Source organism: Pelecanus crispus, chromosome Z, assembly GCF_030463565.1.
Source record: "Pelecanus crispus isolate bPelCri1 chromosome Z, bPelCri1.pri, whole genome shotgun sequence".
In the NCBI taxonomy this organism is placed as follows: domain Eukaryota; kingdom Metazoa; phylum Chordata; class Aves; order Pelecaniformes; family Pelecanidae; genus Pelecanus; species Pelecanus crispus.
Window position 1 is genome coordinate 38,109,345 of NC_134676.1, and position 287,951 is coordinate 38,397,295.

Consider the following 287,951-nt stretch of genomic DNA (forward strand, 5'->3'; position numbering starts at 1 on the left):
AGCAGTGATTTTTGATACATCTGGTTCCCAGTTCTGAAGTTCAGATCAGAAATTATGCAAGTATGTGTTCAACTGAGGATGCAGCTTTCTCCCTCTTTCTACAGTGAGATTTTATTTCCTTCTGGTACCTTTGGTTGTAAATGACTAGAGCTCGGAAAGAGTGGGGATGAGGAAGGCCAGTAGCAGAATAAAGACCCTGAACTTCAGGAGAGCAGATTTTGACTTACTCAGGGGACACTTTGGGAGGACCCTATGAGAGGTAGCTTTGAAGGTTGAAGGGGATCAGGAAAGCTGGCAGAGCTATAAGCACAGCATGAGGTACAAAAAAGACTATCCCAATACTCAGGAAACCGACCAGATGTATTGGGAGATGAAACAGTGTGCTCCGGTGCAAAATTAGCAGCATACAGGAGGCAAAAGCAGGAGAAGCCTACAGAGGTGCAGTTTAGAAACACTGCATGGGCATGCAGAGATGGTGTTAGAAAAGCCAAAGCTCAGTGCAGATTGAAACTTGCAAGGGATATCAACAGCAACAGGAGGAGCTTCTACTGTTACATTATTAGTAAAATGTTGAACAAAGAAAAGTAGGACGTTTTCATGGTGCTAAGAGAACTGGCTGATGCCCTTGTGAGGTTGCTCTCTGTTGATCTTCAAAAGGTCATAGAGATCTGTAATGACTGCAGAAAGGCAAAGGTTGACCCATTTTTGAAAAAGGCAAAAAGGTCAGTGTGGAGTACAACAAGCGTGTCAACCTCACATCACAAGATCATGGAGTTCATCCTCTTGGAGCACATTTCTGGGCATGAGAAGGAGAGGGAGGATCCAGTCAACTACAAGCCAGTCAGTATCACTTCAGTCCCTGGGAAGGCTGGGGAACATATCCTTGTAGAAGCCATTTTTAAATGCAAGAAGAACAGGGTGTTACTAGGAGCAGTCAGCGTGGGTTTACCAAGGGCAAATCACACCTTGACCCACCTCATTTCTTCTATAATGAGGTTACTCGTACTGTGAACAAGAGGAGGGTAGTAGATGTTGTATGCTTTACCAAGACCTTTGATACAGCCTTCCCTTGTCTCCTTGTCACTAAATGGGTGAAATATAGCCTGGGTAAGTGGACAGTATGTTCAGTGGAAAACTGGCTGCTGGTTTGGCTCAAAGGGTGGTCATCAGTGGTGCAAAGTCTATTAGACTGGCAAGTAATGGTGTCCTGCAGGCATCAGTAGTGGGCCCAGCACTGCATAGTGCCTTCATCAATGACTTGGATGATGAGATGGAGTGCACTCAGCACATTTGTGGCTAATGCCAAATTCCAGAGTGTATTCAAAGCACTGGGAAGTAGGGTGCTCTTCAGGTGGACCTGGACAGTCTGGAGAAATGGACTGATGGGGTACCTCTTGCAATTCAACAAGGAGCAATGCAGCGTCTTGCACCTGAAATGAAATAATCCCATGTACTGATACAGGCAGGGGCTGACTATCTGGGAAGCAGGTCTACAGAAAAGGCCCTGGCGGGGGTGTCCTAGTAGGCACGAAGATGAGTGTGAGTCAGCAGTGCAGTGTGGCAGCAAGGAAGGCCAACCATATCTTGGGCTGTATTAGTGAGAATGTGACATCTGCGACCATGATTGTTCCCCTCTGTGTGGCACTTGTGAGATAGTGTCTGGAGTGCTACACCCAGAATTTGGGCTCCCTAGTATAAGAACAACACTGGAGCAAGTCTAATAGGGGCCACCAAGATGGTCAGGGGTCTGCAGCACAAAACACACAGCGCTCTCAGCCTACCCCTGTACCTGTTCAGCTTGGAGAGGGGAAGGCAAAGGACAAATGTTACTGCCATTTGCAACTATCTGGTGGGAGGATGGAGGAAAGATGGAACCAGATGATTCTCAGAGGTGCACAACAGTAGGACGAGAAGCAACAGGCACAAGCTGGCTATATACAAATCAAAATTATATACAAATAAAAATTTCTATTACATATTAGGAAAAAGTGGTTTTTTACCATGAGGGTTGTTGAATATCGGAAACCTTGCCAGGGAGACTCCATCCTTGGAGGTTTTCAGGACTTGACTAGACTTGGCATAGAGCAAGCTGATGTAATCAGACCAGTTTTGATGAGGGGATTGGACTAGATGACCTCTGGAGATCTTTGTTCCAACCTAAACTCTGATTCAGTGATTCTTATTGGGAAGAGTAAACATAGGTATGGATTTATCAAGGAAGAATTGTGCCTGACCCACCTGATTGCCTTTACTAAAAGATAAAATAACTGGATTTGTAGACAGGGGGAGAGCGGTGGATGTCATTTACCTCAGCATGAGTAATACTTTCAACACTGTCTCCTGCAGCGTTCTTGTGTCAAAGGTAGGATGTTTGCCTGCTGGCTGGGCTGCCTTCTGGACAGAATAGAGGAACAGGCTGATGGAAACCTCGGGAATTTCAACGATGACCAATGCCCCGTCTTGCCCCAGCCCTTACGGTAAAGGCTGGGGATGGGCTGGCTGGGGAGCCATTCTGTAGGGATGGCCACGGGCCCTGGCAGGTAGTGCACCAGGCAGTGTGAGCAGGGCACAGCTTGGGGAGCCAGGTTAGGATGGGATTTATCCCCCTCTGCTGAGCACTCAGACCTTGTATTGACATGTCCTGTTTTGGAACCCCCAGTACAGGAGGGACACTGACCAGCAGGATTGAATTCAGAAGAGACCATTGAGACAGTGGGACTGTACCCCTTGCCCTGTGAGAAGAGGCTGTGGGACTGGGGTTGGTTCAGCTGGGAGCAGGGACAGCTTTGGGGGTACCCAACAGCAGCCCTGGCACCAATGGGAGGGGGATGAAGAAGACACAGGCAGGCTCTTCACCACAGTCTGTGGCAAAATAGCTCAGGCTAGTGATGAAGAGAAAGCTTTTATCAATCAGGACAACTCAGTAAGGTGGTGCCTTCTCTGTTCTTGGAGGTTTTCAAGCCCTCATGGGACAAAGCCCTGAGCAACCTGGTCTGACCCGATGGCTGAACTTCCTTTGACAGGAGGTTGAACTAGAGGCATCCTTAGGTCCCTGCCAGCCTTAATTATCCAGTGATCCTGTAAAATTTCCAGGCATTCTATAGGCACATGCAAGTGCCTTTGCTGAGGGTGAATGCTGAAGACTGAAGAACTGTTTAGGTGGTGTTTACATTCATTAAATTGCGTTGGTATAGCTGCTGAAATTGAAATTGAGGAATTGTTTCTGATGGGGTAGGGGGGCAATAGACTTCTGGTCTGCCTGGAATAACTAATTTGTGCTTCCATTGAAAGTATGTACTGTGCTTCTTATGATTCTCTACTGTAGTTTCTCCTTTTAATATGAATAATAAAAATTAACTGGTGGCAGATACCATATAATTCCAGTGTGTTTATGTCAAAACTACCCAGCAAGGAACCTTCCATCATTTTGCTGCTTGTTAGGTAGAACTGGAAGGGGTTGTTTTTTGTGACTCGGTATGTACAGATAGGTTAGATGCATCTAGAGCCGGTGGAGTTATTAGACGTGCTCAACAGATCTAGGCATGTCTGGAATTGTTTGCGGTAGCAATCACATTGCTTTTTAAAGAAAACCAGGATATCAACTCTAGCTTAATGTGTGTTCATTTATTATATGGACACCTGTTCTCTCAAAATGCAATTAAATCTATTCTAAAACAACACAAACCCATACTGACATAATTCTGAGTAGAATTAACAGGGTGGGTTTTTTTTCCTTCTAAACTTTCAGAAATGTAATTCACAAGTATATAGGAATATTTTTGCTGTTTAACTGCCAGGAATTTATATTCATTGAGGTGATAACTATTAATTTTGAGTTTTCCTGCTGTGAATGGTATTTGTTGTGGCACATGCTGCATTTGCATGTTTCCAGGGTTTAATTCCATCTTTTTGAAAGTAAGCGGCAAGATTCTGAACACATCACACTGATAGCACGTCTTGAAATTGGAGTACTGTGCATGAATATGCTTTCTCAGTGCTTATTTCAAAGGATTACACTTCAGTTTTCAGCAAGTGCTAGGTTTTTTATTTCTTAAGGAAGCCATCCCAAGTGACTGGAGGTGTGTCTACTGTAAACTGAAATGTTTGAATATTTGCTGTTGGCCATCGGTTTCACTGGTGTGCAATCAAAAAAGCTGTTTTCTCTCCAATTTAGGTTCCTGTGTACTTGTGGGTGCCTGCATATTCCAACTTAGAGAAGGTTGTGGTTTTTTGGTCAAGTGTTCCAGCCACTAACTAAATGGCCATTTACAGTCTCACAGGTGGGTCTTTTGTTTGTTTTACTCCTGTTTTTGCATGAAATAATTGAAAAATTTGTAAAGAATTTTGTATTTTAAATCATGTTCTGGAAATTGTGAACACTCCTCTTGAACTGTCCTATTTTCAAGTCAATGAGGTATAATTAAAATGCTCTCAATGATAAATGCTCTCAGAGGACACATATGTTGTGCCATATGGAACCGTATATTTGCTCCACCTTTAAGAAATGTTGATCACCCATTCTTTGTGCAAGATCAATGAGTATTCAGCATTTTGTGGTGTTGTGGTTTAACCCCAGCCAGCAACTAAGCACTACTCAGCCACTCACTCATCCCCACAACCCTGGTGGGATGGGGGAGAGAATTGGAAGGGTAAAAGTGAGAAAAGTCATGGGTTCAGATAAAGGCAGTTTAACAAATAAAGCAAAAGCCGCGTGCACAAACAAAGCAAAACAAGGAATTCATCCACCACTTCCCATGAGCAGGCAGGTGTTCAGCCATCTCCAGGAAAGCAGGGCTCCATCACACATAATGGTTACTTGGGAAGACAAATGCCACCACTCTGAATGTCTGCCCCGTTTCTTCTTCTTCCCCCCCAGATTTATGTACTGAGTATGATGTCATATGGTGTGGAATATCCCTTTGGTCAGTTAGGTCAGCTGTCCTAGCTGTGTCCCCTCCCAGCTTCTTGAGCACACCCAGCATCCTCTCTGGTGGGGTGGGGTGGGAAGCAGAAAAGGCCTTGACCCTGGGTAAGCACTGCTCAGCAATAACTAAAGCAACCCTGTGTTGTTAACACTGTTTTCAGCAGAAATCCAGAATGTAGCCCCATACTAGCTACTATGAAGAAAATGAACTCTATCCCAACCAAAGCCAGCACACTTGAGTTTAAGTCCATAAAGCAAGGTGATATGGTAGACTTAGGAGGGGGAAGAAAATGTTTTAATGCTTACATCTGCTGTTAACTACAACATAACTCTTGTGTATTTTTTCTGGCAAATAGCACTCTTTCTTTCCTAGTCCTAAGTATATTTTTTTTTAATCTCTCTTGCAGAGTGAGAGTTAGTGTCATATGACAGAGCCAAAATGTTGGATGACATCAAGAAACGATTTGAATTTCCTAATGCAGTTATTCAGTCACAGGTAATTTTTTTAAAAGCATTAAACAAATTGAGTTGTCTGTGGAAACCTTTGTTCCAAGGCCTGCTGCCTGACTGTAAAAAGGTGGTAAGGAAGACCTTTTTGAGGGGGTCTTTTTGGCTCCAGAAACCATGGCAGAAAACCATAGAAGTAGGATATTCTTAAGTTGCAAACAAATGCTAATTGCCCTCTGGTTTGCTAATCTAGTTGCTCATCACTGTAAAGTCTCTGCAGGAAAATCAGAAACTTTCTGGGACTGGAAGGTTGAGGTGGGACCAAATGGTTTTTAGTGACCCTGTGATCTCAAGAGAAGCCAGCAGTTACCAAATGTCATGTGTGGGGTGGAAATACTTGACAATACTTTATAGAACTGTCTTTAGGACTGATCTGTTTTCTTCCTTTGTGATGAGAGCTGATGAACTTCTGCAGTCTTGTCTGTCATCAAAGAATAACTGTCCACAGCTCCACTGTGATCGGCAGACCAGACCTCTTTATTTTCAGATCCATGCATGGCTCCTAATCACGTTCACCTGAAACTTTCTCATGTGCATAAAGTCTTTATCACAGAATTTTTAATGGACAGGAAGGAAGAAAGTAATAGGCTCTGTTTAAAAAATACACCTTCCTTGCTTTGGCCATCTCTCATTTTAGTATTAAAAATGTATCTCTTCAGCTGTAAGACCATTGCTAACTTCCCCATTTTTTGCCTCTTCCTGTTATGAATTCAGCGTTAAATATGTAGCCGTTGGTTTGATGGAATAAGTTAATGTGAATGCAGTCTGTGCAACCTGGTGTCTCTGTTGCCTTTTCAGTTCAGCTCAGTCTAAATTGGTTTACAATAATTAAGTTTGAAAGAGAGACACAGAAGTCCCCTTGTGATCAACTTGGCATCTAGGAGAGGAAGTCATGTCCCTGAAAGCTAAAGTTCATCTAAGTTCTAGCAAAGTGTCTGGTACTGCAGTTGAGTTCCTGTGATTGCTGGCCTTGATGAGTAGGACTTGGCATCTTTGAACCAGTTCATTTTTCTGCAGAAGAATGTTCCCATGGTGCAAGTATGCTGAAATGCGTTGGCTCATCACTACAGCTGCACATGGTTAAGGGCTACTGGTGTGCTTTGGTTGATTTTGTGCTGTGCTTTCATTGTTTTGCTAGTTTCCACTTACATTCTGTGACCCCTGAAAAGCATACTGTAATCTTGAAACTGTTGTCAGGCCAGGGTTCAACTTTGTGACAGATGTCTTCTCTTTCTGGGACCAACCAAGACATCCACGCTGCAGAGTGTGTAACCTACACAGACAAGGATCAGCGAAGTTAGGAACTTGAGCATAGTTTTTCAGGTCAACAAGTTTTACTGGGGAATCAAGTTCTTGCAATGCAGTGGGCTAATCTACATTTTGACTTTATAGCTCACTGCAAAAGCTCCTATTTCTATTGATAAGCCCCTTTTCCAGTGTAATGAAAGTGTTTTAAGAATGTGGTTGTGAATGAGTTGCTGAAGTTCCTTATAAGCAGGAAAAAGAAAAAATAACGGAAGATGCACTTGGTAAGTGCACTAGAAAAGATGTAATCTGCCTGGGGAGCATGTTGTTGCTCTTGCAATGGGATAGCTGCAGAAAAACAGAGATAAATATCTGACTTTGTCCCATTTTCTCATTCTGTTTTCACAAGAGTAAGATTCCCAAATAATCAACTGTCTTTTTAAGTCAAATTTGTTAAGAGTACATATCCAAGCCTTTGAATGGCATAATCCTTGTTGTCTAGGAAGGTGTAAAGTGTCACTTTCCTGGAAATGTGAATTGCTATCTCAGAGTGCTACTGTTTGTCATGTCAGGCTAGCAACTACTATCTAAATGAAAAGTAAATAAATCCTGAAGGAACTTGAAAATATTTAAAGTAATCTGTTCCTGTCTTTTTGTACGCTAACAGAAGTGTTATTATTATTTTTTTTTCTTGCTGGCTTCATAGTTTACTTTTTCCAAAAGTAAGGATTTGTCTTTACCGTGGAAGAGTAGATGCAGCTGCTGTTCTGGGTATATTGATAATCTGAAACATTTTTGTGCTCTTACTGTGAAAAGATGCCTTTCTGTCTCTCACAGAAAGGTGTTTCTGTTTAGCAGTGTCAATGATTATGAAACAAGAGAGAGTAGGACATCAGAGATGAGTCAGAAAACAAAAGCCTGGATTCGAACACCCTGAAGCCTTTGAGGGTATTTCAGTATTTCAGTCCACATTTAGGTTTTTAAAGGCAGTTTGAGGAAATCAGACAGTCCTTCTATTAAAATAGAATGAGACGCTTAATCTTAAACCTCAAATGAAAAAACGTATGCTGCCTTTTAGAACTGAAGCCCTCATTCTTTAGAACTGAAGCATTTTTTTTGAGGATCTTGAAAATTTAAGTCTTGCTCTTGATCTTTGCCACAGAATAGCTTCATGAGGAATACTGTTAGCTTCATATGCCTTGTTTAAAGTAAATTAAACATTTCTGGCAGTAGGTATGCTAGGGGATTTGTAAAGTGCTTAAGGTGTGATAGTATGTTTGTCATCAGTGTTTAGCAAAACTTGTGATGGAAAAATTTGGGCAAGTTGCTTAGATTTGCTGTATTCCGCTTCCACTCTTGCTTCTGCTGCCCTATGTAGTAAAGGATTTAATAATTACCAGTGCTGTTAAGTACACTGAGATCTGTACAGTGGTGGACCTGTGAATGCCTATTACAGCTGATGCATTAAAATACCTGCAATTCCTGAGTATGTACAAAGAGACCCCGGATATATGTGGAATCCTATGGAAGTTTGTTTCTGTTCTGCCTCAGGATAACAGTAAAAAGTCATATGCCAGCATTATGGAGATTTTTGGCCCTCAAACATATTTCAGCTTCTATACCAGTAAGTTTGGTATTTCAAATCACAATAAAATGATAGTATGCAACAGTAGTGTGAATTCTTCCTAATGGAGAATTGAAAAGCAATGCTTGATCTGTATGTGTTTTTTATTTCTTTTTCTCTTTTAGGCAGTGGGTCATCTAATTGCTGCAGTACTGAAAGAAAATGTTTCTTCAGAGAAGATCAGACAGGCGTCTGATCAGGTCTGTGGCATTCTTTCACTTCTGTTTTCTCTCCCATCCGTATGTACTTAATGTTTTTCTATGGTTTCCCATTCCCCATTGTGTAATTTTAATAAGTCCTAGAAGTTAAGTAAGTTAGTTAGCAATATGTGTCTGGGCATACAGGTAGGTGTGGTAAATCTCTGGGATCAGCAGAGCAGTTTTACTTCCATCAGAAGTCTTAATTGCAGAAGTCTTAATTCTGCATCTAGCTATGCTCAGTTTGAGAGTTTTGAGTTTATTTACGTTGCTGCAGATGAAGTGCCATATGGTGAGACATTGTCACTTGAGTAGGAAAGTCTTTTACATCACCATAAACATTTCAAAAAGTATGGCATTTCACGCACCTCTATTGGTGTTATATTTCATATTAGCTAAGTAGAGCTTATATTTCTTTGAGAGAGCATCATGCAAAGGCATACTTTGCCTTTTAGTTGAGTCAGGCTCACTTAAGTGCAGGTCTGTCTTGTTGACTGAGAAGCATATGAAATGGTGGCATTTGCAAGAGACACAGCAATGTAGGAGAGGTGTTAGTTAGGATTTGCTCGTCTGTTTTTCCTCCCCAAAAATGACTTGTACAGAAATGAGCAGAAAATGATTTGTGGATTTTTCCTTCCAGTCTCAAGTCTTAACCCCATTCCTGCCCCCCGCCCCCGCCCTCCCCCTAGCAAAACCAGACCTGAAAAGTGCTGAGTTTTCATGTGAGGGAATGTTGGAGGTGTGTAGTTTCTCTAACAGAAGCTCCTCCAACAGTCCTGATCATAATCATGTTCCTAAATGACATTTGGTTTTGAGCTAGAAGCTGACTGTTCCCATTTGCCTCCCCATGAAGGTATTAAACTGAAATACAGCAACACCTTCTAAAATGCTAAGAAACAGAAGATTGTGCCACTTAGACATTACAGGCTCCCTTTTTATTCAAGAGCATTTTGCAGTATTCAGTTATTCTAAAAACGTTCCTTGTTTCTCCATTTGGAAGCTACACAGTCAGCAAAGTAACCTGTGAATGCAAATTTAGCATGAAAACAAGCAGCAGTTTTGATGTATACTGCCAAATCTTTGTGCTGACTAGCAAATGCAGAGAACTGAGGAGTTCAAATGGTGAGTAAAGATGACTTATGTCTGGATAGCCCTTTGTATGACTGCTTCTAGCTGTCTGCACTACACCTTGCTGTAGACATAGTTTGACATAGCAGTTCCTGAGTTGTCTCTAATTCCATCTTGATCTTTTTAAGGAAAGTGAAATTGATGATAGCCTACCTGCATAGGCACAGCTGAAAAATTCGTCTGCCTTACCCTTTTCTCAGAGACTCCTGTCCCTATGGAGGGCACAGGCAGTAGGGGGCAGGAAAGTGGGAGCTGTCCTGGGAAAGGCCTTTCCTTCGGTGTAGAATCTGTACCCCAGCTTCCTCTCTTGTGCTAAAGAGTTCAGGAGCAGCTGTTGAGCAGGTTTTTACGTAAAAGTTTGTTTGAGATAAAAGAAGAGAAATCAGTGCCAGCCTTCTCATTGCTTGTGTCTCATGCTTTTGATTTCAGACTCCTGCTCTGAACTTGCTTTGGGAGAAGTGCTGCAGTGAGAATGTTGCATTGCGAACAGCCTGCTCTGAGGGGTTGGTGGCACTTGTTGCAGAGAAACATGCTGAGCTCGACTATGTTCTTCATGGAGCTCTCAACCTGATTCCCTCAGCAAGGTAGTCTTTGATTGCCTGATTTAGTGTCTTTTGTCATCTGGTTATCAGTCGCTGCTTTTTCCTTGTACATACAGGGGAAGAGGAGAGGTTCTGGAAGTGACAGTATCTTCAAATAAGCTGTGTCATTAAGGACTGGCATTGCCCTGCCACTCTGCTGGAGGCTGTTGCTTTCATCTTGGCAGTGTGACAGTGTGGGTTTGGCTTAAGAAATCGTAAAGTATCCTATGCATGTAAGCTGAAATTGTTAGCAGTTTGGACTAACACTCTGAACTTTGTACTGTGGAACCTCAGAAATCAGTGCACTGCTTAGTGTTGTTGCCTCTATCATGGGGAAGGGGGACGCAAATGGCAGCAACTTCCATTGTGGGGAGGGAAATAACTTGCTAATCAGTCTGTCCAAATAACTAGTTGCTCAAGTAGAGTCACCATAAGACTGTGGGTGGGGATTAGGAATGCTGGGTTTTGTTTCCTTGTCTGTTGAGGAAGAAATCACTTTACCTAAGTCTGCACCTACTTTCTCTTACAAAACTGTGCAAATATAATGCCTACATGTCACAATGGTGTTTTGAGCTAGATTGCCTGTGCAACATACTGAGAGAATGCAGTAGTGGGGTAAAAAGACGCTGTGCATAAAATTTATAAATGGGAAGCCAAATGATGATTGGGAAGATGCTTCCATTCAAATCTACCAACCTAATGAAGTTCCTTGGGTTATCTTTCTCTCTTCTGATTTTGGAAGCTAACAGGACTTCTGCATTAAGTGTTCTCATTCTCTTCCTAGAGAATGCTAGAGTTGTTTATAGCCAAGCCAGCTAATTGGTGCTACACCTGTGGTGTATTATGCTGGTGGGCTCAGCATAGAGGTTGCAAGAACCATGCTATTCAAGACATGTTTTTCACCCCTTCTAACCTTCACATAATCAGTTTTAGGCTGAGGTTTGTCATGGTCAGTCTGAGCCAAAGGTGAGCTTAGGTTGAGTAAATACTGAAATGCTTAAGAAATGAGATATTTTAAAAAAGACTGTTTCTGTCATCGTGACTTGCTTGTTTACAGCTAGGATCTGCTGTGGTGATGCTGATTCTGTGCTGAGTTCACAATAGGTGGTTATGGATCCCTAGGAAAGGTTTTGTAAATATATTTTTAGAATACAAATAATTTCTGCAAAACACTGTCCTCCAAATAACAAAATTTTAGTAGTTCAGTTTGGGGTTAAGGGAATGATCTGCATTGTTATCAAAGAAGTAAAAGCACCTGTGCTTAGACTGTGAGAACCTGAGTACTGTGGGGTAGGGTGGATGGAAAGTTTCATTAGCTGTGGCTTGCAGTCTAGAAATGTGAAATTCCTGTTCAGCCAAGGGTTTGTTACAGTATCAGCGGTTTACAAGGAAATGAAATGTTAACACAATTTTGTGCTTCATAAAATGGGATATTTAGGATTGAGTTAACCTTAAAAACAAAATCAGAGTTATGTATTGAAAGGGTTTGAATCTGCCCCATTTCTACACCATTCATACATTTTTCCATGTGTGAAACCAACACACATGACTGATTGCTATAGCAAGCGCTGGCAAATTACCCAGGAACCTTTTATAAATTTTTGATGGCTTCCCCCCCACCCCCTCCCCAAGCTGCCACAATTCAAACCACATCCACTATGGATTGCAAAGCAAGGTTTATATAGCCTAACCACAGAAGTCTGTGGGTTTAAAATGTCTGTAGCCTCAGGAGCTGATTAAACTGACAATTTCAGATTGGTTCATTTCAGTGCTGATACTTTATTTTTTTTCCTTGAGTCTCTTAGAATTGTAGCCTGCTGTTTGTCATCCTGTTCCGTGCCAAATTGTCATCCAGGTTTGTTCTGTGGCTTTACACTGCTGTGTGCACAGTGTCTCTAAAATAAAATAAATATGAAATTAGCAGCCAGTGGCAGCCAGCAGAAAGGCACTTGCAAATGCTGAGCACCTTTCAGTGCTGAAGGGAGTTAGGTGAATACTTTATTGGCAAAGACTACTCATGTTGTGTTTTTGCTTCTCTTCCTTCTGTTACAATGCATTTAGCAGGGGCTTGGTGCACCTGGTGGGTTTTATTTTGTCAGGTGTATCAAATTCTGCTTGCTAGGAAAGACATTGTGCTTTGTCAGAGGTGAACATCCAGTGCTTGTCTGAGTTGACTTGTTATGTGGTCCATGCTATCTGTTCATTATACAAATGGGAGTCTATTCTTAGCTCTGTGGTGCATCATTGTACCATAACTGTCTCTTAGACCCAGTGTTAAGTTTCCTCTGATGCTCCAAGAGTTTAAACTTTATCGAACATCATACTTATGTGTGTGTTTGTGTGTGTGTGCATATATGCTAAATAGGTATGCATGTGTAAATATATACATGCACGTTTTTACGCATTTTAAACATTGGTCTCCAGCTTTTTGTGTAAAAGATGATGGGAAAACTGTGGCCTGTATTCAATGATAAATGAGCATAAATAATCAAGTCAATCTATTAAAAACCAGTGAAACAATGGAGTATTGTAATTTTTAAGAAATTGTCAGAAGGATTTCTGTGTGTATGTATGTTTTCAGAATGTTTTTATCACCTGAGCAGCCATGCCTATTGGAGGTGGGGAAATCCTTGCAATATGTCATGCCTTTGTGCTGCTGTGTTCAGGAGCTGAGTGTAAAGCCTAAAGCAGCCATCCTCCCCCCACCTTCTGCCTGGGAATTAGGACCAGCCATACAGCAGTTTCAGAACAGGGAATCCTGTTTTCTTATTGAATGTATTATGGTTTGTTTTTCCCCTCGCTGCATAGTTACCCACCTGAAGCTGGGGAACATGCTAGCAAATTCCCATTTACCTGACACTCCCTAGCCATGAAGTATCTAAAAGGTGGTTGTTCTCTCTTTCTCCCCTATACCCATCAGCAAGACTCTGCTTCCTCCTCTGTGTTACGTTGACTGTATTGGGATTTGGAAGCCTGCTCCATGCCTTCCTGTTGGTTGCCTTGCAGCAGACTTCTGTCAAACCTCATGTTTTCTTGCATAGTCAGATTTCAGTGTTTCAAGAGCCAGGTGTCACAACAGCCAGTCATTTTAAAGATTACAGGCACATCTTATAACTGGCCCATTTTGGGAAGAAAGAAAAGAAACAGAATCATACTCTGTCAGTTTTGATCTGAGTCAGTGTTTTCCAGCACTGCTGGCAAGAGTATGAAAGGCACAGAAAAGAGAATATACTCCTTTGCCTGTATCTGGAATATGAAACTAAGCATTTATTGGTGGGGAAATCCACTGTGGTAATCTGTAGACATTCCCCAGTGTACCATACCAGCTTAGGGAAAAGAGTCTGTCTGGAGGTGGTGGTAAGTATAGTAAAGATCTGGCAGTTAAAAGTGGTATTTGCCTCTGTTCCCACTTTCATGAATGATTTGAGCGTTTCTGATTCTATAATCATATGATCCTTTGCCTTTGTAGTTTTTTAATCTTCAGTAAAGTGTTTGTAGATATCAAGTCATGGTATTTCTTTGCGATTACATGTTGTTACTGCACATTGTTGTGCTGATGTTGGTCCAGCCTGCGTGTGTAAAATCCTGTCTTTTAACAGTGTTCGAATAAAGTCTTCCTGTTCTTTGATAGAAATTGCTTAAATTTGTTCAGATTTTTGGTATAGCTTAAAAGTCTAAATGTGTGTATGTCTAATCATAATTTAGGAAGATGTCTGCAGAGCATAGTGCACTCTTTGCCAAACAGTTAATATTACTGTATCTCAGTTTGCTCATGTGTTAAATGAGGATGATGGTTTGTTTGTCGTATGAGAGGGTTACATAAATTCTACATATTTTTTCCATCTTGGCATCTGAGGAGTTCCTGCGGTTTTCCATTCACTGATGGAGAAGTGGAATTACAGGCAAAAATAGATTTCTCAGATTTTTTCCCTCTAGGAAGGAAAGAAGGTGGAACAGTAAAAAAGAAAACCAAAAAAGCCGCCAACACCTAATTCTCTTTTTCTTCCCCTATCTTGCCCTGTGTGATAGAAGTAACTCCTTGTCAGGTGACGATCTCTTATAATTGTATATTGTGTTAGCTCTTCCTGTTCAGTGTGTGAATAAAGTGAGGAGTAATTACGGTTTATTAATGTAAGTAGTAACCTATCTAATCAATTTTTAGGGGATGATGATGCAATTGTATAACATGTTCTAGATGAAAAGTCAAAGAATCAACCATGACTTCTTTTTTCCCTTGCTTCTACATTTTCACCTTGTGAAAGAGTGTGTCATTATAGCATCCAGGCTATTTCCTTGAGAAGGGGTTGGGTTGGATATGGTGTGGTCTGTTTGGAAAGGTGTGGAGTGCACTTAATTAAGAAGAGGAGAGCAAAATTTGGAAAGTTGTCCTTGTAAGCTCAGCCAAGCAGTAATAAGCTCTAGACTTCTTGAGCTCTTTACTGCATGGTCACAGAACTTTTTTTCCCCCTTGTGGTGGACTTCGTTAATTTCATTAGTGTCTCTCCAGGAGAATATGGGGAAGCCTATCAAAATTCCAGAAATACTGTTGTTTCTTGAATTTTCCTGAATGGTAAATTAAAGAACATTGGAGGATGGAGATAAAATAGCTGTATGTATCTATTTTATGTAGTCCTTGGCTCCTGAGATCAAAAGTCAGCACAACTAGATGTCTCAACTGTATTTTCTGACATGGTGATTTCTCTTGCTTTCTCTTGCTAGACAGTGGCATGGTTGAAATTTGTGTACCATACTGGATGTTTACCTATATACTTGCATTCAGAGAAGAGCTAATTTTCCATTTTTAGCATATTAAAAGCACCAGTTTCATTTAAGCTGGGGACAGAAAATGTACTTGTAAGATATGGTAGAAGCAAACAATCAAAAGTTTTAATTGATGCAGTAGTTATTCTCTCTGCTGTTTGGCTCATTATGTGAAAAGGAAAACAAAGATGTGGATACACAACTTGCCCAAAATTGTGTAGGCAGATGTGAGGAGGTCCTTAAGGAGAATGCAAGGCTGCTTGAGTATCAGTTTTGTTCCTGGGTTTCTCCTCTTCTGGAAGAATCAACTAATGTAACTACATACATGGCAGTAATGTATTTCTTTTTGTCAACAGGAATGTGCATGGTTTAGTAAAAACTATTTGGAAATTACTACAAATTCAAGCTATTCAACTGGGAAAAGATGGAGATGAGGCTGTTCGGAATCTGTATGGAATCAGGTTAGTTCCACATAGGTTTTATGTCGATACCATAATAACTTGTTGTCCAGAAAAAAACAGATTAATTGTTGATACTGGCTTTCAGTCTGTGTGTTGGTTTTTGGGTTTTTTTGTTTGTTTGGTTAGTTTTTACTGTGCAGGTAATCAAATACTGCTTGTCCACAGAGGTGGTAGAATCTCCATCCTTGGAGATGCCAAACCTGACTGCATATGATCCTGGGCAGCCTTCACTAGCTGACTCTGCTTGAGCACGTGGGTTGGACTAGATGATCTGAAAAGGTCCCTTCTGACCTAAATGATTCTCTGATTCTGTGCTTTTTTTTTTTTTGTTGGTTGAACGTTTTAAAGAGTGTTATAATAAAGGGATAAGATTGCCACCATAAGCTCAAAAGGGGCAATGGCAACATGAAGGCTGTGTGTGAGAAAGAATAAATAAAAATATAAATAGAATCATAGAATCATTTAGGTTGGAAAAGACCTTTAAGATCATCCAGTCCAACCATTAACCTAACATTACCAAGTCCAACACTAAACCAATTAAGAAACAGTAGGACTTGCTCAAATACAGTAGCTGGATGATTGCTAATAGTCCTTTTAATAAGTCTCTTATTTTAAGACTGTGGACCAGTTCCCTCTCACTTGTTTTTTCCTGCTGTATTCCTGTTAACAAAGTAAGGTTCCTGAATGCTTTTACTGTTAAAGTGGTTGCCATATAAAAATAAATGATTTAAAGATGCATCCAGAGCTACCCATATAAAGCTGCTTGTCATGCAATAGCAGCCTTCCTAAGGGGACATCTGAGTGGCTTCATCCAGCTCTTGAGAAACTGTGAGTCAGTACTGACATTAACAGCCACTATTGTATCTTTTCTAGAGAATGTCCCAGCTTGGTAGATGTCATGAACATTTTTCAAGTTGCTTTTTGTGCAGTGAAGAGGTATCATTGTAGCAGGCTGTAGCTATAATGCTTTACAGATACAAAAGGCACTGTTTGGAAGATAGGAATCATGTCTTTACTTAAGCAAAATGAAATAGTGAAGAAAAGTAAAACAGACCTTGGAGTGCTGGATGCACTTGCATTCCTGAAATCCTGTGTGCTTTTGTTTTTCTAGTTATATCAGTTCTTTCTATGAAGTCCACACTCTTCTAGAACAGTTTTAATAGAAAAGGCAGGTAGTGAAGGGTGGTAAGATGGAACTCTTCTGGAAACTCTCTCTTTAGTAGTAAATTTATTTAAAGTCTCCTGGTAGCAGAGGCTAAGTTAAAGCAACTTAACCAGGCTCTGTGTAAAAAAGAGGGTAATAGGATGTGGCTGGAATAAGTAAATAGCCTCTCCCCAGCAGGGTGAAGTAAGGTTGTTACTTCCCCACCACCACCACCTACCAAAAGAAACATTGCTGGTAGCATACAAGGAAGGTGAAATTTGTTCATGTACAATGGTTTAAATAGACAATTGAAAATAAGCAGCAGACTTATACATAGCCAATAAGTTTTTTTTTTCCTTTTGCTTCCTAACTGTAACAGAGATATGTCAGATTGTTTGGCTTAGTTTTGAATATCTAGTAGGTCAAGGCCCTGTGATTTTGAGATCTGACTTTCACTTTCTAGTGTACAGAAAGGCCTGTCTTTATTCAGTGACTTGTTACATAACAATTTTTGTAGTTGTGTTCTATCAAGTGCCATTAAAACTTGATTTCTGAAAGAAATAAAAGAATGTAAAGAATAACTCACCCACAGTAATTTCCTATTACAGTGTTCATCTATTATGCTGTCAACTGTGCAAAAGTATTCCATACGGAAATCATCAGTGAAGAATTTTTTTTTGGTGTGTTGTTTTTTTTTTTAATAACTAGTATTCCAGTGGTGGATAAATACCAAAACAAATATGCTGGGTTTTTTTAAGGATGTGTGAAAAAAGTAATGTGATTTTTAAATTCACATATATGGGATATTGTGCACTTCTTGTTATGAAGTTAGGACCAGCTGTAGCAGAGACAGAAGTAATCTGCAAGTTGGTCTTACTGTGGACTAGAACTGAGCTATCCCAGTGGATTTATTATCTCTCATCTGGCATAAAGTTGTCTGTTTCCTATGCATATTAATATAGCTGTCCAGTAACCTAAGCTAAAGCTGAATTGAGTGGGAGGGCAGGGAAGAGGGGTTTTTGAGGAGCACTTGTCAGCATTCTCAGTGTAGGTGGGTTATGACATGTGTGTACAGAACTTTGGCTATAAATTTTTGCTGAAAGCTATTAACTTTTTTTAATGAACTAGTGTTTTATGTTAATGATTCACCACACATAGTTTTCATTGTCTTAAAATTCTGGAGAGCCACCAACTTCCTGAAATCAAAATTCAGAGCAGGCAGAAAAATGCTTTAAAAATGCATATTTAATAGAGTAAAGTCCTATTCCATCTTTCTGAAAGGGCCAGGGTCACAGCTGTATACACAGAAAAGTAGGTTGACTGCAGACATTGTTTCCTCATACAGAAAAAGCAATCTGCTACGCAATTTGTGCTCTAAATCAGATTGGAGCTCTCCTGTGTTCAGAGATGTAACAAAAAGGTTGCAATGACCTAAAGTTAAAAATAGTTTTTGTTTTATCGTTGCCTCTCATAAGATTTATCTTCGTTTCCTTTGACACTTACGTATTTACAGGTAGATGGCTGCTGTGTCTGATTGTGCATTTTGCTTTATCCTGAACCTACCGGCAATAATTTAGGGTAGTAGCACTGTAATGTCATTTAAAGATGTGCATTTTACAGTGCTGTGCCAGCAATTCCTAAGTTAGTATTGACACTAAATTGCATATACACATCTCATTTTTCCTACCGCTAATAGCATTATCAAGTGGGACTTTTTTGGACTGCACATTTTGGAGTTTCATTATTAATCACTGTTCACTATGGAGCTTAGCTGATTTCTTTCATCATCCAGTTTGGTGCAGTTACAATAGTTTCAGAACACACAAAGTCTGTCATAAAAGACTTGGTTTTTTTCCTGGATAGTAAGCCATTTTAATTTTAGACTTGATGTGTCACATGGGCTGTCTTTATGAAGGTTCCACTGACTTCAGTGTCGTAGCAGCACTTAGATGACTGTAGACATACTCTTCTCATTAGGAAAGGTAATTAATTCCTAAAATATGACAAAGGTATTGAAAGAAGCAGCTGCTATAACTCTGTATGTCTGTTCAGGGCTGTGTACTTTCAAGGTCCTGGCAAGGTATGTGAACAGTATTTCTAGCTTGCTGCCTGATAAATGATCTTGTCTATGATCTTGCTAGATTCAGGTGCTAGACAGGCAGCAAGTTTTTTGCCTTTTGCATGCTGTCATCTTGGAAAGTTGCAATGATGCAATAACCTTAACCTTTCTAGTCTTCATACACAGATTGTAAAAGACTCTGTAACTTTAGTGAAACGTTTACAGAATCAAGGAAGGTGGACATATGAAGACCATGTGTGTAAGTTAACAAGTTTCAGAGGAATAAATGTGGGAAGTTGCAGGCTTGTAGCGCCAAATATGAAGGCCAGACCTGTAATATATGCATACTTTGTGATCTTAGTATCTGTTTTCTGAACATGCTTCAAGTAGTCCATCATGTCAGCCAGCTTTTGAAAGTCCCTGTGTCTTCAAATTATTTGCCTGAACAGAAACACATGTCTTTGGAAGAAAAATTGTTTGAGGAGCAGAGGGAGAACCCAGTTTAAAAACAAACAAACAAAACACCAAAACCAAAAAACACCCCCTCAAAAACCCAACCCAAAAAATCCGTCTTCTGAGCTTGATAAACTGTTCCAGTGACTGACTCTTCCTCAGTGGAAATACATTCTCTTTTTTTTGTTTTTTTTTTTTTAATCTGAATTTGCCAATTTCAGTTACCAGACTCCAATTCTTGTATGCTATGTTGACGTTTCTTGCTGTATGAAATTTCTGTTCTCAGTGAAGGTACTTGGGCTGCAATGGCACTATCCCTTAATCTAATCCTTGTTAGTTTGTGCTTAGACTGAGAGATGTGTTTTTCCATGCCTTCATGAGACAGTCATGAGACTAACTAAACTCCATATTTTTAATAACTGACTTGAAAGATGGGCACTGGAGTAGGAGCATAGCCTGTAGATTGAGGGAAATGATTACACTTTTTCCCTGTGTCATGGTTTAGCCCCAGCCAGCAACTAAGCACCATGCAGCCACTCGCTCACTCCCCCTACCCCGATGGGATGGGGGAGAGAAGTGGAGGAGTAAGAGTGAGCAACACTCCTGGGTTGAGATAAGAACAGTTTAATAATTGAAATAAAGTAAAATAGTAATGATAATAATACAATATAATAATGATGATAATAATAATAATAATAGTATACAAAGCAAGTGATGCACAATGCAATTGCTCACCACCTGCCGACTGATACCCAGTTTCCGAGCAGCGATTGCTGCTCCCCGGCCAACCCCCACCCCCAGTTTCTATACTGAGCATGACATCATATGGTATGGAATAGCCCTTTGGCCAGTTTGGATCAACTATTCTGGCTGTGCCCCCTCCCAGTTTCTTGTGCACCTGGCAGAGCATGGGAAGCTGAAAAGTCCTTGACTAGCATAAGCAGTACTCAGCAACAACTAAAAACATCAGCATGTTATCAACATTCTTCTCCTACTAAATCCAAAATGCAGCACTATGCCTGCTACTAGGAAGAAAATTAACTCTATCCCGGCTGAAACCAGGACACCCTGGCAGTTACCAGATGGTATCTGGAGTACTGTGTCCAGTTTTGGAAGAAAGTAATGAACTGAAGCAAGTTTAGTGGATGGTCATAGGGCTGCAGCACATGCTGTTCACTGAGGGAATTAGGCATGTTTAGGCTGGAGAAGGAGACCTCTTGGAGGGGACCTAACAGCAGCCTTCCCAAGGACTGAAGAATATATAGAATAGAATAGACTATTTCAGTTGGAAGGGACCTATAACAATCATCTAGTCCAACTGCCTGACCAAGTTAAAGCCTATTAAGAGCATTGTCCAAATGCCTCTTAAACACTGGCCAGCCATGCAGCATCGACCACCTCTATGAAGCCTGTTCCAGTGTTTGACCATCCTCTCGGTAGAGAAATGTTTCCTAATGTCAAGTCTGAACCTCCCCTAATGCAGCTCTGAGCCATTCCCACACATCCTGCTGCTCGATCCCAGGGAGAAGAGATCAGCACCTCCCTCTCCACTTCCCCTCCTCAGGAAGCTGTAGAGAGCAATGAGGTCACCCCTCAGCCTCCTTTTCTCCAAAGCAGACAAACCCAGAGGCCTCAGGTGCTCCTCACAGGGCATGCCTTCCAGCCCTCTCACCTGCTTTGTTGCCCTCCTCTGGACACATTCAAGGACCTTCACATCCTTCTGAAATTGTGGGGCCCAGACCTGCACACAGTGCTCAAGGTGAGGCTGCACCAGCACTAAATACAGCGGGATAATTGCCTCCTTTGACCGGCTGGTCATGCTGCGTTTGATGCACCCCAGGATGCGGTTTGCTCTCTTGGCTGCCAGGGCACGCTGCTGACTCACATTGATCCTGCTGTCGACCAGCACCCCCAGATGCCTTTCTGCAGGGCTGCTCCCCAGCCACTCCTCTCCCAATTTATACCTGTGCCCAGTGTTACTCCATCCCAGGTGCAGAATCTGGCATTTGTTCTTCTTAAATTTCATGCCATTAATGTTTGCCCAATGCTCCAATCTATCCAGTTCCCTCTGCAAGGCCTCTTGTCCCTCAAGAGAGTCCACAGCACCTTCCAGTTTGGTATCATCAGCAATCTTGCTAATGGTGCATTCAACTCCTGCATCCAGATCGTTGATAAAAAAGTTGAACAGAACTGACCCTAGAGTTGAGCCCTGAGGACACCGCTGGTGACTGGTTGCCCACCAGATGCAGCCCCATTCACTACAACCCTTTGAGCCCTGCTGTCCAGCCAGTTCTTCACTCAGTGCACCACGAACCTGCTCACCTCACGGCTGGACAACTTGTCCAGAAGGGTGCTGTGAGGGACAGTATCAAAAGCCTTACTAAAATCCAGAAAAGCTGCACCCACTACCTCCCCTTCCTCCACTAGGCGGGTGGCCTTATCATCAAAGGATATCAAATGAGTTAAACAGGACTTTCCCTTTGTGAACCTGTGTTGACGGTGCCTGAGGACTGCATTGTTCTTTAAATGCCTTTCCATAGTACCCAGTATAATCTTCTCCATAATTTTTCCAGGAACTGAGGTCAGACTAACAGCTCTGTAGTTCCCTGGGTCTTCCCTCATGCCTTTCTGGTAAATTAGAATAATGCTGGCTAGCTTCCAGTCAGCAGGGACCTCCCCAGATTCTCAAGACTTTTAGTAGATGAAGAAGAGGAAAGGTTACGAAGAATGCAGAGCCTGGTTCTTGGTGGAAGAACAGTGGGTGGTAAGCATATGTTTAAAACCAGGAGTTTCTGACTGGATATAAGGAAAAATGTTTCACTATGGGCACTGAAGCATGTTGCTTAGAGAGTAAATTCTCTCTATGCTGAATACAGCACTGAAGTAAGATGGCACCTGCAACTCTTGAAATTATCCCAGGCATAGTCTGCAAAAGACCAGTGCTGAGGCTGAAAGGTGCTGCAACCTGTGCCCCCCTTCCCCACTTCTTTTTTTCCCCCATACCCATTAGGCAGTGGTACTTATCCTGCTTTCCAGAGTGGTTTTTGGCGATTCCAAATGGAATCTCATCTAATGTTCTATTTGTTAGAACATGGGTCAGTTAAGTTTGCAAAACTGTATGCTTTCATGCTACTGTGTGGTTTGGAAGCAGAGTTTGTTATCTTTTTGCTTCCCTTTTTGTTCATGTGATTTTTCTAAATACTAAGACAGTACTAGATTAAAAGCTGTTCAGTTAATCCAGACAGAAAGCTAAATATCTGCTCCTGAAGATCTTGTCCAGCTACTTTAATTATTCTTCCTGGGTGTGTATATGGTCTCATTATCTTAGCACAAGATCACCTCCAAAGTTAACTTGCTTTTTTCCAACAGAGTAATCTGAAAGCTATTAATTGTTCTTTTATAAAGACGACAATACAGTATGTTAAATTTCCTCTCTTCTAAGCTTCATTAAAGAGGTGCCAGACATAAGATATGAGGTTCCATTGCTAAATTCCTTCTGTCTTTAGGTACAATAGCCTTGTAATTGCTCTCAGTTCTGTTAGCCCATATGGGTGGTGATTTTCTTTGATTTTATGGCTCAGGCACTATTTGTGGTTTTTCAGCTTTATTGCTGATTTTGTAATTATTTCCACTATTTAGGTCACCTTACTGAGAATGTTTACTTCCTCATATTTATTTATTATGATAATAAATTACTGTTATTTGCCATGTTCATGGCAAATAGGTTTTGAAGATAGATTTGTGGTCATACTTCCGTGCCTTAGTAGTGTACAGGCTCTAATGCCTCTGTATATGGAGATGACAGTTTTCTTTATCTGACTTTACTGCATTCCTGTGGATTTCTGCTGTTTTCTTAAAGGCACAGTTGTCTTCATGTCTAAATAGAAATTACCTGAATCTGGTTTAACCTTCTTGCTGACAAGTTCTATTCTGAATATTCTGTTGATTTAGGCTGATGTTCTGAGCGCTGCAGCTAAGTCGCTCTCAATAAATAAAAGCTTTTTCTTGATGCCTAAAAGCATATTAACAACACCTTTTGCTTTGTGAATATCCTTCCGTGGCAAGAAGTGCTTTGTCACTCAGAGCAAATTTCCTACATGAGAGCCAATGTAGTTTGAAGCTTTTGAAGAGAAGCATTTGACCAAAACTTATTTTCTCTCCAAGTATCTCAGAATTCTTATTAAGATTTCTTGTAGCATGTAAGGACCCTGCAGTTACGTTCTGTTACCTGAGCTACACAGCTGCAGAGTTCAGTGGTCATATTGTCATATTTGGCTGTTGTCGCCTATTGAAGTAGATATTTGCAATTTCCTTGGTTGTTAGCTCTATTCTGGCCGCATTGTGAAGAAAACAAGAGGCATTAGGTATATAGATACTCTGTAACCAGTTTTTGTAAGTTGGTGGGCCTTTCATTCAGGTGATGGCGATGTTTATTGCTCTTTGATTATCCTCAAAACTAGTCAGTTGCCCAGAATTCAAACGGTGTTAACATTGAGACTGTAAAAATAACATAATAAGGAGCAGCTCTTTTAGTTTAAGGATATGTCTGCTAGATGTTTTTTCGGAAATAGTGTCTCACTAAGCATAGCATAACTCTAAACATTGCTGTTTATAGCAGGTATTACCTCTTTAGCCTGCTTAAGGGAAGCCTTAATACACCATCACATTATGCAATTCAAATTTGCTATGTAATGGAAAAAAATAGATATTTTTAATTGTTTTATGGGATTCTTGCAGATCTCATTCACTTCACCTGGAGCTGGTTTTGTTTGGTGCTGCTGAAGATGAAGCCTGTGTCGTAGCACAATGCGATTGAATATGAGTGTGTTTCAATGAATGTTGTCTTCTGTAATAAAAAGACTGCTTCAGATCTTGGACTTTCCGCTCTTCACAGGTTTTTAAAACAACAATAACAAACAAACCACATCCATTATAAATCCTATCCAAAAGGCTTATTTGACTATGTCACTCACTGTAGTAAAATTAACAGTATATCAAGAAAACTGACCGTTTCTTCACTGCCATTTTCCTTATCTGGTATCCTTTAAGTGAGACAGCTCACATGTATGAAAGTCAGTTGGCCTGTAAACACGTGCACTTCATGTTATGTTGGGGGGGGGGGGGGGGGGGGGGGCGGGGAGGGTGTTGTCCTTCTCTCTCTGTTTTTTTTTGGGGGGGGGGGGGGGGTATTTTTTAATTCTTTCTCACTATTTTATTTAAAAGGCATGGTAAGTGTCTGAAACTGAGGCAGTCTCTCTTGAGATGTACCACTTCAGTTGGTGGGTCTCAGGTCATGTAGTGCTGTATAGTCAAAACTGACTGAAACCCCCTCTGGTGCGTAGCACAGATCTCTTGGACATGTGAACAGGGAAGATGGTTAAACAAACTGAAGGTGGTGGTCTGCATGCAGCATCTGCACTTCCTAGATTTATGCTGCCCCTCTCTGTGGCTGCCAGCTTTGTGTAGCGTGCATGTGTTTGTTCCCTTTCCATTTATTTGTATAGCCCTGCTCTCTCACATGTGTCTAGCAGATCTGTGGGAATTGGCAAGACTCTTCTCTTCCAACTTCGCTCTCTTGCTATTAGGAAAGTTGTTTCTGCTCTGGGAATAGGGAAGTATCTCGTTGTCTGCTGTTAAGCTGTTGGTATCCTGGAGAAGAATCTACACTACTCTCTCCTTGTAGTTGGCTGAAGCAGGAAAGGAAACTGAGGGAAATAAGGACCCTTAGTAGGCAGGTGGGAATAAGGGGGCCAGTCACAGCAAGGACAGTGGGTAAACTCCAGGAGGAGGTGATGGAGGTAGTGATGAACCTGCCTTCACGTCACCACTTCTTTCCAATTTCCCACCTCTTCAGCAAATTTAATGTTCGGACTCTCATATCCTGTTTTCCTTTCTCATGCTAACTTACTGTAGTCAGATGACTTCCGTTTTGCTTCTGACAGAACAAATTATGTACTTCAGGCTCCCCTCCTGCCCAGCTTTTCACCCACCTGCTACTGTACAGGAGTAGTCACTGTTTGATGCAAGCATTGTGCGTCTAGGTGGTGTAGATGGCCGTCAGTCATTGACTTTGGAGGTGGGGAAGGTGTTGATGATAGATTCATCTGAGAAGAACACTAGGTGACTACTAGGCCTTAGGGACCTTTTCAAATGCAACCATTGTCAGAGGGCTGGCAGTAAAGTGGAGGTCTCTAGGCTGGTGGCATGGCCAGCCTTTCTCCTTTCCTGCTTCTTTCACCACCTCAAAAAAAGGAAAAATAATTAAGTTGGGAGCAGATTTAAAGTATTATGTGGGAGAATGATCACCTTGTTTGGTCTTAGGTGCTGAAGATTTGTACCTATGCTTGAAAGGCTGGAATGGTGTGTGACACGTGGTTCAAATTTTTCTGTGGTATTACTTGGAGCTCGCTGCTAGAGCCTAGTGCTGCTACCAGTGACTCAAATCAAGCCACACATTTGAACAGTGATCCACAGACATTTATTTAAAAAAAAAAAAAAGAAAAATCAGACCAAGACTTTTTAAATAGAGATTTTGTTTTAATCTTGTTTCCTGAAGTTCCTATAAAATATGCTCTTTTGTGGCAGTGTAACAGTCTTGGCAAAGCTGATAAAGGGAGTTGGTAATACCAGGGGGTTAAATCATCTATATCTACAGCTGCTTTTATTTTGAACATAGTTATTTTGCACACTCTCCTTCTGCATTATCAATCCAAATGTGATTTCTTTGTGTTTCAGGAACACTCCTCATCCATTAATCAGTGTCCTTGAAAACAGACCTGATTGCTGGCCGATTCTACTGCAGCAGATAACAGTATTTTTCCATCAGTGTCCAGAGAGGTAAATGAATGAATAATTAAAAAATAACAAATGTAGATAACTGAATTGTATCAGTGTAACCTTTTTCTTGAAGGCAGCTGCAATGAGCAGTAAGAATTCTGTCTTTTAAAAAAGATCGTAAAATCTAATGACACCATTTAAAGTTTAAAAATAGAGTATTAATAAAATACTAGAATAATCCATCAAACATATATTTTTATAGTTTTTTTTCTTAACTCTTTTATGTTGATATAATTTCTATGGATGTGAAAAAATTAGTGCAAAATTGATAGCTACTTTGGAATTGTTTTTAAAAAATAAGCAATTTTGATTATTTGCTTTGCCAAGATTTTGACTGCTTAGTCAAAAAAGATTACTAGTATGCAGGTATAACTCATCTATACAAAATGGTGGGATGATAAAGGGAAAGCTCAAATGACTATATCTCACAGTAAAGGATGAGGTCTTAAAAATTATGTATGCTTCTTGATTAAAAAAAATTATATTAAAAAGAATCAGTGGCACAGCCTCATTATAAAATATCTTTAACAATGAACAACTGTCCAAGCTACCAACAATTTCAACATTCTTCATGCTTGCCTCCAAAGAACTTGTCCAATAAAGCTTCAGTGTAAGATACCAAATGCTGTAGCAGCCGTAAAGCCAAATGTTTTCAGTGATTTTACACCTATATGTATGCTTTTCAGATAAAAAGTATCTCTTTTTGTCCTGTTTTCTGGAAGACTTGTACAATTCAAACAGAGCAATTGTACAATGAAATTGACTTCTGTGTTCTGTTGCTCTGGGTAAACAAGTTTATTAATCTCTTAAATTTCTAGTGGGCCTAGACTACATGATCAACAATAAGAGTTTCAAGCAAAAGTGTGTCTTGTTCAATTTAACTGATCAGAGTATTTTAAAAATACTGTTTGCAGACTTGTTCTTCCACTCTTCCACAGCTGCTAAATCCGGGACTCAAGAAGAGCCCTGTCAGATGTCTGAATGATGGAATGAACTGTGGATATTTTTGCTGGTGGCTTGTTTTGAATTAGAGCAGGAGTTGTTCTTGCTGGCAGGGATGATATCTTAAACTTCCTTTACTGCTTTTTGTGCAAAGGTTTATGTGGAATAAAGTTCTAGACTGAGAATATAGAATCATAGAATCATTTAGGTTGGAAAAGACCCTGAAGAACATAGAGTCCAACCATTAACTTAACACTACCAAGTCCACCACTAAATCATGTCCCTAAGCGTGACATCAACAAGCACCACATATGTTGATGTAGGTCTATTACTGACTTCTTTGTAAAGCTCTGCATCAGGGCTGTCTTGTTTAAAACTGACTTTTAATTTTGATTCCCTGTATATTTGTTAATGTATTGATCATTAGCTTTATTTGATTGCTTTAATAATGTCAAGAGCAGCTGGTATTCCTAACATGGTCAAGCCAAAAGAGTTGTTCTGTGATACATTTTTTTACTGGGAAGTCATCTTGATTAAAGCAGTTCCTGTTTCATGTAATTGTTTAAGACCATTGGGCAAAAACTGGCAAGGAATGGATGGCTTTTCTTAATTGGAATTAGGTTTTATGAGTTTTAAAAAGATATTTCTGAATAGTCTTGTCCAAGTGCTACTTCAGAATGGCCCACTAGTCTCTCATGACATTCAGCAAGGAAAGTCACTTTCTTGAATTGATGATAAAAAAGAAGAATTAACAGTGTCATAATCTGCAAGTACATATTGAGTAGTAGTCATGCTTAAGTATTGAGTCTTTTCACAATTGCCCTTCATCGTAGGGTTGCTATATAAGGTCTCATGACAGTACTTCGTGTTAATAAGTCAAAGGGTTTTTTGTGAGATTTAGTAATGCCTTTCATAACACCTTTCTGTTAATTGCATCCTGTAAATTATTCCAGGGAATATGTGACATTGCTTGGGTTTTCCTTGTCATTCATTAAGTTTTCAGTAGAAAGCAGTCTTGGCAAATTTATTTCTTGAACTGCAGGGCACAGAGTTCATGTGTTGGCATAATGACTCCATTTCTAAGATACCTGTATTGCGAACCATCTCAGTTACGGGAATATGCTGAATTGCGAATGGGTTTACTTAAGATCTTACTTCAGCCTCATGGTCCAAAGAACAAAGAAGCACCCTCCGTGCTGGAATGCCAGATTCTTCGACTTCTGTGTGATTTGATTCCACACCTTCAGGTACAGTGGTTGCCTGACCCCCCTTTTACAAATAAATGCTATCAAAGCAATGATAGTAGTAGTATTATTGCCTTTCAAGTGTGCAAATATAGCATTCTCTTCCATTTGCTATAGACCTGATTTGTTGGTAGTGCAGAAACTAACAAACTGGCTCTTTCTGGTAGAAGGTAAAACTTCTTAATTGCTCAAATCTGAGGCACCTGGTAAGGTGTAAATTGAAACACATGTTTACCATAATTATTTGCCACTAGTTGCCTCAGTAAATATGCAGTAAATTGGTCAAGACACCCATGAGAGAGAGAATGTTGTTAAATGGTAAGATGTTTCTCAAAAACATGCAATTTTTGACTTAACATGGGTAATATTAAAATGAAACAAACTGTATGAGAAGCATGATTTATGTACTCCTAGATATTCCTTTCTCACTCTTTGTAACAGAGGGATTAATGGATCTGAAGACAAAACTTAATCCCTCCGGAATGTGCTGAAGTTTTTGAATGTATTTTTAAATTGCACAGTGACACTTGCTAGGAGCTAGGGATTTAATCCTTCTGTCCTCTTTGGTCCTAACCAAAGGTCTAGGGTGTTGGTTAAGGTCAACACCTCTGCTTTGCCTTGTTCTTTACTGGGACATTGGTTAAGCTTTTTTTGTACCTGTGTACCTTTTCCTTCTTCTTTAATATTAGAGCAACATCTTCAGTTTCAAATATATTCAGTCAAACGTGAGGTGCTGTGGTATTAGTGCCATAGAGGGAGGGTTTGATAGTATCGATAATGTAAAGCTAAATAGGCTTGATTTGAGGATATTTGGTAGCATCTTCCTCCTGATGAATTTTACTGGTAAAGTCTACTTTCTACTGGTAGCGACTTTTCACAGTCTTTTGGATGAATAATAATTTGTATTATACACATGTATCTTGGTTCACATTTACTCTTTGTGATGACAGGTACATGCGGACTTTTTCTAGTCATGGGGACGCTTCTCATTTTTTCTTGATTCTGCCTGAACTTCAGTATAACATTGTGTCCTGAATGTATGACCAAGCTTCTGACTTGGTAACATTTAGCCATAGAAATGGCACTGAAGACAACTTACAAAATTAGTTATGAACCTTTCTTTCCTCCATGATTGGTCCTTTTAATAGAAATCTATTGCATTTTTTTAAACTCAGATTAATACTTGAATGTTTTTGTCTTGCCTGAGATACAACTTTCACAATGGAAAGGGAAAGACTTTCTTCAGGAAGCCTGTTTGATGGACTGTTTTATAACCTTCTCCTTCTTTCTCTGAATGTCAGGGTCTTCTTATCCTTCCTTTAAGCTTAGCTTTATTTAATCCTCTGTATTGTATAAATGCTGAAATGCTTCCTAGTCATTTTGTCTGAGAGTATCAACCAAGCTGTCAAAAGTAGCACTTGTCACCTGCAAACTTTTCTGCTGAAAAATTCAGTGCACATGAGGCTTCTGATTAGAGCAGGTTATTCAGATAATTTGTTCCAAGAGACTGAAAATCAGGATGTTGTCCTTGCTGGCTCCAGAGTTTGGATCGAAACAGATGGGTTTGTCTGGAACTAGAATTTTCAAGAGCAGAAATGCATGCATCTAGCACACTAGGATTTTGAGGCAACCTGCTTCTTGAAGTCTCTTTACTTGGCTCCCAATATGGAGATAACGCTTTTGGGTATCACACTTCAGCTTTTCATTTTTGTAGCAGGTAGATCACATGGAGCACTAGAAGCAGATAACACCACTGCCGTTCTCTTTGAGACATATGTTAAAATCTTGGTTATATTACAGAGGAAGTATCCTAGAGCAAGATGTTTCCATTACAAGAATATTTACCTGCTATATGAAACCCCACATAATTTGTTTTATGTTGCTGAGAGAACCCTGAGAGCTGAATTAATTTGCTATTGCTTTTGAGGAAAAAGGGATTTTTCTCATCAGCTACTGTCCTGGTTTCGGCTGGAGTAGAGTTAGTTTTCTTCCTAGTAGCAGGCATAGTGCTGTGGTTTGGATTTAATAGAAGAATGTTGATAACAAGCTGATGTTTTAGTTGTTGCTAAGTACTGCTTATGCTGGACAAGGACTTTACAGCTTTCCATGCTCTGCCAGGTGCACAAGAAACGGGGAGGGGCACAACCAGAATAGTTGATCAAACTGACCAAGGGCTATTCCATACCGTATGACGTCATGCTCAGTATATTGGGGCGGGGGTTGGCCGGGGAGCAGCGATCGCTGCTCAGGAACTGTCTGGGTATCGGTCGGCAGGTGGTGAGCAATTGCATTGTGCATCACTTGCTTTGTATACTACTACTACTATTATTATTATTGTTATTGTTGTTATTATTATTATTATATTGTTATTATTATCATTACCATTTTACTTTATTTCAATTATTAAACTGTTCTTATCTCAACCAAGGAGTTTTTCTCACTCTTACTCCGCTGATTCTCTCCCCCATCCCACTGGGGTAGGGGGAGTGAGGGAGTGGCTGCATGGTGCTTAGTTGCTGGCTGGGGCTAAACCACGACAGCTACCAAGAAGTCTTTTATTCTTTCCTATGTTTCTAATTTTACTTCAAAACATTAAATACCACTTTATCTATTGTTTTTTCAGGGAAGTTGGATAAGGGATTCCTGGGTTTGGTTTATAAATGTGTTTCTTCAAAGTCTTAGTAATATTTGCTAATAGAACTAATTCTAAATTTGGTGAATTCTGCATAGATAGGGAAGAGGAACTAAACCAGAACGTGTTTTGGTTTTGTTTTGTTTTTCAACTACCTTTCTACAGCTTAAAGACTTACTGCAAGTTACAGAAGCCTTGGTTTTTTTGCAAGAGCTATTCCTCAGCCTACTGCGCTATCCTGTGTTTTGGAAAGTTCAGTTATCCCAGTTATGTCTGCAACTGTTATGCTTCTGTGAAGTGTGTTTAAATGTAACAGGAGAATGCTCATCTTTGATCTCCTTAATAGAGGACAACTTTGAGCTCTTAAAAGAGGTAAGAGTTCATAGGGGAAAAAAAAAAGTTGTATTAAATTTAAAGGATGTCATGTTTAAGACAGTATTTAGAGACATTGATACATGGCATTCATCTGCAAGTGACCATGTTGTTTCAAAAGCTTCTGATCTTTTTCTTGGGTGAAGACCTTCAGAAGGCAAAAACTTAACTGGTTCTGTATATATCAGTTAACGTTTTAGTATGGGAGTTGGTTTAAACTGAGCTAAAATGGTTTGAACAAAGCAACAAATTAAAATGTTGTAGTTATTCAGTTAAAATACTATTTTTACACTATTCACGTTCTTCACTGCACATGCTGTATCGCTGTGTGTGCACTCACTATGATTCATGAAGAAACTCCTTACAGAGTATTGGTTGTTGCCCATTTGTACTGTTTAATGCCACTGAAAAACAAAGACTTGAACCTCTTTCTTTTTTCCTTATAGGTATTTCCAGTGGAACAGTGTATAATTGGGCTGGCACTTCTATTGCTGCAAACACCAGAAAGTCAGCAAAAGTCTGTCTTGAGTCTAGGTAAAGCTCTTCTTGTGGAAGAGGAATCCACACTCCAAAGACTGTGTCTTTGTTTCTTCATGTTTATGAAAACAAACATTGTGTTCCCCTGAAGTTGGATTGGGTGCTGAATTTTTTTTTTATGAGCAGGATTTTTCCTGAATTAAAAAAGTAACATTTGATCTAATGGCAATAAAGATCATTTTCCTGCTACACTGACTTTTTCCATGGATGTTACTGTATTCTAAGCTCCCTGCTATCTTGGAGCTTATCTGTTTCATTTTTGAGTCAACAACAGGATATTCTGAGCTGAGATTCATGCATCCTGAATGGTTTCTTTTGACAGATCTTAAGAGAGTCATGGCAATGTTTGGCTGCTAATGCTAAGCTTTTGACTTAACAGTTTTGATTAGTGGAGTTATTCCAGTAAAAGCAAAGGACTGTGCTACGTTCCATTATTGTATTACTTGCTGCCATCAGGTGCTTTGCTATAAACAACAGAAATGTATGGGTCTCTAAATAGAATTGGAATTTTGTCAAAAAGTATTTTGCACTTTAGTATGCACATACTGTAATTCTGGGGACTGTTACTTTGCTTGACCAGAGTGTTCTCTAGAAATGTTTGTGTCATGCCTGAAAGTACAAAATATGTTAGTTCTCTTTTCCCTACGTGATCTTTGTTTTTTCTCACCTTGTCTTCAATAGCCTACAAGCTCCTTTCCTGTTCAGAAACCCAGAACACGTCAACCACAGCCCTTACTTTGGTGATGCCTGTGCTACAGATCTTATCTTCTGCAACAGTTGGGGACTGCCTATCAGAGGATGATTCTGGAACTACCAGGCAGCAGCTGGCTGTAAATCTTTTGGGAATATTACAGGAGGAAGGCGTGATGAATAAAAAGGAATTGGTAAAGTTATAGGGTTTTTTCCTTCCTTTGTGGCTGGTAGGGGATGCATTTAACAATTTTGCTGCATTATGCCTAGCTGCTTGGGAAAGACTCTACATGTATGAGCTTCTTTATGTAATACGTTGTATGGAAACACTCAAAAATATTTATAGTCCATAAAACTAGACTACTGGTGAAGTAGAAGTATGTTTGTATGGTAGATATTGTTTTACTTAGGAGATGGGATTTCTTTACTTTTAGAGACTGTCTAGATTAAAGAATTCACCTGCATTATTAATCAAGTAACAGGACTTGGTAGAAAACAAGAGTATGTATACTTACTTTGTCTCTTTCAGACTTGCTTATTCTACTCATTTATATCCTTTTCATTGCCATTGTATGTGACTGTTAGCTACCATTCTTTCTCCTTTGGCTGAAGAGAGTTACGGAGCACATGTGTCACTTGCCAAATTTCAGCTCATTATCCTGGATCTTTTTATCTGTGCTGTTGTTTTTTTGGTTTTATTTATTTACTTATGTCCACTTAGCTGCCCCACCCATTTGTCCCATCTGTTCTGAGAACAGGTGACAGCAAGTCTCTTTGATCAAGATGTGTTTAGCATTGTGGAAGCTAAGCTCCCTTTCTGCTTTACACCCCTGTTATGTGGTGTGGGGAGGGTGGTGATGTGACAAGTTGGAGACAGAAAAAGATGCCAATTCTGAGTTCTGCCACGTCTCCTTGTCCTGGAATCCCTCTCCAACTTCATCTTCCATTTCCACAAATCTGAAAAGACAAGCCCATTTGTACTCCTAATGAAAGATAAATGTTCACTGAAGCCTACACTCCTTATTCTGCTCTGAAAGAATAGTCTGTGGGATGGCTTTAGGTACAGAAGGCTGTTCACTTCCTGTTAATGGGGCTTTCTATGTGGCAGCCAGTACAGATTTCACCGGAGGTTTGTTTCATTGAGAGGTGTTCCAAGTACTTCAGTCCTCTATGCTCTATGTCACTGGCCCGTCTGTTTTTTCTGTGGTGTTTTAGAAGGTAGTTTAATGTCTTACAAGACTACTGGGTTACTGTAGGACACAGATTACAGTACATTGTGTAAGACTGGCTTCCTGTAACAGAACTTTGTTGTACTAATTCTGGTATTCTCCTTGCTTCCAAAAGCATGTGAAGGCTTTTCTGTTAAAGGCTTAAATAATTTGTCATAACTTTAACCTTTTATGTTACCTATGTTAAACTGAAAAAGACACTTCTTTTTGCTGGGAATTCTCTAACAGTCTCTTCACTTCTGTCTCACTGATAGACATCCTTGTGGAGTTCATAGCAAGTAGCATGGTAGATCTTTGGTAATAATGTGTTTACCAATGAGAATGGGGAGATGGACACTCATTTTGCCTGATTACTGTTTGTAAAAAGTATGTCAATAACCTTTGGTTCTCAACTGAAAGATGAAAAATTGCAGAATTTCTATTTAATGTTCCCATGGGTTCAGTCCATTGTAGGATCAGATCAGTGCTAAGAGAATACAATTTTTAATGAATTCCCCTTACTTAGACTTTCCTCACACTGGAAGTGGGCAAGAAAAGAGGTCAGAAAAGGAAAGCAAGTTATGGTACAGTTTCATAGAATCGCAGAACAGCCCAGGTTGGAAGAGACCTCAAAAGATCATCTGCTCCAGCCTTTCGTGGGAAGGGGAGCCTAGATGAGATTATCTAGGACCCTGTCCTGTTGCATCTTGAAAACCTCCAGTGATGGGGACTCCACCACGTCCTTGGAGAGGTTGTTCCAGTGAATGATTCGATTGTTTTCACTGTAAAAAAATTTTTCTTCTATCAAGATGAAAACTCTCCCAGTGCAACTTGTACCTATTGTCCCTTGTCCTCTCCATGTAGCCCCTTGTGAAGAGAGAGCTTCTATCCTCTTAGCTGCCCTTCAAATACTGGAAAACTGTGGTGACATCCCCGTTCAGCCTTCTCTTCTCCAGGGTGAAAAGACCTAACTTCTAGGGCAGATTGTCCAGCCCTTTGATTACCTTCATGGCCTTCGGACCCTCTGCAGTCTGTTGGCATCTTATTTTTGAATTGTGGGGACTGGAACTGGACCCAGTACTCCAGGTGCAGCCTGACAAGTGCTGAGTAGAGTGGGATGACCACGTGTCTATCTCTGCTAGTGACGCCCCTGAGGATGCAGCTCAGGATCCAATTTGCCTTGGTTGCTGCAGCAGTGCTCTGCTGACTCATGTTCAGCTTGTTGTCCACCGGGATCCCCAGGTCCCTCTCAGCAAGGCTGCTCCCCAGCCACACAGATTCTAGCCTGTGCTGGGCTGTTCAGCTGTGTCATCCCAGATGCAGCACTTTGCATTTGTCGCTGTTGAACTTCATACAGTTCTTGCTAGGCCACTCTTCAGCTTGTGTGGGTCTCTCTGAAAGATGGCTTTCCTTCCTGACGTGTCCACCTCACCACCCAGCTTGTTTCATCAGCAAACTTGGTGAGGGTGCTTTCAGTCCCATCATCCAGATCATTTATGATAGATGTTGAATAGTGTGGGGCCCAGTGTTGATCCCTGGGATCAGTGACAGGCTGCCAGCCTGAGTAAAAACCATCAATCACCACCCTCTGAGTGCAGCGTGTGAGAAGATTCCATACTCATCTCGCAGACCATCCATCCAGTCTGTATCTTGACACTTTGTCCAGGAGAAGGCTATGGGAAACAGTGTCAAATGCTTTGCTGAAGTCCTGCTAAACAACATCCACTGCTGTCTTTATGTCGACAAGAAGATAGTTTGTTTTAGAAGATGATCAGGTTAGCCTGGCATGATTTGCCTTTGGTAAATCTGTGCTGCATTTTCCCAATCAACGGCTTCATTTGGTTTGTAATAGTTTCTAGGAGGACTCGTTCCACCACTTTCCCAGGGACTGAAGTAAGGCTAATGGGCCTGTAGTTTCTTGGGTCCTCTTTTGGGCCATTCTTGTAGATGGGTATGACATTCACCCTCTCCAGTCATCAGGGATGCCCCCTGGTTGCCACAGCTTTTCAAAGATAATAGACAGTGGCCTTGCAACAATATCAGCCACTTCCCTTAACACTCTGGGGCGGATTCCTTCCAGGCCCATCCATCGATTTATGTGGGCTGAGCCCTTGCAGAAGGCCACTAGTGGTGGGTTGACACGCACATTGTTGTAGCTGCTTGATCCTGTGAGCGGGGGTCCGGCTACACTGGTAAAGATGGAGGAAAGGAGGTATTGAGAGTCCCTGCCTTCTCAGCATTATTAATAACTTGTTTCCCTGCCCTGTTTAGTAATGGGCCTACATCTTCCCTGTGCTCCTGCTTACTGCTCATGTGTCTGAAGAACCCGTTCTTTCTTGTTGTCTCTGGCCAATTTCAGTTCTAGTGGAGTCTTAACCTTCCTGTCTGCATCTCTGCATGCCCTAGCAAGGTTCTTATCGTCCCCAATGGGTATGTGGCTGCCTTTCCACAGCCAATATGCTTCTTATTTGCTCTTAACCACACCCAAAAGCTGTATTTTCTTCAATGCCTTTTTTTTTTTGGCAGTGATAGTAGTGGGGAATTGTTCTACTTGTAGTCCCAAGATTTTGAAAAATGTTAGGACGTGGCTAACCTGTACTTCTACTTTGCCATTGAGGGATTTTATGTATAACTTTCAGTGTTGGCAGACTGAAACCTAACCTGCTTGAATGGGGTGCAGCATTAAAGTAAAAATATGCTGATAGCTTGTTTTCATGCAGCTGAAATAAAGGGAGAAGGGAGTGAGTAAAATTTAGCAAAACATTTGGGGAAGTAATGTGGAATGGGAAATATCAATATATTATTTCAGGCTTTACCAATTTTAGCAGTTTTTTCCAGGCATTTAAAAAAAACAACCAACCAACAAAAAAAACCCCACCTGTAATAATCTGACCTTGATTTCAAGTCCTACAATCTTGTAGTGTCAGGCAACTAAACAGTACAACTTACAGATCCTGAAGGTTGTCTTAGCCCACTGTATGTCCTTGGATAAAGTTTAAATACCTTTATCAATAAATGGCAGTTTCACAACTGTATCCAGAAGAGATTTTTGGCTGCAAGTGATCTTGCCAACCAGAGAGATGGCATTATAGATTGTTGAATTTTTCACATACAGTAATTGTAATGCATAAGTAACGGAATAAGCTAATTTTAATGTTATTTTAAAAAGGTAGTCTAAAGTAAAGGGGCATTCTACCTTCCATTAGCCAAAATAAATTTACATTGCATTGAACAGTGATATTAAAATGAAATTCTGCAGTTTTATGGAGAACAGCTTTTGCAACTCAATCTCTTTTTTCATTGGTAATTTAAAGGTGAGTGGGCACTGCCCTGTTGGAGTCTGAATTCCATTTTTAATGTTCATTTGGAGACCTCTTTTCAAATAATTTCTTGACCTGATTTTTATATAAATGAACTTCATGTAATTACTGCCTGCCAACTACTGTCTTGGTAATGGAAAGACATTTCTGAAAACACAGCATTTTCTGAGAAACAAAGAATTAGTAGGAAAGAGATGGTTTGTCTTGGAGCAAGCTTTTTTGTTTTAATGAAAAACTTTGAACTTCCACATTAGGTTGCAGGAACTTTAAATTATATATACTTTTACATATATAAAAATCTGAGTTAGGAGGATTCCTCATTTGTATTTTACTACTTTCCTGCTTCTAAATGGTATATTCCATGACTGCATGTATAGAACATTTTGTTCTGAGAAGTGACAGAGTTAAACAAAAAAATGTAAAGTTGGATTAATGTAAAACTGTGGTGTTTTATTAAGTACTTATCAAAAGTTAAGAGAATTTCCTTAAAATAATGTAGATGATACTTACACTTTTGTGATGCACCTGTCATTGTAAGGAACAGAAGCTTTTAATGTACTCCAGTTTTATTGTGTCCATTTTAGTGAGGAAGTAGCACCGGCATGAACAGGAGTGATGGATGCCAAATAAAGGGGGAACTCCTGAATAGGGAATCAGCAACCCATTCAAACATCCTTAGTGCAAGAATTCATATAAAGGATTGTAAAGAAATGTATTGCAATTTGTTCTTTAGATATATTGTATTGGGACCCCCCCAAAAAATTGGTTTGGATCACAGAACTGGATTAGTTATGGGTTTTTTTCTCTGTTCTTTTGTGGTACCTTATTTGTTTGATTGAGAATTTTGTTTGTTTCACTTACTCTCAGGTGTCCTGCAAACTCCTTTTCCCCATAACCAGCTCTTACAGCTCATTGTATACAACCTGGAAGATCATAGAGCTCATGAAAGAGAAGTCTGCAGTTACTAACTGGTTATCTGCAGTGAAGTCATTGCTGCCTGTTACAACTCAAGTCCCTGCCCATGTTTTTCTTCTGCTGGCTTATCTACTGATCCAAGAAAATGGAGACAGTCTTCGTGATGTACTCCAGACTACCACGGAAATAGCCAAGGCTGATTGTTCTCAGGTAAAAACTTACTGTTGGTGGATTTTTTTTACAGGACTTGGGCTGGATTCTGCAGCCCAAGACAGGCAAGCTGCCACAGCTTTGTGACCCCAGGTCCAATAAGTGGGAAGACTGTGCCTGTCTTCCCAGTCAGTACATGCACGTGAAGCATACGTATACACCACATACCTGTGCTTTTATGTATATAACACAAACACACAGAGCACTCACAAGAACACAGAACACCGCCAGAGGCCCCATCCTGCTCCACTTTCTGGCTGAGCAGGATGGAGGTCTACTAGTGGGAATGTATGTACAGTGTATGGATATGTACAGTATGTATCCCTCCAGCAATGGGGCATAGACGGGCAGTGTGCACAGTAGCTCGCCCCTGGATCCCGGTCTCACCAGGTGCTGGCATCTGGACATACGAGGCCCTGAGGCTGCAGCTCCACTGCAGTTGCTGGTGCAGACTGCCCGCTGTCCTGCAAAGAGATGCACACACGCGCGCACGCACACACACACACACACACAGAGCCCGCTGCCTGGGACTCCCCTGGCCCCCAAGTAGGCAGCCCTGCTGCGGTCTCACCCTTAGACACACACATGTTCATGCACACACCTATACCCCAGGCTGGCTGGAACTCACCTTTTCTGTATCATTTACAGCAAAATATGTACTATGTCTCTGTTTCGGAGTGTTTTTTAGTTGCTGAGGCTTAGGAAAAAGGACAGGCTTTTTTGTTGGTATTATCCAATAAGTATGAAAATACAGTATGAGGAAGTTGAAAAGAGGCTACTAAACATTTCTGGCTTTTGGTGACCTCATAAATTATTCTCTGTGTGCTTTTGTGGTTGCTGGAAGACTGCCAAGTCCCTTGTGATATCTGCATTCCTGCTTTTAAAAATATGTGCATAGTCTTTGTCTGCTTCAGTACTGAATTCAAGCAAGAATTATGCAGTATGCTCATACTTATCTGCATAACCTGGAAAGAGAAATGGTGATGTCTAGAAACAGTAATAGGTAATGCGGGAGGTGTTACACAGAAACAATCATGTCTTATTTGTAAAATAAAAAAAAAAGCAAGGAGGGGGGGAAATGTTGCTTCAAACTTCAGATGTGCCATAAAGACTAGCTTTATTTGCTTCAGGTTTTTTTTAATTGCTTTCTGTCTCAGAGTTATCATACTCTGCAGCACAGGAGTTGGAAAAAGATACAGCTTATGGAATATATGCTTGATGACTTAAGGTGCTAAGCATTGTAGTTCTGATTCAGGGAAGCAGTCCAGGATGTGCTTGCTGTTGAACACATACTGAAATGCTGTGCTAAACCAGGCCCATTATACAGTGCTTTTGGAGATAACTGTATTTCTTAAGCCAGAGAAGGTTTTTAAACCAGGTGACAGCTTCATCTGTTGCAGATTGTCTGCTGTTAACCTTTTATGTTTCTTCTCAAATCTTTTTCAGGCTGGCCTTTTGTTTTGTTGTTTTCTTGTATGGGTGTGTTTCACAATGCACTCAAATTGATAGAGATTTGGGAGCATGTGATTTCTTTAATTTTTTTTTTCCTCAGTTTGACTCATTTTTTTGCGTTTTAACTTGTCTTTATTGTCTTTCCAGCATTGTATTCAGTCATACTTCTGCGTTGTAATTAGGTTTTATGTTGATTATTTATTTTATATTTCTAGGCTTAAATGATGCTAGTTCCAGGTTTTTTGTTTCCTGTCTTCAGACACTTGAAATTTGTTAACCTTTGTATTAAAGATAAGGGTTTGTTTTTTGGGTGATATGTGGAAAAAGTAATTCTGACTCCTGTTCAGACACACAGTAACAGATTGAAACATCCAGTTTTCAGTCCGGAGAAAATTGCAGGGTTTTGCTGTAGAATTACTGATCAGGACTGTGAGTGTTATGTGGGCATGGAAGAACATGTAGAATCTGTTAATTTACGTAAACGGTAAGATCACTGCTCTGAAAAAGAGAGTGAAATGTATTATTTACATCTTAGCCAAACCAACTGTAGCTGGGTTTCCAAGGAGTACGTAACCTCCAAACACAGTTAACTCATTGTGTTCCTCGCTACAGCTTGAGGAAATAGACACATACAATACTCTGGAGGGAGGAATGAAAAAAGGGAAGGTTTCATTGGTCATAAAGGGATTTTTCATTGTGGCATCTGTATCATAGCTTTTTTTTTTTGGTCTGGAAGAATCATAGAATGGTTTGGGTTGGAAGGGACATTTAAAGGTCATCTAGTCCAGCCCCCCTGCAATGAGCAGGGACATTTTCAACCAGATCAGGTTGCTCAGAGCCCCATCCAACCTGACCTTGAATGTTTCCAGGGATGGCACATCTACCACCTCTCTGGGCAACCTGTTCCACTGTTTCACCACCCTCCTAGTAAAAAATTTCTTCCTTATATCTAGTCTGAATCTACCTTCTTTTAGTTTAAAACCACTACTCCTTGTCCTATTACTACAGGCCCTGCTAAAAAGTCTGTCCCCATCTTTATTATAAGGCCCCTTTAAGTACTGAAAGGCTGCAGTAAGGTCTTCTCGCAGCCTTCTCTTCTCCAGGCTAAACAACCCCAGCTCTCTCAGCCTGTCCTCGTGGGAGGGGTGCTCCAGCCCTCAGATCATTTTTGTGGCCCTCCTCTGGACCCACTCCAACAGGTCCATGTCTTTCCTGTGATGAGTACTGAGAGCTGGATCCAGTACTAAGGTGGGGTCTCACCAGAGCAGAATAGATAGGGATGCAACATATTGAGAAGAGGTATAGCAGTGAGGAGAAAATTGCAAACTAAACTGAAGGATACAGCCAACTTTACCTGTCTGCAGCACATCGGTAGCACACTTCAAATCACAAGTAGCCATCAGTGGAATTCAAAAAAGTTACTGGGCAGTTTGCTGTTATAGTACATCCATGCCTGTATGCGAATTAAATCGGGCAGTGTCGTGCTTTGCTCATTTTATTGAAGTTCCTGTTTTGTCCTGTGCACACTGCTATCATTATGCTAATGTTAGTATGGTATTTCATTTTAATTAATACGCAGGTGGTTGCTGATTCAAAATAACAGGGTTTATACAAAGCCTGAACTACAATGTTGATACTCGCTTTAGGAAGAACCTGCAAGGCCACACAGCTTATTTACAGTTCAAAATAAGAACAGCTTCTAGTTCCTAGATAGTTCTTTTTGAAGTATTTATTCAGTGTCCTTGGCATACTCCTTGTTGAATTGTGTGTAGAACAGCTGCCCTGGGATGTTACAAGTCTGATGTCAGTGGAAATACTGAGCTGCTAGAAGTTAAACTGACTCCTCAGAGTTAGGCATCTGGTGGAAATGTGCAAAATTAAGTGCATTTTGTTCTTTTCAGGCTATCTTTTTCCATTCTTACTTTGTCCACTTAATGGTTCTTTCTTATTAGAACGGCTGTTATTTTCTTGCACATGGATGAATTCTTTCTCTTAAACTACAGATTTAAAATTCTTCCATTCTGTTACAGCCTTGTACTTCTTCTAGAGGAGGGTTAAATAACACAAACCAGGGGAGAACTAAAAAGCAGAAAAAAAGCATAACAAGACATGCGAGCAAGTCAGAACCTCACAGTACTCGGAGCAAAAGAGTCTCTCAGACAGCTGTGGCAAGAGGGCACTTGAAGCTGCTTTTGCTACTTCATGCAATATTTGGCTTCCTTTTAATTTGTCACCTGATTCTTGTCACTGTGTTTAACTTAAGATACCAATGCAGTGTGTTGTTTAAAACTTCATAGTGAAAAATACTGGGTCACAAAGGCTCTGGTGGTCTGTGGCAGGGAGAAATAAATACATTGCACTAAGAATTCCAAGGTTACTTTTCCTGACATGGTAAATCTCCAAACAACCTACACTTAGGAGAGCCATTTACCAAATGGTGGTGGTATTGCTGATGATCACCAGGTACAGTGGCATGCTCTAACATTTTGGAATGAGCGTGGTGTAGAGTTCATTCAGTAAGTTATTAATTAACTGTTTTGAAAGAAGTGGAGGCCTTGAGCATTTTTTAAGCCTTTCTTAAAAAGCATAAAACCACTTGTTAAGTTAGAATATTAAAAATAAAAACAAGCCACGTTGTCTTTGTTGAAAGGTAAAGGAAACCATAGGTTTGAATATTGTTTCTATGTTGTTTCTAAAAGTGCATGTTAGTCTTCTAAACTCAGGATATACGTTTACCTTCGTCATCCAATTCACAGGTAGGAAAAGGTTTTCTGCATTACTAACAATGCGAAGGTTTCTGTTAAGAAGTGTTCCATTCATGAGTTTATCATCATCAGAGGTCTGGGGTTTTGGGTTATAGGCACTATAATGGATTTGAAGGGGGCATTGTATGAGGTACATCACCAGTTAAGGCTTTTTTTTTACTAACTCTAGTATAGAAGTGGCCTTACCATATGCTTTTCAGCCCATGCTAAAAAGTTTGTTTATTGTGCTGGGTACAAAGCTTTAGCTGCATGAAATATTGACCATATTATTTAAGTACAAGTTGGAAAGTTAGTAGCATAAAAGTAAGCAATCTCAGTGTCTTACCTTCAGGAAACAAAAAGGAATCCTTGAATAAGCAGGCATGTTAGGTATAGGATGGTATTGCTGGAAAATAACACTTCTTATCTCTTACATGCTATTTAGAGATCTGGTTGAGAGGAAAGGTGTGAAGCTAGTCAATGACAAGGGGAAGAATGTAAAACTTACAGGTAATGAAAATTGTGATCCAGCCATGACAATGTGATCCTAAGCCAGTGGTCAGAAATCAGTTTTCCAGATGTATTTTCTCTTGTAACTGAAAGCAACAAGTTTTTGAGGGAAGACACGAAGCTTACGGTAGCTTAAAGGTCCTTTGTTGACCTAGATTTTCTTGGCGAGGTAGTTATTAAAACTTCATTTTCTCACTTTAAGTGGGAAGCACCTAATTGTGTTCAAAGGGCAGGAGTAAGCAAAATGAATTGCACTTGCATGTAAAAGCAAAGCTGAGCTGATGCAGAACCACCTGTGCATCTCTTTAACTTATTTTTTTTCTTGAAAATCTCTTTCTGAAAGTCAGCATGCAAAACTAGTATGAGTAGCACACCCCAGCTATGAGTAGTTTGACAGGTCTGCTAAACAGTCTATAACCAGGGATACAGGCCCCAGGCTTTGTAAATGAATTAATTATCCTCTAGGAAGAGGGTAGGTAAGTTATGGCTACATGTTGTGACGCCTGCAGTAAATGTACATCTGCCCTATTCTGGGAAACTTTTGTTCAGTTCTGATCCAAACTGCTGCAAGTAAGGCAGTTTTCTTCTTGTGACTAGCTAGCAGTGTAAAAAATGCTAAGGTTTTTTACACTTTTTGCTTTTTATTGTGGGCTTCCTTGTTTTGTCTGTAGACTGTCTCCAACTTGGTTTGCTGCAGTAGGTCTTTGAGTTGTGTGATGAATCTGTTGCATATTACAGAAAGAGGAAAGGCTTAATGCTTTGTTTATTGACTGTTCGATATAGTTGTTCAAAATGTAATTTGGTAGTCATTCAAAAAAGCAATAACATGCTGAAAAAAAAATTAACATGGCACCTGAGCAGAATGGTCTGAACTCTGACTCTTCTGAATTTCATTGGAGTAATCTGGAATAGCTCCACTGACTTTAAATGAACAGTTTTAGAGACAAATTTAAATGCAAGTCAGCAGAGTTACAGATGCTTTAGACAGATAGAGGGAGAGGAATTTAACCCAAAGTTATTGATGTTTAGCATGATGTGAGTGGGTTTACCTGCTTTGTTTGTTCTGCTTATTTTAGGCCAACACTTTTGTTCATTAGTACAGTAAATAACATTGATGGACACAGCCTCTTGAGCCAGCTATGGTGGTCTGACTACTTCAAACTTAAGCAGCCCTTCAGGCTGGTGAAAAAGTCCTTCCCAGCATTGGGAAAAAAACATGCAATGAGAACGTGTAGTTCAAACTGCATCCTATTTGCTGTTTCCCTCATGATCAGCAGAAGTCCATGTGAATTAAAAACTGTTATTTAAAATGCAGAACTCGGACCATAATTTGTTGCTACAGTCTAACTGGCTCATGTTTCGTTCGCTAACAGGGACCGCAGATGGTGAGCTTTTAGTCTTTAAAATTACTGTGGGCTTTAAAATATTTTTCTGCAAAATATGTAAAGTATTCAGGTGTCTTTTCAGTAGTATCACATAAAGCAATCAGTATAATTATTAATACAGTGGGCACTCTGATGTGTAATATTTGGAAACTTGGCATGAGAAGAATACTGTGCTTAATTGGGGCAATGTTTTCCTTTTCAGTGGTCAGTTAAGTGCAGCCAAGGACACCTGAATGTTCTCCAGGTAGCAATATCTAATGCATTGCTGTCTTTTAAATTACTTTTTTTTTATTCCAAAAGATCTTAATGCTTTAAAACTGGGACTTAACTGTCTGGCTTAGTTGAACTTGGGATCACCTGGCATCTGTCTTTACTCTGACAAGTTATTTTAGTTCTGAGTCACCTTAATGGGTCCACAGAGATTACTACAGCATGGCACAACACTGCACTGGAAGATTATCACATTGTTTCTTGTAGGTGCGATGCTCTCTCTAAGGCAGGGAGAATTACCTAGGACTTGTGTGGTCTTTGTCTTGCAGTTAAAGTAGTTAATACAGGGGGAGGAAGCATTGAAACTCATGGCTGGGGGAAATAACCGATTGCTTTAATAAACTCAGTGGGCAGTGTGATGGCAACAACCACTAACACATTGATGGCAAAGTTGTACTTTGGGAATTGCATTATTTGGTTCTGTGTTTTATTCAGTTCCACATTAATAAATGGTCCTTTCTAAAAGATGGAGAAAGTAAGTGGTAAAACAGTGATCGGAATGTCCTTTAAGTTAAAAAAGTGGAAAGCTCATCATAACAAACTTAGACGTTTATTTTGAGTCTCCAGTTCCATAGGGCACTTTCTGAAGGACACAGTGGAAGGTGGTGTGCAGCACAGTAATTAGAAGGCTGTTGTGAAGAAGAGAAGAAGAAAGTCAGAGGTTGGGTGTGGATCTGTTGGCTCTTAATCCCAAGCTTATTTTTAAACTGTCACCTGTATTAACTTGAATCTGCTCCTTCGGTGTTAGCAGTGCTTGAACACTCAGTTTAAACCCAGGTGTTTGTAATGGAAAGAAGGTCAAACCAAGTAAATACAGGTACATTCTGAATTCCATGTCTTTGATTCACATTCAAATCAAACTAAACTTGGGCTAGCAGAGCTTAGCCTTGCAGAAGGTAAATAAGATGTCCACAGGGCAAAATGAAGTGTCAACTTTGCAGCCAAACTGTGGACTGCTTGTACTACAGCAGAATATATGGAAGTGTTGAGATGTCAGGGGGAGGTTCATAGCATAAAAAGAATTCTGTGGTACTTTTTTTTTTCTTCTTTTTTTTTTTAAGTGATCAAGATAATAATTCTGCTGCTAGTGAAATTCTGTTACTTTGTGATTCAGACTATTAGTGGTTGTAGCTGTGGATGTTGAATTGAAAAGCCATGGATGATTCCTGTGCAAGACCCGAGTTGAAGAATTGTGTTCCAAAACAAAACAGGGTCAGAAAGAGAGAATGGGAATCAAGAATGCTATCTTTATTGCTTTCATGTTTATTGCAGCTCCATGAGGGGGGATCACAAACAGGATCTCCCATTTCCACACTGAATGTTGTTTTTCTAAGGAGTCTGTTGTCTCTGCCGTAAATTAATGGAGCACTTAAAAAAACTTTGCTAGGTTTAAAAATAATTACCATAATTGATTTCACAGACATTGTTCTGGTTATGCTTTATTCCATGAAGAGGACTTCTGTATATGTACCACCTCCTTCCCCACTGAGTAAAAGCCTTTTTATGGTGCAAGATTAGTGATTATATTAGATCTAGTTTTAGCTGAGGCATTTTGGAGTAATGGTCTGAAACACTATGGAAGAAAATCCAAAAATCTTTTTAAAATGCTGACGAATGAAGAGCAGTATACGGGCTTTTAGGCTGTCTTAAATCAAATCACTGCAGAGGCTGCACTGGCACATGCTGTTCATGAAAGACTTAATACAGTCCGTCTAATCGGATGAATTTTCTTGTTGTGCAAAAACTGTTATTAAACTCTGTGTGAAACCAGCTGTGCTGCAAGGGGAAGAAATTAAATCATCTGACTGAGAGGTCACTGGTGAATAGTAACACAAAATCTATTACCATTATTAGAGGATTATGAGGCTCTAGAGGACACCCATTCTTTTATGGTCTTTCAACTGCTGGAATGAAGTATTTTCGTGGTAAACAACACCCTTCTGGGAAGTACATCTGAAGATAGATTATTTTGTGTTCTTTGGGGGCTGGGAGTGCATTAAAAAAAAGAAAAAGGTTTTCTACCCGAATAGAAATATATTTTACATGTTTAAGGATATGTTGAACTGGATTTGGCTCACTCAGGTGGTGCCTGATGGTATTGTTCTATGTCTCACTGTGTGAACTTGGAGAGTAGCTATAGGGAAACAGTCATATTATAGCGAGATCTTGTGGACAGATTCTTCATAGTTGAAGTTTACTGGTTAGAATCCTGCTGGAGTACATGAAACTTTTGAAAACCTAGCTTATGTTCTCTAAAAAGTGCTTCTGATTTTTTGAGAGCAGTTTATTTTATAACTTTTACAAACAGTAACTTATCTTCATTTGTGCACGTATCTGAAAAACTGGTTCCTTCATTTGTGTGAATTTTTCTGTACTTTCATCTTGCTTTCTGGAGGAAGAAATGCCAGAGTACTGAATGCTTTCAAAAATCTGCTCATTTCACTGCCTTGCCTACTGGAGAACTAGATTGATGCTACCTCTCTTCCAAAATTCAGCCCAACATGTCCCAGAAATAAAACCTGGAACTTTGCAGTGACACTTATTTCTTGCCTTTTGGCTGGCTTTTTGTGGAGGGCCTGGAATGATCTCTTAGTGTTGTAATTGACCCAAAAGAACCCTCCAGGATAAGCATGCAAGCAAAGAAAGTGTGGTGGGAATAATGTAAAGTGATATCCTACATTTAGAATTTAAAATGGGGACATTATATGTTAATATGTGTTTGGATTATATTTTTTTGAAATGGGTTTTTCGTTTTGAACATGACTTCACTTGGCTTACTGTTTTCTGGGTGTCTCTTATTCTTTGTTCTGACACAAGGGCGGCATGAAGACGATTTCTCTTCAGTAAAATGTAAAGAAGTGTGAACGAACAGATGAGGAGGATTATCTTCCTCCCCTGCTATCCTCCCTTAGCTTGTACTTTTGAAGAAGAACAACTGTCCTATAGCTTAGAAAAAAGAAACCAGACCATGAAATTGCAAAGAGTGAGAACGGTTCTCAGACCTATTTATTAAATAAAAGCATTTTGTCTCGCATGTTTAAACTTAATTTAAAAAGGAGAGTTATTGACATTCCTCAGCATAATTTTTGAGGTGCAAATTAATTTTGAAAACAAAAAACATAATCTTGAAACCCTTCTTCAGGTTGCTAATGACAGACTTGACCTAACCACCTCATCGTCTGGGAGAGTGTGGATGCAGAAGACAGTGTTGCCAGGCAGCTATGCCTCTCCCTCTCCGGAGCTGCTTCCTACCTACTGGGAGCTAATGAATCATCGTTACCAGCTTTTTTGAGTTATTAAGCCCTTGATGAAGATTTAGCAGAAATTTAATATCGAAATTAGTCCCAGCATTGTTTATCCATTATATGAGGGAGATGGAGAGAGGAGCAGCTTTGCTGTACAGGAATATTTTTTGGTTTTTCCTAATCTTTTAATTTGAATGTACAGATCAAAACAAGTGCACTTTGAAGTACAGTACCTTTAAGGAAATATGTAACTGGTGTTATAGTAGCACATGCTTATTCTTTTCCTGAGAATTTTGTAAATCAAACTTAGCATCTGTTTACTAGTTGTTAGTGTAAAAGTCATTGTAGAACTTTCATTTACTACCTGTTTAGTGTAGAATAAACTTCATAACTAGAAAATAAATTTAGACGCAGGACTTGCAATGAACTTCTCATCACAGCTGATGAAGGCTAGGCCCGAGCAGGACTGACTTTAAAGGGTTGAATGCTCTTATAACTAAGGCTTATGAATATCATTTATTTTCATCATCATTTATTTTGAATGTCATTCAGTCTGATTGCCATATGCGTAGTCCAATGTAGCTACAACTGAGAAAAATGCTCTAAGTAGCATATTGAATAGAGAACTAGCTTAAGACCAAATGGAGTTGCGCAAGATCCTGCTTTTGTCAAAAGGAGGAGGCACTATGGGGAGAGATCAGGAGGAAGGAATTTAGGTAAGGAGCTTGATCATTGTAATGACAAATCTGACATCTCTGCTGATGTTTTATGTAGCCTTTTTGTCTAGCACAGGGTAAACCAATGTCAGCATCTATCAGGGATGGGTATGGTTTAAAGAATTAACAAAACCCTCTTATCTTCAGAGTGAGAGTCTTCCAGCCATGCTGCTGCATACAAAACTTGCTGGATAATATTATTAGAAGACATTTCTTCCCTGTTCACACATTGTGTTAACAGTTGTATGGAAGACTTATGTATCTCGTGGAGGACCATGTGTAACCTCCCTGATAATTTTGGGACTTAAAATGGTGATGCAGGTTGCTGTGTTAGTGTTAATGCTTGCCCCCCCAGAGGTACAGAATGTCCATTGCTTGCTCATCACCCTGCAATTTACTGTGTGTCATTCAAAGATTTATGTAACAGTAAGTCAGGTGATTTTTTTTTTTCTTAACACCCAAGGTACAATAGGTGCCCAGAAATAAAACTGCTTCCACCTATCAAGTCTCCTACCTTCGAAGGGATTTTTTTTTTTTTCTTCCTGTATTGTTTGGTTTCTGCGCAAGATTCCCTTTTCCTAAGGTTTGATTTAACCAAAACAGGTTCTTGCTTTGAGGATGTGGAGCCTTTGGTACTCAAGTCTTCTTTTGGGTTCCATTTAATTTAATCAGGAAGTTGTTTTTAGTTTTCCTCCTGTGTACTAATGAACATAATTTTCTCTTAGGCAGTGCTGTTGTCCCTTTAGCATGGGTAAAGTGAGGAATACAGCTGCATTGTGCATAGGTTAGTCTAAACAAATCATTACAGTTGGGGAGTGGGAAGGAAAGGTACGGCAGCAAATTAAATCTCATGGTTTGAGTGACAGTTTATTTTTCTGTTTTTCAATGTTAATGTAGACATCTTATTACTGAATTTTGGCTGGGATCAGAATTGATGTTAATCAAACTCTGCCATGTGCTGGTGAGTTTGGGATGACTTGCTTCCCCCACCTGCTTTTGTGCTTTAAAGAGTATTGTGATAACAAGGAATACTCTTTATGATGCAGGATTTATAAAATACTTTGATGATGGTCTTGAAAGTGTGACCAAGCATTTCAAAGACATTTAAGTTAGGAGGAATGTGCTGATTAAGGCACATGATGGCATAAATTCAGGGAAGCCTCCAGAGAGTGGGGTGGGGGAGAAAGATCCCAGTTGCTACACGTGTCTGAAATAGCAGTTGAGCTGTGATGAGAATAAAGCCAGATTGGGGGAGGGGAGGGGAGAAAAAGACTTATTTTTAACAGAGAAGAAAAGGTAGTTCAGAGAATTACTGAGGAGCTTCCTTTCCCAAGTTATATGAAAGCCCTGTTCCAAGGTGGTGCTGTGAGGTGGGTTGTATGTGGACTCCTTTGACTTCTGTGGTGTAGACCCATGTGATAGGTCTGAAAGGAGTTTGGGGTTTTAAAGGTTCTTACCTGTTGTCATATGAGAGAAAATCTGAGAGAATCTAAGAACCACAAGGTATGTTGCTTCTCAGGGAGTATGTTACTCTCAGAAGTGTCTTACTTCTTATTATATTTTAGTCTTTCTTCTATGAGACTGTTTATTCTGGATGAGTTAACTTTTTGATGAGAGAAAAAGCAGATTGGTAATTTCAGAGCACCTTGCAAAGAACCACCACTGTTCTGGTGAAAGTCAGGTTTGTGGCCTTTTGAACAGGAGGAGTGGTATCCATCTCAAAACCTACCTTGAACTGTTGCAAAGTTGGTGTTACTTTATTCACTTGATGGTGATTTAAAAATATGTCAAAATTATCTCTGCCTACAACTGTCTGGGCTACTTTGGCCTGCTGAGACCAGTTTGTTAGGTTGGCCTTGGAGAATGTTGGTTAAGAATGCTGTTTGGGAATGTTCACACTGGCGCGAGGCTCTGGAGAAAATGATACAAAACCAAATCTTGGTCGGTGACTCTTCTTTGTGGTCCGTCTGTTTTACCCTTACCTTTAAGGAATAGTAGCATTTTTTATAGATTCAGCTTTTGGGAGTGAAGAAGCAAAACCAAAAAGCCCTGCAAAAAAACCCCAAAGCCGGAGGAATGCTTGAGATGAAAAGCTAAACTTGTCACTTAGAGCTTTGCATATTCAGATAAGCTATTCCTTGTATGCTGATCTATGCTGTAAGATATCCACAGTTAAATAAACAAATAACCTCTACCTAATTATCTCTGAAATTCTGAAAATTCATTGATGTATTTTATTACACATCGGCTTTTGAAACCTACAATTGCAGCCTAGATTCCTATAAAAGCAGCTATACAGATTTCTATTCTTCTGTTTGTGTAAATCTAACAGTCTTGTGATATATGTAAGGCAGAGTGTTTAGTTAACCCATTTGCAATTTACATTTTCTGTGTATAAAAATTTTTAATTCATCTAATGGAAGAGGTCTTGCTCCTACAGCTTTTATTTAGAAAACTAGTCATTATGTGTGTGTAATTGGAGGATTGAATGTTCTCTTTGAGATATTTATGCTTCATATGAAGTTTTAGCTTAACAGATCCTGCCTCATATGTATCTCTGATACCTTATTTCTATTTTGCTCACCTGCCATTCAGTTTTATGTAAAAGATAACATAAAAAAATTTAATTCGTACATGTTGTGGTTTAACCCTGGCAGGCAGCTGAGCCCCATGCAACCACTTGCTCGCTCCCCCTGCTGGGATGGGGGAGAGAGTCAGAAGAGTGAAAGTGAGAAAACTCGTGGGTTGAGATAAAGAGAGTTTAATAAGGAAAGCAAAAGCAGTGCGCACAAGCGAAGTAAAATAAGGAGTTTCCATCAGCAGGCAGATGTTCAGCCATCTCTAGGAAAGCAAGGCTTCATCATTTGTAATGGGTACTTGGGAAGGCAAACGCTGTAACTCTGAGCATTCTTCCTTCTTCCACCAGTTTTATTGCTGAGCACGACAGCATATGGTCTGGGATGTCCCTTTGGTCAGTTGGGGTCAGCTGTGCCGGCTGTGTCCCCTCCCAGCCTCTTGTGCACCCCCAGCCTCCTCGCTGGCGGGGCCGCGTGGGAAGCAGCGAAGGCCTGGCTGGACGCTGTGTGAATGCTGCTCAGCAATAGCTGAAGCATCCTTGCCCTGTCAACACTGTTTTGGTCACAAATCCAAAACATAGCCCCATACAAGCTACTGTGAAGAAAATTAACCCCATCCCAGCCAAAACCAGTACACAACAAAAGCTGGATAAACCGCCCAACTTATCTTCAATCCAAAGGCCTGAAAGAAAGGGGAGGGAGGGTGCTAGCTAAGAAGATGCTTTCAGTTTGGAATAAACAGGTGGGAAAGTAAGGCACTGTTAAACTTGTATTGAAAGTGCTCCTGGGTGTGAAAGTCTACTCAAGTGAATACTACCTTAAATCCTCAGCCACTTTTATTGATTTTGCTTTGAAAGATTTACAGTAAAGCCAGCCCTCTGTCTAGGCAGGTGATGGGGTGGTGACTACCTGTATAGACGGCAGACAACAACCTTGGGACATAGAGAGAGGGAGGGAGACTAGTCAATTAGTCAAAAACGTGGGGAAATTTTGGTTTCTAAAGGGATTAATTCTATTTAAGAATGTCAAGTAGTATTTGGAAAACCAGGAAAAATAATGTATTATAGTTAATTCCTTAGGTATTAAATATGGGTTCCAGAAAAAAGTTTTTAAGTTTGTGGAAGCACGCATTTGGATTGCTCAACTGTAAAGATAGTGATGTCTTGTAGAACAAACAGTATTTTTTTTGGTCTGTAATTTGGAACCAGTAATTACAGCGGGAAGTATGCAAAATGCCAGAGCTCTTGCATTTTTATTCATTATTCTTGCTCTGTAGTTTCTGTCAACCGAGACAGACCTTTGTACAGTGAAAAATTTTATCATCTGAAGACATCTGCTTATGTAAAAATGCATATTAAGAGAATGTTATAGCAGAATTTCCCATTAATCATTTTTTGAACCACTGTATGTATAAACCACCCATATATATATATATATCTAAAGGGTGAGCTTTACCTGGAAAATTTTTAGAGGTGTAAGATTGCTGAATTATAGATTGGATTAAAGATTGGATCTAATCTTGTAAACATTGGGTTTAAGAGTTGCTCAGTCTTTTAGCTCAGCCCAGTATGTATGGGATTTAATAAACATTTGTTCTCCTGCTTTAAGCCTCCAATCTTGGACTTAGTGAATGAGTTTTCTAAAGTTACAGTAATTTGAGCTTAAAGAGGAAAAAAACTCTTCCAAGGGTGACTCACTCCAGAGGTAAACACTAAAAGTGAAATGGAAAACTCCATTGTTGGAGTGAAAAGTGAAATGGAAATCTACCCTGTTTGCCACGTAAGGAAAATAATTTTCTGAAAGCCAGAAGACTCAAAAATAATTGTGTCCACTTACTGCTGCTAAATACCAAATTTCCTAATTAGCTTTTCTGTTCTTGGGAATGACACTATCTTTTAACAGAAGTTTTATCTATGGTACACTAACCCATGTGACTAAGTGAAGATCATTACTACAGTATAAAGGCAGAATGTAGACCAGTGCTGTGTAATTCCTTTTAAGTATCCATAAAATCGGGGGCGGGGGGGGGGGGAGGGGAAGGGGAGCAAAGCAAGGCCATCATGAGTAGATCTCATTTTACAACATAGTGGCATGAATGTGTGCAAGAAAAAACTGAAGGACCTGCAGGTATGAAAATACTGGAAATATGATCTAAATAAAAAGGGAGTGGAGGTAAATAAGTCTCCTTTCCCTCATTGTCACTTCAGGGGCAGCGCTCTGGAAATTTCGTACCATATATTAAAGAATGCAGTAAATTATATTGTATTATATGACAGGTTTGTGGGGTAGGATCATCATCAGAATTCCTCTGTAATGACAGAGTAGAATTGGAATAGTTTCTTCATTGGTTTGGTGTGTATTTTAATGTACTATCTTCAATTACATGTTCCTTTCAGTGTGTGAAATGGAATTTCAAGTAAAAATGAATTTATTGTGGAAATTAGATTATTGCAGTGGTTACAGCTGAACACATATAACAAGGTGATTTTAGATGATAACTTAGAAAGAAATAAATTGTAAGTCCTATGAAATTACAGACTTTAGATCTTTCTAAAGGATCTAAAGATCCTTTCTCTTTCCTATTATCAGAAAAATAGCGCAAAAAGGTAGGAGTTTCTAATATGTTCTGACAAGTTCACTGTCTTATGTAAAATACTGTGTTGGCAACATAGTTCCAAGTTTATTTGCTGCTTTTGTTTTATTTCAGGTCCCAAATCTGATTCCAGTTCTGATATTTAAATTGGGAAGACCTTTGGAGCCTGCACTTTACAGGGATGTATTGTATACATTGCCTACACTGGGTGTACACAAGGTCAGGATGAAAAAATTTTAGTAAAAGAAGAACTATCAGTAAAAGGTCATTTATTTATAAGAAATTATTTAGACTGAGCAATGCATAGCCTGCTTAAAATAACTGATTTGTAAGCTTCAGCTTAACTTTCTAATATTTTGGATGGGATATGACATTTGTTTTAAAGAGTGAAATGTACATTATGCTTTATTGTCTGCACTGTATCATCATTGTATGTATATCACAAGAAGATGCTCTTGGACTCATTATGCACAAGAATTTTTTCAGAAAATGACTTCTGGTTTCTTTCTGACATTGCTGTTGGACGGTTATCTCCTTGTTGTACTTGGCTGTAAAATAATGATTTGTAGATTAGTCTTTGTTCTTGGACATAAAAAATAACAGTGGCTTTTGGTTAAAAAATTTCTTTCAGGTTTGTGTAGCTCAGATTCTACGTGCCATACACATGCTGGGGAGCACGCCAAAGCTTAGAGCAATTACTTTGCGGCTGATGACGTCCTTATGGGAAAGACAGGTTAGAAAATTCTTGTAGTGTCACTAAGATGAGCATACTTGAAAAACTTCATTACCTCTAACCAAGGAAGGAAACTAATTTTGGAACATTGCTTATACTAGTATCTCATTATCAGTAGCATAAAGTAAATGGTGGAAGTGGTGCCTATATTGATTCTGTTTTAATGAAAAATTTCAATAGTATGTCTTTCATGAAACCTGCTTTTCATCAGGTCTCAGACTGGAATTAGGAAAAAAAAATTGTTTGAAGGACAGCTTTCTGCTTTTTGTAATGTGCAGTAAGAACAAGACCTTAGTTACATGGCAATAATTTGCTGCTTTGTTTATGAAGTAGCAGTAGGGATTTGGTCTGGAAAAGCCAGTTAGATCTCAATGCAGCGGTAGATTCCAATAATGAAGAAAAGTGAAGTATGGTATGCAATAAAAGTGGTATTTAGAAGTCATGTAAAAGTGCTGGCAACTGAAAATCCTCTCACCAACTTTTGAAGGTGTGATGATAATTTTTAAATTGAATTTTTTCTAGGATCGAATTTACCCAGAATTGCAGAAGTTTTTGGCGATGTCTGATATGCCCTCTTTGTCTGTTGACAAAGATGCTCAATGGGAAAAGCTGATTGCTAAAGCTGCTTGTATAAGAGATATATGTAGGCAGAGGTAAGCACAAGTGTTACCTGTCTAATGTCTTTGTAAGGGAGAACAATTTTTTCAGAAAAGCTGCATAGTTATTTTTACCTACTCTGTTATATTAATTGTGGGTAATATTTTTCTAGTTGTACGAGATACTGACTCAGGCATTGCTAGTCTCAGCAGCTAGTAAGTTTTGGGTTTTGTATTATAAGTAATAGAAAGCACATATAAATAGTGTTAAAATTAAAATGTCTTCATCCTGAAACAAAACATGCATCCTATACTGATCCAGAGTAGAAACTTAAAGCATACCACTTTCAAATTACAAAAAGAGAGTGATGAACATTAGAAGAAACAACTAATAATCTGTCTATCTTTTGATTTATTCAAAGAAAGATTGGGTGCTTTTCTGAAAAGGCTGTCTTGTCACATGCCAATTCCTGGTCTTTATTCAGATGTAATACTCACCACAGAATACAGCTGTACAAGTCTAACTAGGTGATATATTGATCCTTTCCAGCTCTAACTGTCCATGAATATCAGTAATTGATGATAATATACAGTTCATGTAAAGATTATTTTTAAACACATTATCAATTACTTCCTGATTTTATGTGCATAATACCATCTTTTCTCTTTGTCACTTATCTTTTGGGTTCTACTTCTCACATTCCTTATTGTGGTCAGTTACTAACAGCTGGGAAGGTTCAGGTATCTTTCAATCATCAACTGAAAAAAAAAAATTCTTAAAATACTCTTTCCTTTACCTCTTCAATCTTCTTTAATTTTGCTAGACAGCATTTTTCAAGAAATAAAAAAAATATGTGAAAAGCAAGAGAAAAATCTCAATGCAGCTGTAATTTTCTTTTTGCCAGGTAAGTGGTATAGTTAGAGTTCAGGTATATGCACGTTCTTTGTGCTTTTAGAAATTATTTGGAAGAAAGTGAGAGCAAATAGAGGAAGCCTGAATGTTCCATGCATATAAATCACCAGACAGGTGCTATTTACCCCAAGTTCTTAATGAAACAGTATGAGGAACTGCTGAATCAGCAGTTAACCTCCCCCACCACCACCCAATAAAACTGAATGGATAGTAAAGGACTGGAAAGTAAACACTGAAGGATAGACAAATATTTGACATTCCGGCAGCAAAAACATTGGAAAAATATTCCTATCTAAGAAGGCCAAAATCTTTTGCTGCCAGAATCTCTACTAATACACAGTAGTGAGTACTTCTAGAAGACTACAATGAAGAAACAAAGAATAGCACATGTGGATTTTCCTTCTCAGTCACTTCTTGAATGATGTAATCTTTTAGCATACACAACATCCTCGGACAAAAATTTCTGTAGCTTAACCACTTGGTGATCTTTCATTTGGAACTTGGTATCTGCTGATTTAATTCTCCATGTTACTCAGCCTTTAGAGCTCTCTATCATATCCTCCCTTGTATCTTTTTTTCCCTCCCAGTTTTAGTCTTAGTTGTCACTTACACAAAAATTCGTTAAGTATTGGTTTTGTTTACAGAATAGAACTTGTGTGTATGCATGAATATTACCTTGTATCTTCATGTTTTTTCCTTTAGGCCATACCAGCACGGAGCAGACATGTTGGCTGCAATTTCCCAGGTATTAAATGAATGCACAAAACCTGACCAAGCTTCCCCTGCTGCCATAGCGTTACAGGGTCTTCAAGCACTTTGTGAGGCTGAGGTAAGATTAAATTGGCTTGTCCCTGTGTTTTGTGTTCTGCTTGTGGATCATGGACTTTTTTCCTAGTTGTTTTTTTTTTTTTAAAAACAAGTACATTGGATTGTTGCAGATTTTTTTTTTTTCTTCTGACAAATTTGATTCCTTGCTTCCAACATCAGTTAATTGTTCCTGGGAAATTGTATTGTGAAATTCTGCTACAGCAAGTCAGCCCTTCCATGCATGGGTTGGAATTTTAGGTCAGCTTCGCAGTTTGTTTTGAAGACGTTCTTTCATGCATTTTTCCTTGTGATTTGAAAAGAATGGCTGTTTGGCACATAATTCTGATTGGCTGACAGGTGTGTAAATAATCTCATTTTTGATACCTTCTTACAGTTCTGCCTTGCTGGGTCTCATTCACATAGTGTACCTGATAGGGAGTGAAATCACTTGTAATGGGGAGGCTTCTGTTTTACTCTAATGCATTCATTACTTACTGATGAAGAGGACAAGTACGCATTGGAACATGCTGCCCAGAGAGGTTGTGCTATCTCCATCCTTGGAGGTTTTCATGTTCCTTTTGGATACAACCCTGAGCAACGGGGTCTGATCTCGTAGTGACCCTGCTTTGAGCAGGAGGTCAGACTAGAAATATCCTGAGGTTCCTTCCAACCCAAATTGTCCTGTGATCCTACAGTATCCCTGAATTAGGAGCCAAGGTTCTTTGCTTCCACAGTGATGTCCCAGACATGGTGATGCAGGCACAGACATGGTGTGAATCACACTGTAGACAAACTGTGGACTATGTAGGCCATCTGAGTTAGTGGGCTAACGATAGCCTGCAGAAAGATTTGATGACCCATTCTCTGCCAAACAGCAATTTTAGGTTCATCCACTTCTTCACTTTTAGTGCAATGTTTACTGCAGTGAGGCCAATCCAACAAAATCCAGCCATTGCCACATTCTACGTTTGAAATATTCTCAGCAGTTTAAGAGCAACATAGTAAATGGTTAGCAGTCCATAGACAGTAGTATTCAATATAGTTAAAAAGCTTCAGACAATGGCTGCTAAGAACCACCTTACTCAGGGTAATTATGGTGTTTGTTTTTGGTATGGAGTTTGGCTCTTCTTAAGGTCACATAGATTGTTTGAATGCTGGCCTCGGTGTTTAAGCAGTGTTTTCCCAGGCTGGATTATATTTAGACTTTGTTTCCTACAAAGAAGCAGGAGCTAGGGCTGTGACAGATGTCACATCCTACTATAAAAACCTCATTTGAGAACAGATGTACTGTACCACTGTTGAGAAGTGGAAGGCTGAGACAATTCCAGGTACTCAGGATGGAAGGAAAGGAAAGAATCACTTTGTGGACAGGTACCAATTTTTCCTGTCCAAATTCTCACAGGCCCTCCCCAGCTTGCTTTGTTTCTCCAATTTCATGCCAGTGTAATGCTCTGGGAGACCAGATCTGCCACCCAGGTATCCTGAAACTTTAATAGAGAATTCTCTTGTGGTTTGGTAAACTGGGTAACCATTTCAGTTAAGTAATGCAGTCTGTCCCATATTTAGCATTTAGACTCAAGTTTTCAGTGCAGAAACCTTAAAGGGCATAATCATAGAGGTTGGTCAGAGGGTTTTGTTTTGGTGCTTTCTCTCTCTGCCACTGTCTTAACAGATAACCACGGGAAAGGGATTTAATCTCTTTGAGCTTTGCCATGTACAGCTGCCTAGGTGCAGGATTTTAGTGAGAACCTAATTTTCGGTCAACTTCTGCACCAGTATAACAAATTATGTTTTCATATGTATAGTGTTGACATAGTTGATGATGGAACCCTATACACCATGTGGCTTTGTTAAAGCTGAGTTCTGACAGTCTCAGAAAGGCTGCTTTGTAAAAGAAATGCTATATTAAAACGTGCTGTAACATTGATTTTTTTGGTCAAATGTTGTGGAAGAAGTAATTGTTTTGTGCAAATGTAATGGCTTTATGCAAAGTATGTACTACATGAATAGCATTAAGAGTATTAGCTTAGCTTTTGTGGGACTTACAAGAAGGGCTAGCCCTTGAAGAAGGGCTAGCCTCCCTCTCCCCCTTTCCCCCTTTTTTTTGGTAGGTATAACAAAAGGCTTTTAATGAATAGTGCCAGTGACTTGCAGGTCAAAAATATAAAATACACTCAGTTCTTGCCAGGCCGTGTTTCCTATTTCTGGACAAATATTTTGGGTGTCTTTCCAGTGATTTGAACAGAAACCAGTGTACTTCTGTGAGGCCCATCTATCCTGGCATCTAACTGATTTCATGTATGAAGTACTGTACACAAGCCAAGAAGCATTCAAGAATGAAAATGCTAAGCATAATACCTAAAATCCCTTTCCAAGCTTCTTGTGGAAGTGGTTTCTTGCTGTTTATTCCCTCAGTTCACATTTATTTGTTTTATTGATCAGAAAGAAACCAGCATAGTGGAGTAATATAATGAACTGAAAAGTTGTGTGAGAACAAATTATGTTGACTGAGTTTAACATTTAGTAGGAATTACAAAGCTGTATGTTGTTTAAACAGTATACACTTAAAAACTGTACTCTTAAAATGGTGGGTTTGCATTGAGATGTTACCAGAGGATCATTACCACCTTCTTGGGCTGAAGTTTCTGCCAGTTTCACTTTCTCAGGTCTGATTTACCCCTCATTCTTTCTGCCTTACTTTATATCCTTGGCCTTGTACATAGTAACATCGTAATTTCTATTTGAACTCTTTAGCCAGTAGTATAGGTGCATTTCCTTACCTGTGCAGGTCTGCTGTTGAAGGGAGCTGCTAGGCTCCCAGAATGAACTCTATATAGGTAAAGTTTTTCCACATACTGAATGAGTGAGTAAAATAAGCTGACTAGGAACCTTGTTGGCCTGCATTCAGTCTGACTGGTGTGGTGAACACCCACCATGCGAGTATTTGCCATTTTCCCAATTACCTGCTGCTGCTCCTAAAAGTGCTGCTGCTTCCACCACCGCCCCCCCCCCCCCCCCCCCCCCCATCCGAACTGTGTGATTTACACCCTCACTGAATGAAAATCATGTTCCCAGCTCCACTTCCAAGTCAGCTGCAAAAATCCATTTCAGTGCATCTTCATCACTGGTGTGAGTTCTTGGTTTTGAAAGACAGAAATGTCATAGAATCATAGAATGCTTTGGGTTGGAAGGGACCTTTAGAGGTCACCTAGCCCAACCCCCCTGCAGTGAGCAGGGACAGCTTTAACTACATCAGGCTGCTCAGAGCCCCGTCCAGCCTGACCTTGAATGTTTCTAGGGATGGGCCCTCTACCACCTCTCTGGGCAACCTGTTCCAGTGCTTCACCACCCTCACTGTAAAAAATTTGTGGCAATGTAAAGTTAATTTTTCCTCTTACAAATGCACGATGTTGTATCATAGAATAGTTTGTGTTGGAAGGGACCTGTAGAAGTCATCTAGTCACAAACAGTTCCTCCTTCTGCATCTGCCTCTGCACTCAATCTCTTACTGTCTTGGAAACATTCACTACAGTGGCAACTTCATTTTCTGTCGCTTGATTAGGATGTGTGGCATACTAGTGTAGTCTAGCTGGTGTTACCATGTTGTTTTCTTCTCTTCCTCTTTATATTTCTGCTTTCCCAAGCTTTGCCTTTTTTTGTATTTTGACACTTCATTTGCTTTTTTCTTCAAGGCTGGAACCGAATTCTAACCTTGTCTTCTGGTTTTGCTAATAAAATAGCTAGTACTCTTGCACTTTTTGTAAGAAATGGTATATAGCAATAGCTTGAGGGACACTGAATAGCTTCAGGAAGACTAAATCATTGTATTTTAGGTGGAGAAGTTACTAGTTTTTCTAAGCTTAGGAAAATTTTCTTCAGAGCACACAACATGACTTACAATTTTAAAATGATGTCTTAAACTTCGTAATTTAAAGCACTAACAGTGGCTCTTAACTTGCATGTTACTTCTTCCATTTCGTCTTCAACTTCTTGTTGGAGGCATTGCAGACACAAAATAAATTAAGGAAACTTGTGTTCCCAGTACTCATAATCTCTTAGCAGAAACTGGAAAACTACTTGTGCAGTCCAAAAAAAGAATTCAGCTTTTGTAGCTGAAATGTCAGTGTGAACATTTTTCATTTGAATGTGGACATACTCTGTAGACAAAATGATCATGGCCAAACTTTTTACTGTGGAAATGGCATTGAGGAGTGATTTGGCTGTTAATCCTCATGATTAATAGTAGCACTTCTGCCTCTGCAGCACCATCATGTTGTCAAGTCAGCTGGGTTTGGAGTATTGGGCAAAATGTGTTTTGAAAATAAAATGGCTTTATTTACCCTAATTTATTCCTAGATCATACTTGTCCACAAACATCACAGGGCAACCAGGGTCATTTTTCGTTATCGCAGTGTGTGTCAGAGTCCAATACTCCCTGACCAGTTTATTTTAGATATTCTGTGTGTGGAGGATGTAATGTGTAATACCAGGTTTACTTATTTGAAGCTGGTTGTTACACAGGATTTCTGATTCAGCAGAGCAATACAAAAGATACCAAAACCACAATACAAATGTAAGTTACACTTAGCAAAATATAGCAATTGTAATATACAGTTCAGTCACAATACCAATGTGATTCCCATTACAGGTCTCTGTAATATGCTCGCTGTCATGATACTGAGCGTCGCGAGTCGTCAGGAAGGAATACATGGGTTGAAGCCAGGCCCATTGTTCTCTTTGAAATTCTTTTGTTGGCTGTCTAGTTTTTATACTCTGTGTTGGGCTGAGCCATGTATTCACTCCCCTGTATGCTGATCTGACTGACTCAGGGACATGTTCACACTCTTTTAATGAACTGGGGAGAAACATTTACACCGTTGGTTGATCCACTGAACGTGTGTATAGCTGTATTTCTAAAAAAAGGTCCTCTTTGTGTTGAGTCACTTTTCTTTGCAATAGCTGTGGTCACTCCCACCCTGCATTATTCTCTGAGTTTCATGGGCACATCACCTTTGCCCATCTGAACCTTCTTCCATTGCAGGGGTTTATTGTTCAGTCACAGTGTGTAGCACTTACGCAAAGCAATGGTATGCCCTTTACTTTTGGCAAGTTGCAGGTATTTCTGTAGCTGGCTGTTAAGTGTAACGCTTTGCAGTAGAGGATGTGTCTGGTGGGTTTTTCTGCAATTACATGTTCTGGAGAGATTCTGATAGGTTTTATCCTAATTGCAATTGTCCTGGTTTCGGCTGGGATAGAGTTAATTTTCTTCCTAGTAGCTGGCATAGTGCTGTGTTTTGGATTTAGGATGAGAAGAATGTTGATAACACACTGATGTTTTGGTTGTTGCTAACTACTGCTTATGCTAGTCAAGGACTTCTGAGCCTCCCATGCTCTGCCAGGTGCACAAGAAACTGGGAGGGGGCACAGCCAGAATAGTTGATCCAAACTGACCAAAGGGCTATTCCATACCATATGACATCATGCTCAGTATATAAACTGGGGGAGTTGGCTGGGGAGCAGCAATCGCTGCTCGGGAACTGTCTGGGCTTTGGTCAGCGGGTGGTGAGCAATTGCATTGTGCATCACTTGCTTTGTATATTATTATTATCATTATTACATTGTTATTATTATTACTGCTGTTTTACTTTATTTGAATTATTAAATTGTTCTTTTCTCAACCCAGGAGTGTTTCTCACTCTTACTCTTCCGATTCTCTCCCCCATCCCATCGGGGTAGGGGGAGTGAGCGAGCGGCTGCGTGGTGCTTAGCTGCTGGCTGGGGTTAAACCATGACAGCAGTTTAGAGGAGATTCTGAATTTTAGGCATTCATCATGACAGATGTGGAGCTGCTCTGCAATACGATGAATGCCATATGTTGACTTGGTTACTGACATGTTTACTGTCTGAGAATACTGAGTGATTCAGTTTTAAGATTTTACCAAAAAGCTAGAAAGGAAGACAGATAATTCAAGAGTAGCTACCTGAGGATCTTTTTGGGACAATGACAGACTGAGGAATCTGTTTTGTATTTCTGCTGAACCTACTGGATTGTTTTAATAAGAATTGCAGTTGTACTGGGATACCCTTTTTTCTGTTGTACATAGTCTAGGAAGAGATGTTAAGGTTACTAAGAGGTGATGGATTTGTTTAGAAAGCTGGTAAGAGACCCATTCACAGCTGCGTTTTCTAGGTTATTTGAAGACTCCAGTTCTGCTTAAGTAATTTTTTCAGAGTGCCAGAGGTTTTGAGCAGTATAAATATGTCTTGACCTCAAAAAATCAAGACGAAAACCCCTTTTCTCATTTGATGTGTTGTTTTAGGATAGAAAACACATAGGCTCTAAGATGATGGCTGCAGCACTGTGATCACAGGGAAGGATCAGCTATGCCAACCACAACCAAAAGGCTTGAGAGCTGTTACGCAAGCGTTGTGGTCCATGATCCACCCAAAAGGAAAGAAATCTTGTAACATGCTTTCACTGGAAGACGTTGCGATACCTGCAGATATTGAAGGGTGAACCCAAACAACCACAAAGAGCTAAGAAAAGTTACAAGTTATTTTTGCACCTATTATTTCACAATTGTTAAAGCCACCATTTCTCCTTACAAAGCAGGTGAAATTGTCCCTGCGTAGGCTAAGGCAGTTGGCCTTCCTTTGCGGGGTAGGTTGGGCTAGGTGACCTCCAGAGGTCCCTTCCAACCTAAGTTATTATCTGAATCAAGGATTCTGTGATAGACTTGGTGCGCCAACCTTGCTGTAGTTTGGTAGGAATGGATATTTGCCTCAGAGGAAATATTGCTTAAAATTATGTGCTTCTCTGACTTGCTCCCCCCCAGATCAGAAGTGAAATTTGATTTAAATGTTGTTGTTTCTTATTTTTTCCCCATGATTTCCCATCCTCTTAGGGCAGTAGGTCACCTGATGTAAGAGTGCTTTTTTCTCTCCTTGACATCAGTAAAACGTCGCTTTTGGTTTTTCCCCTCTAGCAAATACGTTTCCAGTCACTGCTCTGTCCAGCAGTAAGCATCCAGTGAGAAATGGAACACACAAACATACACCTGCGCTATTTTAAAGTTATTTTTCGATATTTAGAAAACTTTCCCTTTTGCATTCTTAAAGAGCTACAGTTTCAAAAATGCTAGTATTCTATGATTTCTAGGTGCACCAATGCAATTTTTCAAACATACCCACTTTAACTGCAAAGAACCAGAATTTGGTTGGGATTTTTGCTTTAGATCTGACGCTTGGGTGTTGGATTATTGAGTTAAGTTTTCATGTTTGAGCTGGCAGCTATCAGAGTGGCATCTTACAGGACCATCTGCTTTAGACTGGGAGCTCTGCTGCAAGTTTTCTTTGCAAAAGCAGAAACATTCTGGGTATTGTTAAGTTTCTGGATTTCCATCAAATGAAAGGTGCTCATAAAATACCAGAACCATCATACAGTAGGAGAGTTTTAATTTTGTCAGAAATGCCAAAGGACCTTGCTCAGTGGCTCTAAATTGTGATTATCTAACTGAACACCACTGAACTCAACGTATTATTACTCAAACTATGATGTCTTTGCAGTTTTGTGGTTTCATTGAATAAAGGATTTGATACAGAATCATAGAATGCTTTGGGTTGGAAGGGACCTTTAGAGATCACCTAGCCCAACCCCCCTGCACTGAGCAGGGACAGCTTTAACTACATCAGGTTGCTCAGAGCCCCGTCCAACCTGACCTTGAATGTTGCCAGGGATGGCAGATCTACCACCTCTCTGGGTGTCGTGGTTTAGTCCCAGCCAGCAACTCAGTACCACGCAGCCGCTCGCTCACTCCCCCTACCCCGATGGGATGGGGGAGAGAATCGGAGGAGTAAGAGTGAGAAACACTCCTGGGTTGAGATAAGAATAGTTTAATAATTAAAATAAAATAAAGTAAAATAATAATAACAATATAATAATAATAACAGTAATAATAATATACAAAGCAAGTGATGCACAATGCAATTGCTCACCACCCGACAACCGATACCCAGACAGTTCCCGAGCAGCGGTCGCTGCTCCCCGGCTAACCCCCCCCAGTATATATACTGAGCATGACGTCATATGGTATGGAATAGCCCTTTGGTCAGTTTGGATCAACTATTCTGGCTGTGCCCCCTCCCAGTTTCTTGTGCGCCTGGCAGAGCATGGGAAGCTGAAAAAGTCCTTGACTAGCATAAGCAGTACTCAGCAACAACTAAAAACATCAGCGTGTTATCAACATTCTTCTCCTACTAAATCCAAAACACAGCACTATGCCTGCTGCTAGGAAGAAAATTAACTCTATCCCAGCCGAAACCAGGACAGTATAACCATCCTCTGCTACCAGTATCCACCCCTTATTCTATACCATCTAAGTCATGCACAGGCCCTCCCCTTTCCAATGTGTTCCAATTAATCACCACCCCTTTCCCTATCTTGATATACACACAGATATCATTCCCTTCGTCTATGGCCCATCCCTCTAAAATGTCCATTGAGTTCATTTAGTCCATGACTTTGGGTTCCATCTGTCATCACAGTCTTTCAGAGCAGGAGAGGTGGTGTGCAGTGTTGGACTGTTGCATGCTGAAGTCAGTTCTCATTCCAAAATGGTTTCATCAAAGTTCATTTTCATTAAGCTGGGCAATTCTTACTGCAATACCATTGATGTGGCATATAGCAATCATAATATACAGTATTATATACTTAATATTAACCTACTATATTATTATATTAACATGCAGTTAAGAGATAACATATAGTTAAGAGATAACATACAGTATTATAAAGCAATTAATATTATACAATTCAGTTCATTAGCTATTTTCACCCAAAATCAAATTCCCTTGAGGTACACATTGGGCTTCCCCATCCTTTCGCATCACCCACCAAGTGCACCCAGGTCCTTGAGCAAAAGCAATCCCACGAATGGGTTTGCCTTTGCCAGAGGGGGAAGTAACCCAGACTGTCTTCCCCAGCATATTTTTCATGTGCACTACAGGAACTTTATCTCCTTCTACAGTACGTAAAAGTTTTGATTGGGCAGGGCCAGCTCGATTGGCAGATCCCCTGGTGTTGACTAACCAGGTGGCTTTTGCTAAATGCATATCCCAATGTTTAAACGTCCCACCACCCATTGCTCTCAGGGTAGTCTTTAACAATCCATTGTATCGCTCAATCTTCCCGGAGGCTGGTGCATGGTAAGGGATGTGATACACCCACTCAATGCCGTGCTCTTTGGCCCAGGTGTCTATGAGGTTGTTTCGGAAATGAGTCCCGTTGTCTGACTCAATTCTTTCTGGGGTGCCATGTCGCCACAGGACTTGCTTTTCAAGGCCCAGGATGGTGTTCCGGGCGGTGGCATGGGGCACAGGATATGTTTCCAGCCATCCAGTGGTTGCTTCCACCATGGTGAGCACATAGCGCTTGCCCTGGCGGGTCTGTGGGAGCGTGATGTAATCAATCTGCCAGGCCTCCCCATATTTATATTTCAGCCATCGTTCACTATACCCAAGGGGCTTGAACTGCTTGGCTTGCTTGATTGCAGCGCATGTTTCACACTCATGAATAACCTGTGCAATACTGTCCATAGTTAAGTCCACCCCTCGATCACGAGCCCATTTATACGTTGCATCCCTTCCTTGATGGCCTGAGGCGTCATGGGCCCACCGAGCTATAAATAATTCACCCTTATGTTGCCAGTCCAAATCCACCTGAGCCACTTCAATCTTAGCAGCCTGATCTACTTGCTGGTTGTTTTGATGTTCTTCAGTGGCCCGACTCTTAGGTACATGAGCATCTACATGACGAACTTTTACAACCAGGTTCTCTACCCGGGCAGCAATATCTTGCCACAATGCGGCAGCCCAGATTGGTTTGCCTCTGCGCTGCCAGTTGCTCTGCTTCCATTGCTGCAGCCACCCCCACAGGGCATTTGCCACCATCCATGAGTCAGTATAGAGATAAAGGATTGGCCACTTTTCTCTTTCAGCAATATCTAAAGCCAGCTGAATGGCTTTCACCTCTGCAAACTGACTCGACTCCCCTTCTCCTTCAGCAGTTTCTGCGACTTGTCGTATAGGACTCCATACAGCAGCTTTCCACCTCCGATGCTTTCCCACAAGACGACAGGACCCATCAGTGAACAGGGCATATTGCTTTTCATTTTCTGGCAATTTATTATACAGTGGGGCCTCTTCAGCACGTGTCACCTCCTCCTCTGGTGATATTCTAAGGTTTTTTCCTTCTGGCCAGTCCCCAGCATGTTGCAATGAGTTGTGTCTCTTTGGAGTTGCCAGGGTGAGAACATACTTCTTCCAAATACTTTACTAGTTCTTCAGGATTCTGCACTTGTTCAGGGGTGAAGTTCCAAAACACTGGAGGTCCCCACTGCCCTAGGTACTTGCGCATACGATCCCACACACCCTGCCACTCATAACTCTCCAGCCTTGGGGCAGATCTCTGGATGATATTCTTAAATTGCTTACTAACCTTTGTCAAAACCAAAACAATATTCCCAAGAAGTATCAATAGAAGTATCTTAACTGCCCAGGGATGTTCAAAATACTGAAAACTTTCTGTAATGAGGGAGGAAGCATTATAGAATAAGGTAATGAAGGTGCCATTCTGTAGTTCCTCCACAACAGACGTCTCCGAGGGAAAGGTATAATTGCTAACTCTCTCCATGAGGTGGTACCCGAAGTACAGTAATGACTTGTGTATAAAACCCAGATACAAAACCATGCTCAAGGTCAGGATTTTGATAAAAAACCTCCCAATCAAAACATCCTTAATCACTACAGAGCATAGCGCAATGCACAGACCAACACCAAGCTTTAACATGCACAGCCAAGAAAAGAACATGGTACAGATCAGATGAACTAATATCATGACCGGCAACTGTTAACAGACTCCTTAATACACTCTAGTTAATCTGTTCTTATCTCAAACCCTTCGTGCCCCACGTTGGGCGCCAAAAAGGACTGTCGTGGTTTAGTCCCAGCCAGCAACTCAGTACCACGCAGCCGCTCGCTCACTCCCCCTACCCCGATGGGATGGGGGAGAGAATCGGAGGAGTAAGAGTGAGAAACACTCCTGGGTTGAGATAAGAATAGTTTAATAATTAAAATAAAATAAAGTAAAATAATAATAACAATATAATAATAATAACAGTAATAATAATATACAAAGCAAGTGATGCACAATGCAATTGCTCACCACCCGACAACCGATACCCAGACAGTTCCCGAGCAGCGGTCGCTGCTCCCCGGCTAACCCCCCCCAGTATATATACTGAGCATGACGTCATATGGTATGGAATAGCCCTTTGGTCAGTTTGGATCAACTATTCTGGCTGTGCCCCCTCCCAGTTTCTTGTGCGCCTGGCAGAGCATGGGAAGCTGAAAAAGTCCTTGACTAGCATAAGCAGTACTCAGCAACAACTAAAAACATCAGCGTGTTATCAACATTCTTCTCCTACTAAATCCAAAACACAGCACTATGCCTGCTGCTAGGAAGAAAATTAACTCTATCCCAGCCGAAACCAGGACACTGGGCAACCTGTTCCAGTATTTGACTACCCTCATTGTAAAAAATTTCTTTCTAATGTCTAGTCTAAATCTATTCTTCTTTAGTTTAAATCCATTATTCCTTGTCCTGTCACAACAGGCCTTGCTAAAAAGATTCTCCCCATCCTTCCTATAGGCCCCCTTTAAGTACTGGAAGGCCGCAATAAGGTCTCCTCACAGCCTTCTCTTCTCCAGGCTGAGAGCTGGAGACTGATGCTTATGTTGGATTGAATGTGAAGTGGGGTTTGAATTCAGTATACTGTATTCCCAGTGTGGTCTTGGATCACAGAAATGTGAGCAGTTGCTCAGTAACAGAGCTTTGTAACTAGCTGCCAGAATAGTATGTGCCTTTCTAATCTGAGAAAACACTGGCTTTGGAGAATTCCACTGATTCTTAACTGTGTTGTTTAGGTTCATGCACAGCTATTTAATGGGACTGTGGTGAAGATAATCCTGTATTCAGTAGAGATCCAGAGTGCCGTATACTGAGAAGACAGGAGAATGCCTTAGACAAGAGCATCCTTGTTCTGTCTTACAGTTAAGACCCTTCGGCTGCTCAGTCCTGCCAGCATCTCAACGTTCTGCAGGACTTGAGCCTTCGGTTCTTTGGGTTTATAATCTATGTAAGACTGCAGCTACACACCTTTGGACTTTGGACAACTAACTTATACCATGCATCTGGGATTTTGTCTCAGTGCCTGGCCAGCACCTCAAGACCTCATCCAAACTGAAGATTCTTTTTAATTTTAAAGAAGTACTTTAGGGCTTCAGATAGGGGCAGGGTTATGATGAAGGGTCAAGTCTGAAACTTTGCTGGCAAAATTTTTTGATGGCTAAAGCACTTTGTTTTGTTTGAATCTCCTTTTATTTAAAAACAAGCCCCCTAAATACCAGGAAAGCAAATAAAATTGTGTTCTTTACCTTTGGCCTTCCAGAACAATACAAGAGCAGTGGTGAATGAGGAAATGGAAACATTTGATTGTGAAAGGCTAAGAAGACCCACAAAAAAGTGTGGATGTAATCTTAACAGTTTTTTTTTCATTTAGTATGATCTAGCTTTTTTTCCCCTGAGGAGTTAATCTCTAAAGTAATACAACTTGTTAGATTTGGTGTATCTTGGGACTGTGTGTTATGTTTGGTATGCTGTGATCCTGAGTGAGACAGCATGTTGGCAGTTGCAGTCTATTAAGACATTTCAGTGCCTGTTGAGTATGCTAGAGACTGGCAAGTCATTGATTACAAAAACAGAACAGTCAAAAGTTGCGTACGCTGGTGTATGTATATTGCTGTACTAAGAATGCATCTTTCTGCAAGCAAATGATGCCTATGCTCATCAATAAAATGTTTAGCATTTGGAAACACAGGCTGTTTCTTTTAGCGAGTAGAAAAATTGAATTTCTGCTGGACTTCTACTTCTCCAGATAGACATTTATCAATAGATTTCAGATCAGTAGTATGTTAATATAATCTCTTCCATTAGTATGAATGTTTTATACATACAGTAAAGAAAATAAATACTTTTTGTTTGTGAAAGGAAAAAATTGTTAAAATTGATTTTATAATAAACGAAATATTTTGGTGTTGACAAAACTACTGAAATACCATTTATTCACTACATTCTGCTAAGTACTAGATCCTGTGTGGCAGTAATACTGCACTTAGTGTGTATAATGCTTACATGTACATGAATATGTGAGGAAGAAATCCTCAGCGGAATACTGTATAAGATACCATATGATTGTTGTAATACTATTGCTGTTTATGTATGACATAATGGAGGGCCAGTGTTTTTGGCATACCAAATATATATGGTCCAAAACCAATATGTTGTTTAAATGTAGCTGATAAAAAACATTTAATATATGTTGTTCCTTCCTGCAGATTTCACTTAGCTCCATCTGCCCTGGGGTTTAACAGTGAAAATGCTAATAATGCTGTCGTTCCAAGCAATTATCACAGAGTGCAATTTGCCATTGCTTAGGCATGGTATGGATGTCTGCTAAATCTGAAACTTCTTTTAAATTTCTGCCTATTTTTTACCACCTTTTTTTCACGTTTGCTGAAATTGGAGAATGTGTGTGATACTCTAGGAAAGAATGAAATGAAACATTCTTGGCTAGCTAATAATTTTGTAGTCTTCCTAAATGACAGTGTCAAATGAATCCCCATGAATACACAACTTCATTTCCTTCTCTGCGTATTAATACAAGGTGTATTTTCTGTTTCCAGAAAACCAGGTCATTACAAAGTTAAAATTTCTAGAGAGATAGTTTAGTAAGAACTTACAGAGCTAATAGATATTTTTGTCTTTCAGAATACTGGAAGAGATATTTTCTTATTCTTGCAAACAGTATGTTTTGAAAGATGGGAGAGAGAGGCATCATCTTCACTTCGAATGTTATCAGATTAGGTGTTTCTAGCCATCAGTTGTCATTACCATGGAAACGTACTCATGGGTTTGCCATTCTTGAAATGGATTCACCTCAAAAGGCATCTTCAGTTTTTTAAACTGTACTCTGAAATGTGTTTTGCGCTCACTGAAGTGACTGCTTAATTCAGCAATTACCTGAATTCAGTGATACCAGGCATGCTGTATTTTTTCAGGGCAGAATAACGCTAAAATTATCTTTCTTAATGCCTTTGTGGAATATGTTCATAAACATCCCTTCTTTTGATTTAATTACATAGGTGGATTTGATTTCTTTTTGACTGAGTCTTCTGTTGCTTTTCTTTAATTTTATAGACCTGAAGAAATTTTCATGGCATTTGCTCAGACTGTTTAAAAAAGAGTTTTGATTTGCAGTTCTGGTATGTTTTCCCCTTTAAAAGGCTGAGTGTATGTACTCATACCTTGCTCTGCCATAGCTTTTTTTCCTTTTTCATCTATACTTTAGTTCTAAGCCTGCATTCTTATGGGATTGTATTTTTTTTTGTTTTGTTGTGGTGGTTTTGGGTGGGGGGATTTGTCTGTTGGGTTGGGGTTTTTTTTTGCTTTGTGGCTCTTCCTGTTTTGCACTGGTTTTTTTGCAGTGGAGCCTGAAATCTGAAAAGCGAATGGTAGCAACAGGTAAATTTCAGACAGAATTATTTCAGGTATGGTGACACCAGAGATCTTAGGGTTTAATCTAAGCTCTAGAAGCTGAATACAAACATATAAGCATAGTTGCCCATTACTTTACGTCTTATGGCAAAGAGGAATCAGTAAGCAAATAATGAAATAACTGTGAATTTTTAAGACAAACTCTTGTCTAAGAGTACATGTAGGAATGTGAAGGTGCCTATTGGACTATTAAATGGGTACATGAGTTGAACTGGTAGTTTGAGCTGATTTTGCACTGTAAATTGTTCCCTTTCCACTGAAGGGGAAATGAGGTGAGGACAATGGGAGTAGGGAGTATTAGCTGTGAATGGATTTGAATTTGAAGACGAGTGTTTCATTGGATTCCCTTCCCTTTCCAAAAGGACCAGAGTGATGCTTACTTCTTGAACATTTTTCATCAGGTTGGAAGGAGAGGAAGGCCATTTGCATTGACTGTGTAAGTCATCATAGATTTCTGACAGCTTCTGGATTGGTGTGAGGAACAGTCCAAAGAATTTCCAGTGTGTATAAAATTATTCAAATCACTTTCAGACTTGAAGAAGGACCTATAGAGTAGGCCACAGCTCAGCTTGAAATCTTCCTGTATGCTGCTGTTATTCGTCATAAAATACTGTGGTGAACGTAAGCAAGAGACAGAAGGGACTTTTCAGCATCCCTAAGTGGAAGTACTCAAATTTGTGAAGAGACTTTTTTTGTGAATGCTCCAAATAAAACAGGTTTTGTTGTCATCTTGAAGCTTGAATCATGTTTTCCTGGAAATAAACCTGAGCATCAGGAACTTCTGGGTCAAGTGGAACAGTGCCAGTTTTTTCATTTGGATGTTAGTGCTTGCAGCTTTCAAAAAATCCCTCTGTGTTTGTCATATTCATGCTGTGCTGTGCTGACTTGCAACACTAGGCAAAAAAAAATAAAAGCTCGTGTTTCAGCTCTGGTACTGCTGCACAGCAGTAATCCCTTTACTTCAGGAGGACCTTCTGTCTGAAGAAATGAAAATGCTTTTGTAGCAATTAATCTGTACAACTCTCCTGTGAGTATTCCTTTTCTCGGCTAAGAGAAATCAAAGCCATCACTTTCTTCCAAAGCTTCAACAAATAAAACTCCAGTGTCTCCTTCCTTGTCCTTTCATATGACCCAAAAGATTACTCTTTTCTCTCTTTACTATAGTGTTGTACTAATTATGTGTGACACTGAGTTTCCAGGCACAGTATCTATCTCAAGTGCCTTGATGACAAGTTGTTTAATAATTTCAGAGACTTACGACTTTGAATTAGGAATAGTTTGGTAAAGTGCTTAAGGATAATCGTGAACTTAAGCACAAAAAGTGATCTTGTATTCAGTGGGATTGTTTATGTATGTAAAGCTAGGCTTGAAGTGGAGTGCCTTTTTGTGTTGAGGTCTGAAAAGTGAAGCATGTCTCCAGAATATTCTTCCAGACAGCTTGCCATGAGAATGGGCTAGCTACTGACTTGATAAATAGAGAGAATATTTTATTTTCTGTGAAACAACACTGTAATACAGAGGTTGCTGTAAATATATTTTATAATGCATTTGATTCTTGGTTTTAGTCACCGTAATGTCTGTCAACCCCAGAAGTCACAGTTGGCTAGGGCAAAAAAGCCAAGAGATTTGCTGTTGCTTATCAAACACTGAATGTGAGTGGGGAGAGGGTTTGTTGTTTGGTGCTAATGAAAACATTAAATTGTGAGGAAAAGAACAGTAGAACTTCCTTTCCCCCTCCCCCCACCTTTTTTTTTCCTTAACAGCCAGAAGTCTCTCATGAATTTTGGCTATTGTATATAATTTAAAAAAATATTCAGATCTGTTGAGCTGGCTAACTAATGCTTTTTACCATGCTGTAATGCTTCCCGGTGTATGTTGGATCTGCATGAGAATTCTCTTCTGATAGTCTTTTGCCACCTAATCACCGAGGTACATGTATCTAGTACTATTATATTTTGAAACTTAACTATTCAGCTTTCCTTACCCTCTACAGGTGTTAAAGAGGAAGTTAGACTTCTTTCTATGCATAGTGTTACCTTTTTGTTGAAGGATTTCAATTTTGGGTTTTTTTTTTCCCCCCCAGTGATTTCTAATCTGTGAAAAAATACCAGCCTTAGAACCATACCTGCAAGGTGCTCTGAGTGTTTTGTTTTATGATCTGTAATGACAAGTTACTTTGCTTTTCAGGGTATGTTTGTGCTATAACCAAATATTGTCCTTGTGAGTTGAAAAAAATTGGAAAAGCATGATTTCTCCAGTTTATACTGGATTCTTTGTAGCATGGAAGCCTGCAGATACTCCTGTTTTTACCTGCCATTGCCAATATTTTGTTGTGGTTGCTTTCCCCCGCACTCCCCCTGCCCTTGTCTCTTGAGGGACCTACTAGCTGGGATGGCAGAAGCATATCTGAAGTGATTTCAACTTCTGTTTAATGCACAGTAACTTTCTGGTTTCTAGTGTAACTGCAAAGGCAGAATTAAAAGGCTGAAGTTAGTATGTTCTAAGAACTTGGAAAGCAAATTACAAGATTCCAAATTAATAATTAAACATAATAAAAATAAATTCTATGATTTTCAAACCAGCTTCACAGTTTTTACAAGTTAACAGTTGGAAGCATGATGGTACTATCATCTGTGGTTTCCTGACAGGTTTGGTTTTTTTTTTTTAATGTTTCTGGTTCATGAAGTGATTTCTCTCACTGTAAATTGTAATAACTGACCTGCTTAGTATAGGGCTAATGAAGCCGTGGTATTAGTGTTTATTTTAGTTTGACATTTTCCCAAAGATTTCTGTATTCCTGCAGTTTTACATTCTTTTGTTCTGCAAGTTTGGTTGGATTTAGTTGTATTTAAAGATTAAGGGCATTTTGTTTTGGAGGGCTCCTGGGGAACATGGCTTCCTCCATAGCTTCCTCTGCTTTCATCCTGTTGAACTCCCAGGGACAGCTTGCGTTTAAGCTAATTTGAACAAGTGAAATAGAGCAGTTATGAAGATGCAGCTACAGCTTTATGTGTAATGCTAAGTGTCCTATTTATTCCTACTGGTAGCTGCTTTATCTGGTGAAGTGATGTACGGTATTATTGTATGATGATTAATTAATATACAGTGCGACTGTTAATACAAGTGAATTTTTAACACGCTTTTTTTTTTTTTCTTTTTATGAACCATTTATTAATTCCTGTTGCCAAGTAGGAAGAAAGAAGGCAAGCGCTGGAAAGAAAGTCAAGTTGGGATTGCCATTATTAATGGTGCCTCCCACTTTCCTTCCAGGTTGTTTGCATCCGTTCTACGTGGAATGCTCTGTCACCAAAGCTGAGTTGTGATACAAGACCCCTCATTTTAAAAGCACTGAATGAATTGTTTGCCCTGGTTCCCTCGTTAACAGTGAATACAAACGAATATGAGGTATGTACTCATGGACTAAGGTGAGTCTCTTCTTTTAGTGTATCTTTGTATATGAGTTTTAAATGTGTCTGCTCATTTTTAGTATCTCTAAATTGCACCCACTGCCTAATTCAGGTTACTCATAATGCATACAGTTTCACAATTTTAGCCTGCATTAGTGAATCCTGGGAGATAGGTGAGAAATTCCAGTGCAAGGCTGATCCAGAGGTTTCCCTCTCCCAGAACGTGAGGACATGTGAATGTGTCTATGGTTCAAACCTGCAACCCTTCCACTTTCCTAGCTCAGTGAATGTTGATGTGGCAGCAGTTTGTTTCAGGTATCTGCCTTTATTTCAACTGCTTATTTGGTTAAAGAAAATCTAAATACCTGTTTTGTTTGCTTTTATAGAAATTCAAAGCTCAAGTTATCAGCTTCCTTTGGAACAACACACAAAACAAGGTAGGTGATACAAATGAAAATGTTAATTCCTGGTGTCAGCAACTGGATATTAAGTTTTACACCCTTCTGTCAAGACAAGGTTATCAATGCCGGCAATCTCATTTTTCTAATAGGGTTTTCTTCTTGTCATTGACCATTTAACGCTGTTTTTGAAGCAGTGTAATCTACATAAAAGGTGGTAACTGATGGTCCTAACATCTACCACTCCCAAGGAGAATTGTTACATAAACTAGTTTGGCTCCTCTGGTGGACTTCAGTCTTGACATGTTGAAGCATTCTTAGGGAAGCATTTCTTGGCAAAGCTGCAGCTGTGACAACTGACTCAATTCTTTGGTGGGGTGTTATAATGCAGTGGGAATGTTGGACCATCGTCACCATGGGGCTTGTGGAACCAAAGTATTTTAGTTTAAATATAGCTCGGATATTTCTACATAAACTACCCTCACAGCAGTAATGGAGTGTAGCAATCAGAATGTTTGCTGTCAAGCCTAGATAATTGGTCTTGTTAGTTTGCACCGTATGTATAAAGTAAGCAATTGAGAGTACGCCTCAGGAAAACATTGTTATTTTTAAAGTCTTTTTCAGCATTCAGTAGTTAATGGGTAGGCTATTTGTGGATTTTCAAGTAGGTAGCAATACCATATGCTATGCTTGTGATTTTCTTTTTCGTCCTGTTAATTTTCTAGGATGCTGTTGTAGCCATTTCAGCCTACAAATCACTCTCATCATTTGGCTTTGAAGAACACACAATTCTTCATCTTCCTGAACAGGTAGCAATGTTATATGTTTAATAGTAAGGATATCTGACACTTGCATCTGATACTCTTGCAAGGGAAACAAGGCCTTATGCCATCTCTACCAGACAAGCCATCAGAGCCTCACAGAAAGAATATGAGCTCCTGCTGGTGAAATGGGATGATACTACATATGATTAGCCTAACTAAGACTTACGAGAGGGGAAGGGCACAAATGGGGGCTGAGTGAGGCCTAAGCAGTCAGAACGTAGGTTTTTATCTTTCATTAGTTAAATCAGCAGGTTGGTTTTTGGGCACCTGGTTTGCGTTTTATGCTCTTCTGTAAATGCTTGTGGTTGAGTCTTGGTTGTGATTACTGCTTCATCCATTGCAGCCACACTCATGCTCAGTGCTTTTGTTCCTGAAATGGGCAAGTCAGTTTGAAAAGTCGGTGCTATTTTTGGAATTAAGCTGAAAACTTTTACTGTGTTTCTGTCCTGAACTTTTTACAGCATAACGCTTTGATTTTTTTTGTTGATAAAGGCAGCCAGAAAGGAATTGAGGTACTTACTGGAAAGCTTTTTAAGTATGTAGAGAGCTGTTAAACTCTGAAACTTCAGTCTGATCAGTTGACTCAATAACCTTACAAAATGAAAGAGTGCAAGGAGATGAACATATAAGGTCATCTCTGTGACCTTTTTTTTTTTTTTTTTTTACAGTAACCTTGTAAGACAGACTAGGCAATAATCAGTAGTCCATTGGTACTTTATAATGCAGTACATACTTCTGTAACTTATTTACTGCATTATTGCAAGATTGGCTCCATTTGCATGTTGTAGCTGGCTGTTATGAAAAGGTTGGAATAAGTATCTTTAAAATTAAAAAGCATACTTGCTTTATATAAATTGATAAGAAGAGTTCAGCATAAACCTTATAAGTTAAAAATGTGTTTTGCATAGAAGAGCACAAGATAGAATGAGGGAAATCTCTAAACACTGCTGCAATACTGAATCTTTCATGGCAGTACACAGCTCTGTATTATTGGTGCTCTTACTTTACATTTGTTAGAAAATATGTAAATATGTTTTCATTGAAAGCATTGTAAATATGTTGCAGTTTTTCAAATTCTGAAAACTAGTATGGAAAAATAACATCTAGCAGAAATGGTCTCTGTATTAAAGTGCCAATGTAAAACACTGTTTTACTCGAAGAATCAGTGTGAAAATGAAGTTTTAGTAATATTGGTTCAGTCTGTAAGTGTCAAGATTAATTTTACTATTACAGATACGGATTTACGTACCCATGTGATTTTTATCAACCAGTTTTGCCTTTCATTAAAGTAGAAGAAAAGTTTTTATTCTTTCAGCTTCAAATTAATGAAATGCAGAGAAATTAATGAAATGGGGAACTTTTCATATTTAGTTGGTGTTTTTGATACTTGATTGACACTTGGAATCGTGGAAGGTAATGAGGATTCGGAATTTTTGTCCTGACACTTCGGGTTTTTTTTAATCTTTTAGGCACGACCAGAAGCTGACTCACTGGAGGAGGCAGACATGAATGAAGATGAAGAAGAGGAGAAAGAGGTGGATCTTTTTGTTCCGGGTTCTTCATATATCAAGCTGTTGTCTCTAACGCCAGCTTCTGTTTTAGGAGGTATAATATATTCAGTATTTGAGGTTACTTTGCAGATTTACAATCACGTGTATAGGCACATGGCTTTCTTATAACAGAGTGTTGTGTTGAAGTGCAGCCTTTTTTTTTTTTTTTTCTTCCCCTCCTGGAAAATTATCTTACCAAATTACAGGAAAAATTGTGAAGTAAAAGTTCAGTGGAAAACAAAACTCCCAACCTGTTGTTAGGAAGACAGAGGTCCTGATGGTGGAAAAATACTTGTAACATAACTTAAAAATCCTTATCTATCCCATAGGAAAAGACAGTTGCTTATTATTTACTTCAAGTGCCCATCATTTCCTCACAGTGCAACTTCAATAGGGAGGACTGAGCAGACGTTTTTAAAGGCAGTTCTGTATTTTAGCCCAGCACGGACTGAAGAAAAAAAAATAAAGCATACCCAAACCCATAGTGTTTTATAAACAGAGTATTAATAGTATTAAAACAATGCTGTATGCAAAATCTACTTAATAAAGATACTAGTTCTATGCATGATGCTGAGTTTGTTATGCATATTGATACTGAAGTATGCTTCAACAGATGGTCTGTGGTTGATGTGCTTGTTTTGACACCTATGCAGCTGAATCACCTTTAGTATTTGGGATTTTTAATGTTGACTTGATTACTCTCCTTAATGCTCCCTTTCACTTCCAGTTACAAGATTGTGATGTTATTGCCTGGACACAGGCATTGTTATTTCACTGTTTGTAGAATGCCTGAATTCTTGATGTGTGGCTGCAACCTGTAAACATCACTATGAGATAGTAGTAGTATTTTGTGGTGTTTTCACCCAGTGGGGATTCCTAGAAATGTCCATTCATTAAATGCTCCATGGATTGGAGTCTGGAGTATGTGCAGCCTCACCTAGAGAGTCCATATGTGCTAACTACTAAGTTCTGGAAGCTTTGTGGGGAAGACTGACGTAACCTACTTCAACAAAGAGTGTGATGTATCTGGGCAGAAAACTCAAGCTGTGTGATGGCTGTTGAGATTGGCAACTTGCCAGGGAGATGGGAAAGCAAAATGGACTTTAGAGAGTGAATTTAGACTGAACAAAAAGATGTAGCTACCACAGACTGGTATAAAAGCATATATGCAAATAGCTTTTCCAACCCAAACATTCACCGAATAGATTCTCCCTCAGAGAGGTCATCATCTTCTGACATTGTTAACACAGAATACAGAACTGTTGAGCAAAAGCTTTAGTGACCAGCAGGGGTGGTTGTTGTGAGTTAATTGTTCCACTGAAAGGGTATGAAACTGGCTTCATGAGGCAATGCCCAAGGTAGGCCAAGAGCCATGAAGTCTCTGTTCTATCGGAGCTGAATCTGTGCCATCTCATCTGCTGGAATCCCTGCCATTACACATTTTTGAGATTAACTCGCTGTTTCCTTACTGCTTAGCAAGAGAAGGACCAAGATGCTTTTTAAGAAGACAGAAGTCTCTGTTTCTCAGTTTCCCCCAAAGTCCTTGTTAGTGCACACCTCATTAACTGTGAAACTTCTTAAGGAAGTTTAGCTTGCTGCTTGTGAGATCTCCCTTCTTGCTTTTCCTTGCTGATTCCTTAAACTCTGAATTGCTGCTTCTTCCTTCCCTCTTCTTCAATCCTTGCAGGAGGATGAAAATCTTTAGGTTTTTTTCAGCCTTCACATGCTTCTTTCTGAAGAGTTGAACACAATGCTATAGCAGCTGCAGTTAAAAAGTTCCAACTAGAAGGTGGGCTTGGTGCTGACATTAATATTGAATTGTGGCATTTTTTTCCAAGTGCCTTCTCCAGTTCTGTGGGAGGAAAATGTCTAAGCTTGCAAACAAATCTATAGGGCTTATTTCTGCAACAGAGCTGAGGAGAAATTAGGAAACAAAGTAAAAGTAGGCTTTCTGTGGCAGTTGGTTAGAACAGGCTGCAGTTCCAATTTACCATAGCTGTCTGCTTCTGTGAAGCATTGGGAAAGTGAAGTTTTAGGTAGTGTTTTCCCTCAAACTTCTTTAAAACTCATTTGTCAGTTTCCATATTGTATCAAAGCATTAGAGTCCATAGGGTGTCAGAAGTGGTATGACAGCTTTATTTTTTATTTTAATAGTTTTTCATTCTGGATGTCTGAGACTTGTCTGAAACCTGGTAGTCAGAGAATTAAAAATAATGCCATATAACAATCTATAAACTTCAGGCAACAGCTATTTATTTATTATCGTTATTATTGAGAGGTATATCTCTGCAGGAAGGATGCTAAGAATTTTGTTCCTGGGATGTTACTTACCTCTTTTTTTTTTTTTTTTTTTTCCTTCAGACTGATTCCAAGCATTAAAAGACAATATTCTAGCATTTGCTGCACATCTAGGTGTTTCACTAAATTTATCCAGATTTTCTGGTTTGAGTTATATCTGGCATATCCTTGGCTTGCATCTCTTGCCTGAAGAATTGCTTTTGAATGGCTTTTAAGTATGAAGTCCTTTGGTATAACTAGCAAGTGCAGTAAGATGACAGTAGTGGTATTACCTGTGCTAGGGTGTCTCTGTCAATGTGGATGGTTACCAGCAGAGAAAGACCTGTCCTCTTTCAGAGAATTTCTTTTCTATTGCTGTAGCCACCCTAAACAAAAAAGCTCTTATGAAAGCCTAGAGCAGGTAGGTGGATAGTATTTTCATGTCAATAAATTTAGTTTTGTTGGAAAAGTATATAGTGTTGAGGATTGGGGACAAAGATTTATAGATTCTGTCTGAATCACTGTAATGAAAATTGCTAACTGCATTCTGAGGTTTTTTGTTTGAAGAATATTGGTGTTACAAGTGGAGGAAAAAAAAAAAAGTCCTCAGATGTAGGTGCTCTTCCTGCCATGCTGCAAAAACCTGTCAGATTTAGACTGCTACTCCACTGTGATGTTGAACTGGGAAAGAGCATTGCTGAAAATCACAGGAACTTGCTGAAAATAGGAAATGTGAGGAAGTTTCAGTATACAACTATTTTATTCCATGCTACCATAGGTATTTCTTGGACCCAGAAAGGCCGAGTGAGTGCTCTTTTGTCTCCTTTGTCCTCTAGTTCCTAGTCCGAGCAGAACTGCATGTGATTTGGGAGCTTGTGTGCCAATGTTTCAGGCCTAGTGTGGAACAGTTGCTATAAAGCCCCTTAAAACTCAGTTGTATAATGAAAGCACTACCAGACTTTTAAACATACCAGGTTTGCAAGGTGCTGGTACAGTGTTGGCTCTCAGTTGTGATGTGGTAGCAGACACCATGTAGTCATATATATGTACATACATGGTACATACAGAAACACGACCCTTTTTTCTAACACGTGCCTGCAGTTAGCTGCTTCAGATTGACTTCATAAATGAATAATAACTAATAATAATATTAATACTGTATAATTTAAATGTGGTTAGACTATAAAGTGCTTAGCTTGAGAGCACAGAACTTAATAAACAATTTGTACTGCTGTGGTAACAGAAATCAAGGTAATACTTCCCTCCCTCTCTATCACCTGCTTGCATATACACACTCTACCCTCTCTGCATTGTGCTTCTTTTAAATCTATTTAAGAACAACCTGGTTTTAGAGACAGTATTTTTCACCATGTTGGTAAACATCAATTTTATTTCTCATTGTCCTTCTGTCAGCCTGTGCCAGTGTTATTTGGTGTAGCTGTCAAAGAATGCAGTCAACAACTCATGGAATAGTTAAGGCTATTTTTCTTCCCAGCCTTAGTGTCTGACATGACTTTCTCAGAGCCTCTTGAAGTTGCAGTGGCAGCAAGTATGGTGTCAGAGAGACTTGCTAAGAGTTCTCAATTCTTTGACCTTGAGCTTTCATCTGAATGTGTCATTATTAGTATATCTAAGTATATCTTCGCTGAAGCACGGATGTAATTTTGGGTTTTCCAGGGTTTGTTTGGTCTCTGTATCAGGCTCTGACAGTGCTGTTCCTCTGTCCTCATTTTCTTGCACTTCATCCAGCATTTGAAGAGTTTGCAGCATCACTTGTGAAACAGGAGATGACCAACATGCCACGTGGTGTGTATCACTCTGCCTTGAGAGGAGGGACCACACGCTCAGACCAGGGGAAGACCATGGCAGGTGTTCCAAACTTCTTGTTGAAAATGTATGAGAGGAACAAACAACCAGGCATGACACCAGGCCTTGCAGGTAAGCTGTCACTTTCTTGAAGCTAGACAACTGTACATGCTTTGACCCAAACATTTCTGTGAATCTGAGAGTGAATCAGTTTAAGACGCAATGATGTTTTACGCCACTTGCGTATGCTTACATGTGCTTTTCAGTTGTTGGCTTTATTAAGTTAAGTTTTACTTTGCTTTGGGTTCTCCACTGACTTACGCAAGACTTCTGATCTGTCAACATGAGTATTGGTGTTGACCTTTCTTTTCCCTTTCCCTCCCTCTTTAAGCTGGCATGTTGTTGTGTTACGACCTTCCAGTCCATATAGGCAAAGATGGCAAGCCTATTAATCGATTTCTGGCCAGCAGGGGCCGCAATTTCCAGCAAATGTTGGTGGCCCTCATTCATGAGGTAAGTTGCTGGCTTTTCTTCACTTTTCAGAAGTATTATGCTTCTTTCCCTGCCTTACTATCTCATTTGTTTATGCTAGTTAGGAATTAGTATCAGCTAGCAATGGCATGTATGATTGTATCATAATTACCTAAAGTCGCAGTGAGGGACAATTAACTTGCATTGAATAAGTAAATACTTTTTTTTAAAGTGTTCACTGCTGAAGTGTCTTTTCTGAAAATCAGTAGAACAAACAGAAGCTGACCTTTGCCTTTGTCTGCCTTGCAGACTACTATACCTGCCTTACACCTGTCGTGTAACCAGTTGTAGGTGAATGATGTCTGAACTATGATGGGACTCTGGGGAAGTAACATCTACCCCTTGCTAAGACTTGCTGTTTTCTTCTGTATCTTAAATGTTTCAGCTCCCTGACTTATTAGGCTTACGCTAGTGAAACTGTGCAGTTACTTTTGGTATGGTTTTGGAAGAAGGGCATGAAATAAGCCCCCACTTAATCATTACAGAAAAGGTAATATTACAAGTTACTTTCTTACAAGGGCTTGTAACAAAATCTTTCAGAGGTTAGAATTACTGTACTTCCATGGTTGATATGAAAGTTGATCTTTGAAAATTTTGGAGAGCAGTAAAACAAAATAAGTAGTTAAACTGGATCTAGGGAAATAAGTGTTCCTTTCCCAATTTATGCCAATGAGAGCAGTTACTAAGACAAGTGGAAGTGTATTAATCTCTTCAAAAGTTCATAAAATAATTGTGTTAATACGATCATTTTGTGTTGCTGCAAAGGTTAATTAGACGCATGTGAGGTCACAGTTTCTGCTCACAAGACATAAATTAAGAATGTATGAATTATACCAGTCTGATATGAGCAAGACACTATAGATGACAATTAAAAAAAACTTCTATAAAATTTAGATTGTGTCTTAGGCAGTATGTCCAGACATGAAAACAATATATGAATATCTGGACATTTTAAAGATACTTCCCCCACTCCCCACCCCACAGCAATACCAGTTCCTGTTATACTTTTGAAGGGTAGAAAAGCTTAAATGGTCTCATTACTCCTCCTTTCTCTGTCCCATGTACAGGCAGTTTGATGCTATTAAAGGTAATTTGAATGTATGCTGCTTTGTACAGAAGAGCTTTTTCTTTAAAGCACAGGATGGATCCTTTGTTGACAGCAAACCAGAACTGTGTAATAAAAGGAAGTGTTTTATCTAACACTTATGCTGTACTTGTTGCAAAAGTTGGAAGAGGTAGAATGAATGAGAGATGGGTTGCAGGTGGGAGTGTGTCTGGGTCCTGATTTTGATTTGTGACTGACACCCAACAGACATGGAGCCTGCCTACTGCAAAATTCTTTTATGATGCTAACAAAATCACACCAAACGCTGTCTGTTATGAAATAAGTATAACACAGGGTTTGAGTGGGAAGGTTGCATGCACAGGGTTTGGAGAGTTTTCTGTTTACAAACTGAAAGCCTGACACAGAACACAGGTGTCTGCAGTGGAAAATGCACAGGGGCTATGTTCTGATACTGTAATGCATCTGCCTGGCTCCCTCCTGGCTTTGCTCTCAGGTCCTGCTCCCTGCTTATTCACACTGCATTTGTACTGTTTCACTCCCTTGGTAGAAGGAACTAGTTCCCTCTCCAGCAAACCTGTCTGCAGCGTAGTTTGTCTGAAGTTTCCAGTCAAGCGATGTGAATGTGTACCATGCTGAAATTGGCTGCTTTTACCTAGTGCAGTCTTCTAGCTCTCTACCATCTCTCAAACAATTCCATGTGCTAGCATTCGTATAAATTTTTTACCTATCATGCAACATCTTATTTTGGTCCTTCTGAACAGAAAAGCCACAAAAAGTAATAAACATGTCTTGTGGCCACAGAGACACCACATGGATCCCAGTAGAAGTTAGGCCATGTGGTACAAGGACAAAAGCCAGTCTGCACCAGTTGGACTGGGGTATAGAAATCCCTCCCCGGTGCTGTGTTATGAAGGCACTATTAACAGGGTTATGAAATACTTCAAATGGCAAGTTATTCTCTCAAACTAGTAAAAATAAAAACCAAAAACCACCCTTAAACACAGTTCTCAAGATATCTAATAATGTATGCAAATTTAATGGATATTTTCCATGTTGACATCTTTACTGCTAAAGAAGGAAAGCAGAAACTGGAGATAATACCCCTCATCATCACAGGAGTGTGCAAGTAAATTAATGAATGTTTTCTGACTACTGGGATGCTCCAGTGGAGAGCACCAGGGGAATTCCACAAGGATATTGCAAAATATGTCAGAGTAGCAGATCTAGAGTAACGAGTTATAAATGAAGCGTGGGCTTGCATAGCATCCAGAAAGAAAAGCTCTGCCTTCTATGTAGTTGCTTTATTCAGTGGGACCTGGGTTCAGTGCCAGAGGTTCTGGAGAAAAACATACTTAATAATATTATAGTAAAAGGCATGTATTGAAGTGTTATATAAGCCAAATTACAATGGGATGAAGATCAGTTCTAAACTACTGTGTTGTGAAGACTCACCTGTTGCCCTGCTAAAGCAACAAATACAGTCTGTGGTAAAAAAAATTAAATTAATTACTTGTGGTACTAGCAGTGATTATAACATCCAGCAGCACATCAAAAATTGACTTTTCTTGTGCTAGCAAGTCACCTTCATAGAAACACAAGCTTAAAATGGTTTGCTTGACAAAGTGAGGGTTTTTTTATTGAATGTGGTGAACTGGATGGAGTTAGTGAATACATACCAATGACTGGAGACAGAAATATTTCATTAAGTATCTCAGTATTTTACAAAGACAATTGATTCACGGTTTGGTAAAACTATACAGAAATCCAAGCATGTTTGAAATAGAAACCTAAACACAAAACACCTTCAGACAATCCTAACTGCACCCTCTTAGTGAAAATTCACAATAACTATAACATTTTGATCAAAATGTATCAGTATTTCTATTCTCAGCTTACACTGCTTTGAAAGACAAAGTTTTTTTCTTGCCTTTTTTTCCCTTGTATATAGAGACAGTTGGAGTTAGGGTTGTCAGGAGTAAGGTATTTGGGCCTTTGACTAGTAGAGAAGCAAGTCCCTGGGTTCATCCAACTGAATTTCATGCCTTAGTGTTTGTTTAGCCCTCAGTGTTCTTCTGGGGAGGAGAGTTTAACAGTGCAAACAGGGAGCTTAAGCTATAAAGCTATCAAATAGCAGTATTGGTCTACAAAAATTGAGTTAGTAGGACCTAGACTCATCTTTTCCCTGCAGTGGCTATAGGAATTAATGTGTTTTTGCAAAGTCATTGCTTCAGAGTTCAACACAGCATGTTAAGCAGTTTTTTTAGGGGGTTAAATTACCAGAATGATACTTGACACCTTTTTATTTTGGAGGGTTTTCTTAACTCTTGTAGTGAATTTTTAAGTAAAGAAAGAAGTGTTTCCTTAAAAAGAAGACTTCAAGTTGCCTTTGAAGCATTGCAGTCAGCATAAAGCTCTGAGAAAACTGAGGTGGATGTAAACACCAAGAAATTATAATTAATTGGGAGATGGCAAGCATCTATTTATTTTATTTCTAAAAATTCTCAGCAGTTGGCATTTCCTTAGGGATTAGCAGTCATCGATGTAATTGCCATACTGGGATAGTAATGTTTTTATCTCCAGTGATTCGGTCTATACTCACATTTGTAAAATACGAACCTACAGGTTGCATATCTGTCTGTATCTGTGTATGCTTAGGTGCCATTATTACACTTAGTTTTTTGAAAACTGGGGCGTGGGGAGGGACTTGAGGCAACCAGTTTCATTTTTGTGAGATTCTTTATGTGTAAAAGTGTGATGCCTGAGGTTCAGCTACCAAACCTTGAGGTTTGTATGCAGAGGAAAGAATTTCTTCCTATATGTTTAAAAGTGTATAAAGCATACAAATAGCAAATACATGGTTTAGCTGCCATTCAAATCTAACAGTAACAACAACAGTGAAAAGGTAATTTACTGTTAAACCTTAATGGGCGAGACTTATTCTGTCTCCTAGGTGCTATTCTAGCTGAGGAATTGCATGCAGTTGTAATACCTGTCAGCAGGATCAGATTAAGATGCAGAAGGGTTTTTTGATGTAATTTGTACTGGTATCTCATGGGATGCAGAACACATGTTCAATAAACAGTGGTGCATTTGAAATGCTGTGTTGCTCTTTACTGGTCACTGGTGGCTTGAAAGAGGAAGACCATCTTTCCCCCAGACATGGGGTTGTGCTGTTCAATTATTAAACAGAGCTTGTTAACCTCTCTTTGAGAGGACGTGTAGGTTACTGTAGTCACAGTGGTTAAAAGTCACATAGACCATGGTTTTTCTTTGTTTTCTCTATGGCTGCCTGGATCGTACTGTACAGGAAGTCCCTGATGTTTATCACAGTCACCTGGGCTAGACTAGCTAATAATTACCTGTGACTGTTTCAGTTTTTGGAGTAGTTCTTCCTAGGGAGTTTATAGGAATAATCTCTTACCAGCTTCACTTATTGCTGTTGTGAAAATGAATGAGGATGAATAGTCATATATGTTCACATCATGTACTATATGTTTTGATGGTTCTGTGATGTATGTTTTGGGTTAAAGTTACTAGGCTTTCAGCTAGCTACCCGTCTTTTCATGGTAGACACTCTGTATACTCAGGGAAGAAGCATTCCCTGCTTCTATTTTAAGTGCATTCTTTAAATGTGCTGTGATGACATGCATCTTTGAGCACTAGTGGAAAGCTCCTTCCATACATTCCTTTCCTGGTTTGATTTTGATATAATCAAGAGATTCACGGGCTTATTCAAACCTTGTACATGAAGTACTTTAAGATGATAATTGGATTTTCTGGAACAGAATTTGCTGTAATGTATTCTTCTGTGCTAGGTATTTCAATGGATTTAGTTCAGATTATGAACTACTTTGTGCTAGTTTCCATTACTGAATTTACTGAATGTGTCTCCTCCAGTGATGAAACAGTATTCAGGAAGCCAGTTTGTTGACAGATTTCTGCTTTTCTCTTCCTCAGCCTAGTGTGCCTTGAAGACAGACAATTTTTTTTCCTCAAGAAGGAATGTTGGGCGAGGATTTGGAAGTGTATGCATGCAAGTATGTTAAGAAGAGCCTCTAAGCAAAATTTGAGATGAAAAGAGATGCTGCTACTTCACTATTTCATTGATATGGGTATATAATGCTAGCCTTATTTATGAAATCACTGAGGCTGCAGTTTAGATGTCCCATACGTGAGAAGGGTATTTAAATACATGCCTAAACATTTCACTGACATAGTGTATTGTCTAAAACACATTTGCACAGGAACACATTTGTTAGAGATGAGCTGAATTTAGGGACTAAGTGAGTTGGCAGGGCTGTCGAGGTGGAAACCTGTTGTACTTAGTAAAAGAACTTACTGGGATTCCCAGTCTCCCTGCTCTACAGTGGATTTTAAGACGGGCCGTAAATATCAATGATGTCACAATTTCTAGGTTCTTTTAAACAATATTATCTCAATTAGATATCCAGGGAAGTAATAGAAACATACTTAATTTCACTGTACCCTGAATTTGTTTTTGTGTGCCCTCTGGTGGCTATGTATCAGTGCAAAACAAGTGAGCGATATACAAACATCTGTGGCAGCACAAAGGCACCAGTGCTGAAAGGAAGCTCATCCAGATCTTGCCATGGTGTTTGATTTTTATTGGGAGTGCACTGGAGAAGGGAAATGAACTTCTGATTTCATTTGAGATTACTTTCCAGTCTTGCAGAAGTGTGCAAATCTTGTGCCATGTGTATTCAGAAGTGTTGAAGTACAGGACTGATATCTCCTGTGTTTTGCTGGCATTCCCTGTCTTGGATTTTGGTCAACACACTCTGTGCTTGTGTGTCTTTTCAGGGAGACATGTCCTTCTTAATCAACAGGCTCAGATGCTACTCTACCCTTAATTGGTTTAATGGTAGACTTGGTAATGTTAGGTTAATGGTTGGACTGGATGATCTTAAAGGTCTTTTCCAACCTAAACGATTCTATGATTCTATGATTACTAGCTCCTACCTTATGCTCTTTCTTATTGCCTCAGTTGTCAGGCTGCAGATCTTCCCTGAAAATTACTTGGCAGTCTGGTCTGGCTATGCTGCCTCCTAAGAACATCCTAGGACCAGTGTGGCAGTGTTTCACAACCGCTCATCATTGTTTCAGAAGTCCCTTGAGCCTCTTCCCTGTGCCTCTCACCTGCCCCATATGTTCTTACACGTAAATGGCGCACTAGAAAGAATCAGAACTTCACTTACTGTCAGCTTTGTCTATGTTTGCTAGTATTAGTTAATCAATGCTTAATGTAGTTGTTGTTATCATTGCATATCCAGTGATGGTGGAGAAGTAAAGACTGCTGGTTTCCTGTACTGAAATAGCAGCTATCAGCACTGCTTATGTGATAATCTTCAGTGCTATGTCCCATCATTTTCAGTTGTAGATGAATTTTACTTGAGTGTTCTTTGTTATGTGAAGATGTTCTATTCCCTCTTGTCATCTTCTCATTCCACATATCTGCAAAATGTTTACTGCCATGAAGAAAGTTAATTAATCAAAAGCTGCTCAGCGGTGCTTCTGGTCATCAAGCACATACGCAAATTTTAGAAAAGATGTGCAAGGTGCTAATAATACAGTCCTGATTAGATCATGTTGTCTAGTTGCTTTAAATGCAACAATACACTTAAGGCTTTGTATTTCCTGCATGAGCACCTGAAATGTTTTGAAGGCCTGCTTTTGCTCTGGTGCACAAGTGTGGATTACATGGCAAACTTCATAGGTTACCAAGAGACCAGACAAATCTAAATGCACAAGTCTAAAATAGTTTCAGAGTAGAGGCAAAGGGGAAGACTGCAGTTGCTGGAGATGCCTTGGGAACCTAAGGCAAACAATTCTGACTGGAGCCTTGACTGCTCATCAAGTTGTTAGAGGAGCTGATGAGCAGAGATGAGAGGGGTGTGTGAACAAAATTTTGGCTGAACAGGAAGGACTAGTGTTAACTGAATCATTTAAAGATGAGATTTCTTTTTTTCTGCAAGGTGTATTTGTATTGGCTGTGGGGTGGAGTAGGTAGTCTCTCTTGATTGGTTGACTTTTAGATTGTATTTATTTGTATAGATGTATTGTACTTACTCAAAACTGTTTTAAGTTCACCACTGACAGCAGACATGAAGCTTTAGCATGGTCCTTTGTTTTCTGTTACAAAATCCATGTAGAGAAAGAATACTGACTGCTTTATGTAGATTATGAGGAGCATAAAACAGACGAGATGAAGCAGGAAGGCTTAGGAAGGTAATTAACAGACAAGGGAAGTTCAGTTGTTTATTTTGGTTAACCACTCTGTATGGAGGCGGACAGTGGAGCACATGATGGAGAAGGAGGGTTTTGTATACCTTGAGGCATGGAGTGTTTTACATTTTAACAGTGATTAGTCTCTGTAATAAAATAAAATAGAAGGAATAAAAAGGAAGAATAATAACCTTCTGGGATTAAGCCTGGCAAGATTAGTTACTCTAGGTGGGCATTGCACAAATTTTGATCACAGCTCACAGGGTTTTTCCATAACTCAGGGAGTCTGGCATGTTCTTTTAATTTAGAAATAGGAAGTGTAGGCCTTAAACAGCAGATGCTGAGATATATCCCATCTCACCTCAACCTGATATCTTTGCCTTTCCTTTATTAAAAACTGATTACCCTGGAAACTGCTGTGATTAAAGAACTTACTTTCAATGGAGCCCAAATGGCTGTGATTAATTTTTTTTTAATCTTTTTGGTAGAGGCAGACAGTAGAAATAATTGGACGGTAGCAAGAAACATCACTTCTGTATGCCCACTGTGGAATAGGATGAGATATAACAATGCACACCCATCGCTTTAATTACAGAGCTTATGTTGTTTGTGGGTCTGAAAACACAACAGTTTAAAAGGAGAGGACACCTGAACTCTTACCTAACTTTAACAAAAAGTTGCTGCAATTAAGACAGTCATGGAAAGAGGAAAATAGAGCCTCTTCTAATCAGTTGTGATACACATTTTTTTTGGTGGATTAATATATTTTGATTTATAAATTGCATAACATGCAAATTGTGGGGAGAGAGGTACATATATCATGCAAGACTGACATTTGGAAAAACTTTCTTGGTGGACTTGAATTTGTGACCCATTCTGTTTAACTTACCACTGTAATTACTTTGTTAAGCTACCAAGGACTAGAAAATGGCTTGTTACTGACATCACTTGACTTCATTTTTTTTTTTTTCAACATGCTCTGAAAAAGCCTGTGAATCAGTTTGTGATGGTGCTTACTGAAGAGAACAACCTTGGGCTCCTGAGGAAAGTCTGTGCACATGCATCAGATTGCATAGTTGACTGTTTGAGTTATTCTTTTGTTGTGAAATTGAGGCTGTCATGCCTGTGTGAGATTTGGAGGCAGGCAGGGACAGCTGTTTTATATTTCTTTAAACTATCTTTGAGGTGGTGTGGTGTTCCTCCTGTTAGTTCTGTGGTGCTTCCTAGAAAGAAACTTTGTGACTCCTTTCTCTTTTTTTAACAATTCCTTTCCTTAAAGGAAGTTTGAACTATGTACTTAAACCAGGTAATAGACAGTCCTACCAGAGGGGATGCGATAGTAGACCTGTTGGTCACCAACGCAACTGAGCTAGTCGGTGACATCAAGGTTGGAGGCAGTCTGGGCTGCAGTGGTCATACACTGGTGGAGTTCACAGTCCTGAGGGATAAGGGTCAGATGAAGAGTAAAGCCAGGACCCTGAATTTTAGGAAAGCCAACTTCAGCTTTTCAAGGATTTAGTCAGGAGGACCCCATAGAAACCTGCCCTCAGGGACAAGGGAGCAGAACAGAGCTGGCAGATCTTTAAGGACGCTTGCCGTAGAGTGCAAGAGCTCTCAATACCCGGGTGTAAGAAATCAGGAAAGGAAGGCAAGAGACTGGCATGGATGAGTTGAGACATGCTGGTCAAACTAAAGGGCAAGAAGAAAATGCACAGGCAGTGGAAGCAGGGACAGGTATCCTGGGAAGAGCACAGGAATGCTGCCCAGTTGTGTAGAGATGGGGTCAGGAAGGCCAAGGCGTGGCTGGAACTGAACTTGGCAAGGGATGCAAAGAATAATAAGAAGGGCTTCTACAGGTATGTCAGCCAGAAAAGGAAGGTCAAAGAAAGCGTACCCCACTTTGATGAGCAAGACTGGCAAACTGGTAACAACGGATGAGGAGAAGGATGAGGCTCTCAACAACTTCTTTGCCTCTGTTTTCACCGCCTCTCTTCCCACACCTCTTGAGTGGATGGACCATGAGCTGGGGACTGGGGGAGCAAAATCTCTCCCACTGTAGGGGAAGGTCAGGTTTGTGACCACCTGATGAACCTGAACATACGTACATCTGTGGGACCTGATGAGATGCACTCTAGAGTCCTGAGTGAATTGGCTGATGTAGATGCCAAGCCACTCTCCATGATATTTGAAAAGTCATGGCAGTCAGGTGAAGTCCCCAGTGACTGGAAAAAGGGAAACATTGCACCCATTTTTAAAAAGGGTAGAAAGGAGGACCCTGGGAGCTACCAACCTGTCAGTTTCACTTCTGTGCCTGAGAAGATCATGGAACAGATCCTCGTAGAAGTTATGCTAAGGCACATGGAGGACAGGGGGATGATTTGAGACAGCCAGCCATGGCTTCACCAAGGGCAAGTCCTGCCTGACCAACCTAGTGCTTTCAGTGACTGCATCAGTGGACAAGGGAAAAGCAACGGATGTCATCTATCTGGACTTCTGTAAAGCCTTTGACATGATCCCCCACAACATCCTTCTCTCTAAATTGGGGAGATACGGGTTTAATGGGTGGACTGTTCGGTGGATAAGGAATTGGTTGGATGGTTGCATCCAGAGGGTAGTGGTCAACATCTTGTTGTGGTTTAACCACAGTCAGCAACTAAGCACCACACAGCGCCTTGCTAACCCTCCCCCCTGCCTGGTGGGATAGGGGTGAGAGTCAGAAAGAAAAAAAAAGTAAAACCCATGGGTTGAGGTAAAAGCAGTTCAATAGGACAGCAGAGGAAGAGAAAATAATAATAATGATAAAAGAATATACAAAACAAGTGATGCACAATGCAATTGCTCACCACCCACTGACTGATGCCCAGCCAGTCCCTGAGCAGTGATTGCTGCCCCCTGGCCAGCTCCCCCCAGTTTATATAGTAAGCATGGCATCATGTGGTATGGAATAGCCCTTTGGTCATAGCATCCTGGCTATGCTCCCTCCCAGCTTCTTGTGCACCTGCCAGAGCGTGGGAAGCTGAAAGGTCCTTGACTTAGTGTAAACACTACTTAGCAACAACGAAAACATTAGTGTGTATCAGCATTATTCTCATACTAAATCCAAAACACAGCACTATGCCAGCTACTAGGAAGAAAATCAACTCTTATGCCAGCTGAAGCCAGGACATGGCTCAATGTCCAGGTGGAGATCAGTGACAAGTGGCATCCCTCAGGGATCTGTACTGGGACCAGTACTGTTTAATATCTTTGTCAATGGCATAGGCAGTGGGATTGAGTGCACCCTCAGCAAGTTGGCAGATGATGCCAAGCTGAGTGGTGTGGTTCACATGCCTGAGGGACAGGATGCCATCCAGAGGGACCTGGACAAGCTTGAGAAGTGGGCCCATGTGAACCTCATGAGGTTCAACAAGGCCAAGTGCAAGGTCCTGCACCTGGACAGGGCAACCACTGATATCAGTACAGGCTGGGGGATGAAGGGGTTGAGAGCAGCCCTGCAGAAGGAGGAGTTGGGGGTACTGGTGAATGAAAAGCTGGACATGAGCCAACAATGTGCACTTACAGCCCAGAAGGCCAACTGTATCCTGGGCTGAATCAAAATAAGTGTGGTCAGCAGGTGGAGAGAGGTGATTCTGCCCCTCCACTCCACTCTGGTGAGACCTCACCTGGAGTACTGACTGCATCCAGCTCTGGAGTCCTCAGCACAGGAAAGACATGGACCTGTTGGAGTGGGTCCAGAGGAAGGTCACAAGAATGATGAGAGGGATGGAACAGCTCTCCTATGAAGAAAGGCTGAGAGAGTTGGGGTTGTTGAGCCTGGAGAAGAGAAGGCTGTGGGGGCACCTTATTGCAGCCTTTCAGTACTTAAAGGGGGACTTTAAGAAAGATGGGGACAAACTTTTTAGCAAGGCCTGTTGTGACAGGACAAGGGGTAATGGTTTTAAACTAAAAGAGAGTAGATTTAGACTACATACAAGGAAGAAATTTTTTACGATGGGGGTGGACACTGGAACAGGTTGCCCAGGGAGGTGATAGATGCACCATCCCTGGAAACATTCAAGGTCAGATTGGATAGGGCTCTGAGCAACCTGATCTAGTTGAAGATGTCCCTGCTCATTGCAGGGGGGTTGGACTAGATGACCTTTAAATGTCCCTTCCAACCTAAACTGTTCTATGATTCTACTTGAACATAGTTATATATATCCCAGTTGGATAGTAACTCCTTTTGAATAATTTCCCTGTACTTAGATAGTCATTTACTTGTATTTATTTTGTCTGTTTAAAGCTTGTAGAAGCACCTAAGATTTACAAAAACTATGACAAACGTAAGCTGCACTAACATCTTTGTTATGTACGTATTTTTGTCTACCAGTGCTACTAAGTGTTGTGCTTATTGCCACGTATAATTCCACTGCTCTCTCTGGGATCAATTATCTATTGAAATACCTGAAGCAAACAATTTTTTCTGGTCTGGGTAATGAAGTTGAAAGCAACTTGGTGTGGGTAGAACCAGAAAGGAGAACGAGGTACATTATCATTTTAGTTTCCTATAGCCATGTGTAATGCCCTGTGGGCTTGAGCAAACGATTGCCTGCAAATCACAGATTGGGGAACATACATTCTGCTTATGTTAGACTTAATGTAACCGCTTCTTCCCTTTCTGGTTTGTTGCACAGGTTAACATTCAACCTTCTGAATGGCACCGCTCCATACTGCTGCCACAGTCATGGTTAGGATTTATGAGTCGAACCTACAGTGCAATCCTGCAGGTAATTTCGAGGTACATAATACTGTACACATTAATGCTGATTCCAGTGGTTTGAGTTTTGTTTTTACCAGCGAGCACATCCATGCAAGTTAAAATAATTTAAAAATAAAGCTTAAGGTGTTTAATAATAAAATTTATGAAAAGAAAATAAAAATGAGTCTTCAGTTAACGGCAGCACAATCTTGGATACTTGTAGAAGTGTAACTTCTGCTTACAGTTCAGTTTCTTGCAGTCTTGTTCTTGTGTTGCAGAATGTGTCAATTCTTAGAATTTTTAGGATGTGAAATTTTAGCTAGAGCTCTAACCTATTATTTTGGGTAGGAATTTTGTAATAATAGCATCACAAAGGAGACAGAAGCTATTGAGGAATGATTCATTAAATAGAATTTCTCTTAATTGGCATGTAATGCTGTCACACTGTGAGGGACCCATCTTCATTTTTTTCACCCTATCTAATGATTAGGAAATATCTTAAAACATCTCTTTCATTAGGTTAACTGACCTGATATCTAAAGGAATATAGTGTCATTTGGTTTTTCAGCAGGAAAATTATCTAAAAAACTTCTAACAAATAGCTGCCTTCTAGAAGGCTCTCTTTGTGCTACTAGAAGGGCTTATTTGTTTGTATTTCCAGGCCACATCAGCTGTTTTCAGCATGAGCAGCTCAGGTTGCTGAGCAAATTCTAGAAGTTTGGACTGTTTCTTGTTCTGCTGTGCAGCAAAACATATGCTTCTCTAACATTTTCAAGACAAATTTTACCTTGGCCATCAGCAAAATACCGGATTCTAAGATGAGCCAGCCTCATTACAAAGCAGGCAGCAGCTATTCAAATTGTAATTTTAGGTCATAACTACAGAGGGGGCCATTGTTGCTTGCATGTAATTACTTTCCTATTTTGCTTCCCCTCTGAGGCAAGATTTCATGAGAAGCTTGGCATTTACCAGACTTGTTTCTGAAAGCCTTTCTAGGATTTTGTGCAATTTTATAGGCAATAGAGCCTGTTTTTGTGGCCTCTGAAGTCCCTCGCTGGAGACCTAGTATCTTCACTTACTCCTTATGCTTCTACAGTACGTTTAATCTGAGATGGCCAAAAGAGACTACAGAATAAGATGATTAGTCTGGATAGCACATAATTCAGTATTTCTGAACAGCCAGCAGAGTAATCATTTCTACAGTTTGGAGGCAGATGTTCATAGAGTCCAGTTCACCAAAACACTTGTGTGAGGACTTTTTTCCCTTTGGACACCTGGAAGTCCTCTTGTCTTTTATTATGTCTACTCACATGCTTAAGCATTTCTGTCAATTTGTGCATTCAGCATGGTTTTGAGACTGAAATCAACCTCATCATGATGATCCTACAGGTCTTGATTTAGTACAGAGCTTAAGCCAATGTTTATGTGTTTGGGGAAATTGCAATAGGTTTTTGCATAGCTTTTATGCAGCCTTCTCTTTAGTCAGTGTGTTGTACGTGCTTATTTAATCTCTGTGGAGAGTCACGTTTTGAGTGACATCTGGATTTACAGGATTGACTCTCTTGTATTCTCAGGTTTTTATGCACACCCAAACTACAAGCATTCAATACCTGAAAAATACAGCTTATGTGCCTGTATTTTTCACTTAAGGCCTAATAACCTACAAAGGAGCAGTAACTGACAACCTAAACAAGTTGAGATGTAGTTGCCTCAGGGTTGGAGACTGGACATTAAAGCAAAGCTGCTTAGTATGTTTGGGTAACAGTTGTTAGAGGGCAGAATCCATATCATCTCCTTTAAACTACAGAAAGAACTGTTGTAGGAGGTCACAGGGAGGCTTGGGTCACAGCAGGGAGGAATTCTGTTTTAAGTAGTGAGTCAAGAAAGTGATGTTTTACTATTAGAATCTATTTTAGCTAGCAGGCTTCTAAATCTCATTCCCCGCTTGTTGTACCCATTCCCAAGGGAATTTGTCTCTTTGCACGGACTAGGAGAGATGTCTCAGTATCTCTGGCCATTTGTGCCATCTGCAGCTTGTTTTCCTCACTCGGAATAAAAAATTATTAATTCTTTTACTTAATATATTGTGTATTGTAGTGGGATCCCATATGAAAAGCAGTCAAGTGGACTTACGAATTAGACCTCAAGTGAAAGGCTAAATCCTTTACTTAAGTGTTCTCTGAAGAATTCTTATAGTGATTGGCCATGTAAGATCCACTTCTGACTTATTCTGTAATTCTGCAGGGGAGGCAGGCAGAGCTGGAGATGCAGTTAAAACATGGAAAAGAGGATCCTGAAGAGGTGCAGTACAAACAGTTTACAGCCTGGCTCTGGTAAGGAAGTGCGCCTCTGCTCCTGATGGCTTGTAATGGCCAGTGAGGGGGCACAGGAGAGCAAGACTTCAAAGCCTTTAGTTTTGCAAGTTTAAAGACTGTATGAGCACTAATGAAATAAAACCACCACCAGATACAATGACCAAGGCGGGGCGGGGGGAATGGGAATAAAGAGACTACTGGGTAATTGTCTAAGGATTCCCATGTGCATGGGTTCACAGGTACCTTCCCTTCTACGGTGTCTGAAACTTTGTAGGGTGAGCAACTGGAAGGAATCGAAAACTGTATTTGTTTTGTGTCATGTTGAAGTAGAAGGATTATGCAAAGAGCAAAGCTTGTAGAGACTAAGTGAGCTGTCTCACTGAAAATGGCTTGATAAAAGAAATGTAAGCCATGGTATGATGTGTGTCATACCATGCCTCATGATGAACTGAGACACACCTCAGTTTCTTTGGTAAGCTGGCAATGTTGAGCCCGAGGATGTTGTTTAAAACCAAGCACATGATGCACACCCTGATCCATATCCTCAACTACTTCTGTTTCTGTCAGCTGAGGAGCATGTCTCAGTCTGTCAGGATTTAGCCATGTATGTGCATGGCCAGGGGGCCAAGGTGGCAAGTGGGAGGCTTCACAGAAAGAAAGAATTACATATCCACAAACAGTATAAGTATCTATTTCTGTTCTTGTTCATAAGTGCATTGGGAACAAAGTATGTACAAACAAAACCAAAATGCCCTTTGCCTGTTTCAGTCAAAAAGGCGTTACTAAGTCAGGACAACTTACAACAGGAATACAAAATTTGTGTCTGCTATTTTACTCCAGCTAAGTCTAGATTAGAGGGTTTCATAGTAAGATCCAGAATGATGGTATTGTAGAAGAGGTTCTTTATGTAGAAGTGGCACAGTTTTCTGTTGTTGCTATGCCCCATCTCTAGGGTATAAAGAGAAAGCATTTTCCAGGTGAGAAGAATGCTTATAGCAATGCTGCTTTTGTAGATTTCTCCTGAACCGATTTCTGGTCTGTATTTCCTAAATAGTGTTCATGTAAGCTATGTCAAAAATGAACAGAATTCCCTTTATCAGTAGCGAAATCAAAGCAGTAAGTGAACTGGAAGCCTGGTATTAGCTTTCATGTCTTTTGCTGTTCCCCCTTAATTGCTTGGTGCTTCAGGGCTCTTAACTTCAGTACCCATTCAGCATTTGTGTTGCCCACTGGGTTTAACCTGATTGTGGATAGCTTGCTATAAACTTGAGCACTAAAGCTTTATTGTATAAGTATTGTGCAATTTTGCATTGGTATTTGCCAAGTTGGTGTAAGCATTTCTAGTGTAGGTGGGTTTGAAATTGTGTGCAAAAACAGTGTGGTTATGAAGGAAAGCCTGAGTATGTTTCTTTTAAAGGCTGACTATAACTCAGTCTTGTAATATATGGTCCTATTTTACAAGGCATGTGTTTTTAGTCTTCTAATCACGTGCTGTGGAACTGTGATTGGAGTGTATCTTTTTCTGTAGGATGACAGTCATGGCCAGGATGGTATTGTATGTTGTAGTATGGAGGATCTCTTTCCTCACCAAAACCTGCTGATATGAAGACTCACTGCATCTCTGCTTCTGTCTTGATATGAATGCAAAACTAAACAAGTGCAGAGAAGTAGCCTATTATAAGTCAACTATAGTAATGTGTAAGAAATTGTAACTGCTCCTATGGCTTTCATTTAAATGGATTCAGGTTACTATACTGCCTAATAGCGTAACTGTCCATGGTGGTTTCCAGGAGTATACAAAGTATTGCATAAATTGTTATGGTTGCCCATTGTAAAACATTCTCATTTTATTATGCTAAGGCATAGCATAGCAATCTGGAAACTTATGTGTTACAGCTCAACAGATTTATAGCTATTGCATGGACCTGCACTTTACAAAAAGTGGTATGACGTCAAATAAGAGCCCTTTATAAAACATTGGTAGTTCACATGAACACGAAGAAATGTCGGGTGGTTTGTAAGCACTTTTACAGTTTTAATGCTTGTGATTAATTTGCACAAAGTCTTCCGATAGCTAAATGAGATAACTGTTAACCTAGAATGGACACATGTAAGGCATAAGGGGAAATTAGCTGAGTTCATGCTATAATATAATGAACACGGTGTAAATTCATTCTGTTTCTGTTGCAGGGTCAGAGATATGTTGACCGATGTCATCAAAGGTGCTTCCAAGTAAGAACTGCTCATTTGTTACAGACAAGAATGAGTTGTCGTTTGTGGCAGAAGGTGTAAGATAATATTTTCTGCAGTTGTTTTTCTACTTTCAGGTAGTTGTAGAGAGTGACAAGGTCTCCCCTCAGCCTCCTTTTCTCCAGGCTAAACAACCCCAGTTCCCTCAGCCACCCTTCATAAGACTTGTTCTCTAGACCCTTCACCAACTTTGTTGCACTCCTTTGGACACATTCCAGCACCTCAATGTCTTTCTTGTGCTGAGGAACCTAAAGCTGAACATAGTATTCAAGGTGTGGCCTCACCACTTTCCAGCCACTCTTCCCCAAGCCTGTAGCGTTGCATGGGTTTGTTGTGAACCAGGTGCAGGACCCAGCACTTTAGCCTTGTTGAACCTCATACAGTTGACCTCAGCCCATCAATCCAGCCTCTCCAGATCTCTCTGTAGAGCCTTCCTACCCTCAAGCAGATCAACGCTCCCACCCGTCTGCAAACTTACTGAGGGTGTACTCAATCCTGGCATCCAGATCATTGATAAAAATATTAAACAGAACCAGCACCAGTACTGAGCCCTGGGGAACATGACTTGTGACCAGCCACCAACTGGATTTAATTCCATTCACCACAGCTCTTTGCGCCTGGCCATCCAGCCAGTTTTGTACCCAGCAAAGAGTACACCCATCCACGCCATGAGCAACCAGTTTCTCCAGGAGAATGCTGTGGAAAATGGTGTCAAAGGCTTTACTAAAGTCCAGGTAAACAACATCCACAGCTTTTCCCTCATCCACTGAGCAGGTTACCTTGTCATAGAAGGAGATCAGGTTGTCAAGCAGGACCTGCCTTTCATAAACCCTTGCTCACTGGGCCTGATCACCTGGTTGTTCTGTATGTGCCCCATGATGGTGCTCAGGATGATCTGCTCCATAATCTTCTCCGGCACCAAGGTCAGGCTGACAGGCCCATAGTTCTCCAGATCCTCCTTCCAGCCCTTCTTGTAGGTGGGCATCACATTTGCTAACCTCCAGTCAACTGGGATCTCCCCGGTTAGCCAGGACTGCTGATAGATGATTGAGAGCGGCTTGGTGAGTATTTCCACCAGGCTCCCTCAATACCCTTGGGTGGATCCCATCCGGCCCCATAGACTTGTGTGTATCTAAGTGTAGCAGTTCACTAACCATTTCCCCTTGGATTATGGGGGCTTCATTCTGCTCCCTGTCCCTGTCTTCCAGCTCAGGGGGCTGGGTATCCAGAGAACAACTGGTCTTACTATTAAAGACTGAGGCAAAGAAGGCACTAAGTACCTCAGCCTATTGTTATCCTTTGTCACTATGTTTTCCCCCTACATCCAATAAAGGATTGAGATACTCCTTAGCCCTCCTTTTGTAGTGAATGTATTTGTAGGGACATGGCTTTTTTGTCTTTTACTGCAGTAGCTAGATTAAGTTCTAGTTGGGCTTTGGCCCTTCTAATTTTCTCCCTGCATAGCCTCATGACATTCTTGTAGTCTTCCTGAGTTGCCTGGCCCTTCTTCCAAAGGTCATAAACTCTCCTTTTTTTCCTGAGTTCCAGCCAAAACTCTCTGTTCAGCCAGGCCAGTCTTCTTCCCCACCAGCTCATCTTTCAGCACGTGGAAATGGCCTGCTCCTGCACCTTTAAGATTTCTTTCTTTAAGAATGTCCAGCCTTCCTGGACTCCGTTGCCCTTCAGGGCTGCCTCCCAAGGGACTGTGTCAACCAGGCTGCTAAACAGGCTGAAGTCTGCCCTCTGGAAGCCCAAGTTCTACTGATGCCCCTCCTGACTTCTCTGAGACTTGAAAACTCTGTCATGATCACTGTTCCCAAGATGGCCTCCAGCCATCACCTCACCCACAAGTCCTTCTCTGTTCACAAACAGCAGGTCTAGCAGGGTACCTTCCCTAGTTGGCTCACTCACCAGCTGTGTCGTATATACAAATAGTGAATCCTCATAAGATCGAGTACTTAGAAAATCTTAAATCATAAAGATGTCATCAGTGAAAGAATTACAGTGAAATCTCAAGGGTGGTTTAAACATTGGTATTCTTGTAAATGTATAAAAGACTAGTTTGAAATACTTTTGTGAGTTGAGAGTTCTGGAGATTTTAATTAAGACTCAAAACCATAAAGGTTTGAACTTTTTTTAACTTGTTGTTAAGCTATTTAAAATATTCCCATCCTTGCATGTTGGTCCATCTTGAAGGAGTCAGCTAAAGAGGGATGAAATTGAAAGACCTGTTTGATATTTTAGCATACTCAATAAATACCAGTGTTAAGGTAAGATAGTAGAAAGACATAAATAAAGGAGGAAGAAGATAATAAACTTTAAATATATGATATTCTGTGTCTCAGAATTGAAGTTATGATTTTAGTTGCAGGAGTTCATTAGCAAAACTAGTTGAGGTAGAAGCATTGCCTAATTTGGGAGGGAGTGGTAAATTTTAGGTAACAAGAGAAGGATTTCCACTGCATAGATCACATCTCTAGAAATTCTTGTGTTTACTGACTCTTTTAAGAAATTACTGCGGGTTTTCCCCATATTTTCAATAAAGAGTAAGATGCTGCTCTTTTTCCTCCTGGGGCTTGTTAGGATGATGATTTTTACCTTCATTTAAAGCATTCATCTTTCATGAGTGTGTAGATTTAGAAGTTTCTCTCTGTTTGAGGTACATCATGAAATGTAACCTTTCAGAAGTTGATGATCCACAACAACAAAGGTTCTATGCACAGATTAGGAAATTATTTAAGGCAAGAGATATGGGGAGATTTCAAAGAACTTAACTAAGTACCTAGCTGTAATTATTTGTAGGTATCTCTTATCTGAAAGGAAATAATTTCAGTGTTCCAAACAGGAGAGGTCAATGACATTCCACTAAGACCTGTGTGTCTTATTTTAAAAAGCAAACCAGAAATCCAGAAAATATTTTTATTGTGAAAATGAGATCTTTGGATCTGGAACAAATGCCTATATTTGCAGTGTAGGTGTATTTTTACAGCAACAGTTGAGGAAGTTTTTAGAAATGGAAGGCTGATGCAAAAAGTATAGTACACTGTGTACTGGTCTAGTGTAAGACTGTAAGTGGTCTAGTAGAGTTGTATTGTTCAGCTGTTGTTGTAAAACAACTAAGAGATTTCCAGCAGGACTGTATTGCAATATGTTTTTCTGGGAATGACTGGGATATTGACATTTATCTTTTCATGAAACTGAACACAGTTATATTCTCTCTCTTATTCGTCGGTGGCAGATTTTTTTTCTCGAGTTGCTTAGAAGTAGAGGTTTGCATTGCGGTAGAAGTTAGTACTCTTTGAAACCTGCCACTTTCCATGATGGTAATCTTTTCACAGCACAGGGGAGTAATGCAAAACTTTTTTTTTTAAGCTGCGATTTCAGTGATGGCTGCTCTGCTAAATCTCCTGAACAGGTGCTGTTGCAATGAAGTGGCACCTGCCTGTCTAGCGTGCTCTGTTTGAAGAGTTTTTTATGTTGTCCTGTGTAGAAATGGTACTAGCTAAGACCAACTGGTACCTTTCTGTGAGTGCTACTTGCTCTGCAGGATGGCAGTCCTCATTGTAGTGGCAGCAAGCTTCTGTTTTTATACAACTTTGTGTGTGCTAGGTTTTATATAAAAGACAAACAAGAAAAAAGACTGAAACGCTTCTCTCCCCCATTCTTACTCTAATTCCTGAAGATGAAATGCAACAGACTTTTGCTAGAAGACAGCCCAATAAAGTTGCTAGGTACAAAGGCCTTCCCTCCTGGACCATCTGTAGCATAACTTTCCTGCACTGAGACACATGTTTTGTTGCCTGCATCTTTATTAGACTTCTTAACTGTTTGCCTTTTTCTGTCCAGAGACAGCCCAGTGGTGAAAGGAAACTCTATTTTTGCCTTAACTGGTCTTGCAGTTGCTGTAGCCAAATATGAAAGCAGCCTTTCCTCAGACACTGAAGGGATGCCTGAGGTGAGTCAATGTGGGAAAGAGATTCTCTACTCTTAGTAGAATATAATAAAGCAATATGACCAACTGTTGGGGAGGCTGGTAAGTAGATATGAAGTACTTCACATTTTGAAGTTCAAATTTCACCCTGCTCAGTGAATCCTATCTGGTAGCTGGTGTGTGATCTATGCAAAAGCAGTCAGAGTGTGTAGGCGCCTTCTCACAAGAAACATAATGACTAACACATTTGTTGGTCTTGACAAATGAGATAGAGGTCTAGTGGACACTGAAACGCAGCCAGCCTCTTTTCTTATAATTTTTGCTTTCATTGAACAGTACCTGATCAAAAGTGATATCTGGGGGTCAGTTTGGCAAGTAAATCATGCTACTTGCTGTACCTAAGAACGACAAAGTAATTTCGTTCCTGATGGATCATAGCTGGAACATCAGCTGCTGAGCTTCTGTTCAGGTAGGACCTGATTTAAGAAAAAATAATGCTGAATATTTGGGTTTGATTTTTCCAGACTGAACCTGATTTTCTTCCCACAAAACACTGGATTTCTATGGTCACAGAGACCCTCTTTAGTATTGTGAATAGCCGCTATCACCCTAAAGGTCAAGTCTTCCCATGGTTCTACCAGGTAGGTGTTGTGGTGTTAAAAGAAAGAGAATATATCTGTATTTCATGCCTGGAGTTCTTAGTGTGGACTTTTCCTGGTTCTGTTTGCCCTGTAGTAGTTGTAATACAATAGAATCAAAACTTTTCTTGCTTTTGCTTTTTTTCTTTCATTGTGTTTTCTGCTTATATATATGGGTTTGCCTTGAGTGCTTATCTTTATTACCAAAACAGTAAAAACCACATGTGAGGATACATGAATGAAGGAAATTTTTAAAACAAAAAAACCTTCAAAACCTAGAATATTTGGCAGGTGTGTACAAAACTAAACAGTCCATCATGAACAGACTCTCCTCAGACCACACTATTAAACTTTTGAGTGATTCTGGCACCATTCCTTAGGGCTCTGAAATGCATGCTTTCTCAAAATCTAATAGTTATGGAGCCAGTGATTCCTATTTTACAGTACTTCTTGAATCCCTGAGGGCCAGTGTAAGTTCTATCGTATGTGCTTGCAGGGTATTGATAACTCTTGACTATCCATAGTCAAAACAGCCAGGTTGGAGATTCTTTGTGTCATGGATGCAGAAGGGAACTTGGGTCCTACAAGGCCAAATACCAGCCTGCTAATGTATTGTAATGTTTTCTAACCAGAACTTCATTAACTGCGTTCATGAACTGCGTTTAGTCCAGTAGTGCAATGTTAGCATCAAAAAGCTGAAAATTACTGATGGACCTGAGTCAGCTCTGGCATGTGATGCCTGTCATCACTGATCAGGGACATAGATCACTAAATCAAATGTACTGTTAAATAAATGCTAGGTTGGTTGGATGTAAGGAGATTCAGCCACTTGGTTGGCACTAGCAGTTCTTGCCAAATTGTTCTGTGACTCCTGTCTTTGAAAATAATGCTGTTTAGAAAAGGTGGGTTCGAGATGGAACAACATGAGAATGTTTCATTTCTAAAATCCACCTGTTTTTTAAAAAAAAATAAAAAAATAAAAAAACTTGTGCTTGAGGCACACAATAGAAGTCACTGTCTTGCAGAGTGCCTTGCATCCTGATGGGATTTTTTTTCTTTTCCTTTTCAGAGTTGCATGTGGAAGTTGATAAATATACATTAGGCTATTACTTACAATCAGTCCATTGCTTTATAAGTAGAGGTAGCTGTATGGATTTTACCTTTCAAAATGGAAAGGAATTAAAAACCTTTGTAAGGGATCTTTCTTCTAGAAACTGGTTGTCTTGCAAGATCACATGTTATTTTATCATCCTAGGTGTGATGCTTTTAAGCTAGTGCTTTTTCCGAATTTCACTAAATTCTTGGTGTGTTATAATTACAGAAGTACATTAACATCATGGCTGGTTTCTGTTTGTCCTTCTGACCATGCTGCTGGGTATTTTAACAAGGAAGGTGAAAACTAAAATAGACCAATGTATTTATGTGTAGACTAGCTGTTAAATTTTGTCGTATCCTTTGTTTACAGTTTCATACTTAACAGTCTTATTTACACTTAGAAATTATATTCTGAATTACCCTAGTTTTAAGCTGCTTACAAGGTAAGGCAAATGGAAAAGTTACATAGGTAATTCCATGAAATACTATTTACTGCCAGATTGCAATACAGCTGTGCTGCTGTTTCCTGTATAGGTGTTTATTTTAAATTCCTAAAGTGCTGAGTGTTACTGCCTGGAAAGGAATTTGTTTCCCTCCCCCGAGAGGAAAAGAAAAAAAAAATTCTTTTTTATGTTTTTCTAGAAATCCTATTCAGGTGAAAATACTGCTAGTATTATAGCTCGTTCCTGTGCGGCCACTGCTTTGTCTCTCCTGGTGCCAGTTTTCATTGTATCATGTAAGGAGAAGGTTGAAGAAGTCCTGAATATGCTGACTGACAGGTTACCTGGGAAACGAAATGCTGATGAGTCTCAAGCTGTTCAAATCCACATGGGCCTTGGTTTGGGGATGTTTATCTCACGTTTGTATGAAGAAAAAGTCAGGTAAGGATTACCATACATAATGTAGGTGTGCAAATAACTTCCTTCTTTTTCCTGCATGTGGCCTTAAGTTCTGAGGAATTAAAATATTTACAAGTCATAGGCAAATGATTCTTGAGGGGCTTTGCAACGTTTCTTAAAAGGTGTCTTTTATTATTAGTCTTCATCACCCACCCCTCCGAGTGCTATCCTGGATATTTTGCCGTTCTTTCAGGTTGAATGATTAATTTTCATAATATCCTAAGGTACATGTGCAAAGCAGGTAGCTAGAAGAACCACACATGCTTTTAAAGCAGACTAGCTGCTGTAGGAGACTTAATTTTAAAATAATTCACAGTTCTCATTGGTTCCTTTCTAAGTGGTGCTCTGAACACTGGATAGTGTCCACTTACATGATGTGAGTTATGTGTATGGGGATGGACCTACAACAGAAATAGTGTAAGAGGCTACCTTGAAGGTGTGCTGTTACAGCTATGTTGGCAGCAAAGAGATGTTCTGAAGTTGGTAGAAAATGCCTCCTTTACAGAAGGGTTGGCCTCAGTTGCAAATTTCCTATGATTCCAGGGAAATTAAGAAGTAGGTTTGGCTTTATACTCCTCCAACTTCTTGACTAGGGATTCTGTCTGCCTGTATACCTGTAATAAATGTTTAATTGGTGCAGAAGCATAGGTATCAAATAGATTTGGCTGTCAGTTGTTAATTTGCTCAGTGAAGCTGACATTTCCAACGCACCTGCCTTTGTTAAAACACTGTCCAACATTGCTCTCTTCTAATCTTCATGCTTTGGTGACTCAATGCCTTGCTGCCTCTGACTCAGACACATAATTTGGGAATGGACTGTCTCTGGATGATTAGTCAGTGGTGACAACTGAATATTACACATATTAGAGCATTAAAAGGCTCTTAAAGAGAATGACTTTAGATCAGCTTGGTATTTCGGAGTATGTGAATCTTTATTTTGGGGTTTTGTGTTTTGTTTGTTTGGCAAGGGGTGTTGAAATTAATGAATTTATCTAAAAATTTCTTATGGACTATATCAGTTTTTACTGTTCCACTGCACTGCATAATTTCAAAGCTTAATCCCACACATTCTTCCAGGCATTGACTTGCAACAACAGCAAAACTTGTAGGGATGTAGCTGTAGCTAATACCAAATCATAGAGTTAGTTTGCATTAAAGATGTCCTGTTCATTAAGAAAACTGTGTACATGTTTTGTAGGAGGGGAGTCCCTATGACGTCTCTGGAGTGAGATGTAAATGCTTCCTTTTTTAACAATAAGTTAGGCAAAGAGATGGAAGGAGAGGTTTACAGAGCTAATATCTTAAAATGTCATGAATTTTCAGCTTAAAAATGGTTACAGGTCTAGCTGAGATCATACTTATCAGTATACTCCTACTACTGTCAGGCATATTTTACAAATCCTGGGTGCTGGGTTTCTTTCTGGGTGTTGTAGCAATAATGGTTGCCAGTTAAAGTCTGAATATGTTTTTATGATTTGTGTATGAGTATGTTTATATGAATGTGACACAAATGATCAGTCATATAGTTATTGCTTACAGACCAGTATGAGAACCTGTTACAGCAAGAAAAGAACTCTATTTACTGGCATGTTCAGTCATAGCAGGAGGTTTTTGTATCCTGTGTAATTTAAAGAGCAGAGCTGTGTTTTGGATTTTTTTGATTTCTGCTTTATTTTGGTTTTGTAGTGATGTACCTGGTCAACAGATGAATTTAGTCCTAATGAAGTCCCTGGATGCGCTGGAAGAGTGCTGCTTTGACACCAGTCTGGAATACAAGTGAGTTTCCTTCATTACTGATGATGTATTTTTTTTTATTTTGAGCTCCGCCTTTTTAATTCATGCTTTTATTCCTTAATTCTACACAGAAGAGTATAAGGATAGGTGTCGTGGTTTAACCCCAGCCAGCAGCTAAGCACCACACAGCCGCTCGCTCACTCCACCTGCCCTGGTGGGATGGGGGAGAGAATCAGAAGAATTAAAGTGAGAAAACTTGTGGGTTGAGATAAGAGCAGTTTAATAATTAAAATAAAATAAAATAGTAGTAGTAATAATAACAATGTAATAATAATAGTAATAACAATATACAAAGCAAGTGATGCACAATGCAGTTGCTCACTACCGGCCGACTGCTGCCCAGCCAACTCCCCGCAGCTTATATACTGAGCATGATGTCATATGGTATGGAATAGCCCTTTGGTCACTTTGGGTCAACTATCAACAACTAAAACATCAGTGTGTTATCAGCATTATTCTCACCCTAAATCCGAAACTGCCCAGAGAGGTGGTGGAGTCCACCATCCCTGGAAGTGTTAAAAAAATGGGTAGATGTGGCACTTTGGGACATGGTTTAGTGGACACGGTGGTGTTGGGTTGATGTTTGGACTGATGATCTTGGAGATCCTTTCCAATCTTAATGATTCCTAGTTTTTACTTTCATTATAAATAATCCAGCCACCAAGCCAGGAAACATGAAATTGCTACTCTACCCTTAATTGGTTTAGTGGTGGACTTGGTAATGTTAGGTTAGTGGTTGGACAGGATGATCTTAAAGGTCTTTTCCAACCTCAACGATTCTATGATTCTATGAAACACTGCACTGTGCCAGCTACTAGGAAGACAATTAACTCTATCCCAGCCAAAACCAGGACAATAGGGTAAGGAGACAGCGTGCTCTGAGTACTTCCATAGAATCACCAACTTGTGCAGGCTGGCAAGGACCTTTGGAGGTCCACATCCCTCCCCAAAACAGAATCAGCCATGGACTTGGACTACATTGCCCAAGGCTCTACAGACAGGGTTTGAAAACCCCAAGACTGAAGACAGCACAATGTCTCTGGGCCCTCTGGACAGCTCTTTTGGGCTGTCCTTATCTCCATGTGAACATCTGATGTTTCAGCTTGTGCCTGCTGCCTCTTGGCCTTCCACCATGCAAGAACCGAGCTACATCTCCTCATTCGTTTCCTGTCAGTGTCAGAGATGTCAAAGTCATCCCTTCTCACAGGTCAACCAGCTCTCAGGGCAAGGGCTCCAGCCTTGCTGCCTCAGTAGCCTCCCATGAACTTGTTCCAGTTCTGTGGGTGTCTTTCCTGCATTCAGAGCAGTATTCCAGGTATATTGGTGAGCTCAGAGTAGAGGGGTGATCCTTCCACTGGCTCTCATGGCTGTGTTCTGCTCATGCTGCCCACCCACTGCTGGCCCTCATTGCTGCCTGGGTGCATGTCTGGCCCTGGCTCAGCTTGCTGCCCACCAGTGCCCAGGGCCATCCCTAAGAGCTGATGTCCAGGCCCTCTGGTCCCAGCCTGTCTGTTACAAGGTGCAGGACTGTGAGTTGGTGCTTGTTGAATTTCAGGATGTTCCTGCTGGTTTATTCCTCTGTATACATACCATCCTTTCCAAGTGAGTCTGTCCGTAAACAAACATATATATATGTATTAAAAAATACTTGAAATATTAATATATATAAGTGTATGCATGTGTGCATATATCTAACACACACAGACAGAGTTTTTTCCATACATTCCCTAGTGTGAGGTGAAAAGAAGCAATGACTACCACTGCTAATCCCTGCCAACCCGCAAGTCAAAACCTTGGGCATGTGTAGAGAACACACAAGTCTTGCTCACAGGCAGCGGGAAGATACCAGCAATTCTAGGAGCAGGGATGCTCATCTTACCTGCACATGTTCTTTAATGAAAGATGTTTTTGAAAGTCCTTCCTTGGTGCTCTTGGGTGGTTGCCAGGGTGTTCAATGAAGTGTGGCTGCTTCTGCCCTGGAGCCTGTTACTGGAATGTGCATGTGTGTATAATACAGCGTGAGCTCCGGGAGCAGCTGCCTCACATGGCTTATTTATCTGAGAGAGCCAGGCCATTAATTTAGCATGTTGATGACATGTTGAATACTGAGTAAAGCAGCTATATTTCATTTAACCAAGTGAGGTTATGCCTCAGGTGTCCAAAAAAGAGGAGCAGCCCACCAGCGGGGCAAGAAATTATTGACAGGTATTGCACAATTACTAGCATTGGCAAACCTGGAATAACTGAACAATAAAACATATGTGTCAGTTGCCATTAAGCAACTAATGTAATATAGTAGTATGTGTGTTCCACAGTAGTCATTTCCCTTTTAAATCAGGGATGGAACTGCAGCATCTGGAGTGCCTCAGTGTGGGTGTGTAGGGTTTTATTTGATTTTTTAACATTATTGTTAAATTTAACATTAAATTTAATAACATTATTAATTAATAACATTAATAGCATTAAATTTAACATTATTGTTAAATATGCCCAGCTCTTTTCTGTTCAAAGGAAACAGAGCAATAATTCCTGTTTGCCTTTGCCCTGCCCTTCTCCAGTAGACCTTCTGAAAAGCTGTGAGGGGTCACAGTTGCACACCATTGGGCTGTGAACCTGTATAGCTTAGTCAGGATTTGGGCTGCCTCTGGAGTGGCACGGGGTGAGACACGGTGCACCAGGGGCTCTCTCAGCTGCATCACTTTGTTAGGCCTGTTGCCACTTGTTTGTGCAGCCTCTTAGCTGGAGGTAAATGCCTTACAGAAAAGCCAAGCTAGGCTTCTCTGACAGCGAGAGGTTGCCAGAAGAATGTGAAACAATGGCAATCAGGAAAGGGAAGATTGAAAGGTAGGCAGTTTTTGGGTGTAATGGCTACATTTTTTTAAAGGCTAATGGTAAGTTGGCATAGTGTGAGCGAAGAAGTAATGTAAAGCTGTAAATGTTGGAGACTCATCCAAGTTTAGCATTTGTCCACTTTTAAACTGTTACTCCAAAGCAAGGGCCTTTCCAGCTTTTTCATCCAGTATGATTCACACAGCTAACTGGGGGGGACGTAAGCGTTACACTGTTGCATCAGTGTTTCACCCATGCTGAACTGGTGATTCTCTGTTTTTCAGTTAAAATAGGTTGCAAGTTTGTTGAGAGTAGGTATATGACGTGTTACAGATGTGGGAGGGCGGAGTTCCCTTTTTTCTGAATGCCAGCAGTAGTCACATCCTCTCCTGGGGCTGCTCTGAGGTTACACAGGGCCGGGAGGGTGCGCGGGACCCACCCGTTGGCGTGGGGGGCTCTTGGGCTTGTGGTACCCCCCTAGCAGACCCCTGCTCCCTGCCAGCCTGCCCTGACCTCCCCTGCCCCCCACCAGGGTGTTAAGTGAGATATCTCGCACACCGAAGGATGTTATCGAGAAAGATAGGTTTTTGCTGAATTTTTCTTCTGTTTTTGTTTTTCTGCCTTGAGTGTCTAGATAAGAAAGTGGTTTATCAATGTATATGCTGTGCAAACTGGAGCTCACACAACCACACTTCACTGATGTCAGCCTTGATAGGAATGTTGGTTTTATATATAATTTTCTTCATTTAATTAGGAGAATTCTCTTTTTAAAACTGGGGTGAGGGAGTGGGGAGAGGTAAGAGGAATGAAGAAAACAGAGTTGTTCTCAGTAAGCAGTAAGAATCTTTCCCTGAGCCAGTGCTTTAGCTTGGTGAGAGTCCACTTATGTTCTATAAGAATCACTGTGTCTGTGTAAGTTGCATAAAATACTCTAAAGTTTCCTCTCAGAAAAGGTCACTGTGTGAAAAATGCTCGTAAATCAGTACTCTTTTATCTGTCATTACCACACAGGAAAGAAAAACAAAAGTGAAACTCATAATCTTTTAAAGGGGGAAAAACATTTCAGATGGTTAAGCATGTTAATATGATGCTTCTTCAGTTTTTAACTGAAACAGAGTTTCATAGATTGCAGAGTTGTACGAGCTTTGCAGTTATTCCTGATGTTAAATGGAGTGCGCTCTTGACATTATCAAGAGATCTGTGACTGGACCTTAAATCTGCCCTTATGTTAGAACCTGAAATATGTGTATTTTTAAAATACACCGATATACCACTTTTCAATATACATGTGTATGGAAAATGTGCATGACAGGTGATTTATTACAGTTCTTTGTACTAATAGGTTTTGTCAGACTTATTAATTACAGAAGCTATATACAACTCATTTTTTTTTCTCCCAAGTGTAACTTACATAGAGCATAGGTTCAGCAAGCATGTACATTCATGGCTGTTAACTTTTCCAGTTACTCATGTAGATTATATTCAATAGATTTTTGTCAGATCAACCTCAGTGTACTGGGGGAAAAATAATAAATAAATAAATAAAATCAAAGGCAGGGTTCCAGTTGTAACGGTACAGCATACAGGTAACAAACATAGCAGTACATATGGTCCCTGTATTGGGAGGTTTTGCTTCCCCCCCATCCCCTTCCTGCAAACAAACTAAAACATGGGTTGAAGATTTGAAGATTGGGTTAACTCTGACCTTTTGAAAGGTTTGCACACGAAAAGTTTTTGAGAATACCAAGGGGCAGTAGAGTTTTTCTGGCTTGCCTTGTTACATTTCCCATATTGAAGATGAAATCTACAAGACGTTTGCAAATATGGCTTTTTGTATAAAGTTATTCATGACAGAACTAGCTTGCATCTGTAGGAATAAATATTGGAGAAATACTGAGCAAATGATGAACACTGATACATGTTGAGTAAAGATATGACGAAGAGCCAATTGTTATGAAACTTGAAATACACAGTAATCTTCCTTTAAATTGCTGTGTGGAGCATTAAACTGACTTGCTTTTTATGGAGGTTTTTGCAAGGTCAGTAGCTATATGATTTGACTTTAAGGCATTTTCAATGAAAACTGTCATCAAACTTTTATATTATTCTTACAGAAACCTGTCAAACTCCATTCAACTTAGTATTATAATCAGGATTATCAGGAAAGCACTGTTTTTCCTTCATCCTAAAATACAAACCTTTTCTTTTGTTTCATGATTTGTTCATTAAGCCCTTCATTCTGTGATGTGATGGACTGTACTGCCCTGTATGCAGATGAGTCATGACAGTAGTGCAGTTTGTCTGATGCACTGGTAGTAAAACACTGAAAACATGCTGGGAAATCTGAGATATTGTGTGGATGAAGTGCACTTAAATATTAATTTTATGTAGGTCACAAACAAGGTGGTAGTTACAAAAAGAGGAGCAGAGGGGATGAAGTTTTACTCTTGCTTCAGAAGAAGCAAAAAAAAGAAAAAAGGCACCACTGCCAGGACACACCACTCCGAGTCTTCTAACCATGCTTATCTCCATCCCCAGTTGCTGAAGAACATTAGCTTATAAATATGGCTGAAGTTATTCTCAGAAGTTTCTTTTTTACTTAGCTGAGTAAAAGCAGTGACTCTTTCCATTTTTAAGTTCGATAGCAGAAGCTTAGAAGAATGCCTGAGGTCCTAGCCGTGTTCGTTTGACTGCTCACTACATGCAGTGTCTGTCACTGGTATGCTTGGAGAGATGCGCAAGGAGAAAAAAAATCTTCACGTTCAGATAAGAGCTCCTTCTTTAAGCTATTATGTGTATGTGTGCCAGTGAGAGATTACCTTCAGAGCAATGAGTATGTGCTGTGCTTTTAGCATCTCATGATGGCAGCCAGAACTGTTTGGGAATTTTCTGAGAAAACTTTTCAGTGTTATGACTGATGACCTGTGGAAACTGAAACTTGTTATGGGAGCACAGGTGCTGAACTTAGTAAAAGATCTCTGGTCCAGAGTGGAATTTCTGGTCAAATCTGAAAAAGAGGCAAAGACCATGAAGCTGTTCATGCCAGCTGTTTTATTATATTATGTACCTTGAAGCTATGCTGTTCTTGTTGCAATTTTACACATCCTCAGCATCAAACTGTTAGTTGTGCTGGATATGTCTGCCCTGTTGAAGCTGTTCCACTGTTGTGTATGCGTATTTTAGTACGTATGGGTTAGAACGTATACCTGACACTTATGTTCTGCAATGCAGGTGAATACCTTAATCTGTACAGCCATCTTAGCCGCTCTCTGGCTCAATCACTAATGTCGTTATTTTTGCAAACTGGAACACCTCTTGCAGGAGTCTGAGAGCAACAGATGCTAATACAGCAAGTGAACCTGCAATTAGTATGTTTAACTGGGATATTGGAGTTTGGGATATCAGTATAAATCAGATGTAGAAGTTTGGATCCATACTTACTTCATACTAGTTGATGTGCTTGTTGATGGGGCTGTTGGTTCTTCAGGGGCAGAAGAAATAATGAGGCTGTAGGATTTATTATTTTAAATGCACGTTTTCTTCTTATGCTCTTCTTTCATCCTGTGTCTCCCGAAAAGCATCACCTATATGTGAAATAAAAGCCATTTGTAAAACTAACTGTAGTAAGTAATTATCCACAGTGCTAGTTATCAGGCAAGGCCAAGAGGTCTTTTTGCACAGCAGCCCATGTTGGGGTGAAAAGAGAGTTTAGAGCAGCCATAGCATACTTAATCCTTTTTCTTTTGTTTTCTCTTTAAGTACTGGATGTATTTTGGGAGTAGGACTTGTTCTTTCGCTTATGAGTCACAGTAGCCAAACAGAATCACGAGTGCACGTTTCAGCTTCATTGCGAAAACTCTGCAAATACCTGGACAGCAGTGAGGACCAAAGCAGATGGGTCCAGGAGGTATGACGTATTTTATCGCAAATTTTAAATCTTCCTTTACTTTGTTGCCTCCCTTTGATAACTATAGACTTTTTTACTGAAGCTTTGTATCTGTAGTACTAGAATGCTTGGTTTCTCTTATTTCTTTCACAGTATATGGTTTTATATCTGCTGAAGAAAACAGTAATTATAATAGTAGAATAACCTGTAATGCTGCACAAACATTTAAGAAACTGCCTGAAAAGATAAAAGACATAATTCTTTAAAGTGCTTCTTTAATTCCTTAACCTCAGATTAAATTGTTGAAAGTTGGGTCCTGAGTAACTGTGGATATGGGTCTCTCTTATGTACAGTTGTTTACTGCTCATCTGTTCTACTAGAAAGCAGACAGCAAGTTACTCTGAGAGAACTTTAATGCTAATACTTCCTCCTTCAATATGCGTTCCGTTTCCTTCTTTGAAAGCTCCCGTCACTAGCTAATGCGAATCTTGCGCTTGTGAATGCTGCTATGGCCCCATTTGCTGTTCTCTTCATATTTTGAAGACTTAAACTGAGCTCTGCTAAGTTTGAGCATGCATTTCAGTTTATTTTGCCAAGATATGTCCTGTAAGTTTTGACATGGTCTATGCACTAAGTCTATAACCTTGCTGAGGTAAAACTTGAGAAGGAAAACTGGTGAACTTGGAGGATAACTGATGAACTTGGATTTTACAACCGAAAACAAGAATTGGAATAAGCAGGTGTTTTCCACAAAAAAAAAGCAACCCTGTGCCTGATGTATGTAAGCCTGCAGCAGCTGAACAACTGAGTTGCATAATCCTCTGTTTTTTCTAAGGGATTTAAGCAGAGATTGGTAGTATTGTTCTCTTTCCCCTCTTGGTACTGCTCTGAAAGCTCTTTATTAAAGGTCTTCTTTTATGGAGTTTAATTTTTTTGGCAGTACATATATGTTGGGCATTAGCCTTTTGCAGTTCATGGTTCATGCATTAAAATGACTTACAGCTATGAAATCATTTATCTGTCCCTAGAGATCTAAAAGTACTTTACTGAACTTAAACTGTTTCAATACAGCAGCTTCTGAGATGAAAGGCAGCAGCTGTTTAACATCATGAGATAGTGTCGTGATTTAGCCCCAGCCAGCAACTAAGCACCACGCAGCCGCTCCCTCACTCCCCCTACCCCAGTGGGATGGGGGAGAGAATCAGCAGAGTAAGAGTGAGAAAAACTCCTGGGTTGAGATAAGAACAGTTTAATAATTGAAATAAAGTAAAATGGTAATGATAATAATAACAATATAATAATGATGATAATAATAATAATATACAAAGCAAGTGATGCACAATGCAATTGCTCACTACCTGCCGACTTGATACCCAGCCAGTTTCCGAGCAGCGATCGCTGCTCCCCGGCCAACCCCCCCTGCCCAGTTTATACACTGAGCATGATATCATATGGTATGGAATAGCCCTTTGGCCAGTTTGGGTCAGCTCTCCTGTCTGTGTTCCCTCCCAGCTTCTTGTGCACCTGGCAGAGCATGGGAAGCTGAAAAGTCACACAGCACTATGCCTGCTACTAGGAAGAAAATTAACTCTATCCCAGCCGAAACCAGGACAGATAGTTTGGGATGAGAAGCAAAACCTACCCGTTTCAATTAAAATCTCTGTAAGAAATTGTACTGATAATTACATAAGTAAAATTTGGCCAGCACCCTAGGTTCAATACTACTGTATTTGAGATGCACAAGAGGCTCTTTCAGACCTGTAAATGGCTGGGATATAATCCTGTACTCAAGAGGTAAGTTTGGCCGGCTGCAGCCTGAGGTACAGTCTGAGCATTACTTGCTCCAAGTGAAATTGTCGTCAATCCTGCGCGGTAGGCAGGAGCTCTCTACTTCCCTTATAGTCATGCGTTGTTCTGTTGCTTAGCTTTGGTACAAAGGAGGTTAAACAGTTGGCACAGTTGCCTTGTTGAAAGTTCAGACTTCATTTCCTTATTGTCCATGTCTAAGGCTGAAGAACAGAAAAGCAGTGTTGTTTATGAATCATTCTGCAAGGACATGAGGCTAGTGTCATGCACTGTGTGATGGGACCACAGCATGCTGTGTATGCTCACATAAATAATGATCAGATACTTGTGTTGAGAAGAATAGCTACATTTGTGTGGAAGATCAGGAGTTTGACCTACGTAAAACCAGAAGTACTTCCAAGCTTTAGTTGTGTTTGTTTAATGTTAGCATCAATGAAGAATCCTTCAGAGAGGGAACAAACATCTGAAAGTATGAATTGAAAATGTCATGGCTTTTTTATCATGCTGGCACATTGCTCCATATACACATTGGAACAGTGAATTTGATCAGACACTGTTTAAAAGAATTAAATAACATTTTTTTTTTTCAGGTACTTGCCTACTCTGTGGCCTGTTCCTGTGTCTCTGCTTTCAGTGCTGGAATCATAGAAGCAGCTGAGGCTGAGGAGGCCATGAACAAGCTTCGGTCCTTAGTGGAAAATAATCAGCAGGTCATAATTCACTGTCTGGGCTTTCCTTCAGTTCTTTTTTTTCTGTTATCTATTTAATATTGGATACTGCTTTACCCAGACGGTAACTTCAAGAAAATTATATTGATCTACTTTCCACATTAACTAATACTGAACGTGTTGTGCATACCGTGCAATTACCAAGACTACCACTTGATCCATTGATGCATTGTCTACAGGTGGATAGCAATTACCAGACAGAGATATAAAAGCAGGTTTTATATGTTTGATTGCATTTAGAACGGAAGTTGGTACTTCTGAGTTCTTCATGTCTTTAGTCCCTGTGTCCCGCCAATTTTTATATCTTTTATAACCTGTTTCTTTAGATTCCTTTTCTTGGTAGGAAAATACATCTACTGTGCTCTTTTGAATTTTTGCTTTCCCTTAGCCTCCAGACAGTGCATCATAACTACATCCACAGCTTCCTCCAGGTGTCTTTTTCATCCCTAATGTCCTAGGCTTACCCTCTAAAAATGCCAGAAATAATCTCCGTATTTCAGTCCGTGTTCTTTTTTGTTAAATGCTTGCCAGAAAGAAGGGGGGGGGGGAAGCAACCATTTTGAATCAAAGCCTGCTATTGTGATAATCAACTGTTTAGAATGTTTATCTGGAAAACAGGAAGTCAAAACAAGCTACCTTTGCTACAGATTTTATCTTCGTATCAGAAACTCTGCTCTAAAATAAAGGCTCCAGAGCAATCTGTGTGCCAAAGATCAGTATTTAATCTCAGAAAATCCTATGTCATTTGACATGAGAAAATGCTTGAAATAGGAAAGCATCCAGTATTTTAGAAAAACATTACTTCTCATTACTGGGAAATAACAAATATTTAAGTAATGTTTCAATATTAAATATTAAAGAGAATACAGAATCCTTTGGAAGGTTTTTAATGTGTCTTTTTCACCTTACAGACCCATGGTTTTGCTTTAGCTCTAGGTGCAATAGTACATGGATTGTCAGCTTGTGGTCATGGGAAAGCCGAAGACCTGAGTAACAGACTAATACCAGCCTGGATAAAAATTGTGCTTGCAGAGGTAAAGGAGTTTGAATTCATATCTTGTTTTTTGCAGGCGGTTGGGTGTGATTTTAAATGAACGTAGGGACATAATTTTCTTCCTTCTGCAGGAGTGATGCTAGGAAAAGTTAGGATTATCTGAACATGCTGTTTGATTTGTATATGGAAGCAAATATATATCTTTGGGCTGTTTGCTAAAGGAAGAAAAATGTTTCTCTTCTGCTTGGATGATTTATGGGAAATGATTATCTCAATGAGATCTTAATTTAGACATCTTTACTAATTTGGAACAAGGATAAAATCTAGGTTATTAAATGAGGATGCCTTATGAAATTGGGTGCTACTTATCAAAATTAGACTAACAGTGATTATAGTGCCTCAGTTATAATAATATTAATTTATCTCATTGTAACAAAAATAGTGCATATGAAATCAAACTTACACATTAAGATTGCAGCTAAAGGTAAGTATCAATAAAGAAACTGTTTCAGAATTGAATTACACTGACATATTTTGTGGAATACAGACCGTGCTAGAAGAAAGTGATTTGTCAGAGAGAAATGCATGATGATTTCAGATTGGGCGGGGGGGGGCAGGAGGAAGCTCCATATAAAGCATTTATTCACCAAAAGAGGGATGAATAATTACTCAGCATGCTGGAGTCTGACCTGAAAAGGTTGTTGGGTAAGAGGTGTACAAGTGATAGCAGTCAGGGTTTTTAAGTTGGAAGAAACAAGTGTTTTGTCCTACAGTAGTGTTGTGTGACCGCATTGACTCACTGACAATGAATTACGCTTCCAGGGTTCTCCAACAATGCAGCGTCTGGCTGCTGTCAGTGGGCTGGTTGCACTGGTGGGCTCTGAAGGAGGCATGATACAGGTGAGAACATGCAAGCAAATGGTCTCTTTATCTCTTCTAGAAATTTGACTAGAAGGCAAGATGGAATGACATCTTGTGCACCCTTACAACAGTGGTTATATACCAGGGCATCCCATTTATGGAACAGTGAGTTGTGTTAGGTATAAACCAAGCAGGATAGAATTACAGTGTGTAAAATGGGGTCTGTTCCATTTTCCCACCATATGGTCCATGTGCAGTGCGATTGGGGAAAAGCATACAGCCATGTAGGCTTTCTCCTTTTCTCCGCCACTGCCCCCCAAAAAGATGTGTGCAAATGTAATCTGTCTTTTCAGCACCTGTTCTCTGTTTTGGTTTTTTTTTTTCCCCTTATAAAATTAACATTTTTTTTTTTCCTTTGGCAGCTGAAATCTGAGAGCATTCAGTCCTCTCAGTTTCAAAGTAAGCTGAATGAAGTCATCAGAACCCTCACACAGGTAAGAAGGTAGCCTCTGTTTCCTGCTTTGGACAATGCAGTAGGGTACTGTGACACCTTGCACAAACAGGCCAAATCTGTTTAAAGAAACTGCATAATGGCTGTGTCCAGCCTCAATGAGGCAACAAAGGGAAATTTGTCTAACTAGTGGTTTATTGTCTCAACAGATAATCAGTTTTTCAGGGCAGATTGGCCTTCAGACGAATGCAGCAGGACTTTTGGGACGCCTTCATATGTCCTGTTTGTCTTCTACCCAGAACAGGGCATCCGGTAAGATGCTTTATTATTGCTGCTTAAAGAACGTATAGAAGTAGCACCTAGCTAAAATGGCAGCAAGGGACACATTAGACAATACAGGCTAGACTTTACAGCCCTATTAAATGACATGACAGCCTTTGAATCAGAGACCTTATGGTCTTGTGTGCCAGACCTAAAGCTTGGAAATGAAGCAGGAATTAGTGTGCTGAATGGGATCCCCCCCCGATCTGCTTTTACTTGCAGAATCAAAGTAAGGTTCTAAGTTGTTCTGATCAAACTTGTATATTGCTTCTGTCTTTATTCTTTTATAGAATAAATTGCAAAGAAGTTTGCTGCATATGGCACATGTGTTTGACATCTACATTATCCTCTCCATGCCCTGAGAACTGATTAATCTACTCTTTGTTTTAGCACTTTCCACTGTATAAAAAAGCCAACACTTAAAAACTGGTCCATAACAAGAGCAAGCTGACTTTTCAAAAGTATTTTTCTAGAAGAAATCCTCCCTGGTTAGCTGAAGTCAAAAACTAGTGTTCTGTGCCCTTTCATTGTAGCAGTTAGCACAGAAATTCATATTCTGTCAATACATCATTACCTTCAGGTGTTGTTTCAATATCCGTTGCTAAAATAAAGGCAGGATTACACCATTGATGAAATACCAGTAATAGGAGGGAACTAATGAAGTGGAAGCTGTTCACTTCAGTGTGAACCAAGTTGGGAACCAATAATATGAAGTGTAGATAAACTTCCCCATCACAGAAGAAAGATTCTTGGAGTTTCTACTTTTGTATAATCTGGGCAAATGTGCCTGAGGTTGGTTAGATATGGAATGTCTCTGTTGTATTAAACTTACTAAGCTTTTGAAGCTCTCTCTTTTAAAGCCTGACTCACAGAGGCTGATACATTTTAACAAAGGTCTTATCCCTGGCTTTTCAGTTGGTCAATGAATTTGTGTTTTCAGACATACCACCTCTCACCCACATAATGTTTAGCTTGCCTTAGAAGTGGAAAGGCCAATGCAGCTATCAATAATCTTGCGGCCTAAATGCTTTGAGTCAGTTCCAGAATTAGTTAGCTCAAACGTAGCTCAGTTTGGCCTTTGAATTTATATGGGAGCTGGAGGTTATAATTTCTGCTCGCATGTTTTAAGTATATAAACAGTCTTTTTGTCTTCACAGTTCCTCCAGATTTTAGCTACTTGCCTGAAAACAGCTTTATCAGGGCAGCCATTGACTTTGCCATTGAAAGTGGAAAGAAAGGTAAGAAGGGATGAAACCACAGCATCTGTCTGAGAAATTTGTTACGACTATAAAAGGTGACCCAAATAACCTGCTTTTATTTGCGAAGAGAACTTTTCTAAATACTAATTTGAACTTCACTAAGGTGGGATATTTAATTTCTAAACAAAAAATTGAATAACATTCTGTGGCCTGCACCTACAGGATGGGGAAGGAGAGCAGTGTTGGAAAACTTTGTTGTTCTCCTACTAACGAATGCAAAAATATTACCCTACTAGATGAGGAATATCTGTAATTAACTCATAACTTCGTTCAAAGAGAAGGAACCAGAAAGTTTGTATTTATCAGTAACAAAAAGCCTTTTTTGATAGGACATTAATGTTAAAAATACAACTGTTGCCTACAAACAAGAGATAGCTAATTACAAACAAGAGATACAAAACGAAATACAGTAATTTTATAATACTTTTCAGTTCTTCACTACAGATTGGTCTTCAGTGCAGTGTTCACATTTTTTTCCTGAGCTGTTCAGCCAAATGTGTGTGTATAAAATTCAGACTGTGATTGAATCTTCTGTTGTAGGCCCTGAATCTGTCCCAACTGACCTGGTGAAAGTAGCACTGGCACCTATTGCATTAGTTGGAGAAAGCCATCAGTATCCACCTGTAAATTGGGCATCCATCCTTTCTCCTTTGATGAGGCTAAACTTTGGTAAGATTAATAGTCTTCTATTACGTCTTTTGTACTTGTCACAAGATTTCTTTAGTAACGCAGCTTTCACAAACTTTAGAGCCTACTTCGGGGCTTGAAGTTATTGCAGGGATTGAAGTGTTTACTCTGCTTTCAAGACCAGCTTTGTAATGTTTACAAGCATATATTTGTGATCACCATGTGGGCACAGTTTGTTTTAACTCAAGAAAAGTCTAGAGAAGATCAGAGCTGAGAGGTTTGGAGCAGTATTGGAAGTTCTCTAAAACACTGGTGGAATTGGACCAAATTTTTCATTTGAACCATTTACAATAAGAAGACTCCATCATGAAACTCGACTAATTGTTTCTTATTTTCAGTACCCACTAAATGCTGGTCAGGTACCTGTGTCAGAGGCTGCAGGCAGCTTTATCACAAGTTTGAATTGCTCTGTAGTTAATCTAGCTATCACTAGTCTGAAATACACTTTCTACTAAATTACACTGGGTGACAGAGGAAAGCATATGCCTTTTTCCATCATGATCCTGATTTTGTCAGTGCTTCTAAGAGCATTTTTCCCTCATGCTGGAGAGTGGCTTTGATCTTGAAGTATTGTGTTGGACAGCTGGTATAATATTTTTCTACTCGGGATATCTGTCAATGCCTGTTTTGGTTGTGTCTTGAGTTTGAAACTCATTTCCTTAAAACAAAAAAAACCCCAACAAACTGCTGTGCGAAGTTCCGTATTCCCTTGTTTGATTCTGCTGGGTTTTGTTTCTCCTGATTTATGTAACTGTTATTACTGGCCCCACAGATTCTTTTACAACTGGGTTGGGCAAGTGCTGTTGTGTTTAAATTAATGTGCTGTAGAGCCTAGAATATGGAAGGTTGTTCTTATTTCTTTCTGGTGTTTATTTTACTTATACAGAGTGCTTGTATAAGCACTAGAAATCATTGAACTGTCCTATGAGGAACAACTGCTTGCTAGATACAGAAAGATTTGGCTATATATTAAACACTTTTGCTTATACTTGAGCTCCAACTTCTGTTGTACTTGGTATTCTTGCAATTGATTGTAAAGTCTTTTGTAAGAATAAGTGAAAGAATTTCCTATACTGAGCTTTGCAGTCCATGCTGATGCAAATTTGTGTGCCTTATGAATAGCTGAAACTTGTTAAATGTAGGGGGGATTTTTTTATTCCTGTTTTTCACTTAGGGGTCTTACTTTTGTATATCAGGGGAATTCCAGAGGAAACAGTACATTGGTTTTGTAGCTATGTTTTTATTGACTTCAGACAGCATCACAGTCTACATTTTTATACATCGTTTCTCTTGACTGTCCCTCTATAGTGTTGTGGAAGTTGCACACCCTTCTCAAGATTATATATACGTGCAGAAATAGGTCTTGCTGTGTGCTAATGAGCAATATTCATGTTGTGATAGAAAGCATAATGCAGAACAGTTGTATTATGACCTAACAGTCCACCTAGAAATGTGGCACTCTGACACACTTTTTCTGGAACAGCTATGTCATGAATATTTTTATGAAAATTAGACTGTATTCTCAATTCTCTCAGTTTCTCTAGGTCACTGTTATTCATGTCTGAGAATTCATTACTTTTTTTATAAACCTTAAATGTTTCACAGATTCTACTGTGAAGATTTGTTCATCTGTAAACGTATTGAAGACAACAAATTGCTTCCCCATCTTGCACGGTTTATTGCAGTTGTTGCTGAGCAGAAACTGTATATCGTGACTGAAGTAATACCTGTTTGTTATTCAGTAGTGCTCTGAAGTGAACAGTCATAGGCAAATCATAATCTGTGTCTTAGCAGTCCAAGCTAGTGACAGACAATTTTGGAATTGGCTACCAAAGTATCTTGTAACAATTTTACCCTTTCTGAGTTCTGCAAATGACTTAACTTCTTGTATAAGATATCTTATTTCAAAGAGCCTGGTACTAGACTCTCAAATCTTTGCTTTGTTCATGCACTAATGTTAGTGAACTTTTATAAAAGTCATGCTATATAGATTGCCTCTTTCATTACTGAAAGAACATTTTAACTTGCAAAGCACCTATTTAAGTTTTATGCTGACATTTAACAGTAATGTATCTTCTGTCTAATGGATCAAATGCTAGTTTAATACTTAAATTGTTTGTCCTTATATTGCTGTAGCAAGCATGAACTATTCGGAAGCCGTACCATTGCTCAAAGTACCTCTTCAACATATTTATGACTAGTTATTCCGTTAAGAAACAGGCTGTACTAGTCATTAAGGGGACTTTAAAGAGAAACCAATAAGGATTTCATAACCTGTGCACAGTAAGGTCTTCCCATGCATTAACCTGGAGAATGCTGCAACCTAGCACCCACAGCAGTAACAGTGACTAACCTCTGTTCTGTGACATATTATATGAACATGGGGTACATGGAAGAGTAGAAGCATGTGAACAAATAAATGCTAATTACTCCTACAGGTAGCAGGAAGGAGTATTGACTCATTTCTCCTTCTGTAGATTAATCTTCTCTTTATTTCGCAAGGAGTTTTTTAGTTCTTACTTTTACTAACCATTACCACATTTTTATTCTTTGAAAACTTGGACAAATCCTGAGATTTCTTCCTGAAAGTGCGTGAATGGGAGAAGGAGACTTCTAACATGTATGTGTTAAAAGCTTTAAGCAGCATCTCTAGAAAAGCAAATTTTAATGTAGTGCTCTACTGGAACAATAACTCTCCTTTATTTTATGAGTTGAGAACAAATTTAAAGTAAAAATAATTTCTTCCTAACTTCTGTTTTCTTCTGCTTTAGGTGATGAAGTAAAACATCTCTGCCTTCAGCTGGCTGTGACACAGGCCCAGTCATCTCAAAATGCAGCAATGCTTTTGGGGATGTGGGTGGCACCTCCCCTTGTCTATAGTCTCAGCGTACGTATGTCAGAAAATTTGTGGGACCTCAGCACCTCTTTCCTGTAAGATTCCTCAGTGATGATGTTTAGGATGTCTCACCAGAAAAGGATTACTGGGTTCAGAATTCTGAAATATGTTTAGCAGATATTTATAGTGAGAGAAAGGTTATTCTGGGGCCTTGAAATTCAAGGCAGACTTAAGATCTGCTACACTGGTTTTACTTAAATTGCTTAAGACCTTTTTCCTCTGTCTTGTTTCATGCTATACCTCTGATAACCTAGAGATGTAAGAAGGCATGGCATGTAGGGAGAAAAAGTATCTTATTATACCAGCTGATAGTCTTAGAAAAAAGTCCTACCTCTCTGTCCGAAAGCTTGCCTGCTTCTTCCAGCAGTGTCTCTTGATCTAGTAAAACATGTTACTTCTTGAAAACCTTGCCTTAATTCTGTAGATAGTCAACAGACTAACCTGTCTGTTAGCCCCTAAATTTGGGCTTATCCTCCACTACAGTGGAGTTCTTCTTACAAAAGTACAACATGGGTTGAACCATGACATGTATCATGGAGTCCCAGTCAGCAACTAAGCACCACATAGCTGCTCACTCACTCGTCCCCCTGCCCAGTGGGATGGGGGAGAGAATTAGGGGGAAGAAAAAAAGTAAAACCTGTGCACTGACATAAAGGCAGTTTAATAGGACAGCAGACAAAGAGAAAATAATAATAATAATAAAGATAAAAGAATATACAAAGCAAGTGATGCACAGTGCAATTGCTCACCACCTGCCGATCGATACCCAGACAGTTTCTGAGCAGCGATCTCTGGCCCCTGGCCAACCGCCCCCCCAGTTTATATACTGAGCATGACATCATATGGTATGGAATAGGCCTTTGGCCACTTTGGGTCAGCTCTCCTGTCTGTGTTCCCTTCCGGCTTCTTGTGCACCTGGCAGAGCATGGGAAGCTGAAAAGTCCTTGACTAGCTTAAGCAGTACTTAGCAACAACTAAAAACATCAGTGTGTTATCAACATTCTTCTCATCCTAAATCCAAAACACAGCACTATATTAGCTACTAGGAAGAAAATTAACTCCATCCCAGCTGAAACCAGGACAATACAGTATGTAAAACTCCCTGAATCCCACAGTGCACTTGACTCTGCAGTTCTGTCAGTTTATACAAGTTGAGAGGCAGCTTCGTGACAGTTCTCAGAAAATTCGTTGCGCATTTCTGTGATCTTTTCCAGTTCTTCAAGGGGTATTTTTGTTTTGTAATTTTTAATTCATTAGTCTTCACAGATATATAAACACTTGGCAATTTTAAGATACATAATTGGTAAGGTACCAAAAAAAAGAAAGATTTTGCTTCCGAGCACCAGTTTCTCACTGCAGTGGGGATTTGAGGTCACAAAATGAGCTCAGCCACAGAGTATGTAAGCTTTGGATTCTTTCAAGGTAATTATTCATTCTTGCTCACTAGCTAGCAATATTAATGGTGCTAGGTTTACCATGCTTCTGTCCTTGGCTGTCTAGTTAGTCTGTATGCTTTATGTACAAATGCAGTGGGCACAATCGCAATTGTCCTGCCAGTACAGAGACATAATACCTAGGTTTAATTGAAAGAAAGTTCCTCACTTTTTAAGGAAAATAGAATATTGACGTGTTTGAACTCTTTTTAATTCAAACAATTTATCAAAAGAAGACAGAAGAATTGGGAAGTATTTATGACTTTGAGTGCTTTTTCAAGTGGTGTTTGAGCCACTTTTTTTTGTAATTTTATCCTTTATAACAATAGTTGAAGGTCAGTGAAGATCTAGAATCTGGAACTAAGCAAACGTTTTTGTTTTTCAGATTAAAACCCAGAAATACCTTTTCATGTCCCTGCCCCTGTGGATGAAACATGTTGCAGAAGACAAATTACAGTCTTTTACAGAAGTGTTTCTGATACAACAATTTGAAGTGAAGAACCACACAAAAACTCCAGAAATCTGCCAGTGTGTTTTACAAGGGCTCGTGCAGGCAATGAAACTTCCAAACCCTGCCCAGTATTGCTGGGGCTTTCTGTGCCGGGCTGTGGAGAAGATATTTGAGCTTCTACCAAATGAGGTTCTGGTAAGGAATAAGTGTGAGGTGTACGAACATTGTAACTGCAAATTTGTAGTGATGGCAAGTCCCATCTTTTTGCACTGCCCCATGAAATTTGAAACACGAAGTAGAGGTAAAATTTTTAGCGATAGTAGTTAAGATGTGTGCATAATTTCACTTTAAGTTACTTTCAGATATTCTTTATAATATGACTAAGTTCTGAAACCACTTTAATGTGCACTTTTCCCTCATAAATGATTTGGTAATGGAAAGATACAGTATTAGTACTAAAATAAATGTTACTGAAACAGAAGCAGAGAACAATCATAAGGGGTTTTTTTTTTTCCCCACAGAAGATTCAGCTTCTCACAAGGATTTAAAGAAACTATCTAGCTACAGAAAATATCTCCAAGGAAGGACACTTTTCCATCTTAAAAAAAAAAAACCAAACAAAAAAAACCAACAAAAAAAATCTTCAAAAGTTTTTCAGATTAGCATTATTCCGTAATAATTAAGTACATTGAAGTTCCTAGCAAATACAGAATTTCTAAAATAGAATAAATAAAACGAGGCTAGAGACTAGATTAAATATTCATCTGATCATTAACAAAGTTCCTGGACTCACCAATTTTAATGATGAAGAAACCTGGAAGTATACATCTAAACATGCATTTACTTTTCCGTTTCCAGAGGGGCGAACTGGAGATGTATATCGATGTAGCGAACTGTATCTCAGAAATGGCTGATTCAGAGATTGATCGCATTGTCCAGATCTCTAAGGTAATGATGTTTTACTCCTGGTCTTTTATCATGTGAAGCAAGCACGCCTTACCATTTTTGTTGTCACCAGAGTGTTTTAGCTCATTGGGAGCATTGATTGGTTTATCTGCCATGCAAGTAAGAGTGTTCTGGCTCTAATTTGCAGGCAGCAGAGAGAAGCAAAAGTGATAAGAGCCCATATGCAAAACTTTCTCAAGGCCACTGAAACACTACTGGTTTCACCTGGGAGCTTTGAACTGGAGAGTCTAAGTAACTTAGTCGAGTTCAGCAGGGCTCTGTTAGCAGAACAGGAGTGGTGTTAGATCTTCTGAATCCCAGACCAGTGATGCAAACAGCAGACCATAGTCCTCTTCGGTTAACATAACTACCTACTTGAAATGGACTGTAAATGCATCCCAGTGATTAGCTGTGCTTGAACTAGTAGATCCTTGCTTCTGTTAAAAATGTGAAATGCTTTGACTGAACAGCCTTTCATTCCTGACTTAATGTGCTATATTTGCATTCACACTCAGAATGTTTCCCAGTGGACAAGATGGCTAAGGATGACAATGGAATAGAAAAGCTTTCAGCTTCTAGCTCACCAGTGGAATCAATTAGCAGTGGAATTCTTAGCAGCTGAAATGCTAAGGAAATGACCTGTGTGGAAGGACTTGATGGTTTCAGATGAGATTGTTATAAACAAACATCCATGACATAAAACTGTGGTGTTCTGTTTACTGGCAGATTCACTAGAGAATCAAGCATTTAAATAGGTTAGGGAAGCTGAACTGTCATTTCCTTATATCTTTGAGTTCTTATTTCCACACTGGAAAACGCCATTTAAAAAAAAAAACTTTTTTGTCACTGCAGTGAATCTCTTGCAAGACTTGAGTCTCCAGAACTGTCAGGCTGGCTCATTTCAATGTAAAGGGGAATGTAAAAGTTAAAGCAGTATGAAAACAGTTGAACTGTACTGATTTGCAGTTTGCTGGACTATTTAGAAGAGTGTAAAATTAAAGTGATATGTACAGTCTTCTGTTTTATAATTTATCTTGAAGAGCAGTGAGCCTTCTAGATAATCAAAGAATTTCTCCCCTTCTTTCCTAAAGAGGAATGCAGCATCTACTGTTCCCACAAGAAAGGTATGTTTTAATTTAACTTGTTTTTTAATTGCATTTACAGAACAATAAAGAGAAGGCCACATTCACGAAAGTGTATTTAATTTCTCAAGGCAGATTGCCTCTGATGAACTTGAGTGCTGTGATTGATACTGTGGCAGGATATCACCAGAAAGAAAATATTTCATGGATGCTCTTGCATAGTTTCTATCATGCTCGTATTGTGAGCCATGAAAACACAGGTAAGGTCAAGCTTAAAGAAGAATCAACAACAAAATCAACAGGTATTGATGGATCCACACTGATTTTTTTTGAAGTAATTTTAAGATAGTTTAACCCAAGTGTTTCCAAATTTCTCCAGATTAGAAACTGCTCAATCTTCAGAACTTTTTTGCTCTTCAAATACTTGTATCAAACATCGCTTTTATATTTTTCTCCAATTCTTTATGTTTCTGTGGATCAGCTACAAGTAATTTTTATCAGCCAGGTGGTTTGCAGACCAGAGTTTTGACTAGATCCATGTCTCCTGGTCTTTTTAGACTTTCTGTGTAAGGTAGTGTTAGAAATGTACATAGCATGTCAGAGACCGGTAATAGTGCAATTCTGCTAACCTTCAGATCTAGTATCTGACTTACTGGTTGAACCAAAGAGATAGCTTGCTTTTCTGAACTCCTTGCACTGAGTTAACACCGGAAACAAATTGTCCTTCCGCCTCTTCATAACCATACCAGATAGTTATCTGCTGGGTTAATGAGGTGGGCTGGCTCAGTTAAGGGTCTGCTAAAGCACTGGAGCTGATGCAAGAGAAGCAGCATAATCACACAGGAGGATAAAGGAGGAAGAAACAGAACAGAGGGAGGCAAGAATGAGATCTCCTCATTTTCATAGCAGAAGGAAGGATCTTTGCCTGCCTGTGTTCACAGAGCAACTTCAAAGCATTATGTTGCTAGATGCCTTAGCTGCCCGCTCTGGTTGAAGAACTTCAAACAGTAGTGGGGTTTGAATGAGTGAAGTAAGGCTTCTTTGGGTAAAAGGGGAGGCAACATGAAGGAGGGCACTGGTAAAGAGTGTAGGGAAATGGTAGTGTATGAAGCAACATGGTTTCGATAATGAAGACGGTTATTAGTTTGTTGGAGGTAGAACAGATTTTGGACAGCAGAATCTGAATCAATTAAATATGCTCCATCCTTGGGTTGAGGACTGATTTTATTGGCGTGCCTTGACTGTATTTTACTGATCCTCTCTGCACTGTAGGAGGATTTTCACAGCACTCCCCCCCATTCTTACAGTGACATCAGTGCTAGACTTAAATGAAGTACTGGTACAAAAACTTTGGGGAAGCTTTAGGTTCTGTAGCAGTCGCATATGCAGACTGGGTTAGTGGGACTTGCAGGCTGCCACTATGTGAAATAATTCCCGCTCAGCATTCCTTTTTCTGTGTGTTCGGTGTGTTGCCTGCATTATAGGCAAAGTTTTTGTACTGTTTAAGTGCCTGTATGCCTTCTGTCAGTGGCAACCATGAATCAAATATGATAGTGGTACTGGTGGTGCTTTGTTGCTATAGTGATTCTCTATGCTTGCTTTTTAATGAAAAATGATGCATTCTAGTGTTTTACCTAAGTTAATGTTCTTGTTCTTCTTCTAGGAGTGCTGAAAAGAATGGACTGGCTGCTAGACCTGATGGGCTACATCAGAAATTTAGCATTCAAGTCAACACCCTTACAAAATGTCAATCTTAAAGAGGTACATGCTGTGAAAATAGTTTGCAGCTTTCAGGAAAAAAGGAGGGTTTGATGTATTTCACATGCTTCCTCAGCAATAAGTATTCCCCACGCTTCTGTATTTTAGAAGATTCTTGTCTTACCTCCATAGAGAAATTCTTCTCAATTTTTGTGAATGTATTTGTATTTAAAACTCTTAACTTTAAAATAACCATGACATTTAAATTATGATAGAAGCTAAAGGCAACTAAAGGAAATCATTGCTTCAAATATACTGTATTTAGAACAACTAAAGGAAAAATTTGAATTCACCAGTAGAACTGCCCAAGGAGGTCAAAACTGTGCAGCTGCTGTTTTTTAAGAGGGCTTGGACAGTTTTAGGGAACTTAAATTGTTCATTGTTACATCTGTTCAGCTGTTTAAGTCTTCTGGTTGAGGACAAAAAATAAAATGCTGCTTAGATCAGAAGGGCATTCATTACATTGCTGCAGTATTTCCCAACCATTTGTAGCACCGCAGGGGTGACCTCCTCTAATTTCCCTCAACAGTCAGCTTGCTGTAACGAAGTTATTTCCCCATTTTAAATGAAATGTGGATCAGTCTTAATCTAAAGGATGATTTTAGAAGACTGTGGTTTTACTTTGCTTTCTGTAGACATTTTAGTTTGATTTGGAGTTTAGAAAAAGGCTTATGCCACTTCAAACTGTAAGGGATTATTAAGAACTTTTTAGTTCTTCCATTTTGAATGTTAGCTGAATTTTCAGATGATTGTTTTGAAGAGCAAGTCACCATCTGGATTTTTGGTTTGGGGTTTTTTTTAATTGTTTTTTTTTTTTTTTTCCCTTTCTGTATTATTCATTTAATAAAGTGCATCTTTGCCTTTTTCCTATGTAGTGCATAGATTTCCTCCTGTGGCTGTTTGCAGCTTCTGTGGTGGCCTGGGCTGACCATGGTGCACCATTGCTGCTAGGCCTCAGTGCTAACTGGTCACCGTGGAAGCACCAAACGGTATTACCAGAATTATCTAAGGATCACGTTGGCAAACACCCCATTGACAAGCTTGCTGTGCAGGAGACTCTCACTTTCCTTCCAAGCAGCATTTCCCTTTTGCTGGCTAAAGAGCCTTGGAAAGAACAAACACAGAAGGTAAAATTGCATGTAGTGGTAAGCATTTTCTAAGAGTCAGAAAGCACCGTATTTCTAGCAGTCAGTTCAAGTCTTAGGTGGAGCAGTTATTTCCTCTCTATCTATTGCATCTGATTTGTGATCTTGTTTTTCTTTACTTGCAATCAGATATGACTTGTGTGAAAAGATTGAGTGTAGTTTCTCAAGTAAAATGTGAGAGTTACAAAGAACAAAAAGCATTCCAATATTGGGAGTCAAACTCTTAAGAGGGTACAGCTGGGAGAGGAGAGTTGGCATCTGCTGGTCAGTCTTTTAAACACAGAAAGACAGATCCTCTGCAGTTGGACATCATCACAGTGGCAATTCAGGGCAATCAAAGATCTGTGCAGTTTGTAGTGTGCATCATTATTTATTTTCAAGAATAAGTTGAAAATAAGTGTAGAAAATTGTGCCTAATTTGGCAAGCCTACTGTAGATTGCTTGTGGTTGAGATATGTGGAAATATTGTTATAAACCGATAAATTAATAGCTAGCTGTTTTGTGCAAACCAGAATCCATTAAGGACTGGCTCTTGTGCACTTCCATGCTCGGAGTTACCTCTGAAGTCAGAATTCAGAATGTGGGAGGAATGCAAGAGTGGGCTGTTAATATGCAAGTGCCTAACTAGGCTTTAGGGAAGAATTTGAGACTATGCCCTGAAAATCACCCTGATAAGTTTGAAATACCACATTGTCCTCCAGGCACCCTGCGCTGCCAGAAAAACAATGAAAAATGAGAGAGGTTGAAAGAGGGGCAAAGGCAGTAACGACTTCTGAAGGATTTGCAGTAAAATGTTTGGACAAGAGACCTATAAGAAAGGATCATATTCATAGGTAAAAGGCGCGAACAGGCAAGACAGGGGGAAACTGTTTGCTGTGCCTTCTTCATTACAAAGAATTCCTGCTGAGGTAATGAGAAAGAACAAAGGGAGTTTCACATCCAGCTGTGGGAGAAATTGCACTGACAGTGAGATGTACTCTAGGGCATCTGGACAGTTTGGGCAGAAGCTTAATTGGCCGTTGCCTCTGATTAGATAACTGAGTTTAGCAGCAATCAGATGTTGCCTGTCAAATTGAAAAGAATTTGTGGTGTTCTGATACAGAGGCTCTTTTAATTCAGATTTTCCTTTGTATTTCAATCTTTAGTTTATTGACTGGCTGATCAATATGATGGAAAGTCCTAAGGAAGCATTATCAAAATCTTCCATGGACCTGCTGAAAGGTAGGATATTTGTAATTGGGTCCTTATTTTTCCGTAACTCTCAGTACAGATCACAATCCAGTTGTTAAAACAGGTGAGATTAATTTATACTATTAACACATGTAGGAGAGCTATATTTTGTCTTTAAGGTAACCTTTAAAGGTAAGTTAACATTCCTGTCTGTAACACCTTCTTACATTTGCTGTCTCATGTGCTGGCACTTATGATGTACCACTGAATATCCAAAGGATCTGAAGGTACATCTGGTCCTACAAGTATATTTCAGTGATAGATCTGTCAATTTTTTTTTAAGTTACCCTTAAAAATAATATGCAGCAATCTATTTGGAAACCCTCCAGTATAGAACAGAAGTCACTCAACAATTTATTATGTGCAACTGAAGACTGAACCGTGACTGGTTTGGTTACTGGAGTTTGCCTACATACATGATCCTTTCAGATTGAACTGAGGAATCAGTGAATTGCATTTCCAATCAGTGAATTGCGCAGACAACTTAAGACATTGTACTTTGCACTTCTGTCCTTCCCAGTGCCTCCTATCTCACCTCTTGCATCACTGCTCGTTGAATTCGAACTTTCTGCAGTGGTGGTTGATCTATGTACCACTTCAAAGTGGTGGTCTAATTAGCAGATGATGTGATATGATTTCAGTAAGAGACATGCCATAAAGCAAATGAAAGGCCTAGTACAACACCATGTTTCAGAGGGGTGTAGAGACTAGTGTATCTTGTGAACAGCAGAAGTAACATCAGAAACTGTACGGCTAGGAAGAGAAAAAGTCATGAAAAGAGTCAGTAAAAGGAGAACTGAATCTATACCTGTGTTAGCAAAATGACTAGGGAGAATAATCTCACATCCTTTCCAGTCTGGACTGCACAAGTTAATCTCATTTGTCCTTGTCTTCACAGTTACTCTTCTGGCCTTGAGATCTGTTGCGGAGTTCAAGAAGAAAGCAGTGTGGACTAAAGCTTATGGGTGGTAGCTGCATGCTGTATCTTATCCAATAAAGAAAACTGTTCATACTTGAAAGCATAATATTACTACTCAGGCAGCAACAAGACCTGTTTCAAAGAGGTTTCCTATCAGAAGGTTTTGGGTTTGTTTGTTTGTTTATTCTTTTACCTCCTCCCAAAGACTTGTAAGATGAAAAACAGTATTTTGTTTTTTACTGATGGGGTAGTGTTCTTTTACAAACTGCCTAGTATGGTTTGAGCTGTGCTGAATCTAAATGAGAAATACACATTCAGTTTTTTCAGTTGAGTTGTTTCAATGACACCTGGGAGCCTTGAGTGGAATATACCTGGGAGCTGGAGTGGAATATTCCTTTAACTCATGGAAGCTTTGTAGGAATGGGTGGAAAAAAAAACCCCTTGTAAAATCTATTTGGATGTAGCCTATTTACTAAAGTATGTTCTAGTGTAACGGGCTTCTGAATGAGCATTATTGCATTATTTTTTAACTTATAACCCTTTTTTAGTAATAACACAATGCTCTTGTGCAGTAGTGACAACACACTGAAGGTATATAATGTAAGCAGGGTTTCTGAAAGGGGGGTGGTATGTTTGTCAATTTTGCAATGGCTTTATCAAGATCATTGAAGTAAGTCAATGATCCTAATGGCTGCTATGTCCCCAGCTCCAGGACAGTTGCAATTTTCTTTCCATTTATAACTGTCCTTGTCTCCCTTACCCTCCTTTGCACATAAAGAGAGTTTTTCTCTGCCTCTACGGAAAAGGGACAATACAACAGCTCTTTTCCACCTTAAACAGATTAGCCCCTGCCATTCTCCTTATTTAATACTCTTTCTGAAGGAATAGAGAACTTCGCAGTCTTGCTAAGACAGACCTTAAAAGGGCTTTTGTATTTAGCAATCCTCCTCACTAGAGTAAACAAAAATTATCTGAATATAATTGCTTGGGCACTGGTCCCTATTATCTTCCAAAGCAGCAGTAGTGAGAGCATTGTTGATTTTGACCAGCTTGCATGAAATGTTATCACCCTACATCTAGAAGCCACACCCCATTGCAGAAATTCCTGTAATTTCGGGACTGATAACATTTCCTCTGCAGAAGAAATTATCCTCTGACTTCCTTATGGGCTTTTCTCAGCTAACAAGGTTACTGTGGGATGGCAGTGAGCTTCCCACAGGAATCAGACATTTCTTCAGCAATTAGATGTGTGGAGGATTAACACAGTACTCGTGTATTTCTGAAATAATGTATAATAATGGTAATTTCCTGCTCTGTATGCAGCTGTATACTGAGAAGGCAGTCTAAACATGAATGTACACAAGGACACAGAAAGCAGTTGTCACCCAGCCAGTATCTCAGTGCATGACATTTCCATTTGTGTGCACTTCAAAGTAACCTCTAACAAAGCCAAATGTGTCACATTTTAATGGTGCCATCTGCAGTGTACAGTTTCTAACTAACTTACACCTTTACCCGTCTTGAGTTTTCATCTGAATTAAAATGCTAATACACATGCAAAGTTTACCTTTTATTAAAGGGAATCTCTGGATAAAGCCTACATGCTGTGTTTCAGTTTGCATAATGGAGCATTATATAAACATCTGAATTAAACTATACTGATATACAGCAGAAGAGGTGAGCCAAGGGATGGCATAGCGCTGCCTAAGGGTTGCAATGCTAACGTAGCTCCAGGGAGCACTGAGGGTTTGGGAGCATATCTGAAATGCTTGTAAACCAACGCACACAGTATGAGAAACAAAGTGTGAACTGGAAGTGTCCGTCAGTTCTCAGAGCTATGATGTCACTGGTATTAGTGAGACTTGGTGGAATGAGTCCCACGACTGGAGTGCGGGAATGCAGGACTACAGGCTGTTCAGGAGGGATAAGGAGGCCACACAAGGTGGAGGAGTTGCACTGTATGTAAGGGAGAGGTTTGACTGTACAGCCCTTACAGTTAGTGATGATGGGTTGAGAGCCTCTGGGTGAGGATTAGGGGGATGAAAAACAAAGCAGATGTCATCGTGGGTGTCTACTCTTGTTCACGCAGCCAGGATGATAGCACTGATTATTTATTCTGTAGGCAATTAGAAATCCCTGAATTGGTAGCCTTTGTCTTTATTGGAGATTTCAGCATCCCAGACATCAGCTGGGAATACCAGACCGCTGTAACAAGCAAGTCTGGGAAATACCAGAATTATGTTGAAGACAATTTCTTGTCACAAGTACTCAGTGAGCCAACTAGGAAAGACATCCTCGTAGACTTGTTTGTGAGTAGAGAAGGACTTGTGGGAGATGTGATGGTAGGTGGCTGCTTGGCCACTGTGATCATGAAATGGTTAAGTTTAAATTTTTTGATGAAGTGAGAAAAAAGGTCAGCGGAGTTGCTACCCTAGATTTCAAGAGAGCAAACCTTAAGCTACTCAGGGAGCTAGTTAGCAGTGTCCCCTGGGAATCTGCTTTTGAGGGCTTTAGGGATCCATGAGAGCTTGTCAGTTTTTTAAGAACCAATTTTTAGAAGCACAGGAGCAGGCAATCCTATTGTGCCACAAGTCAAGCAAGTGGGGCAGAAGACCAGCTTGGCTGAACAGGGAACTCCTCTTGGAACTCAGGCAGAAAAATCATATGATCTCTGGAAGCGAGGTCAGGCTTCGCAGGAAGAATACAGAGCTGTGGTTCACATGTGTAGGGAGAAAACACGAAAGGCCAAAGGTCGACTAGTGTTGAAACTGGCCAGAGTTGGGTCAGATAACAAAAAATTCTTGTTTGAGTATGTTAAGAGCAAGAGGAGATCTTGGAAAATATTGGACCAATACTTGATGAAGATAGTCACCTGACAAATATGGATAAGGAAAAGGTAGAGGCATTTAATGTTTTTGGGTTTTTTTGCCTAAGTCTTTAATAATGTTGATAGACCTTGGGCTGCCTGGTCCTCTGAGTTGAAGGACATGTGGGAGCAGTGATTCCCACTTGTGGATATTGAAATTGTAAATGACCAGTTGTATCAGTTGAATCTTTGTAAGTCTATGGGGCCTGATGGGATTCACCCCAGACTGCTGAAGGAGCTAGCAGATGTTACAGCAGGACCCTTCTCAATCATCTGCCAAAGGTCTTGGGAGTCTGGGGAGGTCCCTGCTGACTGGAAGCTAGCCAGCATTATTCTAATTTACCAGAAAGGCATGAGGGAAGACCCAGGGAACTACAGAGCTGTTAGTCTGACCTCAGTTCCTGGAAAAATTATGGAGAAGATTATACTGGGTACTATGGAAAGGCATTTAAAGAACAATGCAGTCCTCAGGCACCGTCAACACAGGTTCACAAAGGGAAAGTCCTGTTTAACTCATTTGATATCCTTTGATGATAAGGCCACCCGCCTAGTGGAGGAAGGGGAGGTAGTGGGTGCAGCTTTTCTGGATTTTAGTAAGGCTTTTGATACTGTCCCTCACAGCACCCTTCTGGACAAGTTGTCCAGCCGTGAGGTGAGCAGGTTCGTGGTGCACTGAGTGAAGAACTGGCTGGACAGCAGGGCTCAAAGGGTTGTAGTGAATGGGGCTGCATCTGGTGGGCAACCAGTCACCAGCGGTGTCCTCAGGGCTCAACTCTAGGGTCAGTTCTGTTCAACTTTTTTATCAACGATCTGGATGCAGGAGTTGAATGCACCATTAGCAAGATTGCTGATGATACCAAACTGGAAGGTGCTGTGGACTCTCTTGAGGGACAAGAGGCCTTGCAGAGGGAACTGGATAGATTGGAGCATTGGGCAAACATTAATGGCATGAAATTTAAGAAGAACAAATGCCAGATTCTGCACCTGGGATGGAGTAACACTGGGCACAGGTATAAATTGGGAGAGGAGTGGCTGGGGAGCAGCCCTGCAGAAAGGCATCTGGGGGTGCTGGTCGACAGCAGGATCAATGTGAGTCAGCAGCGTGCCCTGGCAGCCAAGAGAGCAAACCGCATCCTGGGGTGCATCAAACGCAGCATGACCAGCCGGTCAAAGGAGGCAATTATCCCGCTGTATTTAGTGCTGGTGCAGCCTCACCTTGAGCACTGTGTGCAGGTCTGGGCCCCACAATTTCAGAAGGATGTGAAGGTCCTTGAATGTGTCCAGAGGAGGGCAACAAAGCAGGTGAGAGGGCTGGAAGGCATGCCCTGTGAGGAGCACCTGAGGCCTCTGGGTTTGTCTGCTTTGGAGAAAAGGAGGCTGAGGGGTGACCTCATTGCTCTCTACAGCTTCCTGAGGAGGGGAAGTGGAGAGGGAGGTGCTGATCTCTTCTCCCTGGGATCGAGCAGCAGGATGTGTGGGAATGGCTCAGAGCTGCATTAGGGGAGGTTCAGACTTGACATTAGGAAACATTTCTCTACCGAGAGGATGGTCAAACACTGGAACAAGCTTCCTAGAGAGGTGATCGATGCCCCTCTGGTTGATGCCAGGTCAAAGCCTGTCAGTGCTTAAGGGGCATTTGGACAATGCCATTAATAATATGCTTTAACTTTTGGTCAGCCCTGGAGTGGTCAGGCAGTTGGACTAGATTGTTGTAGGTCCCTTCCAACTGGAACTATTCTATTCCAAATACTCCACTGTACTCTGCAACTCTGTGTGTTTGGCCCACAGGACTAAACTAGAGCTGCTTTGAAGTAAAACCCTCTGAAAGGCAGATAAGTTGGCTGTTGGGTCCTCATTGTGAATCCTTTCGCTCTATAGTTCCATTCCTGTTGGGCTGCAAGTATATAGAGCCCATGATGGAGAGACTATTCCTCCTGTTGTGTGCTACTGCTGGAAAAATGAGTATGATTTTTATTTCTAGGTGATCTTTTTCAAAATAGTATGTTGCTCGGGAGACAATGACTTTCAAGGACTAAGGCAGGTAAGTTAGTTGCTACTGCATATTAGATGTGTGGGAAGGCAGTAAAGGAAGCTGGTGGTGAAGATATTGGTAGGACAAGATCTTGTGACTCCAGCATAGCTGTTCTCTGGGCAGACAGAAGGGATAATTTTTTTTTTTCCTATCTTCAGCACTTAGGTCTAATTTCTTTTCTACACTGTGTATGTTTCATATGCATATTTATGAATTCAGTCTCACAGTACATAAGCTGTACTAAAACTAGCGGTTTTCTAAATGTCAGACAAATGTAGTAGTCAGATACCCTTCTGTTCCTAAAGAGATTGTTTAACCACTGTCAATTATATATCACTTCTCTAGTGATATTTCTTCACCCTTGTCTATACAGTGTATTATTTTGCCTGTGTTCCTGTAGATATCTGAGAACAACACTTATTTTGATTCCAATATTAGATGATCCAAATGGAGATACAGATGAGCTGGGATCTCAAGACTGACACAAATTTTAAACAAAGATTTATGTTCCCAGAGGTGGAGAGACTTGGAAAACTTTTTAAGCACCTTTTTGCCTGCCCAATCCTGAGCTTTTCCAGAAACTAAGGTAAGGCGTTGGAGCTGATGTTGCAGTGGCCTACTCATTCCTTGGATCTCCCAGTTGCCTGCCCCAAGTTACCTCTGCACCAGAAAGAGGTGGGGAATCATAGAATCATTTAGGTTGGAAAAGACTTTTAAGATCATCCAGTCCAACCATTAACTAACACTACCAAGTCCACCACTAAAGCAGTTCAGGGTAGAGTAGTAATTTCATGTTTCCTGGCTTGGTAGCTGGATTTTTTTTTAATGAAAGTAAAAACTAGGAATCATTAATGTTGGAAAGGATCTCTTAAGATCATCAGTCCAACCATCAACCCAACACCACCATGCCCACTCAACCATGTCCCAGAGTGCCACATCTGCCCATTTTTTGAACACTTCCAGGGGTGTTCCAATGCTTGAAGTCTTCTGTCATTAACTTCCTGCTTTCTTCCTGCAGTTTAGGTTTGGGGGTCCACCCCATAGTGAGTTTTAAAGAATCCTTCTCCTATTACAGCCTTTTAGCCAGCTGTAAGAATCAGTGCAAAGGGAGAGCATCACATCCTGATTTTTTCTTTTTAACATAAACCAATAAACAAGGTTTAATATGAGTATCTGTGGTAGGTTTGACGTTAGCTGGCTGCCAAATGCCCATTCAGCTGCTCCTCTTGCTCCGCCTCCTCAACAGGACAGGCAGAAAATAGGATGAGAAAGCTCGTGGGTCAAGATAAAGACAGGAAGATCATTTACCGTTTACCATCACATAACCAGACTCAACTTGGGGAAGCATAATTTATTGCCAGTTAAAAATAGAGTAAGATGGTAAGAAACAAAGACAAAAGTAAAAACACCTCCCCCTCACCCCTCCCTTCTTCCTAGGCTCAACTTCACACCTTCATTCCTGGCTCTTCAACTTCCTCCCTCCCCACGTGGCACAGGGTGGGTGGGGAATGGGGGTTGCAGTCCATTCGTAAGCCTCCATCTCTACCACTTGTTCCTCTTCACACTGTTCCTCTGCTCCAGCATGGGGTCCCTCCCATGGGATACAGTCCTTCATGAACTGCTCCAACATGGTTCCTTCTCACAGGCTGCAGCTCTTCAAGAACTTCTGTAGCATGGATCTTACAGATTAAATGGTGGTGTCATTACACCATCTGTTGCTAATGAGGCAAGAATTAACCAAAATAAGGGTTGTTAGTGTGATTGCAAGTGGCAGCACTCTTCCATTTTTTTCAGAGTTCTCTAGTATGTGTTAGAAAAAATATATTCATTTTTAAAACTCCTGCCACTCAAAGTCAAAACTTTCAAAAGTAAGTAGTTACTTTGAGCTGCTCCATTTTTGAGGCCTCTTCTGAAAATTCTACATAGCCAGATAATGTACATGCAAACAGGAGTTTTGCATTGCAAATCTTTGTCTAATTTCTTTTTAACGTATGATATGCAGCAGCCCACTGGGAATATATTTCTTATTTCCCAACAAAATATCAACTTAGCTTCTTTTCTTTTTGATGTTGCCCATCCCTAGGTGTGCCTTCCTTTCAGAGAAGAGGTTCTGGATGATAAAGCGCATACCTGAATCAAAACACAAAATGGTGTAAGAACAAGGGAGTAGATTCCAAAGCATCATTAGTTCATTTAGAAGGAACAGTATGAGCCTTCATCTGGCAACCTTGCACAGTTCCTTCCATGAACTTGGGAACAGAACACTGCATCACAAAGACAAGATCCTTTAAATCAGAATTAAAGCCAATGACAGAACAAAGACTTGGCTGTAATGCAGCCAAATTCAGTTCAGATTTTTCAAAAGTACTGTGTTGAGAAGAAGGGGTCTATTTACATACAGGTTTTGGGGTGGGCTCTTTTTTCATCCCTTTGGATAATCGAGCTGTACAAGTCTTAATTTAGATAGAACTTCTCATAGCAGCTAGGAGGAATGAGTGAGGAGCAGTTGCACAGAATGAGAGTATGATCAAATAGGAATTTTTTTTTTTTTTTTAAAAAAAAGGCAAGCAAACTTCAGTAAATAGCTGTAAGGCCAGGATCATTGAAGCAATTTTTATATTTTTGTTTTGGTTTTTTTTTTTTGCCTCACACACATAGTGTCTCTTCCAAATTCAGTTATTTGTATTGAAAGACACCGGAAATCAAAACAGCTGGTGATGAACTTTCCCTGCAGTGGTCTGCAGGAAACGTGGCAGAGAGAGTCAGAGTTTGTGAAAGGAGCTATGCTGATATGATTTTTTGTTGTCATAGGCATCCCAGTTGTGTTGATACCCAGCTTTGTGGAAGATGAGATACTTACCTATAAACAGCACTAGCAGGTACATTTTCAGAACATAGGGGAAGTAGATTGAGAAGGCAAATGGAAATGGTAGCTTGATGGAGTATGTGCCGAAGGATTCAAAATATGGCAGTGACACACAAATTGCAAATGCTGTAAAATAACATGGTAGATCTTTAGTCAAAAGGAGGTGGAAGGTCATCAAAAAACTTCATGTAAAAGTCAGATACCCTTAAGGCGCAGATAGCTTATATGCTGCATTTACCATGTCATTTGTACACATATACACCTGTTTTTTTCTCCTTGAGTTTGTTTTGTAGGTCTGAGGTGCTAATTGCTCCTAATACTAGAATTAGCAAGTATCTCCTTGGGAAGCCGGCCGCTCATGGCTTGGACAGGGATACTCTTTGCTGGGTAAAAAACTGTCTGGGTGGCCCGAGCCCAGAGAGTAGCGGTGAATGGAGTTCAATCCAGTTGGCGGCCGGTCACAAGCGGTGTTCCCCAGGGCTCTGTTTTGGGGCCAGTCTTGTTTAATATTTATCAACGATCTGGATGAGGGGATTGAGTGCACCCTCAGTAAGTTTGCAGATGACACCAAATTGGGTGGGAGTGTCGATCTGCCGGAGGGTAGGATGGCCCTGCAGAGGGACCTGGACAGGCTGGGTCGATGGGCCAAGGCCAATTGTATGAGGTTCAACAAGGCGAAGTGCCGGGTCCTGCACTTGGGTCACAACAACCCCATGCAACGCTACAGGCTTGGGGAAGAGTGGCTGGAAAGCTGCCTGGCTGAAAAGGACCTGGGGGTGCTGGTTGACAGCCAGCTGAACATGAGGCAGCAGTGTGCCCAGGTGGCCAAGAAGGCCAACAGCATCCTGGCTTGTATCAGGAATGGTGTGGCCAGCAGGAGCAGGGAGGTGATTGTCCCCCTGTCCTCGGCGCTGGTGAGGCCACACCTGGAATACTGTGTCCAGTTTTGGGCCCCTCAATACCAGAAAGACATTGAGGTGCTGGAGCGTGTTCAGAGAAGGGCAATGAAGCTGGTGAAGGGTCTGGAGCACAGGCCTTATGAGGAGCGGCTGAGGGAACTGGGGGTGTTTAGCTTAGAGAAGAGGAGGCTGAGGGGAGACCTTGTCGCTCTCTACAACTACCTGAAAGGAGGTTGTAGTGAGGTGGGTGTTGGTCTCTTCTCCCATGTAGTTAGCGACAGGACGAGAGGAAATGGGCTCAAGTTGCGCCAGGGGAGGTTTAGATTGGATATTAGGAAAAATTTCTTCACGGAAAGAGTAGTCAAGCATTGGAACAGGCTGCCCAGAGAGGTGGTGGAGTCACCATCCCTGGAAGCATTCAAGAAACGGGTAGATGTGGCACTCTGGGACATGGTTTGGTTTAGTCTAGTCTACTCTTAATTGGTTTAGTGTGGACTTGGCAATGTTAGGTTAACAGTTGGACTGGATGATCTTAAAAGTCTTTTCCAACCTAAACAATTCTATGATTCTGTGATTGTTTCCCATTCAATAACAAGTTCTGTGACTCCTGTAGTTGCACTGCTTTCAACATGATCTCAGTGGGCGCAGTTCCTGGTGTAAGTATGATAAGCTGCTAAGTATGGCCTGAGCCAGTAAGGTCACCCTCAGTGGGTGAAAAGGCAGCTTTGGGACTTGCTGTCTAATGTGGTCAGTCTGGAATGGGAGAATCCATGTGTCTTTTGTGGCATTATTTTCTTGCTTTACCCAGAAAAATGAACATTTTCCCATACTGGTAAAAAACAAAACAAAACCAAAAAAACCCCACACAAACAGCAGAGAACCCCTGTTAAGGAAAAAAGTACAGAAAAGAGGAAGATAAGTGACGTAAACATTTATGACTACTTTGGCAACACAAAATCTTAAACACAAATTATAATTGAACTGATCAAATTTTACTGAAGAAGATTAAGGAAGCAAGTCTTTTGTACCTTTCCCATCTCCTTACCTTTAGCCAGAACTGAAAGGGGATAGAGTGGGATGCACAGTGAGAAGTTGAGCCATGTCAGTGGTAGGTAGTATATTCCCATCCTTGCTAACATGTTGTAAGTGTATCTGCAGCAAGAGGAATAGCAGGTGAGCTCAGAGGGAATGATCATGTCTTTATTTTAAAGATACATTACTGAAAAATCCAAGGGAATTGCAGAATAGCTTGGAGCTGCCTGTCTGAGAAAATTTCAGAGCAATACTGCAACAGTTTTGTTCAGGCTCTAATTGATGTCTGATTGTTTCAAAAGGGTTGTCTGCAGTGCAGAGCAGGCAGACAGCAATACAGCCCTCCAGCCCAAAGGCTCTATCACAAATCAGTATGATTTCATATTGGTCCATCAGAAAATGGATTTCAGATAGGGATGTTACAGCTTGAGAGGGGCAAACAGAATATGACTGTTGCTTGGGACTGAGAAAATGCTGATTTATGACTGCTGAACTAGCTAAACCACTGCTGGAGGAGGCTGATCAGCAAAGTAATCGCAGGTACTTAATCTTCTGTAGTATAGCTGCCCCTCCCCTGGACCTCAGAAGAAGTTGTAGGTGCAAAAAAAGCAATTGCGCTCCAATGTATTGCAGTGTTTTATTCTTACTGTGGCTGTTACTGTTGCCCACTGGGAGACCAGAGTGCCTAGGACTTCAGTCTGCAAAGGTGAGCTAATTCGAGCTACTTTGATCTAACAGTGGTACAGCAGCTTTCCAAACACCAGAGAAACAGGTCTGATCGCATTTTTGGTCAGCTGAAAGGCTTTTTGCCCTGTGGTCTTGCTAGAGATACGAAAATAAGGATTTTTAAGCCACTGTTAGCCAGGACTGTTTCTGACAGCATTAAACAAACTTACTGTATTCCCTTCTTATTAGTTCATTTGACTAATTCTGTATCATTCCTGGACTGTAGAATAGTTTGATAGGCTATAAATAGAATCATATCAAAGTCATAGAATCATAGAATGTACCATCTTCTCTCAAGTTTGCCCTCTGCAACCTCAGGATTGTCTCAAATTTTTATTATTATTGCTTTTATGGCATAATCTCAACCCAATACAAAAAGGAAACAGCTACTCCCTCTCTATACACCTTCTTGGACTGTTTATGGTATAAGCAGGAAAGATCAGATAAGAAAACCTTGCAGAATTTGCTAATTAGCCATAATGCACAGGATATTTATGTGTCTGAAGAACTAAGTGGAAGAACTTGTAATACTGCAAGGCTAGTGGGCTAAGGGATGGGATAGATTCCTGTACACTTTTAGACATGACCATTTCTTTGAGATGCTAGGACATGGCACAAATGCTGTAAAAAAAAAAAAAAGGGGGGAGGGGGGGTAAGAATTCTAAATCTCTCTAAGTTGTACTATGCATTATTGTTTTAATTGGTCATGTGCTGCTATAGACCACAGTATCTTGCCTATTAAATGGCCACTGTTATTGCTATGATGCTGGACTGTGTTTTTTAGCAAAGATAGAAAATAATGATGCATTGATAGGACTATTATGCACTGCCAGGACTTGTATTGTTTACACTTTTGGCCTCTCTCCAGCTGCACAGAACCCTTTCATTTGAGATTTAAGTTCTACTATTTTAACTTTACAAGCTTCAAAAAGAAATGGGATGGAGCAATAATCCAAATAATTAATACAAGTAGTAGTTTATTAACACATGTAGCATAAATACTCTGAAGCTGACTTAAAGTCTTTCTTACTAATCTGTTGTGGTTTAACCCGGCAGGCAGCTAAACACCACACAGCCATTCCCCCACTTTCCCCTCCCCAGTGGGATGGCGGAGAGAATTGTAAAAAAAAAAAAAAAAAGTAAAATTCGTGGCTTGAGATAGACAGTTTAATAGGACAGAAAAGGAAGGGAAAATAATAATAATACACAAAATAAGTGATGCACAATGCAATTGCTCACCACCCACTGCCCAATACCCAGCCAGTTCCCAAGCGGCGATCACTGACCCCCTGGCCAGCTCCCCCCAGCTTATATACTGAGCATGATGTCATATGGTCAGTTTGGGTCAGCTGTCCTGGCTGTGCCCCCTCCCAGCTTCTGCTGCAGCTGGCAGAGCATAGAAAGCTGAAAAAGTCCTTGACTAGTGTAATTGCTACTTAGACACAACTAAAACATCAGTGTGTTATCAACATTATTCTCAAACTAAATCCAAAACACAGGACTATGCCAGCTACTAGGAAGAAAATTAGCTCTATCCCAGCTGAAACCACGACATCATCCTACCTGACACTTTCCTTTTTCAGATCTCTTTTATAACATACATATCCTTTGCTGCCTAAATCCATATTCCCCAGCCAGTCCCCAAAGTAATGTATTTAAAATAGCAGGAAGCTATTTTAGCAGAAAGAAAAAAGATAAAGAAAAAAATTTTGCTCCCATACAGAGGTTGCCATGAGGGCTATGTCTTGTTAAAATGTTGCTTAATTCCATATGTCTTCCCTGCTCTAAGTCTACAGACTGAGGTCCATAGAAGCTTAAGTTACATTAGAGAAATGTTACTGACTTCAGATATCAATGCAAAAGTCAGTAATGTGGAATTTTCACTGCTATACTTTTACTACAGGGAGGTACTGGTAACCTTCCACCATACAAAATTTTTGAAATAAAAATCCTGAATTGTATTCCTATCCATTTTGCCTCATGCATGTTGTCCCTGTGGTGTGATATATGACCTACTACACCAAAATTCTCAGTCGCTACAGCAGGAGCTCTTGGTTTTTTGGAAAGCACAGTGCAATTAGCCCAGAATAGTCTTTCCATCTCGGTAAGAAGTTCTGCCAGTGCTGCCTTACTGTGCTGTCAATCTTGGATTGAAGTGAGATGTTAAAAATAAATAAATAAATAAATAAAAGCAATAGGGTTGTAAATGAGTTACAGAAATTGCTGTTCCCCAGGTGGTAGTTGTGATTTCCTTCTGAATTTTTGTTAGGTCAAATCTGTTGAACTAGAAATGTTAATGCAATGATTGAAATACTTCTGTAAGTCACTGCCTCTCAGCTATGCGTATTTTTGTAAAAATCAGTAACTAGCGTATAAAGTCCAAGCTTTTATTTAAAATGGGTAATATGCTTTTCCACCAATTTCAGAATAATTAAATGAGCCTGCAGCACAGTGGGAGTGGGTTTCTGCTCCTAAGCATGACCTGTTTTCCCCTCATGGTTTTGCTGTTGACTCCTTACCTGACGACATCTAATAAATTCCAAAGGAAAAATAAAACACAGACGACGTATTTCCCTTGAACTTCTTCCTGACTGTTGATCACAACAAATAAAACAATTATTCTCTCCGTGATCTGAAAAGAAAAAAGAATTGTGAATTCAGGTAGCACCTTCTATAGCTCTCATTTCTGTGCCATTTTGGTAAAATAGGAGGCCACAGGTGAATCCAGTTTGCTTTACACAAATGCTGCAGTGGATATTTCGCTTCATGGCCTGCTTTTGTTCAAGGCGCCATTGGCCTCCAGCTCGGGGAACTGGAAACTGTTGGCTGCAGCACCACAGATCTGCTGTGGTAAGGGTGGAAGTTTGCTTGCCGACGGGGATGGCTTGTGTTCATAGCCCAAGGAACCTGTGGATGAGCCGGCTGAGGTCGTGGGAGCAAGGACTTCTCCCACTGCGCCCCGGCACCTGGAGGGCCGGTGGGGGTCAGCTTCCTTGCTTGTAGGCTGCATGGGAGGCCCTGGGACTTGGGGGGCCCTTGGGGTGGGTAGTACGCCAGGCAGTGCTAATCTCACAGTCCCAGCTCTGCTTTCCATGGCTTGGAGATCTGCATCCCAAGGGATCTCTCTCATGTGAGATTTGCAGAAAGGAGGAGGAAAAGTAGAACTCCTCATTTTTCTTTCCTTCTTATTCCTGGCTAGGAGAGGTGGGTTTAAGCTTGTCATTTACGTGAATTATTCCCATAATATTTATGTCATAACATTTTTCTAGTGGTTGAACCTTATCTGACTCACAAGGTATGCCTTTACAAATGAAAAGATACTAAATTGGATTAAACAGGCAGTGTCCCCAGCTTAAAAAAAATACTTTGGCAATATTAAAGAAAATTAAAAATAAAGGTGTCTTTTTGCAGCTTTCTTGGACAAGTTTCCTATCAGCATCTATGCCCTGCCCTGTAAAATAAATGTATCTGTAATATTCAGTACTGCCAACAGTTGCTTATGAAACTATCCCAGAATGGTACCAGTTCACTCTGATTTACACTCTATTTGAAAGTGCTGAAGACAAAAACATGCATCTATTCAGTTGGTATGAATCAGTATAGCTTCACTGTTTGTTTGTTTGTTTGTTTGTTATACCCACTGCCATCTCTTCCATAAGGTACCTTAGGTTTAATGATTTTATGGCTTAAGATGTCAAGTCAGTGAAAAGTCATGAAATGAAAATGGATTAACAGGGTGGTTTTTATAAGTGCAGTCATTCTTCTTCACTGGTTTCCCCCTTCCCCTTACTCCTACCTTAAACAAAATAAGAAATTGGCCTCTCAGCAGGTTTGTGTGGTAGCTTTGCTACGTAGTGTTTACCAGTTCCTGCACAGAACATTTTGGCTACTGACTTTTTTTGCAAACCACATCTGTCAGATAAAGCAGCCATCACTTCACTATTCAGGAAAATTACATGAGAGCAATTTTTCATATAGAAGGAGAGCATGTCCCTCCCCTAGGGATCTGGTTCCTCATCTTGAGAAGCACTGAGGGCCCACAACAGATAAAAATGGTTTTGCTGCCTCTCACCCTGCCCTGACTGTCATCTTGTGCTGCTGATCCCATTGGTCCCTAACTGAGGAACTGATTTCTAAGAAGGTCAGATGTTGACAGACTTCTGTATAGACGGGCTAGGAAGCAGAGAGTGAGAGGTAATAGGTCCTGTGTTTCTACACTGATGCTGAGGAACCTGGCAAGAAAATGGGGGAACTGAAGCATTGATGTAGGATCTGAAACCAGGTACAACAGAGATAGGAGAAGCATGGTGGGACAACCATCACAAGAGGGAAATCAAAACAAAGGTAAAAGCAGTGTGAGCATTGAGCGGGATTGTGTGCTGGAGAGAAGAAATAACATAGAACCTGAGTTAAAATAATTTTGGTGAAGGGTGGTGAAGGAGTGCAGCATTGGTAGTGTGGGCATTTTGTTACCAACCCTAAAATCAGACAGATGTGGAGAGAGAGTTCTGCAATATTGTTAATATAAGAGATATTTCAGGGAACTGCCCCAGGGAATTGTCTCACCTAGAGACCAAAGCTTTATCATGATAAGGTGGACATGTTTTTAGAGCTGAGAGCTGGCAGGTTTTCCAAACAGTCACTTGCCCTTCAAGAGGTGGATGGGTGGAAAAGTGCTACAAAACAGCATGGGTCAAGTGATCAGGAGCTGGTCCTGTTTCAGGAACATAAAAGGATAAGCAGCAGACAGGTAGTTACCATCCCCAGTTTCAAAAGGATGAGCACTGCCCAACGAGACAGAGTGGCTATGGGGACCCACAATTCAGCCTCATGGGCTGGGAGGGGAAGAGGCTGTGGATTTCCTTCTCTCCCCAGGGCACAAGCAGATGGACAAGAGGCAGTGAGTATCACCTAGCTGGGGATGAACAGATCTCCTCCATCGGAGCATTCATGTTTGGGAAGGGGAGCACTGGAGGCACTCAGCCTTGCTAGTTGCAGATGATGGAAGTCAGTAAGCAGACTGTGTAAAGCAGGCTAAGCACCTGAAACAGCAGGCAACTGGGCCTGACATGAAGCAGGTCCCCTGAAGGTCTTCTGTTCCTGTCAGACTGCAGTCTCAGCCAGCAAACAACGGGATGCACAAAGCAGCCATCACAGGCCAGAACTGAAAACCACCTCTGGCCTTGCTCTGGAGCACATCTGTGGGGCGGGACACAGGCCTGGCTGCTCAGGGCAATTGCCACGTCCTCATGAGGACAGACAGTGGCAGCCTACCTCTTCTCTGTGTAAATCAGGAGGTTGCCCGCCTGCTTGCCTTTATTCCCCTTCAAGACATTATGCTCTCTTCTTTCATAGCACTCATACCTTTAGGTAACCCACACAAACTGAAGGTAGAGGCAGGGGTTAGTCAAAGGCTGTGGGCTTTTTCAGCAATAGGCAAGCCAGGGTGCTACTTGAAGAGGAGAATATTCAAGTAAATGTCTGTTGATCATGTGCCCCTATACACACACATCTGTATACATATATACATGGAATCATGTACATGTATACACATGTCTATACCCGTGTAAATATACACGCATACATGTACGCATATGTATATGTGTGTGTATACACACATACATATATACACATACATACAAAAACCGTGCAGCTGCTCAGCCACAGCTCATTTCTTCTATGGATCATTTGTCCTTGCAAGAATGAAAATATGGTATTTTCTGTTGCTAGTCTCTTGCTTGTTAAAAAAGAAAAGAAAAAAAAAAAAGCAAAACTAGAAGTCCTGTGTTTTCATGTTCATAAAAAGGAAGAACGTGCTGACACCTCACAAAGCGTAAATACAATGCTTTCATTTTTCATTCCTTCTTGTTCTTTGTGTTAAAATCAAACTGGAATTTCCTTCCTTTCCAAGGACTGGTGTCTCACAGGATGCAGCAAGTTCTGCATAAGGGCATAAATTTCCGCAAGGCAGCCTGGGCATTTGAAGCAAGTAAGTGAAACACAGCAAATTAGACTAGCTGAGGTTAGGGCAGGAGCAGGCAGCATATTCACTTCCATTTTTTAGTAACAGTGACTGTGCAGTATCGTACTTGGTACCTGAAACCCTTACATAGCTTTTTGATTTAGTGAATGTTAAAAAAAAAAAGTAGTAAGAAAAGCGCTACTGAATATTTAGATTAAGTTAAAAATTAATGTTTTTATCACAAAGCCGTAGTACGTTGCTTTTGGTCTGGTAAATCCAATCGTGTTTGCACAGGATGAAGAACTGGTGTTTTGTTCACAAAAATGCAAGTCTTTTCTTACACCTTTCCTACTCTCTCCCTTGCTAAAGTACCAGTCCTCTCAGCCTTTGGTCCCTGACCAGACTACTAAATGTCATTATCCTCTGTTTTGGCAACTGCAATGACATGTGACACATTCTCTTGTCCTCCTCTCAATCATTCAAGCTGCAAATGCCCCAAGAAACATCCCTTTGCAACAAATTTGTGACCCTCCCTTGTCTTCCCTTCCTCCAGAGCACCCATCATGCAGGACGTGTCTGTCTTTCCTGGTATGACTCGGCCTTGGCCTACCTAACCCTTCTCAGGTGCCTGGTAGCCTGACACTTTGTCCCTCAATGAGGCCACCCTGAAAAGGTTTTACCAGAAACACCTCTGAGTTTGCTTTTCCAGTATCTGTAACGTGTATCTCAAAGTGTTCCTTGTAAATGCTGCTAAACCACGATAAATGGGATATTAGGCAGAAATCCTTCCTTCAAACTCTGCTTAAATCTTGTATCTGCAAAACAACCAACCACCACAGGGGTGCTTTCACAGTTTGTTTTATTGAGGGTGGTGTCACCTCCACCCATGTGCTTCCCTGACATTGCCATAGCCACCTGTTCTCTCATCCTAGAGATCACCTGGGATGAACTCCACAGTGGATATGCATGCCTGTGCATGACCTGAAGGATGCGTCTAGGGGTATGTTTTAAGCTTAGAGTCAGAACAGGTGGTGGGAACGCAGAACAGGGCAGCCACTAGCAAATTCTCGCAGCTTTACCAGTGCCTTATGTGCAGTAGCCCAGTAGGCTGCAGTAAGCTAAGCATCTCCAACTGTCCTTCCCCAGTTCATTGTGGAAAATACATCTTTCTTCTTTTCCTAAGAGGCAGGGAGGATAGTGTGGCAAGGCACATGGGAGTGCTGTTGGCACACAACTGCATAACCTGCACTCTCACAGCAAAAGCAGGGCAAATCAAGTGCAAGCAGAGTCTACAACAAAGAGCCTGTACACCTTGGTCGGACAGCATGAGACTACTGCTAACATCAAGGCAAGAGAGTTGTATTTGTGGTGAGAGAACACCTGGGGAAAGAACCAAGTAAGGATCCAAAGCTATCTTTGTTGTGAAGCAAATGTTTGGAGTCACAGGCTGTATCATTCCCTGACCCACCTTCCCCATGCTGCCTTGGAGAGCACTGCAGTAATTGCTCTGCACAAGAAAGGTCACAGTTTTCTTGCTCAGAATATCCATTTCATATCTAGTGTCTCTTGTGGCAACACAGAGCAGTGCAGGCTTCCCCAATCTCTGCTTCTGTACAGCTGGGTAGGAAGGGAACGACTATGTCAGGGCTGGGGAATGTGCAAACTCTGCCAGAACAAGTGTTGCTTTAATGACTATTAACATTAGCAGGCTGCTCTTCTCTCCAAGAGATGATGTAAGATTTGTTACAGGACACATTAGATAGGATACTTCCTCCCCTTCCCCCACAGATTAGCGTAAAAGCATGCAGATTTAGGCAGGGAGAAACAGTTAATTGCATTTTGACAAATTTGCTACTATACTTAGTGAGCAGCATAAAGAACAGAGATCTGTATTAGTCAATCAATTTCTAATGGAGATTTAAAAAGAGGAACATCTTCACCCATGCAGTATGTAATTTGACAAAAATGGGCTATCCAGAAAACTAAAAACGTAACTAACTACTCTTACTCTTCTACCTTCTGACTGCTGAGAGCAATACCAGTTTCACCATTATTCAAATACTAAGCATTGGAAAGGTTTGAAAGTAAACTCAAGTCAACATTTTTACTTTTCCAATGCATTAAGAAAAATACCAAAACCTGAGATTAACTCCCAACAGAAAACAAGAGTGTGGTGAGGAAGATGTCAGAGAATCATCTTGTTTCCTGCTATAGCATGTGCTCTTTTGGCGGGTTTTCTGCCTACAGCTGAACATATGCCCTGTAAACCCCTTAACAGTGTCTGAACCTCTGGATGTTACCACAATTTGCCTGTGTCTGGGTTTGAGAGGCCAGAGACCCTTACAGCAAGAATATGACAATTCTCCTCTCTTTCCCTTCACAACATTAATTCTTCTTCAGTCCCTTAATTTCTCTTTCTTAATCAATTCTTTTCCTTCCACACTCCATGACCACCAGCAAACCCTGTTTCAGGAGGCTTGATGTGCTGGTAGTTTTCTCACTGCCATCCTTTTGCTACCCCACAAAATCTTGTCTTGTGCTTGTCTACAAAATAAATATGCACTTGTCAGTGAGGAAAGGGCATGGAAAAGAATTAGCTAGTGAAATGTAGGCTCTGAAATGTTGTCTTCTGGCTGTAAACAAGTTGGCTGGGGAGGTAGTATCTTCAGCCACCTATGGCAGCCTAGAAATGGGGGCTGCCCCATTTCTGTAGGTGGACATCTGCCAGGTCCCTGTTGTGGGCTGGGTGTGGGGCACTCTCTATTCAGTTTCACTCAAAAAAGAAAAATGTTGAGAGAGCAGCTCTTTCCCAACCAAGTTCTGAGGGCTCAATTCCTGCAGTTAGCAAGCTACTACAGACCAAGCTCCCTGAAGAAGGGCACCAGTGCACCATTCAAGGTAGTTCAGCCTGGGCTTGTCCCCAGGGGCAGCCATGGCTGAAGTGTGTAGGTCGTGGAAGGAGGGTCTTGAGAAACAGACTTACCTGCAAAAACCTGGGGAAGAGACGACTTTTATCAATGCCAATGAGGATGTGTAGGATCTCCAATATCGATAACAACTGGCAAAGGCGCATTACAAGTCCTATGGAGTAAAACGTGTCGGCAAACGAATCTACAGGCAAAGTGAGGAGGAAAATTAGAGGGTCGTTATGTAGTAAAAGTCTGGGCCAACTGCTGGGTTTGCTTTTGCCCTATCACCACTGGAGATGACAAGAAATAAAGTTCACACAGTACCAAACTTTTGGGGAGCAGAAGCAAAGGTTCAGGGAGGGGAGGAGGCAGTCCACTCTGTGTGTGGCTCTGACACAGAGGCAGGAAGCTGAGAAAAGAATGGGATCCCCTATACTTGCTGCACTGGCAAACACTGTGGAGGATGTGTTGGTTTAGAGATACCGCTTTAGGATATTTCTAAATATGAGGAAATGTTGAGGACATGTATGAGGAATGTCTAAACATGAGGAGATGTTGAGTTCCTGCCTGTATCTGTACCCATGGCACTTCCTAAAACAAGCAGAGACAATAAAGTAGGTATTTTATGTGGCTACAACTGTCCACCATTATAAATCATTTTAGATTTCCAATCACTAGTTTTCTATTTTTGTGCCTTAACCCCATGCAACAGAAAGAGAAATACGTTGCAATGTTTTTGGAGATAGAGAGTCATGTGCATTAACCACAAAAATATTCTCTCCTAGTGGCTTCCATAAGATTAATATTCACCATAATGACTGGACCTAGTCACATTTAGGTCTATGTCTAAGTCAAATCTTACTAGTAGGTTGCTGAATAGTAAAGCTCATTAGTAAAACAAGAGCTTCATTCCTGATGTGATACAGGCAGAACATAGGTACCAGTAATTTGTTCATCCTTTTTAATGGAAGAAACAATGTTTTTCTAATTGAAATTACAGCCTCTGGTATTGGACATACACCTATTCAGAATCCTAACTTTATCTCTAATTTGATGTTTCTGCGTGCTACTGCCTCTTAAAATATTTAAGAAAAATATAAAAGGAATCCTACCTTTTCCAAATGACATGAACCTGATGACCATATTTGTAAATATCCAGGAATGTCCACAGAATTGCATTAAGTCATACACGAAGAGGTAGGTGTTCATGGTAAAGCTGTGGAAGTGAAAATGATAAAGCAAACTATATGACTTACTACAATATTCAAGCTTTTTGTCCTGTAGAAATTGCACTAAATTACACATTAGGAAATCAAAGGGGAACAGCTGAAATGTAAACGGAGCAGTGAAAACTGTCCATGTCTGTCAGTGGTCACAGAAGAGTACTCACACTTATAGATCAAAGGCTCCCTTTGTTGGTATACCTAGGATGCCCAGAAAAATTTTCTTGAGTTTCCACCAGTGGTTAGGGTGATCTGTGGCCCTACAGTGAAATCTGTGCCTCCAGAGGAAAAAGTAGCTAAACAAAGACACGGTGCTGAGTGCTTGATTCAAGCCGGAGCCCCTTGGCGTGGCTCTGCCTTGACAGTGTGAGCAGGCTCAAGGCACTGCTGGGGGTCACACCCACCGCAGCCCTGCTGAAGGTCTTGGACTCCCGCAGACACCAGCCTTGGGATTTCTGCATCTGGGTGAGGTTTATCCTGTTCTTCCCAGAACCTCTAGCATGCGCTCAAGACAGCTTAAAGTACAATGCAAATAATTTGCAGTGTCGCCAGCAGACAGCATAGTTGCAAGTACTTATAAAAATGTAGGTGAAGAAATGGAAAAGAAAGCCACATTTCCATCTGCTTTTATTTGATGCAGTCTGAAGGATATCTGTCTTTCCTTTAACAAACTTGCTCTACAGGTTTTCCAGATAAACATGAAATTAGGGTCTTTGTCTTTCCGCACAGCCTGTGTTTCAAGTTGCATTTAATAAAGTGAATCTTCTTCTGTTGGAGCAGACTAACTTTTGTAGCTATTCTAACCTAATTTTCATAGGTAATCTGACTTTTGCAAAACTTCATAGGCTCTGGAGATACTTAATTTCTCTTTCCCATAAATAAATTTTCTTCTGACTTATTCAGGAGAAAGAGGCTTGTTTGTCCTCCAGCTATGAAAAGGACTGTCCACCTTTTGGGGAAATTAATCTGTGAATTTTGTACTAGAATTTATCTCCTGTGTTTGACCAATTAACTTCCTGAACCAATAAGTAGTAAGAGCTCTTTAAGTTACCCCTTGATCCAGTGTGTTCATGTGGTATGTCTCTGCCATCAAACTTTATTTCATTTGTATCTGTTCATGAACAAACACAGTCAATTTCTGTGTTTAGAAATACCTAAATATGATAAATGCATATAATTCATTCCCAGCATTGGGCCAAGACCATAAATAATAATACACATGTTAGTAAATTGCTCTGGATAAACTGATCTTCTAAATTTTTAATCTACGTATATCCTAGGGAGGTCATAAAAAATGCCTTTCTTCCTCTCTCCCTGTTATGCAGGATAGTCACTATTCATATCATCATTTCTACAAGCACAGAAAGATTTGTTGGCATAATTTACCTCCCAAGAGACATCATGCCCTTTGATACTATGAAAATAAGACATATGAGGACCCAGACAAAGGAATGCATTCCATAAACACTCCTCTTGGGAAAAGTATGATACAACTGAATTGCACTGAAGTCCACTGAGCTCTATAAATATTGACCTAAAATCTCATCTGCTTTATTGTTCTTTGTTCTCTCTTGTGGTAAGAAAAAAAGATGGGACACTGTACATTACAAAAAGGCAAAAAATTAAGAACCCTGTTCTGATTTAAGAAACAGCCTTATTACTGGATGAATAGGAATCACTGTAATGAGTATGCAAGTTACAGGAACAGTTATAAAGATCTTGAGGCTTTTCAGTCAGCACCTCCACCAGTCTCTGGTCTGATATTACCACATGGGCTTTGCACAGGGTGCAAGATGAGCATATGGTTTCTTTCTTCTTTAGAGGTTTAGTTTGCTACATCTGTCTCTCATTCTCAGAACTTGTCTTTCAGTGATTTGTGTTTATTTTCCAAACTTTTCCTCCATTGGCTGGCTAGAAAATTGTTGTCTTTACAATTCTTAAGCTGCTTAATCTTGCCTAAACAGGGTGTAACCAAAAGGACAGTTGTAAACACAGCTTCACGCTAGTGTTTTGGCAATATGGCAGCTGCGGTGTGCTAGAACTCATCATATTTAAAATGTACTTGCAACTACTGAAATGTATACGCACTGTTGGCATTTATGGAGGGCCCCATATTCCCAGTGAAGTGTAGACATGTGCTGGCGGGCAGCATGCGTGGTGTTACCAGGAGGACCGATCCCTATCCCAGAGCTGCAAGCAGCACAGCTCCCTCACTTGTCGATGTTCTTCACTGTGGGAAGGAACAGCCCTGATCTCAAAATGGGGTTTCATCCTACTGTGTTAATCCCCACACAAAAGGTACGTGAGACCAGACAGAAGCCTTTGACAGAATAAAAGGTGATTTCAGTGTAATCAAAGGAAGCTGAAATGTAACAGTTCTCTAAGGTCTTTCTCATCCAAAGGCTGACCTCTTTACCTAGAGAACCAGAAGCAGACTGAGGATAGCCTATTTCACTGTCCTAAGAGTTTTGTGTCACAACACAAAATTCAGCCATCTGCTTCTATTTGAAAGGTCACTGGCAGAAGAGACAGGCTTTAATTAGATTTCTTGCTCTCCTTGGTTCACAGCAGGCATCATTCCACATTCACCTCACAGAGCCTGCTTCTGCGGTGCCCTTGCAGACAAAACACTGACTAGCAATCCACCAGGTAGCTGTTCAGTTCCTGACCCTGCCCCAGACTTGCTGGCTGACCTTACAAACCTCACTTAGCCTCCCTGGTGCCTGGGTTGTAATGCTGTGGCATTTATTCCTTGTAGCATGATGGGCTTTAACACTTTCAAGTCGCTTTCATTTGAGGGCATCGGGGGAGCACTACACGTTTCAGTACTCTGCCTGCATTGATGACAGGAGAAAGAAACAGGCATGGGTGTTGCAGTAGAGAGACCCAGAAGGCTGGGCTTGCTGTCTGTTGTTTTAGTTGTCAGTTCCACATTACTTACTGTGGCTGATTTTATACCGAATACATTGAAATGCTAGGGATGCATTTATCATATTTAGGATCAGCCTTGCTGTGGTTGATGGTTGTGGTAAAGTGGAAAACTTTATCTGCTTTCTCTCTGGGCTGAAAATCTAGGAAACTAGATGAAACATAAGACGACTCAGAACTAGCACACACAGCACCATGGTCCCAAACATACCCTTTTCCCTTTTATTCACCAGCAAAGATTTTACCAGTGATATATTTTTAGCTTGCAAAGCCTCACTTATTTCCACAGGCAGAAAAATCACATAATTATTGCATATTATTATTGTTAGCATGAAGGTCTTCAGTGTGTCTCTGTGGTAGCTGTCATCTGAGGTAAGTACAGAGGCAGGTGCCCTCGGTGTCTGAAGGGTGGTCAGGACCACGTCCCCCTTAGGGAAGGTGACAGGTAGCACAGCAGCGGCACCCAGTTCGGGGCAGCCCTTGGCCCGACTGGGTGTCCCTTGCAAGGTGCCAGGATGAAGGCCAGAGTCAGGTCCCTCTCAGGGGGGTCCCACACAGGCCTGCGTGAACTGAGCACTTCCTTGCCTTCAGAGCTATTGCACTCTGCTGCCTTCTGTGCGCCCATACTGGCTGGCTGCACATGAGGAAGCAACCCTCGCTCTGAAACCAAAGAGAGATGTTCCTTTTTTTTTTTTTCTCTGCAGGAAAGGTCTGCTAGAAAAGCCCCTCTGCTGACACGGTTTCCTTTTAAGTGATAGCGGTCTGAACTTCCACCCCTTCCCCCTCCCACCCCTGTGACAAGCTGCAAGCACTATAGCTCAGGAAGAAGAAAGCTGCTGAGAGCCAGTACAAAAGATGTACTTTTCTCTCACCGGCACATCCCACCCAATTTTTTTTCCCCCTTCCTTTTTGCATTTGAGCAGCCTAGGTCACCTGCACTCAAGAGATATTACCTGTTGCAGGAGTCAGATTGCTGCTGCTGCTCCTCCTGATCTTTCTCCTTTTTTCTCTCTACAGCTGCAACAGCTGTTTGTCTGGAGATCACCCCTCCTCTTTCCTGTTCCCCCACCCCACAACGTCACTGTATGTAGCACTAAGCAGGAACAACCGTGCACTTCCCGAGAAAGGAGTTTCTAACCCCAAATATCTCCACTCCATTTGCCCTGCCCCTTGCCTAGCCTAGCCTAACCTAACCTAACCAAATCTAACCTAACCTAAGCTAACCTAAATCAGTTTCTTGCCGTTGTACCAGTAAGATAGTCTGTAAATCTCACTAACTTTGTCTCTTAACCCAGAGCAGTATTTTGAAGGATTAGTGGAGAGAAGAAATGCAAAATTAAAAATTCGGTTTTCTCTTCTGTTTAAATCACAAGCACTACAATAATGCTAACACCACTATCAAATGATAAGGAAGGCGGGGAGCATGGCATAAAAAGAGCACTTCAGATAGAGGAAAGAATTTTCCACTTCTTACCTAGGAATGTCTATTTATTCATGCCCCTGTGAAATACGGACACTAGTGGCAGAGGAAATATATGTATGCATCCTAGTTAACTTCTGCCCTTAAGTGTCTGGGATATCTCAGCATAAATCAGATTAAGAAGAATGTTGTAACATGTTTATAAACTCCCTTCTGCCAATAAGTAAGTTTTCCCACTGGCACTCATGCTGAAAGCACATCCCATCCTACAGTGAGATTTGAAATTTGAAGACGTCACCAAGGGCATAATGAGCATAGGACATTATGTGTAAGTACAAAAAGTCTGGGGAATAAAATGTGCCTTGCTGGGTCTCATCCCTACTATGAGTGGCACTGAGCTCCTGGCAAGACTATCTCCACTCCCTTTGGTGTCCTGGAGAGGTGAGGAATGCCTCCCCACCAAGCGGGTGATTTCCTGGCAAAAACACAGTGTTTTTCCTGGTCACCTCTCCTATCTGGGACCTCCACAGAAGGGTCATGCAGTTATGCCTGGCTTCCCGGCTGGTGTGGCAGCTCACTTCTACTGCTCAAGAATCATCATCTTTTTCTAGGTTAAAGAATGTATTTCTTTCTCAGGAGGAAATAAAAAAACAGTGTTAAATAAAGAGTTAAGTATTTAAACCTGTGGCTATTGAAAGGCTCAGCCCATCGCTCTTGCAACACAGCTCCCACAGTGTGTGCCTCCGGGAGGACAACTGGTGTGACTAATGCTGCAGGGAGCTGAGCTCAAGATTGTAACAAGATCCAGCAGCAGGAAGAACAGCTCTTGTCAAACATCAGGCAAACATGCAAAAGCAACAAAAGCTCACCTAGCTTTGTGGTCTGCAAAATCCCTCTTGTGGGCAGCTGCCAAGTTAAAGGTCCCACAGATGACAAGGGCACCTGCAAGAGCTTGCAAGCTGGATACCGCTTCCCTTCCGTGGTGCTGGCCACCCCCCATGGCACAGCCTGGCAGGAGGCAGGGGGGAAGCTGGGGAGGTTTTGGCAGCCCGCAGCCCCCTGCGCAGTGGGGCCCTGCCCTGTGCTGGGGTCCTGCAGCAGCCAGTGCTACCCTGCCCCAGGCAGGGCTTTAGAGCAAAACAACGGGTGCTGAGCGGGCTGTGCCCACCACTGGAGCTTTTTGAGGGCTTTCCTTTGACAGCAGCTTGGCCCTGCGGACTGGCTGCCCATTGTCTGCTGGAAAAAAAAACTCCTGGTGTGATGGCACATGAAAGGATTGATGTTGTCCTCCAACAGGAATGATGTTGATGCACTCCAAGCCTGCCCTGTGATGAGGATCAAGGCATTGCAAGGGGAAATGACTAGAAAATTTGCTTCAGAGATGTACTTCTGACCTGAACTGCTATTATGCTATATATGCTATATATGCCATACAGCCATTTGAGTGGCAATGCACTGCAGTGGAGCCAAGGTACAGGGCTCATAAATCCACTATTACATGGATATTCAAATTATTCTTTGGAAGATGTAGAATAAAATTCAGCCAATGGGTTGTAGTAGATCTGGCCAATCAGACCTGATGCTAACATTTAGGATCTGTTTTTCACAAGAAAAATCCTTCTCTGAAATACAAGTTTTTTCTGTGTACAACTTGCAGTTGAAAACACATGTAAGGTCTCTTTAGCTGTGCAATTTGCAGTAATGTTTTTGTAGTGTGATGGCCTAAAGGTATGGGAAAGAAAGATCAGTAACAAGAGGTAACAGCTTTTATTAAACTAGACAGAAGTAGGAACGCTTCCAGGCACACAGTTTGGAGAAAGGCTTTTATGCTTAAAACATTTAACAATTTTGTAAGCTGCAAAGACATTCAGATGAAAGCAAATATTAAATGACACTATTGGAACACATGTTAGCTGGATGTGGGAAGACTAGAGTAAATCCTGGAAAAAATCTAGCTTTTATTTTTGGAAAATAAACTTTCTTCTTCACTCCAGCTACTTCTCTTGCAGACAAACTTCTATCTAGAAACTACTTAACCAGCATCAAAAAATTACTTGTATATAACTACTGGCATCTCTGAAAACAAGCTTCATGACTGTTCAGCCTGAGTCTCCTGGATTTCTCAAAATCTAAACAGATTGTAACCGCGTTTGGTTTCCCTGTGTCATGAGGTGGGAAAAACATATTCTGTCTGGGCATGGTGGTTATCTCAGGAACCATTGCAAGGAGGTGCTTTATGCGTAAAGTGAACAGCAGCCCTGAAATGTTTCATGTGATATGGAAAGAATCTCATTCTCTCCAAATAGGAAACATCACCAGGATAAAACATCTGCTTCTTTTATGCATAGTTTTTGTTTCCAAATCCTTGCTATAAAAGCAATATGCAGATGTGTTTTATGAAAAGAAACCATGTGTCTTTAAAATTAATTTGCAATGATCCTGACTGTTAACTTTATGTCTCCTTTCCTCCATTATTAGACTTTTTGGCTACCTGAATTCAAGCCTATGTTTTGGCCAGTTGATTACACTAGTTTAAGCAGTGGTGAATCACAGCTCTTAAGCACGTGTTTAATCAGAAGCACACACTCCGGTATTCTTGACTTCAGTTAAAGTAAAAAGAGTAAATCCTGGGCTGTCTGGGGGCTGTGGGGCTGATGTGCTGCAGTACTAGATGCTCTCATTTCTCACTAGCAGGCAGAGTATTTACACAGTGCTGGTTGGTATTTATGTCGTGTGACCAAGACTGCCAGCAAGAAAAGGAAGGCTGTGAAGAGGCAGCAGAGGAAGCAAGGTCATCTCCACACTGCAAGCACATAATGGGGAAAAGTATCAATATTTTTGTCTATTCTCTCAAACTGGGCAAAAGAGGAAGCAGCAGCCACGCCAGCTTCATGCCTTTCACACCCTCATGATTTTGTAAATTGAGCAGAGACCCTGGCTTGCAAACTGGTCCTGTCTCACTGGAGGTGACTTGCTTGTGTCATCGAACAGAGTAAGTCGCACCAGACAAAGTTCCAGGCTGCTTTAGGCTGAGGAAAGGTGTAGTAGTGAGAAAGCATTGTGCCACAAGAGTCCACCAAACAGATACAGAGCTGGTAGGAGTTTTAGATTTAAGATTTCATCAAGTGAAAAATGGATGAAGTTTGGAAATGCTTTTGGAGGAAAAAAAAATCCCAACCAGTCTGTTTGGCTTTGGCCATCTATGAATGATCTTTTGCATTTACCATCTTTCAGGACAGTTCAGCTCCAATGCAGGCAGGGATATTTCAGAAGAAGCAAACTGGTGGCATTTCCTTGCCAGTGCCCTGCAGCTGGAGCAGAAGAAGAGGAAGGATGAGGGAAGCCAGGCAAGAGCTCCCTGGCAGCTCCTGTCCAGACCTCCCAAAATGTCACTTGGAGGAGATGTGACAGCCTTACCCTCCTTACTTGTCAGTTCCCAGGAGTCTTTGAGGGAGCAGGTCAGCTGGCTGCTAGATTGACCTTTGTACTCACAACCAGCCCTACAACTCTGTAGGAATATGTTGATTTTTGGGATATGTTATTTTCAAGCATTGATCTCTCAGACTACAAGATATTATCCCAATCCCCAGTCAGAGGTAATCAATAGAAAACTACTGACTATAGGATAAAAATGCAAACCATTGTGTTTCTGTAATACACCGTAATCCTGTTTTTCATAAAACTATTTCTACATGGAAGCAACTTATTTTTATGATGCAAAGGATGACTTCGTTTTAGGCTGATTATTATAACCTGGTTCTACTGTTCTTAAAGAATCTGAATCTGCATATTCAGGGACAATGTAATATATTTTTTTAGGGTAACAATTTTTTACAATTCAATTTTCTTACAGGGCCTGTTGAAAATAGTATCACTCATTTTAGACCAGCCAGGTTAGCTCAGTTGGTTAGAGTGTGGTGCTAATAACCACAAGGTCACAGGTTCAATCCCTGCTCACTGCAGGGGGGGGTTGGGCTAGATGATCTCTCAAGGTCCCTTCCAACCCAAAAGCATCCTATGATTTTACATTTAAAAAAAATATATCCTTTAGTAGAGGTTCCTGCCCTTCCTTCTCATTCCCAAACAGCTTCTTTCCACCAGAGTGGGAAATTCACTGGTTTTGCCAGGGAGGCAGTGAAAGGATTAACTAAATATACCTAGTTCTGAAATGAGTCATTTCAGAACAGTCTCTGTGCCTCCCAGTTCACTGCACTCAGTTTCATTGCTGGATGAGACCCACAGATCCCATCAAATATGCCACTACAATAATGAGGAGGAATTACTGCTTGATAAGCTGGGAGATTTCCCTTTTTTTAAGTGTTAGCCATTACCAAGTCACTCATAATGGAAGGTGTGATAATAGCTTCTGACATTTTTCTATGAGTTTAATGGTTTGCAAGAATAGTGACCATTACCCTGCTATGGGGAGCTGGGAAGGAGAGGGAGATGTCCCCTATTTTTCTTTTTTATTAAAAAAAAAAAAAAGAAGAAGAAAAAAGAAGAGAGAAAATGAAGGGTTTAGTATCTTGAAATACTTTAGTGACCAGTAATCACATTCAGCACAAATTCTTTTTAAATACGTGTGAGTAGGTGTGACAGGATTTAACATATGTCCCGAGGACAACAGTGTTAGTTCTACTACAAGCAGCAGGAGCTTATTTTTAACTATTAAAAAATTATAATTGCAAGAAAAGATCTGTTACAGCTAGTATGAGCTTGTCCCAAAAGGTGGAAACCAGAACTGAGTCCACCTTGAAGCCAGAGACTTGAAGAGAAAGTATATTAATTGCTTAAAGAGAGAGCAATATTTTTAAAAATATTTTAAGCCAAACAGGCTGGTTTTTTTTCCTTTTTTTTTAAGAAGAAAAGCGTTCTGTTTTATATAAATACGTCTGTCAAGATATTTCCTTTCTCGGAAAATGAACCATTACACACAGTACTCCAGCTAAGTCCAGAGGAAGTTGTGTAGGTTCTGGCCTACCAAGATAAGAAACTTGAGGAATACATCCAACAGTAAGAGTTACAGTGAGTAGACATGGTGGTAACTGGTGTGCAGGGGGCAGATATGCTCTTTGAAATCTCAGTATTTAATCTCTTAATGTCAATTGTGACTTTGCAAATGCATTACCATGTTTTAACAGTTATTTTGTAGAGGGGAGTGTTAACTGTGTTTACTTCCACACTTCCAAAAGCAGATTATGTTATTTGCTTAGAAGATGGAATTTTTCATTGCTGAAGGTAATGTGTGGTTTTAGGATCCTAATTGCAAGCACTTGGGCTCAAGAAGGTTGGTCTTAGAAAAATGTATCAACCTTGCAGCCTCTTCTGGAGAGAACTGAGGCAGGACATGAATTTCCCTGTGCTCACCTACTCACCTCAGTGCTTACTTGCCATTGCTTTATCCGCAGCCCCCCTGAAATTAAAACAGAGGGTTGCTAGTTTGCAGAATGGGCTGTGGCATTGTCGTGTCTGCAGGCCGAGAAGAAAGATTGTCCTCTCTTTCCCCATCAGAGTTTGCTCCTCTAGGAACCCTCAGCACCGAAAAAGCCCTTGCACCTTAACCAGGATTTCTTGATGTCAGTAGAAGTGTGGGAAACACTGATATAAATTACTTATCCTTGCCTATATGAAGATTAGTAGGAAGATTTTTGGATAGTAAAAAGCAGTCATCTTACTGGAAAGTATCAAGTGCAATCTAACTAGCTTTGCTCACCTTTCTTTGCTTTGCATTGCATTTCTAAAGTAAAGTAAATTCATTCTGCCAGTCGAAACTGAGGACTGACAACTTCTTTTAAGATTTATTATGTATCCTTGTCACCCTCATTTCTTGGTCTCCCCTCTGGTCGCTTCCTGGAAGGGCCCAGCATTCCTCCACAACTGAGAGGGGGAAAACAGTTTAGGGCTACCTCTGACAAGGGGTAGGCTGGTTTGGAAGGGGTGAGGACTGGCAGGATGCAGGAGTCTACGGGTGCTGTCCCCCCATGAGCAGTTCCTGATCCCCTCTTGTGGTGGTGCAGCCCCCTGGGCCACTCTGAGATCCCAGGAAAAGCCCTATTGTGCTGTTATCTTGGTCATAACAACTTGGGTGTCAGGCGATCTCTGTCCACACCTGGGCTATCTGCTGCCTGAGTTGTGTACCAGAACAACTCAGCAGGAATTGTGGCCAGAATGTAAAATACTGACCAAAGCCAATCATCTCGAGATCCTAAATAGCAATCCAAGAGGGAGACCTCTTTGAGCTCTCCAGGACCACAGCGGACTGTGTGACCCAGTATCATCCCCTGAGCTGAGATGCCTCTCAGGGTAGATTTCACGAGGATTGAAGGATTGTCCATCAATTTCGCGAGGACTCAAAGGACTGACTTCGTGAGGTTCACCAACCATCTGTTGATGAATGCCGGCACATAAAAGTGAGTAATTCATGAAACTCACAAAAAGGGAAATTCTGATCACAGGTTAACCTCGGTGTGTGAGCGTGTGTGTGCAATTTGGCTATATATATATCCATATATACTATCCCTACTCACATAAACCATTGACCAAGTCTGAGACTAAGATTGGACCTAGCCGCACCTAGACTCCTCTCTGAAAGGAGTTTAGAAAGCAAGGGCGTCTATTCTGAATCTCGTGACTCAACGGGAGGGTCCCCCTTATCCCCTGCACCCATGATCCCTCTGTGAATCACTCTAGCTCACGTGTAGCTGAATTATCCTTTGTGTACTTCTTCCATGTAAGTAATAGAGTGAACCTTGCCATTCTCAAATCTTTAACTAAGTCACTATCTTAATTGTAACAAATTCCATCAAATCACTGTTCAAATTGGCTGATGCTTAAGTGCTGTTAAGAATTATACAACCTAATACTGTGATCTATCTCAAAATGTTAATAAATCTTAAATCACTGCTAACCAAAGCCATGTAAAAAATCGTATTTGCAACAAACTGGTGTAGTCCGCAGGATCCACAAATCTGTATTCGTGACACCTCTCCAGCCCACACCCCTCAACCCTGATGTTGGTCTGCCTGCTCCATCACAGCCACCACTGCAACTTCCCTATAGCTGCTGAAGGAGTTCACAGCTGTCCTTCCTAGCAATGAGGGCTAAGTCTGGATGATTGTTTGGAGACTTATTTCCACAGGCTTTTGTCCTGTTTTGCTTTGGGTTTTTTCTCTGTTTTGGGTTTGCTTCCCCCCCCCCCCGCCAGTGTAAAGATGAAGTAAAGCCAGGTCTAACAGAATAGCCAAACCCATGGAAGAATTGCTTTGGACAGCTGTGGTTGACTGTGACTAGTGAATAATTTTTTTCCAGAATGAAGTCTGGAATAAGCATTCTTCAGTTCTGCTGTAGCTATTCTAAAGTTTCATGTGGGATACAAGTTTGACCCCAATCCCATACATCCGCTCCAGAAAACAGACTCTGCATAGATGAAACCACATCAATTTCAGTGCAGTTTCCCAAAAAGTGAAGCACAGCACGTGTAAACAAGGTGCTGTGAGACTAGCCATGAGAACAGCCACAACTGTGACTGGGACCTGTGCTGCACAGCACTGGTACCTGAGTCCTGTGAGAAAGTTCATGAAACCTTTTGGCCTACAAGCAGTCCCATCTTGGAAGGATTTTGTTTCATCTATGTTAAATTTTCGACCAGGATTTGAGATTTCACATTCACTATTTTGCTTCCATTTGAAAATAATGTATGTTGAAAAACGTATTTTGCTACATTTGTTTAACTTCTAGAAAAATACTGACTGGAAGAAATACCAGAGGGTTTCAGTTAGTCAGAGGCATAATATACAGCTGACCTTGTAACACGATGGTGATGAAATACAGATTGCTCCAAAATGTTACAATGGCAAGGAGAAGAGGATCTTCTGACTCTTCAGATTTCTTCCTTCAATTTAAAAACTCTTTACCTTTCTTTAAAAAGTGAGAATAAAACAAAGATATATTGGTTTGCTAATTTCTTTTTCCTTTTTGTTTGTTCAGCAACAATGTGTGTTCCAGGGTCCCCATCTTTAAATGGGTCTTTTAATGGACTTTAAATTGTCTCAGTACAAATAATTTCTATTACCTCACAGTTGCCCAAAAAGTAATTGAAGTCAAATGCTGGTTTATGAACATCTGTCCATCATCTCTGAGATCTTCTTTGTTCTTTCAAGAACAGTTCATTGTTCTTTCAATTCCCTTCTGTGAACCCAATAGCAGTTTATTGATAAGCAGCATGTTCATAAAGAGCTGAAACACTGTCTTGCCAAAACACACGTACATTCACCTACAATTCTTACACTTGTCTATAATCTCACTTTGCCCTCTAGTGCCCGTTCTGGTTTTTTTTTTTCTGCACTGCAAAGTACCCTGTTGACTGAAATATGTCAAAACATATTTTTATTTGGTGATGAGATTTTTAAGGATAGTTATGAACTAAAAAGAAAGCTTAATGGTATGAGAGTTTCTGAACAACTAGTGGGCCATGAATTAACATATGCCTGCCACAGGCACAAGAGGCAATAAAAACTGGGATCCTTCATGAGAGAGCAGCTGAAAATATTTCATGCTATTGCCAAGTTTCAGTAAAAATGAGGCTATTTCAAGAGTTTACTGCATTGCAGAAGCCACCTAGGGTATCAGAACCAGAAACGTAAGTAGGCTGAATGTCCTTTTATTGTACAGGCTTGAAGAAGTGCAAAAACCAAACAAGCAGCAGAAATAAGATTTGAAACAGTCTCACAATGAGGCCATTTCAAGCACTGTTACAAAGCCCAAGAAATACACATTTTGCTGTAACATTGTGGCAGGTGTCACCAGGCGGAAAAATGGCTCTGATGCTTTGCTCTGTTTCTTTGGTCTTTTCTGTTGTTCAGGATCATGGTGAAGTTGTTAGCTGGTTTTATTTCTGGTATTTCAGCTTCAGACCTGTTACCCATGTCTCTCATAGCTTCTTTAGCTTGCATCCATCAGTGGTAGAGAGGAGAGTGTGTACACCCTGCAAAAGAGACCTGTATCATAGATATGGTACCTGAGATCTGGTGTACCATTGCTATTAGTCTTACCAGTGAATTTTTTCCTTAGATGTACCTTTTTATTATCACCCCTTTGAATGATACTACTCTGAATGGCTGGAGATCAGGGAATGCTTTAAAGTGGTTCCTTACCTGATGCTTAAACCAACCTCCAGCAGTTTCAGCCTTCTGGGACTAACATCACCCTCTCTTGGGAGCCACAGCCATGCTCTCTCTCCTCTGTTTCTTTATGCCAGACCCAGAAGCTCGTGCCAAATGTACATCAGCCTTGGCCACAGGAAATACCTTTTTTTTGGAGGTTGCTTTTTTTTCTTTCCCCCCCCAAATTTTTACCAATATTCATTATGTAACAGAGCCTGGATATAACTCTCTTTTCCCTCTTACTAACGTACAGCAAGTGACTAGGGAAAACATAACCATTTGAAGTGGAATTACCCAGGGACAATTTCCCAAGGGTAAAATCCGGGTTTGACCTCACAGAAATTAGTCGAATTTTGCCCAGTTTGTTGCAAGTTGTTTTAAAGAATTTGATTATATTGCAATTATTTCTCAAGGCTATGTGGTCTGAAGGGGAAATACATTGGAATACCAAGGGCTATAGGTTTCTGTCAGTCAATTTGTGAGCAAAGGGCAAGAGGCAGAAAATTTCATGCAGCAATAAAACACGGCAGTGAATGGTGATGTTTGAGATTGCAGTAGCCAGGATGAATATGTCCATGAGCGAGTAGGATGTGCCACAGGCAGATGTGGCTTTAGGGTACTTTTATATAGAGAAGTTGTTTCAAGTAAACTTGTGAAAAAAGTTAAAGTGAATTAGAAACACAACAGGAAGGAAATAAAGCCTCTCCCCCAGATAGATAGAGGAGGCAGAGATATTTCTATTGAAAGTAACAATGTCCAACTGAGAAGTTATTGCAGAAGCCATAGCTACTGCAAACAATATCCTATGTAGACAAATCCTTTTAGAATTACTTTACTTTACCTCTTTGAACAAAGCAAATGTTAGAATGACTCAAATGTAAAAAAAAAAAGCCCATATATTCTTGGAAAAGAGCATGCAAACTTTTGAAAGATTAATGGATGGTCTCAACCTAAGCTAGGACCACTTAAATAAACAATATACTACTTTACTTTTGATGCAGTCTCAATCAGTACAAATATAGCAATTGCTGCAAGGTGAGGGATGCATACTCCATTCACCAATATATGGTTCTCTGTGTCTGGGTGAAATAGAGATGGAAAGTAGCAGAACATTTTCTTAGTAGAAAACACCATAGGATGTAGTAATATTACAATCCCTTCCTATTGACTAACCCTCACTGAAATGTCATACAGATTAATCTATAGCTAATGTAGACACCTTGCTTACCAAGGGAAAAATTTACTTACATTGGATAATGCATTACATTTGCAAAAATAAATTTCAGCAACATAATTATTTAAATACAATCAAAATGAACTAGAAGCACTGCCACAAGATAGATCATAGAATAAATAACAATACTTTTAAAGCTAAGTTATACCAAGTCAAAATCTTTGTACCTTAGTTGTTAAGCTTCCTTATGACTTTATCAATCAGTTGAAGACATCTCCTCATTTCTGCACGGCTGATCTCCCAGGAGCACAGGTTGTGTTGTTTGTCTTTAAGAAAACAGTCTATTTTTTGGAAGTACTTTTTCAGTTTCAGCCTGTTAACTTCTTTACTCCGAAAGTAGTGGGTCTGCTTCTTGATTACACAAGCCTCCAATTGCTCAATTTGTTGATAAAGTCCATTTTGGAATTGTTCTAAAACTGTCCCATCCCAAGCAGCTAGAGTCAGATTTTTGCTAAAGATATAGAAGATATGTTGGAAGATCTCTTCAATGGCCACTTTGACAGTCTCTTTCTGTCTGGGCTTTAGAACCTGCTCAGGAAATCTGAAGGACATTTTCTCTCTTAGACATTGTTGAGGAAACTTTTTGCCCATTTTGTCCAAAAGTTGCAGGCTGTTCTCAATCACTTTTCTTTGCTGTAAAGGAAGGTGGTTACACTGAAGACTGGAGATGGTGGTGGTGCACAACAGTAGGAGGCCAATTTGTATCAAGCCAAATGCATTCATGGTAAAGATAAGCTCTTACGTTCCTCCTTTCCTGTGTATAAATTCTGAGAGACAGGCTGGGATGCTTTGAAGGTCATTCGTAGGCTCCTGTTTCTTCAAAATCTTGAAATTTAATTATTCTGTAGGAGAAGTTTTCTTTCATCATTTTTTGGTTTTTAAGGTTTTCCCCCTTGTGTATGCTTTTGACACTTACCACTTTCATTTTCTGCTTTATGACTTCATTGTCTTTTTTTTTTGCCACTTTCTTTTTATTTCAACTGGATATTAGAGTGTTATCTCTCTCTCTCTCTTAGATTATCTATTCCCTCTCCCTCAAAAATTCTACAGGAAGTATAATGAGAATGTAAAAGAAAAAGTTGCAGAAATATCCTTAGTTTCTTAATATTGTAGCAGTGGAAGAACCTGTTGAAAAAAAATAACACTGGGTGCATCACAGACATGTTGAACACTACTGCCATCCTGTCTCCTCAGCATGACTTATACTTCAAAAATTCAGTTAAGCTTTCTCTACCTATTTTCATTCAGGGAAAATATTTTCTTTCTCCTCACCTTTATTTCTCTCGACCGTTTAGACTCTAAGGACAGATGTCATATCATTAAAATGTGTTTGTGTGTGTATATATATGTATATTTAGAAAATGTGCACATGCATTAATACCTATTGGTATTTTAATACATATACACTGCTAATTAAATGAGGCCTTGAGCTCACTTAGAGACTGTAAGTGCCATGTGAATACAAATACTTACATGGGAACAGGTTAGATACTTGGATGAAATACTCTTTTTTTCCCTCATATGAGTAACTGAGCAATAATTAATGTCAATGCCAGTAGACCACAGGTCTGAATTCTGACATTAAATGGGAATAATATGAGTAGAGAAGACAAAAAATACTCTAAAATTCAGCCATTTGCTTTCCTTAGTGTCGTGCTTTACCTGGCAGGCAGCTAAACACCACACAGCCATTTGCTCATTCCCCACAGTGGGATGGGGGAGAGAATCGTAAAAAAGGTAAAACTCGTGCATTGAGATAAAAACAATTTAATAGGACAGACAAGGAAGGGAAAATAATAATAATGATAAAAGAATATACAAAACAAGTGATGCACAATGCAATTGTTCACCACCCCCCAAACAATGCCCAGCCAGTTCCCAAGCAGCAGCTGCCCCTCACCCCCAGCCAACTCCCCCCAGTTTTTTGTTCAGCATGATGTCATATGGTATGAAATAGCCCTTTGGCCAGTTTGGGTCAGCTGTCCTGGCTGTGGCCCTTCCCAGCTTCTTGTGCACCTCCAGCCTCCTCGCTGGCAGGGCAGTATGAGAAGCTGAAAAGTCTTTGACTTAGTGTAAGCACAGCTCAGCAACAACTAAAACGTCAATGTGTTATCAGCATTATTCTCATACTAAATCCAAAACACAGCACTATGCCAGCTACTAGGAAGAAAATTAACTCTATCCCAGCCAAAACCAGGACAATATCCACTCCTTATTCTATACCATCTACATGATGCCCAGGTTCCATACTTTCCAATACATCCCAATTAATTACCATGACCTTTCCTGTATTTTGATATATATACACAGATATCATCCCCTAAGTCTATAGGCCATCCCTCTAAAATGTCTGTTGAGTTAATTTAGTCTATGACTTTGGGCTCTGTCTCTCATAACAGTCCTTCAGGGCAGGAGAGGTGGTGTGTTGTGCTGGATTGTTGCATGCTGAAGCCAGTTCTGGTTCCATCACCACTGTACTTGTCTGGTTCTACCATTGCTGCACTTTTCAGTTTCATCAAAGTTCATTCTTCATTAATCTGGGTGATTCTTATTGTAATACCATTGATAGGGTATATAGCAACCATAGTGGTGATGACATACAGTGTTGTATGATTAACATTATACCATTCAGTTAATTGGCTATTTTTACCCGAAATCAAATCCCCTTGTGGTACACATCGGACTTCCCCATCCTTCCACGTTACCCACCAAGTGGACCCAGGTCCTTGAGCAAAAGCAATCCCATGGATTCACTCCAGACATAAAGATGGGTTCTGCCCCTGTACAGCTTGATGGCATTAGGGTACACTGTGCACCAATGTGCACTAGAGCCTTGTAGTCCTGTGGGTGTGATGTGCCAGGCCATTGAATCCACAGTCCAGTAAACCCGGTTGCCCCCTTCCTCCACCGGGATGGAGGCAGGGCCCCTCTAGTCCTGGTCAGAGTATTCATTACTCACTTCTTAAACAAGAGTCAGAAGTCCAGAAGTCTCTTTATTAAGATCAGAAGTAGGATCAGCCATATATTAGAGGAGGTTAGGACTATCACAGTACATTGGGAAATCTGGCTCCTGTCTTAAATTTTATTTTGATGAAAGCTAGTCTTGAACGCTCATTTTTCTGACTCATCAGCCTTCTGTGCAAACATACGTCATTGCAAAGGCAGTTCTCTTCAGGTGATTATGTCTTGATGAAGAGGTTAGAAAAACTGTTTTTTTAGTCTGAGATCCAGATCTGTGTTTTTGTTCTGTTGTTGCATCCACTGTTATGTGGTTGGCTTCATTCCCAGACTTGTAGTCACTCTGAGCAGATTTATGATACTGTTTTAGGACATCTTTTGTGTTCAGCACATAGGTATTTGGGAGGCTTTAAAAATTTATAAATTAAGCTGAGCATAGTTACTCACATGAACAAACTCCTTGGATGCCCTTACATTGCTTAAGCCATCTTGTAATGAATGTACTGCCAGTGTGAGGAAAACATGAATCCCCTATCACCTATGACTGTATTAAATAAAAAGAATAAGAACAATCAGAGCAGGATATAAAATGCATAACATGGGACCAGATCTTTTCACTTCGTGGGAATGTTCATTACTTTGGAAAAACTGGCCTGAAGTGCATTATTGTGTTAGGTACAAAATGGTCATGAGATGTAACACTTTTGCAGAAATACAGCTGTAGAAGGTAAACACATAACATATTACAATCATCATTAAATTAAAAAAAGAGATTATTTAGTTAAAGAAAAATATTGAATACTGCTACAGCTATTTCCATAAATCATACACAAGTATTTTTTTCCAAACTGTAGTCATTATATAATCTTAATCCTTCTACTGATTTAAACAGGTAAACTTCTTCACATTTATTGTATCTCCCAGACACACAATTCTTTCTTTCCTCTTCCAAAATAGCTTTTTACATGTTTACCCCTCAATGAAGAGCTGGAGACACCATCCTGGGTGTCACAAACATTACAGAGGGGAAAAATAGAAAATGGTCTCTTCCAGATTTCTTACAAAGATAGAGCTGGTCCAGGTGTTTTATTCTCTCATCTGTGTTAACAGATCAGTTATCCACTCTTCCTCACAGAACAGTGACACTTGACTTACTCCATCAGGTTTTTGGTGGTTTTGTTGTGTTGTTGGGTTTTGTTTGTTTGTGTTTTTTTTGGTGTTGGTTTTTTTTTAAATAACAAATTGTTCTTCCCCACTCAGCCAGTTTCTTGATTATTCCACTGAGCAAAGCATAGTAGTAACATTGCATGATTCAGCACACAGTCTCCCCTAATCATCTATCTTTATTGCTTAATCCAGAAACACACAGTTCATTAAAAGTAATGACTGGAAGAGGTAACTGAGTGATATGAAGCTGCAGCACAGATTGCTGTTTATTTCTCTGCCTGTGGCTGAAGCACAGACCACTCTAACCTAGAATGAAAAGAGGAAATAAGTTTACAAAGCACAGCTGTATTTCCAAGTAGACCTAACAGATCATTATTCTAGAAAAATTATCTGATCATCAATTCCATGCAAGAAAAATCTGCCCTTAAAAGGTCATCTAGCTACGTAATGTATTCATTACAGGAGTGTAATACTAGAGCTAAACGTGCACAATTTTATGTCTTTCTAACACCTTTAAAATGCCACAAATTGCTTCCCTAATCGAAGTTTTTAATTTTATTTTATAATGTAATAGAGGAATTAAATGAATATTTGCTATCCCTTATGTCATGGGTTCTTTTATCTCAGGCACCAAGGCAAGTGGTAAGTCTAAGTTCAGCCTATGTATATGCTAGCAATGGAGCAGTGCAAGGGAACATTCCTGTAAAATAGTGTGCTTTTGGCCTCTGATAACTATCCCATGTTAAATCACTTCATATAACCTTACACCGGCTTTCTCAAATCAAAATAACCAGTTCCTCCCAACATTTCATCTACACTAGCTATCAGTTTCTTTTCTCCTTCATTCAGAACACACTGATTTTAACAAGTCAGCATGCCACAAAGGAGTCCCGATAGGTTCAGCTTGTCACTGCACATGATAGCTTCCTCCCCAGCTGGCTTGACAGTGCCCATGTCAAAAGAAAACAGTTTTTCTCCATTATGCTTTCCATCACAGCTATAACTTGCCAGTCCTCTCCCTTATATAATTAAATTCTTACTTTTTTTTTTTTTAAAAGCAAAAACTTCAAATACAGGCAAGATTGGATTCTTTGCTCTTATCCTAAGCCCATGTGGCTGGCCAGGTGGAAGCCTTGTGCTGTGATGGACAAAGGCAGGAGCAGCCAAAAGTGCCCATGTGCCCATGCGCTGGTCAGAAATGGGAATCACAGGTTTAATATGGAACCACTCAACATGGATGGATAAAATTTATATAGTTTTTTAACTACAAAATCTGCCATGAAGATGAATACTTTATTCAGTTTTAAATTATTAAAGCACAGTTAATTCAGCTCATATGCTACCATTTCATTCACAATCACTACTACAGTCTGCATTAAGAAGATCTAACTTAGCCATGTGGCCTTCCCATCTCAGCAGACCATTTCTTGGCATCCTGTTGACCTCTCCCAATCCAAGCAACTGTTTTATCTTATGCTGAGTAATTCACTGAAACCATTTGAGCAGTACATGCTTGCTTTTGCAAAGTATCGTTTAAAGAAGTACAATTTTAGAAATAAGGTCATTAACTAATAATTTAAAAAACCCTAAGTGCTACAAATGCAGTTTGCTGGAAAAGGAATTTAACAGAGCAGTCCTCAATGAAGTAGTAGCAAAAGGATATTATCATAACTTACTTTTTAGAAGCATGGAAGTAAAAAGAAATTACTATTTCCATTTATGTCACTAAAGGTTACCTTAATTAAAAAAAACATAAAAACATTGTCAGGACCTTTTTTTTCTGCTTAAAAAGGAGCAGGACCTGCAGTCCTTCTTGTAGGGAACGCAACTGTCTGGCAGTGTATTTATTTTCTTATACTGACAGCTTGGAGATCAGCACACACTGGGGCTGTCTTTTTGCCCTCACCAAGGCTCTTATATCTGGTAATTGTCAAAACCACTGGGCATAGACAGGTTCTTTGGAAGTTTTGCTGAAAATACAGCATGATCTATCATGTTGAATGGGCATTTACTCTGAAACAGTGTTCAGACTTTAAATTCTTGAATATACATGGCATTCATTTTTTAATAAGTGAATTCCTAAAGAATTACCAGACTATTCTGAGTGGCAACTGCCTTCTTAAAATGGAGGATCTCACATTCATTTTACAATGAGAAAAAACACAGGTGCCGAAGCTAAAAATGCTTTTCAAACCCTTCTGTTTATCTCAAAAAGCCAGACATTTTCAAAGATATGTTTGCATGGGAATAGTGATTTTTATGAACTCTAAACAGTGTAAAGGCAGCCTTGGAGAATACCATAACAAAGGTCATAAAAAATACTTGAGCATATAAAATAAAAATAGGAAAAATTAAATGCATATAAATATAACCCTGAAAATAAACATAAAATATGAGGCAAATACATAAGGAAATAGGCAAATATATGAGGCATTTGTAGTTTTACAATTACAGAGACAAGCACCAGGAGCTGGCTGAGACCATTTTGACAGGCAGGTGTTGGTAGCATGCATTCAAAGGCCAGGGTTGGATTTCTCCCTTCTCTGGCATCACAAGGGTGACCAACACAGGACAGTGTCCCCTGAGGAAAAAGGTCCAAGGCAGCCGAGCAGCATAGCCTGCTCCTGGAGTAGAGGTCTGAGCTGGAGGAGTGAGAAGAGGCCAGTGCAGAGACAGGCTGCTGAGCAGAAACTGCTGGGAGAGGAAAGGGAACAAGCTGCAGCCTCACAGGCATTTTAAAGGGGCCATGTTCAGGAGACAGGGAGGTGAGCTCCCTTTGGGGGACTCATGTCCCACTCTCCCCCAGCTGCCCCACTGTCCCAAGCACTTCTCTAGCTGGCCCTCAGCACTTGCCATGGCCAGGGAGGTCTTGCCCAGGTGGGCGAGAAGCTTCAGGCTGTCCTTGTTGACTTTGCTCTGGTGGAAGCAAAGGCAGAATGGTACCACAAGGCAGCTGTGGTAAAGGGCAGGATTGGAGCAAGGGGCCATGCTGCTGCTGACAGCAGTTGCAGGGTTGAGCAAGGAGGGTCAGGGCACCAGGGGGGATCTGTGGCACTGAGGGCGCTCCTCCTGCCTGCTCCAGCAGTTTGGTATGGGGGCATCTTCCTTTCCTGATTTCTGTGCCCTTCTGTCTGATGCCTTGCAGGATAATATGTGCAGATGTGTCAGCTGTGCATAGAAGGGATACCATTTTGCAAACTGGCCCTGGCTTTTGCCAGTATCCTCCTTCCCTTTGCACAATCTTCATGGGAAAGGTGGTGAGGGAGGAGAAGGAGAGTTGTCTTTCTACCCAGGAGGTAGCAGGAGATTGCCTGCTAGTAGCAGTGGGCACAAATGGGTGAGGAAGGATGAAAGGGGGAGTGTGATGGTCCCTCTTCCTTTCTTAGTGAAGTCTTGCCTTGAGATGCAATGAATACAAGAGGTGCAGGAATAAAGAGTCTTGTTGAAGTCTTCATGCTGTTCTTGTGTGGGTGATCTCTTTCTTCTTTGTGGCATTTCTTGTCATTTTCCTTGCAGCTAACCTGGGGAAAGTCATCTGGAGAGTGTCCAGCACAGTTCCCATGTGCTGAGAGCAGTCTTGTGGAGCCATTAGGCAGCGCAGAGAATGGTTTGTTGTTGAGAACCTGGGTGAAGGAGGGGAGATCTCTAGGGATGCTCCTCCATGGGCCTTTCACAGTAAGAGCTCTCCAGATGCATCAGGCATCTTGTTTTTCCTGCTTCTGGTGCTGTGGAGTTGCACCTTTAGGTGTGTAATTACTTGGTGTGCACTGTGGCCACCTGTGGCTCCTGGCTCCCTGTCCCTGAGGAAGCAGCCCCACTCCTACTCTGCATGTGGAGAAAGACAGCAGGTCCCGTATAATGTTGTAGTCATTCTTTATGCTATCCAACAGGGAAATCCTCATCTTGTCAGTATTGACCTAATAACAAACAAACTATATAACAAACTATTATGTTTTGCAGGACATTGCTCCTTCACAGTGCCATTGCAATCTTCCACAGGTGGGGTGAGAGGGTGAGAAGGTGAGTGGAAAATCCTGGGGTTCAGGCCAGCTCAGAGAGCTGCAAAGAGTGGTGAAAAGTCCAGCTGGCAGAGAGAAACTAGTGGCATCCCTTGGGGTTTAGTACAGGAACAAATATTCTTTAATGTCCTCCCTTTTGCAGGCAGTGTGCCACTACACCTTTTCTGCTTAAACAGAGGTGAACACAGTGTCAGACCCCATTTGCTTCCCTCAAGAGGCTGGAGGTAATGGGCTGACGGGAACCTCAGGGCATTGATTTGACAAAAGTGAATGCAAAGTCCTGCCCCTGGGACACATAAAGCTGTGCGGCAGGACAGGCTGGAGCTGACCAGCTGGGAGAAGCTCTAGAGAAAAGGTCCTGGATCAAGTGGACAACATGGTCATGAGGCAGCGGTGCACCTGGGCAGCAAAGAAGGTCCCCACACGCTGGACTGCATGTGCAAGGGTTGCTGCCAGAAGCCCAGGGAAGGGATCCTGCCCTGTGGTTTGGAACTGGTTAGACTACTCCTGGAACACCATCTCCTAATTTGGGCTCCCAGGACAGGACAGACACTAATGCATGGGAGCGAGTCCAGTGCAGGGTCACCGTGATTGCAGGGGGATGCAGGGCGTATCTGGAGAGGGAGAGGGTGTTGTGTACCTGCTACTTCCCTTTCTCACTCCCTGAAGGATCATGAACTCCAGAAGAAAGCCTGGGCACTACAGCTTGGGTGGCCCACAACTATCACCTCCCCAGTCACTTCTGCCTCAGGGGAAGCAGCAGGTCCAGCCCTGCACAACCCCTTGCATGGCCTAGCCAGCACTAGTGCTAAGATGTCAGCCCTGACCCCTCCACTTGAGGCATCTCAATGCCTTCCCCTGCCTTCCAGCCCTTATCAGGGAGGTCAGTCGTTCAAGGAGAGCCATGTTCCAGGATGTGGACTGCTTCCTCCTCCAGGTGCTTCAGGAAGGCTTGTGCTCACTATCACACTCATCAGCTGCCCTGCTAGACTCCCTACTGGGAACCTCTCCTCTCCTGGTCCCTCCTCCAAGCTGAGACAGCCAGATGTTCACAGCCAGCTTCTCACGCTGCACCAGCTAGACTCCCTACTGGGAACCTCTCCTCTCCTGGTCCCTCCTCCAAGCTGAGACAGCCAGATGTTCACAGCCAGCTTCTCACGCTGCACCAGCAGATCACCGCAGGACTGAGCACCATCGTCTTCAGTGTGCAGGGGGTTTTGCCATGGGGCAGCCCCAACCCCAGTGCCCCACAGCATGGCACCATGGGGCCCTTGGGACTTCCCCACCAATCCACCTTCCCTGGCTGCTTGGGGCCTCGTGGCCTGCAGCCATGTATCCAGGGCTACATATGGGGGTGAGTGTGGATGGCTATGGGTGTTTCCCACAAATCCTGCACATTCCTCCCCCAACTACTGTAACCCCTCTGTAAATCTTCTCTGCCTATGAAGGTAATATGGGTAGTCAGTATCTGGGGCCACAGCAGCCTTCTGTGTGCAAAGGGCAGGTTGCTCCAGGACCAGGTAATGCCCCAGGCTCACCACCTCCCTGCAGGCTCAAGGCATGACACTCTGACACAGGAGGGGGTGTCCTACATTTTTCCTTGCATCCTTCTGCAAGCCCAAGACAAGACACACTCACCACAGGCAGGTCCAGCAGACTCCACATCTCCCTGTGAGCTCAGGGTAGGACACCTTGTGCTAGTAGGAGGTCATTCCAACTCCAGGTAACTCTGGAGAGGAAGGGCAGGGCACCTTCTCCAGCAGGGGACCAGCAGCAGCTTTGTCTTTCTGCAAGCTCAGGACAGCAGTCTTAGGGAGCAGAGGAGATCCACCAAGCTCAGACCAGAAGAAAACACAGTACCTCTGCTATCTGGGGAAATTACCACTCAGCGTGTCAGATACCAGAAGGCACTTCCCAGCATTTACACACAGAAAACATCCTCCCATCAGGGGCTCAAAAGGGCCTCAGTAAACCCAAGAAGCTTCCTGACCAAAAGGCAACAGCAGAGCCCAGGCCCTGATGCAGGGTGAAGCTGTTCCCACAGAGTGAGCAAGGACCAATGCAAACCCATGGCCCCTCACTTCCCCTAGGGTGACTGCCTCAGGCGCGCACAGCCCAGCAGCTTGGGATCTTGGCAACAGCCCAGGACAGTCACCATCTCTGCCTGGCCTAAATCCCAGTGAGCACCAAGCATGCTAAAGTGTGCCCACAGCATGCTGCAGTACAGCTGCAATCACGGACATCCACGCCATTCGCCACAGTCTCAGGGTGTTCTCCCTGGCCTGTTAAGATACCTTTGTTTTCATGCTCCAAAGCCAGTGTTTACATTAAAACTTAGTGAACAGAGGATGCTGGGGTAATGTGGATCTTTGGGAAGGCTGGGGGTGGTTATTTAAACTGACCCCAACAACTCAGCAAGCGTTACATTCTCCCTCGCTGATTGCTTCTCCCCTCTTTTTTCAGAAAGCATTCAAATAAATTAGCTACTGGCCAGAAATTAAATGGCAGATTCCTCAGCTCTAATTAGCTTCTTCAAATATGTTAATTTCAGAAAAGGGTGCTGGGCATATAGGGCAAAGACCAGCAGTGCACAGGGAGCATTTTAGTGACAGGCAGTCCAACTGGCTCCCTCTGCTCCCCACAGAGCAGAAACAGGCTTCTGGCAGCGCTGGGGGAAGTTGGGTGCCAGGGAGACTGTCCATTTTCTCCCACAGCTCCCCAGCGCCTGCCCCCTCCCTCAGTGCTCCAGCCTGCATGCCACAGTGTGCCACTGTGGGGCCCAGCAGTGGCCCCGGCCATGGACTCAGTGCCAGCAGGGATGGAACTGTGCTGGCACAGAGACTTCTCTGGGGAGAGGCATGGTCAGGCCAACAAGCACTGCCCCTGCAGCAGGACCCCACTTCTCAGCCTTGCTCAGGCCACCTGGGCTGTGTCCTTGGTGCCAGTGAGTGCTACACACCGCAACAGTCCTCTTGGCCTTGGTGAGATGGGCCAGTTGAACTGCTGCTGCTGCTCCAGGTGTGCTCCCTCTCTGGCTCAGCGACATGCAGAAAAACAGCCCAGGCACCACTGCACCAGTGTTTCTCATGCCTGCCACTGTCTGCTTTGCAGAAAGGCCTCTGGTCCCGTAGAGCAGTGGCCAGGTCAAGTTGGGTTTAAGAAGCAGTAGGTCAGAACTGGTCCTGAGTGAATGTGAGCAGTTGATTGAAGCTCTGAGGAATAAGAAGAGGCCACTTTCCTGTTCAGGGATTCCCTCATCATCACCAAACCATAGCTGCCTTTCCTCCTGACTACTGGCCCTGAGACCTGGGGAAGTGATACCCTCTTATCTGTCTGAGGCCTGTGTGATATAGATGTTGGATAGCACTGTGCCCATGAAAATGGTAAGTTAATGGTCAGCAACAAGTCAGCATGTACCTGAGGTAGTACTTGTGGCTCGTTTGTGCCAGTGGAAATTCTAGGCCCCCCATTCCTCAATCTCTGTCCCACTGAAAAGGCTCTGCTGGGCAGGATTTACTGGGAAGTCTCTGATGAGGCAACCAAACTCAAAGTCAGTTTTGGTTGTTCCTTTCTGCAGCCATGACACAACCGTGCACTCTCAGCAATGCCCTGCGGAGGGAGCAGCTGGGTGCACCCTGGGAGCGAAGGACTGAGGGCCGGGCAGGATCCCCTCGCAGGCATGGCACTGATGGCTTGGCCAGAGAAGGAAGGCAGCACGTGGCTGTGGCCTCTGGGCTGCCACCATACGGGCGGACCCCATGCGTGCTAGAGGATCGCACAAGGACACGGAAATGGTAGCCAGCTCTGTCGCAGCTCCTGGCACAAACTTGTCGGGTAGAGTCATGCCCAGAGCCGGGCAGCCTGCAGTCCCCTCTCCGGTGCAGTCGTGCCAGCATCATCTCCTCCAGCTCTGGTGCAGAGGAGCTCTGTGGGTGCATCCCAGAGGACTTTGCAGAGCAAAGCAGCCTTGAACTCACTCTCATTTTCTCGGGAGCTGTCCCTGCAGCTTGCTGGACCTTGCTGTGTCGTGCCCTGGGCCGCCTGAGAGTGGGTGAGCCTGGCTGGGGGAGGAAAAAGACAGAGAGCCCTCTTGTGCATGCCTCCACGCCACACGATCCGATCCGATCCAACCCGACCCGAGGCAGGCGGGAGCTGCCAGCGCGGAGGCCCTGGCCAGAAGACAGGCCTTGGGACGGCTCCCAGGAGATGGCCCCACCGTGGCGGGAAAGGGAAGCAGCAGCAAGGCAGCACAGCCGCTTCCACCCTGTCCTCCTCTGCCCACGGGGCCCTGCTGCACCAACCTGCCAGCTCTCCTCCTTGACGGGGCTTTTGGGGCCCCTTGTGCTTTTGGGGAGCCTTTCTCCGCCTCATGTTGGGGAGAAAGCAAGATGCCTCGCAGTGCTATGGCCCTGCCTTCTGCCCCAGGAGATTTGCCTGCCCAGGGCACGGCCGCTCAGGCAGAAGCTCTAAACCGACCCTGGCAAAAGCGCTCCTGCCACGGGCACACAGGCACCGTGACAGCACGAGCTGCTTCCAGCCAGGCAGTCATGGCCCAGAGTGCCGGGCGGCTGAGCAAGACCCCGACCTTGTAGAGGCCTGGGCCAGCATGGTGTGAGGTCATGGCTGTGACATCACAGACGGAGCCACAAGGGGGCGGGAGGTGGGGAGAGACCCTGCAGTTTTCCTGGCACAGTCCATCCACAGCCAGCCTGGGCCCTGACCCGGGGAGTACTGGGGTGCAGCCAAGGGGTAGCAGCGCTGGCTCCCTTCGGAGCTTCCCCGGGAGCCAGCGCATCCGAGCCCGCGAGCCTGGCTGGGCCCTGCGCCGGGTGCCGCACGTTGTGTCCCCTGGGCAGGGCTGGGCACTCCCAGAGAGCCCCCAGCAAACGGGAACGGAGGGTGGAGGGAGGTTTTTGCTCTCGCCTGATCCAACAGCTGCTTCAAGCAGTGCTTCTGCTCTTTGAATCTTCTCTTCTGCAGAGAAGAAGGGAAACGAAGCATTCCCTGGTGCTGTCGCAGGTGGAATGGTGCCTGTGTGCAAGGCAGAGGGGTTTTTCCCAGCCATGCTGACCCTGCCTTAATGTCCTCCCCCCTGTACTGGGTCTGGCTGCCATGGAGTTGACTCTTTCCATGAAGAAGTTTTTCCGACTGTCCAATCTAAACCTCCCCTGACGCAACCTGAGCCATTTCCTCTCGTCCTATCGCTAGCTACTTGGAAGAAGAGACCAACACCCACCTCACTACAACCTCCTTTCAGGTAGTTGTAGAGAGTCACAAGGTCTCCCCTCAGCCTCCTCTTCTCCAGGCTAAACACCCCCAGTTCCCTCAGCCGCTCCTCATAAGGCCTGTGCCCCAGACCCTTCAGCAGCCTTGTTGCCCTTCTCTGAACATGCTCCAGCACCTCAATGTCTTTCTTGCATTGAGGGGCCCAAAACTGGACACAGTATTCCAGGTGCGGCCTCACCAGTGCTGAGTACAGGGGGACAATCACCTCCCTGCTCCTGCTGGCCACACTATTCCTGATCCAAGCCAGGATGCTGTTGGCCTTCTTGGCCACCTGGGCACACTGCTGGCTCATGTTCAGCCGGCTGTCAACCAGCACCCCCAGGTCCTTTTGGCCAGGCAGCTTTCCAGCCACGCTTCCCCAAGCCTGTAGCGTTGCATGGGGTTGTTGTGACCCAAGTGCAGGACCCAGCTCTTGGCCTTGTTAAACCTCATGCAGTTGGCCTCGGCCCATCAATCCAGCCTGTCCAGGTCCCTCTGCAGGGCCATCCTACCCTCCGGCAGATCGACACTCCCACCCAGTTTGGTGTCATCTGCAAACTTACTGAGGGCGCACTCAATCCCCTCATCCAGATCGTCGATAAAGTTATTAAACAAGACTGGCCCCAAAACAGAGCCCTGGGGAACACCGCTTGTGACTGGTCGCCAACTGGATTGAACTCCATTCACCGCTACTCTCTGGGCTCGGGCCACCCAGACAGTTTTTTTACCCAGCAAAGAGCACGCCCGCCCAAGCCATGAGCTGCCAGCTTCTTTAGGAGAATGCTGTGGGAGACGGTGTCAAAGGCTTTGCCACACTAAACCAATCAAGGGTAGACTAGACTAAACCATGTCCCGAAAGCGCCACATCTACCCGTTTTTTGAACACTTCCAGGGATGGTGACTCCACCACCTCTCTGGGCAGCCTGTTCCAATGCTTGACTACCCTTTCCGTGAAGAAATTTTTCCTACTATCCAACCTAAACCTCCCCTGGCGCAGCTTGAGCCCATTTCCTCTCGGCCTATCACTAACTACATGGGAGAACATAAACAGCAAAAGAAAGACGAGGGAAAACATGGGCCTGCTGCGGAACGGTGCATGGGACCTGGTGAAAAATGACATGGAAAAGGCCAAGGTGCTCAATGCCTTCCCGCCTCAGTCTTTACTGGTAAGACCAGCTTTCAGGAATTCCAGGTCCCTGAGACCCTAGGGAAACTTAAGAGCAAGGAAGGCTTACCCTCAACGCATAAGGGCCAGGCCAGGGAGCACTTAAACAAACTGGGCATACGTTAAGTCTGTGGGGACAAGTGCTGAGGGAGCTGGGTGATGTCCTTGTGCAAGGACACTCTAAATTATCTTTGAACAGTCATGGCGACTGGGATAGGTTCCTGAAGGCTGGAAGAAAGCACATGTCACTCCTACCATCAAGAAAGCAAGAAGAAAGATCTGGGGAACAACAGACTGGTCAGCCTCACCTCAGTCCCTGGGAAGGTGATGGGATAACTAACCCTGGAAACCATTTCTAAACACATGAAGGACAAGAAGGTGAACAGGAGTAGTCACTAGGATTTACGACGGGGATAATCATGCTTAACCAACGTGATAACCCTCTACAATCAGGTGATTTGCTTGGCGTCTGAGGAGAGAGTGGATCCAACAGTGGATGTTGACTGCCTCAAACTTAATAAGGCTTTTGACACTGTCTGCCAAAACATCCTCCTAGACAAGCTGTAAAATATGAGTTAGAGAAGTGGACAGAAAAGTTTATTGAAAAACAGTTGAACAACAGGGCCCAGGAAGTTGTGATCAATGAAGCAAAGTCCACCTGGGCGCCGGTCACTGATAGTTTGGCTCCAGGCTTAATACCAGGACCAATATTGTTCAACCTCTTTGTGAAGGACCTGAATGGAAACTAAGCATTCCCTTGAGGACTCAGAAGCAGAATGCTGTGTCTGTATAATGCAAAGGGATTTTTCCCGGTCACGCTGACCCTACCCTAACATGGGGTGAAAGACAGCCTCTTCTCCTCACCCCTTGGTGGCTCATGTAACACCATGCCCCAGCGTACCCGGGGCAGGCAGGAGGCAACGTTGGGGAAGATCTTGGGCACCCCTGCGTACCTGGGTCCACAGGCTGTCTCGGGGGCGCTGGGCCACCTGTGCCAAGGCACTTTGTCCCTTGGGTGATCCCACCAGCACCACCCAACACCCCTCGTGCCTGCCAGGTAGCTGCCACCACGTTGCCATCAGCCCCCCATGGCTGTCCTGGCCGCTACTTCCTTCCCCTGATCCACAGCGTCCCAGAGGCTTCCCAGCTCCCCAGACCTGGCGCTCCCACCGCCCCACTGACCCCTGGCCCTGGGGACCCCTGACACCTCCAGAGCCCGTCTGTTCTGGCTGCCCTGGCTGCTTCCAGCTGCCGTGAGACACCGGTGCCCTGTTCGCAGGCACATGCGCACCCCTGATGGCTGCTCCCAGCCCACTGCACGCTGCACCGCCCTTCACGGGCCTGTGCCCTTCCAGCAGGCCCCCACGGCTGGGCTGCGGCGTCAGGGGTGCCATGGCCCCGGCAGGCCAGAGGGCTGTGCCTGGGGAGGCACCGTGGGCGTGGGGGGGGCACGGGGAGAGCTGAGCCGGGGATCCCCCTGGGGGTCTGGCTGCTCCTCCTGGGAGGGTCTGCACGGACCGGAGGATGCCTGGCGGACACTGCCCTGAGCCGGTCACAGCCGGATCCAGCCGCCTCAGCAATGGACAAAACCAGCGCACCACGCCAGACACAACCAATGCCAGCAGCTTGTCGCGCCTCTGGCCCAACCAGGAGTCTCTCCCTGGGTGTGCGAGGCCTGCCTCGGGGGCGGTAGCTGGACACCCCCCGCCCAGGTCCGCACACACCTCTCAGGCCCACACAGGGTCCCCGCTATGCCTGGGCTCCATGTGGCCTTTGAGAGGGCCTGTGCAACGACACCGCTCTGCTCCACACGAACAGCCACCTTCCTCTGCTCGGGGCGTTTTTTGCTTTTTTCATTTTTTGTTTTGGCGAAGAAGGCCTCCTCGTGCCTGGCCGATGGCATTCCTTCCTGTTATCTTCCCGTGAACCTGCACTCGATAAATGCAGGTGTAGCCTGACTTTCCCCAGTTGCTCTGGATGACAAGTCTGATAAACTGGAAGGCTCTGGGAAGCTCATTCTGCAAGGAGAACATGGCAAAAAGGCACGTCACTCCTGGTGCGTAAGGAGCGGCAGGAGGCCCCGCGCGTCTTCCTCTGCCAGCCTGGCCCTTGCTCCGGGAGGCGCAGCTCCCGCCCTGGCCGAGGGGACAGCTTCTCTCTCCTCCCCTTCTCCCACCCAGGGCCCCTGTGCCTCTGCGGAGCAAGCGCCCGGCCTCAGACAGCGGGCCGGGTGGGCCACTGTGGAAACCTGAGGCTTGCTGGGTCCGTGGGGAAATGGAGCCTGGGGTACGTATGTCCTGCTACTGCTGGGGCAAGGTGCTGGCTGTCCTCCCTGCCACCGCCTGCCCGGCTGGGGCTCGGTCCTGTCCCGCCACCCCTTCCCTTTGCTGCGGCCTCTGCGCTGGCAGAGTGGCCGGGGAGCGCTCCTGCACATGGCGGCTGGCAGCACACAGCAGCTCCTCCGCCTGCCTCCCCAGCAGAGCCCAGGCCCGCGGATGCCGGCCACGCTGCAACCGGGCGCAGGGTGTCCCCGTGGTGCTGCCCGGTGGCCGTCGCCACCCGACACTTGCGTTTCAGGGCAGCGCGCAGCACACGTGGGCTGGCAAGGCCGTAGCTGGCTCTGCCAGAAGCAGCAGGCATGGCGGGGAGCTCCGGGGACCCGCACGGCCATGGGGCCGACCCGGGTCTTGCTCTGCTTTTGCTGCCTGTGCTGTGTGCTGCCCAGCCCTCCAAACCTTGCCACGTCTCTCTCGGCCAGGGTCGGGCTCCTGCCCCGGGAGGGACTCTCCACACTCCTTCTGCCTCTGACTTGCTGGTAAACCTGCCTTTCTGCCCTGGCCTCTTGCCCACACACGCTTCCCATACCTGCAGAGGGAACGTCTGGATCGGCTCTTTCTCTACATCATAGCTGAACGTGCCGAGCAGTGTTTCCTCTTCTCCGTCCTCATCCACTCCCTGGGAGATAAAGCAAGGAGAGGAGCAGGTCAGGCTCAGCTCAGCCATGAGAAAAACACGCGTGCCGGATGTGGGCCTGTGACCCGCCCCCTCTCCCGCGGTTCCAGCGCAGTCTGGTGCAGGAGGTGGTGGAGCTGAGCCATTGGGCCAAAACGCAATGAGCAAGTCTTAAGATGGGATGACACCACCCTGCACATCCCCTGAAATGTCCCCTCAGGGCACAGCAGCGCTCGGGAGAGAGCAGCACATGAATCTCAGCAGACGCGCAGAGACTAGCCGGTCCCCCTTACGGCTTTTCCCCAGCACCAGGTCCCCGTCCCAAGTGCCTGGTGGAGACTTACAGAGATAGTGAAATCTCGGGGGGCACTGCTGATGTCCCCGAGCGCAGATGACTTCTTCAAGGGGTGCTGCACAGTGATGGCAGTTGGACGGACTTGTGCAGGCAACCTAATGACCATGTGGCTCCGAGAGGCTTGAAAAGGCCAGCAGTATCCCGGGGAAATGTCCAGCTGAAAGCAGAGGGCAACGGTTGGTGGGGGCACGACATGGGCCGTGCTGCTACCAGTGCAGCAGAAGCACTGGTGGCACAGTGCCTGCGGGCTGTATTTGCGCTCCAAATGAGTGGCGTGTTGGGAAATGGACAGAAGTGCCCGGACGTCGTCTTTGCCGGGGAAAGAGGACTCGCTGAATTCCCCAGGAGAGGGAAACAGCCATCATGAAACATCTGACAGCCTGCACCTGAGTCGGGCCTATGAAGAGCACTCTCTTTGCCCAGCAGCTCTGCACTTCCCCTACCCCTGGCTCGGCCCATCTAAAAAGGGACGATCAGAGCTGGGGGAGGCAACTGGGGTCACGAAGGAGAATGACAGAACCACAGAATCATTTAGGTTGGAAAAGACCCTTAAGATCATCGAGTCCAACCGCAAACTTAACACTGCCAAGTCCACCTCTAAACCACGTCCATCTCCCACCCATGGCCCCCAAGCGCCACGTCTACACGTCTTTCAAATACCTCCGGGGACGGTCACTCAACCGCTTCCCTGGGCAGCCCGTTCCAAGGCCTGACAACCCTTTCGGTGAAGAAATTTTTCCGAATATCCAATCTAGACCTCCCCTGGCGCAACCTGAGCCGTTTCCTCTTGTCCTGTCGCTAGCTACCTGGGAGAAGAGGCCAACACCCACCTCGCTGCAACCTCCTTTCAGGTAGTCGTAGAGAGTGACAAGGTCTCCCCTCAGCCTCCTTTTCTCCAGGCTAAACAACCCCAGTTCCCTCAGCCGCTCCTCACAGGACTTGTTCTCTAGACCCTTCACCAGCTTTGCTGCCCTCCTTTGGACACGCTCCAGCACCTCAATGTCTTTCTTGTAGTGAGGGGCCCAAAACTGGACACAGTGTTCCAGGTGCGGCCTCACCAGCGCCGAGGGCAGGGGGACGATCACCTCCCTGCTCCTGCTGGCCACACTATTCCTGACACAAACCAGGATGCTGTTGGACCCAGGTGCCGGACGTGGCACTTGGCCTTGTTGAATCTCGTGCAATTGGCCTAGGCCCATCAATCCAGCCTGTCCAGATCCCTCTGTAGAGCCTGCCTACCCTCAAGCAGATCAACACTCCCGCCTGGCTTGGCGTCATCTGCAAACTCACTGAGGGTGCACTCGCTCCCCTCATTCAGATCACCCAGATCAGAGAAGTTCCTTCACCCCGTGGTGACCAGGGATGCTGGGCAGGATGCGGCAGCTCAGCTCAGCTCAGCTCAGCTCAGCTCAGCTCAGCTCAGCTCAGCTCCTGGGGGAAGCTGCCGGTGTGTAGTGAGCCAAGCCCCATGTGAGGCCTCAGGGGTCTGTCACCCGACCAGTGCCATGGGCTTCAGCAATACCACTGGCCTGAGGTGAGACACCCTGGGGCTTGCCCTCAACCTTACCAGGGGGAACAACACCGGCACTGCTGATTTCTGCTACCGTACCTGCACAAAAGCATCCAGAGGGTTCAGATCACAAAGGAACCAGAACATGGTGCAGGGCCATGCATAGCTCCTGGGTGATCTCTGCAGGTCGATGGTGACCCCTGAAGGGAGAAGAGAGCAGCTGACTGTCAGAGGCCCCAGGCTCGGAGCGCCCGGCGGCTGTAGGGTGTTTTCAAGGCTGCCTGCCAGGTCCCGCGCCCAGCCCCGTGCCCTCGGAGGTGATGCCGGCAAGGAGGGGATCCCCGTGCCCAGTGACAGCGTCTCTCTCACAGTTGCGCAGAGAGAAGGTCTGCGGGCGCTGGGAGACTGCAAGCCCCTGCGTGAAGGGCAGGGGGCCCAAGCTGAGGCCCCGCTGCGTGGAGAGCAACGGATGACCCGACCGCTCGCTTTTAGTCCCCAGGAAAGCTCAGCGCAGAGGGAGAGCACAGAAATGCTGACGGGGCATGCAGGGGCACCTGTGAGGGGCCCGAGGGCAGGACTGGCGTGAGCCCACAGGAGCCGCTCTGCCACAGGCGCGCTGTTGGGCCCTGTGATTTCGTCTCCCCCCCCCCTGCCTTGGAGAGCAGAGCCTGCCGCGTGGCCTCCTTTGGGGAGTGCTAAGCAGGAGCCCAGTGCAACGAGACCTGCCTGCCCGCATCCACACCTGCGCTTTTCAGAACCCAGGCAGACATCTGGATGTTCTGTTCCACAGGCATCGCAGACATTGCCATTCTCATGTCCTGAAGTTCCTGGGAAAGACAGAAATGAACACGAGAGACGACCACGTCAGCAGGCCGTTCACTGTGACCACGGAGTCCCGGCACAGAACAAAGGAAGGAACCCGTGTCTGAAAGCGTAAGACAAGCAAGGATTTCGGCAGTCCTCCACTGCCAGATGAGGCCCAGTTCAATCTGGCCAGAGGAAGGGGCTTTACGGCAGAGAAACTCAACCAGCAACCCCTGGGAAGGGACAGGTGGGTGGAGTGAGCAGGAAAACCCCACCAGCAGCCCCAGGAAAGCACCCTGTGTGGGGCCCTGCTTATCCCAGCCCTCTCTCCCAAAGCGCAGGATCACCTTCTTCACATGGCTCATCTCCGCAGTCAGGCGCACCACCTCCTTCCTCAGCTGTTGCACGTCCTGGGCTTGTTCCCCCAGCAGAGCGAGCGAGTTTCTGCAGACGCCAGGAGTGCAGATCTTGTCAGGGAGCTGCTCAGCCCCTCCCAGAGCCTCCAGAGATGAGCAGAGACACAGGTGGTCGAGCCCCCTTTTCTTTCCCTGCTTTGCAAGTGCTTCCCTTCACCTCCAGCAGTTTTAGCAAAAGGCAAAGAGAGAGGGAAAGGCACGAGCCCTGGGCGCTACGCACAGGAGCGCAAACAGCACAAGGCCGGCTCCCACTACCCTACCGAATGAGCTGCGGGCCAGGAGAGCGAGGGCTCTTACCGCACAGACTGCAGCTCCCCCACAGGCTGCTCCAGCAGCACCTGGAAGGGAAAGGCTCTCCGCTTGAGTCCCAGAGCTGCCGGGGCTTTCCAGAGCCGGCAGCCCTCGGAAGGCACAGCAGAAGCTGCTGCTGCTTCTTTGGGTCACGGCCTGGAGACGGAGGACTCAGCGATTTACCCAACCGCCGTCAGCAGTGCTCCTCTGCGGGACTTGCCTGTCCCACAACAACAGTCACTGACCTGTGGCACCTCCTTTGCCCACAGCATCCACATGGGCAGCGAGGTCCCGCAGTAGGCACCAGCTGTAATTTACATCACCGAGAGAGCATTATTTTACTAGCATTTCGAACGATCCCCGTAGTCACACTGTCTCCTCCCACACCAGGGTGGCAAGAGGTTCACCGAGAGGCTCGCTCCCTGCTGCGGTGAGCTCCAACACCTGGCTCCACAGGCTGCGAGAGAGCCAGCTCTCTCTCCGTCCCTCCCCCTGCACGGCACCGCCAAGGAGCCCCACATCAGCTGGGCTCCGCTTCCCAAGCGATGCCCAGCTCTGGCCCCGGCTGTCACCCTCTCTGCTTCCTCCAGCACACCTCCAAGCAGGGTGCTACCAGAGCAGCCGTGGCACAGCAGCATAGGAGCTGGGCCTGTCCCCACCATGGGCTCGCAACCTGGCACTTCTTTCCATGAGAGAGAAAGACCTTCTCCAACTTCCCTTCACAGCTGCACAGGCTGTTCTCTCCTGCTGCCTCTGCCCGTCTGCCTCACTCACACATGCTGCGAGCAGGCCAGCCAGGCTGGAAGTATACACAACCTCCCCTTGCAGGCTTGCAGGCTAAGCAAAGGATTCCCCTGGGCCGTGGCAGCTTCTGCACAGCCTGTCCACAAAGGAAAGCTGCACAAGAGGAGGACCTCTCTCCGAAAGGGTCCTACTGGCTGCGCTTCCTAACGCTCTGTGCATCTGCAGTGGCCCTTGGGCCAGCTGCAATCTGCGTCTAGGCAGCTCCCTGAGCTGCAGAAGTGGGAGGCTGGAAGGTCCCACCGACATTCCAGCGCCTCTCCCTCACACTGAAGCTTGCACCCCGCGCATCCGTGCTACCGCGAGCAGCGGCTGAATACTCACCAATAGCGGCTACAAAGGTGAAGCCCAGGATCATAAAGAGCCCACTCCTCTTCTTGGTGATCTCTTTCCTGAAAAAGAGGGAGTGCTGGTGTTACCAGTGCTCAGGGACGGAGGCAGACCCCTGTATGGGGGCATTTTCACTTGCAAGCTGAGAAGCACCAATTCTGGAGGTCAGCTGCTGACAGAAAGCTGACAGACCAGCCCCTTGCAAAAGGAGCACAGTTTCTGTCTGCACCCTTCAACCCTGCAGGCAGAACTTGCCAAAAAAAGCGCTCCGAGATCACCTTCAGGCATGGAGTAAAAATGATCCGGGGAAGCAAGCAGACCTAGCAAGCAAAAGCTGCTCTTTGGCAGTCTCTGCTGTGCGCTCGCCTTCCCTTTCACGAAGGCGACAGACCTGGTCACGCTTCAGATGAAACCCCTCTTGTTTTGGGCTCTTTCCACAGTGCCGGGCAGAGCAGCAGGCATTTAGTGCTCCTCTGCCGCCACCCCCACGCATCCGCCCCCTCTCCCCCCGGCCAGAGGCTGGTCAAGGCCACGGCAAAGCTGTCTCCTGCAGAGGCTCGGCCCTGACCCTGAGCACGCCGCTGCACCCAAGTTACCTCCCTGGCCGCCGAGCTTTTGGCCACCGACACACGTGCCGAGTGGGGCCGCTGAGCGATTTTGCTCTCGTTGCTTCCCGAGCAGCTGCCCCAGCCCTGGCGGCAGCTGACCTGCTGCCAGCAGGAGCCACGCTCTCCTGGTCCCAAGCAACACCAGCCTCCCCCTGACCCACCGGCATGCCGTTCCGTGTCCACACTGGACACGTGCTGTACTCACGTGGTGGAGAGGCAGGTGCTGAGGTGTCCCTGGAGGAACACCAAGGCCAGTGCCAGACCACCGGAAACGATCAAGACTAAGCCTGGCAAAGAAACCGGAGAACAGCCTGAGGACCCTTCTTGAGGACACCCGTTGGGATACATGTCAGACCCTGCGGGGAGGCGGGCACCGGTCCCATGCACTCCCTCCCCAGGGCAGTGGCAAGGGCAGGGCCAGGGGTTTGCCCTGCGGAGGGAGCAGCTGGGTGCACCCTGGGAGCGAAGGACTGAGGGCGGGGCAGGATCCCCTCGCAGGCATGGCACTGATGGCTTGGCCAGAGAAGGAAGGCAGCACGTGGCTGTGGCCTCTGGGCTGCCACCATACGGGCGGACCCCATGCGTGCTAGAGGATCGCACAAGGACACGGAAATGGTAGCCAGCTCTGTCGCAGCTCCTGGCACAAACTTGTCGGGTAGAGTCATGCCCAGAGCCGGGCAGCCTGCAGTCCCCTCTCCGGTGCAGTCGTGCCAGCATCATCTCCTCCAGCTCTGGTGCAGAGGAGCTCTGTGGGTGCATCCCAGAGGACTTTGCAGAGCAAAGCAGCCTTGAACTCACTCTCATTTTCTCGGGAGCTGTCCCTGCAGCTTGCTGGACCTTGCTGTGTCGTGCCCTGGGCCGCCTGAGAGTGGGTGAGCCTGGCTGGGGGAGGAAAAAGACAGAGAGCCCTCTTGTGCATGCCTCCACGCCACACGATCCGATCCGATCCAACCCGACCCGAGGCAGGCGGGAGCTGCCAGCGCGGAGGCCCTGGCCAGAAGACAGGCCTTGGGACGGCTCCCAGGAGATGGCCCCACCGTGGCGGGAAAGGGAAGCAGCAGCAAGGCAGCACAGCCGCTTCCACCCTGTCCTCCTCTGCCCACGGGGCCCTGCTGCACCAACCTGCCAGCTCTCCTCCTTGACGGGGCTTTTGGGGCCCCTTGTGCTTTTGGGGAGCCTTTCTCCGCCTCATGTTGGGGAGAAAGCAAGATGTCTCGCAGTGCTATGGCCCTGCCTTCTGCCCCAGGAGATTTGCCTGCCCAGGGCACGGCCGCTCAGGCAGAAGCTCTAAACCGACCCTGGCAAAAGCGCTCCTGCCACGGGCACACAGGCACCGTGACAGCACGAGCTGCTTCCAGCCAGGCAGTCATGGCCCAGAGTGCCGGGCGGCTGAGCAAGACCCCGACCTTGTAGAGGCCTGGGCCAGCATGGTGTGAGGTCATGGCTGTGACATCACAGACGGAGCCACAAGGGGGCGGGAGGTGGGGAGAGACCCTGCAGTTTTCCTGGCACAGTCCATCCACAGCCAGCCTGGGCCCTGACCCGGGGAGTACTGGGGTGCAGCCAAGGGGTAGCAGCGCTGGCTCCCTTCGGAGCTTCCCCGGGAGCCAGCGCATCCGAGCCCGCGAGCCTGGCTGGGCCCTGCGCCGGGTGCCGCACGTTGTGTCCCCTGGGCAGGGCTGGGCACTCCCAGAGAGCCCCCAGCAAACGGGAACGGAGGGTGGAGGGAGGTTTTTGCTCTCGCCTGATCCAACAGCTGCTTCAAGCAGTGCTTCTGCTCTTTGAATCTTCTCTTCTGCAGAGAAGAAGGGAAACGAAGCATTCCCTGGTGCTGTCGCAGGTGGAATGGTGCCTGTGTGCAAGGCAGAGGGGTTTTTCCCAGCCATGCTGACCCTGCCTTAATGTCCTCCCCCCTGTACTGGGTCTGGCTGCCATGGAGTTGACTCTTTCCATGAAGAAGTTTTTCCGACTGTCCAATCTAAACCTCCCCTGACGCAACCTGAGCCATTTCCTCTCGTCCTATCGCTAGCTACTTGGAAGAAGAGACCAACACCCACCTCACTACAACCTCCTTTCAGGTAGTTGTAGAGAGTCACAAGGTCTCCCCTCAGCCTCCTCTTCTCCAGGCTAAACACCCCCAGTTCCCTCAGCCGCTCCTCATAAGGCCTGTGCCCCAGACCCTTCAGCAGCCTTGTTGCCCTTCTCTGAACATGCTCCAGCACCTCAATGTCTTTCTTGCATTGAGGGGCCCAAAACTGGACACAGTATTCCAGGTGCGGCCTCACCAGTGCTGAGTACAGGGGGACAATCACCTCCCTGCTCCTGCTGGCCACACTATTCCTGATCCAAGCCAGGATGCTGTTGGCCTTCTTGGCCACCTGGGCACACTGCTGGCTCATGTTCAGCCGGCTGTCAACCAGCACCCCCAGGTCCTTTTGGCCAGGCAGCTTTCCAGCCACGCTTCCCCAAGCCTGTAGCGTTGCATGGGGTTGTTGTGACCCAAGTGCAGGACCCAGCTCTTGGCCTTGTTAAACCTCATGCAGTTGGCCTCGGCCCATCAATCCAGCCTGTCCAGGTCCCTCTGCAGGGCCATCCTACCCTCCAGCAGATCGACACTCCCACCCAGTTTGGTGTCATCTGCAAACTTACTGAGGGCGCACTCAATCCCCTCATCCAGATCGTCAATAAAGATATTAAACAAGACTGGCCCCAAAACAGAGCCCTGGGGAACACCGCTTGTGACTGGTCGCCAACTGGATTGAACTCCATTCACCGCTACTCTCTGGGCTCGGGCCACCCAGACAGTTTTTTACCCAGCAAAGAGTATGCCTGTCCAAGCCATGAGTTGCCAGCTTCCTTAGGAGAATGCTGTGGGAGACTGTGTCAAAGGCTTTGCTGAAGTCCAGGTAGATGATGTCCACAGACTTTCCTTCATCCACCAGGCGGGTCACCAGGTCATAGAAGGAGATGAGTTTGGCCAAGCAGGACCTGCCTTTTATGAACGCATGCTGGCTGGGCCTGATCCCCTGGTTGGCCTGCACATGCCTGTTGAGCGCACTCAAGATGAACTGCTCCATAATCTTTCCTGGCACCAAGGTCAGGCTGACAGGCCTGTAGTTCCCCGGATTCTCCTTCTGGCCCTTCTTGTAGATGGGCGTCACATTGGCAAGCCTCCAGTCATGTGGGACCTCCCTGTTAACCAGGACTGCTGACAGATGATGGAGAGTGGCTTGGCAAGCTCCTCTGCCAGCTCCCTCAGTACTGTTGGGTGGATCCCATCTGGCCCCATAGACTTGTGAACATCCAGGTGGCGTAGCAGGTCATTAACTGCTTCCTCTTGGATTATGGGGGCTTCATTCTGCTTCCCATCCCTATCTTCCAGCTCAGGGGGCTGAGTACCCTGGGGATAACTGGTCTGGCTATTAAAGACAGAGGCAAAGAAGCCATTAAGTACCTCAGCCTTTTCCTCATCCTTGTTGGCAATGTTCCTCCCTGCATCCAATAAAGGATGGAGATTCTCCTTGGCTCTCTTTTTCTTGTTAATGTATTTGCAGAAACATTTTCTATCATTTACAACAGTGGCCAGATTGAGTTCCAGCTGGGCTTTTGCCATTCTAATTTTCTCTCTGCATGACCTAACAAGATCCCTGTACTCTTCTTGAGTTGCCTGCCCCTTCTTCCAAAAGTGCTAAACTCTCCTTTTTTCTCTGAGTCCCAGCAAAAGCTCTCTGTGCAGCCAGGCCGGTCGTCTTCCCTGCCGGTTCGTCTCACAGCAGATGGAGACATATAAAGATGCTCCTGCATCTCTAAGACTTCCTTCTTGAAGAAGGCCCAGCCTTCCTGGACCCCTTCAGGACTGTCTCCCAAGGGACTTGCCCAACCAGTGACCTGAACAGTCCAAAGTCTGCCCTCCGGAAGTCCATGGTACTGGTTTTGCTGGCCCCCCTCCTTACTTCACCAAGAATTGAAAACTCTGTCATATCATGCTCACTAAGCCCAAGATGGCCTCCAGCCATGACATCTCCCACGAGTCCTTCTCTGTTTGTAAACAGCAGGTGAAGTGGGGCACCACCCCTGATCGGCTCACTTATCAGCTGCATCAGGAGTTATCTTCCACACACTCTAGGAACCTCCTGGACTGTTTCCTCTCTGCTGTGTTGTATTTTCAGCAGATGTCTGGCAAGTTGAATTCCCCCACGAGAACAAGGGCTAGCGATTGCGAGACTTTTGCCAGCCACTTATAGAATGCTTCATCTCCCTCTTCATCCTGGTTGGGGGGTCTATAACAGACTTCCAGCAGGACATCTGCCTCTCCCCGCAAACATTTGTATACTTACCCTCAACTTAGGTAACCATTAAACAACCATGCACCCATGAAACAAACAGAGATGAAATACACCAATGGTGTTCTCTACGCAAATTCAAATTTACTGGCTTGGGAACATTCAAGCTCACTACTACCTTGAAATAGGTCAGGGACCTTGGAACTGTTTTGGGATGAGTAGAAACAGCAGCAGCAACCCTGAATACCATAGATCTTTAAGTTGTCTGGAGTAAGTTAGTCAGGCTTGGACAACTTAGCAGCCAAAGCATACAAAGTCAAGTGACCACTAAAGCTGCTTATCATTAGAACCATGTTAAAACTCTCAGAGTAAGTACCCCACCTTTGCAAAAAGTGAAAAATATCCTAGAGACTTTTACAAACAACGTTACCTCTGCTATTGCATGTACTAAAATGCTAATTTTTGCTGTTTCACAATAGGACCAATAAGAACTATGGGTTAAACCTGAAAAGTTCTGCAGTTCTATCAAATTCATATTCTGAATGGTGTCCTGAATGTAAACCCCTATTTACAAAAATTATGTCCTCCATATATACGTGCTTTCTACCCCAAGATACACTGGAACACCCTCTTTATGAATATGTACCTGTTCCCTTAGTCTTAAGAAACTGCATTCAGGCTCCTCAAAGTCTAGCTCACTGACTAACCAAATGAGAATCTCAGTGATTCTCCTGGATCACTGAAGAGTGCCAACAATGGGGACAAAAGAAATGGCTGTGCCCCCAGTGAAACATCTTTCTAGATTTCTGTCCTTAACTGGAGTCACAGAGGAATCTCAGAATGCATGAACTGTGTTTCCCTTCAGATGAAACTAAATCACACAAAGATAATGCTACAGCTGCTAACAGGCATTCAGTTCACGGGACCAGACCAGGGATAGTCCATGGTTAAAATGGTGATGAAATGCATCAAATACCATCAGGTCCCAATAATCTGCTGTTTCACTATTTAGTTCCATGTAATAGCTTCTGTTCCTGCTGGAGCATATTACTGGTTGTTGTAGACATATCATAAGGGACCTTCATTTTCAGCTGACACTATCTTGAATCAAGAAACCGAGGACAAAGATAACTGCTCCCATAAACCTCTAAATTAGAAGTTGTAATCAAGTAAATTAATAACTTGTTAGGCTTTTCACTATTTGAACATCCCTTTAAAAAGCACTGTCCATAATCTTGCAATCTGCTTTGCATAGAACAAGCTATTTTACTGCAATACATATAACTTGAAGTTTTATAAACATCCACAGTGATTTCAAGGCAATTTCTGGAGAAGGCTTGTACACTTCTAAGATGAGTTACCTGTGGTTTTCCTCAGTTACTGTAATGCACACATCTGAAAAAATAAAACATTGTTTTTAAGTTCTTGAGATGCAGTCTGGACATTATGAAATTAACATTTCTATCAGATGTAATTCATCAGAATACACATCTGAAGCTACTATAAAGCTTGTGGAAGGGATAAAGTGCCATATGTTTGTCTATCAGGACATAGAGCAAGCTCTTATCAAAAGTAAGAATCATACAGGGCAGAGTTTATTCCCTACTAAGGTTTCTCCTTCCTTCTTTTGAACCATTTTGTGGAGCTTGGGAATATGTTATGTACTGAGCCCCTGTACCTAAAAAATAAATCAACACTACCTGCTGTGATGTCTCTTAACTTGGCATCTGAAGCTTCTAAGGCAGCATAAGCAATACTGTTTGCATGACTAGCCTCTGATCTCTGGCTGGTAATCAGAAGTTAAGTGTTTGCACGCAGCTATGTGGTTGCAACAGCTACTTTAGCTTTTTAATGACAAGTTATACCAAACACGTCAAACTGAAATAGAGCAAACTTAGTTTTTCTTTTCCTGTAATAGTGCTACATCAGATAAATACTATTTTCTTTTTAACACTAAAACCCCACATCCCTCTTTTTAAGTGATGCAAGAAGCCAAAGGAAGTTTTAAGTGTCTTGATTTTGTCTGCAAAATAGTATGAGCAGTTATTAAAATAAAATCCAGTTTAAATAAACATTCCATTGTCTTGAAAAGCAGGTAGGGCTCTGTTTTTCCCTACACATTTTAGAATCTTTGAGACAGCAGAGGCCTTTGAAAGTCCACTGCTGTAGTGAGTTCAGATTATTCATGACTTCCTAATCTGTTTGGCTAGCCCAAGTAAATGAGTTGTATGCTGAGGAGCTCCAGAAAGATTTGGAATCTTCACTGAGACCTGGTGGATATCACACAGCTAGAATATGGTCTTTTAGCTCACCATCATCACCTGTTTTTTTTTTTGTTTGTTTTTTTTTTAAGCGATCATTTTTTGAAGCCACAAAAAGTATCAATCCACAGATAAAATGCTGCCGACACATGCCTAGAACAAGTACATGTGGTTAGACTCACGGCAAAAAAAAAAACCCGAACCAACCCAAACCAATCCGACAACTTGTTTGATGAAAAATCCCTGGGTCTACATAGTTTATATTTCTGCTTCTGACTACTCATCATGAAAGTCAACAGAATCTTCTACAGGCAGCAGTTGCAGGTAAGCAATAACAGAATACACAAATATGCAAGTGTTACATCACATAGAAAGAAGGAACATTTAAGAATGTCAGCAATCAGATACCCTAACTAGTAGAAAGGTGGATAGTCAAGTGTTACAGCAAAACCAAATTCAAGTTTCTCTAAAGTCACTGGCTTCATATCTTGAAGGACTTACCATGTTCTAGTTCATCACCTGACCTTTCTTATCACTTTTATTTTGAGGAATTTCTGATATTTTAGAGCAACTGCTGAGATAAAAATGTCCTTGCAAATAAGTATGTATACTCTGAAAGGGCTTAGATTTTCTAGGTTAGATTTTGACACAGCAAAGGATAGTAAGGATAGACAGAATTTAAATACCTGACTACAAGACTCTTGTAGACTGAGGCCTGTAACAACATTCACCACAATATTGTGAAAATGCTACTGCTTTTCCCAAGTTAGGCACAGTTGGGCTGATGGACTTGGCAGCATCTTATTATAATGCTTCTGTACTGAATTCCATATCCTGGAATTAAACAAGGTTGAAATCCCCTGGTAAAATTACTGCCTACAGACATGTTCAAGGGGAACTAGCAAAGCAAATTCGGTGCTGGTTAAAGAAGTGCAATTCCATTGTTTGGTTTTTTATAGCAGTAGTGAACTTAGGCATGTCAAACAGCACAAGAATAGGGTAGGCTCATAAAAAAAAAAGTTTGAGTATTGAACATAAGCCACGAATTGTAACTTCTAACTAGTACAAAAACTGATAAAAGAGAATAAAAATATATATACACATATATACAATAGAAAAAGACCTATTTTGTCTTCAGCATTATATGGGGGAAGAGAGAAAGCTGGTCATTCCAAGGCCAAAGTCTATTCTGTGGGTGCTGACGTTTAAGTTTCCCTTGGGACTCAGAGGAAAAGGAGGATATATTAGCAACACTGCATAGACCTTCAAGCACCCTACAGAATACTGAAACACTCTTGCAGAGTTCAGACACGCCGATACTGCAATGAGAGTAAAAGCTGAACATCTCTCCCTTTAAATGCCTTTGTTAGACTGTGAACGAGTAGTATTTTTTCTGCATTACACGGCACCTTAAAAAGTCTTCTGAAGCGAGGGAATCAACATCTATCCCTAAAAATTTGGTTGAGCAAAACAAAGCCACAGTACCAGAATTGTTTACAGACTGGACTACAGCTCAGGAACTGGCTGGGAGAAATGGCTCAGTCTTTGCTTCCGATTTGTTCCCTTGTCAACTTTGAGTCAACCTACCCCTCTAACTACCAATGCCCTGCACCACTCCTTCTCTGCAGGGAAAGAATAAAAAGAAAAAAGATGCAATCCCAAATTATTTTCTCACACTCCTACACCAAAGAAAGCAAGCAGATGAGCTTCACATCAACACTTAGTTTTGTGTGTCACCGACACTGCAGAGTTGCTCCAAAAATGTATTTCCTGATGTTCACAGAGCTACTCAGGAGCAAGCAGATATTAGGACACAGCAGCTTGATCAGGAATCACTGTATTTCAACAGATCCTTCCCTCAAGATTTCCAGAGATAACAAACATTTGAGTGCACTGAGGATTTTGTTTGAAATTATGAAAATAAACAAATGTATACTTTTTAGTACTATTTGTTGACTGAGATAAATAGCAGGATATCCATATTCTGAATACCAAGGAGAAAAAAAAAAACCCACAGACTGACTAGCCAATAAATAAGAACTGTCCATGAAATGAATGAGTCAAGGATCTTGGGTTGTGGTGGTGAAAATCACACTGAAGAACTGATGATCATGATCCTTATTTTAGCTTTCTTATTACACAACCAAACTATAAACTACATTCTAATATATGCAGTACTTAATAATTTCAAAGATAACAGTTGTGGTACTGAAGTACAGATGAACCCACATCTAAAAACATATAGCTGAAACAGAAAAACTTTTAATGCTAACAAATTCTCTCAAGCTGAATATAAAAAAAGGCTTAATGAAAGTACTATCTTTATCAATGTTTTTATATTGATAACTTTTTATATATTCTCCATATATTTCTATATTTGGGTATATTTTGATTGTATATATATTTCTATATATTTCTATCAAATTTTGTATTGATATCTTTAATATCTTTATCAATGATCTGGATGAGGGGACTGAGTGCACCCTCAGTAAGTTCCCAGATGATGCCAAGCCGGGCGGGAGTGTTGATCTGCTTGAGGGTAGGCAGGCTCTACAGAGGGATCTGGACAGGCTGGATTGATGGGCCTAGGCCAATTGCACGAGATTCAACAAGGCCAAGTGCCACGTCCGGCACCTGGGTCCAACAGCATCCTGGCTTGTGTCAGGAATAGTGTGGCCAGCAGGAGCAGGGAGGTGATCGTCCCCCTGCCCTCGGCGCTGGTGAGGCCGCACCTGGAACACTGTGTCCAGTTTTGGGCCCCTCACTACAAGAAAGACATTGAGGTGCTGGAGCGTGTCCAAAGGAGGGCAGCAAAGCTGGTGAAGGGTCTAGAGAACAAGTCCTGTGAGGAGTGGCTGAGGGAACTGGGGTTGTTTAGCCTGGAGAAAAGGAGGCTGAGGGGAGACCTTGTCACTCTCTACGACTACCTGAAAGGAGGTTGTAGTGAGGTGGGTGTTGGTCTCTTCTCCCAGGTAGCAAGGGACAGGACAAGAGGAAACGGCTCAGGTTGCGCCAGGGGAGGTCTAGATTGGATATTCGGAAAAATTTCTTCACCGAAAGGGTTGTCAGGCCTTGGAACGGGCTGCCCAGGGAAGCGGTTGAGTGACTGTCCCTAGAGGTATTTAAAAGACGTGTAGACATGGTGCTTGGGGGCCATGGGTGGGAGATGGACGTGGTTTAGAGGTGGACTTGGCAGTGTTAAGTTTGCGGTTGGACTCGATGATCTTAAGGGTCTTTTTCAACCTAAATGATTCTATTGTATTTAGAATCTGTGGTGAGCAGCACAAGTTTCTTCATCCAAGATGCATCTATTCCTTTGGTTCAACAAGCAAATTCTAACTTTTTTGTTTTAAGAGAGCATTAGAAAACCATCTTTTCTGTCACATTAGCAGAAATAAATTTTTCTGTGACCCTTTCAAGAATTTTTATTCTGTACAGCAGAATTAAGAGCAGGAATGGGGAGGCAGAAGTTAATACTCTAAAAGGTAAGTCTCTTGCACAAAGTCCATAGTTCTGCATCAGTTTTCTTTTAAATCATAACATATTTTAAAATTATATTCAGAACACTGGGAAGCAACATCAGTGACGCTTCCCAGTTACTTGAACAGCAGGTGATGAGACCCTGAACTGAACAGTGTACTGCTCTAAGTATACTCATGAAAGTCAGAGACCCTAAAGTATTAATACTGTTCAAAAGAAAAATAAGAAACACAAGGTTTGTCTAGAATATATATTTTAGTATTTGCAGTCTGTGTAAATTTCAATACATGATTGAATTTCTACATAATTTTCTCTGTTTAAACACATCCTGGTCTGTTCCAACAACCCAGTCAATTGCACGTTTTTTATGTACAGTCAGTATTTATGAAATACTACATATGCATCTATGAACTTAGAAAAATAACATGCAAGGGAGATTGTTACCATGAAACTGATAAAAAAAAGATAGGTGAAACAGTCAATCCCCTTTTAGTGTGTTATGGCTTTGCACCAAGTACCAGATGTCAAAACAAACAGTTTAAGATGCTTCCTGTTAAAGGCACTTACTGTTCTTCAAATACACTTTAAAATTTAGTTCTATTGCATTAAGAAGTGTATCTCTGAGATCATACTTTCATAACACAGCGAAACAGTCCAAAAAGGCAGCATTAATAAAAGGGAAAAAAGGGTTTGTATGTTAAAATATGAAAATACTAAGAATTAATACAAACTTTCAGGATTTGGTCCTTACAAAACAGGCAACAGCATTCAGGCAATAGTGATTTCTTTTCTTAGATACTAACAAAATAATATCCCCAAAAACGAACTCTTCCAGTTCCAGCGTATAGATATGTCTAAGTTGAGTAGCGTACCCTCTAACATCACCCCCAATAAAAATACAGCTTTTCAAGACTAACTACGGCTCCACTTTGGCTGTGAAGGAAGAAACCTCAAAAGATCATTATACATGCACAAACTAGCAAGCCTACAATTCTGTGTCTCTGTATCTGGATGGCTGTCCATAATACCCCTTCTTAGAGTGGTCTGATAGCTGCCGACGGTACTCCTCCTCCTCCTCTGCATCGCTGCCGTAACTGCCACGGTTCTCTAGGTAAGGTCTAATAGGAGGTTTCTGGGGTTCTGGAGGTCTGGAGCTAACACAGAAAGACAAGGAAAGAGAGAGAGAGAGACTCTTTACTTCCATTCTGAAAAGCTGAAAAACAATTATACTTAGTATTGGTTTTAAGGTCATGTACAACCTAGAAGGGCACATAAAGCAAATGAAACCCCTTCTAGCCCATAAACAATGGCATGGCCATGGTAAGCCCATCTAGAGAGGCATCTTATTTCCATCAAACTGGAGCCTGATGTACAGATTTGATCTACTCAACCTACCTGGAAGAATGCCAAATTTAAAATTATTAATCCCCATCCCACCCCCCCACCCCCCATACACACAAAGAGCTTTACAGCACTTTATTCCCTGAGCAGAGAGGTTGTCAGCCATTGCTGCTACCCGAACTGACATTTTCCTCAATTTTTTTTGCACCAGATTCTATGCCTGCTTCTTCTTTTGCATCCCCAGCTTCCTGTCTCAAAGTCCGAAGACTTCTTCTGTGACATTTCTTAAACTGATAGCCTTCTCTAAAAGGATGTGATTCACTAGAAAAAAGGTCCCCTTTCTATTGGCTATTACAAAGAGGCAAGAAAAACTTAAAAGTCCTGCAGAGCAGAAAACAAAATCCATCATACATTGTGTTAACTCTTGCATAGGTGACTGCCCAATTCATAGAAATACGCAGCGTGTAGGGTAAGATGACACAATAGTCAAGCAGAACTCACTGAATTTTAACAAAAGTCTACTACTTTCATGAGGCTTGATGGGTGACCTCAGGCAAATTTCATCCTCAGTTTCCCTTCCCACACAATATGTCTGTAACTGAATAAGCATTTAATTAAGTGTTATTAAGTAATTAAAACAGCAATTATTTGTTAGGCTAGACTAACAGTCATCAAGGATCTAGAACAGGAAGAATGGACATCAGAGGACACGAATGCAGAAAAGCTTCTAAGTAACACCAATTGTGGCAAAAAACTGGCTCTGCAAATATTTCAGCAAAAGAATATAGTGTTTCTTCCTAGGTAACTCAAATACTATGAATGAACTAAAAGAAAAAAATATCCTGAAAAACAAGAGGAGTTCACTGAAATTTTGCCCCACCTTTACAGTAATCTTTGAGGCACAACAACAAAGCGATGTAACAAGGCAGGATTATTTGTATAAATAAAAACTGGCAAGATCAGTTTTCCTCCTGCTGGTGAAATAAACAATCAAGACAGAATGCTTTAAACTGGATACACTTTACCTCATAGGCTGGGGCCAGTTCTGTTCCGACTTCTGTGTTTTGACAGGGACAGCATAAATATCCGGGTGCTTCTGGGCTATTTCAAGCTTTAAAAGAAAGTAGGAAAAAATAATGGTTCTTTTTAAGTCTATCCATTAGGGATCCTAGACTGTATATCTAGCAAGTCACAGCTACATCCGAAACAATTAAAGCACAAATTGATTAACTGATCTTATTCATATTCCCACAATTATATAATCTTTTGCTAGAGTAGTAATTCAAAGTGCATGTGAAAAAAATGGATTGCCAAAAGTAACAGGATTATTAGAAGTCAGCTTTCTATAGTTACAATAGGAAGCCTTAAAATATGTCCTCTTTTGACATCCAAACCCACACAATGGTATGTCTGTATGTATGGTTTCCCAAACTTCTCCCTCCAGAAGCAACACAATGCAAGTGCACGGTTTTCATTTTCAGGGTGCAGGCTGTTTGGTATGCTGGAAAGCACAGCACGGGGAGAATGCATCTCTTCATACCCTGGCATTCTGGGCCTCTTGTAGCTCTTGCATTCTTTGTATCCTCGCCTTATGATCCATCTCCTCAAATATTTTTACTTTCCTTAATACAGATTTTGGAGTATTTTCTTGTTCGCTTCCTTCCTCCTCCAACTTTGCTGCCTCCTCCTCCTCCTCTGCAGGTGGGATTGCTGGCTGAGGGTTTCTCAGGATGGGACGCCCAAAGGCAGGTTTCACAGAAACAGGTGGTGGTGCTGCTTTAGATGATACAGTTGAAGTCTCACTGCTGACAGCAATGTTACTTGATTTGGAGTCATAGTTCTTGGGGAAGTCATATAGATCCTCTTTGTTTTGTAACTTTCCCTGTAAGTATAAAACACACAAAGTTTACATCAGCAACTTTGTAATTTTCATTTCAAATGAAGGCTTTAATCTGAAATTAATATTTTTTTCCTATATATTTAACAGTGTCAATCTTCATCCAAAGTAACACTTGAAAGGTATTTGAACTGCTGCAACATTTTGGCCATATGCTAATACACCACACATCAACCCGTAGAAGACTGGCACATTTAGACTTGTCTGTCCCATCCATTAAGGATTACCAGAACTACAACGTGTGTTAGGGGACAGCACAAAGAAAAGTGACCTCCCAAATGATTTGTCAGTACTACCTAATGTCGCATATCACTACCAGGAGTTTAGAAGTGCACAGGACACAAGTCTGTTTTCTATTCCATCTTTATTTTCCTTACAAAAGTCCTACTCTGCCCAATCTCCATTGTCAAGGCATACTTGAATATATTTTGAACACATGCAGTATGTGAGGGCACCCATCCTCATAAAGAAAGGACTTTGGGGTCAGGGGAAATCAGGAATTGCTAAAATAGAATTTGGTGTCCAAACATCATAGGGTTTTCTGCATAGTTTTGATACAGTTTCCCTGCATCATTCCTGAGCAGGGTTTGAATAAACAGTTAACATCAATTTCTAGTGACAGAGACTGATTTCAGAAGTGGTAGAGTCTGGTTTGTGCTTCACAATAATAGCCATCGGATACACTTCTCCTGATGATTAGCCTACATTGTTCTTGTTGAGCTAAAAAAGTGCCTTTCAATTTGTTAGCAGACGCAAAAAGGAGTCTACTTTCTTATTCCATATAGAGATCACACATATTTCAAGAGAACTGTTACCCTTTAAGTTTTCTCTCTGCTTGATCCTGCAACACCTTCAGTCATTCCTCTCTCCACACTTAAAATGTTTTCTAGTCTCTGATCATTCCTATTGCTCTTCCTAATGTGCCACCCTGGAGAGTTCTCCGGAAAGAGGAGCTTTGTATTCAGATTTGTTTCTATAAGTTTACCTTAGGTGGTTCAGGCTTGAATGCTGGAGGTGGACTCGGTTCTCTAAGAATCTCCCTGCTCCCAGCTTTTCTCAACTGAGCCCTTGGCTCTGGACTAAATTTTTTTAAACTCTATGAAAGAAAATAAAAGACAAAATCACTGCAGTATCCAGTAATTGAATAATTTTTTCTCTCTCTCAAGTTTACTATTTTGGGAACAGTAACCAGGAGTCAAATGACTGTCAGCAACCTGACCACAATCATTGCAGATGTGATTGCAAAGTTCAAGGTGATGAGACATCATGAGGAAACCTATAGAGTTGGGCAGAAACGCAGAGCTATTATTATTTTTGCTTTATACAATGTAGCTCTAAAACACTAGAGGTAAGATAAAGCTGTAGTTTAAAAATCTCTCAATTTTAAGCCATACATACAGGGCTTTCACAAAGTCCAAAATACAGTCTTGTTGAAAATCCAATCATCTCACCTCCTCAGGATGCACAGGTTCAGAGGACCGGCTAACAGATGAAATCCTTGGTTCGTCCAAGGGCTCATCAAGTTCGTTGTCAGTGTATGCACCTCCTTCTCCATCTGTATCCTCTAGGTCACTGATCAGCCGACTGTCACAACTCAAATAGTCAGCACCCATTGCAGTAAGATAAGACATACGATCATCTGCATCATCGTCCGTACCGTCCATCTAGACAAAAGTCAGTAAGAATCAAGGAACAAAGATTAAACATACATGAATTAGAGTCTAGTTAGGTCTCAACATCATGCCAAACATCTCCTTAAGAATGACTTTGCAGAACTGAAAGAAACTCTAATGCAGCATCATAAAGGAAAGTCCTGTAAAAGTTTATCCCTCCTCACCATTCTCCCCCAGCCACAGCATTAGTGATAAAAGCTCCAAAGTATAACAGAAAGAACAATAAGAAGTAATTTTTTGTTACCAAGACAGACATCAACTGACTACTTGTCTAACCTATCCAGCATTGGTAAACAAAATTTTGAACAATTTTTACTGGCAAGAGATTTCTTGAGACATCTGTATAGCTTCGTAAGGTATGGACTGACTGCTTACCTTTCCTTCTGATACCCATACTGCTTCTCCTTGCTGTTGCTGAATTGTGTCCTTCAGACTACCATACCAGCTATCATTGGCTGAATTCAAATTGATGGTGGCTGTAAAATTTGAAGGAAAAGGTATATTTACACAGCAAATGCAGTGTGATGCTTTCTCCAATCTTTGCTCTTGTAACACTTTTTGTTTTAGTTATGTGAGAATGTTAAACAGCCATTTCATTTAGATTATTGACAGAAGCATGGTATTTTCATTTTATTGTTTGTCCACTCCCCAAGCTTATTAAATCACTTCTCTTTTAATGACAGTATGCCAATTCACAATTTCTTTTGTATTAGAATTTGGCAGAACAAGAACTTTGAAAAAAGTCAAGGAAGGGATTACTCATGACCACACTTTCACACCATTTCCAGCCTGCATGAGTTAATATGCAGAGTAGTAAGTGGATGTCTCAAGAGTTATACAGTCACATCCACTACTCTCTTGGTAAGCAGGTTAGACACACATTCTTCCTTACCTGTAAAGAGGTGGGAACAAGTTTTCTTCAGTTTGTTTGCTTGCTCATAAAGTTTTCTCGAGCTCTTGTTAGATGTGGAACACAGCCTTTGTCTCATTATTTTCACACCCTGTTTACTGTCTGGGTTAAAGAAGACCACAATTGGAAACCACTGGGTATAATTTAGCAGGTCCACTGCTTTAGGAGTAACATCCAGCAGAGCATGTTTATCCTGTTAACAAGAAAGCCCAATCAGTGTGCTGCTTGTGGGGAACAAGACGAGGTGGTTGGAACATGGCATCCTAAGAAAGCCAGGATATTTTTGTCCAACTAAGACCACAGCTTGTTGGATTTTTTTCCCCACAGTTATATCACATTCAGAAGCCACAGTGGGCAGCCTTTTTCTTTCAGCTCCATTTTGCTGAACAGCTTTTGCCTGAATACCCACATTCTAATGTTAACTAACTCCCACATTAAGAATAATGCACTTAATTCCACTTTTTTTTTTCCCCCAAATAGGCAGTGAAAGTTAACTAGCTTTTCTCTCAACCTGTCTCTACCACAACTTCTGCTACCACAACTATTCCAGGTGCTATCTGCGAGCTTTTATCTATGCTTACTAGGACAGGCAAATTTAACTTTTTTCATTTAATATATTCCTTCTTAGCTACTTCTAGTGCAAAAATGAATGGGATTTTTAAATGTGTGCTTCTGTGGGGCCTGAGCTCTGAACAGTCTTCTATGTGACATTCTAACTCCTCTGGCATCAATTTTTTGGGGCTCAGGGCAATAAGTTGTGGAGTACATTCTTTCTGCCTAAGTTTTTTAGGCTTCTTGATTACCACCTATTTACGTGATCTCCAAAGAGCATTATAAAAAGAGTCAATACAGTCTCAGTAGATGCCACTTAGCTATCACAGTCACTTCCTGTTCAGTTAACAGTAATAACTCTAAGCAATCTAAAACGTTAAGTTTCTCATGACAGTAAGAACAAGCAGAGCACTGCACGACAGTAAAGCCTCCATGGCAAATTCAGAAAGCATGTAGTAAAACACAGAATGCCCCTCTGTTCAAATTTCGAATGGACTAAGGAAGTATAATTTAATTTCTAATATCAGGTTCACCCTCCCATTTGGAGGACAGCTATCAAAATTCTAAAAATTCTTGTTGAACAATTTCAAAATGGCTCTATCATTGAACCATGTCTGCTTATTGCACAAATAGATGCAGTGAAGATTTGAGGACTCTGCAAGTTTTAGGAGCAAACAAATGAAACAACATGCCTTTGAGTCTAAGCAACTTTCAAGGAGGAATACTCTACCTGTTCAATGATTTGCCTCACAGTGTTCAAGCGCACTACCCCAGTTGACTTCTCTGAACCAGCGTCTCTGGGTTCTGTCTCTGCAAAGACAACATTTTAGCTTACCTAGAGTGGCCAGGCAGCTGTGATTATTAAGTTATCCATTCTCTCAGTTAAGGATGATAAGGAAGCTAGGAGGACAACTTACTTGCTGTCTGGTACAGGTGAGGCAAATCATTTGACAACTTCTCCATAGCAATATCTGCAATAGGGCCAAATATCACCACAGGTCTTTTAAAGCCAGCTGAAAGAAAAATATTTGGAGAAAAGATCAGTCTGGTAAGACTGGTTTTACATGTAAGTGAAGTGGCACAGAAAAGATACTCAATTACTATGCAAGGTTACGAGTAAATGGAAGATATTAAAAAATGTATTTTAAAAATTTTATTTTTCAAAAGTTTGTGCAACAGCATAACTCATACAGAAAGCTACTTTTAATCAGCTGAGAAAGCAAAAGAGACTGTTTTAATTTAACGGCTTCCTTATTCCTTCTAATGAAGATATATTGAGAGGATTCTACACTCTGAAAACATGCGGCAGATCTTCAGTAATCTTCCCATCCAGCAAAACAGCATGAACCTTGGCCCAGTGGGTTTTGTGCGAATAACGATACAAACACTAAACCAGCTGCAGGGCAGCTTGAAGAAGCAAAGAAATGCAAAAGTCTGTTATGTCAAAACCAGTGCAAACACAGCCCTCATAAGTTAATGGGGGAATGCCATTCTATTGCTTAGTTTTCATCTTGGCATCTGGGAGCTCCTTTAAAATACTTTTTACTATTTGTTTTGTTCCACAGTACTGTCATGTGTGAATACCCAGAAAATTACCTTGACTTGTTCACCATCACTAGTAATATAGTTAGAGTCACGGAGATGGACCACATCAACCTTGATTACATTTGGACAATCTGTTGAAAATACTTGCATTTTATTTGCTCTCAAGTAAATGTTAAAGTGGTATTTATGAGCAAGCTAAATATTGTGATTGATCTCAGGCATATGGACTGTACTTTCAGAGCTAGCCAAGGGGAAGCTGAGGAAACAAGAAAACCCTGCTTGTTTCTTCCTTTTTTCATTTTAAACCTTGAAATTAACACATGTAATTTGGAGGCAAAGGAGAACAGCAGCAGTTTAAAAACATAAAAAGCTTTTTTCTTAGAGTAGTTAATAGCATCCAGAAATTTGCATTCTGAAAACAATGTCATCCCTTCCTGTTACTCAAATTTAACATTGAACCCAAGTTTTTGAAATCACTTACTTAGCTGACCAAACATTTGGATGCTAAGCCAGCCAGCAATAAAGGGCAGCTGGCTCACAGCAGTCTCACTTACCCTCACGCAACTGAACTCGCTCATAGGCTGGGAATTTTGTGCTCACAGATACAATAGCTGCCAGATCTTCACGACTCTTCCTCAGATTCTTCTTCACTCCAGATCGCTGGCCACGTGTTCTCCAGAAGTCTGCCCTATCGCTTGAGCCATCTTTTGGGGCATTTTGAACACTGGCCATCTGCTCAGCTCTGACAGAGAAAGCACAGAATTAATTTGTACAGAACTAGTCAAAGATGGCAAAGACGCTTTCACTGAAGAACAACAGATTTTGAATTTGCAACAGGTAATCTGCCAGCCAGCCAGCCATGAGTGGAGGAAAGAATAGAGAAGTCCATGTTCTTTCACCTTGGAGCAAACACAGTGTCAGAACCATACTCCGACTTGTGACAGCTACGAGATTGCTGGGCAGGAATGAGTCCTCAGGTCTTAAACTGGTAACTCACACAAGCATAAATAAAAGAATGCAACTTCAAAGAGGTGGTGAGAGAGTGCAACTCAGAACTGAAGGCCTAAGAAATTACTGTCCCTATTCTCTTCTGCATTAGGCCTGGTAAGTTAAGTCAGTACAGCATAGAAACAAAGGCTGGTTTGGTCAGATCAATTAACAGAGAGGACAGCATGTACTAACCAAGAAAGAGGCAGGGGAGTCACTTAAGAAGCATATTTCAGGAACATCTGTACCATGCAACTGTGAGCTTTTTTCTTCCATCTTAAAATCACAACCACACTCAAGAACTTAAAAGCTACACTCTAAAAATACCCTGATTTTTTTTCTGATGAATTTTAATACTTTTACTCATTGTGCACATTTGAACACTTAGTATTACCTCACATGAATTTTGACTAGGAGAGCATATTTAAGCAAAAAACATTGCTGTGGTTCACTCATTATTTCACATAAAAATAAGGACTACAGCTACCAAAAATATTAGCCTTGGAATAAATTCTTGAAACATTTTCCGTAAGGATATACAAAAGAAATTCAAGCACTGAAGTTCTTCTTTTAAAAGATTAATCATCAGAGTATTCTTGCACACCCAGTCATGAGCTTCCTAAGGTGTAGGGCTTTTTTGGCTTTTTTTGTTGTTGTTGTTGTTGTTGTTTGGTTTGATTTGGTTGGGGACGGGAAGTGGGGGGAAAGTAGAGGGGAAAAAAAGGCAAAAAGCAAAAATAGGACCCTCCACCCATTTTCTAGAAGAGGAACTGAAGCACCTAGTGGGCAAAGCTTGGTTGATTGCTGAGACAGGATCTCTACGTCTGTGTTGCAAATACCTGATCTAGTATGTAGGTAACACCATCCTCTCTCATCCTCTCCTCACATAATGCCATGGTTCAAAAATCTAGTTTTACAGGCACAATTGTTGTGAAAGTAAAGACAAAACAATTTATTCATTCTTGGAGGAGGGAGGGAGGCAGAAAAAGAAAGGTATGACATAGGAAGCAAAAGTCATTTGGAAAAAAAAATAATCTTACTTCTAACAATGGATCGGAAGACGGGATGCCACCTTACCTGCTCTTGTTTGGAATGATGCCTTTTTCCAGTTCATTTCCAATTCTCACGGCCAGCCAGTTTCCCAGTTTCCCATCATACAGTGTATCAACTACTCTAAAGATCTCCCCTCTGGTGAATGCTAAGCTCTGTGGTGACTCTTTTTCACACTCAAAGTGGCTCCTGATGAAGAATGAATCTCCTCTGCCACAGGCCATGATGTCTCTGTAGACTAAAACAGAAACTCCCCTTTAGTTTTTGGGGTTTTTTTTAACCTTGAAAGATTAAGCTGTCATTCTAGAGAATAGTTTTGAAATTCTTCCCCTCCACTCAAAAAGATGCAAAAAACCAGTCTTCACATCCATTGCCCTACATGCACATTATCGAGAGTGTTCTACACTTGTACATGTACAGCCCTTACAGCTCTAAGGGAAGGAGCTACTTGCATCTTCCCAAAGCAAAAGGCAGCTATGGTACTTCAGTGTTACAGCAGGCTGTGTCTCCAACAGGAAAGCAAGAGGCTTTGCTTGCTCCTTAACTGTTCATCAACAAAACTGTCCATTTGCTGCTATCTGACTGAATCCCTTATGACTGCCAAGGCACAGCAGAAAAGGAATGCTAACAGCAGATCTTGGTCCAGCTGCTACAGACAGAAAAGGAGAAGGAACAAGCAGTACATTGCCACTCTTCAGGATTAAGAGGAGATACTATTTGCTAATAATGAAAAAAATGGAGAAGTGCTCTGAAAAAACACACCACACATGCACATCTGTATCACCCTTGTGGTATGGAATACAGCTATCTTCTAAACTGCTGAAAAGGATGGTAATTAAAATGCTATCAAGAATAAGCACAAGACAGATTATTTGTGGCTTCACTGACAAAACAGAGCTTAAAAGCTTCATGGATATATACACATTTTGTTCAAAGCACCTACCTTCATATTTGCTTTGAGCCAAAATTGTCACTGTTTCACCTTTGGGAATTTCTAAGAGATACAAAACAGCATCTTCCCGAACAATGCCTCTGAAGTCTTGAGTGTTTACCTATGTACCAAAAAACCAAAAAAACCCACCAGCAATAAAAGGAATAGCCAAAGATTTTTGTTTCATCTAAAAAATCTTCAATATTCTCTTCCCTTATTATGCTTTTTTTTAAAAAGTCAATATGGATGTCTGTTGCCATAAGGAATATTTTAATCCAGCCATTAACAGTAATCTTTCTGAAATAACAAGGTCCTGGATGTGCACTCCTAGATTGTTTCTTCTACTTTAGCAGGCTCCAAAAGGCCTTGAAAATCAAGGCTATCACAAGAGAAAAGAGGCAGAAAAGAAAATTACATTAGCCTCCTATTTGAATTTTCAGAAAAAAAGGAGAATGTAAGAGGACAAAATGGCACAGATGATGTAATTCAGAAACCGGAAAAATAAATCACTGTTCCCCAAGGAAACTGGAGAAGGATGAAAGAAGAAAAATATGCTGGCCTCAGTTTTTCCCCCTCCAAGACTAAAAAGAAGCATTGTACAGAAAATTTATACTCCTATCTTGGGGCATTTTTCATGATTAATATTTCTCCTACCTACCACTTCCACAGAATCTTAAACAAACTAAAGCTTGATACACAATTCTCCTTCAAGAACTCATTTCAGTAAGATCCACCCACAACACATACACACTTCCAAAGCAATAACTTGACTTCCTAAGATCATAATTTCTTCCATATTTCCACTAAGAAGAAAACAAAAAAATACAAAGGTCATTTGCATTTCAGGGACATATATTTATACTCATACCTTAAGAATCTGATCTCCTTCCTGCAGTCCCTCCTGATCAGCTGAGGTGCCTTCTTGAATACCAGCAATAAATATCCCTACATCATTTCCACCAGCCAGTCGTAGACCCACGCTGTCCCCTTTCTTGAATCTCACCATTTTTGTATTAGGACTACAAGATTTACAGGCAGAAAAAGGAAGTAAGGCCAGATGTTAGGCATATGCCAATTAACAGGTTGTCAAGAGAAAAAAATTGCAATCCTTTCAACAAAAACTTATAAATGATGTTCTTAGCCCCTTTCTTTCACTATATAGGCTATATTTACCCAGGTAACTCTTCTGTGAGTGAAGGAAGGAGAAAATTTGCATTTTTCACAGTAGAAACTGAACTAGGAAGAGTGACTAAATGGCATACACAGACTTGACAGAGCAAGAAAACAACTCCCTGTTCTTGAAGTCCCAAAATAGTACCCTACCTATTGGATCCTCTCTCATATGAGCAGCTGTTTTTTCTGTGAAAACAGCCGGAGTTACAACTAATCATACTCATTGTTTTTTCCTCTACGCGCTTGAGAACTGTCATATGAATTAATTTATACCTATTTTCTTTGCAGTTTAACATGTTTGTTAGACAGAAGTCTTCCAAGCTGTCTTGTAATAAGAAATATTTCCAAGTATAGTCTGCTGGTACGTTACCAATCAGTCCTTTCATATTGCAGTGGAAGAGGCTACTGGACTAGATTCAGCTTTTTTTACTGTCAGAAAAGCTGTATGTCTGAGTGACCTTCCAACAGAGAGGACAGTTTTTATCTGTCAGCCTTTCTCAGTAATGCCCTAAGCCTGTGTTATAAATTCCCCTTCACCGAAATAATTGCTTGATTAATTTGCACATCAATGACAACATATGCAGGGTCCAACCCAGAAAAGATCCGAGACAAGAATCCATTTGAGAAAATACTCCAAGCTACAGAATATCTTCAAAACCTTATCTTTAGGCTCCTCCTTACAAACTCAGTGCTCCTCTCCATTCAATTTCTGTATTTGGAAACTCTCAAAAGAAAACATGTAAGTTGATTTCCTATTAATACAGTTTGCAACTTTTAGTGTCTTAATTGTTAAAGAATCAACAGTATCAGGTACCATTTGACAATTTATAAAAATCATCAAAAAAACCCCACAAAAATAAACTTTGGAAGCAGCATTTTGTTCATTTCTAAGCAGAGACTAGAACTGCCATATGTACTGCACAGGCTTAGATTGAAGAAAAGACACAAATTACTGTACAGAAGTTTCCAGCTTGTACAGAAACACACATATGTTTGGCCTTGTCTTGCAACAAGCTTGTTTACAAATTGAATAGGGGACATTCTCTTTGTTCCTCAGCATTGCGGGGAAGGGGAGGGTTGTCTTTTGTGTACATATAAAATAAGAGAGGAGGTGTAAAATACATTTCCTTAGATTGCACAGATTAGAATGGCCCTCTGCTCAAAGCAGGTTATTCAGGGTGTTGATCAGTTACATTTTAGAGTATCTCTGGTGGTAGAGATACCACAACCTACAAGGGGAAGCTGTTCCAGTGGCTAACCACCCTCATAATGAAAAGTTTTCTTCTTAATATCAAGTCACAATCTCCTATGTTCCACCTCGTGTCCCTTGCTCTTCATTCTACCACTGTACTCCTCCAAGAAGAGTATGGCTCTTTTTTCTCTACACCCACTACCCATTGGGTTGTTGCAGACAGCAATAAGATGTCCCTTCAGTCCTCTCTTCTCCAGGCTTAAAACCCCCCAGTTTTCTTGGTCTTTTCTCATGTATCATATACTGCAGCCACTGACTCCCTAGATTCGCTCCAGTGTGTCAATGTCTTTCTTGTCCTGGGGAGCCCCAAAATGGACGTAGTACTTCAAATACTATCTCAAAGTGCCAAATAGAGCAGAATAAAAACATAAAAATATACCATTGTGTACATTCCTATGCAAGCCCAGAAGCACAGGGTGTTCTATACCTTCCAGGTAGAAGGCAAGTCTATACCTTCCAGGCAGATACTTCCAAAACTAAGTTTAACTCAAATACGGTCAGTTAGAAGCCATGGCTTCTTGGCTTCTTGGCTCTTCTTGGCATTAAGCTATAAAGGGAGTTCACTCCAAATGGGCAGAAAACCCCCAAAACCCATGCAACCAAGAACCAGGTACAGGTCACTGGAAGAACACCAAATGCAAAAGAACACAGCAGGTGCTGCCTTACCCATAGATTGCTTCATCTTCAGGGCTGGGTTTAAGAATCGTTCTTGTAACTGCTTTTGGTTGAGACACTGTATGTAAAAGCCAATAGAAGTTACTGAGCTATTAAAAAGCATTATAAATGGCAGCAATTTTTAGCTATCAGATAGCAATCAAACCCCTCCGTGCTGAAAATTAATACAGATTTAAATGGCTAGCATCTCTGACTGGAATTGATTTACTTCCTTTTTATTTTTTTTTAAATTCTTGAAAAACAAAAAAAAGTTCAATGGAAGGATACACAACTCTTTCAGGCAAGCCAGATCAGGCTTCAGGAACAGCTTCTTTTGGCTGCTAGGGCAATAGGCTACAGTAGATGCTCTAGGAGAGTACTTGCTTTTTGAGGTGGTAATGTAGTAAGCAACTGCCTTCAAATAATCTCAGGTGTTTCTTCTCTCTCTGCACCACAAAGCAAAGACAGACCTCTCCTCTGTGTGTCAGGATGGGGTTGACATGAAAAGTATACCAGATATGTCAACATGATTGGGGGAGTAGACATTCTGTAGCCAGGGAAGAAAAAGCAACCAAAAACTTCAAACTCTGACCTGCTGGGTCATCTTGGTACTTCAGTTCTTTGTTTGTGTCTACAACTGTAACAGCAGGAGTAGCAATGTCACCAGTTGATTTGAATGGTGTAGGCATTGCTCCCATCCTGGACATCCTACTGGATGGATCATCTTTTGCACTAAAAGAAAGAAAAAGAAAAAAAAGAAAGTGTAGAGAAATTAGATAGGAATGCCACGTATTTTAAGAATTTATTTGACAAGCATTAGAAAAATGGACTAGAAAAAAAAAACATTTCTTACTTTGGTTTCTCTTTCAGCTTTTCATTAGATGAATGCAAATCTAGATCAGAATGATGTAATCTGTCATCTTGAGGGGAGAATGATCTATTTGACTCTATTTCAGAAATGTCTGTAAAGAGAGCAGCAAATCAAGAAATGCAGGATTTGTCTGAATTTTCTGCACATCTGATCACCACATTTATTTACAAAGCTTTCACAAAGAAGATATGCTAAACCTTTAAGCCTACTCCTGTTCCAAGTTGGATTCGACTAGGGTTCAAAAAGTCCGGTATGCTTTTTAGTGCTTCCTCACCCCTGCCTCCCTGAAGACATTTCAGGAAGGTTTCACACAACCTTTAGGAAACACTCACATCACACAACTACTTCGAGCATTCCATAGACTCATTAACTAGTGTTAGCAGCCTTTTATTTGAGGTCTCATGAAGGTTCCCAACCAGAAGACCACCTTCACATTAACAGTCCTCACATCACTGCTTTTCAGTGACAAAAGAAACAGAGTAAGCCCTCAGACTTGAACTGTATCTCAGTCTTCACAGTAAAACCTACAAAAAGTTGCACCCAGTATTCTGACATCAGAGAAGCACTTGCACTAAAGAATGTAACATCCTGCTCCCCGAAACATCCTGAGCCCTTCCCAAAGCAAGATTATGTTGAAAGATATAACTCATACACTGTGAGAGATCATTTGTACAGCATAGATACTGGAAATAGAAACCAGCTGTCCAGGGGGACTTAATTTCCTCTTGTCCTAACTTTTTTTCCCTCCTGTTGAATGCTGTTGTGAATGTTAATGCCCTCAGAAGGAGAGACCAGTCCAATTCACTTGTTTTTAAAACTGAAGTCTTTTATTAAAGCAACTGACTTGCTTGTTCTGAGAAGTAAAATTGATTTTGCCAGACCAACATTGCTTCTTCAATCTCTGCCCCTGCCCAAAATGTAATTATGTGATTACTACAAAATTCTTCTTTCACTGAAAGGAAGTGGGCTTCATGCTTAATAGATCTTACTTAGGTTTGTTTGTGTTTGGTTATTTTTGTTTTTTAAAAGAACCTAGTACCACTCTACCACAGCAAAACACTGTAAGCTCCATTCTGTCCCTGCACAGAGTCCAGAACTGTTTATCCACATTAAACCTCACCATCCATTTCTGAGTCACTGTCGTTCAATGAAGGAATGTTGAGCAGTGTCTGCTTTCTGTCCCTGAGGACAACCAGCTGGAGCTTCCCCCGTGACTTCTCAATCAATTTTCGGGCATCAGCTAAAGACATGTTCTCTGTCACTGTACCATTGATCTGGACATAAAAAGGCAACAACAACACTACAAGTAAACAAACAAATCCATATTGTGCTCAAGCTAAACTTGACTACTACATAACTTACTCCAGAGCAACCACTGTAATAAATGCCTGCTAAACTACTAGCAGTATAACCAGAACAGACCTTGAGAATGATATCCCCTTCATGAAGGTTTCCATCTTTGGTTGCTAGGCCAGTACGGGTCATTTCTTTTATGAAGATCTGACTTCCAAGCCGGAGACCATATTCTGGAATCAGGGAAATAATCCACTGCAGTTTAGAAGATGAGCGAGGATGCATTTTTTTAAAGCTACACACTGTACATGTGGCACACCCCATTACACCATGAGAAAAGAAAAAAAAATGCAGACCTACTAAACCCACTTAACCCTAGGCTAACTCTCCTATTTCTGTGCTGTCACCACATTAAGAACAGACAGCAGTCCAAAAATAATCACAGATGGATGATTAGTCTGCACTTTCAACAGCAAAACAATGCCTTCGTTCTGGAGGCACTTACTAACATGCTGGACTAGATTCTCTCTCTGTATTGTATTTTGCATGGCGTAGAGAGGGAAAAGGGTCAAAAAGCATTAATGGAAGAGCTGGTTTTTTTACCAGTTGCTGCATGCTGACCCTGTCCTATCTGTACCCCAGTGTCTCAGCTGTTTCAGGCAAAGGATTTTTTTTTCCTTTTCTCCTCCCCTTTTTTCCCTTTGATCCAATTTACTTGGATCAGTATATTTGCTACTTAAAAAGAAAGGCAACACTCTTAAAACACATACATCCTAGAACAATGGAAAAGTAAAGAAGTAGTTATCTGCTTTAAGAAATCACCACATTTGAGCAACTCTGCAGAGTATCCATATGAATGGCAGAAATTATTATGTAATTACTAGCTACATATAAAACTTAATAAAGACACCTTAAATTTCTCTTTATTTGTATACCTATCTTCATTGTCTTGACAAGTGGAAACATTACATGCCGGGGAAGAAGAGAAAGGAGGGAAGGGGATCCTTGCCAGAGCCAATGAAAAAAGAGGTTAGCTCCTGCATACAAAGCCTACATGAGCAGAAAATTCTTACAAATCACAACAGGGCAGATAAGAAAAAAACAACCCACAAAACCCCCACAAACCAACCACCACACACCCCCCAAAAACCCCAAACAGAAAAGAATGCACAACCTAATCTCAGATATGCTAGCACAAAAGTCTTTATTTCACACCACAGGAAAGATCCAGCTTTTGGCTTTCATTTACACACTCCAATACTCAGCAAGGAAAGGCTGTTTCAGCTGTTGCTGTTCCAGTATTCTTTAACTACATTCTGAAGTATTCAGAACCAAACAATCCTTGAAACTAATTTAATTATACTGAAGGGAAGAAGTGCACTATTAAAGGCAGAGTCTACTCTTCACTCTTTGTAGCTAACCCTTTTTTAGATGTGCCAAGTGTAAGCTGAATCATGATCAGATCCATGTTTCCCACCAGAACCAGAAGAATAGGACAGAGAAAAATGGAAAACCAATGGACACAGTGGCTTGAAAAGACTGAAACGATGTGGGTGAAAAGTTCTTTGTTCAAAGACGAAAGTTCAAGGTGCTAGGGGAAAAAAAACCCCAAATGAGCCAGGAATAATGAAAAAACAACTTCAACAATCAGTTAGAAAACTCAACATTTAACCTGTAAAAGCAGAGAATACTCAGCTCCTCTCCCTCCCCCACCAAAATAACATGCTGTATTAAAAGTCAATTCCTCTCCTTCCCTACTATACCTACCTTCATTATGTCTGCCTTTTGTTAAGAGAACACTGATTGGTCCATTCTGATCCTGCGGTCCTAGGTACTCATGTTGATGGTGTATTTCAGGTGAAGGACTTCGGGAATGAAGTCTGTCCTGACTTCGACTCCTCCCTTCCCTCCTGTAATTAGGCTCAGGCTGAGATCCATGACTGTAACTGGGTGGGCTGTAGTCTCCTCTGTACTCCCGTTCATAGCCACCATCCCTGTCAATGCTCCTTCCCCTGCTCCGATCTCTTCTATAGTCTCGTTCCAAGCTCCTGTCAACGCTCCTACCACGACTTCGATCACGGCTGTAGCTGCATTCCCTATCATGGTCTCTGTTTCGGTTACGCCCTCTGTCTTGTTCATCTCTATAGCTCTGATCCAGGCTGTTTCCCCAGCTTTGGCTGCGCCCTCCATTACCACTATGCCAGCTTCTGTCACTATAGCCACTTCGAGCACTTTTGCCATCAAATTCTGCGTGGTCATCCATTACATCTAAAGCTCTGTCCTCATAGTCAAGGGAGGGGCTTCTCTTCAGTGCAGCAGCCTGCACTTTCCTTGGTCTTTTCACTACCTGTTCAGTGCAATATAGAACAAACAAACAAAACCCTCCAATGGTCAGAATGTGAAATTCAACAGATGAATATTCTTCACACTTCAAATAGAGATTGGGGGGGGGCAGGGGGAGAACAATGTTCTCATTATAGAACAACCAGTAAATTCGGTTATTTAGATGTGCAGAACAAATACTTACTAATGGGTAGCACAAACAGTAGGAGAATAAAAAAAAAAAAGAAAAAAAAATCAGATCAGCAACCACATTGTATTTCCGCTGCAAGAGTGTGAATAATTAATACTTTTTTTTCCTTTTTCTGGATGACTTCTAAAAAATGTGACAAGCCCGCAAAAGACAGTTGTAGATGCCTCTCTCAACTAATGAAAGCCAATCTGGACAGCAAATTCTTGGATAAGGTGTGTATCCAGGACATCATCTGCCTCACATAACTTTCAACTTTTCCAACTGCCACTCATTATTCAGTAAAATTAAAGATTGAGGACATACATTTTATTCCCATTTTTTCAACAGGATAACTTTGTGACACCGTTCTTCAAGTACCATTTGTTTCCCCTGTAGAAACTGTCTTTGCTTTGTTTTATTTACTTTATATTCTATTGGGCAAAGGCTTGCTTTGCTTTATGCATTTATACTGCACTTCATAGATGAAAACCAAAATCTTGACTGGTTACATAGGTACATTACCACTGTAGAGTGAATACATTTGTAATTTACTTACAATGGTGGCCACTTTTCCACTTTTCCTAAGCTGTTGGACTGCAAAAGAATGTGGAACATTTTCCATTGGGGTCCCATTAACTATGACCACACGGTCATTTTCTCTGGAAGAGGGGGAGGGGAAAAAAAGAAAAAAAGGATTTAAGAGAAGTCTTCATGAAAACATTAGAACAAAATTTCTTTTTTTTTCAGGGGGAACCTATGGATTTCATTCACTTTAACAGGGAGTTTGGCTTAAAAACTGTATTATATAAACACTACAATACCTGAATACTAAAAGAAGCTTTCAGTATGTTTAAAAATTAGACTTAGGGTAGCAGTACATATCTTTGTACAGGTACTATGTCCAGCTTAAGTACCTTGCCATAATCAAAGAAGATTTTGGTTTTTTAAAGAATATTTGTGATGACCATTGAAACTTTTATTCTCTTTTTTTTTTTTTTTAGTTCTTTCAGAACTCCTAGTCTTTCACAGATTTTTTTCACACCAACCTAAGAATTTCAAGAGCTTCAAATTGCTGCAGCCATAGCAATATTCAGGCAAATCTTGACAAGTACCACTCTAGTACACCTTTCTGAAAGACTGCTATTCAGGTCCCATCTACTTGGAAGAAAGGAAGGGGGAAAAAACCCAGCCAAACTACAATACACAAAAACTCCTCCATGCCCTAAAACACAGGCCAAAAGAGATTACTAACTTGTCTATTCAGACCCCCTGCATGTCAAATAGACCATTAAGACTTAACTCAGTCACCCCCAGGAGGCAGCCCCATAACACATGATTAATTAAAAAAGACATCTTCCAGAAAGGCATTTCAGTGCAAAAAAGTGTAGGAGATTAAAAAAAAAAATCTACCACTCCTCGTATTAGTTTATTCTGGTGACTACTCAGTTACTAACCTTACAGTCAGAGCATTAGCTCAACCAATTACTGGTTACTGTGCCATTTTCTGCTAGATAAAAGAAATCTTTAGTACCTATTATTTTCTCTTCACTGTAATCAAGTCACATCACAATCTTCTTTTTAAATAAGGAGATTACATGCTTTAAGCCTCTCTTTGTAAGGCACTTTCTCTAACTCCTTAGTGATTTTTGTGCCTCTTTTCATATCCTTCCAATTCCTTTTACTGAATGAATATGCCAGAACATCATGCTATATTCCAGTATCAGTTTCATCCAGGCTTCATGTGAGAGTTAAAATAGCTCTCTTCACAGTCCGTGTGTTCAAAGATGGCATCAAACTTAATGTTGTAACACTATATCACGAGCTCCCACCTATTTATGCTCACTCCACGCTGAAAAGGATTGCAGGATTGCAATTCCCCCACACTCAGAAGGTTAGGCCTATATTCCTTGGTTTGTTGGAGGAACAGCTTTGCATTCTGTTTTCTTCAGAATGTGTTTTGTCTGAACGTGTCCAGATTGCTTGGTATCACCTTGACATCATCAATTTACCTGGGATCTTACATAATTTGTGGACATGATTTTATTCCCAAATCACAGGTGATTACAGAACAGGATGGATGATAGTTGTGTTGTGCAGGGATCACTGCTACAAAATGAAGGTTTTGTATCGTTTTGTTGAGAATGGTTTGTTACCTGCTTCGCAGTAATCCTTTTATCCAGTCCTTCAATAACTACAGCCATGTCAGCCTTTTCATTACCTCACCAAAAATTAATGTTTGGCAAAATAGCCAGAATCTACTCTTTTGAATTACCGCACAACTTCAGCATTCTTCCAAATTGTATAGTCCTCAACAGGTATTCCAGGTCAAAGGATGAAAAACTAATCAGCAGTGGGTTATAAACTATGTATCTCAGCCTACAGATTTAAAATTACTTGTCCATGATAGATGCTGCCTCACTAAGGATGATGTTACCAGGAGGACTACAGAAACACTTTATTTCCATATTTTTTTCTTTCAAATATAAAATTTCAAACGCTTCTTTGGGCTGACTTAAGCCATTCTCTTCAAAACTAATGATGACTAAATGTGTTTCCTGGAGGAAGAACAGGGAGAATGTTTTAAGATACTAAGTATTTCTACTGTTTCCTTAAAAGAAATGCAATTTTAAAAGAAACATACTTAACTGTAAAAGCTTTTCAATAGCACTGAAATTTAACTTCTTACAAAATAGCAAATAAAACCACCTCTGGGTGGAGTTTGTTTGTTCTGTTGTTTGTGGTTTTTTTTTAAAACAGACATCTAGGTTTTCAAGAGGGCATCAAATCTTGAGTGGATCAAATCACTAGGATTTCAACCAAGCCTGTCTGAAGATTTTACGTTTTCTACAGCCATGTTCCTCAAATTATGCCAAACAGAGAAATAAGAAATTGCTTACTGAAGTAATCCATCTGCTGGACCACCTGGGAGAACATCCGAAATGACTATTGATGTTTCACCATTTTCAAAATGAGGGTTATCTCTGCCACCAGACACTGCAATCCCAAATCCTCGTTTTGAATCCTTTACAACAAAAACAAATAAACAAAAAACTCAATTCCATCCATGGGAAGTTTGATAGGTAGAAAGAAGAGTAACATGAATGTTCCTTTGATGGCACTCTACCTAGATATTACCCAAATTATGATAGTTGCATGCAGAAATACACAGCACCTCTAGATTTAAAAAGGAATGGGTTTACAAATCCATGTAACAAGACAACATGTTCCCGTGTTCCAAAACTTCAGTCTACAGCCTTGTGATGGCTAGTAATTACGCAAAGGACTCATTAACTTAGCCTGCATTTTGCTCCACCATCCCACTGGTTATTCATACCAAGTTTATTGTCAGATAAATCTATTTTGTTAGTGATGCCTGGGAAACTGGAACAGCTTTTCCAGGATGTCATCTTCATTATGACTGCTAACTAGTTTGTAAGAACTACTTACTCCCTGATCAAACTAAACAAGATCATTGCTGATTATAAAAAGCAAGAAGTGAACTTGTGAATTCTAATTATCCTCTCTCACAATCAACTATTTTAAATATGTAAATTATGTCAAACCTGTCATCATAGAAATATCAGATCCATAAAAGCCCTAAGATGGCATTCATAAAATCAGGGTAATGCTTAATAGGGTGAGAAGGAAGTGTGTCTATAATGCTAGACCTGAGAACCGTTAGCGTAATTGAACTGCAGGCAAAAAAGTGTGCACAAAACCATACATTTTGTTAAACACACAGGTTTAATTTTATCAGCTATTTAACATACACCTCCTATCACTATAATATACAAATTATGCTACATTTAAACAAAATGTTTTAACACAGTGGCAAAGAATGCTCTTTCCCAAACTCACGCTCAGTGTGTGTAGTTCATCACATGCCAACTCACGTTCCACTAATGTCAATATTAAGTGGTTATTTCTTTGAGGAGGAAAAAAGCAACGTTTTTGGGGGTTTTTTGTTTGGTCCCCCTCGCCCCCAACCAGCACTTTACTTGCTGCACCTCAGTTTTACAGGAAGCAGTTTGATGCTTCAAGCCAAAACAATACAGAATTCAAAATAATGGTAAAATTCATTGGTAGTGGCTGATGCAGCAAGTCCAATAGCCCTTTGTCAATTCAGTAGTATAAGCCTGTTTCTGAGGCAAAGAAGTAGTGCTCATTTACACGATATTCAAGATCTTAAAAGTTGGAAGTTACAGGAACTAAGGTCTGCTTCTGCAATGTTTCTCCTGTCTACCTCTGTAACCTGAAAAACAACCCTTTCTCAACAATTCAGCACATAAAACAGGCTGTTTAGGAAAGACTGCTATTTTACCTTGGGTCATCAAGTTGAGTTCATTGCAGAACATGTAAAAAAACGTAAGCAGCACAGTATAGGCTGCTCACTGAACCCAGATCATCAGAACAGCTAGGAAGACCACCACCGCCCAAAGCACACATCCTGTACCCTGGTGTGGCAGCCTAGCCATTAGAGAACTCAGAAACACGCGGTCTACTTCAACTCAAAAGGACTCTATGTAACGAAATACTTCCTCTTTTTCTTAGAAGAATTGTTAAAAGTGACATCTATAGTCCATGTATTTTAGAAATTTTGATGACAGGGTTTTCCACTAGATTCTACACTGGTAGATATTAAAGTATTAAAAAAAAAAAAAAAAAAGAAATCAGTGGAATCATGTAGAGGTAGTGGAGGCCCCATCCCTAGAAACATTGAAGGTCAGGTTGGATGTGGCTCTGAGCAACCTGATGTAGTTAAAGCTGTCCCTGCTTAGTGCAGTGGGGTTGGGCTATATGCCCTCTAAAGGTCCCTTCCAACCCAAAGCATTCTGTGATTCTATGTTCAGTGATTATTACAGAGCTTAGACATTAACTACAACTGCTTCACAGAACCATCTGCTTTGTTTTTAAGGTTATTCAGTGATGAATTTAGCTATGTGGCTGGCATGTGGTATATTATACTGTTGTTACAAAGACCAAACAGTAGCAAATATAGCACTTAAATTGTTCATTTAATTTACTGTTAACATTAAAGAGTCACGCTATTGTATGAATAACTAGCAATTAAAGCTTTGAAATGAAAAACATATCTGATTTGGACAATGAATTAATCCTATCCCAGACTCAGATATGCTAATATCATCTATTGTAAAACATATTTAGACTAAACCAATGCTTGAATATTTGAGAACTAAAAATATAACAGGCACTCACTCACCTTTTGTAAGGTCACAGTGTACTGTTCCCATATCAGCTCTTCCATGCCTGGGGCCTGTTGCACACAGAAACCAATTAGTAAAACACAAAGTATGCAATTGTCTAAATTAAAATGTGAAAAACCCCATTAAAACACAGATATAAAAGTAACATGCATATTCCAATAATTTGGTAGAGTTAGTGTGAAATGTATATAATTCAATTAATTAAGATTTTTCTTTAAGAAGGCAAAAAATATTAATATGTCCGGAGTGATAGACACCCTTCACATTTCACTGATTTAACAGCTCATTCTGATTTTCTGAACAAGTCTCATTCAGCAAAAGCATTTAATTCAGATCACACTAGCACTATATAGTCCCGATTCAAATAACACACAAAATACTTAAGGAAGACCTCTCCATTCCAGTATGCAGCAAGATTAGCAGTTGAAACTCAGGTTTTCAAAATGAACTAGCCTTCAGATCTTTTTGCTTCTTGTTCATGTGGATTTAACAAAACATTCATCCACTATGAATTACATAACTGAGTATTTAGGTTCCCCTCAAGAAACTAAATTTTACAGGAAAACACAGTGTATTGATATATATATATATATATCTATCTCACTGGTAAATCCATTTCTGTGACACTTCTCAGAAACATTTTTTTCCACATTTCCAGTTACAACTGATCCTGAACCAGTTTATCTTACATGATATAACCTGAAATCTTTCCAACACCACAGCTTAAAATATAATACAGAATAATCATCCAGCTGTGATGCATCATACAGTACACAGCCAGCCCCTTCAGTGCCTGCCCTGTAAAACAAGGAGGAAAAAAAAGCCACAATATTTGACACACTGCAAACATTTCAAAATGCAAAGTATCCACTGCAGAAGAAAAATCCAGGCATTGCATGAGTACACACATGCACATACTCAAGATGTACATTTATTTGTTTTTACTACAAAAAGCGGTCTTCTTTCTTGGGAAGCTAAGAGTTTGCTCAGAAAACTGAAGTTCAGACAGAAGCTCAGTGTTGACTTAACTGTCTTTTTAAAGGCATTAAAGACATTATGACAACTAAACTCCAAAACAACAGACAGAGAACTGACACAAGAGGGTATTCCTGTACTTCAACGCATCCCCCATATTTCCAGAGTAAAAGCCTTCTGGCAGTACACAACTATGTAACAAGCTATGGATGCTGTTTCTTGAATGCAGAGAATCCCATGATGTATTCTTCCAGTAGATTCTGAGCACCCCAAAGAGGAACTTGGTTTACTTTTTCCACTGCACATTCACTGTACTGAAAACCAAAACCTAAGTCCTGCTCAGAGTTCCTGAGGGAATACGCAAAACATTCAGTATTCTTACCAGGAATTTTACAACACTGAACAGTGTCAAACTTCCCACTGTTCTCCCAGAAAATGAACAATGCTCTCCAGTTTCCAGAACTTTTTGGGCCTAATTAAAAATTCATTTAAAATAGGTGGAGGAGAGGATGGTTTATATTAAAAATAATACAAGTAAGTATTTCTACATTTCTGCTTGTCTGGATCAGACAAGAATGAGTGGCATGTATAACTGTTAGTATTAAAACACTTATGTCTTGGGTCAGTGAATTACTCTGCTGAAGCGCATGGTGAAATTACTTTATTTGATATTCCCATTTAACCAGCTGACGTGTGTAACCCTTCAACTAGCTGACACTGAACTGTCTCACTACATAGATGTCCTTACACAGAGAACCTTCTATAAGTAAAAAATTTCTCCTTAACTAAGTGCTTTTTCTGAGCTGCTGTGGTAAATAGAAGTGACTAGGCTTGCTTGTCTGGCATGTATGAAAATGTGTAAACAGTTCACCTACTGCTGACCCTTGGCTACACCATCGCTGTCCTGCTTTTCTGTATGATACACTTAAGCTCTGTAGAAAACCAGTCTGTGCTAAAGAAGGGCCTCAGTGTCATTGAAATTCCAGCTGACTTCACTGAAGAAAGTTTTAGAAATGAAAGACAGTATCAAATGATGTGTAAAATTTGAAGGACAAACAGGTGGGTTCACATTTTGTAGAAGCAGGGGAGATGGAAAATCTTTTCCATCCTTCTCACTGTATAATGGCCTCAACAACTTACACATGTAACAAGAGCATCACTTAAATTCAGTTTGCACTGTATGCAGTTCTTACCAACACTACATCTCAGCCTAGAATACTGAGTCCAGCTCTGTGCAAGGCAGACAGGATGCAATTGGATGAGAGCTTACTACCTGTAGGGACAAAGAGCAGCATAGTTGCCTTACTCTTCCAGGGACTCTAACACCAGGTCTTTCAATACACTATCTACTAAAGGAAGGCCTGAGAAATGACTGCTTACTCAGTACAACACTGCAGAAAAAGGACTGAGTAATAAAGATACTGGGGATGGATTTATGGGTATGAAATTGGTAAGCTTATAGGAATTTCCTTCCAGAAAACTTGGCCTCCCATGAGGAGTGGCACAAGTAAAACCTTGTGCACAATTGGAGAGATGCATTGTGTAGGAAATGCTTTGGCATCTTAAACTAACAGAGTTAAGTTTATTTTGCTCTGACAAGTCTCATGGTATCTGGTCACAAAAATAAGCGTAAGAATGGAAGAGAAACTACTGCCTATAGATACTACAATTAAGGTCTTGCAGGATGTTGAGCCTATAGTATTACGTCATCTGTGCCTAGAGGAAGTTCCTCATAGTATCAGTGACTGTCTCGGGTACTTTCTGTGTAAATTTTGGGGGTTTATTTTTAGCTCGAAACTGTTACTGAACATTAAACAAAAGCTAATTAAATAATTCACTTTTAAATTCGTAAGTATTTGTTAAAGTAATACATTTTTAGAAACTGCTCCTTGGGAAACTGTCTCCCATTTGCTGCATGCCGTATTAGTGAAGGAGAGTACACTATGTACTTGCAAAGCTGATTTTGTACAACATAATTACCAAGACAACAGCACTAGTTCTGCCATACTGCTAAAGCTATGCAGGCTCTGTAACACAGTTCAGAGAACTGAATGGTCACCTTGGAAGCCCGTAAGGCACAAACCACATCTGTACTCCCTCAAATCTCTAAGCAATAATCTCTTTAACATTATAAAACGTACTGCTGCTTGCCATTGCCACGATGCTAACCCATACTGACAGATTAATGGACACGAGAAGATTGAGAGGGAGGGAGAGACTACAAATGTTATAAATCATCAGCTGAGGACTTGATCAAAACTAAGACTGAAGTCTCCACCACAACTGCAAAATTCCTGTATTCCACATCTAATAATATGACTCTCCTCTGAATGCATCAAGTGATGGGTTACGAAAAGCCTCCATCACCTTGTCAATTTCTTTATACTTCACTTGTAAGGAAGCACAAAGGGTTCCTGAGCAGCCTGTGCACCCCTTATAGGATCTCAATTTCACTGCAAGATTGCACACCAAAACACTGGAGAGAGAAAGCCAGGCACAATGGTTACGAACCCCACCTCCAGTTACTAATAGTAACTGTTTTGCAAGTCTACCCAGGTTTCACACAGATAGCGGGCTACCTGCAGTAAATGCAAATTACTGTAATTAACTAGTCTAAATTCATTACTGACTAAAGTCAGTCCATTTCTAATTAGAACACTGTAGTCAGGATTTGCTTAAATCTGCCTAACGCTCATATACCAAAATGACAAGTGCTTTCTACATACCCAAAATAGACTGCTTAACGGAATCTTTGGCAGGAACTAGTCAAAGTGCTAAAATTGTCTATGTGCTACAAACAGGCAGCTGTTGCAACTCTCACTGACAGTCATCAGAGACTGATGCAATTACTTGCTACTGAGAGATCACCACATACAACTTCATTCACACTGAAAGAAGAACAAAGCAGAAGACCGGCCACAACAGTTACCGGGCTATAAAAGTGAGTTGGAGAGGGGAGAGATATACGGGGGGGGGGGGGGGGGGGGGGGGGGGAAGAAAAGACTTGGAGCAAGATGCAACAAAAAGCAACTCACGTGCCCTTTCAAAATCCCCAACTTTTTGACTGCATGTGACCACATTCTCTGCAGAGCTTGAGCTGTCTTCATTGTTGCAGGATATAATCTGTGAGGGGACGCCGTACATCCCCGTCTTTTCATCTGTTTCCACCACTCAACGCGGTTATGTAATTCTAATACAATAGTGGCCTACATACTCAAACAAATCCTGCCGTTGGTTTCACACAGAAACACGTCAAAACCACAGTAGGGAAATCTACCAGGAGTTTAACAATCACTTTAAAAGACCCCAGAAAAAAGCAGTACTGAAATCTTATGATTTTTTTTTTTTTTTTTTTAAAAATAACAGTGTCAGAAACAGACTGGTATGTAGCAAGTTACTCTCCTTCCAAGAACATATGGGTTCACCCCGCCAGGACCCTACTTGAAATTTTAAAGAAAAAAGCCTTACGAAGCACAGTGCAGATCATTTGAAAATTCCTATTCCGACAATAATATTTTATAGTAAAAATTACCACTTGAATCCATTATCTTGAGTAACACTGTGGCTTAGCAGCCTCTATCAAGTCTTAACAATTTAACTGCTGCATCGGGAAGTCCTTATGCAGAAATAACAGTATATGAATAATCCCTTCAACTGCACATGTAAAATGACATATAAACACTTGCAGAACCTTGCGCTTGGCTCCAGCAAGCAGAAAGGGCAAGAGAAACAAAATTATAATAGCTGCAAATAACAGACACTCTCTCTGCCCTCAAACATTTAGTAAGGTATTTGTAAGAATGATAAGCTAATCATACAGCCAAACAGATTAATTCATTGGAAAACAGGTCAAGCTATCGGTTCCATCTATGCCACAAGAATGCTGTGAAATTTAAGCCTTAAGCAAACATTTCCCCTAGACTTCATGTAAGTAAGGTACACAAGCAGTGAACAGACAGGAACACATGCCAAGTTCAGCACACAATGCTAACCAAAACCTCCATCTATAGATTGCATTTTTCATTAGTGGAACAATTATAACTGCTGAAGAGTAAGAATTCAGAGAGCCATGGAAAATGGGGAGGGTTTTTCTTGGTGGGGGGAGGTGGGTTAGGTTTTTCCATTTAAAATCAAGAGTGAATTCAATGTCCTGTGTTTCGACTGTGACTGCATCTCTGTGCTAGCCGACAGAACTAGGATGAACTCAAGCTCGCACCTTCAGTGCTGAGCTGCCGAGCGTGAGTGCGGTTCAGCCCGCACCAAGGGGGCCCAGAAGCGCACTGACACCACACTCTGACTGGGGCTTCCCACTTCCAGAGCGCATGTGTGGATCTAAGTAGTTTAAGACTGTCATTAGAGTTTGGTCAAAACAGTTTAGAATTTCCATCAACATTTCTAAAGAAAAAACTCATTCTTCTGAACAGACTCATATTCACAGCTTCCAAAACTGCATTTTGAATTTATTTATTTATTCTTACAAAAACAGCAGGAAGCAGAAACAAATGTAAGGATGTATTTGAGACCTCTCTAGCCCTGTCTTAGCTCTCCTGCTCATCTCCTCCTTGCCCTGACAAAGCTTGAACAACGCTCCAAATAGAGAAATAGCACCAAAAAAAGACTGTGATGACATCAAGAACAAAAATGGTGAAACATTGTCCATGAGCTGTAGTGGTTATAACAGCAAGGACTCGTCTTCCTTGGTTTTGGACTGTCTTTGCTCTAAAGGAAAATGAGAAAGACAGATAGATTGACTGCACCAAAATTTAAGAGGAAACCATAAAGAAATTTTTAAAAATTATGAGCAAGTCTAGGAATGTTACTGCCAATTTTCTTGCATAGTCAGAACAAGAGCTGTGAAGAGACTCATGAGTTAACAGAAAGATGAAGGCTTTTGCATTTGGATATTTCATTTTGGAGGAAAACAATTTCTCCAGGATAGGAATTCCTCTATCCAATTTTTTAAATAATTTTTTAAAAAATTAAACTAATAAACAAGCACTGTCCCAAACACTGTCTTTTGACCTTACCTGCGTGCATCTTTACAAAGGGCAAAGGAAACTAAAGCCTAACTTCACTCCCAGCACAAGATTACAGACACAATTACAAGCCTTTCATGTTTCACACCTATTCCACATCTATTATCCAGACATTTAAAATTCAAACTCTTTTTGAAAGCAAGCTCAACTCCAAAGAGACACACACACCTTGGTTCTTTGTGGGAGTCTATCCAGACAATAAAATGTTTGTGAATCATGTGAGGAAAAATAAATTGAAAACTAAGCATGATGATCTGTTCCATAAACTGGGACTGTGAAAAGAAAAACAGAGCTCCCAGAAAACTCAACAGAGCAACCTCAGAACATCACAACAAAGCCTCACAGCAGAAGGCAGCATCTCTTCACTCACCCAGGTGAAGAAACAGCTTCCTTACCTCGGTCCCCAGCAGAAAAGCTAACTGGAAGTCTTACACCTAGCACTGTCTGTTTTGATTTCTTCCTCTCTAGCCAGCAAAGAACATTAGTGTTTCCTCACATGTAATCTAGACAAGACTGTGTAGTAAGCAGAAGGGAAACCCGAAATGGTCTTGTTTGCCCTGCTATGGGAGTGACACAAAAAAGAGGTCCCTCCCCATGCCTCCACCCTGCCCCCTTCATCTGCTACCATGGACTTAGGCATAAAAACCTTGAAAGCTGAGTCCAGATTTTCCCTAAAGACAGACTCCTACACTGAAGATGATCAAGAACTTCAAGTTTAACTGGAAGTCACCCACCAGATACATTATCAGATGATTCAGAAACTGCCCCCACATCACCTGCCTGCATAAAGGCAATTATGATGGACAAAACTGGATGGCCCTGGATTTATAAGGCATTCAAAGATGACGATTCACTTCAGTATCTGGAGGATCCCCCAAGAGATCCCCTCAACAGACAGTGGAGGCCAAGTGAAATGAGAAGCAATCTGTACATCAGTGCGTGGTGTGAAGGTCCACACCTCCTCTTTTTCAGCTGTAGGCCATAGCCTACTAGGCTATTAAAGATGACTATGAAACAACAATTATATAACACAAGCTGCATATCCAGAGCCTGCCAAGTATTTTTAATTAACATAGTGAAAAATGACTGAAGAGGAACAGGACCTTTACCAGGCCCTTCCCCTGCAGTAAGGAAGGATGCTCAAGACACTTTGAAGTTAAGAAGACTCTAACAAAAGTGTTTTCATGAAGTATCTGCATATTGTACAGCAGATCTTTGATTAGGATCTAGGAGGATGAGAAAAACTATTTACCCATGGATCTTTTACAATACAGCCAACATATCACAAAAAAGGAGATATCTCCTTTTCTACCAATAAATATTCTAATTCAGAGAAGCATTTCCTACTTTTTGTGTAGGCTCCTGCACCAATACAGCAACCCCCAGAAGAGCAACAGATCGTCCTGAAGAAACAGGTTCCCAGAATGATGAATGGCTCAGTTTAAAGGAAGAGAAGTGATAAATAGTTTGCAAAAGATATCCACTAGAAGTAACATGCAATTGTTCTTCAACAAGGCAGAAATGTTTTGTTTTTTTTTTTTTTCTCCTAGGGTCATGAAGGAGAAACATACAACATGGGACAACTCCATGTTAAGAGATCATCAGTTCTACTTTCACATTTGAATAAAATCAAGATGGTTGTTAACATCAAGACGGTTATATTATCAGCATGGAGGAAGTTAAAAAAAAGTCACATACTATACAAGCAGGTATACCTCTGCACTGGAATGACAACTTTTGAAGGGGAAAAAAAAACCCCGATGTAGAAATGAGCTGTGTAGACAATCCTTTCTTCCCCTTCCCTCCAGTGGAGAATTATCAGTTAGATAGAGTCTTTGCTTTCTCCCAAATTACTCGCCAAGAACAAATACCCTGCTAACAGAGCAAAGGTATTTTGCTTGTAACAAGCACATTCAACATGTATTATCAGACTCTGTGCAAGAAACATTTTTTTCCAAAATGCAGTAATCTCAAGGTAAGGGTTGTCTAAAAAGACCAATTTAAAGCAAATATAAACTGAGCATAACATTTCTAATCATTTGTTCTTCATAAATTTGGTAAGTTGAATGTCATTACACAAAACACAAACAGAACCGAAGAAGTGACGATGTCAAAAACTTTTCTTACTCATATTTCACTTAAAAGTTACACTATTCACTTGCTATAATTTATAAATTCTATCTACAACAGCACTGGCAAATGCTAGGTAAGTACAACATGCCTATTCCAGGTATTCAAAGACCAATCTTTACTCCTTCAGTTGCATGAAAACTTTTAAAACCATCAAATGAGAACTGTTTACTAGACAATAATTAAAGGTTTGTTTTGTTTTACTTCTTTCAGGAACAGTTTGAATCCAGCATGACAACGCCCACAGTCATTACTTGACACTGTGCTCAGCACTATTTCATTACGAATTTTGCTTCCAGTTAGCAAAACTACTCCTTCTTAAAAAATACCCATTGCCAAAGCTGTTAGCTGCCGAGCCAAGAGCACAATTCAGGCTTCTTGACTTCAAGTAGCCTAACCTTGCACAACATGTTTCAGTGGAAGCAAACATGCAGATTTCCTCCATTTCTGTCAAATACCAGAACAGCCCCTGTAATAGGAACACAGGGGTCAAACTTCTCCCGTTGTAGAAATTTTAGCCAGCTAACATGTGGGGAAAAATTCCAGGGTGGCAGAACTTGCATTCATTTGTACCTTGTGTTGCACTATGATACTCCAAATGCCTTTCAGAAAGCGAACTGAACTAGAATCCAGTCCTCTGCAGAACTGAGGAGATGCAGGGCAGCAGCACTGTTCACCAGACTATTGAGAATATTACTAGACAAACATATCTAGGTCTCATTTGCATTGTAGCCCTTTACTAACACTCACAGCATAACGCCCCAGATTTTGTAGAGCACAAAAATCGTTTAAAAAATAAGCCAAGGGAGATGGAAAAAAAAGTTGCGTATGCATAGATGATCTCCACTGATCTGGACCTTTGACAAGCTGTGTGCTTTTTAATTCACGTTATATCACTCAATCCAGCTCACAGCATGTCAATGACAAACAATACTTAAATGTAATGAAGGATATCACACAATCTGCCTATAATAGCAGTCCCTGCACGAGCATTCTTTGAATGGTTCACAGTGATGAAATAGCATCCCCAGTTGAAAGAATTTTTGCAGAAATTTGCCTGAGCACGGGAAAGAACACATCAAAATAGTAGCATGGGATTTGAGTTTTGCAACTGCTTAATTATTCTGCAATTCCAAAAAATAAAGGGAGTAACGAGTAACCTGGACACTGAAAAGAAGCCAGTAAAGAATGTGGCATTAGGCATCCTTTTGCTGGAATACTGAGTAAAGCACATAACCTCTGAATAGTTTTATTTGTTTCAACTCTATTAAAGAAACACCTAAATAAAACTAGGGCGGCTGTACATATAAATATCTGAGTAATACATACACTAGTCTCAACTGTTTTTCAGGGAAATTTTTATCTGTCCATACCAGTAAGATACTGCCTAGGAAAACTGTGTTTCCTATGTATTTAAAGCCAAACATTTACCAATTATATTGAAGACTTTCAGAAAGCAGGACAAGCACTTTGAAAGGAAGAAAGGGGAGAATCAGGATTTTCTTAAAACATTTCGTGTTCAAGTCACAATCCACCTTAGAAATAGCAAATAAAAATCCAAGGTGGTTTTTTTTTGTTTGTTCGCTCGCTTTCCAGATGCTTTCTTCTTCTCAGGCTCATTAAGGTTTCCTTGCCTCTAGAAACAACCACTGTTGGAAGGCTCACAGAACACGAACACCCCTTTTCACCTTTGACAATGCAGGTTTCTCTTCCCAAACACACATCTACCTCATAAGCAGGGTACGGTTTCACAAGATACGAACTAAACATTGATTTATTGTTTACAATCGACCGTAACAATTTCTACGCTCCTCCCGCTCACTAACATGCATCCCCTTGACCCACTCCATGAATTCTGCTGTTTGGCTCTTCAAAGAAAGCCAAAATAGCTTCCTAAAGCATCAAAGTGTTCGTCTTTTCCCACTGGATTACGCTATTGCCACTTCTGTGAGCTGAACTGGCTTGCCATGGAACAGCTGAATATCAGGAGATGAAGCAGAAGGAATCTTAGAACTCTGCACCTAAGATCAACTCAGGCATCAGATGAAGCTTCACATTCAAGGATGCACTAGGGCAGAAAAGCTAGATTTTATTAAAGGGACAGATTAAATATATAATGATAGAAGTGTTTAGGTTGGAAGAGGCTCTTAAGATCATCGAGTCCAACCGCAAACCTAACACTGCCAAGCCCACCTCTAAACCATGTCCCTAAGCGCCACGTCTACACATCTTTCAAATACCTCCAGGGACGGTCACTCAACCGCTTCCCTGGGCAGCCTGTTCCAAGGCCTGACAACCCTTCGGTGAAGAAATTTTTCCGAATATCCAATCTAGACCTCCCCTGGTGCAACCTGAGCTGTTTCCTCTTGTCCTGTCCCGTGCTACCTGGGAGAAGAGACCAACACCCATCTCACTACAACCTCCTTTCAGGTAGTCGTAGAGAGTGACAAGGTCTCCCCTCAGCCTCCTTTTCTCCAGGCTAAACAACCCCAGTTCCCTCAGCCGCTCCTCACAGGACTTGTTCTCTAGACCCTTCACCAGCTTTGCTGCCCTCCTTTGGACACGCTCCAGCACCTCAATGTCTTTCTTGTAGTGAGGGGCCCAAAACTGGACACAGTGTTCCAGGTGCGGCCTCACCAGCGCCGAGGGCAGGGGGACGATCACCTCCCTGCTCCTGCTGGCCACACCATTCCTGACACAAGCCAGGATGCTGTTGGACCCAGGTGCCGGACGTGGCACTTGGCCTTGTTGAATCTCATGCAATTGGCCTCAGCCGATCGATCCAGCCTGTCCAGATCCCTCTGTAGAGCCTGCCTACCCTCAAGCAGATCAACACTCCCGCCCGGCTTGGCATCATCTGGGAACTTACTGAGGGTGCACTCGATCCCCTCATCCAGATCATTGATAAAGATATTAAACAGAACCAGCCCCAAAGTGAGCCCTGGGGAACACCACTTGTGACCAGCTATCAACTGGATTGAACTCCATTCACCACAACTCTTTGGGCTCAGCCATCCAGCCAGGAGCAGTAAAATAAATGCAATACAGAAAATACTTTTAATGGAAAAGACAGGAAAATCGAAGTTCCTGATTGGCTTTAAGGGTCCTCAAGACTATGAGAAAATATATTCCCTCCTGCTTTTTAATCCATCTTTGATAAAACAACAGATTATTACCCTCATGCATATAGCATACCTTGATAGCCATTTAATAGGTCTTGTATCTTGTCTGTTTGCACATATTCTAGAAGAAACATTCATGAAGGCTTTGCAGGTATTAATGTAATGCTAGGATATAATCTGATATATAAATCTATTAAGATATATTAATAAAAATGTTTTTATATACACATATGCATGCACTAAATATATCTGCCCCCGTAACACAAACAAACAGAAAGCAAGCCTGCTTCTTTTTCCCCTCATGCTGCATATTAAAAAGGCATACAACCACCAGGAGCTGCAATTCCATCCCCCACTAAATTTGCAGGGCACTTAGAAGTCTAGAGCAGACCGGCAAAACAAGTAGGAAACCTTATATTCCAAAGATGCCCACCAAGTTTTTGACAAATTATTTTTGCAGAACGCAGACATCCACGCATGCCAGCAAAACTCGGAGCCAAGATTCAAGGTGTACAACTCACAACTAACCCAGAGAGACACTAGGTGGTGCAGTGATGCTGCAAGTGAGGCACACACTGCTGCCCTGCCCCATAAAAAATGTTAAATACAGCATTTGTTTCGAGTTTTAGAAATACAACTTCAGGCTATTGCTCTGGCACACAGCATGGTATTATTGCTCTGAAGAACTAGACTCAATATTACACAACATCTTCATTTATTTATTTCTCAAACAGGTTGGCATTTGAGTAATTTCATAAATATAATTTGTACACACTAAAAAATTCTAAGAAAGGCCTAACAGGTTGTTAGGCCAAAATCCTATTTCAAAACTTTCCTTTCAGACTAAAAATGACAGGAAATGTGATGTTAAAACAAGGTGTTAGGTGTTTTTTGTTTTGTTTCTTTAATCTCAAGCACATATCGTATCATCAGTCAAACAGACTGTTCTGCTCTTTTTTTTTTTAAATTCCAGCTTTATTAAGTGCCTTTCCACCACAATTATTTCAAGAATTAATTGCACTGTTTATACAAAGGAAATAGACGTATTCCCCAAGCAGTTTTATGTTCTGAAAAAAGAGAAACATCTGGTACTCCAAAGATAAACCATGCATATTACTCATCAGTCACACCAAGACACCAAAGAAATGAGTAGCTGAAAAATTCTAAATGAGCTGTTGAACCAATACTACATGACAGCTGCACCTGAAGTTGTAAATACTACGTTTCAGCACTAACAATAAAAAGGAGAATTATAGTTAAATTTTTGGATTGCAACATTTTGTTCCAGGCTACTTTTAACCTGAACATATGAAGTTTACACTTTCAAGAAATACCATGAGGTCCTTTAAGGTCCTGATTTTGCTGACATAAAGGCATAATTTCTCATTCCACCAGAGAAGTCAAGCAACACATGCACACACACACTGGAAATTTCTAAAATTAATTCACTTGTATTTCACAGTACTTGTGATCCCTGCCAGTAAGAATAACAGTTAATCAATTCAGCAATCAGAAATTACTTAGGATTGCATGGTGCCTTTTTAAAACTATGATGCTTACTGAACAACTTACCTTTTTAACAACTGTTCCCTCTCTCACTATTGGAAGGGTGTTAATGCAAAAGCAGCCACCTGACCTGCTTTGACGGTATGCTAGGAGAAGCTGGTCCTCATTTACCATTATCTGGGACAGGGAGGGGGTACAGCAAGAGGGGAAAAAAAAGCAGTAATTACCCAGCAGAGTGTAACAAATTCAGAACATGAAACACAACATCACTTTACAACCTTAGCATGCTATACAAATTAAAAATATACATGCAAAACTTCTAAACTTTGCTGGAATGGGGTGGGGGACACAAGCAGAGTAGTTTACACTTGTTAGAGCTGAATTCTACTCAGCTTAGATGCATACATATGCATCATCAAAAACCAGTACAATATCCCATTACAAGCTAAACAAAAGCCTATTCAAGATGGGGGGGACACAGGGGAATGGACATGAACAGGACACAACCCACCCAAAAAAACCCTGATTGTATCCAAAACACAGCTGCAAGATACACAGGTCTTACCTTCTGAAAACCTAAAACTCATAAAAATATAGCTTATACACCTATTTCAAGAGCAAGTTCCCTCCACTATCTTTTGCCCAACAACAGTTCTGTCATTACCCTGGCGAAATTATGCTGCAATTGTTCCAGTGCTTCCCCCAACAGGAAGCAACCAATTGTTCAAAATTTGTGAGGGAACAGCTTCAATTGAAATATGACATTGCCATTTTTGAGAAGAAAACAGATCCCATTCCCCACCCTACCCCCCCCAAAAAACAAAAATGTTTTAAATTATTTTATTTTTTAGAAAACAATTTCTGCCTCTTGAGAAGTAACACTCCAGGAGCTAACATTTTTTTCATTAAAGTTTTATTCCTTTTCACACGTTGCTTCACAGAGGAAAGCCAGAAGCTGTTTTTGCCAAGTGTTCTGGGACATGCAGCACCAGTCCAGCAGAGGAGTCTTGGAAACACTAATTTCACTAATTTACTCTCCCATAGGTGTTGAAGCGGTTCTAAAGAAAACCTCACCTCTTGGGCACGGCATGTGCCCAATCTTGCAATAAAGTAGATTTCCCCACCACCCCTTTTTAAAAAACACAGCAAGGCTTTAGGACATAAAGACCTGGAAGCCAAGTAATTTCAGTTGAAGATCAAAAAAACTAACGTAGGTAAAAAGCTGACAGATAAATTATACTTGTGTATGTGGCATATGTATATACACACTGAAAAGTGAAGAGCCTTTATTTGCTGTTTTGTTTTCTGAACAGTTTTCCTAGACTTTCACCTTGTCACACAGACTAAGGTGCCGATAAGTTTTTTTGTAGACACTACAAGACGGTAATGTCTTCCTAACTGAAGGGACGCTAAACTTTCAGTTCACCTAATCAACACCAGCTTTAAAGGCTACCTCTGACTTAACCACCCCCATTCACTTTAACTGTAAAAACTAACACGTTTCCTTCCAGTCACACTGTTCTGTACCTTCTGCTCCTTAAGATGCCCATGCAAATGAAGTCTGAGAATCAAAGTGCTCAAGCAATTTGTGCATAAGCTAAGTTCAAGAGGACCACTTTTTTGTTGGCATCATTAGAAAAGAGAAAAAAAACAACACAGGTTTGTTCTGATGTACTTGCAATATCAGGATTTGATGGGGAGATTAATTTAACTCACTAGGTGTGCATAAAAAAAAATACAACTGTGAAAAAGGTAAGTGCAGCTGCCGTTCCTTAAGTGTTTAATTTCAGAATCAGTTATTCTCTGCAGTCAAAGCATAGCTTTTACTCTCGTAGCATCTTAAAATAAGAAATTGAAAGAAAAAACCAAAGCACCATATGCATTACATGGTCCAAACCACTGATTACAATTTTATTCAGCTTCAGCGATACACCTTCTACTGCTACTGTTTTTGAATGCTTTGGCTTCCTGCACCCATATTCAAACAGCAAACCAAGCAGCAGAAATAACCAACTCTTACCATCAAGCAACTACTGGCAAGAAACTGCATTTCTGCTATTCCATGGTCCTTACAGCCTCTGTGATTGCATAAACTTTGTTATTCAACAACTACAGCTCCCGAATCTGAGAAAAACAAGCTGAGAACCTGTCTACTGCTTCCTGATACTGTTTTTTAAAAGGCCAATTCATTGCTGGGATACAATCCAATCGGGTCAGCGTTTATATTTAATCATCCAGTCATAATACAAGACAATTCAAACAATGGTACTATTGTATTTTCTGAGCTTAGCCCCAAACCAAATTAGATTTTCTTTCGCTGTTAAGGTTTCTTGTATTCTTTGTTCTAACTCTATTAATAGAAGACTGATATGCCGTATTCTTGGAAGCATTTTACTTTTGTTCAAGCATTCCTGTGGCAGTAAGATTACATACTGTCACATTAGCTTTCTTTTCTTGGCTGATGGAAATAAACCTGAACACAGTCCTGTACAATGCATAAATTTTAATGGTACATTTGACCACATCTAAGACTAAAACCCCATAGAATTCATACAATACAATGCATTTCATACAACTATCAATGCTGTACCACAAACCTCACCAAACATAAACGTCAAACAAAGTCACTGATACACAAGGTAGATAAATAAAAGCTTCAAATATATTTGAACATCTATAACAGTAAGAACCTAACTCAAATTTCTGTTAAAAAACAAGTTAAAAATTGATAGTTCAAAAGATATCAAGTCTCTATAAAATTAAGCTGGTTTGAGTTTGAAGCCATATGTTCAGCATCATTCAGATACATGCCAAAACAAACAGCTTGATTTATTACCCAACTCTTAGCTGTTTTCTAGTCACACTAGTCATACGTCTCCACATTCCTTTCCTTCTACTACCATACTCCTGCCTTCAAGGCCTTAAGCAACACACCTCTCCCTCTCAAGATGTCTCAACAGCTTACTCAGTCATGCCAGAAAGCATTGCTGAAGTTCACCCCTAAACTTTAACGTGTCTTGCACATATCTAAAATGAAAGCGAAATCTGGTGTAAAAGGGAGTTCAGTAATTTTTCTGTCATCCATACAGTGGGATGCAAGGATGCAAATGCAAGTCTGAGGATTGCATTTGAAGGGTTTAGGTCCATAAGTCTTACACTGATACTCCTCCCAGTACATCTGGAAGAAGAGGAAACAAGCAAACAAACAAAAATCATCAAGTCCCTCCCAGCATTTCAATTACCATGAGATAGTGGATTAAGCCAGCTGCACCTGCTTCAGTAAAATACATGCAGAATCCCTTTGCTCACAGCAAAGTTTCCTCCTTGGGGCCTCCAAAGGAGTATAATTACTTTTTCAAACAACAAAACGAAGCATAAATGCTCCCCACAGCTCTCAATTTTTTTGGGACAGCATCACCAGCAACCTACTGTCCAATATAAAATTGTGTTACACTGAAGCTCACCACATACCTGACGACACTGATAAAACACTTTGAGGTGAGACAACAACAGAAGGGCAGATGAGAGTGGTAAAATTCAAGTATTTACCATTCCTTCTCCTCAGTCCTTTTGCAAGGTTGGATGTGAAGCTGAAGTATACCATGCAGTTATGTACTAGCGCATGACTTTGCTAACATCTGAACGTGTTGTTATAAAGAACATTTCAAACATCCCCCAACTTATGTAGAAATTATTCCTACCAATAGTGTTAATAACTACAGTCAAACAGTAACCAATAAATCAACATACGGGGCTGGGAGGGAGGGGGGGGGTGAAGTCAGCTGCCCCTTTTCTTTAGTATCAAGATAGTAACTTTCACTTGGCTGATTCATTCCCAAAGCACTAATCCAAGTTTATCTGCAGCCATTCTTGCTTCACTTGAAAGGATGCCAGCAGAACAATTTGAAACTAGAACGCTTGATGCAATCTTCCTACCAAGCCAACACTTCACAGGCACGTAACATCAATGTAAGGAACTTCAGGCTTCACTCCAACCATTAAAATGAAACCAAACTGACACATCCCTATGAAATAGTGCCATTTCCACTGAACTGCAAACTGAAGTACACAAAGAATAAGCTGACCAGGACAAGATCAGTGAGTGACAGAACAAATTTTATTCTTGCTTTTGCAACTATTAGTCACTTTCATAAACCACATGAGGCTTTGAAAAGAACTGGGAAAGAAAAACAAGAGGATCCTTTTGCATATGTGGCTAAAAGGAAATTAAACATCTCAGAATCATTAAGGTTTATAAATGCTGCCATTAAGTTACCACCCAGAGCAGAGCTCACTTTGGTAGTAACTGAAAGTTCATTCTCAACTGAGATTCAGAACAGAAAGTTTTCTTCTTGTGGTCTGAGCCACATAAAAGAGCATTATGCACTTCAAGGACCTTCTGACACACAAAGCAAAAGCAAACCATGATGAAGTGTTCTGCTTTTTTCCCCATCTGAAAGAAAAAGAAGTTATGTACCTGCCTACAGACAAACAAGCCTTACAAAAAGGTAAGACAAATTTAATCCCTTTCACAAACAACTGTGATCCAAGAGTTTTAGTCCATCCTTATTGCTGCAGAAGGCATTAGGGACATATCTACTGGCTTCTAGAAGGTAAAGCAGGAAAAGAAAGCTTGGAAAAGAATGGAGAATTAAGTGAAAGTATTACAACAGCCAGATAAGTTAATTGATGAAATTTAATGAATGAAATTCTATAGGTTAACACCATAGCAACGTTAAAATTAAGGCGGCATCATACTAACCTCTCAAACACACACACACAGAGAAACTGACAAAACATACTGAAGGCATCCCCGTATGTCAGTCTAGACTATACGTGTTTCACATACACTGCAGGGACAGCAAAGACGGACATACCAACAGTACTCTGGCACAGGGCTTTGCACATTTTACCAGTAGCTTGACAAGTGTGTCTGAAGCACATGACTGAAGATCTCCCCACCTTCTTCCCCCACCTTAACTTATCCTTAAATCTTTTAGGTGCACTGGGCACCGCCCACAAATAGCTAGGGAAGCGTAATTGCCGAAGGGGAACTGAGTGCATAGCAGCTATTGGAAATGCCAGTAGGCACCCATCTGCAATCAACACTATGTCTTTAAAAGTCTGACCCTGGGGTTTTTGCAACCTGACCTACTGTAATACATCATACTGAGGTAAAGCACACATAAGTATTTGTCAATTGTCAGCAACTGAAAGGGAGTTACTGCCAAAGTACTAGGTCAGGAACAACATCCCTACTTTGATGCTAAACTGCAAGACTTTCAGGAAACTTTAAGTGTTAAAAAATAAAAATTTACAGCCAAGCTGTAATTTATTATGTAAAATTATTGTAGTCCACAGACATTATGTAGTTCACAGACAAAACAAGTACAATTCTACACTGAAACAGGCATTCTGATGGGATCATCTTGGTAGCATGTTTGCACGTGCTTCTTATCAGCTATGCTACTGTCACTGCAATTGCTTTAAAAACCTATTGATTAACTCTATGAATAGAACAACCAAAACCACTGATCACTTTTTATTTCTGGAATAAAAATTACTTCATAAAAGAAAGTAATAAAAAATGTGAATTGTTTTTCATCCTGTGCTGCAACTCTTCAAAAAACTTCTGAAACACTGACTGGACAGAAGAATCCTCAGCCTTGGCTGCTAGAAGAAGCCCACATTATCCAGCAGATTTTTGCAGTGCTGGAACATAGAAAAAAGAGCAATCAGTGCCAAGCGCTGACCCTGGCAGCAAGCTGCTCAGTTCAGTCAAAGGCCAACAATTTTCCTCTCACAGCTTGCTTTGTGGAGCCTGGAATGACAGTCTAGCTGGACATCCCGCATTCTCTCTGAAAAGCTCATACTGACTAAGAATCATAAGGGGTGAGTGTCTGAAATGCCTTCCCATCACAGAATAGGCATGCATGTGCAAGGGAAAAAATATGGCAGGCAGGCAGAGTACATACATTATTAAGTAATAAATAAATAAATAATGGATAGGTATATAATTTCTTGTAGCTGTATAAAGCAGCTGTTAGATCACAGCTTTTTTTTTTTTTTTTGCCTTGATACTGTGTTTTTTGAACAAGAATCATTTATCCAAAAATTCTGTTATGAAACACTAATGCAGTATTGTTAATCAGATCCAGAGACTCCAACAGCAGAACATGTAAAAAGATATCGCTCTCTGATTATTTAACAGGGCACAACACAAGGCACAAACACCCGGAAAGCTGCTGACAAATCACCTGCCTTGGTTAACTGCTACCACTGTAGGCCTTCAAGGAGCATCTTCATCTTTATTGCATTTTTAAGTTACTGGACAGAGATGCCTGGAGAGTTCATGAAGGCATCTCTCCTGCTGTTTAGTAAGTTAGATGATGTTTTATTCTTACACAGCATCAAGAATAATTGCATGTATATATTAATTTCCACTGTACATTCCAGCCAGGATGCATTCAGGAACATAATTCTGCCTTAAGGCTGGTATTTAGAATACATCTCTGCCTTATCAGCATAGATCACACAAAATTCCTGGTGCGTTTTTCATTTTGATGATAAGAAATACATTACAAATATGGTTTTAAAATACAAAGTGATTTTAAGTTAATTTGCAATTTTAACACCATCATTAATTACACTATACTATTTGGCTCATAAACCATATACAGTTCAGGCCATTCAAAAAAGAGATTCCTGGAGCATCAATGATGTCAGCTTCCTAAGAAAATACTGCAACTTACCACTTCCTGTAACACAAGACTCCGAAAGTGTTTCCAATGTTACTTGAATCTCCATTTATCTTATAGTTCTAATAATCACAAGCTGTGAAAAATAGAATTCCTAGTATAGTCATAAATTTTATATTGTTTGCATAGCTTCATTAAGAAAAATAAAGAGGAAACTAGAAATCATAGCTGTAGCACCTCTCCAGATTATTTTTCTTTTTCTAAAAAATAATGAAGAAACTGTTATCTTTACAGAATAAACAGAATTGTGGTCTTATTAATAACTTTAATATAAGGAATATAACCATTGCAGGAGCCACACTGACAATTTGTCCCTACTTAAGTTCAGTACATGTAAGAAACACAAGCTTTCTCACAGTCTCAAATAATAGTCAGGAGTAAAGATCAGCCAAAGCTCCCCTTTTGCTGACAGAGAAGCTGCCACTGAATTCAGAGCCAACACAGCCTACTTCCATACTGCATGGACTCACAGCTGTGAAACAAAAAGAAGCTGCATCCAAACCATTTATTTTCTATTTCTTTACATGAAAGGCAGACCCTAAAACAGTTTGAACAAACCCCACACACTCAGTACTGAGACCTGACAACCCACACTTTTTATCAAGCCAAGAGAAGTGTTGTCATTAATTTCAAAAGGGCAAGGATTCCACCAATATTGATAAAAGCAGGTCCAAAAAGTGTTGCAATTTGAGACAAATGGGAGCAGACTGACAGGACCATCTACCAGTACACCAGCTGCTGAAATACACTGCAAGGTCTTTTACTTCAGGAACCATTCCATACTCACTATGATTTTGTTTAAATGAAGTATTTAAGCAATAGCCATGTAAAGCGTGTATCTGTAAATACAAGCTCTGTAACTACCATAGCTCACACGTGCACAGCCAGGCTTTCCATCCATCTCAGGTCAACACATTTAAACCTCATCCCCAGAGACCGCTGCAAGGCAAGTCACCAACACGTTGTCATGGATATTTATGTTTGTCTCACCAGAACCATCAGCAAATGACTACACCTACTTACTAAATGTACTGCAGCAACAGAAGTGTCAAACACAACGGGATCTGTGTCAAAGAGCTTACAAGATGGATTCAGAAGAGATGAAACAGACAAGTACATGAGATGATGCAGATAACAGAACAGGAAGGGTGGAGTAGGAGTGGGACACTTACCCAGATCAACTGTACAACCTTTGCGATTTATCAAGAAAACAACCACCCACCAAAAACCCAAAACAAACAAACAAACAAAACCCTAAAAAATACACAATCTGGAAATAATCACATAACAGAAAGTATCAACTGTTAGTTCACTGATGGCCAATAAATACCCATAATGTGCAATATGGGATATTGGCTAACACACACAGACCCCATACACAAAGAGGATACTTGCGGTACTAATTATTCTACAAGCCACAAAACAAACTATGAGGCATAAATAAGTTCTGTTTATGGTTTCCAACCGCATTTTAGCGGGGGTGGGGGAGATGGCTACAGATAAATCCAGTTTCCTGTACACCAGCACGCACACCACACAGCCTCTCCAGTTCCGACAGGTGCTGCGTGCTACTCCTAGGTGCTCCGTAGCTATGTTGCCTACTGCAGTTCCGCAATAGGTGTAGGAAACCACATTTCCCCACAAAAACTGAACAGTCTTAAAAAACAAGAAACCAAACGACCAAAAAACCAAACCCACCAAAGCAGGGGCCAGGGAGAGGGAGAATAGGATTTTCTTTTTCAGACGTGGGAGTTTGTTTCTCCACAGAAACGGGGTTATTTCTGGTTAAAACACTGACCTGTATCCTGAGCACAACCAGTATCTAAAATACAAAATTACGTTTCGCCTTCCACCATTCCAGACGCAAGGAACAGGCCAGCACTACAGCCAGGCAAGTCCACGCACCCGGGACCTGAACGCCCCTCCACTCCTGCCCGCCAGCCTGGAGCTCCCCGCTCCAATTTACACTGAAAAAACAGGGGATTTACACTGAAAAACCGGGGGGTTTCCACCGTCCCGCAGCCCGAGGCGGCGGGGATGAGCGGAGCGCACCCGAGGCCCGCACTAACCGAGCCCCCCCCCCCGACACACGAGCGGCTTCTCCGCCCGAAGGGCGGGTGGGCCCGGCCCGGCCCGGCGGGCACAGGTACACTCGGCGGGTTCCAAAAGGCGCCAACACCTGTAAGCCGGCGTTACGTACAGGCACACGCTCCTCGCAGGGTACCACCGATGCGCCCCCCGCCCGCGGCCCGCCGCACAGCCCCCGCCCGCGGCCCCGAGGGGGGAGCCGGCCCCGCCGCCGAGCCCCAACTCTGCCCCTGCCGCGGCGGCGTCCCGGCCGGGGGGACACTACCACGGCCGGGGCGGGGGGGGGGGGGGGGGCGGGGGTGCCGGCAGGAGAGCCCGGCAGGAGGAGGAGCGCGGGGGAGGCTACCGACCTGCTCCGCCCCCCCTGCGGGCTCCCGTGGTTCGCTCCCGGCGGAGCCCTGCGTCGCTCCCATAGTAACATCGCCGGCCCCGCCGCGCCGCCGGCCGCTGCCGCTACCGGTCGAATCCGCCAGCGCCGGGCATGCTGCTCGCCCGCCTCGGCTTCCCCCTCCCGCTGCCCGGGAAGGGCCGGAGGAAACCGGCCGAGCCCCCGGCCGGCGGCAGCGGCGCGGGCGAGGGCGAGGGGCTGCGCCGGAGGCCCGAGCGGCGGGGGCGGCCGGAGCCCGCCCGGGACAAAGGCGACAGTGAGGAGCCCGCCACAGAGCGACTTTGTACTGCCGGGGCCCGGCCGCCCTCCGCCGCCAGCCAATCAAGCCTGCGAACGCCTCGGGGAGGCGAAGAAACATTTTCATTCTCCCTGGGAAGAAAAGAATTGTTATTCTCCATTTACAAAAATATTTCTTGTATTCTTGCCCTTGGCAGCGGCCAGTAGCCAACGCCTGTCACTGGGTAAACGGGAGAGATGGGCCCCACGGTCCAAGCCCGGGCAGCACTTCTGGCGTGAGGCTTTCGGACAATATCCACAAGCCCTGTTTTGTCAAACAGAAATGCACCAGCCACTGCTACCTTTTTCTGTTTGTGTTTTCAGGAGGACACGGATTTGAAAGCCCTCACACATATGATGGCTTCCCCACATCCGCAGCCTCCGTCGGGTCTCCTTCCCACCACCTAACAGACGTTCCGCATCAGTCTCAAAGTCTACACTGCTGCTATTAATTCAGAGGCTGAATTGCTTGGTTTTGAGGCCGTAATTACATATTTTAAAAAAGCGTGTTCTTGAGGTAACAGTATTCTCAAGAGCTTGCAGAAATGACTGGTCACTAAAAGCACTAAGGAAGAAAAGACTGGCATAAGTTCAACCACACTTGTATTCAGACATAAAGATTTCTTTCCCAGTGCTACTGTCTTCCTGGAGTTAGACTATTTCGGGTGGATGAGTCAATACTTGAATCAACTCTTGGAAGGCAGAAAGGAAGAATGAGGACAAATTGTAAGGGAAGAGCTTTCTTAAGCCAATGCTTTAAAAAAAGAACGCAAACAGCATGTTACTTTGTGTGGCCTACCCTCAAATTTTGAGGGAAAAAGGCAGAAAAATGCCAAAGCATGAACTTTGCTCTTCGTTCATCTGGTCACTCCTCTCAGTTTTACAAGTGAGTGATACCACCCAACTTTTCTTGCAACACTAGCAACCTGGTACACAACCAAAGTCAAGACCACTTGGAAAAAATGAAGCACAGGGGGCCAGGCTCCTCGCGCACATGGGGTTCTCTCACAGCATATGGCATCAAGAATTTACCCATGAGACACAGCAGGGCAAGGCAAAACAGCTGCTGCTCTCCCTCAGCACTTCTGCACATCTCTGCAATCTGGAGGCAACTTTCCAAGGAGCTAGCTAGCACTGGCTGGCAACATCAGCACAGGATATTATGCCACGGTGCCAGCAGAGAAAGCCACTGTCCAATACCTACCTCCTTGAAATGACAAGACACAATGAAAACAACATGAGCTGTACTTTGCTTTGATAGGATATGGTAGGATTTTGCTGCAGATGACTTATGTAGTTTTAGATGCAAGATTAAATTTTGGTTTTAGGCAGATGGCAAGACACTTTTGCAAAGAGAGCAGTTGTCAGACATCAGGTGGGACAGGGAAAGGTGAAGCCACTAGATCCACCCGTGACTGCCATCTGTTAACACACCTATCAAGTCTGTGGCAGCATAAAGTAGAGCACCAGCCTCCTGCAGCCACCTCCCTCCACAGAGGCTCTGGCAGAAGATGAAGAGCTAGCACTCCTGATTCCCCTGCTAGACACAGCCTGTTGGGGAGTGCAGGCAGTGCCAGTCAGAGCAATGTAAGGGTCTGTCCATCCTGCCCAAGGCCAAGGAGGATTACTTCTTGTTCCAGACAAAAGCTGTGGCTTGGCCTAAAGCCTCCTTTTGGCACATTCTGTGACTTTATCAAAGCCACGTGGTGTTACCACTAACAGTGGGGTTATCAGGCTATACTTCCCTGAGCTGTAGGGCAGCAACCAAGGTTAACACACTTAGCTAGCCTGAGGTTAAGTGCAACACAGACACAGGAACTGACCACAGCAATGCAAGCAAAATAGGCTGTTTTTCAATCCCTTACCACAAATCATCACCTGGGAAGGGCCTACCAGTTTGTCTCTACTCAGTGTCCTGCATTAACAGATAGAAAACAACCCATTTTGGGCTGATCAAAATATTTCCCATGTTTGTCCATAAACTTTCTGGCTAGTAAGAGCACAGAGGACACATACCTTTTCCTGCTTTCTTATTTCTTTTCTCACACCAAATGGCTACTCTGCATGACATGTCTGTATGCAGACAAATCATGCCATACCAGCCTGCAAATGTAAGCAGTAAGTGACCTCTAGCGCTCATGCTCGAGCTTGGCCAAGTGCCCAGATGCCCATACTGATGGCATGGACTGATGCAACTATCAACGTAATCACAATTTACAAGTTACTTATCCTGCAATTCAACCGCAGAGAACAGACTTTCAGGCCTTCCTGGGTACTTTCTGCCCTTTGACTGAGCTATCCTCCCAAGGTGGATACGTAGGTAGGCCTTATCAGGGGAGGATGATGCCACCTAAACAAAAAATGGAAGAATACCAGACAACAGCGTAACCAGTGACAAGAGCTGCAGGAACTTCTCAATACACCTAACAGCTACTCCACGGGAGGACAGCATCCCCATTCTCTTCCCTTGTAAGCCGAAGGAAAACAAAAGCAAACCCCTAAACTGCAGCTCAAAGCAGCACATCTTTTAGTGTATAATTAGGTGTAACTTCTCCTCCCAAACCAGCTTCTCTTAAACACCACAAGACTCTGCATTGTGAATCACCAGTGACTATAAAGAATGCCTACAAACTAGCCAAAACTGCCCTGGGACAGCAGCACAAGCAGAAGAGGGGCAGGAGACCCAGCAAAATGATCTATTCTGTCTGAACTATGCAGGTCTCTGCACACTTCAGAGTGTTTGGAGGCATGGCTGCACGTGCTTTTCACTCATTGTCTCCCTTGGAAACAGAAGGGGCAGGTACAGTTGTAGTCAGTCCTGGAATGGATACTGCATCGTGAAAAGTAAAGGCTGGGTACCAATGCCATGTCAAAGTTACATGAACTGGGCTATAAATGTGCATCTCTGTCCTCTGCAGTGTTTAGGACCAGCTATTTTGCATGTGCAATAACTGTACAAAGCAGTAGCATGTGCAAGGGATTTAATGAAATGTTACGTAGGTGTGTAGAGATTTTAAAATTAACTTCCATGGAAAGATTAGTTGGTATTAACTCTATGAGAAACATGCAAATAACTTCTAGTGACCGCATTTCCCATTGAGATTTTCAGTTTAAGTAATCAAGGAAGACATTGTTTGCATACAATCAGACTGAATCTATGGCCTGTGTAGCTCTAATTTAGAGAGATCACTTGCTGTAGCTTGAGTCATGCAAAACCTAGGATGTATTACATAAATTATCTAATGCTACTGTGAACGAAGCAGTTGTGCTGCTTCCAGCATCAGCAGAGGGAACACCCATTTAACACTACACTACAGGATGCAAATTTAAAACAAGCAGCTGCCTCTCACAGTTACTCCTCCCAACCAAGTAAGGCTATTCAGCAACTTGCCTGCAGCAACCACGATTAGTTACCATGTTGTGATTCAGATTCTTTTCACCTCCTCCCCACTGTCAAGTCTTTTAACTGGCCCCTCTGACAATCAGTTCTTTTCCTTTTTTCTAAGTGTTAGAGTTCAACACTTAGTAGTGCTGCTAGACAGCACTGCAAACAGGCAGCCTCCATAAAGAACTGGAGCTGATTTCAGCAACAGATATTGGGAATATAGGCTGCTAGTCCAGATGTTGAACTGTCTGAACAGAGATGTCAGTTTAGCTTGTTTTTAAGCAAGTGTTCGTGATCCTCTGATGAAAGGCACTGTAGAAGTTTCTAAAAATACCATGTTGCCAAACAGCCTTTCCCCCCTTCCCTTCCAGGCAATCTCTTTACACTGCTGTTTGTCATCAGCCTGCTAAATCACACAAATCAGTCAGCCCAGTCCTACTGCAATGATTCAGAAATCCAATTATGTCCACTTCTTTATATAGGAAGCTGGGCCCTAACAGATTCAACCTTCAGGATTAGAGGATGTGTAGGTAGCTGGCCTCTGAATCTTGAACCACTCAGGAGCTACATATGGTTCAAACACGCAGTTCTACACTGGGGTTAAGTCACATGCATGGCACAGTAATCTTAATCTCTGTCTTGAGGGGACTTGAGAAGAGAAGCTATGAATACTATCTTGGCACTTGTTACCATGTGTAGAAGTAGAATCCAGTGGAGGGCCACCAAGATGGTAGGGGCTGAAGCACTGGCCCTGCAAGAGGAGGCTGTGGCAGCTGGGCTTGTTCAGCCTGGACAAAGGATGGCTTTGGGACACTAACAGCAGCCCATTGGTGCTGATAGAAGGAGACCGAGGAGATGCAGCCAGGTTCTTAACAGTGGTGTGTGGTGGGAAGATAGGAGACAATGGGCAAAGGTTCAAACAGGAGAGGTTCAGATGGATGTAAGGAGAAAATTTTTCCCCATGAGGGCAGCCAAGCTATGGACCTAGGGCGCAGAGTGATTGTAGCATCTCTGTCCTTGGAGGTTTTCAAACCCCAACTGGGTAAAGCCCCAAGCAACCTGTTCTGATCTCACAGCTGACCCTGTTTTGGGCAAGAGGTTGGGCTAGAAACCTCTTGAGGTCCCCTTCCACCTGAATTAACCTGTCATTCCTGGGTTACTGCATGACTCAAGTGCCACCTTAAAGCAGAGTAACATGGTCATTATCCTGCCCCTTGTCTCCACTTCCAAAGTACAGCTTGTGATTATGCAGCATAAAGATTTTGGCACGCGGCTCGCAGGGTCTGGTACAGTTGCCATCTCTCATCTAGTGTAAGGATGCACAGCTATACACACTTTTCAGGTTTCAAAGCAGCAACTCTAAGGCTATTATTTTAGAAAGCGCAGATGTCCCTGGAAGAAACACAGAGCTCAACATAAACAGCATCCCACACTTCATACATACTTTTTCTGCGGTAATCAACAGTACAAAATCCTCTGGGGCTCATCTCGCCACCTATTTTGACCTTCTCATGGTAATGATTTTTTTTTTTTAAACCTAGACATACAGATTTACCTAGACGCTTCAAATCAACAAAATTTAAAACACAAATATTTAGATTTTTGTTTTACACCAATTATAAACTCAATTTCAAGTTCACAAAAATGAAAAAAAAATATTGTGACAAACACTGTTATATGCTGAACAGCTAGGAACAGCACTAGACATATTAACAATAGGAAATACAGTAATATAGCATATTTTGCTCAACAGTTTTGAAATATTAATCATCAGTTCTACTAGATCTCACACATCACAGGTTTATTCTGCTGAAAACCAGCACAAGACTGCTTGGTTTTTTTGTTGCTACATCTTTGCAAAGAACATGCACATTAGAAAATACAGATGGATAGCATGTTTCACAGGATAGATAAAAACCAGCATGAGAATATGCAGAGGTGTTTGATAATAGTCAAAAAGATAGTGAGGAGAATAAAGAAATGCAGTCTGTTCTAAACACTTTTTCATCTTGCAGTGTTTTGAAGTGCATCGCAGTGCCTTGAAAATTACACTGTTAAGTAAGGCAAGCAAATTAAATACTGTGACCTATTGCTAGAGAGTGAAACAGGAGCTTAACACTGACTCTACCCGAACACTTCCCCCCTGCCCTTTCCTCTATGGACTAAGCAGATTGAAGCAGCTTTCTTTGGCATAAGCATTTTGACCTCTATTAATTTAAGAAGCTACAAAAGCTAGTACTGTTATTCTAAAGAATGAAATAACGAAGTCATTTAAACAGATCCAAACCACACAAGTGTGTACTCTTTTTCTCCTCAAACACCACAGAAAAGCGCATATCAACACTTGAAAGGAAGTATCTTCCCCACCCCCAACTTGTTCATTTTGAACAGAAGGCACCACATTGAGCACATTCTGTTTGAACATTCATTTTGCTTACATCTAATATCCTTCTCTCTTCTCCATGTTTCTCGACTATTCTTTGCAAGGCTGTGAAGCAATCCTCTGCTTTTAGCAATTTATCTGCCTTCCCTCACTAGAAGTCAAGCCCTACAACATAAAAAACTTTACCATGGTAATCAACGTTTATGGCTCAAATTAATTAAGGCAACAGAGCGAAGAAAACAAAGATCCCATTCTCATGGAGATCATTATACTTATTAAGAACAAGCAAAAGAATATGCAGTATGCACAAGATGTAACATACACAAAACTTTCTTATTAATTTTTTTCTGATACAGAGGTTAATTTACAAAACAAAGCTCCAGACAGCAGTTCTTCAGCCAAGTTAGTCCTTTCCAGCACTAAAGCTATGCTTCAAAGTTCTGCCTCTCCCCATCCTATTTATACTGGCAAACCTCCTGCTGACGAGCTCATTAAGAAACAAAGCAGTTCTGCAGCCCTATTGAGCAACAGCAAGGTCCCAGCTGGGGTACTATGTTCACTTTTGGGTGCTGCTTTTCAGGAAGGACTGAAATGAGCTGGTGAGAGTCCAAGGGAGAACAGCGACAACAACCATCAGGGAGAAAGCAGATGGACAGAGCCGCCGCAGTCATTCACTTGCCAGTTCCACAGCTCCTGGGAGCCCACAGCAAGGTGGCTGGATGCGGCTTCTGAGGCATCTTTCTCTAGTGGATACATGGTTCTGGAGTTTCTTTCACAAAGAGCTGGGCTTGCAAGTATCCACATTCCCTGGTGTAAGGTTTGCATACCATACCATATTCTTGAAAGTTTTTTTATTTTGAGAAAAAGGCTAGAGTCTGCTTGAGACCTCAACTGGGACATTCCTGTCTAGCTAGGCTTCACAGATATTTGTGTATCATATTTTCCCCCGCACAGTGCCCTAAGTGAACAGGGCTTGCTTGTTTGTTATTTTATGTAATGCAACTTTTCCTCCCCCCCCCCCTTTTTTTTTTTTATCATGTCTTTAGAGTCTTATCAACTAGCATCCTCTCCCCTCACTCCCAGAACATTAAACTAACAGATGAGTAGCTCTGGTTAAGTATATCACAAATTAGAAAGACAGGACAACCGATACCCACATTTCCAAGTAAATTACTAAAGCAGCAATAGCTACTCATCTTTCAAGAATGGAAGATAAGTCAATTACAGTTTTGCGACACACCAGCATAAAACCCCTTTGCCCTCTTAAAATTGTCATCTGTTAATGACTTACAAAAACAAACCGAGCATGTTTGATCGACACATAAAACTAAGGACACATTTTATATTCTCTCTGGAAGCACTTGAGAAAAGTTTTCAAAACCAAGGTTAAGATGCCAAAAGGATTATATTTACCTTAATGATGTACTATAAGAAAATATGCAGCAAAACAACTCTCCCTGTGTGTGGCTATTCTGTTTCCCAGGACACTACTGAGTCACTAAGCAATTCGCATTAATACTACCCTCCGTGCTCAAAGTAATTTATTTATCCCCAAACCCATGCTAAATATTTATATTTGCTGAAGACATCACCATAGATTAAATCCATTCTTTACCAATGTTTAGCTAAGAGATGAACTAGTACAGGCCTGTGCATTATTATTTGCATAACTGTAGCAGAACACTGAGTTCATTGCAGAAGTCTCTCCTCTTCTGGAGGCCTGTTGTACATCATCAAGCTTTCAGCAAATGCGCGTGTGCTCATTCGAAGTTGCTTCGGGAATCCAAAAGAACTAGTTCTGATTTCAACATAATTATTAAGTACAGTTTCTTAAAACCTTTTAAAAACATAGCTAAAAGAATGAACATTATAGCTAGCACATGACAAGAATCTGTCATTTTAAAGTAATGGCCAGTTCTAACTGTTGCAACTTGAATAGTACCTTGTGAGGAATGACGATTTTTGAGTGTCTCTGCCTACTTGCTGTGAGATGCTTTGGGCTTGATGTACAGCTGTGTTCCCTGTCCCACTCACAAGGAGATGGCAGTGCAGTAGTTTGCTCCCTGAAAAACAAAGTTTCATTTAAGTCATACATAATCACAAAAGGGTGACTGTGAAGCCTGGGACACTGAGGTCCTAGAGATAAAGAGGTTATAAAATGTAGTTCCCTGGTTAGTTTGGCAGGCTTTAGCCTCCCTGGCAATCAAACGGAAACAGTACTTGAATAAAGGAGATACTTACCAATACTTACACCAGCAGCGACACTGCAAACTTCAGTTCAAGCACTGTCCCTCATCAGGCATCCACACAAGCCTGCACACAAGGCAACAATGCATTTTTGCAAACTAAATAGGCTACAGACAGGAAGCATGCTTATATTCCCTTTGTTGCACTGGTCCTCTCCACAAGGCATTTGGGCTTTTTATTTTAATTTAGTCTTAGTCTGATAGCTTAGCTTGCACAAGTTGTACAAAGTTAAGCTAGCAAGAGCATTTAGCTTGAGCATAACCTCAGTAAGAACAATGAGGTACGTGCGCTCCAGTGATTTCAATTGGTAACTGCAGTTGCCAAACGACAGGAAAGAATCTTCCAATGTAATTTTCTACTCCCCCTGCTCAACAGGCCTCAGCTACCTCTCTTCTGTACAAGCAGTAGCTTAGCTTCCATTCAGCATCCCTGTCAGAGGGCTCCTCCCCTCCCCCACCCCTTGTTAGCCCTTGATTATCCTGTGTAGGAAACCAGAAAATGAATGGTTTAAGATGAAGGAGGAACTTTTGACACAAATAGAAGCAGAAGGCAGTGGTTAGGGTTTGTTGGTTGGGTTTTGTTTTGCTTTTAAAAAGAAAACCAACACACATCTTGATCATCTTAATTCCTCTCAAAGGAATTCAGCGAATTCATCTTCAGTGAAAGATATAGCCAGACTTCCCTAGAAGAGTATCTTATCCATACTTGTAACAGGTTTGGGTTGGTTTGTTTGTTTGTTTTCTCTCCAATGCATATTTTTTAAAATTCTGGTTAATATTCCATTAGCCATTTCTAGATAGCAGGACAGCCATTAGAAGGAGATACTGAAAGAATTCTGCAGAACCTACCCAATTACCTACAAGTCTACCCCACATTTTATTGATGTGTCTAGTGTGTGGCACACACTTTCTCCTGAGCACAATCATAATGAGGTCCCAGCTTCAAAAAAGCAAACTTAAAACTTCTAAGATATTTTAAAAATACTCTTGGTCTCAGAGTAACTTCTTAAAATCTTCAAAAATGCAAGCATCTGCCAGACATCACACTGTGAAACTAGAAAGTCCTTTTCCCTCTCTGCTGATCCTTCCAGCATAAAAGCATCTTTCTAAAAGCAATAAACTACTGTTTTAGATCAAGGCATGATTTCTGAGATCACAGAACAAAAGGACGCTTAATAAGAGTTTCTGTGATCACCGAAGAGCAGCGAGGAGCTATGCTGTACATTACATCAGCTTTATTGTTCCAGGCTGTGCACAGAATACTATTCGGGAGGCTGCAGGCAAGTTACACAAGCAAGCTAAACCCAAACTACCACTGCTGACATCATTTTGCCTCTGCGTGAAGATGTCAAAAGTTACAAAAATCAATCCGTCACAGAAATGACATTACTATTCCAAGCAAAAATGGAGGTTGAAAAGCATACTTTATAATGCATTTGATATGGAAGTGTAAATGAATGCCTTAGCAAAATAACGCATTTGCCTTTCCCACTTCCTTTTGCACCTTAGTCTGGGGTTTTAATCAGGATTTTCACAACTTTCAAATGATGGCACTGGAACTGGCATCACACTCTAATGCTGTTTTTTATTTTAAGAGATGATTAAGAGAAATAAAGGAAGTATTTGAGTTAAGCATGCACCTGAATTTGTGCAAGGAGGAGATGACAGATGAGGACATCCATATCCTACATTCAGTATTAGGTTTTGGAAACTGTCTCATTATGGTTTTTTTTTTCCCCCTACATATACACACTTTTGAAACACCTTTTTTATGTGAATGTGACAGGGTACCTCTAGAAGTTGAGTGCTAAGCTGATGTTAGCAAAGTGAGTTATTGATTTGCTTATGCCAGTTGCATAGAATAAGCAGTCTGCAGCTACAAAAAGAGCAGTGCTTTTTTCTTCAACTCACAGTTCACTTTGCCACAATTGCTCGTTACCAACCTTCAGTTCCCTGAAAGTTTTAATGAAAACATAAAAGGGATCCGTATTACAGTCCAATGACAACAGCTTTTCTGCTTTTGTGAAACTGTTGGAATGGCAAATCCAAACATAATCCAAATACATCTTAACCAGTTTGGAATTCCAAGCGTGTACAACAATCACACCAACTAAACCTCTCCTTGAAAGGAGGGAGATGTCCAACTAAGAATGCTGGAAATAAAAACAAATATTAATGGGGTACTGTCTTTTGCACTTTGATACTGACTAACACTCAGTAGTAGAAGAAAGCCCACCAGTTCCAGACACAAAACAAAAAATAATGGATGCTAAAGTTAGCAAGTTTCATTTTTAGATGGCTTGTTTCAAGCTGTGACTCTGGCCAAACAAGCCTATTTGAAAACAAATAGGAATACTGCAAGAATGTGCTGTTACTTTCCAACACAGGTCCTCAAAGTATCAAGAGCAATCATGCACCGTTTTATCAACATGTAAAGAGTAGCTGCAAAATTCAAAGAGATTGGCATGTAGATAACTTAGATGAAACAATCGAAGGAAGTCACAGTCTAGGACACTCCACTGTCCTGTGTCCAAATATATTGTATTAAGAACCCCATTTAATGGGCATATTTTTAACAAAAAGCCCTACAAGCATTCATTAACATGACACCAGAAACTTAGGATCAATTTGAAGAATACTGATGTTGATAAGAGGCTGGAAACTGTTGGCATCAGCATAGTTTGTAGACTAGTTTTTTTAGTGTATGGAGATGCAATTAAAAAAAAAAGCATATGGTGCACTGTATTTTAATTGTTTTTACTGTTGCTACCACCATTAGATGAAGTGCTCTTGTGGAAAAATTACAGGACAAATCTGAGCTCAGCTATAGCCAAACAGTCACAGTTTTACTCCAAGCATTTCTTTGAAATCTTGCTTATACAAAACTATTCCAGACCAGTACAAACATATTAATTGCTCTTGAACAAAAGCCTCTTACATTTTGCACTCCTCTGCAATGTCTGAAACAAGGAGACAGCATTCTAATGTATAACAAAAATAGGAGAGACTAGAAGGGCTGCAAAGACACCACTGATGCTACTCCTATAGAGGAAGGTGGGAGAGAACGACAGTCCCCTTTCACACACGCCGTAAGTTTCTGAGGGAAACAGTTATGAACAGAAAGAATTTGCTGAAGCCTAATACTCAAGTTGTGTGGTACAAGAAAGCAGTCTGGATTGTTTTTAACAAAACCAGAATGCCCAGTATTTTACATTTTGAACATTAATAGCCTTAACTGACTTCTTTTTTAATAACTAAAACTTTCCTTCAGGGAAACAGTATTCCTAAGTATAATGAACTCTTGATTCTTAGCAGAGAAGGAAAGTTGCACACACAGAGAAAAGTATTTTTCTTTTCCACTTTTAGAAGCTGCTAGTTCTCTCATGGATAAAACTAAAATACGTTTATTTTTAAATTGGGGGGAGGGGGAATACAAACATACACACATCAGCTTAACAGTAAGCGATAAACACAAACCAACCATTTAATTTTCATTCTGATGAGTATACACCTGTTATCCTTTCTGTTCTTCAGCAAACTCCTGATTTAGAAATAACACCTTCTCCTACTTATTCCACTAGCTAAGGACAAAAAGTACACAGAAATCTCTAATGAAACCACAAAGTTTAACTACAACTGCAGAAGATACACCATTTGGAAGATTAAAAAAAAAAAAAAAAGATTACCTGTTTTAAGAATTACTCTCCTCTTTTCTGATAACAAGTTTTAAAATTGCATGATTCAAGGTGAGCACAGGTTTTCCCATAATTACTGATTGCTTTTTAACACTTACCCTGGGTGTTGCCACAGATTTGCATGTCTACCCTCAGGAAGCAGCTCCCTCTTGTTAAGGGGAGTAATACCTATCGCTGCTTCTAAAATAGTTATATATTTCTTGTACCGCATCCTGCCTCTCTTGAGAGTTACACCATGCTAAGTTATCATCCAAACACAGATGCTGCAACTGAAGTCATGCCTCTTCACTTATCTGAGCTGCTGCTTTTCAAAACATGCTGTGAGTTTAAAGCATAAAAATAATGCTTTTTCCTGTCTCCCAAGCTTTAAGAATTAGCAGGACAGAGAAACCAAAGAAAAATTCCTACCAGATTCCCCTGAAACGTCATTGTTACATAATTCGATCTTTGAATAAGACACTAATGAAAACGATTGAAGAGACAATCACGGTTCTAAGCCTGGCCGGATAATGCACACTCTCCAATTGACTAATCCTTGGCTAAATCTCTGCTGTCTATAATCTTTCAAGTACTAAAGGAGCACTAGGTAACTTCTCTGTCAAATTCATCCAGGGAATAAGAGAGATCTCCACAGAAAACTTGAGACTGTTTTAGACACTGTGACAGACAAAAATAGCTTTTGCTTCAACTCTTCTTCTCAGCACCGGAAAGCTCTGCACATTGGAGGTGTTACAATGGATTTATCTGATCTATTCAGAAAAGGCACGGAGAAATATTTCCTTCCATGACTTGTATGGAATTAAGAAAGCTAAAGACTCCCATTATGATACCTACCAGTCATTCAAATGTACCTCACACAATGCCAGAAGCCACTTTCCATGTCAAAATTGTTCTAACCATGAGGTAAGGAATTCTCCATGCCAAAGACCTCAGGTACTGACTAGTAAGGTGGAGACAGATATACATGTTGAAGTAACAGTGACATTTTGGAAATGCTGCAGCATTGCCAAATTGCAGTATTAAAAGAGGCACGCTTGATTGCAACAAGCCTAACTAAGGAAATGTTGTTGTAATACTACTTAGATACTAAGATAGCAAGATATGAATGTTTTTATATATATTATATAAATATTATGTACTTATGCAGCAATATAGGTAAAAATGTAAAAAGAACAGATGGGACAGGAAGACTGAAGACTTCAGCTACAACCCCTCTGTACACTGAGCATTTTAGTTATTCCTTAGTATTATTAGACATGTCTGTACTTCTTTTGGGGTGACTTCGTATTGCATGCTACTTACTTAGAAGCTGCTAAGATGAAAACCGCAAGTTTTCATTACTTATACTGGAACATATTCAGCTCTTAACACCAAGATTTGTAAAACCATTGCCAGGTGCTATATTACTTACAATCCTGTGTTACCCATATCTGGTGTTTAATATGCAGCCAAATTTGTAGGTTATGTTAACACATGCACACACTGAACTCTTTCAAGTTATTACTAAACACTAATCCATAGGACTGATCTTAGAACAGCAAAATAAAATAAAGCATTTTTTAGATTCAGGGAGTACCACTACAAACAACTGTCAGAGGGAAAAATTTAGTTTTCACCTACCTAGTTGCATGCTGATAAGTGAGGAATATGTAGTCTGAAAATTTGTGCTACATTAAGAAAATTAATATTTTAAAAACACAGAAGTTAAATTAAGCGAAGAATTACTTCTCCAGGTCTTAACTACAACTTCAAACATCTGTATACAAAGTATTAAGAAGCTTAGGGAAGCGATGCTTAGAACACTACTACTAGAAGTCTGCAAGCACATCTAACGTCATTAAGCCTGCACACATCCTGACTTCTGATAGCTTTGGCAGCTCTATAGCAAAGGCGGGTACTGACTAGGAAGACACAAGATAAGAAGTGGGAAGGTTTTTTTGACTATTCCCGTTTTTAAGAACCTTCTGACTGTAGTAGTCCATGACAATTTTTACTTAAAACACAGAAACATTTTGATAAAATCCAGTCTTCCCTCAAAGTCAGTTTTGTTAGCAACATCAGTATTACCACAATTTCTCCCATGAAGTTTTGGTACTTCTTTCTGTCCTGCCCGTAACACTTTTTAACCCTAAATTTTCCCCTTACAGATCTCAGAAACAGTTTGTATTGGGTTTACATGGGAAGGTTTCGGTAGCGGGGGGGCTACAGGGGTGGCTTCTTTAAGAAGCTGCTGGAAGTTTCCCCTACGTCCAATAAAGCCAATGCCAGCCGGCTCCAAGGCAGACCCACTGCTAGCCAAGGCCGAGCCAATCAACAACCGGTGGTAGCACCTCTGGGATAACATATTTAAGAAGGGGGAAAAAAACCAAAGGAATGCAAAAACCGAAGCTGGAGAGAGGAGTGAGAATACGTGAGAGGAACAGCCCTGCAGACACCAAGGTCAGTGAAGAAGGAGGGGGAGGAGGTGCTCCAGGCACAGGAGCAGAGATTCCCCTGCAGCCTGTGATGAAGACCATGGTGAGGCAGGCTGTGCCCCTGCAGCCCATGGAGGTGGAGCAGATATCCACCTGCAGCCCAGGGAAGACCCCACACCAGAGCAGGTGGATGTGCCCGAAGGAGGCTGTGACCCCATGGGAAGCCCGTGCTGCCCGCTCCTGGCAGGACCTGTGGCCCCGTGGAGAGAAAGGAGCCCAGGCTGGAGCAGGTTTGCTGGCAGGGCTTGTGACCCCATGGGGGACCCACGCTGGAGCAGTCTGCTCCTGAAGGACTGCACCCCGTGGAAGGGACCCACACTGGAGCAGTTTGTGAAGAACTGCATCCCGTGGGAAGGACCCACATTGGAGAAGTTCATGGAGGACTGTCTCCCATGGGAGGGATCCCACTCTGGAGCAGGGGAAGAGTGTGAGGAGTCCTCCCCCTGAGGAGGAAGGAGCGGCAGAGACAACGTGTGATGAACTGACCACAGCCCCCATTCCCCACGCCCCTGTGCCACTCGGGGGGAGGAGGTAGAGAAAAATCGGGAGTGAAGTTGAGCCCAGGAAAAAGAGAGGGGTGGGGGGAAGGTGTTTTAAGATTTAGGTTTTATTTCTCATTATCCTACTCTGATCTGACAGGTAATAAATTAAACTGATGTTCTCCAAGTCAAGTCTGTTTTGCCAGTGATGATAACTGCTGAGTGACCTCTCCCTGTCTTCATCTTGACCCACAAGTTTTTCGTTATATTTTCTCTCCCCTGTCCAGTTTGAGAAGGGGAGTGATAGAGCAGCTTTGGTGGGCACTTGACATCCAGCCAGGGTCAACCCACCACACAGTTCTTACAAAAACTTCCCAAAAGTACTTTTCAAAGCCAGAGTCCTATGCAAAGTCTAAAAAACATTTAGCGCAGCTCTGGTCCATCTTTTGTTTCTTTGGGCAAAGCCAGTTAATTCTGACTAGAATAGGTGCCCCAGAACTAGCCTTGTACACAGAGAAGCCAAGCTCACACAATAAGCACAAGTTACTCCCAAGTACTGCTTTTGGCTAAATGGTTCATGAAATCTCCAGATATCTAAAGGGAGTAAGAATGACTCAGGGTTCATCCTTCCTTCAACTTTATTTGAAAACAGAAATTCAAAGCTGCTAGTACATCTATTGTTAGTGAAGGATAGCTTTTGCCGAGCAAACAAAAGGTCTAAAACATGCCTTCATCTATTGTTTCCTGTTGGGGAGTTACCATCCACTCCCCTTCTGGATTTATTTTTTCAGGAAGAACTAACACCAAGTTTTGTTGGAAAGAACACAGCACAATTTTCCTAACTGGGAACACACAAGTGAACAAACATAATCCAAGAATTAAGCTGCAAAGAAAAATATTTGTGTCAACTTCAGGAACTCGTGTTCCTCAGCCATATCCAAAAAGATAACAGCAAGAAACGGCCTCACAGTTCGGCTAAAAAGATTACTTGCTTATTCACTGTATTTGCATTCTCTTCTAACCTTCTCCCTGCGGATCTCTCACATTAATTACTAATCAGTTTACAAAACAAAGAAAATCCAGTAACACACATTTCTATCAAACTGATACACTGCATTGTGGCAATGTACCAAAAGGCTTGGAGTACTTGTCATAGCCTTACCAAGCTACACTGGCTATAAGGAAAGAGGACTCCATGAAAACTGTCAGCTTTTCTTTATCTGTTCGGAAGTCCCCTACTCTTTCTGTGCTTCCTTAGCTGAAACTGGGGGGAGAGGAGGAGGGAGAGTTTCAGTCTTGGGAGAGTGATTTCAACCTGGCTGAAATTCTACAGATGACTTCTGCAAAAGCAGTTCTGAAATTTGCTTATTTTCATTCACGCTGTAAAATCTGTAGACTTTGTAGATTCAACTGCAGTGGATGGTTTGGAAAGCAAGACGTATTTCAGGGAATGAGGAAAGAATGACAGCAGCTCTTTTTTGCATTAAAGAAACATTCATGAGATCAAAGCAAAAGCTTCCTTTTGCTCTAATCCTTGACAGATGAAAACAGTCATAGTCCCTTAATTAGATGTAGGGCATACTTCATGTAAAAACTGATGACAGAAGCATGATCGCATCTTCTGTCACTTCAGACCCAACTACAAAGTAGACAACCATTTTCCAGGGTAGCCACAAACTACTTTCCATCTTGGAAAGAGACAAAGTTCTTTTCTTTCTGTCTCTCAACAAGAATCTCTGCAACACCTACAGACCAAAGAATTCTCTCATTACGGGAACAAACAAACAAAGGTCTCTTCCCACATGCTTTTTCTTGGGTGACAAGAATAACTATGACAGACTATTGTTAACTTCCAGAACACACGTGTGTTTTGTTTGGGCCATATAGCTAAGAAATAGCTTGAAAACCCATAAACATGTATGTAAAGCTTGATCTATTGAAACAATCTTGAGGCAAAGGAGCATCAAGGATCAGAGTGGGGGCGTGGGGGCTGGAATGGTTTCATGGAAAGAGAAGAGGAAGACCTGGAAACTTCTTTCACACAGCTTCATGGACTGCAGTTGCTTTTGGCCCCTCCTTAGAGATTGTCCCTTGCCTGAACAGTCCATATGTTCCTGGAGATTCTCAGAATCAGCTTACACAAAGTTGTGCTAAGGAGGCTAGAGACACCAGCAGTCAAATCTGCTGGCTATTAAGCACAGCTAGATGATGAAGCAGATGTTAGAATAGAGAGAACAAGCCGGACTACAGACAGCCTTGCTGTTAACAGTGACGTGGAGGAGGGATTTATGGGTTTTCTCTAATGTCTCTTAAAAAAAAAAAAGACTAACAAGGCAAAGCAAATAACAAATAGCTTGAATAAATATGTGAAACCTTGGTTTAGATGAAGCCGAACATTGAGTTCAGGCTCAGTTGATCAATACAATGCAGGCTGATGTTAAAGAATTAGTTTGGTATGACAGAGTAGTAACCATGAAACGCTTTTGGGAGAGGTGTTACTGAGCCAATCTGAGAAATCCAAAGTGGTCCAAAATATCCGAACTCATGCCTAGCTTAATGAAAACATACCCACACCTAACTAGACATCCTAAATCTGACATTTCACATGTATACAGACCACACCCAAGATAATCTGCATACCTTTAAGAAATAAAAAGAAATTTCTCAAAAGCAGTTCTGGATTGCTGGTGCAAAACAGAAGGAAAGACAACAGCATGGAAAGGTAGCAGGCACTGGGAAAAATCAGAACAAAAGGGGATTTATATTTTTCCTTGCACTCTTCTTATTGGCCCTACTATCGCATCACACAGTATTTTTGTCTGTCATTTTCACGCTGTACATGTGAAAATACAGCTCTACCTAGTTTCATTTTCCTTCTAGATTAGGAACCATGGTTATCTGAGGTCAACACTCAGATACGCAATGACAATGCTGACCTAAATTCAGGAAGACTTGGGTAGCTCATGTTTCCTAAAAACAAAGCCTGCAGCTGATGAATACACACTAGGGTAGATGCTATAGAAGATTATCAGACCAGAGCTGCCACAGTTCACTCCACCATAACTAGGCTTGGACCATAAATATCCTAAGTACATTCACAACTGAAAGTGTCATTTAATGCTGGACAGAAAGGAGTTGCCACAGTCTGCGTTCCCATTTGAAACAGAAATCTACAATATTTCCTAGCAACATGCACTTTCAAAAAGCAATTATCTGATTTAAAAGAAAACAAAACCCCAAAATAACAAAACAACTAAAGAACAACCCAAACATTAATAGTTTAAGCTGTGAAATAACCTGGAGTGGTCTTCGTTGCTGCATGAAGCTGTTTAATTCCCACGCTGCAGTCACTACCTATGTTAATTATGTAGTATTTAAGTAAAAAGTAACCTCAGCCCTCTACTGTCAAATGCAGGCTTTGTTTGCTTAAAAAAAAATTGCAGCAAATTCTAAAGCACAATTTACCTATTAAAAAAAACCCAAAACATTTACTTTCTGAATTGGGATGCTAGTACTGGTAAGACCATTAAAGGGCAACAGAAGGCTCCAAAGGGCAACAGAAGGCTCCAAAGACTCTGGGGACAAGAAGTAAAATAAGCACACTTTATAAGGGAGCAGACATAGGGATCGAACACAGTGCTGCTCTTTCTGAGGAAGAGGATAGGTTCAGATAATTGAGAAAAGAACCCACGGTTGAACAGCTTTATTTTGACAAAAGCATCTGGGAGAGAAATCTGTGTAGAAATAACACCTGAGTACTTCTCTGGGGAGTCCCAAACAACTTGGAGTACTTCATCATAGGACTGAAACCAAGCCTTTAACTGTGAAAGACTCCATACACTGGTGTGCATATGTCAGCATGGCCATGCAAAACCAGTCATACCCACTTCGGTGCTGCAATCTTTGTAGATAACTCATCATTTACAAACATTCTTCACTATGGCAAGGTCCATATATTAGAAGACAGGTCTAAAAATTATGCCCTATATCCTTATTGCCGTGTTTGTTTTACAAATAGAATGTCTCGTTTTTGAGGAGTCTTCTAAAGTTCACAGAAATTCACTGCAATTTGAGATTAAGATTCACAGGCCTTATGCAACTGATGTCAAGGATCAATTGTCAGATTTAATAAATTCATTTTTTCCCAGCAACGAGTATTTTCATACCTGTTTGAAAATAAACCAGACTCGAAAATCCCCAACCTCAGCAAACTGTAGCTGTTAACACCATGTCAGTGCCTTCTTTCCCCTGTTATTAGAATGACTAGTTCCAGGACTACTACAATAGGATGAAACTGATGCAGCCAAGTCATGACAAAAGTTACACCGTCCTTGAGAATGTAAATACTGTTACTTCAGCAATTAAAAGAGAACAGTCTTGTAACAAGAGACTTCCTTTACCCTACAAGGAAGTTCTGGAGACAATGTTGGTGACTGTTAAAACACACACACAAATGCTACTATTTGAATTTGCTCAAAGTTAAATGCAGCTTTGAAGTAGTCCTGGAATATGAGGCCATTCCCCAGTTGAGGGTTCCTATGATCCAGGCACTTTCTGATGCTTTTAAGCATCTAGGTTTTATAAAGGTACAGCAGATCCCATTTTGTGAACCACATCAGTGCCTGAACATTATTTTAATCACTAAGAAAGATTTCCTGGTTGTCCTTAGGAGACACTGAACCAGGAAAGGGGGGATTAAGCAATCGAAAAAGTATCAGACACTTAATTACTTCGATGCTTCATTCTGAAGAGCTCTGATGAGATTATAGTTCATGCAAAGTATTGGGATCTGCATAATTTCCAATACTCAGCCTCACAAAAACCCAGTGTAGTGGCACTGAGCACAGTAGCAGTTACTGATACGGTGATACAGGGCAACGCAGAACTCAAAAAGTGCGATGCAGTTTCTCCGATCCATAGTGACTTCCTTTTGCAAAGGGAAGAGGAGTCACTACCGCTAATTGAATGCAATGTTTAGGGCATAAGAAGATGTTTGCATATAACAGTCTGGAAGTAATTATAACAGTAAACTCACCTAAAAGTCAAATACATGCAGAAAGCTTCCTCAGAAGCCTGATGAAAGCCCTCATAAGCGCTAGGTTATACCAAACACAAATCTTACTGACCACGTCTAGATGGCACACACATGCTTACTACATGCAAAGCATTTCAAAGTCTCCTCAAGCAGCCTGATGATCTATCAGTGAATATCAATTTACACAAGCAAACTTCCCGTGCTTTCCAGTACCTGATCCTTGCCCTGCAGACCTCATGGATCCTGACAAGGGTCATTGCTTGGAGGAGCTTACAGATGGATCCTTAGACTAGGAATGCTTCAGAAACAAAAGAAGTGATTTTATCAGTCGTAACGCATGATTGTTTTTCTTTTCTCTGAACAACAGCTGAATCACAGTCCTAAATCTTTAAAATAAAACTGCTGAGCAAAAGAAATGGTACGTCATTTTAATTTGTTTCAAACTACCCCACCTTGATAATTACATCCAAAGGTTAAAACAAAGCAAACCTTTGGTGGCCTCTCCTGGAGCACAGCTGTGGGGCTGAGAGCTTTCAAATGCTGTCCTAGCTGTTGGATTCGACACCAGTTTATAAATTGAAGCTAGGGAGCAGATTATTCAGCGATTCCAGCTGTTTTAAGTGAGTAACTATGAGAAAGCAACATTGGAAGTACAAAAGTTTTCAGATAACCAATCTGAAAGATGAGTATGAGACTCTTACACAAGTATGTTCAGACAGCACGTACTTTCTCATCCTGGAAAAACACGCAGAGGAAACATGTTTCAAGTAGGGGGAAAGCAAGGGCAGAGCCGTCTAATAAAGCAAGCGCATGCCACTGGTACATCAACCTTGACACTCCACGACGCAAATCTAATGTACCTGCGCTCCAGCACCGCAAACAAGGCCGATGCCAAGGCACTTTAACAGGGCAGTCACGCATCGGGCTCCTGGAACTGCCTGTTCCTTTGTTTTACAGCTCCCTGTTAACTTGAAACTTCCCCTGACCCACTTAGCCGAAGCCCAAGGCACGGCTGGAATCCACTCTCGGGATGTGCCAACACCAAGATTTCAGGAATTCTGCGCCTAACAAAGGCGGCCCAAGCCCCCGCCGTCGGGGGGGCGCGCCCCTCCTAAGGGGAAAGAACCCGGGTAAACAAAAACCCTGATTCATCGGCGACATCTCTCCCACTTCCCACGTAGGATCGCGCTCCCCCGGAAAGCACTTGGCACGGAAAAAGTCACCGAGAGCCGCTTAATCCCGTTAGGGAAAAGCCGATCCCCGACCCCACCCCGGCTGCTCGCACGCCCCAGGTGCGCGGCGGGAGCGGGGCCGGGCCGGGGGGGACCCCGCGGCGGAGCGGTGCGCACCCCCCGCCCCGGCTCCCGCGGACAAAGAAGGCAAAGTGCGCCCGGGGACGGCGCGGCGGGGGGGGGGGGGGGGGGGGGGGGGGAAGAAAAACCCAAAGCGCAGAAAGGAGGCAGAGGGGAAGGTCCCGCAGCTCTCCCCGGCAGCGCGGCCCCCGGAGCGGCGGCGCCGAGCGGGGGGCGCCGAGGGGCGGCGGAGCGCCGCACCTGCCCGCGGAGAGGGGGGCAGCGGCGGGGCGCGGAGCCAGCGGCGGCCCGGCCCGGCCCGGCCCGGCGGGGATACTCGCCTGCTGGCGGAGCTAGCCCCGGCGCGGCGGCGTCCGGCTGCGGGAGCGGAGGTCCCGGGAGGCGGCCCGGCGCTGGGGCTGCCGCGCCCTGCCCTGCCCTCAGCCCTGCCCCGCGGCGGGCTGCGGCGCCGCGTCCGAGTGAGGGCCGGAGCCGGGTCCGCTGCGGCCGCTCTCGCCGAGTCGGGCGATTTCCTGCGGGGCGCGGGCGGGGGCGGTGCGGCCGAGCCGGGGCGGGCTCCCGCCGCAGGTGCCGGCCTCGCCCCCAGGTGGGGAGGCGGCGGAGGGGAGGGGAGGAGGGGAGGGGAGGGGAGGGGAGGGGAGGGGAGGGGAGGGGAGGGCCGGGCGGCGCGTCCCCTCCGCAGGCGCGGCTCCACCTGCGGCCGCCGCCGCCCCACCCCCGGGTCAGGGGTGCCGCCGCCCCGGCTCCCCCCGGCCCACGCTCGCACACGCGAACTCTCTCACAGGCGGCGGCGGGCGGGGGAACAGGAAATACCGGTTGCAGCCCGGTGCTCCGCGCCGCTGAGTCACCGCGGCGGGGCCGCCCCGGCCGCCTCGCCCCCCGGCCTTTCTCAGCCCGTCCCGCCTCCCGGGAGGGGGCCCCGGCTCAGCCCCCGGCCCCTCAGCCCCCGGCTCAGCCCCCGGCCCACCTTCGCCGCCCGGCACCGCCCGAAGCGCAGCGCCGAGCGGCGGGGCGGCCGCAGCGGCTCCGCGGCCGGTGGCGGCTGCTGGAGGGCCGGGGCGGGCCGGACCCTGTCGCCGCTGGCGCTCCCGGAGTGCGCTGTCGCCCAGCCCTGCATTCGTGTGGGTTTTTTTGTTTTGGTTTGTTTTTTTTTTTTTTTTTTTTCCCGTTTACATCAACGTTTTGTTAGGAACTTGGGACCATTGCCCACCTAAACTTTTCTAACTGGAAGACCTCTGAAACAGCCCCCAGCACCACGGCGCGGTGCCCCACCGGCGCTGAAATCCGCTTTTCCCTGCCTTTTACCACGGGAGAGCTGCGGCCAGCTTGCCTCCGCGCCGCGGGTGCGCTCTGGCAGCCCCGAGGAGCCGGGTGTTCCCATCACCGCTCCTAGCTGGAGCACCCACCATTAGCAAAAGGCAGGGCAGCTCCGCGTCCGGGCCGGAACACGCAGCGTCACTCTGCACGTCGTACCGACGCTGCTCCCGAAACCCGAACTTAGCAAAAGGGAACTGCACTTCAGGCTGGCATTCCACAGGTATCAGCTTTCCGGCATCACTGATGTCCTGCAGCCGAAATGAGAAAGGCAAGGCCAAGCCGCCCTGACAGGGTTCTTTGGAGTCATATTTCTTCTGCATTCTGCAAAGCGCTAAATGTCACCAGGAATTCCTTATCTGCTCTCTTGGGCGGTCAATCCCAATGCAAGCCCCTCTAAAATTAAACACTATACTCCCCCGGTGCCAGGCCCGTGAAAGAAAAGCTACTTACAAGTTCTCTGGTTTGTTGTTAGTTGCTGGTGAGAAAGGGCAGATGGTTTTTCAACAGGTGCTAAATATTCTAGATTCCCTCAGCATTCCTAATTCAGACGGGTTCCTTCCTCATTAGGTGTGGATGATTGTGCACTATGCCTCATACAGAAATTAAGATAAGGAAGGCAAACAGTTTTCTTCACGAAGGTGCTGGACTTTGGAAGGAGGCACCGAAAAAGCCTATTTTATTGTCAGCAAATACGAAACTGCATTCTACCTCTTATTGAAAAAGCTGTAGTTAATAATTAACATGCATGTGTATACAGTAGTCTTCAAGTGACTGCTGCAGTCTAAAAGCGCTGAACAGCAAAAATGAGGGGAGACAAAAAAAAAAAGGACTAATTCAGTTAACTTCCTATTTTCTCTCAGCTATAGACAGGCTCAGCAATCAGTACATAATACAGTGTTGCATTCAGGCAGAATCAAGGCATGAGGAGTGGAAATTTAGTCTTACTTCCAGGTATGTGTCAGATTATTTGGTTTACACTGTGCTCGGTGTCCGTTTCCTTAATGAATGTTTAAAAACTTCATCTGCTAGTTCTCTAAATCTTTTCCTTTTTCTGAAGCTATACTTCTGTAATAGTGGCCTTAGAATGGTTCTAAAATGCTGTGGAGTAATACTATTGATATATTTAATGTATTCCTGGTTGGGTTGTTTTTTTTTTAGTAGAACAGCAGATAACATTGATAGCTAGCAGAAGAACCTACACTGGAAACTAACAATGCTTACAAAATTACTCATTGTAATCACTTAGCATAATTGCTATGACACAAACAATTTTTAAAACAATTCAGCAAACTGGAGAGGGCGGCAACATTAAATGGCTTGTTTTAAACATCTATTGTTTCCTTATCTAAACTTGCCTGTCTTAACCTGAATTCCAGAAAAAGTTTGTAATTAATAACTGTTTAGAAAACTTTATTTGTTCATAGCTCTGTTTATTCTACCCCCAGTGAAACAGCCTCTGCTGGCTACCTCCTTTGGTAGGGGTCATGAATCTTGTCTTCGCGCTACGACTGCCAACAGTACAATCTACGTAAAAGACAATCTGGGGCAGAGGGGGACATAACTCTGAACAACTTCTTCTCTTTAACAGCAGTTTAAAAAAAGAAAAATCTCAATAGCAAAATGGACTGGAACATGTTTGATTGGCTATAATTATAAATAGCGGTGTGCAGTGAGTTTAAAATACCGTCCCCTAAGGGGCCACAACATGATGCAGCTTGCCCCTAGTCTTTCCTTGCCCTGCCAACGACACCAGCCGTTGGGCAAAGCTAATCTCATCCTGATAGCTTCTCTGCTTCTGCCCCTCCCATGCTTCCTTTTCTGTTTTGAATGCTCTTCCAGGTACTTTGGCAAGCCTCCCTCTTCCTTTCCAGGACTCCCACACATTCCAGAGCTGGTTAGCACAATCACGGAGTTCAACCATTAACCAGAATCTAAAAGTAATCGAACACAAACCTCCCTCCAAATCCCCCTTCCCTTATTTGGCTACCTGAAGAGATCTTCGGGACAGGTCTTCATCCTATTTATTGATGCTGCTAAAAAGCTTTGGGAATTTTAAGGAAACAAGATGGAATGATTTTATCGCATGGAACAGTCTTGTAGGGAAGAGGTAACATTTCTTAAGAATTACCACAAGTGGAAAGGAAAACGAACCAACAACCAGACAAGTTTAGGCACGTAACTCCTGTCAAACAAATGTAGCATTTTGTCACCAATACAGACTGCAAGCAGTTGCTGTAAGCTTGATTTGACTACAGGAATCAGTTGAAACTTCCAAAGAAGTCACTGGCATACAGCAAACAATTTTAGAAACATTAGACATGCTAGGACTTTCAGACTGTAGGCCAGAAGCAGAAAAATACAATCATCAGAAAGAGCGATTAGCTATTGGTGAAAACTCCAATATACCTAAAAAAAACCCCAACACACCCACTTCCTCTGCTGAGTCTGAGCATCCAGTACAGCTACAAATGTACTCATCTTTCAAAAGTACTCCGTATGTTTTCCTTCATTGAAAATGGAGGAACTGTCTTGTGGGAAAAATGCTGCCAGTAATGCAATGGTGCTTACCGACCCTAACTGTGCGTACACGAAAGGATTTTCCTTCAGCTATTTCTTTTGGGGGTGAAGCAAGAAACTATTGACATGATGTCACGTGTGTAACCATAGAACAATCTGCTTATTCAAGTAAGTTATGGAAGTAAAAAATAGTACGGAAGAGTTATTTGTCTTGGGGCAATATGCAAAGTCTGACATTAGGATCATTGCTCGTCCTGTGCCTCCACTGTATGAGCACAATGGCTGATGGACTCCTTGCTTTTACTTACAATTTGATGCAAGTATTAGGAAAAAAAAAAAAAGTCACATTCTATGATTAATTTTGTACACCGAGATAAAACTTACTCTAACTTGCTGACGCTAGTGACGTTTGCTTCACCAGTCAGATTAAATCCATTTGTTACTCAGCTACCTAAAACCAGGAAACTGTTTGCATAAATAGCAGTAGGATTATGCATGAACGGCAAGGCATGTCAAATGTGAAAGTTGAAATGCTCTTATAAAATCCACGCCAACTGGCCAAATTTTGAACAAAATCTTTCCAGTAAGTGTTATAAGAAACACAAAGAATTCAAAACAATACCATGGTCTTTACCTTTCTTAACATAGCCTGAAATCACACCTTTGCATAATGAATTAAGCATTCTACATGCAACTTTATTCTGGTATAAACATTTGCACAAGACGTAAGGGAATGGAGAATGAACCTCCAAATATGAATCAGATGCATGTTAGTGAATATGTTGCATGCAAATTACTTAAATACAAAAAGAAAATAATTTTTTGAAAAGTCAATCAGAAAAACAATTACACAAGCTATATGTGACCAGGCAAAGGAATAACCAGGAGGAAGTATCCTTAATTCAAAGATCAAGTCATTAACATCGATATAAATGTGTTTAAATAGGTATTTGAACTACTAGGAGATTGAGCTAAATGTTATCATTTTCCATATGCTGTACATTATTTTCAGTGTTCTAAATTCAAAACAGTAAAAAGATGCTCTATTTTTAGTTTTCCTTTGTTAAAAAAAAAAAAGCATCTTTTACTCTTGCACTCATATGAGTTGGTAGTCATTGTATTTACCTCATCCAGTAGAGTTGAAATGTCAGATAATTGTCATATTTTTTATTTTAATTATAAAACATGCAAACAGTGTGCGCAATTAACCAAGAGCTGCTTCCAGAGAAATGTTACTCTATATTTAACAGTGGGAAATAGCAGGTAACAACACTTACACTTCAAATGCAAGTATGGGACTATATATATATATAATGTAAGAGAGAGATATATATATTAAAAAAATATAGAATATAAGAATACTATATAGCTATTGTTTTTCAATGAAAAAATTAATCACATCTGTAATAATTCTAGCTAGCCAGAGAATTATGCCAAACTAACCACAAGCATCAGAGGAACCAAGAAGAAAAATAGTTTGCACTGAACATCTTTTCACACATTGATAAACAATTTGTAAGAGTATGGTGTAACTGTTTCCTCAAGAATTTTTTAGTCAACAACTTTGTGCTTCCATTTTATAGGCAATTAAAAAACACCCATGGTAACAATACAACAGTCTAAGTGTTGAAGTGTTCTTCTTGCATTTCACGATTTCTTTTAAAGCTTTTTGGTTTAAGATCTGGAGTATGTAATTTATTTCATTATTCTCATTTTTTAACAGCTTGAAAAAGACAGCTTCATCAGCCTAAGTGCCACACTCAATTCTAAGAAGCAAAAAGGCAGAAGTTTCTGCATCAGCATGGTACTAAGGGGAGCCTTGTTGTACCATGGTGAGAAAAGACAATCTAAGCCCACTTACTTAAGAAATGCAGCAGAACAAAATCAGTGCAAATTTTTGCTACCATGAGAGCACCTTAATTTTGCTCAACTAAAACAAAAAAAAAGGTCAATAAATTATGTATTTTTACTCTTTGAAGAACAAAAGGGACCAGAAAGAGAAATCCACAGTAACAGAAAGAAGTGTTTGCAGAGATATTGCTGTATGGCCTAAACATCACATACCAGCCTTTCCAGTTCCAGATGATGCTTACAGCCACACAGACCTAAGTAATTTAAAGTTTAGCTCAAAAAAACCCAACCTAATGTGAAAGAAACTAGAATTTGGAGAAAAGAGCGAGTTCTGCAATACTGAGAGAAAAACTCTTATTACATGCCTTAGAGAAAATGAAAAGTTTCTACATGCCACAGTCAGTTTGTTTATGACATGTTCAATTTGACTGTGATGTGTTACTCGCAATAGCCACAAAATTTAATGCAATGTGTTCATGGTACCACAACTTATATCAATGCGATTTGCAGGTATTTCTTGGTTTTGGGTAAATGTCTTGCCAAAAGAAGTTCAGCATTTGTGCGCTGGTCAGAAGTCACCAGGTGGGTCAGTCCTTACATCCAAACAAGACTACAGATAGTAAGAATTCATGACTTACTTCTGCAGTAAGAAGGTAAGAAATGCAGTGTCAGGAAGGGCGACCTCACAGACACAGATTCAAGCAGTGACACAGAAACCCAAAGACTGAGCACTAAAGAAAAATATATTATTTTCATTTTTGTTGCACAACATAGTGATGTCAAGAAAAACAACAACAGAATTAAGCTCAGATGCTTCAGAAACCAAGGAAGGGCTTGGCTTGTGGTTAAAGTCTTTAAACTTCCATGAGGTAGAATATCATCAAGTATCTTCTTTCCCAGAATATATTAAGCAGGACAAATCCAATTTAGTTTTTAATGCTGTTGAAAATTCTTTTGATAGTAGTTCATGAAGGGATACTCTATCGTGAGAATACACCCAATTCCGTCCAGTCCAGTCATAGCGCTTGGGCCCACTGGGAAACAAAACACACACTGTGTAAGTACGGATTATTCACGGGGAGCTGCTGGAAGCTCGTATTTATAAGGTACCCCAGAGAGTGCCCAGGAAAAGGAAACAGACAGTGTGGAGAAGGACTGGTGGGCAGTCTGGGGAAGTGGAGCAGAAAAGGCTGGATCTGCCAGGAACTGCTGAGCCATCCAACAAATGTATCTGAAAGGTCACTCCCAGCAGACACAAGCTCCCTCCTTCCCTTCTTGCTTTTGGCACCGATTTCCCCAATTTCTTCCCTTACCCCCTTCTTCCCTCACCCATACAATTTTCTTGCACACAAATGTTACAAGGGGTATTTGTCTAACGCTGAATTATTGCTGTTAATTAGTTCTTGCAGCAGTCACATGCAGATATTCTAAGCACAGCAGAACACAGACCACCATTCTGACCTTCTTTTTAGATGCAACAAAAGAATTTACCAGCTGAAAGCAAATACATTGGCATGTGGCAGATTTATATTTAAAATGCTATTTTCCTCTGTGCTATCTTATAGTTGTTGGCTTGATTTTTCAGGCCCATATTAAGTATCGAGAAAGAAACCTGAACACCAGGGTTCCATTCCAGACCTTTCTATCCACCCACATCTGAAACAGGAGAATGACTGAAAGGCACCCACTACTACTGTTAACGTCAGCCAGAGAAACTATGAAAAGAGAAAGGAATGAAATGGTCATCTGGGATAAACAGACAAACCATCAGCCTTATCCTTGAACTAGGACAAAATGCCTTGGGACTCAGACAACCCAGGCACAAGGTCTGCTAGAAAACAGACTATCTTATACGTACACAAGAACAATCTGCGGGTTTTCTACAAACAAACACTGATCTGAACCTTGAATACTCGCAACATTCAAATTAAGAACTTTCCATCCACTAACCAATCCATGAGAAGTCACAACTGCAAACGCAAATCAAAGTCACTTCCACTGAAATCTCACTTGCTGTATGTGAACTGGTAACGATTTGGAATCGAGTTATGTGCTCCAGTTACTTTACTATGCATTTCCCACTTCTTTGTCTTCACAGTGCAAGCATATGTTTATACTGTCCTGCACCTAGAGAATGAGAGAATGGGATGCAGCCATTCATGAAAATCAGGCTAAGACAGGCCATTTAATGAACAATGACAAAGAAAAGAAATGTGTAAGTTATTTGCACTGTTTTTAAATGTTACGTAGTAAGTATCAGTGATACGGTTAGCATATGAAACACCTCCATAGTTCTCTGAATCTCCAAAACGCTGTACAAATGTGATTTTTTTCATTTAAATTAATAGTTTAAGAAGGGTCTTGTGAATTCTATAAAATGCCTACAAAGCTAAAGATAGACTAAATCAATTTCTCATGGAAAGTCTGCATACATTTTTAAACAGTTAAGAGAGAAGAATTAAAATATCACATTAAGGTATTATTAAAAGATGCTGTGTAAGGTTGAAAAGTCTTTCCAGTCAGAGGAGCTACATGAAATTACTGCAATCACACTGCTGGCAGGTTGCACCCACTCCCTCACCCCCTTTTTTGAAGTTGTCAACTAAGTAAAGCTTTACAAACACTAGCTTAAGTTCACTTTGGTGTACATGATAGCAAACAGGAGGTCAAAAAAATTCCTGTCTCACATCTTTAAGAATTTGTCTTCCTTGGGATATGTTCTTAAAGATTGAAGATTCTACATGTACTGTACAAATTTCCCAGATATTCAATGCAAGTGTTCACTGGCAGTAGCATTTGCTTCTTTCACTTCCTAGTATATTGCACATAAGTATGTCACTCCAGATCATACAGTATTTGCTGGAGCTGCTTTTCAGAAGTCAGGAAGTAAGTGAATATGTAGCATCATATTTCAGGAAATACAACTGTTTACCGTAATACCAGTTAAGGAAGCACAAAACTTAATGTGTGTAGGTGAGTCAGTTTTCATCCCAGATGATGAAAAATACCATCAGAGAATTTAAGTTTCTTTCTTTCCTTGTGTATATTTATTTACTACTGGAGCCAAAAAAAAAAAAAATTAACATTTTTTCACAAATTCTATATTCTGGAGCATGTATGTCTTAGCTCAACTAGATCTGGCTTCAAACAGATAGGAATTCTCTAAATTTTGGTCTTCATAAGAAGATGAAACCTTTGCGTCAGTGATACAAAAATTTTGTAGTCATCTTCAGCAGAATCAAGGTTTGGAAACTAGCTTGTTGCAAAATATATGGAATGAATAAATTCTGACACACAGCCTGCATCTGTCCAAACAAAAAGGTTTGTTAGCTTGCTAGGCCTGTGCCTTAGCAAGTCATGTAACTGTTAAGTAAATTATTTAATTAATAAAAGGATTCTGGGATAGGAGAAGAGTTAGTAGAAAATAATTACTAACCTGGTATGTTGTGTACAGACAGTACATAAGTACACTAAAGCAAAGTTAGAAATTTCTTCAGGCAAATTTTATGTCTATTAAAATTGTTTCTCTTAAAATCTTAAATTCCACTGTGCTTCTCCCCCCGCCCCCCCCCCGCCAAACACAAACCCTACTACAGAATTCTACTACTGCAAAACCATTCCTGGTTTTGCAATCAATACATTCTTTCTGAGTAACATTCAAGAGGTACGCCTGCGTAGTTACTGGGAGTGCTCATACTTTCCAGCTAGCTGCTTCCTTCACCAGTAACACTGACCAACTCCCTCAGTTCTTTCTCCAGGGTGGTGGCAGAGAATACAATGTTTTTGGGGAGACAGCTACAACATTTTTCCACATATCTGGCTGCCCTCCCTGCTGAAACCAACCAGAACACCTCGAATGGATCAAAATACAGCATTAGAGAAGGCAGAGGGAACAGCTAGCCAAGGCTCCCGTAAAGTGCAGATGCTTGACAAAAACAACCAGTGGGAGAGCACATAAACATATAAAGCAGGAAATCCCACAAGCTTAAAGGGGAAGGAGCCACCCTGTTTAAATACAAAGAGAGGTTTAGATCATAACATCATCATCACTCTTTTCCCAACAGAAGCTTTGTGTTGGGTTGTTTTTTTTTTTAAATCATGGCTGTTTATTGTTTCTGTGAGTAGGCTATATTCCTGTAGACAGTGGTTTCGGACCAGAACAGAGTATGAAAACTCTGTATTACACATTTCCTGGATTAATTTTGGTATGTCAGTATACTGCACTGTGCCTCAAACCTCTATAACAAATTATTATCGAACATGTAGATTATATCATGTTTTGAGAATATACTGAGAAAAAGGGTCACTTACGAAAAGGTTATTACATAGTCCGTGCTGTGCTATAAAAAGGGGAAGTACATTTCCACCCAGTCTGCAGACATGACATAACTAACTTACACATAACTTACCTAGTGGGTGAGGACAGCCAAATCTGCCGGTTTGGTGTTTGCTTATTGATTACATATGTTCCCATGTCTCCACCCAATTTAACAGTTAGAACTCCACTCTTAAAACACAAAGAAAGTAAGTGAGAAATTAAAAACTTGCATTCTGTTACTTGACAGGAATTACATCATCTGCAATAGATAAACAGAAACTTACATATCTGTATCCCATTCCCAACTACTTCCCAGATAATAACAGCTTGGAAGAATGATCATTAAGTATCAAAAACTTGTGTTAATACCTAGGACAACCTGTGTATCTTTGAGTCTGATCTAGACTTTAAACCTTCTGGTCAGTTTGATTTAGTGTGTTTGCACCATTCACAATGGCACTACTTAAATAATACTCCTGAGCTTTGGCCTGTCATCTTGAAAGGACTGCTAGTTCATTTTGCAACGATTAAAACATCATCCAGTAACAACTTTTTCTTTTCATGAACAATGCAGAACTGATGTGGTTCAAAGTCAAGAAGCTTTGTGTGTCATTGATAGATCCCTGAGCCATGCAATTTTACCTAATTTTTCTTTAGTAACTCTAACAGCTTCCCGGTGAATAAACACAATTCTTTCTCCAATAATTCTGACGAAGTGCCTAGATCCTGAATCATACCTTAAAAATGTTCCACTTCTAAACTCCATAAGGTCTGGTTTGTTTTAGTTATGCCAGCTTTAGACCATTATCCTAGTGAGCATTTATTTTCTCTTTCTTATCCACATTTCTTACTGACAACATGATTCACATTTCTCTGACATTTTGCAAGTGCATTTGAAAAGCATACGTAACTCTGACAAAAATATTTCTGTCCTAACTTTAGAATAACAACACTACTTGGACTAGAGTTAACCTAGAGATGATCTGAATTACGCTAATTAAAAAGGGTATTTCTACAGAATACAGCTTGATGATTCAGGTAAGAGGTTAGTCATATTTGATCTACAGTTTCCTAAATACTTCATGCCCCATAGCACGATAAAACTTCTTTAAGGGAATCATACTTTTCATGCTTTAGTCAGAAGACACTACCAGAGTTACTATCATTGCTAGGGCTATTTGCTATGTATAAACATTTACTGTGGGGAAAAAAAATATTTTCATTTATGAGTACCTACTGCCTGCAAACTTACTCTGTAGCACAGGCAGAAGCTTAGAGCTTCCTTCCCCTACAAAGCAACTCAGTGTTACTGGTTTCTGACATTACCTCCAGGATCATCAGCCATGAAATAATACTCTCAAGGTCTGATTTTTTTACCTTAGTTTCCACGCTCTTTCTATGCTTGATAAGGGATTTATATCTGTGATCAATAAAACAAAAATAAAAAGCTCCCCTCGTTAATATTTCCCATCAGGTTGTCCTGCCAGTTGCATTAATTGGATATTGGTTTAGTGCAAAGAAGGACAAGAACAAGCTACTTCTCTGGTTGTCAGAATTCAAACTTTTCTGTATCTCAGCAGTCTTAGATCTGTAGAGATACAGCAGAATAAGAGCTGGGGGATTGGGCCTGAATAGCGATATAAAGGTTTCACTATTCTTCTACGTGCTCTTTAGTGCCATGTAAGTATTCAGCATGATGTTAAGTTGTATGCCACAGAAACACTCTAAGTAAACAGGTTTCAAAAGAGTTAACAAAAAATTTGTACTACTGCTTACATTGTGTGTCAGCTGTGTTGTTGCTCTGTCATTGCAAATTAAAGAAAGGTTAACTTCTAATGCTGGGCTTAAAACATTTTCCCATACGTTTTGCAATACTTTTGAAATACTAGAAAATACAGCCTGGGTTTTTAAGAACTTAAATTGCAAGGTATTTTTACTGTATTTTAAGGAATACTATTGTACGTGTTTTGTACTACTGGATGAATGCTTGTTACATCCTGGTAACAAGAATATTCTTCGAAAGAGATATTTTTTCCCCTGGACACAAGGTAACTCGCATGAAGAAATCGAGTTTGTAACAATTCACGGGCATAACAGACCTTTATCACGTTCGCCACCTTGTGGCTTGCTATAGCACTAGCCTTGTTTGTTTGGAATGAACTTCGCTCAACTCGGCACTATTTAACCTTTCGCTCTTAACAGCAACAACAACATATTATTATGTCATCATACACTCTACACAACAAAGGACTACTGGTAAAAATTAAGATGGATGTAAAAATACTTCATTTTGAGCCTCACAGGGAGTTAATGTCAAACACAATCCACTCCACAGTGGCTGGAGATAGAATTCCGACATAAGATGACTCATCACCTTCACATAATGAAGTGTCTAAGAATATTAAAGAGGTAAATTACAATCTTTTTGCTAATTTTTGTCCTAAGCTCTTTAAATCAGGCCAACAGGTGCTGATATGCTAAAACATACTGAATAGTAATGCTTAAGCAATTCTTTGCTTTTCACCAGAAAAGCAATTAGCTATAACATTAACTAGATACTTAATTAAAGCAACAAATAGTATTTGCTAAGGGCAACAACAAAATCCTACTAACAATATGTTATCTTCTATCCTAGCTATAAGAAATAAAGAATGAACACTCTGATGACAAAGTTACGCAGGAGCAAGTCCAAAAACTGCAAGGTTTTGCTTTTGTCTTTTTGCATAGTGCAACCCAAACCATCTTCATCAATGTCCCTGGGCGTAAAACCTTAACTGACAGGGCTAGTAGAAAGCAACCTCCCTTGTGGTACGGCATAAAGAGGGAGCAGCAGTTATGTGACCTCAAAAAAATGCAGTAGTGAAAGACCTGTGTTGCAGACAACAGCGTAAAGAGAAACTGCACTCTCCTCCAAGTCATGCAGAGGGCTGTAACATACCAACCACTTCAGGAATTGTATATAAAACTAATAAATTCCCTATACAAATAGAATGGACATTTTTAATCTGTCACTCCTGTAAAAGAATGTGAGTGGCTGACCTATTAAAGGCTCCAGTTATGAGGCTAGCAGCCGCCCAACGTCTCCCGTGACAGTAGCCTTCTCCTCCTGTACACTCTGCTCTCACTTTTGCAACCACCTATCCAAACACGGCATCCTTTTGCTGCTTCTCTCCACCACAGGCTGTCATCAGCAAAGCCAGGACAAACACAGTCTACCTGGCCAAGACAAATGCTGCTCCTCAGTATTCAGGGCAATCAAAGAAACTGCTCTACCAGTTACACATGATGTACATGTACTGTTGCCACATAGTCCTGTCCTGATATTCACCGGGAGGGAAGTGACTGCTGACATCAGAGGTCTGTGTGTGTTTAGAAAAATGTATAGACCACTGGGAAATTAGAAACCAGTTTCTGTCTCCTTTTGTGATGATTTATTATTCTATATTATGTCTTTCTCTATACACGAAACATTTTAAACCCTCAAACCATACAACAGCGTGTGTTCATTTTTACCAGAACAGTTGCACCAGTCAGTATAAACAGGCATATTTTAACAATAACACTGTAAAAACTCATTGTATTTTAAGTGTTGGCACTAAGGTGACTAATTTAATAGTCTCCTGCAAAGAAAAAAGAATCTACAATAATTAGTGGTAACAGAAAGTTTCAAACATACCCCTAAAGAGACATCATAATCTTCTGGGGTAAAAGGCTTATCTGTCAGGTCCTCAAAGAAATCTGCTAAGGAGTCCAGTGTTTCTTCAGCAAGCTTTTCATAAGTGGTCTCATCTAAAGAGCTACAAATGACATACAAACCCGTAACTAGGAGGAAAAACACGGAAGACAGTTATTTTCCCTATAATAAAAACAAACCAAGACCATGATCTTGGAGGAAACAGTCACCATGAAATGATCATATAAAACAATATAGTCCTTTTTCTTAAGGTAACGTAGGTAACAATCCACCTTATAAATGGAAGTGGAATTTTGAAATTTTGGTAGTAGAGATCTCTTAACTGAGGAATACGTACTTCTTTCCTTAGATATACCGAATCCTGTGCACTAAGAGAAGAGTAAAATAAGGCATTTTCATAAAAGGACTTCGTGCAAGAATTACTTTAGTTTTGAACTCTATTCATAGAGACAAGCATCTCCTGTTTAGAAGCATATGTCATTTGACTCTAAGAAACTCGCTGTAAGCGGTTTAGAAACACCAATATCACATGGCATGTCTACGTACAGCATTTGGCCTCTCAACTGGAATTACCAACACAGGCCGGTAATCAGACATTACTTAAAATGTGCTTATGAACTAATATATACAATTACCTTCTTCTTCAGAGAGTCTCAAAGCACCCTTGTAGCCATTACGTAAGGCTTACAGAACTTGTGAGACTGCTTCTGTTATCCTCTTTAAATAAGCAGAAAAAGTTGGTGGGAACAAAGTCTAGATCAGTTTAATTAACCAAATATAATTAGATCATGTAAGTTTTTTCCATCCATCACTGTCAACTTTTAACTGAGTGTGTAGGTGGGTATCTCTAGCAACAGACAATTCAGTGAAATCGTTTCAGTTTTGCTAACGGGTATGGCAATACAACAGTTACTATGAACTATGGTGACTCAGTATCTTTCAGTTGATGGTACAGAACATAATTTTTTAAAAAAGTTTCTTGCTAGCCAGCTACAGAAATACGCTCCATGCCACTTAATGTGAGGGACACCACAGAAACACCTAGGGGCATGGAGCACAGAAAGCCTTAGGATTAGGCAGGGTTCATGTACTGGTTCAGGGTGCAGTTCAGGTACTTAATGGTAAGAGCCATTTTAGACATCTGCACAATCCTTCAATGGGCCTCCAACTGCTGCATCAGAAGGGAAGAAGTCTCTGACAGGTACTGTGTCACGTCCTCTCAGCACAAGCAGAAATTTCATGCACCCTGGCATATGTGAAATGGTGCCAGACAGCTCTGTTTAGGTATACGAATTATTTCCCAAGTGACTTCCCAGATTCACCCAAAATGCTTTTCACTAAAGCTGTACTTTTCCTTTACATCATCATATCAACATTATATTAGCTTGATAGTCTTACCATGTCTAGAAATTATTTTGAAATGTACAGATGGTATTTTCATATAAGTATCTCAAAATAAAATTTACCTTGTGTCATTCAGAGTTCCTGCATTTCTTAAATTCATTAACTGAACAGTCTTCCTCTTCACCTCTGAAGCATATTGTAATTGCTGTTGAAAATAAGCAAAAGTAAGATGCAATTAAAAGTTAAAACACAAGGAATTATAAATTACATATTTGTCACATAAATTAAATAGATCCTTGAAGACCTTTACACCCCGCCAAGTAAAATATTCATATTCTATATCACAGAGCCAATACGGAAAGAATTATGCAGCTTTAGTCCTTGGATGATTGAGGCAATCTAGAATATCCTTGTCTTCTGATACAAAGTAATGGAAAAAAAAAAAGTTATTCATAGAATAGTAAACTAGGAAAGAGAAGAACTGTTTTCTTTTCTATCACTCTACCACAGAATTACTGAGCAACTTCAGACAATTGGCTTAGGCTCTACTACTCAGATGTTTCATTATCAACAACTTGTGTCCCTCTGTTAGAAACCATGAATATATTCAACTGAAATAAATAGAAGCGCTGAATCCTCCCTACATACGAGAGAGCTAACATCACACTTCACATTCCAGATCTCTTCTGTAAAACAAGCTGTTTCATTTCTAATTTCTCTTCTGTTTAAAAGAGAAGCTTTAAAAAACCAATCAAAATTACAGAAAAGCTGTATCAACATACTGGCAATATAAGACAAGGAAGCAAAATGGGCAACCCCTTTGCAGGGAGGCAATACATCAATAAGGATAAAGTTGATCCTCTAGTCTAACACACTAGCAGAAGCACTTACGCTATCCCACCAAGAAAGAAAAATAGCATGCTTGCCATCTTCTTCTTAACCTGAGCTATGAAGGTATCTATTTTTGGACAAATGGTAAGACAGCATTCTTGATGGCTTTTTGCGTACTTGCACAAGGTTTTGAAAGCTAACAGAATGAGCTGAAAAGCAAGCGATGTTTAAAAAGAAACAGCCCCCCTTCAACCACACAAGAGAGCAAAACACAAACACATCTCTCCCAGTACGGTCTGACATCTGTCCTCAGGCATTACAGGTGAGCCGGTCTGTTAGTCCAAAGCCATGGACACGAAAGACAGAGAACAGCAAACTCCTTGTACCACCACAGTGACAGAGGTTGACACGATACGCACTGATGCCTACACGTTTTTGACTGCACCCTTGAGCGTTTCTTTAATACACACTTAGGATTAAAAGCTACAATACCATAAAGATTCAGGTTCTGGCCAGACTGAGAGGCTGCAACTCCGTTAGCGTGCTCACACTCAATTTACGACTCGAGGCTGCCAAGGCGGTGCTAGCACACAGCTGGCACCACCCCCCCGCGCACCAAACCCGGTGCTCGGGGTGGCCAGCACGCACCTCCTGCAACCGCAAAGGGCTAGCGGGCAAGCGCACGGCTTTGGAGCGCAGCCAGGGCCGGGCTCCCCGCCGCGCAGCGCGGCTGCCCCTGCCGGGGCTGGCAACCACCGCGGCCGCCGGCCCAGCGCCTCTCCTGCGCCCCCCCACGGGCCAAGGCCGATCGCGCTCCGGCGAGGGCAGCGGCTCTGGGGCGCCGCTCGGCCCTCGCACCGCGCCCGGCAGCCCCGGCCCGGCCGCCCCAGAGCCGCTGGCACGGAGGCGGCGCGGCAGGGCGGCGGCGCCGAGCGGCACTGCCCTCCCCCAGCCGGAGCCGGCCCATGGCGAGGCGCGGCGGGGAGGGCTGGCCGGCACCGCGGCCGCGGGGGTGGCGGGGCCCGGCCGGCGGCCCTCCGAGGAAGCGCCGCCAGCCGCCCTTCGCTCCCCGCCCCGCCGGGGCCCGGCCGCGGCAGGAGCCCGGCCCGAGGCCGCCCCGCCCGCCCCCAGCGCTGCCGGCTCGCCGCCTCCCCGCGGCGGCGCAGGCCGCGCCCGGCCGCCCGCCCGCCTCCCGCTCACCGTCCGGCCGCGGCCGGCGGCGGCCGCCCCCGCCGGCGGGGCGCACCCGGGGCCTCCGCTCCGCCGCCGCGCCGCCGCCGCCGCCGTCCGCCGCGCAGCGCGCACGGCGCCGGCCGCCCCGGGCCTCCACATGCTGCCGCCGCTCGCTACGGAAGCGGCCGGGGAGGAGCCAGCCTGCCGCCGCCGCGGCTGCGGGGGACGAGCGGCGGCGGGGCCGCTACCGCCCCCAGCCGGCGCCGCGGGGAGCGGCGCCGCGCCGGGGCGCCTCGGGGCTGGTCTGGGCCGCGGTCCCCGCTGCCAGGGAGCGGGGCGGCTGCTGGCGAGGGCCGGCCCGGCTGCCCCGCGGGCCTGCCGAGGCGGGGGCAGAGGGCCGGTGCCGGGGGCGGGCAGGGCGCCGAGCAGCCCCCCTCCCCGCCCCGCTGCCGCTAGGCCCGAGCGGCAGAGCGCCTCGCCTGCCCGGCCGGGGCGGGGGGCACGGGCGGCTCAGGGCAGCGGCGCGGCCTTGCTGAGGGGCACCGCGCCTGCGGGCGGGCTGGGGGCCCTTCGCGGGTGTCCGGCACGGCCCCCTGAGCGCAGCCCGCTGCAGGCGGCCGGCGCGGTGGCGCAGCGCCTGGAGGAGAGGAGCGGAATGTGCGTGTGCGTGTGTGTCCCCAGTCCCTGCCGACTTCAGCCGCGGTACAGCCAGACTAAATTAAATCCGAGTGTTTTGCTACTGAGACAACAAAGCTGCACTGCAGGGGAATGCGGTCTGCCCCCACGGCGAGGCTCGCCCAGGAGGTGGGCGGTACTTCGCCCATCAGTCCGGCGGAGGGGCAGGGCGGAGGGGCAGGGCGTCCTCCCGCCAGCAGCACACGCACCGTCCAGCACAAGCATCGTGCGTCGAGGCTCTGCCAGGGAAAGGGAGGTGCTGGGTCCTGCTGTGCTGCTCAGTTTTTTTTGCGTACTCGCGAGAAGGTGGGGATCTCCAATCTGACCGGCATCATAAAGACGAGTAGCTGCGACAGTCACTTGGTAACATGACTGCTCCTGCCCTGCACCTTCACCTGGGCTATTATTTTCCGACCAGGGAATAATTGCTCATGGCTGAGTCTCTGAAGGTGCCTGTTCAGACAAAGCGATCTTGCCGTGTAGATTTACAAGGAGCTGGACCCTGGAAAGAACAGAAGTTAGAAGCAACGCTACCCACCTGCCTTCACCGCTTAAAAAAAAAAAAAAAAAAAAAAAAAAAAGCCCAGGCAGGGCAAAGGAAAGTTGCTCTTTATTTCTACCTTGCAAGGACCAGCGATTGTAATGTACAGGCAGTTCCTACGCACCACAGGTGCTGACAGCAGTCTAATTTGAGCAGCCTGAGCTACAAAGCAAAATACTTTGAAATTGAAAGTGTCTTGGAATCACAGTCATCCCCTAAGCTGGATGGTAAGACTTCCTGTGGTTGTGCTGTTCTACAGTTCCTGTCTTCTCTGGCAAATTTTTGAAGTACAGTATCTACAGCTTTTCCAGATCTAAGCAGTAATAGAGAGGGATACCCACTTTCTTGACAAATTAGGACAAGAACTGTAGGCCACACTGGCAGTACAGAGAGGGAGCAATGGGACAAGGACCAGGGCTAGTATCTTGGGTTCAGACTTTACAACAGGCCAGTTGGACAATGGATTCACACCCCAAAACTGGAGTAGCTGCAACTCACTCAAAAAAGCTGTTGACATTTCAGTTCCCATTAACTGCAGTTAATTAATTCTAGGTAACTGCAGTGATGTAAGCAGCTAATATGCACCACTCGAGACGACAGTCACCAGTTTGTCCAGGAGCTATTTTGGCTGTGTGAATACCTGAGTCCATGGAAAGGTACATTACTACAGAACACAGCATCCACTCAGGGACCCATTCTAGGACAGTACTGTTTGTGACAGCAAGTATTCTGATCCATTGCCTCCTGTAGGTAAGATGTGACGCTGAGCCAGTAAAGGGAAAATAAAGCACATCGTTTATCACACCTGACATATGTTTGATAGAACTTCTGATGGTGTGCTTCAAAAAGCAGTGAAGAAAGAGAAGGGAATTTATGTATGTGACTGGCCAAGTTCCTAGTGAGTTATTTAAATGCTGGTGATACCATATTATTAATGATATGTGAGGATGCCAGGAGTTTCAGCTACACATCTTTTATTGTTACTTAAACTGAAAAAATAAAATAGGCTTACCAGGGAGACAAGAGATAAGAAATAATTCTAATGAAAGTGTTTCTTAAAAACCCCATTTTCTGTGGGAACACAGACGAATTTCATTTCAGATCCTTCCATAGGACAGCACTGCAAGATGCAACAGTTCCAAGTAAAATCATAAATATGTAAAGCATGCAACTATTAAGAAGGTTACCACGGATTACCGTGTGATGCATTTTTTCATTTCTAAAACTCTCACTCAAGTAAGCACCTGGCATCTTGCAATGCTTTAGGGAATAAGTTGTCAAGTTTCTCACCAAGATTTATATTATTTTTTTCTTTAAGCTGAAACTATTTTCTACCACACGAGGGGCAAAAGCCCAGACAAGTCGGTTCTGCAAATTCCTACTGACACTGTGACTGAGCAGTTAAAGAGTTTTCTGTACCAAACCATATTATCTAGCTTAGTCAGCCTCTTGTCTCTTTCCAGCAGAGTCCCGTGTGTTTCTTTGTTACCAGTATCTTCCCTCAAACCTTGTAGGGGTCTGTGTTCTTGCTGCATTTTGTGAGGAAAGTTTTTATACATCAAGCAGATACACAAGATTTTCTCTAGTTCCTTTAAGACCAACCCACATTCTTATCGCTTCTGGAAGAAACCTGTTATGTTTTTGCAGCTATAATGGTCTACATACTGCGATAAGGCCTGTAGGGAGAAATAACTTTTATCAGACCACAGAGTACATTAGTAAAGCAAACAATTGCTTTTGCATACCTTGGTGGGGAGAGGGGAAAGCAGCTGGAAGAATGGAGGAATGCCGGCTCTTTTATGTAATATTTGATCTAGTAAAAGATGGTGCTTGTTTATGTACCTTGCCATTCCTATAGAAAGAGTATCAGAAGATACTTTCTGGTATTATCCAGGTAGTTCCACAGTGATTTTTCTCCAATCATCCAAGGTCATATGCAACTCTCAATAGGAAATGTTCATCTCTTG

At 41.8% G+C, this 287,951-nt stretch overlaps 5 protein-coding genes across 10 annotated transcripts; 1 reads left to right on the forward strand and 4 right to left on the reverse strand.

Moving 5' to 3' along the window:
* Positions 1–4,191: 4,191 nt before the first annotated feature.
* FOCAD (focadhesin) lies at positions 4,192–132,725 on the forward strand. Its single transcript, XM_075725886.1, has 44 exons — positions 4,192–4,280; positions 5,332–5,420; positions 8,426–8,500; positions 10,055–10,209; positions 15,324–15,428; positions 25,820–25,921; positions 27,906–28,110; positions 30,905–31,111; positions 31,558–31,645; positions 32,330–32,532; positions 37,734–37,991; positions 53,597–53,701; positions 54,114–54,215; positions 54,738–54,868; positions 56,427–56,553; positions 74,473–74,607; positions 74,996–75,046; positions 75,733–75,816; positions 77,301–77,436; positions 81,408–81,596; positions 81,856–81,977; positions 93,978–94,070; positions 96,287–96,375; positions 98,548–98,589; positions 102,454–102,562; positions 103,063–103,179; positions 104,914–105,152; positions 106,857–106,946; positions 113,553–113,700; positions 116,076–116,195; positions 117,125–117,247; positions 118,030–118,107; positions 118,491–118,562; positions 118,729–118,831; positions 119,998–120,078; positions 120,640–120,768; positions 123,558–123,673; positions 125,501–125,761; positions 126,425–126,514; positions 127,676–127,853; positions 129,257–129,354; positions 130,227–130,478; positions 131,642–131,717; positions 132,625–132,725. Exons 2-44 carry the CDS (start codon positions 5,364–5,366, stop codon positions 132,696–132,698), a joined length of 5,415 nt encoding a protein of 1,804 aa, XP_075582001.1. The 5' UTR covers positions 4,192–4,280; positions 5,332–5,363; the 3' UTR covers positions 132,699–132,725.
* Positions 132,726–138,941: 6,216 nt separating this feature from the next.
* HACD4 (3-hydroxyacyl-CoA dehydratase 4) lies at positions 138,942–157,089 on the reverse strand. 2 transcript variants are annotated; one of them, XM_075726782.1, is made up of 7 exons: positions 157,042–157,089; positions 153,050–153,153; positions 152,012–152,139; positions 145,586–145,698; positions 142,354–142,460; positions 140,404–140,535; positions 138,942–139,673 (listed from the first exon to the last, which is right to left on the reverse strand). In XM_075726782.1, exons 2-7 carry the CDS (start codon positions 153,144–153,146, stop codon positions 139,591–139,593), a joined length of 660 nt encoding a protein of 219 aa, XP_075582897.1. In that variant the 5' UTR covers positions 153,147–153,153; positions 157,042–157,089; the 3' UTR covers positions 138,942–139,590. The 2 variants fall into 2 exon arrangements, with proteins under 2 accessions (XP_075582897.1, XP_075582896.1); XM_075726781.1 differs by lacking the exon at positions 138,942–139,673 and having other exon boundaries at positions 140,306–140,535.
* A 10,982-nt stretch (positions 157,090–168,071) lies between these two features.
* Positions 168,072–168,626, reverse strand: LOC104033504 (interferon beta). Its single transcript, XM_009486178.1, has one exon. It carries the CDS (start codon positions 168,624–168,626, stop codon positions 168,072–168,074), a length of 555 nt encoding a protein of 184 aa, XP_009484453.1.
* Positions 168,627–201,520: 32,894 nt separating this feature from the next.
* TJP2 (tight junction protein 2) lies at positions 201,521–254,544 on the reverse strand. Of its 5 annotated transcripts, XM_075725805.1 has the most exons (24): positions 228,441–228,516; positions 227,777–227,799; positions 224,431–224,484; positions 222,107–222,231; positions 219,766–219,868; positions 218,465–219,044; positions 216,827–216,930; positions 216,525–216,678; positions 215,387–215,495; positions 215,126–215,265; positions 214,546–214,612; positions 212,323–212,473; positions 211,467–211,575; positions 210,551–210,761; positions 209,041–209,228; positions 207,859–207,954; positions 207,672–207,751; positions 206,372–206,582; positions 205,855–205,955; positions 205,258–205,470; positions 204,792–204,902; positions 203,450–203,791; positions 202,935–203,020; positions 201,521–201,722 (listed from the first exon to the last, which is right to left on the reverse strand). In XM_075725805.1, exons 1-24 carry the CDS (start codon positions 228,514–228,516, stop codon positions 201,554–201,556), a joined length of 3,603 nt encoding a protein of 1,200 aa, XP_075581920.1. In that variant the 3' UTR covers positions 201,521–201,553. The 5 variants fall into 5 exon arrangements, with proteins under 5 accessions (XP_075581920.1, XP_075581919.1, XP_075581921.1 ...); XM_075725804.1 differs by lacking the exons at positions 227,777–227,799; positions 228,441–228,516 and adding an exon at positions 254,424–254,544; XM_075725806.1 differs by lacking the exon at positions 227,777–227,799 and having other exon boundaries at positions 228,445–228,516.
* Positions 254,545–274,133: 19,589 nt separating this feature from the next.
* Positions 274,134–284,927, reverse strand: FXN (frataxin). Its single transcript, XM_075726419.1, has 5 exons — positions 284,796–284,927; positions 282,887–282,969; positions 281,403–281,523; positions 277,818–277,915; positions 274,134–274,442 (listed from the first exon to the last, which is right to left on the reverse strand). Exons 1-5 carry the CDS (start codon positions 284,925–284,927, stop codon positions 274,289–274,291), a joined length of 588 nt encoding a protein of 195 aa, XP_075582534.1. The 3' UTR covers positions 274,134–274,288.
* Between the last annotated feature and the right edge of the window lie 3,024 nt (positions 284,928–287,951).

Bases quoted from the DNA above. Each gene is read 5' to 3' on its own strand.
- FOCAD (XM_075725886.1), top strand. From the start codon at position 5,364: ATGTTGGATGACATCAAGAAACGATTTGAATTTCCTAATGCAGTTATT. The intron at 25,922-27,905 runs GTAAATGAATGA...CTTGAACTGCAG, and splicing joins TTCCATCAGTGTCCAGAGAG to GGCACAGAGTTCATGTGTTG. The intron at 31,646-32,329 runs GTAAAGCTCTTC...TGTCTTCAATAG, and splicing joins AAAGTCTGTCTTGAGTCTAG to CCTACAAGCTCCTTTCCTGT.
- HACD4 (XM_075726781.1), bottom strand. From the start codon at position 153,146: ATGAACACCTACCTCTTCGTGTATGACTTAATGCAATTCTGTGGACAT. The intron at 142,461-145,585 runs GTAAGGAGTCAA...CTCTTGCTGCAG, and splicing joins AATTTATTAGATGTCGTCAG to ATACACTTACAACATGTTAG. The intron at 140,536-142,353 runs GTAAGGAGATGG...GTTATTTTACAG, and splicing joins CCTTTCAGTTCTGGCTAAAG to CATTTGCAATTTGTGTGTCA.
- LOC104033504 (XM_009486178.1), bottom strand. From the start codon at position 168,626: ATGAATGCATTTGGCTTGATACAAATTGGCCTCCTACTGTTGTGCACC.
- TJP2 (XM_075725805.1), bottom strand. From the start codon at position 228,516: ATGAAGACAGCTCAAGCTCTGCAGAGAATGTGGTCACATGCAGTCAAA. The intron at 215,496-216,524 runs GTGAGGTTTAAT...CTCTCTTTACAG, and splicing joins CAGTGACTCAGAAATGGATG to ACATTTCTGAAATAGAGTCA. The intron at 212,474-214,545 runs GTAAGGCAGCAC...TAAATCTTGTAG, and splicing joins GAAGATGAAGCAATCTATGG to TCCTAATACAAAAATGGTGA.
- FXN (XM_075726419.1), bottom strand. From the start codon at position 284,927: ATGTGGAGGCCCGGGGCGGCCGGCGCCGTGCGCGCTGCGCGGCGGACG. The intron at 281,524-282,886 runs GTAAATTTTATT...TGTCATTTGTAG, and splicing joins GGAACTCTGAATGACACAAG to CTCTTTAGATGAGACCACTT. The intron at 274,443-277,817 runs GTAAGTTATGTG...TTTGTTTCCCAG, and splicing joins TGGCTGTCCTCACCCACTAG to TGGGCCCAAGCGCTATGACT.